This window comes from Neovison vison, chromosome 12 (assembly GCF_020171115.1).
Source record: "Neovison vison isolate M4711 chromosome 12, ASM_NN_V1, whole genome shotgun sequence".
Lineage (NCBI taxonomy): Eukaryota > Metazoa > Chordata > Mammalia > Carnivora > Mustelidae > Neogale > Neogale vison.
The window spans coordinates 134,732,803-134,964,991 of NC_058102.1; the positions used below are offsets into that span (position 1 = coordinate 134,732,803).

Consider the following 232,189-nt stretch of genomic DNA (forward strand, 5'->3'; position numbering starts at 1 on the left):
TATTTCCTTGTTGATCTTTTGCTTGGATGATCTGTCCATTTCAGTGAGGGGAGTGTTAAAGTCCCCTACTATTATTGTATTATTGTTGATGTGTTTCTTTGATTTTGTTATTAATTGGTTTATATAGTTGGCTGCTCCCACATTGGGGGCATCGATATTTAAAATTGTTAGATCTTCTTGTTGGACTACCCTTTGAGTGTGATATAGTGTCCTTCCTCATCTCTTATTATAGTCTTTTGCTTAAAATCTAATTGATATGATATAAGGATTGCCACTCCTGTTTTCTTCTGATGTCCATTAGCATGGTAAATTCTTTTCCATCCCCTCACTTTAAATCTGGAGGTGTCTTAGGGCTTAAAATGACTTTCTTGGAGGCAACACATAGATGGGTTTTGTTTTTTTATCCTTTCTGATACCCTATGTCTTTTGATTGGGGCATTTAGCCCATTAACATTCAGGGTAGCTCTTGAGAGACATGAATTTAGTGCCATTGTATTGCCTGTAAGGTGACTGTTACTGTATATTGTCTCTGTTCCTTTCTGATCTACCACTTGTAGGCTCTCTCTTTGCTTAGAGGACCCCTTTCAATATTTCCTGTAGAGCTGGTTTGGTGTTTGCAAATTCTTTCAGTTTTTGTTTGTCCTGGAAGCTTTTAATCTCTCCTTCTATTTTCAATGATAGCCGAGCTGGATATAGTATTCTTGGCTGCATGTTTTTCTCGTTTAGTGCTCTGAAAATATCATGCCAGCTCTTTCTGGCCTGCCAGGTCTATGTGGATAAGTCAGCTGCCAATCTAATATTTTTACCATTTTATGTTACAGACTTCTTTTCCTGGGCTGCTTTCAGGATTTTCTTTGTGTCACTAAGACTTGTAAATTTTACTATCAGGTGACGTGGTGTGGGTCTATTCTTATTGATTTTGAGGGGTGTTCTCTGAACCTCCTGAATTTTGATGCTTGTCCCCTTTGCCATATTGGGAAAATTCTCCCCAATAATTCTCTCTAGTATACCTTCTGCTCCCCTTTCTCTTTCTTCTTCTTCTGGAATCCCAATTATTCTAATGTTGTTTCATCTTATGGTGTCCTTTTGTCTCGAATCCTCCCCTCGTGGTCCAGTAGCTGTTTGTCCCTCTTTTGCTCAGCTTCTTTATTCTCTGTCATTTGGTCTTCTATATCGCTAATTCTTTCTTCTGCCTCATTTATCCTAGCAGTGAGAGCCTCCATTTGTGATTGCATCTCATTAAGAGCTTTTTTGATTTCAACTTGGTTAGATTTTAGTTCTTTTATTTCTCCAGAAAGTGCTTTTATATCTCTGGAGAGGGTTTCTCTGATATCTTCCATGTCTTTTTTGAGCCCGGCTAGAACCTTGAGAATTGTCATTCTGAATTCTAGATCTGACATATTACCAATGTCTGTATTGATTAGGTCCCTAGCCTTCGGTACTGCCTCTTGTTCTTCTTTTTGTGGCGAATTTTTCCGCCTTGTCATTTTGTCCAGATAAGAGTATCTGAAGGAGCACGTAAAATACTAAAAGGGTGGCAACAACCCCAGGAAAATATGCTTTAACCAAATCAGAAGAGATCCCAAGGGACGCCTGGGTGGCTCAGTTGGTTGGACGACTGCCTTCGGCTCAGGGCGTGATCCTGGAGTCCCGGGATTGAGTCCCACATCGGGCTCCCAGCTCCATGGGGAGTCTGCTTCGCTCTCTGACCTTCTCCTCGCTCATGCTCTCTCTCACTGTCTCTCTCTCTCTCAAATAAATAAATAAAATCTTTAAAAAAAAAAAAAAAAGAAGAGATCCCAAATCGTGAGGGGGGAGAAAAGGGATAAAAAGAGGTTCTAAAAAAAGAAAGAAAAAAAAAAGGAAAAAAAAGGAACTAAAAAAAGAAAACGAAGAAAGAAAAATATGAAAGAGAAAAAATATATAAATTAGATAAACTAGTTAAAAAACGTTAAAATGAAAAGGGTAAAAATTTTAAAAAATTTAAAAAAAATTAAAAAAATTTTAAAACATTAAAAAATTTAGCAAAAGAAGGGAAAAAAATGAAAAAGAAAAAAATTACTTTAACTGCAAGACTCAAAAATCACAGGGAGAAAGCCATGAGTTCCATGCTTTGCTTTCTCCTCCTCTGGAATTCTGCTGCTCTCCTTGGTATTGAAACTGCACTCCTCGGTAGGTGAACTTGGTCTTGGATGGATTTCTTATTGATCTTCTGGGGGAGGGGCCTGGTGTAGTGATTCTCAAGTGTCTTTGCCCCAGGCGGAACTGCACCGCCCTTACCAGGGGCCGGGCTGAGTAATCCGCTCGGGTTTGCTTTCAGGAGCTTTTGTTCCCTGAGCGCTTTCCGTAGAGTTCCGGAGGACGGGAATACAAATGGCGGCCTCCTGGTCTCTGGTCTGGAGGAGCGGAGAGCCTGGGGCCCCACTCCTCAGTGCGCCCTCAGAGAACAGCACCCAGTAACTCCCGTCTGCCTGACCTCCGGCTGCACTCCGAGCTCACCAAGCCTGTAACCGGTTCAAGGTAACCCCGAACTGTGAGCTTACTGTTGGCTCTGTCTCTGTAGCCGGCTTTTCCGCTCCAATACCTGCAAGCTCTGTGACACTCAGACACCCACGATCCTTCTGTGACCCTGCGAGGCCTGAGGTCATGCTGAACCCGCGTGGGCTTCGCCCCGGTTTAGCCTCTGGAGCGATGTCCCTCAGCGGAACAGACTTTTAAATGTCCCGATTTTGTGCTCCGTTGCTCCGCCGCTTGCCGGGAGCCGGCCCCTCCCCCAGGGTCTCTCTTCCCGGCGCTTTGGATTCACTTCTCTGCCAGTCGTACCTTTCAGAAAGTGGTGGTTTTTCTGTTTCTAGAATAGCTGTTCTTCTTCTCTTCGATCTGCCAATGGATTTGCAGGTGTTTGCACTCTTTAGATAAGCTCTCTAGCTGATCTCCTGCTAGCTGAAGTAGTCTCAGCCTGCTACTTCTCCGCCATCTTGACTCCTTCCCATTAGAGAGAAAGATTTTTAAGTTAGTATGTTTTATACTTCCTCTTTAATCATATTAAAACAAATTGAACTTGTTATGAAAATGGATCTTTAAATTTTTACAAGTGGATTACATTTAGTAAATATTATTACATACTGATTTGTCTCATTAAAAAAGGAGCTATCCTTAAAACTGGGAACTCTACAATACTTTCCTGGTACCAGAAACAAATGGCAAAAAATACGAACTGGAAAACTTAGCTAGTATGCAGCAATACCAGTGAGACTGTTTTTTTTTTCTTTAAAGGTGACCGTCTATGGTACGGGAATCAGAAAAGAAAAGCCTTGAGAAGCATAGGGTGTTTTACATATTGTTGTATCAACAAGATCTCACCATTAACAGCTATTTACTAATTTCTCATTAGTAAAAGAGAATGAGATATGTTGACTTTATTAGAACAATCTTTTCTTCCATTTGTTGCATAATTGTCATGATAGTGTAATTTTTAAAAAATATTTTATTTATTTTACAGAGAGAAATCACAGGTAGGCAGAGAGACAGGCAGAGAGTGGAACGGAAACAGGCTTCCTGCTGAGCAGAGAGCCCAATGCAGGGCTGTATCCCAGGACCCTGGGATCATGATGAGCCGAAAGCAGAGGATTTAACGCACTGAGCCACCAAGGCGCCCCGGGATAGTGTAATTTTGTTAGAACATGATACTCAGTTGCCATTAGTAAAAAGATTATCATAATAAAAATTCAAATGGGCAACTGAGGCTCAACAGATTATAATAAAAGAAGAAAAATGGTTCACAATAACAAAAATGCTACCATTCTCCCTAGATGTGGCATCTAGTACATTGTACAATCTAAAATGCATGAAGAAACATTTAATTTAGTAGACTTTTATCAAAGAATATCTGTAGGTTGGTTTGGCAATTTACTCATTTTCATTTGTTCACTTAGCAAATAATTATCAAGTGTCTTTTAGCTACTGTCACTCTGATGGAGAATACAAACATTCAAAAAACACAATCCTTGCCCTCTAGGAGTTTGTTATTATCATTGTCATTTTTATTATTTCTTCTATTTTTACTACTTTATTTTTATTATTTAGTTTATTCCGTGCTTACTATGTGCCAGAGTGCCCTAGTGTTTATAATTCTCATTGTTATGTTTTTATTGGTATTTAATATTGAGTCGATAGTATGCAGACTGAGTAGTAAGTTTGCCAGGTAAATAAGCAGAAGAACCATGTTTGGCAAGAGGAACGTCCATCAAGATTACATGTTTTGCAGAGGGAACAGCAGTGCGGACGCTCAGATGTATGAGTGAACTTTGGAGCACTTACGAGCAGTTCAGTTTTGCTGGTGCAAAAAGTGTGCTATGGGAATGGTTGGAATGAGTGAATACTTAGCTAAGGCAAGCTAATGAAAGTTTTTCAGTACCATGGAAAGGTGTAGATCTTACCCTGTAGACCTTGGGAAATTTATCAGGTTGAATGCTTTTAGCTGCAAATAACAGGTGACTTATAATAGTGACTAAAACGGGGCCACCTGGGTGGCTTAGTCATTATGCGTTGACTCTTAGTTTTAGCTCAGGTCACAGTCTCATCAGTCATGAGATCAAGCCCCACATCCCACAGGGCTCTGTGCTCAGCATGGAGTCTGCTTGACGATTCTCTTCCTCTGCCATTCTCCCATTCATGCACTCTCTCTAGCACGCGTTCACTCTCTCTCAAATAAATAAATCTAAAAAAAGCAAACCAAACCAAACAGAGACTTAAACAGTAGGAACCAGAATTGTTTTGATGGTTCAGTGATGTCTCCAGGATCCCAGTTGTCTCTTTTTGGCTTTGAGGTTGGCAATATTTTGTATGCCCTTTCCTGATTGGCTAATTAGCAACAGTTTGAGGCATATTCTCACATGACAATATCCAGTGAATGGAAGGACTGTTTTTCTTTATATGCTTCTTTTATTTTTTTTAAAGATTTTATTTGTTTATTTGACAGAGAGAGACAGACAGAGAGGGAATACAAGCCAGGGGAAGCGGCAGAGGGAGAAGCAGGCCTCTTGCTGAGTGGGGAGCCTGATGTGGGGCTGGATCCCAGGACCCTGGAATCATGACCCGAGCTGAAGGCTGACACTTAACAACTGAGCCATCCAGGCACCCCTATATGTTTCTTTTAAATAAGAAGAAAACTCAGAGGCTTGCAGCAATTTTCCTCTAACATCTTATAAGCTAGGTTATATAACATGCTTGTTCCTAAACCAGCCACTGGTAAACCAGGTACTGTAATTAGCTTATAATAATCCTTTATTCTTTTGAAGTTGGGGTAAGGCAACCTTCTTCGTGTTTGGGACAATAAATATCCAAATAAAGTTGTGATTTTCCAGCAAGAATGAAGACTATGATATGGTTATTGGGGAGGGAGCCAGCAGTACTTGATGCAGAGACTCACTGGAGAATATGAAGAAGGGTAACAAGATTAGATTTGAATTAGGGCCTTCTGGTTGTGGCACAAAATAGTGATCACCAAGCTTTTTCTCTAAAGGGCCAGATAGTGAATATTTTAGGCCCTGTGGTTTTTCACCTACAACTACCACTATAGTGTGAAAGCAGCTGTAGCAATATGTAGGTGAATAGCAAGAACCAACCATCTGGTTCTGTAAATAAAGTTTTATGGGGGCACAGGCACATGTGACTGGTCCGACTTGGCCTGTGGCCATAGTTTGGTCACCCCTCATGTGGAGGATAGATTGGGAAAAACCATGTAAAGAGACTGGAAGATAATGGACACAGATATTTCCTTAGTCTAGTATCAGCCCATTATGAACTGTTCACTCCTCTTTACTGAAAAAGTCAGGAGGCTCAATTTAATCAATTTACAATGTTGTTCTTTTACTAGGCCTCATGTATTTCTCATTTCTTAAAAATTTAAAACTTTTAAAAGATTTTATTTATTAGACAGAGAGAACAAGTGGGGCAGAGGGGCAGAGGGAGAGGGAGAAGCAGACTCCCCATTGAGCAGGGAGCCTAGTATGGGGCTTGATCCAGGACCCTGAGACCATGACTTGAGGTGAAGGCAGACGCTTAACTGAGTCACCCAGGTGCCCCCTTTCTCATTTGTTTTGCTTAAAATCTTTTTATTCATTTAAGAAATAACAATACTAGTTGGTGGCTTTTTTTCCTTCTGGAAGTCATCAGTTAAGAGCTCATGTTTGTGTAGAGCAGTGGCAGGGGAAATATAAAGCAATGATAGAAAATAAGTATAGTTAATACAGTTTCATGATTATTGGATGTAGAAAGAGGAGAGAGGCAGATGCCTGGGTGGCTCAGTCATTTAATAGCAGCCTTCAGCTCAGGTCATGATCCCAAGGTCCTGGGATAAACACCACATTGGGGTCCCTGCTCCATGGGAAGCCTGCTTCTCCCTCTCCCCCTCCCCCTGCTTGTGTTCCCCCTCTCGCTGTGTTCCTCTGTCAAATAAATAAATAAAATCTTTGTTTATTTATTTATTTATTTATTTTCAGAAAAACATTATTCATTATTGTTTCACCAAACCCAGTGCTCCATGCAAGCCGTGACATCTATAATACCCACCACCTGGTACCCCAACCTCCCACCCCCTGCCACTTCAAACCCCTCAGATTGTTTTTCAGAGTCCATAGTCTCTCATAGTTCACCTCCCCTTCCAATTTCCCCCAACTCCATTCTCCTCTCTAACTCCCCATGTCCTCCATGCTATTTGATATGCTCCACAAATAAGTGAAACCATATGATAATTGACTCTCTCTGCTTGACTTATTTCACTCAGCAGAATCTCTCCAAGTCCCGTCCATGTTGCTACGAAAGTTGGGTATTCATTCTTTCTGATGGAGGCATAATACTCCATAGTGTATATGGACCACATCTTCCTTATCCATTCATCCGTTGAAGGGCACCTTGGCTCTTTCCATAGTTTGGTGACTGTGGCCATTGCTGCTATAAACATTGGGGTACAGATGGCCCTTCTTTTCACGACATCTGTGTCTTTGGGGTAAATACCCAGGAGTGCAATGGCAGGGTCATAGGGAAGCTCTATTTTTAATTTCTTGAGGAATCTCCACACTGTTCTCCAAAGAGGCTGCACCAACTTGCATTCCCACCAACAGTGGAAGAGGGTTCCCCTTTCTCCACATCCTCTCCAACACATGTTGTTTCCTGCTTTGTTAATTTTGGCCATTCTAACTGGTGTAAGGTGATATCTCAATGTGGTTTTAATTTGAATCTCCCTGAGGGCTAATGATGATGAGCATTTTTTCATGTGTCTGATAGCCATTTGTATTTCTTGATTGGAGAAGTGTCTGTTCATATCTTCTGCCCATTTTTTGATGTGTTTGTCTGTTTCGTGTGGGTTGAGTTTGAGGAGTTCATTATAGATCCTGGATATCAACCTTTTGTCTGTACTGTCATTTGCAAATATCTTCTCCCATTCCGTGGGTTGCCTCTTTTTTTTTTTTTTTTTGACTGTTTCCTTTGCTGTGCAGAGGCTTTCGATTTTGATGAAGTCCCAGAAGTTTATTTTCGCTTTTGTTTCCTTTGCCTTTGGAGATGTATCTTGAAAGAAGTTGCTGTGGCTGATATCAAAGAGATTACTGCCTATATTCTCCTCTAGGATTCTGATGGATTTCTGTCTCACATTGAGGTCTTTTATCCATTTTGAGTTGATCTTTGTGTACGGTGCAAGAGAATGGTCGAGTTTCATTCTTCTACATATAGCTGTCCAGTTTTCCCAGCACCATTTATTGAAGAGACTGTCTTTTTTCCACTGTATATTTTTTCCTGTTTTGTCAAAGATTAATTGACCATAGTGTTGAGGGTCCATATCTGGGCTCTCTACTCTGTTCCACTGGTCTATGTGTCTGTTTTTATGCCAGTACCATGCTCTCTTGGTGATCACAGCTTTGTAATAAAGCTTGAAATCAGGTAAGGTGATGCCGCCAGCTTTATTTTTGTTTTTCAACATTTCCTTAGCGATTCGGGGTCTCTTCTGATTCCATCCATACAAATTTTTAGGATTATTTGCTCCAGGTCTTTGAAGAATGCCGGTGGAATTTTGATCGGAATGGCATTAAAAGTATAGATTGCTCGAGGCAGTATAGACATTTTAACAATGTTTATTCTTCCGATCCAGGAGCATGGAATGGTCTTCCATCTATTTGTGTCTTCTTCAATTTCTTTCATGAGTGTTCTGTAGTTCCTCAAGTACAGATCCTTTGCCTCTTTAGTTAGGTTTATTCCCAGGTATCTTATGGTTCTTGGTGCTATAATAAATGGAATCGATTCTCTAATTTCCCTTTCTGTATTTTCATTGTTATTGTATAAGAAAGCCACTGATTTCTGCACATTGACTTTGTATCCTGTCACGTTGCTGAATTGCTGTATGAGTTCTAGTAGTTTGGGGGTGGAGTCTTTTGGGTTTTCCATATAAAGAATCATGTCATCTGCAAAGAGAGAGAGTTTGACTTCTTCATTACCAATTTGGATACCTTTTATTTCTCTCTGTTGTCTGATTGCTGTTGCTAGGATTTCTAATACTATGTTGAATAAGAGTGGTGAAAGTGGGCATCCTAGTCTTGTTCCTGATCTCAATGGGAAGATGGCAAACTTTTTCCCATTGAGGATGATATTTGCTGTGGGTCTTTCATAGATAGATTTGATGAGGTTCAGGAATGTTCCCTCTATCCCTATACTTTGAAGCGTTTTAATCAGGAACGGATGCTGGATTTTGTCAAATGCTTTTTCTGCATCAATTGAGAGGACCATGTGATTCTTCTCTCTTCTCATATTAATTTGTTGTATCACATTGATTGATTTGCGAATGTTGAACCATCCTTGTAGCCCAGGGATGAATCCCACCTGATCATGGTGGATAATCTTTTTAATGTGCTGTTGGATCCTGTTGGCTAGGATCTTGTTGAGAATCTTAGCATCCATATTCATCAGTGATATTGGTCTGAAATTCTCCTTTTTGGTAGGGTCCTTGCCTGGTTTGGGGATCAGGGTAATGCTGGCTTCATAGAAAGAAGAATTTGAAACAGCTTTAGGAGAATAGGTGTTATTTCTTCCTTGAAGGTTTGGTAGAATTCCCCAGGGAATCCGTCAGGTCCTGGGCTCTTGTTTTCTGGGAGGTTTTTGATCACTGATTCAATCTCGTTATTAGATATCGGTCTATTCAGGTTGTCGATTTCTTCCTGGTTCAATTTTGGGAGTTTATATTTTTCCAGGAATGCATCCATTTCATCTAGGTTGCTAAGCTTATTGGCATATAACTGTTCGTAATAACTTCTGATGATTGTTTCTACTTCCTTGGCATTAGTTGTGATCTCTCCCTTTTCATTCATAATTTTATGAATTTGGGCTTTCTCTCTTTTCTTTTGGATTAGTGTAGCCAGTGGCTTATCGATCTTATTGATTCTTTCAAAAAACCAGCTTCTAGTTTCATTGATATGTTCTGCTGTATCTCTGGTTTCTCCCTCATTGTCTCAGCTCTAATCTTGATGATTTCCCTTCTTATGTGTGGAGTTGGCTTGATTTGTTGTTGATCCTCCAGTTCTTTAAGGTTTAGATACAGCTGGTGTGTTCTGGATTTTTCAATTATTTTGAGTGAGGCTTGGATGGCTATATATTTTCCCCTTAGGACCGCCTCAAATAAATAAATAAAATCTTAAAAAAGGGAGAGGGAAGAAGAAATCTTAGAAGAGTCATATATTTCCAGGTTGTGCACTAACATTTAACCTGGCCGTGAAGAATGAGTAGGACTTTATCAGAGTGCAGTGGGAATAGGGAAGACCAGGTATTTTCTCTATATGTTGAATTTGATGGAATATCCATGTAGTATATTTTCAGTAATTGGATAATTGAATACTAGGAGTTTCTAGCTGGAGATAGAGCATCAAGTTTGGAGGTGCTGATTTGAAATAAACTGATTAGAATTATTAGGCAAAGTCACAGCTTGGACAAAGATTGAGCTTGTCCATGATGGAAAACATATAGAAATAGATGAAGGCCAGTGAACAAAGCCTGGGAATACCAGTATATAAAGTGTGGATGGAGGTGTAAGACTTGGTACAGAAGACTGAGAAGTGGCTGGGGAAACTTAGGAGAGGAATTAGAGGAAATGTTGTTGAAAAATTTGAAAAAAAATTTCATGGATTATCAATTATATCAAATAAAATCACTAAAAAAAGTTGGATTTAACTTTTAAAAGTTCTTTGGTGGTAACCTTTTTAAAAGAACCATTTTTGAGTTGTAAGGTCTGTTATTTATGTGACTGGTACATTTTGTGTCCAAATATGGAAAAATAACACATCAAGTAAGGTCCTTCCTAACTTTTTCTAACTGCGGTATCTACCTGGACAGGGTCAAGGGGAAATGTTCTAGCCTTGTGAGGAGACTGGCCAACATTTTTCCATAATTGTCAAAACCTAGGGGTCTAGTGTGAGGAAAAGTGTTGTCTTTCTTACCTGTTTTTTTGTAGAGATAGTTGAGCTTTTCTTCAAGTCCCCGGTACATTCTCCTGGATGAATACTAGGACAAAAATCTGGAAGCATAAGCAGGAAGCCACTGTCAGTCCCTTTCTCTGAAATGGAATCACGATGCAGCTGTATTTTGACAGTTTTAAATTTTGATCAGAAATATTTTATACAGACCAGCAGTTTGGGAGAAACTGACCTCTTTTTAAGTATTTTATTGCAGAAAACTAGTATAATATCCAGGAGGAAATATAAGGTGATATGCTGAATATACTAGTTCTCACTTGCTAGGGATTCGGTGTCAGTAAAAAACGTCAGTACTGGACTATTTTTGTTAGTGCTGTCTCTCTCCATCCTCTTTCATTTGCCTTCTTCTGATATCTCTACTTTTACTGCTCCTTTCTGAATTTCATCTGTAAAGAAAGCAGTAAGGAAAATTGTCTTGGAATCTATCACTATTGGAAAACATTTCTACCATATGTATATTTCCTTCTAAGGTAACAGGCTACCCCATCTAAAATGTATTTCATATTTTGTTGTTTCTTATGCTAAACTTCTTTGTACCTGTACCACAGTGACAGAGTTAGTGATGATGTTTAGCCAAGATTGAAAGCATTTTCTGGATTATCAGAAATTTTTACCTGATAACAGTTTTAATGTGACATGATTTTGTATTTTTTCAGAAATTGGTAAACTGTGGCTTAACAAGAATATGTGGCCAATTAGATTGACAAGTTTTTAACCATCTCTGTATATAAGATAACTCACTTTGTTTTCCCCCAAATGAGTTCTCTTGATCTCTAAAGATCAAATCCACTATTTTCAGGCTGGAGTGGATAACTCATCCTACATTTTGAATGTAGTATTTCTGAGTTTTTAAGCAGTTTGTCAACAACTGCCATTAATAGGTGAACTGTTTCTAATTCTATAAGAAATTAAGAAAATGAGTGGAAACAAAAAACTCTATAACCAATAGTGTGTTATTGTACTGTGTATGATAGTTATATATTTTTCTATAATTATCCCTTAGCTTATCGATTCTTAACTACAATAGAAGTGAATTAAGCCCTATTTAGTTGCAGAAAATTTATGTGACCTTTTAGTTTTTTTATAGGAACTTTTATACTGTAGGACATATTGGTAATCATCAGAATTCTCTTTTTTTCCCAATTAAAATAAAATTGTTGATTGTTTCACATTATTTTCTGACATTTCATCTATTCCTTTTATGCCTTTATTCAAATGGATATAGAAATACATCAGTCTTCCAGGCAAATACTAAGAAAAACAGATTCAAGGAAAGGTGTTCTGTGAAATAACCTTCTAACTGTAATCGTGTCTTAAAACATCAACCTTAATCATAAAAATTGCATATGATGCATTGGTATTAGAGGCTCCCAAAATGACACCCAGATGTGGTTATTCACTGGAAGAACTCACATGTCTCAGCAAATTTGTATGCATGCCTGTGGTTTATTATGGTGAAATGATACAAAGCAAAATCAGCAGAGAAAAGGTGCATGGAGTAACGTCTAGAGGAAGTCAAGTGCAGGCTTCTAAGAATCCTCTGCCTATGGGTGTGCTAAATTCCTCCAGCATTAAATCACAACAGCTCATGTGAGATGTTGTCTGCCAATACAGGAATCTTATAGATACTCAGTGCCTGAAGTTTTCTTTCTTTTATTTTTTTTAAAGATTTTATTTATTTATTTGACAGAGAGAAATAACAAGTAGGCAGAGAGGCAGGCAGAGAGAGAGAGAGAGAGGGAAGCAGGCTCCCTGCTGAGCAGAGAGCCCGATGCGGGACTCGATCCCAGGACTCTGAGATCATGACCTGAGCCAAAGGCAGCGGCTTAACCCACTGAGCCACCCAGGCGCCCGCCTGAAGTTTTCTTTAAGTGATAATCATGTAGGCATCTTCTCCCTAGCATATATCAAAATTTTGGTTCCCGGAAGCAAATCAAGTAATAAGTACTTGATAAATCACCTGGTTTGTACCAACACTTAGCAGTCTCAATGGATACCTTTTGTTTTTTTCCTTCACAGTAAATAGACCTTATTTTTGACAGCATTTTCAAGTTCATTGCAAAATATAGCAGAAAGTACAGGGAGTTTCCATTTACCGCATGTTCCTCTTCACACGTAGCCTTTCTTGTTGTTAACATCCTGAACCACAGTGGTACATTGTTATATTTATATTAGCTCATCTTTATCATCCACAGTCCATAATTTACATCAGGGTTCATTCTTGGTGTTATACATTCTATGGGTTTTAACAAATGTGTGATGACATGTATCTATCATGTGGTATCACATAGAATAGTTTCACTGCCTTAAAAGTTCTCTGTGCTGTGCCTGTTCCCCTTGTCACAACCCTTATCTCCTAACTTAAAAAGTTTTACTTTTACCAGAATGTCATCTAGTTGCAATCATACAGTGGATATCTTCTTGAATGTTTAAAAAATTAAAATTCCGAGGTAATTGAATATAGTGATTCAAGATAATCTTTGTCCTTTGTTATGTTCATCAGTGTAGGATCTGATGACATATGCCTTACAGACTGAAAAAGTGTGATTTCTACAGACGTTTGTCACATAGTGGGGAAGGTTGAGAACAATGACGTCATATCCTGCTACCTAGCACTAATCTTTGGTACCATTCTGGTCTAAGAGGTGGATCCAGATAGACTCTCCAGCAATGAAAATAGGTTGTCTCAAGAGGTTATACTTTATAGAACCAGAAACACTAAAATCGCTAAAAGCTTTTATATTTACCTTGCAATTGGAAATAAGACCAGAGAGAGTCTGTTTACTATATTTTTTTAAAATTTATTTATTTGACAGACAGAAATCACAAGTAGGCAGAGAGGCAGGCAGAGAGAGAGGGGGAGGCAGGCCCCCGCTGAGCAGAGAGCCCGATGCGGGGCTCGATCCCAGGACCCTGAGATCATGACCTGAGCTGAAGGCAGAGGCTTTAACCCACTGAGCCACCCAGGTGCCCCTGTTTACTATGTTTTTCCATGCTGCAAAGTAGCGTGGCTGTAGACCAAACTTTGTGATGAGGTGTTTCACCCCAAACTTAACAGCCCCTGCTGGAGATCTGGAGAAGTTCTGTTGTGTTACACCAAAATAAGTATAGTCTCTTTTAACTGCACCTCATAGTGAAAGTCCTGAAGAATTTAGAAGAATCCTGACATTGTCAGTCTATGATGATGATTGTGCTAATGACACGATTTTCTGTCAGTCTCAAGGGTTTGGTTAAAATTGTGGTCATTATAAACATCCACTTGTAGGTATCAAATTCTGATGGATACCATTCTTTTCTTCCATTTGGTAAATGTAGAGGAGAAAGTAAGATTTCTTAGTGAGTTAACTGCCTACCAATAGTATAATTAATATTCACTCCAGTGTGGTTGCCAGGTATGGTCCCGAAGAATACTTTTTAACACATCAGTCTTACACTTTGAATATTCTGTATTTTTCTGTTGTTGATTTAAAATGTACTTTGCTTTTTTCTCTAGTGGCGAATAAGACTTTTGAAGAAGACTCTTTAAGCAGGTAGGATTTTTGTGGATTTTTTTTTTTTTTTTTACAAATTCTGTGTTAACAAGGGAATGCAGAGCAAAGCATTTGTTGAGAGTTCTACTGTGTGCTAGGCACTATATTATATGCTTGTCATTTATTTTACTTATATAGTCATTACAATAGCATCACAAAGTAGATGTGCTATTACAGCCTATTTTTTTATGAATTACTCTTCTGTGGTTCAGCAATGTTGATTAATTGACCTATGATCCTATAGTTAAAGAGTAGCAGACCCAGAAACTGCCACTGCTGGTAACAAGAGCTTGAACGCTGTGAATTTTCAGTCTTAGAGGGGGCCACGGTGCCCCCCATGAGGCATAAGAAACTAGTCAGTTACTCACAGTTTGAAAATTCTTGCAGTGATGATGACTTTTTTTCCGCAACCACACCTTTGAATAAGAAGCCCAGAACAGCACCAAAGGAGTTAATACTAGAAACAAGGAAACTGAAACTGAAGAATCTCCAGAAAGAAGATCTCCCACTGCAAGAGAAAACCCCTAAAAAAGGATGGCTTTAGGTGAGGAACTCTACCAGCGAGACTTAGAAGTGGCGCTAGCTTTATCAGTGAAGGAACTTCCAGCCGTCACCATTGATGTGGGAGAGGCCCCAGACAGAAAAATGTGCCAAAAATGCCAAAAAAAATGTGGTAGCAGCGAAATTGGGACAATGACTAATCCATCTCTCCGATTGCAGTGTAGCCAGTGATGATTTAGATTGGGATAAGCTTACCGAGGGAGATGATTTGTGCGGTGCTCAAGGGAAAAGAAAAGCAGCATCAAAAGCTGTGGTACAGCAGAGGAAGAGCCTTTCGGAAGGCAGTCATGGCGGTAGTGCTGAGAACTCTGAACCAAGCTACTGGTGGAGAGTCTGAGGTTGAGTCTGATTTTAGGGAGAGTGAAGATGATGATGCGAACTTCACTCTGGGAGAAAATAAAGTGGAAGAAATTAAAAGGAAAGAAGTGAAGGTAGAAATCCCCAGTTGAAAAAAAGAAGAAACCTACATCCAAACGTGATCCAAAGTCACTTTGGAAGTGACTTCAGGAGACTGTGCTCCAACTGCCCTGAAATCAGAATCTCAGCCTTCACCAAAAAAGGCTTTATCAGTGAAGAGGCCATTCGGAAACCATTACAAATATGCAAACCTTCAGCTGGAAGCAGAAAACCTAAGTAGATGCCACCAGCGCTGTCTGGAAGCAGCAGCAGCAGCAGCAGCAGCAGCAGGAGCCCACTGGCAGGGGTGTCTGTTACGTCTTCAAATCAGAGTCTCTGCCTGGCTTGCCCAGATTAGCACAAGTGAAACCTTTGCATCCAAATGCTGCTAGTAGCTGAGTGTGGTTGTCAACAAAGGTTTGATTAAGAGAATAAGAGTTTTACAAGTGTGTTGATATTTGAATTGTGTTTCTGTTTAAGGAGGGTATCATAATATAAAGGAATCCTTTAACGTAAAAAAAAAAATGAGTAGTAGACCCATGATTTGACTGTCAGCCTGCGTGACTCCCACATTGATTCTTTTGTCCCTTAGCAGCACTGGGGTTAAGCTACAGATCCTAGTCAGATCAACTCAGAGAGTCAAATTTAGTTATGTGTTTATTGATTTAGAGTTTTCCTCAGAAACCAGGTTAGTCCAAGCATTTGTCCTAATATATTTGACAACTAGTGATAACTAGGGGTAATTAGTGCAGTGGCAACTAGTCTCTTGTTTTTACTCAAAGATTTTAGGATGGCTCTAATTATCTATGGCCATAGTACCTAGCTTTTACATAAGCAAGACCTAATCAGGCAAGTTCTTAGATATAGAGATGTCTGCTCTCCTTGAGATGAATGCTTTTTCCAGAAGTGATGGATATGTAATCTAGGTGTAGGCCATGATACATTAATTAATTTTGTCATCTATTTAGAGGCTATTTCTAAATGATTCCTGTTTACTGACTTCCCCGTCTAGTTTTCCCTTTAGGCTAGTTCCTTTGACCAGTTCCTTGAAGTTTTTTTCTTTTTTTGTAGATTTTTTTTCCTTTTCTCCATTGACTTTTCTTGTTCTTTTTTTTTTTTTTTCTTTCTTCTCTGCTTTTCTTGGTGTTTTCTTTTATTCCATTAACTTTTTCCCTTTCTGCCAGCTAAGTATTTTCTGTTTTTCTATAGACAAAATCAAAAGCACATAGAATTTCAGGATTTTAGGGCATCTTAGAGATGAATTAATCAAAATGCCCTCTGGTACTACAACCTGTGTTTAACATCCTCACCAAGTGATTATTTAAATGGAGAATTTGAAATGCAAAAGAGACTAAAGTGACTTACTTGGATATGATAAGTGACAGAAATGAGATTTACATTCAGGTTTTTTTCCTTTTTTTCTCATCTTAATAGGTGAATGTTTTAATAATAGAAAGATGGGGAGTGGGTCTAGTGAACACAGTGAAGGTACGTAAGGAAGGAATTGGCAGGAGAGGTTGAGTTTCAAGAATAACAACACTGGGTTGGATAGGAATAAGAATTTTAGAAAGGATGTCAGAATATTTGGGCTTATGATAAGTTAGATCAAGATGTATTACAGACTGTTTTTCAGACTGTTTTTCAGAGTCCATAGTCTCTCATGGTTTACCTCCCCTTCCAATTTCAGTCTGAGGGGTTTGAAGTGGCGGGGGGGGTGGGAGGTTGGGGGTACCAGGTGGTGGGTATTCTAGAGGGCACAGCTTGCGTGGAGCACTGGGTGTGGTGAAAAAATAATGAATACTGTTTTTCTGAAAATAAATAAATTGGGAAAAAAAAAGATGTATTACAGAAATGAAGGATACACACACACAGAAAGGAATGAAGGACACAGGATATTGGGAGTTGTTTAGAAAAGCATATTAAAATAGAGGTTTCAGGAGAATCATGAGCAGTTTTTTTTTGTTGGTTGGTTGAATTGAATGAACTAGCATACTTCAGGTTTTCTGTTGAGAGGTATTAAAATCATTTGAGCCACAGGGAAGACTTTTTACAGCATATAGGAATGTGATACCATCTACTTCCAGCCCAATCTTGGCTTAGATCCTCTCGAGTAATGGGGGAATGGAGATTCGGAAGTACACAGATATATGGCCCAAGGTAGGGGTCTCCTCGCTCCACCTCTTTTTCTAATTCTCTGATGTCCTTCCCATGTACATGTAGGGTTTGGTGGGCTAGGACTGGCTGTCAAATCAGTAACAGAGCTTCATTTGGGTAGTTGGTAACATGTCTACATTGAGATGATTGCATGGATGACTGAAAGTCTGTTTAGCTTGTCCTCCAGGAGCAGGAAATGGCTCCTGCTCTTGGCCATTTGATGCTATGCTTGTTTTGGGAATCTGCTTTCATAGGCTAAAGAGGGTACCACTGAGCCCTACAAAAGAATGATCTAAGAGCTCACAGAAAGAAAATATTAGGCCGTGTATAGGGAAATAGAAGTACAGCTACCAGGACTCTATTTTTATAGCAGTCTCTCTTCCTGTGTATCTCAGTGCTTATGAAGGCTATTAAGTTCTTGCTAGTTCTTATAGACCTAAATAAGGCAGAACCTGTGTAGGGAAAAAGTTGGACCCTATAGTTTTTAATCTCTCTGGGAACAGTATTCCCACTAATAACATAAATTTGTTCTTTAACATGTGTATATTTGTTTATTTATTTAAATTGAAGCATAGTTGATCCATAATGTTATGTTGTGTTTCAGGTGATTTAAGAACTCTGAATGTTACACCATGCCTACCACAAGCGTAGCTACTATCTCTTACTGCATGATGCTATTACAGTACCCTTGACTGTATTCTGTATGCTGTACTTGTATCCCTGTGACTTACTATAACTGGAATCCTGAACCTCCCATTCCCCTTTACCCACTTTGTCCATCTTCCCATCCTCTTCTCTTTTGGCGATACAGAATTCTCTGTATTTCTGGATCTGTTTCTGTTTATTTTTGCTTTTACTCTCTTGCCTCAGGAGCAGTAAAAGCAAAAACAAACTGTTGGGACTGCATCAAAATCAAAAGCTCTACACAGTGAAGGGATCAATCCACACAATGAAAAGGCAACCTATGGAATAGGAGCAGATATTTGCAAATGACATAGCCAATAAAGGGTTAGTATACAAATAAAAAGAATCGATAGAGCTCAGCACCCAAAACACAACCCAATTTAAAAATTATCAGAAGACACGAACAGACATTTTTCCAAAGAAAACACACAATGAACAACAGGCACCTAAGAAGATACTCAGCATCACTCATTATCAGGGAAATGGAAATCAAAACTACAATGAGATACCACTGCCTACCTGTCAGAATGGCTAAAATAAAAAACATAAATAACAGTGTTGGCAATTATGTGGAGAAAAAGGAATCCTCTTGGATTATCGGTGGGAATGCAAACTAATGCAGCCACTGTGGAAACAGTATGGAGTTTCCTCCAAAAGGTAAAAACTGAACTACCCTACAATCCAGTAATCACACTATTGGGTATTTATCCCCCAAAATATGAAAATACCAATTTGAATGGATACATGTACCCCTATGGTTACTACAGCATTAGTTACAATAGTCAGCCCGAGTGTCCATTGAGAGATGGATGGATAAAGAAGAAGTGGCACATATATATACAATGGAATATTCAGCCATAGAAAAGAATGAAATTTTGCCATTTGCAGTGAAATAGAGGGAACTAGAGAGTATTATGCTAAGTGGAGTTAAGTCAGAGAAAGACAAATACCATATGACTTCACTCACATGTAGAATTTAAGAAACAATAGAAATGAGCAAAGAAAAAAAACAACAAAAAACGAGAGACAGACAACCAAGAAACTGACTCTTAACCATAGAGAACAAGTTGATGGTTACCAGAGGGGAGATGGGTGGGGGAACAGGTGAAATAGGAGCTAGGGGTTAAGGAATGCACTTGTCGTGATGAGCACTTGGTGATGGAATTACCAAATCATTATATTGTATACATAAAATAATGCAGCACTGTGTGTTAATGATACTGGAATTAAAATAAAAACTTAATAACAAAAACAGAGGCTAAAGTTCAATTACATCAAGAAACTTCATTCAATAAATAAATAGATGACTTTTCACTTGATTCTTCTTTTTCATTAACTTGTTTTTGTTGTATATTTTTGCTCTAAAGTATTTCCGTTAAACCTGGTGATGATAATGCTTCATGGCCTACATCAGATGATGAAGACTTAAGTTTGAATATGAAGGTAATGTACTCTCGCGAAATTAATTTTTCTTCTCTGAATGTAGTTTTGTGTATTATTTACTCCTAAAATTTAGCAGTGGCCTGCCTATCATCATTTTATGTTTGAAGTGGAAAGTTGGTCAGAACAAACCATTTTATAGAAATATGACAAGTTGAATTTTTTTAACTCTGTTAAATATCAAAGGTAGAAAGAATGGGCTGGAAATATATAATGATGGGAAAATTATATTGGGAAAAGCTTTCCCATGATGGAGGAAATATGACATTTGGTCAAGGATACGGATTCTTACTCTGAGTTTTAAATGATCTTATCATGACTTTTCTTTTCCTCTTTATCTCTCTCTTTCTTTTCTTCTAACGTGGCTTTTATAATACTCATGCCTAAATGAATCTTCAGTGGACCCAGTTATTTATTACAGATTGTTTTTTCTTGGACATTTTTTATTTTGGTAGCATACAGTTTTATGAAAGAAGTTTTTTTTTTCACTATTTCTATCCCTTGTTCTACATTTAGACCAAAATAAGAAATTTAAATTTCCTAAATTTATATTGCAAAGGCATTCTACTGTGTTTTGAAAATAATTCCATAAAGAGTATAGTTAAAACTCTTTATCTAAGTGAAGAATACATGTTTTGCCTAAAATAATAATTAACACTAGAAGCAGAGGCTTTTCATACCCATATGGTAAAATGTCTATTTTCAGAAATCTTTTATATTAGTTTTTTTAAAATACCTACTCAGAATCTTTGTATCAGATTCTAAGATTCAAACTTCTATTCACTTTATATTTATTTAAATATTCATGTTAAAGCTCCTGCATCATTATAAGCTATTGGGTGTTAGGAAACATAATTGTGCATCTCCTGGAACACCTAGAATAAAACCTTGCTTGAAGAAGCAATTTTAATATTTTTTGAATGTGAATTAATGAGCAGACAGATGGAATTCTGTATAATGGAATGTTATAAGTAATGTAATGTGCATAATGTGTCATAACTAAATATAAAATTTTTTAAAATACATAATTTAAAAATTTATATTCCCTTTTCATGTTTAGGATTTATAAGTGCAAATGAATTATGTTGAGGAAATAAATAAATGAGAAAGAAGCTTACAATCTATTTTTTACTATCCTTTAATTGTGAGCTTAGAATTTTAGATAGAGAGTCTATCTTTTTTCTCCTGTATTTTTTTCCTGCTTTGTTGAAGATTATTTGACCATAGAGTTGAGGGTCCATATATGGACTCTATTCTGTTCCACTGGTCTATGTGTCTGTTTTTGTGCCAGTTCCATGTGTTCATCATCATTAGCCATCAGAGAGATTCAAAGCAAAAACACATTGAGATACCACCTTACACCAGTTAGAATGGCCAAAATCAACAAGACAGTAAACAACAAGTGTTGGAGAAGATGTGGAGAAAGGGGAACCTTTTTACAGTGTTGGTGGGAATGCAAGTTGGTGCAGCCACTTTGGAAAACTGTGCTACCCGATGACCCTGCAGTTGCACTGCTGGGTATTTACCCCAAAGATACAGATGTAGTGAAAAGAAGGGCCATCTGTACCCCAACGTTCATAGCAGCAATGGCCACAGTCGACAAACTGTGGAAAGAACCAGGATGCCGTTCAGCGGAATGGATAAAGAAGATGTGGTCCATATACATTATGGAGTATTATGCCTCCATCAGAAAGGATGAGAACCCAACTTTTGTATCAACATGGACGGGACTGGAGGAGATTATGCTGTGTGAAATAAATCAAGCAGAGAGCGTCAATTATCATATGGTTTCACTTACTTGTGGAGCATAAGAAATAACATGGAGGACATAGGGAGATGGAGAGGAGAAGGGAGTTGAGAGAAATTGGAAGGGGAGAAGAACCATGAGAGACTATGGACTCTGAAAAACAATCTGAGGGTTTTGAGGGGGCGGGGCGTGGGAGGTTGGTTGAGCCTGGTGGTGGGTATTAAGGAGGGCACGTATTGCATGGAGCACTGGGTGTGGTGCATAAACAATGAATTTTGGAACACAGACATCTCTCCTAATCCTCACCCCATGAGAAAATGTAGGCTAGTAAATGGCAGAACTGAGATTTGAATCTACATTTGAATGATTCCAAAACCATGTTCTTTGTGTAATGGTTCTCATTTGACAATGGTGAATATTATAGTTATTTTACCAAATGTGTTATTTGTAATCCTTAATACTATTAATTTTTTTTTCCAGAATACCTCAAAACCAAACTTAAGAAAACTAATGAATGCTTCTCAGCTTTTCAAGAACTGTAAGCTGTTTGAAGACTGGTTATGCACTGATTTTTGTCCATTCTTGTGTTGTCACTTGAAATTACAGATATTTTCATATACTCTTTATTTTGTTTTTTTACTAAGTGGAAATAGAACTTGGCCTTGTATCACCGGGAGATAAAACTTTATTTGAGGATGATCATTCTGAAAACAAATGTGAAGATACAGTTGGTGTTCCTTCCAAACCATCTGTTGACATCTGTGACTCTTCTCCTCCTGCTTTGCCATCACCTGATTCTATTCTAAAACCTCCTTTCACATTGTTAGGCCTTGGTCCTTCAAAGGTAAGTTGTTTCATTTTAAACTTTTCCCCTATGTTTTTTTCATATTTTATCCTCTTGATCCTTCTAATGAAAGGAATCTTAGGAAGAAATGGAAGTCCTCAAGATCATAAGAGAAAACAGTGTCATACTGGTAGAGAGGTAATTGGATTGAGATTTATAAAGGTTGGTGGGAGTGAACAGTTCTTAGGTATGCCATTATGGAAGGAAAGAATTACAGAGCAACTGGAAAGAACAGCTATAGATGGAATATGAAGATGAGGGAGGAGGTGAAGGGAAAGAATTCATTTAAGAAGGGCTAGATGACTGTAAAGCTTGCAGAGTTGAGAGAGATTATTATAAAAACACAATAGCAGTTGTGGGGCTATGGGAGAGCAGATACTCTACATTATAAAATATGGTAGAAATTATTTTAAGTGCAAATTAAGAAAACGAAGACAGGTAATAAAAAAAATGCTCACTCCTCTGAATGACTTACAGTTTATTTCTATGAAGAAGTGGAAGAAAATTTTATTCTTTCTTTTCAGTTGATAAGGTGTGATATTGTATATTTAATTTAGCAAAACCTGTGTTTATAGATAATGCAAAGTGAAATCTGTTTTAGGCCTTAATCAGATTTATTATGAATTTTGAATTTTGGCCATTATCCTTTTTTAAAAAGATTTTATTTATTTTTCTCTGTGTGTGAGAGAGAGTATAAGAGCAAGGGGAGGGGCAGTGGAGAAGCAGACACCCTACTGAGTAGGGAGCCTGATGCAGGACTCTATCCCATGACCCTGGGATAATGACCTGAGCTGAAGGCAGATGCTTAACCAATTGAGCCAACCAGGTGCTCTTTCTTGTGGTTTCTAATTTATTTACTGTGTGGTATAATCTTGGAAAGTTTTAGATCTTTTTGAGAATAAAGAGAGGAGATAAGTAAACACCTTATGTAGTCTTTTCATTACTTAAAACTGAAATTTATGACTATATAAGTGAGGTTCTTAATCTTTATCCATTAATTGAAATAAATTTTAAGCTGCAATACTCTTAAAGAAAAAATATAAAAAAATTTTAAAAGATTTTATTTATTTATTTGACAGACAGAGATCATAAGTAGGCAGAGAGGCAGGCAGAGAGAGGAGTGGGGGGAAGCAGGCTCCCTGCTCAGCAAAGAGCCTGATGTGGGGCTCGATCCCAGGACCCTGGGATCATGAGCTTAGCTGAGGGCATAGGCTTTAACCCACTAAGCCACCCAGGTGCCCCTAACATCTTGTTTTTTGATTCTGATTTATTTTGAATTGTATCTGCAATAGACACATCCACACACATCAAATGAATGAACTCACAATTTATAGTTTTTTCCTAATATGAACTAGTTGTCATTATAGAATCATAAGGAAGGAAAGTTTGCTAACAGAGTATACAGAATTATTTCTGGAAGATGATTTTTACTTTTTCAAATATCTCCAACAGTGGATACATTTTATATTATCAGGAACTTTAGTATTCATAGCTATTAGTTTTGGGGGGTTCTTTTTAAATTTAAAAAATTTTAAGTAATCTCTATACCCAGAATGGGGCTTGAACTCACAACCCTGAGATCAAGAGTGACACTCTCTTCCCACTAAACCAGCCAGGAGCTCCCATAGTTGTTAAATTTAACACGTGAATTCTTTCATATCTGAAATTCAGAAATACTGGTGATTTTTTAAATTTATTTATTTATTTATTTATTTATTTATTTATGTCCCTTTCTTCTTTCCTCATGTGAATATTGGGTCCTGCTTGTAATGACACATGTATTTGGAGACTTTAAAATCTTCAACTTAGATGATCATGATTATTTTTTAATACTAGATTCTTTCTCTGGTCATTAACTACTGGTAAAATAGGCTGTTCACAGTGGAATAAGAAAACCATGTGAATTTTAAAATAGAGTTTTGTATTTTATCATATATCATAGTAGTACTTAAAAATGCCTCAAATTTTTAAGATCCCATATTTCTTTTATATAATACATCTTTTAAGATTAATTTTTAAAAATGAGTATTCTTACAAAAATCTTGGTGTTTTGCAGTCAAATCTTTATTACTCTTTTTTAAAAATTTTATTTATTTATTTGACAAGCAGAGATCACAAGTAGGCAGAGAGGCGGGCAGAGAGAGGTGGAGGCAGGCTCCCTGCTGAGCAGAGAGCCCGATGCTGGGCTTGATCCCAGAACCCTGGGATCAAGACCTGAGCTGAAGGCAGAGGCTCAACCCACTGAGGCACCCAGGCACCCGATATTTATTTTTTTAACATCATGAGTAATGTCATTTTTCCTACTCCAAATGTATTTGTCTAGAACTTTCTTCATAAGTCTTCTGGGTGCTTTGGGATATCTAGGTGGCTCAGTCAGTTAAGCATCTATCTTTGGTTCAAGTTGTGATCCCAGGGTGCTGGGATTGAGTCCTGCATTGGGCTTCTTGTTCAGCGGGGAGCCTGCTTCTCTCTCTGCCTGCCCCTCCCTCTCCTTGTACTCCCTGTCTCTGACAAACAAATAAATAAAATCTTAAAAAAAGAAAAAGGCTCCAGGGTGCTTCAAATTTGGTAAGTCCCAGATTGAAGACATTGTTTCTGACGCTTTCTTCTTCCCTGACTTTTTGTAATCTGCTCTGTCATTTGTTTTCCCCATCCTAGTAGATAGCACGACTGAAACACTGAAGTAGGAAAAATCCTGGACTCCAAACTTCCCTGAAATTACTACCTCCAGGGGCACTTCGGTGGCTTGCTCGGTTAAGCATCTGACTGTTGGTGTTGCTCAGGTCATGATCTCAGGGTCCTGGTATGAAGCCCCTGGTCAGGCCCCATACTGAGCAGGGAGTCTATTTGAGGATTCTCTCTCTTCCTCTTCCTCTGCCCCTCCACCTGCAAGCACACCCTCTCCTTCTAAATATAAATAAATTAAATCTTTTAGAAAAAAATCATCATATCTCTACCTCTGAAACCAATAATACATTATATGTTAATTAATTGAATTTAAATTAGAAAAAGGGGCACCTGGGTGGCTCAGTCGATTAAGGGTTTGCCTTCAGCTCGGGTCAGGATCTCAGGGTTCTGGGCTTGAGTCCCTCGTTGGGCTCCTTGCTCAGCGAGGAGTCCTGCTTCTCTCTCTGCCTGCTGCTCTTCTTGCTTGTGCTCTCTCTGAAAAATAAATATAAAAACTTTAAAAAATATTAAAAAGCAAAAAAAAGAAAAAACCACATTCAGTCACTCTCTCCATTCACTATTTTGTATCTGCTTCCCATTTTTCATATCTTAATATAATTCCCTCTCTCTCTCTCTCCTATAATTTTGAAATCCTCTTCTGGCTTGGGTTCATTTTTTTTATTCAAAGATTTTATTTATTTACTTGACAGACAGATCACAAGTAGGCAGAGAGGAGATGAGAAAGGAGGCTCCTCACTGAGCAGAAAGCCTGATGCGGGGCTCGATCACCCACATCATGGATCATGACCTGATGATCCCTGAGCCAAAGGCAGAGGCTTTAACCCACTGAGCTACCCAGGTGCCCCTTGGGTTCCTTTTGTTCATCTCTACATTGCTGTCATATTGACCTTTCTAGAATATATTTGTGGGGTTCCTTTATGTTCATTTCTACATTGCTGTCAGAGTGATCTTTCTAGAATATATTTGTGGTGATGTAACTCCTCTGCTTCTTTAGTGGATGCCCATTACCTGAAGGAGAAAGTTTATATTCCAGCCTCACACTTGCCTTTTTTGTTTCAGTCCTGGTTTTCCAATTCTATCTCTCTTTGCCACTCCCCAAAATTGTGTTCCAGTTTTGCCACCTTCTGTAGCTATCGTCACTTACTGTGTTATTCCATACGTCATCCTTTTGCTCATTCTACCTTTTCTAGAATACCCTTCACACTGTCTTTGTGTAGTCTCTCTCTCAAGATACAGCCCTACCTTTGCAGCATTTCCTGAGCTTCCCATATACAACTGTTTTCCCCCTTTGTGCCTTCACTGTGCTTTATTCACTTCACCTGTAGAACTAGTAAATGATACACTTCTGTTCTTGTTTTTGTCCATCTCTACCCCTACAAGTATACATGGAAGTCTCTTTTATTTATATTTCCAGCTTCTCCCTGGATAGTGCCTATGACTTGATGGACGCATTTGTCTTTCTGAGTGAGTGGGTGAGCACATGAATTGATGTGATGTTTTCTGAAGTTGGGTTTTTGTTTTGTGTTGTTTTTATAGGAAGGAGAGGAGCGGCCAGAGGTTGGAACAAAGGACCATGGTATCACTGAAAGTGTTCCACAAGCACAAACAGCTAATGACTGTTTGACTTCTGCTGACAGGGCAGAAGATGATAGACATGGTAAGTTAGTGAACATCTCCACATTTTTTTCTAGGCTTAAATGCTAGTATAAAAAAATCACAGTATGTAGATCCAGTTATGTTCCCCATTTCATTAAGATATTTTTCTTTTTCTTTTTAAGTATACCAGCTTTTTCTTCCTGAAAATTCTTCAACCCTCTGAAAATCTTTACTGCTTTTACTTTTATTTTATTGAAGTATTCATGAAGGGGGGATAGGCTTGTATATACATTTAAAATTCATAATACAAGTTCTCATTAATGTATCTGTGACTGTATTTTATAGTTATGCTGTCAGCATTAAGGTTCTCAGAACAAAATGAAGAATCACCTTGGGATTCTGAGGTACCGTTTTATTATTATTTTAAAATAAAAGCAAGGAGTGATTTTAAAACGTAAAAGGGATGCTTAGACTTTACTCACTCATCTCTATATTTGCCCATAAAAACTATTTCCTTATACTTTTTATCTGTAATTGATAAAATATTTATGTGCTAAATATAATAGTCCAGCATAATACAGTTCTATTAATTTACAAACTAATCCTAATAAAACTGTGTAGTATTAATGCAGAAAACAGAGGCTTAGACGTGATAAGGAATTAGTTTGTGTTTTGAAATTAAGTTATCTAGATAACCAAGAATTACTGCAGGCCAGCTTATGGCCAGATATATGATTCTGTGGTGTATATGGATGTGCAAAACTCCTGAGGAGATCTAGAAAGAGTTTGGATTTTAGTTTTTCACAAGTTGGAATTGGAAAAGATGATGCCTGGGACTTGAAAGTGTATCTATCTGTCTGTCTATCTATCTATCTGTATGTATGCATATGTATATTTTAAAAATATTTTGTGTATCTATGTAGTTGAGAGAGAGAGTTAGTGAGTGGGAGGGAGAGGGAGAATCTGAAGCCGACTCCAGTCTGAGCACAGAGCTCAACTGAACCATGGGGGGCCCCTGAAACTATTATATTTGGATTGTTAAGTAGATTTACAAGGAGCATTGTGATTATAATAAAAATTATAATAATATAATGGTATTAGTGGTATTATTACCACTGGTTTAGTAGTGTTTTATTTATTTTTAAAAAGATTTTATTTATTTATTTGAGAGAGAGAGAAAGGGAGCATGAGCCGGGGGAGGGACAGAGGGCAAGGGAGAAGCAGGCTCCCCACTGTCATATGGGGCTAGATCCCAGAAATGCCCAGGCATCCCTTGTTTAGTGGTGCTTTCAATAGGTAAAAACTATTTCGGATAGTTAAAATAGTATGCCTTGAGTATCTTTGTGGCAGCCTTACTTACAGAAACATAAGTGTAAGGTAACGATGACCTTTTCTAAGGTGACGGACTATGGAGGGAGGTAAAAAGGGCCTGATCTCTTAGCACAAGTAGGTGGTACACAGCGTGGCAAGCACTGTGTTTGAAGTCAAAAGATACAGTGGCATCCAGGTTCTGTCACTTGGTAGCTGTGGGATCCCAGAAAAACTTATTTAACCTGTTTGAATGTCACAGACATCATTCATAAAAATGGTTCTAATACCTACCTCTCAGGTATGTGTAATGAACAAATATGGAAACACTTTGTAAACTGTTAAGGGCACTATAGAAACACAAGACAAAAATGATCACAGCAGTATTAGTGATTTACTAAATATCGAGGACACTTTTTTCAAATGTGAAGATTTCTGAAGGACAATAAAATAAATGGCAGTAGTGTCAAGAAAAGAAGGGGAAAGTTAGAATGGGCAGGTGGATTTCTAATTTGGGCTATGTTAAATTTCAGTGACATTGTGTAGGTATACAGTTGACCCTTGAACAAGATGGGTTTGAATTGTTTGTCCACTTACACTCGAGATTTTTTTGATACAGTACAGTACTGTTAATGTATTTTCCTCTTCCTTATGATTTTCTTCATAACCTCTTCTTTAGTTTAAATTGTAGGAGTATAGTATATAATATACAGGACATGCAAAATGTGTTAATTGACTTTACCTTATTGGTAAGGTCAGCATTAGGTTATAATTTACTCTGACCTTCCGTGATCAGTTTACAGAGTCAATATTCAAATGAGGATTAAGAAGTAGATTAGATCTACAGATCTAATGATCTCTACTCTAGAGATCTAAGGTCTTCTATTTAAATATTTTGGTTTTTAATATACACTTTTGCTATTTTTAAGTCTAATTGCTTTTGAAGTAGGAAGTTCAATAGGAGATGAGTAAAGTTTTTGGGCAATCCAAAGTTATATGTGGAGTTTGGACTGCACGGCTATCAATGCTCTTAAACCTTGCATTGTGCGAGGGTCGATACCGAGTATAGTGACTTGGTACTTGAGACCTTCTCAGTGAGCTTGTTGTTGTTATTTTTTAGAGAAAAAGAAAGAGAGAGCATGTGAGAGGGGTGGGGGGGGGCAGAAGAAAAGAGACAGAAAGATTCCCAAGTAGGCTTTGTGCTCAGCATGGAGCCCAACATGGGGCTTAATCTCCCAACCCAGAGATCATGTACTGAACTGAAATCAACAGTCAGTTGCTTAACTGCCTGAGCCATGTAGGCGCCCCCTCAGTGAGATTATTTTAAGTGTTTTGACCTTAAATACATTTGTTATTGAATACCAGCTATGTACCAGGCTGTACAAGTTGAGGGGTTAGGCTGTAGTGGTTGAAGCAGAAAAATGAGGAAACAACAACCCACTGTAAGTCACTGTTAGTGGTTCATATAAAGAAAATGGGAATGTTAGGTTAGGGAACAGTGGGGGAGTTTGCAGTTAGGATGGGGATGAGAATGTGTATGGAATTTTGTTGGTCAGAAACAATCTCTCTGAGTGTGGCAAGAGCTGCCAAGTAAAGGATGAGAAGGACCAGTTGTGTGAAGGTCTTGGGGACCTTTTAGACATTCTAGACAGACAGAACCATGGATCACACCTGTTCATCATTTTGCTCTAATGTCTTGGAATGACCAGGAAGCAGGAAGATCCACCCCATTGACATAACCATTGGTATTATTGTTGTTTGTAGAAAAGAAAATGGGTATACTAAAATAAGTGCCTGGTACCTTTTAGGTAATTAATAAATAAATGCTCTTATTATTCCCTTATGAAAGCTTATTATACTTTTTGGAGAGTTTCATACCTATATCTAAAACCTTTTGCTATTATTTAAACATAATTTCAAGAAAAGTTTTTCTTCCTACTTTGTCATTACATTTAACCATTATCCTATCAATAAAGTTTCCAAGCCTTTGTTTATACAAATGAAGCAGCAGTTACCACACTGTATTCTTTATACTCAACATGATCTACTCCAAGGTTTCTTATGTCAAGTGTCCTATTTTTTTTCCAATTTATTTATTTTCAGAAAAACAGTATTCATTATTTTTTCACCACACCCAGTGCTCCATGCAAGCCATGCCCTCTATAATACCCACCACCTGGTACCCACCAACCTCCCACCCCCCCCCGCCACTTCAAACCCCTCAGACTGTTTTTCAGAGTCCATAGTCTCTCATGGTTCACCTCCCCTTCCAATTTACCCAAATTCCCTATTCCTCTCTGACGCCCCTTGTCCTCCATGCTATTTGTTATGCTCCACAAATAAGTGAAACCATATGATAATTGACTCTCTCTGCTTGACTGATTTCACTCAGCATAATCTCTTCCAGTCCTGTCCATGTTGCTACAAAAGTTGGGTATTCATCCTTTCTGATGGAGGCATAATACTCCATAGTGTATATGGACCACATCTTCCTTATCCATTCATCCGTTGAAGGGCATCTTGGTTCTTTCCATAGTTTGGCGATCGTGGCCATTGCTGCTATAAACATTGGGGTACAGATGGCCCTTCTTTTCACGACATCTGTATCTTTGGGGTAAATACCCAGGAGTGCAATGGCAGGGTCATAGGGAAGCTCTATTTTTAATTTCTTGAGGAATCTCCACACTGTTCTCCAAAGAGGCTGCACCAACTTGCATTCCCACCAACAGTGTAAGAGGGTTCCCCTTTCTCCACATCCTCTCCAACACATGTTGTTTCCTGTCTTGTTAATTTTGGCCATTCTAACTGGTGTAAGGTGATATCTCAATGTGGTTTTAATTTGAATCTCCCTGAGGGTAATGATGATGAGCATTTTTTCATGTGTCTGATAGCCATTTGTATGTCTTGATTGGAGAAGTGTCTGTTCATATCTTCTGCCCATTTTTTGATGTGTTTGTCTGTTTCGTGTGGGTTGAGTTTGAGGAGTTCATTATAGATCCTGGATATCAACCTTTTGTCTGTACTGTCATTTGCAAATATCTTCTTCCATTCCGTGGGTTGCCTCTTTGTTTTTTTCACTGTTTCCTTTGCTGTGCAGAAGCTTTTGATTTTGATGAAGTCCCAGAAGTTTATTTTCGCTTTTGTTTCCTTTGCCTTTGGAGGCGTATCTTGAAAGAAGTTGCTGTGGCTGATATCAAAGAGATTACTCCCTGTGTTCTCCTCTAAGATTCTGATGGATTCCTGTCTCACGTTGAGGTCTTTTATCCATTTTGAGTTGATCTTTGTGTACGGTATAAGAGAATGTTCGAGTTTCATTCTTCTACATATAGCTGTCCTATTTTAACATGGAAAAAGGTTCTGCTGTTAGGAACAGTTTAAATTTGTAGCAAATATACTTACTAAAGAATTTATTTAAATACATATTTTTAATATCCTTTTATTTTGGTGAGGAATGCAAAGGAGAGTTAGGTGTTTTGTTACTTCCTGTTGAAATGTACATATAAGTCAGTGTTCTGTCCAAGAAAATATTTACTCTGGCATTTGATGTTCAGTTTATAGCCAGTGGCCAAATGAAGATTAAACATTATATTTAATTTAGAAAGCATATGTGAGTTTTTAAAATGTTTTGGTTTTCAGTATATGCTTTTCTTATTTGTGAGTCTGATTACTATGAAAGTAGGAAATTCAGATATTTTCTTAGAAAAGGATTAGGAAATCTTTATGCAACTCATTTTTGTTGTTCATTTTAACAGAGTAATTTGGAGAGTCTCCCAGACACCTACCTTGATCCTTTATCTGGGAATGCAGATCAGAAAGGGGCAAGTACATTAAATGAGAAAGTAGAAGGTAAGAATTGTATTTTATTAAAAGTCATTGGATAAAATATTGGTGTAAATTGGGAGCACTGATATTTTTCAATATCCATAGAAAATCACCTATTGAATTAGAGATAAAGAGAAAGATTGAAAAGGAGATAGGTTGAAGTATTATCAGGTGTCAGTGTCAGGAGCAGATGAAATTGAGGGTGCCACAAAGGAGCTTAATTAGTGGTTCCATTTCAAGATACTCTAAGACCCAAGGAACGTCAGGAAATAAGTGGAAAGGATAAAAAGAGTGACTGATGAGAAAGTCAAGAATACAGGGAGTAAATGAAGGACAATAAGCAGCTCTTAGAGTGGAAGGTGGTAAAGTAAAACAATTATTTTTTATTTTCTTTTTAAAATCTTTTATTTTTTTATTAACATATAATGTGTTCTTAGCTGCAGGGGTACAGGTCTGTGAATCTCCAGGTTTACACACTGCACAGCATTGACCATAGCACATACCCTCCCCAGTGTCCATAACCCCACCAAAATAATTCTTTTAAATGAGGAGCAGACTATTTGAAATGCAGGAATAATATCAGGTGAGCTTCTAGTACCAAAACCTGTCAGAGTAGGATACCAAAAGTTTCCTGCTCTTACTGCTTTCCTCATGGTTGGGAAGACATTCAGGACTGCCCTGGTTGATGATGCAGAGCTATGTTTTAGTCACCAATAAGTGTGTGTATCTTAATGGCGTAACAATGGTGGTACTTCATAAATAGTATCATTGAGTGCAAAGTAAGAGTATTGGAAGGAAGAAGGGAGGAGGGTCAGTGTGGGGGAAATCAAGGAATCTTTAGCCATGATAAAGAGTCCATTAGAGGGATGCCTGGGTGGCGCAGTTTGTTGGACGACTGCCTTCGGCTCAGGGCGTGATCCTGGAGTCCCGGAATCGAGTCCCACATCAGGCTCCCAGCTCCATGGGGAGTCTGCTTCGCTCTCTGACCTTCTCCCCTCTCATGCTCTCTCTCACTGTCTCTCTCTCTCAAATAAATAAATAAAATCTTAAAAAAAAAAGAGTCCATTAGAAAGCTTACAACTTTTTTTTAAATTTTTTTCCAATTTATTTATTTTCAGAAAAACATTATGCATTATTTTTTCACACACCCAGTGTTCCATGCAAGCCGTGCCCTCCACAATACTCACCACCTGGTACCCCAACCTCCCACCCTCCTGCCACTTCAAACCCCTCAGATTGTTTTTCAGAATCCATAGTCTCTCATGGTTCACCTCCCCTTCCAATTTACCCAAATTCCCTACTCCTCTCTAACGCCCCTTGTCCTCCATGCTATTTGTTATGCTCCACAAATAAGTGAAACCATATGATAATTGACTCTCTCTGCTTGACTTATTTCACTCAGCATAATCTCTTCCAGTCCCGTCCATGTTGCTACAAAAGTTAGGTATTCATCCTTTCTGATGGAGGCATAATACTCCATAGTGTATATGGACCACATCTTCCTTATCCATTCATCCGTTGAAGGGCATCTTGGTTCTTTCCATAGTTTGGCGACTGTGGCCATTGCTGCTATAAACATTGGGGTACAGATGGCCCTTCTTTTCACGACATCTGTATCTTTGGGGTAAATACCCAGGAGTGCAATGGCAGGGTCATAGGGAAGCTCTATTTTTAATTTCTTGGGGAATTTCCACACTGTTCTCCAAAGAGGCTGCACCAACCTGCATTCCCACCAACAGTGGAAGAGGGTTCCCCTTTCTCCACATCCTCTCCAACACATGTTGTTTCCTGTTCTGTTAAGCAAAAGTACTTATAGGGTTGGTTCCCTACATGCTAAAATTGTTAGTATCAGTAAGTATGACACTGATTCTGAAATACAAAAGATTTTCAGTGCCTAAGTATTCTGTGGCAACTAAATAGAGTTCTTCATTTTGATAGTCATATTTCCCTATTGAAAGTTTATTGTACATTATTTCTTAGATGTGTTTTATATATCTTCTTGCATGAGTGGATCAAGAAACTTTAAGATGGGGACACCTGGGTGGCTCAGTGGGTTAAAGCCTCTGCGTTCAGCTTGGGTCATGGTCTCGGGGTCCTGGGATCGAGCCCCGCATCGGGCTCTCTGCTCAGCAGGGAGCCTGCTTCCCCCTCCCTCTCTGTCTGCCTGTTTGCCTACTTGTGCTCTCTCTCTCTCTGTGTGACAAAGAAATAAATAAAATTAAACAGACAAACAAACCAGAAACTTTAAGTTGGCTAAACTAGAGGATACAAGAAATGTAGTCATACCAGTAGCCCACATGGGGATGGACAAAATGAGTACTTTTAGTTACCCTTATCCCACAAGTGTATATTCTAGATGATCATTTCATGAGGCTTTGCTTGATGAAAAGTCAATTACGCATTCAGTGGACCTATCATCAGCACTCTGTACTCCTACATTACAGGACAAATTGAAGAAGGTCATACATACTTAGAGTCCAATGGTGTAAGTGATTCTGCTGTGCTGCCTTAAGGATGTGGTGTAGCATTCTACCACTGGCTTTCATGTTTGTCCGCTCAGGGTCATGATTTGTTCCTCTCCTTAGAAATTGTTCTTCTGCCCAACCCACCTTCCTGTCTGCAGAAACACCCCCAAACCCATTTGTAATCTGAGCCAGCCACGAGGATTCAGCTTAGTACTCAGTGCATGAATGTTTGTTGGCCTCTATATGTACAGAGAGTTAACTATATGACCCTTTTGCTTTTTAGCTTCTCCAGGAAAATATTCCTACGTGAAGGTAAAACTTACATTTTTATTTTGAGGTTTTAACTACAGGTTGCATGAAATGTCCATTATGTCTTAATCATATTGTTTCAATGCCCATTCAGCCTGCTGTGGAGGGGAAATATTGTATTCCTAATCGGCCCAGAGAAATGGAGGAAATTAAAGAATCCCAATCAGGTAAATTTTACAATGCAAATGTAACGGTGTAAAGAAGTCCACTAAAATATTTGAAATGCTCACAGCATTCTTCTTCTGAAGTCTCTTTATTTATTTATTTATCTAATTTCTCTGGGGAACCTTCTGTGGCTGTTCTGACATAAAGAAGGTAGACGTTATTGCTGATATCTATGTTTGTACAAAAGATATTTACAAGACTAAGAAAAAGAGCTTAAGAAACATGTAAGCTTTAGCTCAAATCTTTTATTTATTTATTTATTTTAAAAGATTTTATTTATTTGACAGAGAGAGAGAAATCACAAGTAGGCAGAGAGGCAGGCAGAGAGGGAGAGAGGGGAGGAAGCAGGCTCCCTGCGGAGCAGAGAGCCTGATGTGGTGCTGGATCCCAGGATCCTGGGATCATGACCTGAGCTGAAGGCAGAAGCTTTAACCCACTGAGCCATCTAGGCTCCCCTAGATTAATTCTTTTAAAAGGAAGAGCAAATCTTGATGAAGTCCCAAAAGTTCATTTTTGCATTTGTTTCTTTTGCCTTTGGAGACATATCATTTTTAAAAAAAAATTATATTTTTTATAAACATATAATATATTTTTATCCACAGGAGTACAGGTCTGTGAATCGCCAGGTTTACACACTTCACAGCACTCAGCATAGCACATACCCTCCCCAATGTCCATAACCCCACCCACCTTCTCCCAACCCCCCTCCCCCCAGCAACCCTCAGTTTGTTTTGTGAGATTAAGAGTCATTTATGGTTTGTCTCCCTCCCAATCCCATCTTGTTTCATTTATTCTTCTCCTACCCCCTTAACCTCCCTTGTTGCATCTCCAGGAGACATATCTCGAAAGAAGTTGCTGTGGCTGATAATCGAAGAGTTTACTGCCTATGTTCTTCTCTAGGATTGTGATGGGTTCCTGTCTCACGTTGATTTTCTTTTATCCATTTTGAGTTTATCTTTGTATATGGTGTAAGAGAATGGTCGAGTTTCTTTTTTCTACATATAGCTGTCCAGTTTTCCCAGCACCATTTATGGAAGAGACTGTCTTTTCCCCTGTTTTTTCGAAGATTATTTGACCATAGTGTTGAGGGTCCATAGCTGGGCTCTCTACTCTGTTCCACTGGTCTATGTGTCTGTTTCTATGCAAGTACCATGCTGTCTTGGTGATCACAGCTTTGTAGTAAAGCTTGGAATCCGGTAACTTGATGCCCCCAGTATTGGTTTTGTTTTTCAACATTTCCTTAGCGATTCAGGGTCTCTTCTGATTCCATCCATACAAATTTTTAGGATTATTTGCTCCAGGTCTTTGAAAAATACTGGTGGGGTTTAGATCGGAATGGCATTCCAAGTATAGATTGCTCATGTTCATCATCACTAGCCATCAGAGAGATGCAAATTAAAACCACATTGAGATACGACCTTTCACCAGTTAGAATGGCCAAAATTAGCAAGATAGGAAACAACGTGTGTTGGAGAGGAGGTGAAGAAAGGGGAACCCTCTTCCACTGTTGGTGGGAATGCAAGTGGGTGCAGCCACTTTGGAGAACAGTGCGGAGATTCCTCAAGAAATTAAAAATAGAGCTTCCCTATGACCCTGCAGTTGCGCTACTGGGTATTTACCCCAAAGATACAGATGTAGTGAACAGAAGGGCCATGTGTACCCCAGTGTTTATAGGGGCAATGGCTACGGTCGCCAAACTGTGGAAAGAACCAAGATGCCCTTCAACGGATGAATGGATAAGGAAGATGTGGTCCATATACACTATGGAGTATTATGCCTCCATCAGAAAGGATGAATACCCACCTTTTGCAGCAACATGGATGGGACTGGAAGAGATTATGCTGAGTGAAATAAGTCAAGCAGAGAGAGTCAATTATCGTATGGTTTCACTTAGTTGTGGAGCATAACAAATAACGTGGAGGAAAAGGGGAGATGGAGTGGAGAAGGGAGATGAGGGAAATAGGAAGGGGAGGTGAACCGTGAGAGACGATGAATAAGAAACTCTCTGAAAAACAATCTGAGGGTTTTGAAGGGGCAGGGGGGTGGGAGGTTGGGGGAACCAGGTGGTGGGTATTAGAGAGGGCACGGATTGCATGGAGCACTGGGTGTGGTGCCAAAACAATGAATACTGTTAACCTGAAAAGAAATAAAAAATTAAGGAAAAAAACCCTGACATTGTCACCAAATGTACTTATAGGGTTGGTTCCTTACATGCTAAAATTGTTAGTATCAGTAAGTATGACACTAATTCTGAAATACAAAAGATTTTCAGTGCCTAAGTATTCTGTGGCAACTAAATAGAGTTCTTCCATTTTGATAGTCATATTTCCCTATTGAAAACTTATTGTACATTATTTCTTAGATGTGTTTTATATACCTTCTTGCATGAGTGGACCAAGAAACTTTAAGATGGGGACACCTGGGTGGCTCAGTGGGTTAAAGCCTCTGCGTTCAGCTTGGGTCATGGTCTCGGGGTCCTGGGATCGAGCCCCGCATCGGGCTCTCTGCTCAGCAGGGAGCCTGCTTCCCCCTCCCTCTCTGTCTGCCTGTTTGCCTACTTGTGCTCTCTCTCTCTGTGTGACAAAGAAATAAATAAAATTAAACAAACCAACAAACCAAAAAACAGAAACTTTAAGTTGGCTAAACTAGAGGATACAGGAAATGTAGGCATACCAGTAGCCCACATGGGGATGGACAAAATGAGTACTTTTAGTAACCCTTATCTCACAAGTGTATATCCAAGGCAATCAATTCATAATGCTCTCTCTGATGAAAACTCAATCATGCCTTCAGTTGAGCTATCCTTGCAAACGTGGACTGCCTAAATTACAGGGCAAACGGAAGAACGTGGTTAATGCTTGTCGTATAATGATAAAAAGGATTCTGCTGTACTGCACTAAGGATGTGATGTAGCATTCTACCATTGGCTTTCATATTTGTCCTCTCAGGGTCATTATTTATTCCTCTCATTAAAAGTTGCTTTTCTCCCCATCAGTCAGCATGTTCACATTGGTATATGTGCAGTCTTCTCCATTAGTTATGCTCCTTTGAAACATCATCTGACTTTCGAAATCCTAACTGCATGTTTTTTGGGCCATATCTTCTGTTATTTTGTTCAATACTTACAATGGGTTCATATTTCTGTCTTGTCACTGTCCTAAGCCTCCTTCCTATCTCTAGAAAGAGAAAATGAAAACCTAATGTGGAGCATAACCAATAGCATGGAGGACAAGGGGCGTTAGAGAGGAGTAGGGAATTTGGGTAAATTGGAAGGGGAGGTGAACCATGAGAGACTATGGACTCTGAAAAACAATCTGAGGGGTTTGAAGTGGCGGGGGGGTGGGAGGTTGGGGTACCGGGTGGTGGGTATTGTGGAGGGCATGGCTTGCATGGAGCACTGGGTGTGGTGAAAAAATAATGAATACTGTTTTTCTGAAAATAAATAAATTGGGGAAAAAATTAAAAAAAATAATAAAGCTTTGTATCCAAAAACAACAACAACAAAAAAAAAAAAAAAAAAAAAAAAGAAAACCTAATGTGTCCACAGCCAGGCATGAGGATTCATCTTAGTACTAACTGCATGATAATGTAGCTGTTTTTCATAGGTGCATATAATTAACTATATGTCCCTTTTGCGTTTCAGAGTCTCCGGGAGAATATTCTTTGTTGAAGGTAAAACTTATATTTTTATTTTGAATCGTTAACTACAGATTGTATGAAATGTACACTACGTACTAATCCTATTGTTTCAATACCTCTGCAGCCTCCTGTCGAGGAGAAACATTCTGGTCCTAAGAAAGGAGGAGAAATGGAGGAAACACAAACATCCAAATCAGGTAAATTTTACCATAGGAATATAACAATGGAAAGAAGTACATTTCAATATTTAAAATGCTCACAGTCTTCTTCTTCTGGATTATGATTAATTTTCTTGACCAAGTTTAAGTGAAGGATTGGACATATATAAGGGAGAGGTTATTGCTGATATCCATGTGAGAACAAAAGATATTTACAAGCCTAAGAAAAAGAGCTGTTAAACCATGTAAGCTTTAGGTCAGTTCTTTAAGGAGGAGGAGCAGACTATTTGATATGCAGGAATAATATCAAGTGATCTGTCAGAGTAGTGTACCCAAATTTTCCCCCGCTTCCTGCTTTCCTCACAGGTGGGCAAACATTAAGGACTGGCGTGGCAGATTTTGCAGAGCTATGTCCTGATCAGCAGTAAGTGTGTGTGTCTTAATGGCTTATAAAACGGTGGTACTTCCTAAGTAGTATCATTGAGTGCAAAGTAAGAGAATTGGAAGGAGAAAGGGAGCAGGGTCCGTTCGCGGGAATCAGGGAAGCTTAGAAAGTTAATGACTTTTAAGACATTTCCAGTTTTGAAGAATTGATAGTGACGAACGTGAGGCTTGCTCTAGAAGGTGAAGTTAAGGTAACAGAATGTGGCAGTGGCTCAGTATGGGCCAGAATTTCTCCAATTTTACTGTATCATCGGAGACCTTGTTAGAAATGCACATGGTGAGGGGCGCGTGTGTGGCTCAGTGGGTTAAGCCTCTGCCTTGGGCTCAGGTCATGATCTCAGGATCCTGGGATTGAGCCCCGCATCTGGCTCTCTGCTCCGCAGGGAGCCTGCTTCCACCTCTCTCTCTGCCTGCCTCTCTGACTACTTGAGATCTCTGTCTGTCAAATAAATAAGTAAAATCTTTCAAAAAATAATGAACAGTATGACCACAGGTCTGGGATCCTGCATTCTGACCTGTCAGGTGATGCGAATGCCAGTGGTCCTTGGGTCATGTGCTCCACCGCAAGGGTGCAGACTTCCACCTACAGACACCTGGAAAGGCCACTGGATACCTCGAGACACCACAGGATGAAGGAAAACATTATTTTCTTTTTATTTGTAAGCATGTTTTCAGCTAGAGGGGAGCAAGGAGATGCAGAAAGAGAGGTTATAGATGTAAGGTACTAGTGCTAAATACAGAGAAAAGAAGTGGTGGAGATAGTCCCTAATAAAGAGGGTGTAAAGGCAGATTAATCAAGGCCATAGACTCACACATAAGTCTTTTATTTGGATTTATTTTCTTTACTTGTTTTAGGGAGCCAGAAAGAGAGAGACAGAGAAAGATCTGGGGAGGGGCAAAGGCAGAGGGAGAGAGATTCCTCAAACAGGCTCACTTCTGAGCCTGGAGCTCGATGCCGGGTTCAGTCTGAGGACCCTGCCCTCGTGACCTAAGTCGAAATCAAGAGCCAGATGCTCAATCCGCTATTCCATCCGGGCACTCCCAGAAATTACTTTTGAAGGGCATAGTGAAGGGTCCCTTCTGACCTGGAGCCGGATGCGAGGCTTTTTGTGAGGACCGTGCCATTGCCACGTGAGCCGAACTCAAGAGCTGGATGCCCAATCCGTTGCTCCACCCAGGCGCCCCCAGGAATTCCTCTGAAGAAGGGGGATAGTGATGGGAACAAGGGGAAAGGGACAGGCACGCTAGCTGTGGAGTTTTGGAGTTGAGGAGGAAACTGCAGAGAATTCACTTTAGATGGTTCGAGGGTATTTGCAGTAGAGCAGATTAAATCACAGCTGCTCCACAAAGAATACTGAAAGCAGATGGAGTGCTAGACATGGGGTAGATCATAGCCACGTATTCATCCTCCCCAGGTCTATTGGACGTCAAAGGTACGGGCTACGTCGCTCTTCATTACTCAAGTGAGATAAGCAATCTGTGACTTTTTTTTTAAGATAGGTAATTTTTTTATATGATAGCTGTTTCCAAAAACCCTTGAAAGACTGACATGATCTACCAAATCAAACTACGTTTGGAATCAAGAGAAATTATAGGGTTGGTTCCCTGAATGCTAAAATTGTTTTTATCAATAAGTATGACAGTGACAAAAGATTTTCAGTACATAAGATTTCTGTGGCCATTAAATAGATTTTGTTCCATATACATAGTCATATTTCCATACTTACAGCTATTGTACCTTATTTCTTGTATGTGTTTTATACACCTTCTTGCATAAGTGTATGAAGAAACTTTAAGGTGGCTACACTACTGGATACAGGGAATGTAGGTATACCGGTAGCCCACGTGGGTATGGACAAAAATGAGTACTTTTAGTAACTGTGATCCCAGAAGTATGTATCCAAGCTGATCATTTCCTAAGGCTTTGCTTGATGAAAAGTCCAATTACGCATTCAGTGGACCTATCATCAGCACTCTGTACTCTTACATTACAGGACAAATTGAAGATGGTCATACTTAGTTAGAGTCCAATGGTGTAAGTGATTCTGCTGTGCTGCCTTAAGGATGTGGTGTAGCATTCTACCAGTGGCTTTCACGTTTGTCCGCTCAGGGTCACGATTTGTTCCTCTCCTTAGAAATTGTTCTTCTGCCCAACCCACCTTCCTGTCTGCAGAAACACCCCCAAACCCATTTGTAATCTGAGCCAGCCACGAGGATTCAGCTTAGTACTCAGTGCATGAATGTTTGTTGGCTTCTATATGTACAGAGAGTTAACTATATGACCCTTTTGCTTTTTAGCTTCTCCAGGAAAATATTCCTACGTGAAGGTAAAACTTACATTTTTATTTTGAGGTTTTAACTACAGGTTGCATGAAATGTCCATTATGTCTTAATCATATTGTTTCAATGCCCATTCAGCCTGCTGTGGAGGGGAAATATTGTATTCCTAATCGGCCCAGAGAAATGGAGGAAATTAAAGAATCCCAATCAGGTAAATTTTACAATACAAATGTAACGGTGTAAAGAAGTCCACTAAAATATTTGAAATGCTCAAAGCATTCTTCTTCTGAAGTCTCTTTATTTATTTATTTATTTATTTATTTAATTTCTTTGGGGAACCTTCAGTGACTGTTCTGACATAAAGAAGGTAGATGTTATTGCAGATATCTATGTTTGAACAAAAGATATTTACAAGCCTAAGAAAAAGAGCTTAAGAAACATGTACGCTTTAGCTGAAATCTTTTATTTATTTATTTATTTATTTATTTATCTATTTAAAAAGATTTTATTTATTTGACAGAGAGAGAAATCACAAGTAGGCAGAGAGAGGGGGGGGGAGGAAGCAGGCTCCCTGCGGAGCAGAGAGCCTGTCGTGGGGCTCGATCCCAGGACCCTGGGATCATGACCTGAGCTGAAGGCAGAAGCTTTAACACACTGAGCCATCCAGGCACCCCTAGCTCAATTCTTTTAAAAGGAAGAGCAAATCTTGAAGAAGTCCCAAAAGTTCATTTTTGCATTTATTTCCTTTGTCTTTGGAGACATATCATTTTTTTAATTTTTGTTTTTTATAATCGTATAATATGATATTTTTATGCACAGAGGTACAGGTCTGTGAATCGCCAGGTTTATACACTTCACAGCACTCAGCATAGCACATACCCTCCCCAATGTCCATAACCCCACCCACCTTCTCCCAGCCCCCCTCCCCCCAGCAACCCTCAGTTTGTTTTGTGAGATTAAGAGTCATTTATTGTTTGTCTCCCTCCCAATCCCATCTTGTTTCATTTATTCTTCTCCTACCCCCTTAACCCCCCTTGTTGCATCTCCAGGAGACATATCTTGAAAGACGTTGCTGTGGCTGATATCGAAGAGGTTACTGCCTATCTTCTCCTCTAGGATTGTGATGGATTCCTGTCTCACATTGAGGTTCTTTTATCCATTTTGAGTTTATCTTTGTGTATGGTGTAAGAGAATGGTCGAGTTTCTTTTTTCTACATATAGCTGTCCAGTTTTCCCAGCACCATTTATGGAAGAGACTGTCTTTTTTCCACGGTATATTTTCCCCTGTTTTTTCAAAGATTATTTGACCATAGAGTTGAGGGTCCATAGCTGGGCTCTCTACTCTGTTCCACTGGTCTATGTGTCTGTTTCTATGCGAGTACCATGCTGTCTTGGTGATCACAGCTTTGTAGTAAAGCTTGGAATCTGGTAACTTGATGCCCCCAGTATTGGTTTTTTTTTTCAACATTTCCTTAGTGATTCAGGGTCTCTTCTGATTCCATCCATACAAATTTTTAAGATTATTTGCTCCAGGTCTTTGAAAAATACTGGTGGGGTTTAGATCGGAATGGCATTCCAAGTATAGATTGCTCTAGGCAGTATAGACGTTTTAACAATGTTTATTCTTCCGATCCAAAAGCATGGAATGGTCTTCCATCTTTTTGTGTCTTCTTCGATTTCTTTCATGAGTGTTCTGTAGTCCCATGAGGACAGATCCTTTACCTCGTTGGTTAGGTTTATTCCCAGGTATCTTATGTTTCTTGGTGCTATATTAAATGGAATCGATTCTCTAATTTCCCTCTCTGTATTTTCATTGTCAGTGTATAAGAAAGCCACTGTTTTCTGTACATTGTCTTTGTATCCTGCCACGTTACTGAATTGCCGTATGAGTTCTAGTAGCTTGATGATGGAGCCTTTTTGGTTTTCCATATAGTGTATCATGTCATCTGCGAAGAGAGAGAGTTTTTGACTCCTTCACTGCCAATTTGGATACCATTTCTTTCTCTTTGTTGTCTGATTGCTGTTGCTAGGGCTTCTTTTTTGTGTGTGTGTGTCCTTTTTTTTCCAATTTATTTATTTTCAGAAAAACAGTATTCATTATTTTTTCACCACACCCAGTGCTCCATGCAAGCCGTGCCCTCTAGAATACCCACCACCTGGTACCCCAACCTCCCACCCCCCCGCCACTTCAAACCCCTCAGATTGTTTTTCAGAGTCCATAGTCGCTCATGGTTCACCTCCCCTTCCAATTTACCCAAAAGCACATACCCTCCCCAATGTCCATAACCCTACCCCCCTTCTCCCAACCTCCCTCCCCCCAGCAACCCACAGTTTGTTTCATGAGATTAAGAGTCACTTATGGTTTGTCTCCCTCCCTATCCCATCTTGTTTCATGGACTCTTCTCCTACCCACTTAAGCCCCCATGCTTACGACTTTTAAGACATTTCCAGTTTCAAAGAATTGATAGTGATGCACATAAGTCTTGCTTCTAGAAGGTGAAGTTAAGGTAAAGAAATGTGGTAGCAGACACAGTATGGACTAGAATTTCTCCAACTTTAGTAATCAGAGACCTTGCTAAAAATGCAGATTGTGAGCAGCAGGTTTGGGATTCTGCATTCTGACCTCTCAGGTGATGCCAATGTCTGTGGTCCCTGTGTCATGTGCTCTGTAGCAAGGGGTTTCTGTAGAGAAGTCTGGAAGGGCCAGTGGATAGTTCAAGACACCATGGGATCAAGGAAAAGCATTATTTTGTTTTTATTTGTGAGCATGCTTTTAGCTAGAGGGGAGCAAGGAGACACAGAGAGGTTATAGATGTGAGATACTAGGGCTAAATAAAGAGGAAAGAAGCGGTGAAGATAAACCCTAGTAAAATGGGTGTAAAAGCAGAACGATCAAGACCATAGATCCAGAAATAACTCTGTTTTAAAGATTTCTTTCTTTCTTTATTTTAGGGAGAGAGAATGAGAGAGACAGTGAGTGATTAGGGGGACAGGCAAAGGGAGAGGGAGAGAGATGCCTCAAACAGGTTCACTTCTGAGACTAGAGCCTGATGCGGGGTTCAATCCCAAGACGGTGCCATCATGACTTGAGCCGAAATCAACAGCTGGATGGCCAATCCGCTGTTCCACCCAGGTGCCCCCAGAATTACTTTTGAAGAAGAGGGATAGTGACAGGAATGAGGGAAAAAAGAAGGACACATTAGCTGGGAAATTTTGGAGTTGATGAGGAAACTCCAGAGAATTCACTTGAGATGGCTTGAGGGTATTTGCACTAAACAGATTAAATCATAGCAGCTCTACAGAGAAAACTGAAAGCAGATGGAGTGCTAGACATGGGGTAAATCATAGCCACGTATTCATCTTCCTCCAGTCTACTGGACACCAAAGATATATGTTTGATTAATATTCATTATTTAAATGAGATATGGAAGCTATAGCTTTTTATTTTATTAACATAGGTAATTTATTGATATTATTGCTGATTGAAAAACCCTTTAAAAACTGACATTGTCTGTTCATATCTTCTACCCATTTTTTTATATGATTGTCTGTTTGTGTGGGTTGAGTTTGAGGAGTTATATAGATCCTGGATATCGACCTTTTGCCTGTACGGTCATTTGCAAATATCTTCTCCCATTCCGTGGTTGCCTCTCTGTTTTGTTGACTGTTTACTTTGCGTGCAAAAGCTTTTGATCTTGATGAAGTCCCAAAAGTTCATTTTCACTTTTGTTTCCTTTGCCCTTGGAAACATATCTTGAAAGAAATTGCTGTGGCTGATATCGAAGAGGTTACTGCCTATGTACTCCTCTAGGATTCTGATGGATTCCTGTCTCATGTTGAGGTCTTTTATCCATTTTGAGTTTATCTTTGTGTACGGTAAGAGAATGGTCAAGTTTCATTATTCTACTTGTAGCTGTCCAGATTTCCCAGCACCATTTATTTAAGAGACTGTCTTTATTTCAATGTATATTTTTACCTGTTTTGTGGAAGATTATTTGACCATATTGTTGAGGGTCCATATAAGGGCTCTCTACTCTGTTCCACTGGTCTATGTGTCTGTTATTATGCCAGTACCATGCTGTAATATAAAAAATGGGCAGAAAATATGAACAGACCCTTTTCCAATGAAGACATACAAATGGCTATCAGACACATGCAAAAATGTTCATCATCACTAGCCATCAGGGAGATGCAAATTAAAACCACATCGAGATACCAACTTACACAAGTTAGAATGGCCAAAATTAGCAAGATAGGAAACAACGTATGTTGGAGAGGAGGTGGAGAAAGGGGGACCCTCTTCCACTGTTTGTGGGAATGCAAGTGGGTGCAGCCACTTTGGAGAACAGTGTGGAGATTCCTCAAGAAATTACAAATAGAGCTTCCCTATGACCCTGCAGTTCCGCTACTGGGTATTTACCCCAAAGATACAGATGTAGTGAACAGAAGGCCATGTGTACCCCAATGTTTATAGCAGCAATGGCCACGGTCGCCAAACTGTGGAAAGAACCAAGATGCCCTTCAACGGACGAATGGATAAGGAAGATGTGGTCCATATACACTATGGAGTATTATGCCTCCATCAGAAAGGATGAATACCCACCTTTTGCAGCAACATGGACGGGACTGGAAGAGATTATGCTGAGTGAAATAAGTCAAGCAGAGAGTGTCAAATGTCCTATGGTTTCACTTAGTTGTGGAGCATAACAAATAACATGGAGGACAAGGGGAAATGGAGTGGAGAAGGGAGATGAGGGAAATAGGAAGGGGAGGTGAACCATGAGAGACGATGAATAACAAACTCTCTGAAAAACAATCTGAGGGTTTTGAAGGGGCAGGGGGGTGGGAGGTTGGGGGGTACCAGGTGGTGGGTATTAGAGAGGGCACGGATTGCATGGAGCACTGGGTGTGGTGCAAAAACAATGAATACTGTTACTCTGAAAAGAAATAAAAAATTAAGAAAAAAACCCTGACATTGTCTAACAAATCAAAGTACTTTTGCAAGCAAAAGTACTTATGGGGTTGGATCCCTACATGCTAAAATTGTTAGTATCTGTAAGTATGACACTGATTTTGAAATACAAAAGATTTTCAGTGCCTAAGTATTCTGTGGCAACTAAATAGAGTTCTTCCATTTTGATAGTCATATTTCCCTATTGACAGCTTATTGTACATTATTTCTTAGATGTGTTTTATATACCTTCTTGCATGAGTGGATCAAGAAACTTTAAGATGGGGACACCTGGGTGGCTCAGTGGGTTAAAGCCTCTGCGTCCAGCTCGGGTCATGGTCACGGGGTCCTGGGATCGAGCCCCGCATCAGGCTCTCTGCTCAGCAGGGAGCCTGCTTCCCCCTCCCTCTCTGTCTTCCTGTTTGCCTACTTGTGCTCTCTCTCTGTGTGTGACAAAGAAATAAATAAAATTAAACAAACAAACAAACCAAAACCCAGAAACTTTAAGTTGCCTAAACTAGAGGATACAGGAAATGTAGGCATATAAGTAGCCCACATGGGGATGGACAAAATGAGTACTTTTAGTAACCCTTATCCCACAAGTGTATATTCTAGATGATCAGTTCATAAGTCTTTGCTTGATGAAAAGTCAATTATGCATTCAGTGGACCTATCATCAGCACTCTGTACTCCTACATTACAGGACAAATTGAAGAAGGTCATATATACTTAGAGTCCAATGGTGTAAGTGATTCTGCTGTGCTGCCTTAAGGATGTGGTGTAGCATTCTACCAGTGGCTTTCACGTTTGTCCGCTCAGGGTCACGATTTGTTCCTCTCCTTAGAAATTGTTCTTCTGCCCAACCCACCTTCCTGTCTGCAGAAACACCCCCAAACCCATTTGTAATCTGAGCCAGCCACGAGGATTCAGCTTAGTACTCAGTGCATGAATGTTTGTTGGCCTCTATATGTACAGAGAGTTAACTATATGACCCTTTTGCTTTTTAGCTTCTCCAGGAAAATATTCCTACGTGAAGGTAAAACTTACATTTTTATTTTGAGGTTTTAACTACCGGTTGCATGAAATGTCCATTATGTCTTAATCATATTGTTTCAATGCCCATTCAGCCTGCTGTGGAGGGGAAATATTGTATTCCTAATCGGCCCAGAGAAATGGAGGAAATTAAAGAATCCCAATCAGGTAAATTTTACAATGCAAATGTAACGGTGTAAAGAAGTCCACTAAAATATTTGAAATGCTCAAAGCATTCTTCTTCTGAAGTCTCTTTATTTATTTATTTATTTATTTATTTATTTAATTTCTTTGGGGAACCTTCAGTGACTGTTCTGACATAAAGAAGGTAGATGTTATTGCAGATATCTATGTTTGAACAAAAGATATTTACAAGCCTAAGAAAAAGAGCTTAAGAAACATGTAAGCTTTAGCTGAAATCTTTTATTTATTTATTTCTTTATTTATTTATTTTAAAAGATTTTATTTACTTGGCAGAGAGAGAAATCACAAGTAGGCAGAGAGAGAGAGGGGAGGAAGCAGGCTCCCTGCGGAGCAGAGAGCCTGTCGTGGGGCTCGATCCCAGGATCCTGGGATCATGACCTGAGCTGAAGGCAGAAGCTTTAACCCACTGAGCCATCCAGGCGCCCCTAGCTCAATTCTTTTAAAAGAAGAGCAAATCTTGAAGAAGTCCCAAAAGTTCATTTTTGCATTTGTTTCTTTTGCCTTTGGAGACATATCATTTTTTTAAAATTTTTATATTTTTATAATCCTATAATATGATATTTATATCCACAGGGGTACAGGTCTGTGAATCGCCAGGTTTACACACTTCACAGCACTCAGCATAGCACATACCTTCCCCAATGTCCATAACCCCACCCACCTTCTCCCAATCCCCCTCCCCCCAGCAACCCTCAGTTTGTTTTGTGAGATTAAGAGTCATTTATTGTTTGTCTCCCTCCCAATCCCATCTTGTTTCATTTATTCTTCTCCTACCCCCTTAACCTCCCTTGTCGCATCTCCAGGAGACATATCTTGAAAGAAGTTGCTGTGGCTGATAATCGAAGAATTTACTGCCTATGTTCTTCTCTAGGATTGTGATGGGTTCCTGTCTCACGTTGATTTTCTTTTATCCATTTTGAGTTTATCTTTGTGTATGGTGTAAGAGAATGGTCGAGTTTCATTCTCCTACGTATAGCTGTCCAGTTTTCCCAGCACCATTTATGGAAGAGACTGTCTTTTCCCCTGTTTTTTCGAAGATTATTTGACCATAGTGTTGAGGGTCCATAGCTGGGCTCTCTACTCTGTTCCACTGGTCTATGTGTCTGTTTCTATGCGAGTACCATGCTGTCTTGGTGATCACAGCTTTGTAGTAAAGCTTGGAATCCGGTAACTTGATGCCCCCAGTATTGGTTTTGTTTTTCAACATTTCCTTAGCGATTCAGGGTCTCTTCTGATTCCATCCATACAAATTTTTAGGATTATTTGCTCCAGGTCTTTGAAAAATACTGGTGGGGTTTAGATCGGAATGGCATTCCACGTATAGATTGCTCTAGGCAGTATAGACGTTTTAACAATGTTTATTCTTCCGATCCAAGAGCATGGAATGGTCTTCCATCTTTTTGTGTCTTCTTTGATTTCTTTCATGAGTGTCTGTAGTCCCTTGAGGACAGATCCTTTACCTCGTTGGTTAGGTTTATTCCTAGGTATCTTATGTTTCTTCGTGCTATATTAAATGGAATCGATTCTCTAATTTCCCTCTCTGTATTTTCATTGTCAGTGTATAAGAAAGCCACTGTTTTTCTGTACATTGTCTTTGTATCCTGCCACATTACTGAATTGCTGTATGAGTTCTAGTAGTTTGATGATGGAGCCTTTTGGGTTTTCCATATAAAGTATCATGTCATCTGCGAAGAGAGAGGGTTTGACTCCTTCACTGCCAATTTGGATACCTTTTATTTCTCTTTGTTGTCTGATTGCTGTTGCTAGGACTTCTTTTTGTGTGTGTGTGTGTCTTTTTTTTCCAATTCATTTATTTTCAGAAAAACAGTATTCATTATTTTTCACCACACCCAGTGCTCCATGCAAGCCGTGCCCTCTGCAATACCCACCACCTGGTACCCCAACCTCCCACCCCCCCACTTCAAACCCCTCAGATTGTTTTTCAGAGTCCATAGTCGCTCATGGTTCACCTCCCCTTCCAATTTACGCTAAAGCACATACTCTGCCCAATGTCCATAACCCTACCCCCCTACTCCCAACCCCCCTCCCCCCAGCAGCCCACAGTTTGTTTCTGAGATTAAGAGTCACTTATGGTTTGTCTCCCTCCCTATCCCGTCTTGTTTCATGGATTCTTCTCCTACCCACTTAAGCCCCCATGTTGCATCACCACTTCCTCATATCAGGGAGATCATATGATAGTTGTCTTTCTCTGCTTGACTTATTTCGCTAAGCATGATACGCTCTAGTTCCATCCTAGGACTTCTTTTTTTTTTCCAATTTATTTATTTTCAGAAAAACAGTATTCATTATTTTTTCACCACACCAGTGCTCCATGCAAGCCGTGCCCTCTATAATACCCACCACTATGTTGAACACGAGTGGTGAGAGTGGGCCTCCTTGTAGTGTTCCTGATCTCAGTGGGAAGGCTGCAAGCTTTTTACCACTGAGGATGATATTTGCTGTGGTTATTTCATAGATAGGTTTTATGAAGTTGAGGCATGTTCCCTCTCTCCCTGTACTTTGAAGAGTCTGAATCAGGAATGGGTGCTGCATTTTGTCAAATGCTTTTTCCTGCATCAATTGCGAGGACCATGTGGTTCTTCTCTCCTCTATTATTGATTAGCTCTATCACATTGATTGATTTGCGAATGTTAAACCATTCTTGCAACCCAGGGATGAATCCCACCTGGTCATGGTGGATAATCTTTTTAATGTGCTTTTGGATCCAATTTGCTAGGATCTTGTTGAGAATCTTAGCACCCATACTCATCAGCGATATCGGTCTGAAATTCTCCTTTTTGGTGGGGTCTTTGCCGGATTTGGGCATTAGGTTAATGCTGGCTTAAAGACAGTCTCTTCCATAAATGGTGCTGGGAAAATTGGACAGCTCTATGTAGAAGAATGAAACTCAACCATTCTCTTACATCGTACACAAAGATAAACTCGAAGTGGATCAAAGACCTCATCATGAGACAGGAATCCATCAGAATCCTAGAGGAGGACATAGGCAGTAACGTCTTCAACATTGGCCAGAGAAACTTCTTTCAAGCTATGTCTCCAAAGGCAAAGGAAAGAAAATTGAAAATGAACTGTTGGGACGTCATGAAGATCAAGAGCTTCTGCACAGCAAAGGAAAGAATTGGCAAAACAGAGAGGCAACCACGGAATGGGAGACAATACTTGCAAATGACAGTACAGACAAAAGGTTGTTGTCTAGGAGAAGAATAAATGAAACATGATGGGACTGTGAGGGAAACAAACCATAAGTGACTCTTAATCTCACAAAACAGAGGGTTGCTGGGGGGAGAGGGGTTGGAGAAGGGGGGTGGGGTTATGGACATTGTGGAGGGTATGTGCTTTGGTGAGTGCTGTGAAGTGTGTAAACCTGGCGATTCACAGACCTGTACCCCTGGGGATAAAAATATATGTGTATAAAAAATAAAAAAATTTAAAAAAGGTTGATATCTAGCATCTATAAAGAACTCCTGAAACTCAACACACACAAAAGAGACAATCATACATATAAAGAAATGGCTAGAAGATATGAGCAGACCCTTCTCCAATGAAGATATACAAATGGTTATCGGACACATGAAAAAACGTTCATCATCACTAGCCAATAGGGAGATGCAAATTATTATGCACCATCAGAAAGGATGAATACCCAACTTTCGTAGCAACATGGACGGGACTGGAAGAGATTATGCTGAGTGAAATAAGTCAAGCAGAGAGAGTCAATTATCGTATGGTTTCACTTAGTTGTGGAGCATAACAAATAACGTGGAGGACAAGGGGAGATGGAGTGGAGAAGGGAGATGAGGGAAATTGGAAGGGGAGGTGAACCGTGAGACACAATGTATAACAAACTCTCTGAAAAACAATCTGAGGGTTTTGAAGGGGCAGGGGGTGGGAGGTTGGGGGAACCAGGTGGTGGGTATTAGAGAGGGCACGGATTGCATGGAGCACTGGGTGTGGTGCAAAAACAATGAATACTGTTACTTGAAAAGAAATAAAAAATTAAGAAAAAAACCCTGACATTGTCTACCAAATCAAAGTACTTTTGCAAGCAAAAGTACTTATAGGGTTGGATCCCTACATGCTAAAATTGTTAGTATCAGTAAGTATGACACTGATTTTGAAATACAAAAGATTTTCAGTGCCTAAGTATTCTGTGGCAACTAAATAGAGTTCTTCCACTTTGATAGTCATATTTCCCTATTGAAAGCTTATTGTACATTATTTCTTAGATGTGTTTTATATACCTTCTTGCATGAGTGGATCAAGAAACTTTAAGATGGGGACACCTGGGTGGCTCAGTGGGTTTAAGCCTCTGCGTTCAGCTCGGGTCATGGTCTCGGGATCCTTGGATTGAACCCCGCATTGGGTTCTCTGCTCATCAGGGAGCCTGCTTCCCCCTCCCTCTCTGTCTGCCTGTTTGCCTACTTGTGCTCTCTCTCTCTGTGTGACAAATAAATAAATGAATAAATAAAATTATAAAATTTTATTAATAAAGAATAAAATAATAAAAATAAATAATAAATAATAAATAAAACTAATAAAATAAATAAATAAATAAATAAAATATAACAAACAAACGAACCATGAAACCAACAAACCAGAAACTTTAAGTTGGCTAAACTAGAGGATACAGGAAATGTAGGCATAGCAGTAGCTCACATGGGGATGGAAAAAATGAGTACTTTTAGTAACCCTTATCCCACAAGTGTATATCCAAGGCAATCAATTCATAATGCTCTCTCTGATGAAAACTCAATCATGCCTTCAGTTGAGCTATCCTTGCAAACGTGGACTGCCTAAATTACAGGGCAAACGGAAGAACGTGGTTAATGCTTGTCGTATAATGATAAAAAGGATTCTGCTGTACTGCACTAAGGATGTGATGTAGCATTCTACCATTGGCTTTCATATTTGTCCTCTCAGGGTCATTATTTATTCCTCTCATTAAAAGTTGCTTTTCTCCCCACAGTCAGCATGTTCACATTGGTATATGTGCAGTCTTCTCCATTAGTTATGCTCCTTTGAAACATCATCTGACTTTCGAAATCCTAACTGCATGTTTTTTGGGGCATATATTCTGTTATTTTGTTCAATACTTATAATGGGTTCATATTTCTGTCTTGTCACTGTCCTAAGCCACCTTCCTATCTCTAGAAAGAGAAAATGAAAACCTAATGTGTCCACAGCCAGGCATGAGGATTCATCTTAGTACTAACTGCATGATAATGTAGTTGTTTTTCATAGGTACATATAATTAACTATATGTCCCTTTTGCGTTTCAGAGTCTCCGGGAGAATATTCTTTGTTGAAGGTAAAACTTATATTTTTATTTTGAATCGTTAACTACAGATTGTATGAAATGTACACTACGTACTAATCCTATTGTTTCAATACCTCGGCAGCCTCCTGTCGAGGAGAAACATTCTGGTCCTAAGAAAGGAGGAGAAATGGAGGAAACACAAATATCCAAGTCAGGTAAATTTTACCATAGGAATATAAGAATGGAAAGAAGTACATTTCAATATTTAAAATGCTCACAGTCTTCTTCTTCTGAATTATGATTAATTTTTTTTGACCAAGTTCATGTGGAGGATTGGACATAAATAAGGGAGAGGGTATTGCTGATATTCATGTTAGAACAAAAGATATTTACAAGCCTATGAAAAAGAGCCTTTTTTGCATTTTAAATTTTTTATTTTTTATTCCCATGTATACAGGTCCGTGAATCACCAGGTTTACACACTTCACATCACTCACTAAAGCATATACCCTCCCTAAAGTCCATAACCCCTCCCCCTTAGAAAAAGAGCTTTTAATATTTATTAGTTTTAGGTCCGTTATTTTAAAATGAGAAGCAGACTATTTGATATGCAGGAATAATATCAAGTGAGTTTCCACTACTAAAACCTGTCAGAGTAGTGGACCCAAATTTCCCCCCCCCTTCCTGCTTTCCTCACAGTTTGGCAAACATTAAGGACTGATGTGGCAGATTATGCAGAGCTATATCTTGGTTAGCAGTAAGTGTGTGTGTCTTAATGGCTATAACATGGTGGTACTTCCTAAGTAGTATCATTGTGTGCAAAGTAAGAGAATTGGAAGGGGAACGAAAGCAGGGTCAGTTTGCTAGAATCAGGGAAGCTTTAGCCATGATTCAAAGTCCATTAGAAAGTTAATGACTTTTAAGGCATTTCCAGTTTTGAAGAATTGATAGTGACAAACGTGAGGCTTGCTCTGGAAGGTGAAGTTAAGGTAACAGAATGTGGCAGCGACTCAGTATGGGCCAGAATTTCTCCAATTTTACTGAATCATCGGAGACCTTGTTAGAAATGCACATGGTGAGGGGCGCGTGTGTGGCTCAGTGGGTTAAGCCTCTGCCTTGGGCTCAGGTCATGATCTTAGGATCCTGGGATTGAGCCCCGCATCTGGCTCTCTGCTCCGCAGGGAACCTGCTTCCACCTCTCTCTCTGCCTGCCTCTCTGACTACTTGAGATCTCTGTCTGTCAAATAAATAAGTAAAATCTTTCAAAAAGTAATGAACAGTATGACCACAGGTCTGGGCTCCTGCCTTCTGACCTGTCAGGTGATGTGAATGCCAGTGATCCTTGAGTCATGTGCTCCATTGCAAGGGTGTAGACTTCCACCTACGCACACTTGGAAAGGCCACTGGATACTTCAAGACCCCACAGGATGAAGGAAAACATTATTTTCTTTTTATTTGTAAGCATGTTTTCAGCTTGAGGCGAGCAAGGAGATGCAGAAAGGGTTGTCATAAATGTAAGATATCAGTGCTAAATAAAGCGGAGAGAAATCTTGGAATAATCCATAATAAAAGGGATGTCAAAGCAGAACAATCAATACCATAGTTCCAGCAATAACTCTGTCGTAAGGATTTCTGTATTTATTCTATGGAGAGAGAATGAGAATGACAGAGAGTGATCGGGGGAGGGGCAACGGGAGAGGGGAGGGATTCCTCAAGGAGACTTGCTTCCAAGCCTGGAGGCAGATGTCCGACTCTATCCCGGGACATTTCGATCATGATGGGAGCTGAAATCAAGAGCCAGATGTGCAATCTGAGGCTCTGTTCACATGTCCCCAGAAATTACTTTTTTTTTCTTTTTTTCAGAAATTACTTTTGAGGAAGGGGACAGTGATGGGAACAAGGGAAAAAAAAAAAGCATGTTAGCTGAGAAGTTTTGGAGTTGAGCAAGAAACTCCAGAGAATTCACTTAAGATCGTTCAAGGGTATTTGCACTAGAACGTATTTAATCATAGCAGCGCCACAAAGAATACTGAAAGCAGATGGAGTGCTAGACATGGGGTAAATCATAGCCACATATTCATCCTCTTCAGGTCTATTGGACATCAAAGATACAGGTTATTATGGTATTTATTATTCAAATGAGATACTGAAGCTATGCCTTTTTTTTGTAAAGATATTTAATTTTTTGATATGATAGTTGTTTCCAAAAACCCTTGAAAGACTGATATGATCTACCAAATCAAACTCTTTTTGGAAACTATAGAATTACAGGATTAGTTCCCTAAATGTTAAAATTTTTATTATTAGTAAGTGTGAAACTAATTCTGAAATACTTATTTTTAAAATTTTAATAAATAGAATCTTTTTAAAAAAATGAATTAGGAGAAAATAATTTCTTTTAGGCTTTTTTTAGCATTCACTTGAGAGTGGGTGGCAGGATTATATTTAGACGTTTGTGCCCTGCTGGGAATACTAGGTAGAGGTCTAAAGATTGCTTATTGAAAACAAAGTTTCTTAGCCTTATTTTTATAGCTTTAAATTTACAAGTTTTGGTCAAATTATATTCAATGTAACTAGAAAAAGCAGCTTCCCAAGCCAAATATTAAAATATTTCCTCATTCTCTATGACTTTATTTTAGAGTTGGCTTTCCCAGCAATAATGGGAATCACTGAGAATTTACTATATGGTACCATCTTCTCAACTATGTATGCACTGTCTATCTCCTTGTTGTATTATTTTTATTTTTTTTTAGAGAGCAAGAAAGTGGGGAGGGAGAGAGGGAAGGCAGAAAGGGAGTGAGGGAGAGAACCCTAAGCAGCAGGCTTCATGCTTAGCATGAGGTCTGATGTGGGGTTCGATCTCATGACCCTGAGATCATGACCTGAGCTGACATCCAGAGTCAGACACTTAACTCACTGAGCCACCCAGATGCCCCTTTATTATTATTATTATTGTAATTATTACTTAATGATTTTATTTATTTGAGAGAGATTGAGAGAAAATTGGGAGGAGGGGCAGAGGGAGAAGCAGACTCCCCACTGACCTGGGAGCCTGATGCAGGACTCCATCCCAGGACCCAGTCATGACCTGAGCTGAAAGCAGCCATTTAACTGACTGAGCCACCCAGGTGCCCCCCTTCATTAATTTTGATGAATAGGTGGAATATTGGTTTTCAGGAGTACTATATCATTTAAATATAATATTCTCCTGATACTCAGTCTATTGATTAACCATATCTAATTTGTGCTCTACTTAATATACCAGTTAACTCAGGACCTTTCATCAGTCATATGATCAGATTGGTACTAATAAATTGTACAGTATTTTTTTCACCCTTGTAGTTTTATGTTCTTTCTTTACTTGTATACTAACACTGTATTTTCAAAAGATTTTCAATTATCTCCTAGAGTAGTGAATACAGACAATAAATTCAAAGTTCTTTACCTCTACAAGGGACTTGCTCCTGTTACTTCCTCATGAGCTTGGTGGATCCAAGAAGCAGGACTTTTAAAACAAAGCACCTACAGGAAGATATGGGACAGAAAAATTATAAAATAAATACATGCAACTTAAAACAGTTCATGTAGAATAATTCCCACTTGATGCCTTTTGTAAAGTAATGAGCAGAGTTGGTTGCTCGGGACCCAAGATTGTGTGTTTATTCATTTAATATAGATTTATTCTGTACTGGCCCTGATAATTTTATATCCTCAATATTTCTAGAACGATTCTGTCAGTTTAGGTGTACTTCATCTTTATTTTGCATCAGTGCCTTCTCATTCATCTCCCATCTTTTATTAAAATGCCTCTCAAATTCATCCCTCCCCACAGCATTTAGAGTGATCTGCCTCAAATGCAAATATGACTGTGAACCATTGCTGAAAATATGTTTGTGTCCAGGTATCTTAAAATTACATATAAAGCTTTCATAATTTTGAGTTCTGCTAAACTCTCTAACCCTTTCTACTGCCTGCCCTTTTCTCTGCCATTCTGAACTGCTGGTGATGTCTTCCTCTTTGATTCCTGTATTTTAGACAGATATTTACCCTGTTGCTTGCTTCTCTCCCTTGTCTTATTACGGGCTTGTATACCCCGCCCATTTTCCGCCCTCTGGCCCCTTTGCATCTGTCTGACCTCAGTGTTGCTGTCTCAGTTCAGGCATTATCTCTACAAAATCCATTCCTGACACCTTTTATCTACATTCTTCTTTAAACCTGGGTACCTAGCACTTACTGGGTACTCAGTAAATAATTACTGAGTAAAATAAAGAGTGTTTACACAGAGATGATTTATGAGATTATCCCATACAGGGACTCCTGGGGGGCTCAGTCAGTTGAGTGTCCAACTCTTGATTTTGGCTCAGGTCATGATTTCAGAGTTGTGAGATCAAGCCCCATGTGGGGTTCAGTGCTGGGTTGGGAGCCTGGTCAAAATTCTCTCTCCCTCTTCTCCTCCCCCCCCTTAAAAAAAGAGAAAGAGAGAGATTGTCCCATACAGTCAAGTAACAAAAGGAATATATATACATAAAGAAGTATCTTACAGTTCATGTGGTGAAGACGCACTAGAAAAATCTGTATAGTACTAATGTAGCCCCAAGGAAAAAAATCTATTTATCTAAGGAAGGGTAGCCTTAATCAAGGATGACTTTATGTAGCAGTCTGTGTCCTATAAGATGTGAAGAAATTTGTCAAGTAGTAGAGGAAAACATTTTAGGAATGTTTACATTCATCAGGGAAATACACCCCTAGGAAGGCTGTACACTGATACAGGCATAAAAAATACTAGTAATTTTGGAAACCATGAATAATGTTGCAGTTGAAGCTTAGGGTGTTTTTTAAGAGATACTACAACAAGGTAAAGAATAGTCTGTTGTGATTTTATATCTTTCTGCTGCATTTTTAAAAATTTTATTTATTTGACAGAGAGAGAGAGAGAGCGATCACAAGTAGACAGAGAGGCAGGCAGAGAGAGGAAGGGAAGCAGGCTCTCTGGGAGCCTGATGCGGGGCTTGATCCCAGAACCCTGGGATCATGACCTGAGCCAAAGGCAGAGGCTTAACCCACTGAGCTACCCAGGGGCCCCTCTTTCTGCTGCATTTTAAAAATTTGTTTCTGATTGTTTTGTTCCTTGATATTAGGTGGGCAAATTTGTGAATGATTCTTTGAGATGTTTGTATGCCTTTAACCTAGTGACATTTAGTATTTCCCAAATGGTTTGCTGAAATTTTTGATAATTAAAAGTATTTCTTAAATATTCAGCTAAAGATTAAGTTTAATTTAAACTCTTAATTGATGAGATGTTGTTTTCTATCTTTATGAAAGTCATAGTTTTTATCTAACCATTCTAATTTGTCCATTTTAATAAAATATATAGATTTTTCAGCAGAACTAGACTTAGGAATGACAACAGAAAAAGAGGAAGAAAGTTTTAATGAAAGTGAAAATAAACACCTTCAGGTATATACAAATTTAAATTTAAATTTCCAATTTTATATTGTTTTCCCTGCTTTAAGAATGTAACATAGTTCAATTGAAATTATCTTCTGAACAGAACGTATCGAATTTGATAGATTATAACTTAATATTTAGTTTTTGTAAAATTTTACAAGTTACCAAATTTAAGATATTGTTAGAATTTATAGTAGCTTATAGTTAAACTTTATCCTTGGATTTGGACCAAAAAAATTCCTGAATATTGTTTGCTTCTTCCATTTTTGTAAGTTTTTACATGCTAAAAAGGTAACATCAAATACTGAACCGTATGTTTAAGCAGTTGAAATTATGAGCAGTATAACAATGATGACTACTGACTTAGACTCATGTAGAAGGAGTGGTTCTTGGTGGTTCTTAATGTGCAGTTCTCAGTGGTTCAAAATGTGCAGTTCTATATTGCCTGTCACTAATGCCAAGATTAAAGATTTATTTTGCCTTGTGATCTCTGTGTAGTTGACTTCAGAGAGTAGGGTCATAAAATCAACACAATTGCCTATTGTAGAATCACACCTTCCAGGATGGGACCTTTGTAGTTGGGTAATAAACAGGCACATTTTCAGTTATTTCATTTCAGTATAGGGAATCTGTAAATATTATTAACATTTTTTTTATCTACTCTCAGTGGACATTACAATAGCTGGATACAGGCAGATAATTTATAGTGATGTATAATACTATCATAGTATATAATTGGAATTAAAATTTAGGAATTTATTTTTCTTTTCTGATTGATGTTTATTGATTTTGGCTCCATAATAAGTTTGCCTATTCTCTAGTTATTAATCTTTAAAAAACATCCTCAAATGCCGTATTGGGGCTCACTGTTTAAGGTATGGCAAGATAAAATGTTTTTAAGTTTGTAACATTGAAAATCATGTAATTCATTGTTTGGTAGATGTAACATGTAATGAATTGTTTAGTTTAAAAAACTGACAAAGTTAAGTTTATGGATTTGTGTTTTTCTTCTGTTTCAGGCTAGGCAAGTTATTTTTCGCTTCTTAGTTACAATCCAGTGACTTGGGAGCAGCTTAACATAGATTAAGAAATTTAACAGTTAAATTTTAATTATTTTCTAGTTTTTACTTTGTCCATACTTGATTACTTAAAGATAAATTTATTTTACAAACATGTATGCTGACAGGACATCTGAAAATCAAATACAGCACTTTCACTTTCCAGTTTTGTATCTGTCAAAAATGGCCCAGGAACCAGGAATGAATAAGGAATGTGATAGAGAGGATGATATATTGTTATATTCAGAACATCCCTCTGTTCAAAAGTGTGAGGACATGTGGACCAAACAGGACACATTAGAGTGGAAAAATAAGTTAAAACTCATCAACAGAGAGCTAAAGCAGAAGTTTGGTGAAGTTTGTGAAAAAAAACAAAAAAAAAACAACAAAAAAACCCCAAACCAAACCAAACCAAAACAAAAAACAAAAACAACATTACTGCTTATCCTAAGGAAGAGTCACTACATGGTCCCTTTACAGAAGGAGCAAACTTAATGGAAATACCTTCTAATTTGACAAATGATAGATTTTATTGTGAGAAAAAAGATGCATTTGCAGTGCCTGTCTTTGTCACACTTCGGGCATTACCTGAACAGAAAGAGTCTAGACTCAAAAATGTCGTTCTTTCTCATTCATTCTGGGATTGTAGTTGCCGGTCATCTTCTGATCTTTCCTTAAGTGAAAATAAATCAGACTCTGAAAATGATAACAAATCAGACTTTGAGCATATTTTTAACAAAAATGAGTTTTGATAGTGACAGAGAACATAAAAAAGTAAGGAATCCACGGGTTACATTTGAAGTGAAAGAAGACCAAGAGTTTGACATGCAAATGGCAAAAAAGTATAAACCAAACTAGTTATTTTAAAGATTTTATTTATTTGTCAGAGAGAGAGAGCAAGACAGTGTGTGCACACAAGCAGGGGGAAGTACTGGCAGGAGAAGCAGGCCTGAACTCTGTCCCAGGACTCTGGGATCATGACCTGAACCCAAGGCAGATACTTAACCAACGAGGTACCCATGCGTCCCAATTCCTCTCTTTTTATTGAAACAGAAATGAAGTAGAATTTATAAAAATTGCAGTTACTTGTAATGATAAACATAAAATATTTTTATCAATTAAAATTATGACAAACTAAGAGTCAAATGATATAATTAATGAAAAAAGTTCTGGGATGCCTGGGTGGTGCAGTTAGTTAAGGGCCTGCCTTTGGCTCGGGTCATGGTCCCAGGATCCTGGGATGGGGTCCTGCATTAGGCTCCCTGCTCAGTAGGGAGCCTGCTTCTCCCACTGCTGGCACCTCCTCCTGCTTGTGCTCTCTCTCTCTCTCTCTCTGATGAATAAATAAATAAAATCTTTAAAACATGTATAATTAATGAAAAAAGTTCATTTTAATGAATAAACTAGTAACAATTGTCCTTCGTATCAAACTTCTATTAAAGATTGAAGAAACGGAGAAGCACCAAAATGATGAAGTGGCAGTATTAGAAAGCATATATTCTTCTTCTGCTGCTGGACTAATGCATCCAAAAGGGAGTGGAAAAACTGGTAACAACCTATGTCCTATTACAGAAAATGAAGAATCTAATGGGTAAGCCTGTAGCAATATTTAAATAGTAGGTAATTATTATTTTCCTATAAAACAAATTCTAGTTGGAGCTACACTCATGATTAACAAATTTTATGTTTTTTAATAAGGCTATTTCATCTTGGGTACTAATCAGAAAAATTTAAATAATGAGATACCATTTTTTGCAATCATAATGATAAATATTTTATTAAAAAATTAACAACCAAATTTAGCAAATGTGAAGAAAAGGGCATTCTTTTTTTTTCAATTCATTTATTTTCAGAAAAACATTATTCATTATTTTTTCACCACACCCAGTGCTCCATGCAAGCCGTGCCCTCTATAATACCCACCACCTGGTACCCCAACCTTCCACCCCCCCGCCACTTCAAACCCCTCAGATTGTTTTTCAGAGTCCATAGTCTCTCATGGTTCACCTCCCCTTCCAATTTACCCAAATTCCCTACTCCTCTCTAACGCCCCTTGTCCTCCATGCTATTGGTTATGCTCCACAAATAAGTGAAACCATATGATAATTGACTCTCTCTGCTTGACTTATTTCACTCAGCATAATCTCTTCCAGTCCCGTCCATGTTGCTACAAAAGTTGGGTATTCATCCTTTCTGATGGAGGCATAATACTCCATAGTGTATATGGACCACATCTTCCTTATCCATTCATCCGTTGAAGGGCATCTTGGTTCTTTCCATAGTTTGGCGACCGTGACCATTGCTGCTATAAACATTGGGGTACAGATGGCCCTTCTTTTCACGACATCTGTATCTTTGGGGCAAATACCCAGGCATGCAATTGCAGGGTCATAGGGAAGCTCTATTTTTAAATTCTTGAGGAATCTCCACACTGTTCTCCAAAGAGGCTGCACCAACTTGCATTCCCACCAACATTGAGATATCACCTTACACCAGTTAGAATGGCCAAAATTAACAAAACAGGAAACAACATGTGTTGGAGAGGATGTGGAGAAAGGGGAACCCTCTTACACTGTTGGTGGGAATTCAAGTTGGTGCAGCCTCTTTGGAGGAAAGGACATTCTTATACACTGTTGTTAAATAAAATTGGTAAACCCTTTCTGAAGGTGATTTAGCAGTGTGTTTCAAAAATTTTAAATATTCTGACCCCTTATCCCAAGAACTTCATTGCCAGAACTAGATCCTATAGGAAAATGTGACTTGTGTAAACACACACACACACATTATAAGGACATTTATTATACATTATATATATATACATACATATATATATATATATATAATGACATACATTAAGGATATTTATTATAGCATTATTTTCATATAAAAAAGTTGGAGATAGTCTTAAGTATCTGTCAATAGGGAAGTAAATTTTCACCCCTGTAAAACAATGTAGTATGTTTTACTGTTGGAAAAAATGAGTTTAGGTCTACAAGGTACTGATTGTTTAACAAAGTATATTTAAATTTTTTGGTTTGATGTCATGTTTTATGCAAATTTTAGAATACTTTTATTTACTTATTTATTTTTCTATCCCAGCATTTCTTTTTCTTTCTTTCTTTTTTTTTTTTATTATGGTATGGTAGTCACCATACAGTACATCATAAGTTTTTAATGTAGTGTTCTGTGATTTGTTGTTTGTGTATAACACCCAGGGCTCCATGCAACACATGCCCTACTTAATACCCATCATTGGGCTCACTCAACTCCCCCACCTCATTCCCCTTTAAAATCCTCAGTTTGATTCCCAGAGTCCATAGTCTCTCATGGTTCATCTCCCCCTCTGATTTTCCCCCCTTCATTTTCCACTTCCTTCTAATTCCTCCATGCTATTCCTTATGTTCCACAAATAAGTGAAACCATGTCATAATTGTCTTTCTCTGTTTGACTTATTTCACTCAGCATAATCTCCTTCATTACGTTGATGCAGATGTTGGTATTCACCCTTTTTGATGGCTGAGGGATATTCCATTGTATATATGGACCATATCTTCTTTAACCAACAGACGACCATATCGTCTGTTGAAGGGTACCTCTGCTTCTTCCACAGTTTGGCTATTGTAGACATTGCTGCTATGAACATTGGGATGCATATGGCCCTTCTTTTTATTACATCTGTATCTTTGGGGTAAATACCTAGTAATGCAATTGCTGGGTCTTAGGGTAGCTCTGTTATATATATAATATATCTAATATGTATATTAGACTATACCCAACTTTTTTATATGAAAAAATATATATGATTAGATATTAATATATATTTATATAAGGTTTTTATTTATTTATTTGACAGAGAGAGATCACAAGTAGGCAGAGAGGCAGGCAGAGAGAGAGGAGGAGGCAGGCTCCCTGCTGAGCAGGGAGCCCCATGCAGGACTCAATCCCAGGACCCTGAGATCATGACCTGAGCTGAAGGCAGAGGCCCAACACACTGAGCCACCCCCGCACCCTGTTTTTAACTTTTTGAGGAACCTCCGCACTATTTTCCAAAGCGGCTGCACCAACTTACATTCCCAACAGTGCAACAGGGTTCCCCTTTCTCCACATTCTCTCCAATACTTGTTTCCTGTCCTGTTAATTTGAGTCATTCTAACTGGTATAAGGTGGTATCTCAATGTGGTTTTGATTTGAATTTCTCTGATGGCTAATGACGATGAACATTTTTTCATGTGTCTGTTAGCCATTTGTATGTCTTCTTTGGAGAAGTGTCTGTTCATGTCTTCTGCCCATTTTTTAAATATAATTTTTTATTTTTTTAATATATAATGTATTATTAGCCCCAGGGGTACAGGTCTGTGAGTCGCCAGGTTTACACATTTCACAGCACTCACTATAGCATATACCTTGCCCAATGTCCATAACCCAACCACCCTCTCCCTACCCCCCCCTCCAGCAACCCTCAGTTTGTTTTGTGATATTAAGAGTCTCCTATGGTTTGTCTCCCTCCTGATCCCATCTTGTTTCATTTATTTCTTTCCTACCCCCCAAGTCCTCCATGTTGCCTTTCAACTTTCTCATCTCAGGGAGATCATATGATCATTGTCTTTCTCTGATTGACTTATTTTGCTCAGCACAATACCCTCTAGTTCTATCATCGCAAATGGCAGGATTTCATTTCTTTTGATGGCTGCATAGTTGTCCATTGTATGTATGTATGTGTGTGTGTGTGTGTGTGTGTGTACCACATCTTCTTTATCCATTCATCTGTTGATATCCATTCATTCATCTTGAAAGAACATCTAGGTTCTTTCCATCGTTTGGCTATTGTGGACATTGCTGCTATAAACATTCGGGTGCCTGTGCCCCTCCGATCACTACATTTGTATCTTTAGGGTAAATACCCCGTAGTGCGATTGCTGGGTCATAGGGTGGCTCTATTTTTCATTTTTTGAAGAATCTTCATGCTATTTTCCAGAGTGGTTGCACCAGCTTGCATTCCCACCAACAGTGTAGGAGGGTTCCCCTTTCTTCGCATGCTCACCAGGATTTGTCATTTCCTGACTTGTTAATTTTAGCCATTCTGACTGGTGTGAGGTGGTATCTCATTGTGGTTTTGATTTGTATTTCCCTGATATGGAGTGATGTGGAGCACTTTTTCATGGGTCTGTAGTCCTGCACATTTTTTGACTTGATTATTTGTTTTTTGGGTGTGGAGTTTGGGAAGTACTTTATAGATCTTGTATACCAGCCCTTTATCTGTAGTGTCAGTTGTGAATATCTTCTCCCATTCTGTGGGTTGTCTCTTTGTTTTGTTGACTGTGTCCTTTGCTGTGCAGAAGCCTTTTATGTTGAGGAAGTCCCAAAAGTTCATTTTCACTTTTGTTTCCTTTGCCTTTGGAGACATGTTCTGAAAGAATTTGCTGTGGCTGATGTTGAAGAGGTTACTACCTATGGGCTGCTCTAGGATTTTTTTTTTAAATTATTATTTATTTATTTATTTTCAGAAAAACAGTATTCATTATTTTTTCACCACACCCAGTGCTCCATGCAAGCCGTGCCCTCTATAATACCCACCACCTGGTACCCCAACCTCCCACCCCCCTGCCAGCTCTAGGATTTTGATGGTTTCCTGTCTCACATTGAGGTCTTTCATCCATTTAGAATTTATCTTTGTTTATGGTTTAGGAGAATGGTCGAGTTTTTTTTTTTTGAAAAATAGAATACTTTTAAAATCTGATGTGTTGCAAAAGGAAGTTACCTGCTATACTGGCACACTTATTACCAACAAAATTGCTAGTCACTAGGTTTTGGTTTTGGTTCCTAATGCATGAGTGCTCAAATGTTGGACCCTCAAATTGATCTGAATATTACCAAGAGATTTCATATGGCAACTTGTCCCATGTTCTATGCAAACTTTCATTTGACCCCTGTGCTATAAACTAAGATGCTGCTAATGTGTTGAATCATCTTCTTAAGGTACCATGCATGCGTGCTATTATCCTTCCTTTTTAAAGAGAATCTATTTCTATATGCACCCCACCAAAATTTTCAATAGTAACTTCAAATTATAGAATTTATGAGAATTCAATTTACAAAATAGGAATATTTTCTACATTCTAAACCCCTTGTACTTTCCTTACAGAATTTTAATCTGACTAATGATTTTGGATAGTAGAAGATACCCTAGAGTTAGATGATTTTTATCAAGCATGAAATACTGCTGTTGGAACTTAGAGTTTTTCTGTGGTCTTTCCAAGCATGAGAAAAATGATATTCAGGTTATATAATACTATATATCTAGAAAATGTTTAAGGAGCCTTTTGCTTGTATAATTTCATGAATTATTTAATTCCTTGGTCTGGCTTTTTAAAAAGATTTTTTTTTCTTTATATTAGAAAGAGAGTGGGGGGTGAGGTGTGGTGGTGGGGAGAGGGACAAGCCAGCTTGGCACCGAGAGAAGAGCCCTGTGCAGGGCTTGATCTCACAACCCTGAGATCATGGCCTGAGCCAAACCAAGAATCAGAGACTTAACCGACTAAGCCACTCAGGCATCCCCTTGGTCAGGCACTTAAAAAAAAATAGTGCTACATATATGCAATTTAAAAAATTTCAAGATATTACAAAAATACTACATCATCATTGTGTAAGGATTGAACTAAACAAGAAAATTAAGTCATCTATGATCATTCCACTTAGCTATGAAATCCTTAAAAGAACCATGTAAACTCAGTGATCCTTATTTCCCTCCCATTCACTATTGAATTCTCACTAGTAATTTTCACTCCCATTACTCCAGAATTGACTTTTCAAAGGTTACCACCGATTTTCATTTTAATAAATCTAGACATAATTTCTTAGATCTCGTTTTATTTAACCTATCAGCAATCTTTGACCCATTGGAAAACTCTCTTCTCCAAAATTCTGTCTTCGTTTAGCTTTCAGAATATCACTCACTCACCTGGTTTCCCCACTGCCTTTCTAGTCTGTACATCTCAGCCCGATTTGCTTCTTTCTCTTCATTCTCCACCTCTTCCACATTGAAGTCTTCCAGGAATCAGTCCTTGATCTTCCTTCTCTTGACTTTTACTATCTTGAATATTCTAATGATCCTCAAGGTTGTATCGCCAGCCCACATCTCTCTGTGGGATTCCAGACCTACATACAAAACCACCTATTTGATATTTCTTTGGGATAGTTATTGGGTATTGCAAAATTATCATGTCCAAAATTGAACTACTGATATGCTTTCTTATACCTGCCCTTCTTGTCTTTCCCAATTAAGTTAATGACAATTCTTCTAGTTGCTCTGCCAAAAAACTTGGTATCATCTTTGACTCCTGTCTTTTTCTTTTTCGTACATGTCCCATCTATTCTGTCAGCAAATCTTGTCAGGTCTTCTTTCAAAATATATCCAGAAGCCAAACACATCCTCCATGACCAAGCCACCGTCATCTGTTGTCTATATAAGTGTAATAATTAACTAATTGGTCTTCTTGTTTGTTTGTTCTTTTGCCTTTTCTTTTTCCATTAATTCTAAACACAGTGGATCTTTTAAAACACAAGTCAGATTATGTCTTCCTCTGCTCAAACCCCAATTGTCTACGATTTCACTCAGAGTATGTGCCGAAGTTTTTTCTAACACCTACAAAGCCTTGTATGATCCATTCATCTCGGGTCTCTCCCTATTGCTTACCACCTCTCCTTGATTTGAACTCCTATTTTCTGTCCTTTTCACTCTGTTGAGGCACACTGAATGTTTTTCTTTTCTTTTCATTCTTTCTCTTTTTTTTGCTCACTATCAACACTTTGAGCATACCTCTCTGCTTGCTGTTGACTCTGTCTGGAGTGCTTTTCCCAACAATACTCTTACAGCTTGCTTGCTCCTTGCTCCTTCCTTTTTTTTTTAAAGTTTTGCTTAAAAATTAAGGCTTTTCGGGGTGCCGGGATGGCTCAGTGGGTTGAATCTCTGCCTTCAGCTCAGGTCATGATGCGGGGGTCCTGGGATGGAGCTCTGTATAGTACTCTCTGCTCAGCAGAGGGCCTGTTTCCCCTTCTCTCTCTGCCTGCATCTCTGCCTACTTATGATCTCTTTCTCTGTCAAATAAATAAATAAAATCTTAAAAAAAATTAAGGCCTTTCTTGGTTATCCCGATTTCTTGGTTATTCTATATTTCAGGAAATACCCTGATTTCTTGGTTATCCTATAGCACATCAAAATTTGATTTCTCTGCTTTAGTTTTTCTCCTCTACTACTGTCTATTTTGCCTGGGTAGTTTATTGTTTATTGTATTTACTTCACTCATGAGTAGGATTTTTATCTGTTCATTGCCATGTTCTCAGTGCCTAGAAAATGTTCTAGCATATATAGTTCTATTCAATATATGTTTATTGAGTGAATGGGGTTTAAACTGCATATACTGTTTCTAACATAATACTAATTCTCACTTAAACAAAAGGAAAGTTTGTCATGGGTCCCTTCTGACAATTTAACTTGTCAGTTGTATGCATTTTTTTTAAATTTTTTGGGGGCCCAATATTGTGGTTACTTTCTACTTATTCTTTTACTGGTATTCATGTTAGTTTTTTTTTTTTTTGGGGGGGTATTCTTTTTTTTTTTTTTTTTTTATCTACACTTCTTCTTTATTAGAAATTATCAAAAGGGTAACAGGAGGAAAACTGCCCATTAAACTTCCCCATCTTGTCATTATGAAAACTTATAAACACAGAAAAGTTGAAAAGGATAATGAACATGCATTTACCATCCAACCCCCACCCAGTTTAAAAGCTAACAGTTTGTAATATTTGCTTTATCTTCCTATAATTTTCTTTTTTTTTTTTTCCCCAATTTATTTATTTTCAGAAAAACAGTATTCATTATTTTTTCACCACACCCAGTGCTCCATGCAAGCTGTGCCCTCTATAATACCCACCACCTGGTACCCCAACCCCCCCCCCCGCCACTTCAAACCCCTCAGACTGTTTTTCAGAGTCCATAGTCTCTCATGGTTCACCTCCCCTTCCAATTTACCCAAATTCCCTACTCCTCTCTAACGCCCCTTGTCCTCCATGCTATTGGTTATGCTCCACAAATGAGTGAAACCATATGATAATTGACTCTCTCTGCTTGACTGATTTCACTCAGCATAATCTCTTCCAGTCCCGTCCATGTTGCTACAAAAGTTGGATATTCGTTTTAATTATAGTAAAATGGATCAAAGGAATCACAAACTTCATTTATATTTTATTAAGGAAACTGAAATATGATGGTTTTTTTTTTTTTTTACCAATTAAAGTCTGTTTCTTTGTAATGAGAAAAAACACTACAATCTGTTCAACACTGGGCTGGACACTGCAGTGATTGGGGGCAGGGAGGGAGGGGCAGGGCAAGGCCTCTGAGCTGGATTATGAATGTCCAAGGCAAAACCTTCCAGAAGACTCTTCCTGACCCCTCGGGGCAGAAATAAAAAGCACATGTCACCATTGATTCAGATGAGAGGGAACACCAAGCTGGGCCTCAGCATATCGCCAAGGTCAGTGCAGAGGTGAGGACAGGTCAGCGAGACGGGGATCTGTCCCTGAGGGGGGCACTGCCAGTCAGGAGGTAGTTGGAGGAGGAAAAGTGCTTCTCCAGTCCAGGGCTCGCCCTCCTCTTGAGAACACCTTTCTCCCAACCTGAGAGTGGCGGCAGCGCCAGGCTGGGCAGTTCTAGGGGAGGGGAGCATGGCAGTCGCTGGGCCTCGGCCCCCTGCCTGGTTGCTCTCCCTTCTCCTGCCCTAAGGCTGGCACACCACAGCAATGGCTCCATGACGCTGCAGCTAATTGTTTTCAGGAAGATCCTACTTTTTTGGATGTTAAATTTTAACTAGAATTGTTATCTGTTTAACAGTTTTAAAACAATAATTGCTAGCTTTGTTTTTGTTTACAGTGCTCTTAGGGGCTCATGTTCAATTCCTAAATTAATAATCTCTTGTGGGAAATGTAGTCTTTTTGTGAGTTTATGTAGCTATATGCTAATAATATTCTCTTGCATGCATTTAGTCCATGAAAAAATAATTATAATTTTGTATTAGTAAATCTAGCTTTTTATATTAGGATTAAATAGTAAGCTAAAAGTATACAAAAGTTACCAAATCATTTTCTTTAAGAAAATTAAAAAGAAATTATTTGTGAGAGAGAGAGTATGAGCAGGAGGGAGGGGCAAAGGGAGAGGGGGAAGCTCAGTGGGGAGCCTGATTTGGGGTTCGATCCCAGGACCTGGAGATCATGACCTGAGCTGAAGGCAGACCTTATCTGACTGAGCCACCCACGCACCCCCAATAATTTTATTTTCAAACAAAATTAATCACATTATTGCTATTTTTGACATGTGAGTATTGTTGAATTTTGTCCAGATATTTTGACGTATAATTGACAGATAACTGTGTAAGTGTAAGGTATACCTGTATTACTTTCATACACTTTTATATTGTAAAATGATAATAGTGTTAATAGCTCTATCACCTCACATAATTATCATTTCTTTTTTAGCAACTCTTTTAGCAACTTTCAAATATATAACAGTATTATTAACTGTAATCACCATTCTGTACTTTACATCCTCAGATCTTACTAATCTTGTAACAGGAAGTTTGTACCCTTTAGCCAATATCTACCCATTTCCCTCAGCTTCCTACTCCTGGCAACCACAAATCTATAAATGTGTTTTTTTTCACGATTCCATGTGTAAGTCAGATCATAGAGTATTTATCTTTTTGCGTGACTTCCTTCACTTAGCTTAATTCCCTCAAGGTTCATTCATGTTGTTGCAGATGGCAGGGTTTCCCCTCTTTTTTGTGGCTAAAAATATTCCATTGTAAATGTATACCACATTTTAAAATCAGTGGATCCACTGATGGGCACATAGGTTGTTTCCGTGTCTTGGCTGTTGTAAATAATGCTGCAGTAAATGTAGAGGCACAGATACCTCTTTGAGATACTGATTCATTTCTGTCAGAATGTTCCCAGAAATGGGATTACTGGATATTCTGATAGTTCTATTTTTTCGTTTGTTGAGGAACCTCCACACTGTTTTGCACAGTGACTGTACCAGTTTACAGTCCTGTAACAGTGTGTAAGGATTCCCTTTTCTGTACATCTTTGCCAGTGGTATCTCTTCCCTTTTTGATGTAAGCCATTTTAACAGGTGTGAGGTGATAGGTATATCTTTATGGTTTTGATATGCATTTCCCTGAAGAATAGTGATGTCGAGCCCCTTTTTTGGTCCTGTTGGCCATTTGAATATCTTCTGAGGAAAGCTGTCTATTGAGATGCCTTGCCCAGTTTTTAATTGAATTGTTTTTATGCTGTTGAATTGTATGAATTTTTTATATACTTTACATATTAATCTTTTTTTAGATAGTGTGGTTTACATATATTTTCATCCATTCTGTAGGTTGCTTTTTCATTATGTTACTTGTTTCTGCTTTGTTTTTTAGATTTTATTTAAATTCAACTTAGTTAACATACATTGTATTCTTAGTTTCAGGGGTAGACTTTAGTGATTCATCACTTGCATGTAAAGCCAGTGCTCATCATAAGTGCCCTCCCTAATGCCCACCACACAGTTAGACCATCTTCCTGCCCACCTCCCCACCAGCAGCCCTGTTTCTTTCCTCTAGTTAAGAGTCCCTTACGGTTTGCTTCCATCTCTGTTTTTATCTTATTTTTTCCTTAAGCCCCTGTCCCTAGCCACCCCGATTCCTACACTTTGTCCCCTGTGATCCTTTGCTCTTTTTGAGTGCTTTCAGCCAGTCTCCCAAGTTAATGCTGGTCCCCAGACACAGGGCACTCTCGGACTGGGGTATTACTTTCCAACTGGTCACCTCTGGTGGCTCCCTTCCCCTTTTGTTTATCTTCCAATACCAGTCCGCCGTTCCCACTCTGCTTTACCTGCCCACTGGCGTCTTCTGCCCCTGTAGAGATCCAGACGTGTATAATTCTGATCTCAGGCTGATTTCATGGGTGATTGGAGTTCCTTGGTAGGTAATCAGCTCACTATGGGGTACAGGTTAAAAAGGCGCCTCCTCCTACTTCCCCGCCATCTTGTCTCCTTCATTCTGTTAATGTGTATCAAACTTACTGATTTGGTTTGATTGATTTCTATAGGATAATTTTGCTCAGTAAAGTATTCTTGGTTGGCAGTTCTTTTCTCTCAGCATTTTTTTTAAAGATTTTATTTATCTGACACAGAGAGAGGGATCACAAGTAGGCAGAACAGCAGGCTGGAGAGAGGGGGAAGCAGGCTCCCCCCTGAGCAGACAGCCTGATGTGGGGCTCAATCCCAGGACCCAGAGATCATGACCTGAGCTGAAGGTGGAGGCCCAGCCCATTAAGCCACCCAGGAGCCCCTCTCTCAGCATTTTGAATATACAATCCCATTCTTCTCCTGGCATATAAGGTTTCTGCTGAGAAACTGCTAATAGCCTTATGAGGATTCACTCGTAGGTGACAAGCTGCTTTTCTCCTGCTGCTTTTATGATTCTCTCTTTGATTTTGATTTTTGATGGTTTTATTATAATGTGTTTTGGAGAAAATCTCTTTAATTAGTTTTTTGATGACTGAACTTCATAAACTTGGATTCCAAATGTTTCCCCAGGTTTGAGAGTTCTCACCCATGACTTCTTTAAGCTTTATGTCTTTTTCTCCCTTTTCCTCCTTCCAGAACTGCAGTAATTTACACATTGTTTCTTTTAGTGGTATCCCGTAATCACATAGGGTTTTCTCATTCTTTTCTTTCTTTTTTCTTTGTTCTCCACTGATTGGATAATTTGAAAGTTCTAAAATTTGAAAATTTTAAATTCACAGGATTTTTTTGATCCATTTTCCTCTCAGTGATTTCTTTTCTTTTCTCTCTCTTTTTAAAAAGATTTTATTTTTACTTATTTGACAGAGAAAGAAAGATCACAAGTAGGCAGAGAAGCAGGAAGATAGAGAGGGGGAAGCAGGCTCCCTGCAGGGAGCCTGATGCCAGGCTGGATCCAAGGACCCTGAAATCATGACGGGAGCTGAAGGCAGACGCTTAACCAACTGAGCCACTCAGGCACCTCTGTCAGTGATTTCTATTGCTTTTTTTCATTTCATTCACTATATTATTCAGCTCCAGAATTTTTTAGTTATTTTTTAACTATTTCCAGCTCTTTTAAAAAATGTATATTTTATTTATTTACTTAAGAGAGAAAGTGAAAGAGATCAGGTTGGGAGTGGGACAGAGAGAGGGAGAGAGAATGTCAAGCAGACCTGGGGCTCAATCCCACAATCCTGAGGTCATGACCTTAGCTAAAACCAAGAGTCAGACACCTAAACGACTGAGCCACCCAGGTGCCCTTCCAACTCTTTATTAAACTTCTCATTTTGTTCTTCTAGTATTTTTCTCATCTTATTGAACTGGCTTTTTTTTTAAGATTTTATTTGTTTGTTTATTTATTTATTTTAGAGAGAGCATGTGTGTGAGCTGGGTGAATAGCAGAGGGAGAGGGACATGCAGACTGCACTGAGCATAAGCCCGATGCAGGGGTGGATCTCATGACCTTGCTATCATAACCTGAAACAAAATCAAAGGTCAGGCGCTTAACAGACTGAGCCACCCAGGCACCCCTGAATTGGCTTTTTGTGTTTTCTTGTAGCTCACTGAGTTTACTTAAAACTTCTATTTTGAATTCTTTTTTGGATAAACTACTGATCTTCATGTGTTTGAGATCAATTATTGGAAGATTATTGTGATCATTTTGTGGTATCATATTTCCTTGACTTTTTATATTCTTTGAAGTTTTACATTGCTGTCTTTGCATTTGAAATAGTCTTTAATGACTACCTTTCCAGTGTATCCAAACCTGTTTTGCTTTGTTTTGTTTTGTTTTTGCTCTAGTGGTGTGCTGGAACTTTACTGTAGGAAATCTAGGTTTCCAAAAAGGCTCTCTCTTCAATGGGTGATTATCTAGGTGTGTTCCAAGGGCTCCCAGATGTGGTTGAGAGGAAGGGGCTGGAGCCAGTCTGTGGGCTATTGCTGCCTCTATAGCTGGGACTGTAGTGAGTGTGTCTGTTATCTGATGCATGGGTAGGCAAGAGTTTTCCTAGGTCCCTTGGTTTATGATGCTTGGTTCCACAGCTCCTACAAAGAGGTCCACAGCTGTTTTGTTGCCACAAAGACATTGTATTGTAATTGTATATTTATCAATCTTTGAAGCAAGGGATGTGTATTTGCTTATATATGATTGGACTTCATAACTGTTCTGTGAACTAATAAATGAATTGAGATGGCTAGCAGAATTTTACAAAAAATTGTTTTTTATTCTTTACCAGTAAAATTATTAGAAAACATTGGTTTTTTAAATCCTTTAAAAAAATTTTAAAGGATTTTTTAAAAATTTAATTTTTTCCCAGTGCTCCAATATTCATTGTTTATGGACCACACCCAGCACTCCATGCAATATGTACCCTCCTTAATACCCACCACCAGGCTCAACCAACCCCCCACCCCAACCCCTCCAAAACCCTCAGTTTGTTTCTCAGAGTCCACCACTCTCATGGTTTGTCTCCCCCTCCGATTTCCTCCAACTCACTTTTCCTCTCTATCTCCCAATGTGCTCCATGTTATTACTTGCTCCACAAGTAAGTGAAACCATATGATAATTGACTCTCTCTGCTTGACTTATTTCACTCAGCATGGCCTCCTCCAGTTCCGTCCATGTTGATAAAAAATTTGGGTATTCACCCTTTCTGATGGAGGCATAATATTCCATTGTACATATGGACCATATCTTCTTTATCCATTCATCTGTTGAAGGGCATCTTGGCTCTTTCCACAGTTTGGGGATTGTGACCATTGCTGCTATGAACATTGGTGTAAAGATGGCTCTTCTTTTTACTACATCTGTATCTTTGGGGTAAAATCCCAGTAGTGCAATTGCAGGGTCATAGGGAAGTTCTATTTTTAATTTCTTAAGGAATCTCTGCACCGTTCTCCAAACTGGCTGCACCAACTTGCATTCCCACCAATAGTGTAAGAGGGTTCCCCTTTCTCCACTTCTTCTCCAACACTTGTTGTTTACTGTCTTGTTGATTTTGGCCATTCTAACTGGTGTAAGGTGGTATCTCAATGTGGTTTTGGTTTGAATCTCCCTGATGGCTAGTGAAGATGACCATTTTTTCATGTGTCCATTAGCCATTTGTATGTCTTCTTTGAGGAAGTGTCTGTTCATGTTTCTGCCCATTTTTTGATGTGATTTTCTGTTTTGTGTGTGTTAAGTTTGAGGAGTTCTTTATTAGATCTTGGATATCAGCCTTCTGTCTGTAGTGTCATTTGCAAATATTTTCTCCTATTCCATGGGTTGTCTTTTTGTTTGTTGATTGTTTCATTTGTTGTGCAAAAGCTTTTTTTCTTGAGGAGGTCCCAAAAAGTTCATTTTCACTTTTGTTTCCTATGCCTTTGGAGACATGTCTTGAAAGAAGCTGCTGTGGCCTATGTCGAAGAGATTACTGCCTATGTTCTCCTCTAGGATTTTGATAGATTCCTGCCTCACATTGAGGTCTTTTATCCACTTTGAGTTTATCTTTGTGTATGGTATAAGAGAAATGTCGAGCATTTATTTAAGAGAGAGGGATAGAAAGTAAGAGAGAGCATAAGAGGGGAGAAGGCCACTGAGCCAAAGGCAGTGGCTAAACCAACTGAGCCACCCAGGCTCCCGAAAACATTAGCTTTTTAATGGATATTTTAAATGGATTTTTAAAAATAGTGATCCTGCTTTGGATATAAAAAAAGGAAGGGCCAAGGATAAAGGAAAACAAACATCAAAAGAATCTGTGATTACATCAAGGTTTGAGAAAGCCCCTTGTCTAACTTCTTGTCCTCTGCAAATGAATAATGACAGCACTTCAAGTGGAACCGATCAGGATGAAGGAAGGTAAAATCTATAAATTCTTTATTTCCCTCTGAAGGAATTTTAACAGTGATTACTTTTTATGGAAATAAAATGCTGCAGTGTAGGTACAGGCGAAGACAAGAAATACTCAAGTATATCTGACACACTGCCTGAAAGGTTAAGATGAGGACAAGTGACTTTGAGAAGGAGCAGTTTCAACAGTCACCATGGAAGCTGGACTGTAATGAATAAGTATAAAGAACTTCTTAGAGAATTTTTATGGGGAAAGGTAATAGAGAAATGGATGATAACTGAAAAAGAATGTGGAGTTCAAAAGAATTTTTTTTTATTTTTTAATTTTAAGATGGGAGCTTTTAGAATACCTTTGTATGCTCCCAGAAATGATCCAATAGAGATAGGCATGGTTATTTAATTAAATTTTGTTCACATTTCCAAATGTTAGAAAGCTTATTGATTGTATTACATTCTTTTAAAGATGATATAGTAATTGTCCTTAGTACTCCTATTCATGTAGTTTTGTGTCAAGAAATTGTTTATTCAGAATTGGTTCCACAGTGGAGTATTCTCGTAAAATTGAATATGCAGATACTATCATTCGTGGATTTCAAACTATACATATAATAGTAAATATACAAACCTTAGGCCATTCTGAATAGAACAAATCATTCCTTGATAATTTTATTTTAAAAATATTTTTTAGATTTTATTTATTCATTTGACAGACAGAGATCATAAGTAGGCAGAGAGGCAGGTAGAGAGAGAGAGAGGAAGGGAAGCAGGCTCCCTGCTGAGCAGAGAGCCCAATGCGGGGCCTGATCCCAGGACCCTGGGGTCATGACCTGAGCAGAAGGCAGAGGCTTTAACTCACTGAGCCACCCAGGCACCCCCATTCCTTGATAATTTTAGATATTCAGTGCCTTTGACAGTATCATGAATGGTTATGGATTTATTAGGGACTTTGAATTATCTGGTTATATTTACTTAACATTTGTTTAGATTCTGGGGGAAGGGGAAAGACTTTATCTATCATATTTATCAATCTATCATAGATTATTACTTTTGGTTTATAAAGTTCTAAATTACAAAAGCCGAAGATTCCTGTACCAACAGTGTCATTGACACATATATAGTATACTCAATAAGTGTCTGTTTGGGAATAAACAAATGCCCATTGATCAGCTTCTGTAGAAGAAGCAAATCTTGAGTTGTTTGAAAGTAGATTTTCAATATTGTCTACTTATGAAGTCTTTTTATTTAAAAAATGGTTAAAATTTATGAATTATTATTACAACTATAGCTAAAAATGGAATACTAATAGATTCAATTGCTATCAGATTACTTAAAAACACTTAAATATTACTTTCACCATATACTGTAAAACACGTGTTTTGAAGGCACATTTCCTGGATTTGAATCCTGGGTCTACTCCTGACCACCTGTACCAGCTTTGGGAAGTTACTTTTTTCTATGCCTCATTTTCTTCCTGTGTAAAATACCAAATATAATTACCTATGTTTTGTAAGATTGTTGTGAGGCTTAAAATAGCTTTAAAACATGTGAAGTTTTCATAATAATGCATAGTATTTACACAATAGATCCTCAAAACACTAATATCATGATTATTAAAAAAGGGTTTCTTCCATATAAGAACTTAATTTGCACTTTCCAAATAGTTTTCAGAACCAATAAAAGCTTGTTTTTATTGAAAATGACAACAAAAATGTGGTATATTTCATCATATCAAATAATGCAAGTAACGTTATGATTTTCCTTTGCTCAGTTTGATTTAAATTTAATGCTTTCTTAACATTATTAATAATATAGTTTAGATATGATTTAGAAATTCCTTATATTTTAAGTATTTAATATTTGCCTGAAAAGAACTGTTTTTTTTTAGATCTTCAAAGAAAACATCTAGTGACAAGGAAGAGGTAAATACATATATAGGAAAATTTTTTTCATTTATTAATTTTTAAATTTTTATTTTATTATGTTATTTTGATAAATAATGTTTATCGGAAATATTATTCCATGATAAAAAAATTAGTTTAGGAAAGGTATAGTGAAAAAAGAGAAAATCTGCCTTTGTTGTACAGACATATACTTTGAAAAAGTTGTTCAGAAATACTAGTTATTGATAAAGGTTGTTTTGATAAAAATCAGTCCTTTTGAAAGTACCTTTTTTTTTTGCTCTTATAAAGAGATATGGGTATTTATCATCTCTCTACATTCAGTATATTTTATCAATATTTAGGGGACATTTTGAAGTAGTATTATTTATTTGTAGGTCAAAAAACAAATTGATTCTATGGATGACTTCGGTGTCTTAACTCTGTCATCTGAAACAATTTTGGAGGGTTTCCACATGCCTGACTCTAATCATATGATTTGCATGTCGCTAATTGAACAGCATGCCATGGATTGTAAAGGTAAGACCATTGTGTAAATATGAAGCCTTTGTATGTACATTACTATAGTAATATGTGCACTTCTTGTCTAGTGCTGTACCATACAACTCTGATGTGTTATAGAGCTACTCATCTCAGAAATACGTTTTATATGAAAATAGAGAAATGTTGAATACTCTTAGCAAAGAGCCATAATTTCCACTATGCTTTTCATCATGGGAATGGCACACCTGATGTGTGTTAACTCTCCTCTTCTGTGCCTTCACCCAAGGTCAGGTTACCACTGTTTTTGTCCTAGAATACTGAAACAACCTTGGGACTGTTTTCCTTGTCATTCCACCTCCCAGAATCTTGGTCTACTCTGCAACCATAGTTACCATATATTTAAAAAAAATTTATATTTCATCACGTGACCCCCTTGTTTAAAGCTTAGCTATTACTTCTCATCATTCTGGGGTGAAAGACCACAGTTCTCAGCCTCATCTTGGATTGTTTCATATCCTTCTGTCCATATCTCAGCCACTGTTTTAGATATTTTTCCTTACAATAGAGCTTTTTCCCCCTCAACAGCTTAAGTTAGGACAACTGCACATGTATAAAGTGTATAATTTGATAGTTTTGACATAGGGGTATATGCATATGAAACCATAACTGTAATTCAGGCAGGTAATAACCCTTAAGTCTCGTGTCTCTTTGTATTCCCTCATTACGAAACTGCTGAATGGTTTTCTAAAGTAGTTGCACCATTTTCAATTCTCACCAGCAATGTCTGAGAGTTCTGATTTCTCCCTATATATTCATGAACACTTAGTATTGTCAGTTTTTTAAATCTTAGATGTTCCGATGGGTCTGTAGTGTATGTATCATTATGGTTTTAATATACATTTCCCCAATAACTTATAATGTTGAGCATATCTTTGTGGGCTTATTTGCCATCTGTATATCTTCTTTGAACTGTCCAAATCCTTTGTCATTTTAAAAATTGGGTTTTCTTACCTGTTGAGTTTTGAGAATTCTTTGTATATTCTAGATATAATTCCTTTATCACCTGTATTTTTTTTTGCAAAGATTTTCTCCCAGACTGTGACTTTTCATTCTCTCAGCAGTATCTTTTGAAGAGCAGTTTTTTTTTGATGAAGTCCAGTTTATATCTTTGTTCTTTTATGAATTTTTGCTTTTGGTGTTCCTATATGAGAAATCTTTGCCTAGCACAAGGTCAGAGGTTTTCTCTCTGCTTTCTTTTAGAAGTTTTGCAGTTGAATAACCAAATTTTATAGTTTTAGGTCTTACATTTCTATCTGTGACTAATGAGATCCAGTTTGTATTCTTTTTTTTTTAAGATTCTATTTGTTTATTTATTTATTTGACAGAGAAGGAGAGCATGAGCAGGGGGAATGGCAGGCTGAGGGAGAGGGAGAAATAGTCCCCCTGCTGAGCAGAGAGCTGGACATGGGGCTCGATCCCAGGACCCGTGGATCATGACCTGAGCCGAAGGCAGCCACTTAACTGACTGAGCCATGCAAGCGCCCCCATTTTGAATTCTTTTTTAGTTATGATACAGGGTATGGTCCAGGTTTATTCTTGAACTTAGTAAGTTTACTTACTAGTTTTAGTATCTTTTTAAAAAATTCTTTCAGATTTTTCTATATAACCAAAGTTTATCAAACTTTTTCTTTAACTACTGTTTTACTAATTTCTTAAGGTGGAGCCAAAGGTCATCAGTTTGAGGCTTTTCTTCTTTTTTAGTACATACTTTCAGTGCTATAAATGTTCATGTGAGTGCTGCTACTGCAGGATTCCAGAAATTCATATGTTTTCTATGTTCATTTCCATTCAGTTCAGAATATTTTCTAATTTCTTTTTTCTTTACTTCTTTGACCCAGGGGTTATTTAAAGATTTTATTTATTTGAGAGAGATAGAGAGAGAGAGAGAGAAAGAGCATGAGCTGGGGGGGAAGAAGACTCCCCTCTAAGCAGGGAGCCCAGTGTGGGGCTTGATCCCAGGACCCTGAGATCATGACCTGAGCCGAAGGCAGACACTTAACTGACTGAGCCACCCAGGCGCCCTGACCCAGGGTTTATTTAGATGTGTGTTAATTAGTTTGCAAATATTTGAGTATTCTCCAGAGATATTTTTATTCTTGATTTCTAATTTGATTTCTTTGTGGTCATAAAATACACTCTTATGACTTCATTTCTTTTGACTTACCCCTCCTATTTTAATTTATTTTATGATCCAGAATATCATCTCTTTTGGCAAGTGTTCCATGGATGCTTGAGAAGAACAGTGGCATTCAAGTCTACTATGTCCTTGCTGATTTTCTGCCTACTGAAATCTCTGACTATAATTGTGAATTTGCTTGTTCCTCTGAAGTTCTGTCAATTTTACTTTGTGTATTTTGAACCTGTTAATAGATGCATAAACATTTAGGTTTATTATGCTTCCTTTAGTTGACTGGTTTATCATTATTAAATGAACTTATTTATTGCTGCTAATGTTTTTTGTTTTGAAATCTATTTTGTGTGCTATTAATGTAACCACTCAGGCTCAGCCTTCTTTTGCCCAGTGTTAGTGTGCTCTGTCATATTTCTGACCTCTTAACACATTTGCAGTTTTTACATTTAAAATGCATTTTTTAATAGGTGGCAGATAGCTGGGTCTTCCATTTTTATCCATTTTGACGTCTGCCTTTTCATTGAGGCTTTTAGACCATTTTCATTTAATGTGATTATTGATGTAGTTGATTTGAATCTGTCATCATGTTGTTTGACTTCAATTTGTCCTTTCTGCTCTTCATTCCATTCTCTTCTTTTCTGATTTCTTTCAGATTGAGCAAGTAATTTTTATGATTTAGTTTTATTTATGTGTGTATGTGTATGTATGTATTTTGCTTACTAGCTATAACTCTTTAGTTTTGCTATTTTGGTGATTAGAGTCTAAAGTATATGACCTGAGCATCATAGTCCTCCATCTAGTAATGTTATAACACATCATATGTCGTTTAAGAAAATTATAAAGGTTTACTTCCTTTTCTTCACTCCTAGCCAGATCCTTCTGGATCTGTGGGTTTATAGTTTTCATTAAGTTTAGAAAGGTTTTGGCCATTTTTTCTTTTCTTTTTTTAAAAAGATTGTATTCATTTATTTGAGAGAGAGAAGGAGAAAGAGAAAGAGTGCAGGAGCCAGGGAGGAGTGGCAGAAGGAGGGGGAGAAGCAGACTCCCCTCTAATCGGGGGAGTCTAATCCCGGGCTTGATCCTAGGACCCTGAGATCATGAGATCATGACCTGAGCTGATGGTGGACACGCACTGACGAATCCACTCAGGTGACCCTGTTGTTTTTTTCTTCGAATATTTTTTCTAGTTCCTTTCCTCTGCCTCTTTGGGGAATTGTATATTAGTTACCTGAAGTTTTCTCACAGTTTTCCGATGTCAAATTTCAGTCTTTTATTTTGAGCTGTCTAATATGTGTTTATTCCAATCCAGTGTGTTTTTCATGTCTGACATAATTTACATCTCTGTCAGTGCTATTTGCTTTTTTAAAAATTAGCTTCTACGCCTCCACTTACCTTTTTATGCTTTCTTTGGAATTCTAGCTAAGTTAATGACAAACAGTTTGATCCTTTCCCATCCTGCTCTTATGAATTGTTAGGTGAATCCAGAGTAGTGTTCAGCCTAGAGCTCATAATTCCCCACTGCTGAGGCACGACCTACTTAACTCTATTCATTGTGCTGTGGGTTATGAGTTTTTCCAGCATGGCTAATGGGGATAGATACTGCCCCTGGTGCCATGTGAGCTCCAGGAAGGGTTTCCTCTGCTCTTTCTAGACAGATCTTTCCCCTGGTCGCAGGAGATTTCTTTACGGGCATGCATTGGTTATTACTCTTCTGATCTCCAGGGTTCGTTCGTTCTTCTGCTTTCTCCTCACCTGTGCTTTGACCGCTGATCTCATCTGTCTTGGTTTCACCAGACTCAGTTTCATCACCTCAACTCAGGGAGTCTGGTGGAGTCTATCTCAGTTTTTTCACCTGTGTCATGGCCTGGAAATTGTCCCAAGGCAGTGAGCTCAGGTATGTGTTAGGCTAACTTCCTGTGTTTTCAGGGTTCATTGTCCTTCATTGCCTGGATTCCTTTTTCTTGAAAATGATTTTAAAGTGTATTTTACCTGTTTTTGTTTGGCTTTTTTTCAGGTAGGAAGATGAATCAGTACCTGTTACTCTATCTTGGCCAGAAGCAGATTGCAATAGAACTTTGTCACATGCTGTAGACTGTCTTTAATGCTCTCCTTCCTCGTTTGCTCACATGCTTCCCGCTCCTCCTTCATTTCTCAGAATAGTTCCTCAGGGAAATCTTCCCTTCTTACCATAGATCAAGTTATGTTATGTGATCATAGAACTCTTTTATTATAGGAACTATCTGAATTCTTAATTGTGTTCTCCTTCACTAGACTTTAAGCTAAATAAAAGCCAGAGATCTGCAGAGCTTAGTGTAATAGCTTTTGCTTTTTTAAAAATTTTATTTATTTAAGAGACAGAGTGCAGAATTGGGTGGAAAGGTCGGGATGCCGGGCTGCTACCTTGCAGCATATGGACTAAGGGAGTACTGCACTTTCTGGTGGCGCCCGGGACTGGGGGATGAATTCTCAACTGAAACCTGAGCACCCAAACTCCACCAGGCAGGATCATGGGGCGGACTGAATAGCCCGGGTCCGGGAGGACTCCTAATTCATGGTGTAGCGGGGAGTCGTCCCCTCTGATCCCGCTCTCAGAGCGCGGTTCCTGGCGGAGAGAACTCTGAACCGTCTGCTTCCCGGCTTTTAACTTCCCGCCTCTGTGCGCTGCGCAGTCTGCAGCGAGGACTGTTGCTCACCGGTTAACTTTGAGGACTCGGGTTGTGCTGGTGGCCGACCAGCCCACCCTTTCCTCCGCTGTGGGCTACATTTCCCAGAAGTCTCCACGGTCCACAACTTTTTTTCTCTCCCCCCCAGCAGACGACTCCTGCTGCTTGGACCTGTCGGTTCGCCCAGGTCCTCACGATGCTCAGGCTAGCGTGGGCCGTCAGTACTGGCCTGAAGGCTAAGTACGCGACGCGCACTGAGCGGTGAAACCTTGTACCCGCCAGGCTCTGGCTGGATTTTTCCTCCTCGGGACTACATTTTCCTGAGGGCTCTGCGGCATTTGCCACTTCCTCCCGAAGTTGGCTGGCGGTTAGTGAGTTGGCGGGAGTTTGGCGACGAGGGTTTGGGGCGTTGCGGTCCGCCTGCGGATTCGACCAGACTGGTGTGTGAGGACCCGGGAGAAGTTCAAGAAGAATCCAGAAGAGGAGAGAAAAGCCACTGTACATCAAAAGTCATGGCAGAGGGCTTCACGTTCAAAGATGTGGCCATTTACTTCTCTCAAAAGGAGTGGGAATGCTTGCACTCTGCCCAGAAGGGTTTGTACTGTGATGTAATGTTGGAGATCTCACTGGGACTTTCTGATTCTAAGCCAGATATGATCTCCTTATTGGAGCAGGGGAAGGAGCCCTGGGTGGTTAAAAATCAGGATAAAAAAGAATGGTCCCCAGATTGGGAGTCCAGAAGAGAAACCAAGAATTTATGTCCAAAGGAGCACAGTTATGAAATTAAATCATTGCCCCTGGAGATAAAAAGACTCACAAGCTCCGGCCTTGAGTGCACTAGGTTTGGAAATAGCAGAGAAATCAAATGCCACTTGGAGAAACAACAGGAGGGACATTTCAGACAACCTGTTATAACCTCTGAGGAAAGGTTCACTTCCACTCAGAACACAGTTCAGAGAGTGCCTCAGACAGTTCACACCAGAGTGAAAACCTACGAATGCAAGAGATGTAAGGAAACTTCCAGGTGCCAGTCACACCATTTTCAACATGAAAGAAATCGTAATAAGGAAAAAGACTCTAAATGTGGAGAATGTGGGAAAGCCTTTAGTAGTAAGTCAGACTTGATTAAGCATCAGAGAATTCATGAAAGCAAAAAAAGTAAAGAAAATAAGAAATGTGCTGTTATCCATGGCTCTGAAACAACTAAACCTCAGAGCATTAATACTAGTGAGAAACCTTATAAATGTAAGGAATGTGGGAAAGCCTTTCATTCTAACTCACAACTTAGGAAACATCAAAAGATCCACATAGGTGAGAAACCCTATAAATGTAAGGAGTGTGGGAAGGCCTTTCCGTCTACCTCACAACTTAGTTTACATCAGAGAATTCATACTGATGAGAAATACTATGAATGTAAGGAATGTGGGAAAGCCTTTACCCGTCCCTCACATCTTCTTCGACATCAGAGAACCCATACTGGTGAGAAACCCCATAAATGTAAGGAATGTGGGAAAGCTTTCTGTTACAACACGCAACTTAGTCTTCATCAGATAATTCATACTGGTGAGAGACGCTATGAATGTAAGGAGTGTGGAAAGGTATATAGTTGTGCCTCACAACTGAGTCTACATCAAAGAATTCATACTGGTGAGAAACCTCATAAATGTAAGGAATGTGGGAAAGCTTTTATCTCTGATTCCCATCTTATTCGACATCAGAGTGTTCATACTGGTGAGAAACTATATAAATGTAAAGAATGTGGGAGGGCCTGTCGTCGTGGCTCGGAACTTACTCGACATCAGAGAGCTCACACTGGTGAGAAACCCTATAAATGTAAGGAATGTAAAATGGCCTTTACTTGTAGCACAGAACTTATTCGACATCAAAAAGTTCACACGGGTGAGAGACCCATAAATGTAAGGAATGTGGGAAGGCCTTTATTCGAAAGTCAGAACTTACTCATCACGAGAGAAGTCATAGTGGTGAAAAGCCCTATAAGTGTAAGGAATGTGAAAAAGCCTTTGGTCGTGGCTCAGAACTTAATCGACACCTGAAAATTCATGTTGGTGAGAAACCTTACAAATGCAAGCAATGTGGGAAGGCCTTTATTCGTGGTTCACACCTTAGTAAACATCAAAGAATTCACACAGGAAAGAGGAGTGAATGAAGTGGAGTGGGAAGACTCAAAATTTTATGGACCTCTGCAAAGTCAAACTAGTAAAACACGAAAACCCCTGTGATTTTAAGGAATGTGGGATAGCCTTTGAAAATCACTTAATATCGGAGCTTACACTGTGGATACAGGGCCTTTATTTGAGGGCCATAATTTATTTGACATGTGTTAATGTTGATATACTTTATAAATGTTAGGGATTGAGAGGGTTCTATTTATGTTTCAAAATTTATTAGATATCAAGGTTCAATTGATACAAAAGTGAAAAAACTCCTTGAATGTAAGGAAAGTGGGAAGGCTTTGGAAGGCAGTTAATGTGTCAGAGACTGTCATACCAACAATTCACAACATCAAGGTCATTTGGCCTGGGGGAAATCAAGAGGATTTATAATATAAATATCTTAAATATAGGAGACCAATTTGCTTTAGCCAACAAATTACTCATCTCACTTCATACTTGAGGAAGACTGCAGTAATGTTAAAAATGCAGCTGATTCTTCCATCCCACTCAGATCTTAAATATTTGCAAGCTTTTCCTCTAAAATTAACTTAAACTGAGGCAGAGTGGTAAAGGATTTAAGCAATGCTCAGTCTTACTTGCCTTTTAGGGCAAATTACTTAACTAGATCTAAACTTCCTCAGTTATAAATTAATGTTAGCACCATCTTACTAGCATTATAAGATTAAATAATTACATTAAATCCCAAAGAATATTGTATGGCTCATATTGAAAGTGAGTTAAATAGCTGCTTCTGTTTATTTTCATATTTGTGGATAGAGATCATATGAGAGGAAGGCTTTTATGTGTACCATGACTATGGGAGCATCTTCTATCATCTTTTGAATGTCAGGTAATTCCTTCTGGAGAACAATTGAAAACCGAATTTTTTGTTCACCTTGCCCTCTTGCCTCACTAGGGGAAAGAAAATCAAGGCAAGTTACAATTTGGAGTGAATGACAAACAACTCCATGTTGAAAGTTGTAGGATGCAATAGAGCTATCCTTAGGAAAATTAACTTCTTTTAATATGTGTAGAAAATTTGGACAGTTAATGGCCACGGTTCATTGTAAGTGCACTGTACTTGGTGCACAGCCTGTTCTAATAGGTTCCCTGGAAACACTTGTTGAAATCGGAGGAATGAGAGAGGGAATGAATAAGCAGTCAGCTCTAGTGTGTAGAAAAGCTCTAACTAACCAGTTAAGAGCAAAGCCAAAAACAAAGCAACAACAACAACAATCCTTGAAAACTTCCTGAGGTGGGAGGAAAAAACCCTCAAGCATCATGAATGAGAGGAAATGTAACTAAAAAAAGGAGTTTTAAAGAAAAAAGGCAATATTGTTGTGACAGACACTGTTGGTTGCCTATCTGTTGGTGTTAGCCATTCTCCCTTTGCCAGGACTGTCCGCTGCTCATCGAAAGTCTAGGTCTTGCTCTCCTAGTTTGCTTTGCATCTGGGCATGTATGTCCAGTCCTAGCCATACAAGATCTGAGCAAAATTCTGCAAGTAGGCTTCAGGTTAAATTTTCTTGCCCAACAAAATAGGAGGAAATAGTCCTCTTATATACAGGATGTATGTCTGTGTTATACCGGAATTGTGGCCATTTTGCTACCGGAGGGGTGAAAGGCTGAGATTGATATGCAGGATAGATTGGAATTACCTGTATCCTTGACGTTGTTGAACTGAGGAAACGATGCAGAGCTGCCCTGCCCCTGAATTTTGAGTAAAATAACAAACTTCATGCATATCTCTTTTAAGTTTATACTCAATTTTTTATGATAGACTTGAGTCCTGGGGAAAAAATGTATGTGTGTGTGTGTGTGTGTGTGTGTGTGTGTACATTTTTAATTTAGTAAGATGAGGAAATGTGTATATTCAGCTTTTTATACTATATCTGAAAATGTGGAAGAGCATTATTAAATATCTTTTAAATGGGTACACATATATTCTACTTTAGTAAGACATGGGAAATGGTTTTTATATGCTTTTTACATTCAGCACTGTATTGTGTGTGTGTATATTCAGCTCTTTAAAGCATGGCTGAAATCTTGAAAGAGTATTTTCTGAATAAAGTAAGAACCAATTAAAAAAACTGATTAAATAGGTATACATGATTCCTCTAGTATCAGAATATCTAACATAAAATCTTCTAAGTTTCCAAGATACAGTCACAGCTATGAGGCTAGCATAACCCTATAAAGAAACTTGGAAAAGGACAACATCCAAATCAAATCAGCTCTAAAAATAATCTACTGTACTTATGGTATATGAATATTCCAATTAAAATAGCAAATTAAATCTAGCCTATTGAAAAAAAGAAAGCCTATTGAAAAAAGTAGTGTTTTTGTTTGTTTGTTTTTGTCTTGTTTGGAATAAAATGGTTCATGACCTGAAAAAAAAAAAAAAAAGAGTGCATAAGCCGGGGAAGGAGCTGGGCAGGGGGAGAAGCAGACTCTCCAGTGAGTAGGGAGCCCAATGTAGAGCTTGAACTCAGGACCCTGGGATCATGACCTGAGCTGAAGGCAGATGCTTAACCAACTGAGACACCCAGGCATCCCAGTAATATATTTGATATTGAAATCATTCAATATATATTTGATTAATGTATGAATGAGTGAATGTGAAAACATACAGTCTTTGATATGCAAAAAGTACTCATATACTCCTCAAACTTAACACACACAAAACAGGCAAACATCAAAAAATGGGTAGAAGATATAAACAGACACTTCTCCAATGAAGACATACAAATGGCTATCAGACACATGAAAAAATGCTCATCATCATTAGCCCTCAGGGAGATTCAAATTAAAACCACATTGGGATATCATCTTACACCAGTTAGAATGGCCAAAATTAACAAAAGAGGAAACAACATGTGTTGGAGAGGATGTGGAGAAAGGGGAACCCTCTTACACTGTTGGTGGGAATGCAAGTTGGTGCAGCCTCTTTGGAGAACTGTGTGGAGATTCCTCAAGAAATTAAAAATAGAGCTTCCCTATGACCCTACAATTGCACTCCTGGGTATTTACCCCAAAGATACAGATGTCGTGAAAAGAAGGGCCATCTGTGCCCCAATGTTTATAGCAGCAATGGCCATGGTCGCCAAACTATGGAAAGAACCAAGATGCCCTTCAACGGACGAATGGGTAAGGAAGATGTGGTCCATATACACTATGGAGTATTATGCCTCCATCAGAAAGGATGTATACCCACTTTTGTAGCAACATGGACGGGACTGGAAGAGATTATGCTGAGTGAAATAAGTCAAGCAGAGAGAGTCAATTATTATATGGTTTCACTTATTTGTGGAGCATAACAAATACCATGGAGGACAAGGGATGTTAGGAGAAGGGAGTTTGGGTAAATTGGATGGGGAGGTGAACCACAAGAGACTATGGACTCTGAAAAACAATCTGAGGAGTTTGAAGTGGCGGGGGGGTGGGAGTTTGGGGTACCAGGTGGTGGGTATTATAGAGGGCACGGATTGCATGGAGCCCTGGGTGTGGTGAAAAAATAATGAATACTGTTTTTCTAAAAATAAGTAAATTGGAAAAAAGTACTCATATATTTTTTCTTTTTTATATTTAATTAATTTATTTGAGAACGAACATGACTGGGGCTGTGGGAAAGAACAGAGCTGGAGGGAGGAAGGGTGGAAAGAATCTCAAGAAGACTCTGTGCTGAGTGGAGCCCAATGCAGGGCTCGATCCGACGAATCTGGGGTTATGTATGACCTGAGCTGAAACCAAAGGTCAGATGCTTAACCAGCTGAGCCACCCAGGTGCCCTATATATTTTATTTGTTTTTATTTTTTCTCTGATGTAGATTCTGTCAGTTTATTGAAAATCCAGCATGCGGTTCTTTCATATGAAAGATTAATAGAACTTATAAAATATCACTGTGGACAACTTAAAAGAAAAAATAAAAAAATGGAAAATATGGCTAAGGGACTACAAAAGGAGCTATCAGAAACAAAAGAAATGATATCTAAGTTGGAGCTTCAAAAAGTAGAATGGGAGCATGAACTCTGCAGTTTGAGGTATGATATCTTGGTTTAAGGAAATACTTGGCCTATTTACCTTGTGTGTTTTTTTTTTAAATAGGGCTTGAAGTCAAGAGTGAGATCAAGAGTCGCATGCTCTACCAGTTGAGCCAGCAAGGCACCCTTTGAATTATTTACTTTTATCTACAGATGCATAGAAGTTTTGAAATTGCTAACTTACCTTCTGGGATTTTATAGGGAAGAAAACTTCTTTAGTATTGTGAAGTATGAGATTCTTCAAAATAATACATCAATGGATGATAGGGGAAACCAATAATACATTATATGTTATGCTGAGTGAAATAAGTCAAGCAGAGAGAGTCAATTATCATATGGTTTCACTTATTTGTGGAGCATAACAAATAGCATGGAGTACATGGGGAGATAGAGAGGAGAAGGGAGTTGGGGGAGATTGGAAGGGGAGGTGAGCCATGAGAGACTATGGACTCTGAAAAACAATCTGAGGGTTTTGAAGGTGTGGGGGGTGGGAGGTTGGGGTACCAGGTGGTGGGTATTATAGAGGGCACGGATTGCATGGAGCACTGGGTGTGGTGCAAAAATAATGAATACTGTAATGCTGAAAATAAATAAAAAGTAAATTAAAAACAAGATGTATAAATGTGTAATTTGAGTGTCACCTGCAATGAGAATTAACAAGCTCTATATCTGAGTATTCTGTTATCTAAAACTGAAAATTTGCTATAGACCATTTTCACCAAAATAATCCATGTTTCTATTATAGAGTTACAGTCCAAATTTACATGTATAATCTTCAACAGAAGGCTTTTAAGATACTTTTTAAAAAACCTCCACTGAAGAGATTAAAATAAACACATTGTGTTCTGTGAAAATGTTGTCTCACAATTACCAAATTCTCCCAGTGTTCCTTGTACTTCTTTACCTGAATTAAAATCTGTGTATAATTGGGAAAAAAATGGAGCAGGGGCACCTGGATGGCTCAGTTGGTTAAGTGTCTGCCTTTTGCAGGTCATGATCCCGGGGTGCTGGGATTGAGTCTCCCATTGGGCTTCTTGCTCAGTGGGGAGCCTGCTTTTCCCTCTCCCTCTGCCTGCTACTCCACCTTTTTGTGTTCTCTCTATCAAATATATAAAATATTGAAAAAAATGAAATGAATAATAATCAACAAGGTAAATTGAGAGTATTTCAGAAGAAGAAACATAAAAATCATAGGGCAACAGATATTCGACTCCCTAGCCTAGTCCTAGATCACAGTAATCTGTGGGTGTACATTGTGTAAATGCATCTGCAGATGCTGTCGTACACTACCTTACTTGTGATGTTTCATGAAGTAGCTATTTATTTGTAGTGAATTATAACTTCTTTATAAACAGGAACTTATTTTTTTTTGATTTTTTAAAAAGTTATTTAACTTATTTTTTATTTATTTTCAGCAATCCAGTATTCATTATTTTTGCACCACACCCAGTGCTCCATGCAATCCGTGCCCTCTCTAACACGCACCACCTGGTACCCCAACCTCCCACCCCCCTGCCACTTCAAACCCCTCAGATTGTTTTTCAGAGTCCATAGTCTCTTGTGGTTTACCTCCCTTTCCAATTTCCCCCAACTCCCTTCTCCTCTCTATCTCCCCATGTACTCCATGCTATTTGTTTTGCTCCACAAATAAGTGAAACCATATGATAATTGACTCTCTCTGCTTGACTTATTTCACTCAGCAGAATCTCTTCCAGTCCCGTCCATGTTGCTACAAAAGTTGGGTATTTGTCCTTTCTGATGGAGGCATAATACCCCATAGTGTATATGGACCACATCTTCCTTATCCATTCGTCTGTTGAAGGTTATCTTGGTTCTTTCCATAGTTTGGCGACCATGGCCATTGCTGCTATAAACACTGGGGTACACATGGCCCTTCTTTTCACTACATCTATATCTTTGGGGTAAATAGCCAGTAGTGCAATTGCAGGGTCATAGGGAAGCTCTATTTTTAATTTCTCGTGGAATCTCCACACTCTTCTCCAAAGTGGCTGCACCAACTTGAATTCCCACCAACAGTGGAAGAGGGTTCCTCTTTCTCCACATCCTCTCCAACACATGTTGTTTCCTGTCTTGCTAATTTTGGCCATTCTAACTGGTGTAAGGCGATATCTCAATGTGTTTTTATTTTGAATCTCCCTGATGGCTAGTGATGAATAGTTTTTCATGTGTCTATAGCCATTTGTGTGTCTTCATTGGAGAAGGGTCTGTTCATATCTTCTGCCCATTTCTTTATATGATTGTCTCTTTTGTGTGTGAGTATGAGGAGTTCTTATAGATCCTGGATATCAACCTTTTGTCTGTACTGTCATTTGCAAATATCTTCTCCCATTCCGTGGGTTGCCTCTTTGTTTTCTTGACTGTTTCTTTGGCTGTGCAGAAGCTTTTGATTTTGATGAAGTCCCAAAAGTTCATCTTCGCTTTTGTTTCCTTTGCCTTTGGAGACATATCTTGAAAGAAGTTTCTGTGGCTGATATCGAAGAGATTACTGCCTATGTACTCCTCTAGGATTCTGATGGATTCCTGTCTCACATTGAGGTCTTTTATCCATGTAGAAGAGAAAAACTCGACCATTCTCTTACACCGTACACAAAGTTAAACTCAAAATGGATAAAAGGCCTCAATGTGAGACAGGAACTTCTCTTTTTAAATAGTAACTAAATTATGTTCTCTAGTGGAGGAGTAATTATGAGTATGTGGACAAAACAATAATTTTCCAATCTTTCTTGAATAATTTCAAATTTCCTTTCCCTAGTATCTCCCAGAGATGTCTCCCAGAGATATTAGTACTAAGCAGCATAATGCTTTTTCATTGCTTCTTTTCAATTATATACACCTTTTGGAAGAGATTGAAGTGAGAAATTACAAACATGAGCCCTAGAAAGGAAAAAAAATGAGAACATACAAATTTCATTTGGATAATAAACCAGCATATGTGGCACCAGTTCATAACATGAGCTTTTTATTGTTTACAAAACAACTTTTAAAATAAGCACATTTATTTGCAGATTAACTTTAAAACAAGAAAAACAAAAAAGAAGAAACGCTGAAATGTTATATGAAAAGATTCAGGAGCAACTAACAAAAAGAGAAGAGCAGTATAAGAAAGAAGTTGAAATAAAACAAGAACTTGATTTTAAGCTTAGAGCACTAGATGCAGAATTGAGGAATGTAAGAAATAATTTCAATCAGGTAAGTCTGATAAATATTGCATATTTCTATCACTATTATTTATAATATCCCTTTGATTTAATGTATATTACTTAGGTATAAAATAGATAAAAAATTTAGTTTTATACGAATAGGAACTATGATATTTATAGCTAAAATCATTAATTTATTGGAATTCTTGGCTTCTCATATAAACCCTATGTATATTTTCTGAATGAAGGGATGGAGGGTAAATTGACATAAATATGCATGTTGGCTACTTTTTAAAAAATATTTATTTTTAGAGAGAGAGAGCATGAGTAGGGGAAAGTGTAGAGGGGGAGGGAAAAGGAGGGATAAGAATCTCAAGCAGACTCTGAGTGCAGAGCCTGACTTAGGCTTCGATCTTAAATCCTTGAGATCATGACCTGAGCTGAAACCAAGAGTAAGACACTTAAGCAACTGAGCTACCCAGGCACCCCGGTTTTGGATCTTTTATATTAAAATATAGGCTAAATCACCTTGAGACTCTGATGGAATTAGTTAAATGTTTTGTAAAGAAATTTTATTTCACATACTATATCTACCTGTATATCTATGACAAATTTAGCTGTCATTTAAATTAAAATTTGAATTATTCGTGTAGGATAAAAATCTTTGTATTTAAAAAGGCTACTTCTTTTGAACAGTTTTTTAAGTTCTCTTAAGCTTTTGATTTTTTCCAATTTATTTATTTTTAGAAAAACAGCATTCATTATTTTTTCACCATACCCAGGGCTCCATGCAATCCGTGCCCTCTATAATACCCACCACCTGGTACCCCAACCTCCCACCCCCCTGCCACTTCAAACCCCTCAGATTGTTTTTCAGAGTCCATAGTCTCTCGTGGTTCACCTCCCTATCCAATTTGCCCCAACTCCCTTCTCCTCTCTAACACCCCTTGTCCTCCATGCTATTTGTTATGCTCCACAAATAAGTGAAACCATATGATAATTGGCTCTCTCTGCTTGACTTATTTCACTCAGCAGAATCTCTTCCAGTCCCGTCCATGTTGCTACAAAAGTTGGGTATTCATCCTTTCTGATGGAGGCATAATACTCCATAGTGTATATGGACCACATCTTCCTTATCCATTCATCCGTTGAAGGGCATCTTGGTTCTTTCCATAGTTTGGCGACCATGACCATTGCTGCTATTAACATTGGGGTACAGATGGCCCTTCTTTTCACGACATCTGTATCTTTGGGGCAAATACCCAGGAGTGCAATGGCAGGGTCATAGGGAAGCTCTATTTTTAATTTCTTGAGGAATCTCCACACAGTTCTCCAAAGTGGCTCCACCAACTTGCATTCCCACCAACAGTGGAAGAGGGTTCCCCTTTCTCCACATCCTCTCCAACACTAGATTCAAATTAAAACCACATTGAGATATCACCTTACACCAGTTAGAATGGCCAAAATTAACAAAACAGGAAACAGTATGTGTTGATTTTTTTTTAACGGTGTCATCCAAAATCCTAATGAAAATATGTCTTTAGGTTGTGGAAGAACGGTATTATACTGAAAAACAACTTTGTCGAGAACAGGATGCCAGAATATTACAAGATGGAATTCTAAAGAATCACCTTTGCAAACAAGAGGAGATAGAAGTGGGTAACAAAAGGAGTTCTGGGGTATTTTCTTTAGTTATTTTGAAGTACACTTGTGTATGTATTTGTATGCATATATATTTTATTTTCTGAAATTATTGTTTTATCTACATGTGTGTACATATGTGTGTGTGTGTGTGTATATATATATACACTTCATATCTGTGTATATATATATGTGTACATATATATTTGTATATATATATTTTCTCCATGTATGTATGTACATATATTTTAAAAGCCAACACTGCAAGTATAGAGGATTTTTAAAGCATGCATATTTTGAAATTGAGATTCAATTAAGTGGATTAACTTGACAGTTAGCTCCAGATTTCCCAAGTGAACTGAATAAAAAGTACAGTATCTCAGTACTTTTTATACATATATATAAGTATATGTTTATAAGTATAATTATATATATTTATATACATATATACTTTTATATATTTATACATTTATGCAAACTATACATAGTAGCTTTATATACATTTTAGGTTAGCATAATTTTATTCTTATTTATATAAATTTGAATTTTTAGTCTGAAATCATGTATCCTTATGACCTTTTAATCCTTTGCAGGCCCTTCCTTTTCATGAAATCATAATTTGGGACTATTGTGATGAGCTTTAGCAAAACTATATTTGATTTAATCTTCCCACTGCTATTTATAATTTTTTAAGCAATTTTACAAATAATTTGCTCATTTCAAATCTCAGTTACTATCATTTGGGCCTAAGTTTATCCAACACAAAGAGAACTGTATCTCTGTTATTTATTAATTGGGCATTGGATCTCCATTTTCAGATTAATGAGGGGTGGCAGGATCCTTGTGTAGCAGGAATGGAGGTCATGGAGAGAGGTGAAAGCCAGGTCATCTAGGGTCTTGAAGGCCATTAGAATGACTTCACTTACGTTCTGAGATAGTTATCTATTAAAAGGATTTGAGCAGAGGATTGAACATGTGTGGAACTCTGACATTAATTGAAGCCTCTAATAAAAAAGAGGGAAAACATTTCATACTGTAGACTTGACCAATGCTAGTCCCACCTATATACCCATTTCTTTTTGAGACTTCAGTCGATTGGGAAGCTTTGGGAAAATTCACCCACTAGGAAAGGATAGTGGGGCTGAATTAATTATCTAAGTAACATAATACTGACTAGGCAGATAACATCTTTTTGTGTCTTTAGCCAAATTCATTAAACAGCCATAATGTATACATGTTAGGAAAAGAACATGAATTGATGTTTGTAGTGAAATTTTCCAAGTACATAGGTCAAAGTTATATATTGTTAACATAATTTAATAGTAAGGTGATTTATAAAACCAGTAACAGAAATGTCTTATTAGGTTGCTGTGAGACAACTTCAAGAAGAACTGGCCAATACCCTAAAAAAACCATCTATGTCAGAGGCTTCACTGGAGGTGACATCACGTTGTCGTATGAATTTAGAAGATGAGGTAAAAGACTTAAAGGAAAAACTGGCTCAGAGTATGAATCAGGTATGTATGAAATGTCACGTGTCAAGTTAATCTGTAGTTGGTTAAATAATATGAAGTGTTTTAGGATGCTTATTTCCATGGACCACTTCCTTCTATTTTTCATTATAATTAATTTAGTATAATTTTAGTATCTTCACAATGTACTTATCTTAAACTTTGACTTTCATTCTGTTATTTGTTTTATACATTTTTTCTTATACTAGTTACCCTTAGGAAAGTTGAAACTTATACATCATTCTTCACAGAAATTGGGACTTTTTTCCTACTAAATAATTTTTTAAAAAGACTTATTTATTTATTTGTGGTGGAGGCAGTTGGAGAGGCAGAGGGAGATGGAAAGAATTTCAAGCAGACCCCTGCCCAGCAGAGAGCCCCATGCTGGCTTGATTCCATGACCCATAAGATCATGACCTGAGCTAAAATCCTGAGTTGAATGCTTAACCAACTGAGCCACCCAGGTGTGCTAAATAATGTTTTTTAATGATCTCTCTGTTACCATCATGAGCTAAGCTATGTAAAAGCAGAAGATAATGTTTAATAGAATGTTTAAGAAAATTGTCTTATTTGGATTTTTTTAAAGCTGTATTGAGATGGAATGCACATTCCATACAATTCACCCATTTAATATTTGTAGTTCAATGTTTGGGTATATTGATGGAATTGTGCAACCATTACTGCCATCAAGTAGGACGTTTTTTTTTCTAATTTATTTATTTTCAGAAAAACAGTATTCATTATTTTTTCACCACACCCAGTGCTCCATGCAAGCCGTGCCCTCTATAATACCCACCACCTGGTACCCCAACCTCCCACCCCCCGCCACTTCAAACCCCTCAGATTGTTTCTCAGAGTCCATAGTCTCTCATGGTTCACCTCCCCTTCCAATTTACCCAAAAGCACATACCCTCCCCAATGTCCATAACCCTACCCTCCTTCTCCCAACCCCCCTCCCTGCAGCAACCCACAGTTTGTTTCTGAGATTAAGAGTCACTTATGGTTTGTCTCCCTCCCTATCCCATCTTGTTTCATGGATTCTTCTCCTACCCACTTAAGCCCCCATGTTGCATCACCACTTCCTCATATCAGGGAGATCATATGATAGTTGTCTTTCTCTGCTTGACTTATTTCGCTAAGCGTGATACGCTCTAGTTCCATTCATGTTGTCGCAAATGGCAAGATTTCGTTTCTTTTGATGGCTGCATACCCTGAAAAGAAACCCTTAATCCTTGCCCCCAGGCTCACGCAACCACCAGTCTACTTTCTGCCTCAATAGTGTTTCCCATTCTGAATATTTCATATATGGGGAATCACACAATGTGTTTTCCTTTGTGACTAGCTTCCCTCACTTAATGTTTTTGGGGTTTACCTGTGTCATAGCATATATCAGTGTTTCATTCCTTATTATCAAACAGTACTCCATTGTGGGCTAAAACCCTTGTTCATTCATCATTTGATGCACCTTTGGGTCGTTTCCTCTTTTTAGCCATTAATAATGCTGCTGTGAACGTTCATTTCATTATTGTCTGGACATCTATTTTTATTTTCCTGCCATCACATTTTATCCTCTCAGTTAATTGGGTCGATTTCACCATCTCTCAGTCTTTTTATTTTTAATGAACATATAATGTATTATTTGTTTCAGGGGTAAAGGTCTGTGATTCATCAGTCTTACACAATTCACAACATTCAGCTTAGCATATGCCCTCCCCAATGTTCATCACCTGGCCATCCCATTCCTTGCACCTCCCTCTTCTCCAGCAACCCTCAGTTTGTTTCCTGAGATTAAGAGTTTGTCTCCCTCCCCAGTCCCATCTTGTTTCATTTTTTCCTTTCCTACTCCCCAAACCCCCCACGTTGCTTCTCAAATTCCTCCATATCAGAGAGCTCATATCATAATTGTCTTTCTCTGATAGACTTATTTCACTCAGCATAATACCCTCCCTCTAGTTCCATCCACGTCATTGCAAATGGCAAGATTTTATTTCTTTTGATGGCTGCCTAGTAGTCCATTGTGTGTATATACCACATCTTCTTTATCCATTCATCTGTTGATGGACATCTAGGTTCTTTCCATTGTTTGGCTATTATGGACATTGCTGCTATAAACATTTGGATGCACGTGTCCCTTCGGATCCCTACATTTGTATCTTTAGGGTAAATACTCAGTAGTGTGGTTGCTGGGTCATAGGGTAGCTCTATTTTCAATTTCTTGAGGAACCTCCATGCTGTTTTCCAGAGTGGGTGCACCAGCTTACATTTCCACCAACAGTGTAGGAGGGTTCCCCTTTCTTTGCCTCCTTGCCAACACCTGATGTTTCCTGACTTGTTAATTTTAACCATTCTGACTAGTATAAGATGGTATCTCAGTGTAGTTTTGATTTGTATTTCCTTGATGCCAAGTGATGTTGAGCACTTTTTCATCTGTCTGTTGGCCATTTGGGTGTCTTCTTTGCAGAAGTGTCTGTTCATGTCCTCTGCCCATTTCCTGATTGGATTATTTCTTCTTTGGGTGTTGCGTATGATGAGATCTTTATAGATTTTGGATACTAGCCCTTTATCTGATATGTCATTTGCAATTATCTTCTCCCATTCTGTCAGTTGTCTTTTGGTTGTGTTGACTATTTCCTTTGCTGTGCAAAAGCTTTTGCTCTTGATGAAGTCCCAATAGTTCATTTTTGCCCTTTCTCCCTTGCTTTTGGGGATGTTTCTAGGAAGAACTTGCTGCAGCTGAGGTCAAAGAGGTTGCCGTCTGTGTTCTCCTCAAAGATTATGATGGATTCCTGTCTCATATTGAGGTCTTTCATCCATCTGGAGTCTAGTTTTGCATGTGGTATAGGAAGATGGTCCAGTTTCATTCTTCTGCTTGTGGCTGTTCAATTTTCCCAACACCATTTGTTGAAGAGACTGTCTTTTTTCCATTGGGCATTCTCTCCTGCTTTGTTGAAGATTAGTTGACCATAGACCTGAGGGTCCATTTCTGGGCTCTCTATTCTGTTTCATTGATCTATGTGTCTGTTTTTGTGTCAGTACTACACTGTCTTGATGATGACAGCTTTGTCATAGAGCTTGCAGTCTGGAATTGTGATGCCTCCGGCATTAAGCCCTGCATTAGGCTCCCTGCTCAGCAGAGGGCCTGCTTTTCCCTCTCCCTCTGCAGCTCCCCCTGCTTGTGTTCTCTGTCTGTCAAATAATTAAGATGTTAAAAAAAACACAGAAACTTAATTATGTTGAGCATCTCATCTTTTTATGTGTGTTATTATCCATTTCTATATCTTCCTTATAGACTGAATCAATTATTTTCCCATTTCTTTATTGGGTTGTCTTTTCATTATTGTAAGAGTTATTTGCATATCTCAAATACAGATCCCTTATCAGATATAAGATTTTGAAATCTTTTATTCAGTAGATTGACTTTTCACTTTATTGATGGTGACATTTGAAGCAAAGACGTTTTTAATTTTGATGAAATATACTTAATCATTTTTTGTCTTTTGGTGTCATATCTAAGAAACTGTTGCCAAATCCAGTCACAAATGATACACCTATTTTTTTTCTATGAGTTTTATAGTTTTAGCTCTTATTTTTTTTAAAGATTTTATTTATTTATTTGACAGAGAGAGATCACAAGTAGGCAGAGAGGCAGGCAGAGAGAGAGAGAGGAAGCAGGCTCCCCGCTGAGCAGAGAGCCCAATGCGGGACTCAATCCCAGGACCCCGAGATCATGACCCGAGCCAAAGGCAGCGGCTCAACCCACTGAGCCACCCAGGCGCCCCTAAAAAGACTATTCTTATTCCATTTGTTTTATACCCTCGTTGTACATCAGTTCACCATAATGTAGCATTTTCTTTTTAGAAGGTCAATTCTAATACAATGATCTATATGTCTATCCTTATGTCACTCTCCAATCAAATTTTATGAGACATCTTCCCTTGTCCTCTTGCAAATTACCGCTCACTTATGTAATAATAAAAAGTTACTGTAGTAGAACTTAACCTTACTCCTGTAGACATTTTTTGCTTCTTAAAAAGGAGAGTTTTACCAACTTATGCCTTGCTGACTCCATGATCTGATGAGAAGTTAGGCTCAAAAAGCTAGAGTCTTGTTTCTTTTCTCCATTCATATCTTCAGTCTCTCACTCAGTGCTTCCCATATCCATTTTCATGAAATCTTGGTTGTAGGATCTGCTGTCTACTATTTACTTCATTATGTTTTATGAACTTGTTATAAAGTGTAGACTCATCCATAAATTTCACCATCTAGGAAGGAAAAGATGAACTCTGGGCGTTTAACTTTCCTGTTTTGAAATCTTGCTAATCCAAAATTGCAACTCACAATTAGATACTCTTTTGACCTGGTTCTTGTGTATAACACTGGTGTTGATCCTGTTCTTGGCACAGATCCTACATTGTCAGAAAACACAGTTGTCTTTATCCATCTTCTTTTAGTTTAAATAGAAAGATATGTACTTTAATGGCTCAATACGTAGTTAATGGAATAAACATTTATTACATTATTTCAAGAACACAGCTGTAAATTATCAGGTTTTATTTAATGGAGTTCTCAGAGACAAATAGTAGATAATCAGTTTGAATTCCAAACTGATTTCCCATATCAGTTTGTATGATATGGGAAAGCTTTGTGGCACAACATAAAGACGAGATGGTCTTACTTACCTCCCCACATAAATAAGCTTGGAGTAAGATAAAGGAGAAGTTATACTCGATTTAAATAATGCCAAAGGACAGTATCTTTGGTTTTCTACTGAAAAGATTAAAAATGATTCCATAATGTTCTCTTTATTTCCTCACTGATGAAAGCAGAATAAAGATTGAGTATTAGATTGATTAAAAATTACTCAAAGCTGTCTATTTCTTTTAGAATTTCAGTTAATGGAAATCAGGTAAAAGGTCAAATTTTGGTTATTGAACCATTTCTAGTTTTTTAGCTATTATACTTCAAATCATATTGTCTCCCTGCTTGTGAGTTTTTCTTTTCCCCTAACTTGAGGGGGAAATCTCAAAATGCGTTCCTGCCAGTTGTAATAATTTGTAATTGAAGGGAAACTTAGAAAGATATCTCAAGAGAAAAGAAGATGGTGGCAGAGTAAGAGGAGCCTAGGTTTACCTAATCCCTAAAGACTAACAGAACAAAGTCCACTATTTGAGAGAAGAGGCCACACCAAAGAAGGTAGGAAGTACAGAGAGGTGGTTTAGGAGAGAAACAGATCCTGGCTGCTGCAGAGGAGAGGGAGTCATGGTCATGGAGAAGGGCAGGAGCGAGACACGGGACTGTGCAAAAAGAACATTTCCCTGTAGCCACTGTCTACACTGGAAAGTGAGAGCTTAATTTCATGAGTTCTTACAACTAGGGGGGCTTAAAACCTGGAATTCTAAAGGTGATTGGGCTTGGCTGGGATAGAGCTTGTAGTGCACTGTGCTGCTCTTGGAGAAGAGGCAGGCAAACAACCCGGGAGCATACAGCATGGAAACAGTGATCTGGACAGTGTCTGGGGCATACAGTAGGGAAATTACTCACTCTTTTTAGAGCATTTCCCTGAGAGGCAGTGTTCACAGAGAACACTGTGAACGCCCTCTAGGAACAAAGGAACCAGCTGGTACCATTTCCCTCCAGTGCCCCTCAGCACAAGCACAGAGCCATCTGTGGGAAGCAGTGCAGCTCTGACACTGGCTGCCTAAACTGCTTACACCGAGCACCATCCCCTCGTACTCCAGTGGAACTGCCCTGCTCAATCATTCTTGCCTCAGTTCCACCACAGCAGGCCTTTCCCCCAGAAAATCAGCACAAGCCCCTGCCCACACCTCATTGGACCAGATTCAGGAAGGCCTCAGTTCCAGTGGAGTTGGTGACAGGTCTCATTTTACAAGCATACCAGGGCACAACTAGTTAAAAGTTGCTACATTCAGGCCAGATACCAAACACTGCCCACAGCAGTGAGGGAGTGCCTCTGCAGATGTCTGGCCTGAAGGATAGAGCAGCCAGAACACAACAGCAGAGTGCATGCTGCACACACTAGACATACTCCCCTAAGCACGAGACCCTGGGTGCTACATGACGTCTTTTTGCATAAGTCCATTACTTTTGGGAGCAGATGACATAACTGGCTTTTATAACACAGAGAAGCTGGCAGAGACTTAGATAAAATGAGAAAACAGAGGCATTTATCTCAAATGAAAGAACAGGATAAAGCCACGGGTCCAGAGATTGAAGTGAGACAGATGTAAATATCATGGCTGATGGAGGATTTAAAGCAGTGATCATAGGGACACTCACTGGACTTGAGAAAAGAATGACAACATCAGTGAGACCCTTACAACAGAGATAAAAGAGTTAAAAAAGAGTCAGAGTTGAAGAGTGGAATAAATGAGCCTAAGAAACACACGTAATGCAATGAACAGCAGGCTGGAAAAAACAGAGGAACAAATTAACAACTAAGAAGTCAAAGTAATGGAAAGCAATGAAGCCAAAGAAGGGGGAGAAAGAAGAATTATGCAAAATGAGACCAGACCTAGGGAACTCAGTGACTCCATCAAATGTAATAACATTCATGTTACAGGAGTCCCAGTAGAAGAAGAGAGAAAAAAGGTGTAAGAAAACTTGTTTCTAGAAATATAGCTGAAAATGTCCCTAATCTTGGGAAGGCAACAGACATCAAGATCCAGGAGACACAGAAAACTATCCAAATCAACAATAGTAGGCTAACACCAAGACCTATTGTAACTGAATTTGCAAAATATACTGATAAAGGAAACATCTTAAAAGCAGGAGAACAAGTCAGTAACTTTCAGGGGAAACCCCTTAAGGCTAGCAGGAACTTTTTCAGCAGAAACTGTGCAAGCCAGAAGGGAGTGGTATTATCTATTCAACGTGGTGAATGAGAAAAATCTGTAGCCAAGAATACTCTATCCAGCAAGCCTATTACTCAGAATAGGAGAGATAGAGTTTCCCAGATAAAAACTAAAGGAGTTTGTGACTACTAAATTAGCCCCACAAGAAATATTAAAGGGGACTCTTTGAGTGGAAAGAAGAGACAAAATGTGACAGTATAAAGGCAGGAAACACAAAAGTAGCAAAAATGAACATTTATATAAAAAATAAGTTAAGGAACTCAGGAAAAAAGGATATAAAATATAATACTTTACCTAAAGCATGGGAAGAAGAAGAGAAAAGAATGGCCTCAAACTTAAAGACCAGCAGCTTAATATAGACTGCTATATGCAGAAGAGGTTATATACAAATTATGTATCAAACCCCCCTAATAGTGGTGTCTGTGTGGCTTAGTTGGTTAAGCATCTGACTTGATTTCAGCTCAGGTCATAATCTCAGGGTTGTGAGATTGAGCCCTGCACTCCACTCTATTCTGGCCATGGAGTCTGCTTAAGATTCTCTTTCCCTCTCCCCACTCCACTCATGCCCTCTCTAAAAAGAAAACAAAACCACTGATAAACACTCAAAGAGGAGAAAGAAATCCAAATACATCACTAAAGAAAACCAGTAAAACATCAAAGACACAAAAAATGATCAGAGAAAATCTCTAGAAACAACCACAAAGCAAGTAGTAAAATGACAAATACATATCTATCAATAATTACTTTGGATATAAATGGGGTAAGTGCTCCAATCAAAATACATAGGATGTCAGAGTGGATTAAAAAGAAGAAGAATAAGGGACGCCTGGGTGGCGCAGTTGGTTGGACGACTGCCTTCGGCTCAGGGCGTGATCCTGGAGTCCCGGGATCGAGTCCCACATCAGGCTCCCAGCTCCAGGGGGAGTCTGCTTCGCTCTCTGACCTTCTCCTCGCTCATGCTCTCTCTCACTGTCTCTCTCAAATAAATAAATAAAAATCTTTAAAAAAAATAAAAAAAAAGAAGAAGAATAAGAAAAAATCAAGACCCATGTATAAGCCACTTGCAAGAGTTTTATTTTTGTCCTAAGGACACCTGCAGATTGGAAGTCATGGGATGAAAAAAGCATGTATCCTGCAAATGGATATAAAAAGAAAGCCAGAATAGTAATACTTACATTGGACAAAACAGAGTCTAAAAGAACGACTGCAGTAAGAGACAAGAGCACTATATCATAATGAAGAGGACAATCTGACAGGAAAAAGAACTATCTGTTGTAAATATTTATGCACCCAACATGGGATCACCCAAGTATATAAAACAATTAATGACTAACATAAAAGAACTAATTGATAATAATACAGTAATACTAGGGTCCTTTAATTTTATTATATATGTTTTAAATGAAATTCATTTCTTTTATTCCCAATTGCAAAAGTATCCATGAAGACAATGTACACTTCAGATATTTTAGGAAGGAATAGAAATAATCAATAGTTGGGTACTTTAACTCACCACTTACATCAATAGACAGGTCAGAAAGTCAACAAAGAGACAGTGGCTTTATATGATGCATTGGACTAGATGGACTAAGGAGATATATTCAAAATATTCCATTCTTAAACAACAGAATACACATTCTGGAACATTCTGTAGAATAGATCACATATTAGGCAACAAAACAAGTCTTTCTTTAAAATTTAATTTTTTTTCAGTGTTCCCAAATTCATTGTTTACGCACCACACCGAGTGCTCCATGCAATACGTGCCCTCCATAATACCCACAAAACCGGTCTTAATAAATACAAGAAGATTGAAGTCATACCATGCACCTTTTCTGATCACAATACTATTAAATTAGAAGTCAGCTACAGGAAACAATCTGAAAGACCACAAATACATGTTGGCTAAGTAACATTCTACTAAACAATGAATGGACCAATGAGGAAATAAGAGAATAAATTTTTAAAAATACATGGAAGCAAATGAAAATGAAAACACAATTGACCAAACTTTTGAGACACAGTAAATATGGTTCTAAGAGGGAAGTATATAGCAATGCAGGCCTATCTCAAGAAATAAGAAAAATCTACAACAACCTAACCATCACCTAAAGAAGCTAGAAAAAGAACAACAAATGAAGCCTAAAGGCAGCAGAAGGAAGGAGATAATAAAAATTAGAGCAGTAGTAGTAGTAGGTAGCTCAGTTGGTTAAGCAGCAGACTCTTGATTTCAGCTCAGGTCATGATCTCAGAGTCCTGGGATTGAGCCCTGCTTCTGGCTCTGTGCTCAGCAGGGAGTCTACTTGAGGATTCTCTACTCCCTCTCCATTTGACCCTCTCCCCACTTTCTCTCTCTCTCAAATATTTTTTTTAAAGTTAGAGCAGAAGTAAACACTATAGAAAATTTAAAAAGACAAAAATAGGAGAGATCAATGAAACCAGGAGCTGGTCTTTGAAAAAATTAATAAAACCGATAAGGTTTTAGCCAGAGTTATCAGAAAGAAGAGAAAAAGCACCCCAATAAAATCACAGATGAGAGGGGAGAAATAACAATCAACACCACAGTTATAAAAGAATATTATGAATGACTATATGCCAACAATATGGACGATGTAGAAGAAATGGATAAATTCCTAGAAACTTATAAATTACCAGAACTGAAACAAGAATAGAAAATTTGAAGAGACTGAAAACCAGCAAAGAAATGGAATCATTAATCCAAAAACCATGAACAAACACAAGTCCAGGACCAGAGGCAAATTCTACCGAGCATTTTAAAGGAAGAGTTAGTACCTATTCTCAAATTATTCCAAAAAACAGAAAAGGAAGGAAAAACTCCAAATTCGCTCTATGAGGCCAGTATTACCCTGATAGCAAAACGAGACAAAGACACCACAAAAAGAACTCTAAGCCAGTATCTTTGGTGAACATGGTTGCAAAAATCCTCAACAAAATACTCCAAACTGAATCCAATAATACATTAAAAAAATCATCACCATGATCAAATGGGATTTATTCCTAGGTTATGGGGGTGTTTTAATATCTGCAAATCAATCATTGTGATACACCAAATTAATAAAAGGAGAAGAATCATCTGATTATTTCAAAAGATGTAGAAAAAGCATTTGAGGGGCACCTGGGTGGCTCATTGGGTTAAATCCTCTGCCTTAGGCTCAGGTCATGATTCTGGCGTCCTGGGATCTAGCCCCGTATCAAGCTCCCTGCTAGGTGGGGAGCCTGCTTCCCCCCTCTCTCTCTGCCTGCCTCTCTGTCTACTTGTGATCTCTGTCTGTCAAATAAATAAATAAAATCTTTTATAAAAAGCATTTGACAAAGTGCAACATCCATTCATGATAAGAGAGTAAAAAATCCATTCATGATAAAAAGCTTCAAAAAGTAGGTTTAGAAGGAATATACTTCAACTTAATAAAGGTCATATATAAAAATTGCACAGGTAATGACACTCTAAATGGGGGAAAACAGAAAGAAAAACTTCTTAGGTCTTGCTTCTAGTTATGGGCTTCTTCTCATTAGCACTGTTTGTCATTATTAAATTAATCTTAGGGGCACCTGTGTGACTCAGATGGTTAAGTGTCTGCCTTCGGCTCAGGTCATGATCTCCAGGTCCTGTCGAGTCCCATGTCAGGCTCCCAGCTCATCAGGGAGTCTGCTCCTCCCTCTCTTCTGCCTCTCCCCTTGCTTGTTCTCTGACTCTCTGTACCTCTCCCAAATGAATAAATATTTTAAAATTAAAAAAAATAATCTTAACCTTTTTTACTTCCCACTTTAATGGAGACCAATTTCTAATATATAGATTATGTATCTTATTAACTCTTTTTGTCATCCATTTTTCTATCTGTTTTTTCTTAACAAACTCCCCAAAGTTTAGTGGCTTAAATAAATAACATTTATTTTGTTCACAAATCTACTGTTAGGAAAAGTCTGGCTAGGGCAGCTTGTTCTCTTCGCCTAGCTTCAGGTGGGGCAGATGAAAGGCTTGGGGATGGAAATGTTTGAAGATTTGTTCACTCACATCTGGTGGTGTTGATGCTGGCTATTGTCTAGGACTATAGTTGGGGCAGGCAGCCGAAACACTTACACTGGCACACCTAGACTCTTTGTGGCCTGAGTTTTCTTACAAGATGAGGGGCTAAATTCCAATCCAAAAAAAGCTGCCTGATCTGCAGAGCAAGGCAGAAGCTCTATTGTCTTTTGTAACCTAGCCTTGGAATACACAGAGCATCACATTCACCATATTCTGTTAGAGGAAAGTCACAAAGGTAGGCCCATGGTCTTTTTTTTTTTTTTAATGGAATGAATATTTAAAAACCTATGGACACATTTTAAAAGCAGCATGATTTACCCGCTGGCCACAATTTTTTGTATTCCTCCCACATGAAAAATACACTCACCCCCCCATACCTCCCACAAATCTCAGTTCTCCTGCCATTGGGTTTGGGCTTGAGTCCAAGATCTTACCATCTTAATCAGGTACCGCAGGGATAAGGTGCCTGAAGTATAGTCCCTTGAGTGCAAGTCCTCTCCATCTGAGCACTTGGGAATTAAGTAAGACAGTTCTCTACCACTCAAAATGGAACACTCTGGTAACCTGCTAAGGACTCTCCCATTGAAAGAAGATGGGAGGCACACTAGTCCATAGCAGTTTTGAAACACACCCTGAAGCATGCTGTCAGTTCTTCAGTGAGGACTTAGTCCTAACCATGGGAATGCTTCTCCATGGCTGTTTGCTTTACTTTTTGAGCTCTTGGTTCTGTCCTTTTCATAAGGAATGATGCGTATTTGTAGCTGCTTTTTCAGCCTGTTTTTCAGCCTGCTTCCTCCTGATGGGAATTCTAAGACTCAAAGACCTATTTTTAGTTTGTACTACATTGGTCTCTTTTAGTCCAAGCTCGCAAACAGTGTTTTTGCTACTATAATTCTCTTAGTTTTTTGAGTTTTCCTTGAATATGATTGGATTTCGTGCCATTAGAAAAGCCATTCTCCCGGGTCTTTTGAGATAAGCTTTCACCTCAGGTTTCCTGTGCAGCTCTCATTTGACAATGCCTTTCAAACTCTCACACTCTTAAGATCCTTAAAGAAATTTGAGGCACACCTTAAGTCCTTCTCAAGTCTTAATAAAGGGTTTATAGCTTTGGCTTCATCCATAGGCCTTGTCTTCCTGGATTTGCTTTTTTTTTTTCCCAATTTATTTATTTTCAGATAAACAGTATTCATTATTTTTTACCACACCCAGTGATCCATGCAAGCTGTGCCCTCTACAATACCCACCACCTGGTACCCCAACCTCCCACCCCCCCGCCACTTCAAACCCCTCAGACTGTTTTTCAGAGTCCATAGTCTCTCATGGTTCACCTCCCCTTCCAATTTACCCAAATTCCCTACTCCTCTCTTACGCCCCTTGTCCTCCATGCTATTTGTTATGCTCCACAAATAAGTGAAACCATATGATAATTGACTCTCTCTGCTTGACTTATTTCACTCAGCATAATCTCTTCCAGTCCCGTCCATGTTGCTACTGGGTATTCATCCTTTCTGATGGAGGCATAATACTCCATAGTGTATATGGACCACATCTTCTTTATCCATTCCTCCGTTGAAGGGCATCTTGGTTCTTTCCATAGTTTGTCGACTGTGGCCATTGCTGCTATAAACATTGGGGTACAGATGGCCCTTCTTTTCACGACATCTGTGTCTTTGGGGTAAATACACAGGAGTGCAATGGCAGGGTCATAGGGAAGCTCTATTTTTAATTTCTTGAGGAATCTCCACACTGTTCTCCAAAGAGGCTGCACCAACTTACATTCCCACCAACAGTGTAAGAGGGTTCCCCTTTCTCCACATCCTCTCCAACACATGTTGTTTCCTGTTTTGTTAATTTTGGCCATTCTAACTGGTGTAAGGTGATATCTCAATGTGGTTTTAATTTGAATCTCCCTGAGGGCTAATGATGATGAGCATTTTTTCATGTATCTGATAGCCATTTGTATTTCTTGATTGGAGAAGTGTCTGTTCATATCTTCTGCCCATTTTTTGATGTGTTTGTCTGTTTCGTGTGGGTTGAGTTTGAGGAGTTCATTATAGATCCTGGATATCAACCATTGTTAAAATGTCTATACTGCCTAGAGCAATCTATACTTTTAATGCCATTCCGATCAAAATTCCACCGGCATTCTTCAAAGAGCTGGAGCAAATAATCCTAAAATTTGTATGGAATCAGAAGAGACCCCGAATCGCTAAGGAAATGTTGAAAAACAAAAATAAAGCTGGCGGCATCACCTTACCTGATTTCAAGCTTTATTACAAAGCTGTGATCACCAAGACAGCATGGTACTGGCATAAAAACAGACACATAGACCAGTGGAACAGAGTAGAGAGCCCTGATATGGACCCTCAACTCTATGGTCAATTAATCTTCGACAAAACAGGAAAAAATATACAGTGGAAAAAAGACAGTCTCTTCAATAAATGGTGCTGGGAAAACTGGACAGCTATATGTAAAAGAATGAAACTCGACCATTCTCTTACACCGTACACAAAGATCAACTCAAAATGGATAAAAGACCTCAACGCGAGACAGGAATCTATCAGAATCTTAGAGGAGAACATAGGCAGTAATCTCTTTGATATCAGCCACAGCAACTTCTTTCAAGATACGTCTCCAAAGGCAAAGGAAACAAAAGCGAAAATAAACTTCTGGGACTTCATCAAAATCAAAAGCTTCTGCACAGCAAAGGAAACAGTCAAAAAAACAAAGAGGCAACCCACGGAATGGGAGAAGATATTTGCAAATGACAGTATAGACAAAAGCTTGATATCCTGGATTTGCTTTTAACCCAGAAACATTTCTTTATTTTAGCGTTATTTGATAATACAGCATGTGGAGAGGCTATAAATGAGGAACAGATAGATGATCCCAGTAAGTCCTGGTTCCTTCATATTGAATAGTCTTTCTTTAGCTTATCTCTCCTACCAGTTTTACTTTCATGTGGTTTGTGGCATGAGTTCCTTTTCCCTCTAGTGTCATTTTCTTCACTTGTCTAGAAACCTTTGCTGTAAGCCCCTTCAAGGGCCATCAGGTTTCCACTCACAGTCTCTTGGAAGCCCTTTTGGTTTTCATTCTTACTCTTCTCTACTTCTCACTCTTTTTTTTTTCAATTTATTTATTTTCAGAAAAACAGTATTCATTATTTTTTCACCACACCCAGTGCTCCATGCAAGCCGTGCCCTCTATAATACCCACAACCTGGTACCCCTACCTCCCACCCCCCTGCCACTTCAAACCCCTCAGATTGCTTTTCTCCTTCTCACTCTTACTCTTCTTTCAGGTTCCACCCACCTCCTGGTCCAAAGAAGGTTTAGTTTCAGTTTTTTGGTTTTCTTTTTTAATGGCAGCACCCCATTTTAATATCAGTATCTGTGCCAGTTATTTATTGCTGCATAATAAACCATCTCAAAACCTAGTGGCTCAAAACAGCATTTATCTTGTTCACAAATCTTTGGACAAGGCTGAGTAAGGCCAACTCATTTCTTCTTCATTTGGCATCACCTGGGATGACTGGAAGCTAGGAACTAGAATCATCTAAAACCTTGTTCATGCACATGTTTGGCTGTTGAGGCTGGCTTTTGGCTAGGATGTTAGCTAGGGCAGTCTCAGCTGGAATATTTGCATGAAGACTCACTAGGTACCCTGGGCTTTCCCATAACAGCTGGATTCTAAGGGTGAGGTTTCCTAGAAGAAGAAAGTCAGATGGAAGCTATATCACATTTTCTAACCTCGCCTTAAAAATCACACAGTAGCTCTGCCATATTCTGTTCACTAGGAACCAGTTACTAAGGCCAGCACATATGAAGCGGAGGGGTTGTCATGGGAGAAGTGTCAGTGTATAAAACCACCACATCCACTTGTCTTTCCAGTCATATCTAAAGGAAAGGAGTTCTTCCCAACTCAGCATCACTGAAACTCCAGCAAGTTTTTTGGTTGTTTTCATTGCTTAGTATATCCTCTTATTTTGTGAGAAGTAACAAAAAATTGTAACACTGTCGAGTTAAAGAAATTTTATCCAAAAATATATGGATCATCTCACTAAATTTTTTCCCCACTATTTTTTTTTTTACTGAGAGATGTGATTTCTTAACCTTGTGAATCATTTCTCCTCAGAATGCAATTGAAATTAGCATAAAACATTTGTAATTCATAAAAAGGCTGATGGCAATAGAATCAGTATTTATAGATTCATTAATTAGAGTCTTATTTTCCAAGTTTTATTTTGGTAAGCATTTATTGGCTCAGACCTACATAAGTCAATACGGTATTCCTAAAACTTCTTTAAAAATTAAGGAGTACGAGGGTACTTGTGTGGCTCAGTTAAGTGCCTTTGGCTTGGGTCATGATCCTGGGATGCTGGGATTGAGCCCCATGCTTGGCTTCCTGATCAGTGGGGAGTCTGCTTCTCCCTCTCCCTGCTCTTGTGCTCTTGCTGTCTTGCTCTCTCTCCCTCTCAAATAAATAAATAAAATCTTTAGAAAAAGTTATGGAGTGTTAAGATGAGGGAAGGGTTAAGAGACTTTCTACTAAGACGTGACTTACAGTTATTTTACGGAGGAAAAATCTGAAACAATCATAAAAATAAAAGTATAAATATTAAATACAAATGTGTGGCAAAGAGGATGACAGCAGAGATAGATTTTAGCAACTCCTAGTGGTTTGAATTTTGTTCTTCATTTTCTGAGTTATTTGAGGTTCCGCATTCCAAGACCGTACTGGAATATAGATAACATTTTATTGAAAATGAACTTATTTTAAAATCTGAGCACCTGCCCGGAGCAGTCAGTAATGTATGTGACTCTTGATCTTGGGGGTGTGAGTTAAGCCCCATGTTTGGTGCAGAGATTTAAAATCTTAGAAAAAAAATTGGGGTCTTATTTTTGCATTAGACTCTTTTCACTCTGCCTCCAAACTGTATTATTTTATTCATGCAGGTTGATGATCTTACAGCAAAACTGGAAACTATGTCTTCAAGAAACCAGGTTCTTATTCAGGAGTTATCATCTATGAAAGAAATACAGATGAAATGTGAAAAGCTAGAGAAGAATAAAAAGAAGTTGGAACAACAAGAAGTAAACCTCAGAAGTTGTGTAGAAGGCAACGTGGTAGGATATAGTAAAATAGAACAATATAAACGGGATTTTGAAGAAAGGACAAGACTGAACGTAGAAAAAAATTAAAAGAAGTCGATCTATTTTTAGAGATTAATTTATTTGTCTATAAAATGCTTTAATTCATTTTACTGCAAATTACATTTTGGTTATATGCAGTGTAGAGTTTTCCTCTACTTCCTTTATAGCAATTTGGTAAATTTCTGAAAGCATTTGTTCCTTCCCTTTAAAAATTTCAGTTTTCATTATTATTCACACTAAATTGATCTTTCAGAATGATTCACAGTAGAAAGTCATTTTATTTTTTAAGACCAGTTAGTATAAAACAAGGCTATTGAGAGGAAAAGAAAAAAACTGTGCTTTAAAAATTTTGACCATGGGGTACATGGGTGGCTCAGTCAGTTGCTTGTTTGGGCTCCATTCTGGGCATTCCTACAGAAAAGAAATGGTACCATACTTGGATTATTCCTTTTCTTTATATTAAATATCTTATTTATTTATTTGGAAAGCATGAGTGGGGGATGGACAGGTAGAGAGAAAATTCCAGGCATATTTCATGCTGAGTAGGACACAGGGCTTTCTCTCAGGACACTGAGATCACAATCTGAGCAGAAAACAAGAGTCAAGCACTCAGATGACTGAGTCAGCCAGGCACCCCAGGTACCTCGATTATTCTGAAGTTGTATTGTTCACTTTTTAAAAAATTTAAATGATTTTATTACTCTTTGAATTATCAGATTGCATGAGTTCTAATGTAAGAATGAACATTATTCACATTTAATTCAATTTCACATTAATGATAAATATTTTACATTTCAGCTTTTTTTTCCATTTTAAAAATTGCTCTCTGAATCATTGACACAAAACTAAAAGAAAGAAATATACTGTAATTACCCAGGTTGTAACAATTTTAAAACTATGCTTTTAATTTGCTTTAGACGCAAGTAGCATTTCAAGAAAGCGTAGCACAGTTAAGAGAAAATAATAATGCTTCAGTAAGAAGTCAAATGGAACTCAGAATTAAAGAGCTGGAATTTGAATTATCCAAAATGAAAAGTTTTCAAGACGTTACTAAAACAGAATTGGACATATACAAGCATCTCTACCTAGAAGAAGTAACACATCGAATGTCATTGACAAATGAACTGAACAAGTAAGTTAAAACAATCATAGAAAGTAGAGTTAGCTTATTAATTTGCCTCTAAACCATAATTTTTTGGAGCCACGTTCATGAGATCAGTAGTAAGTGAAAGCCAACTAGATAGTATAATTTTTTTTCTCCAATTTATTTATTTTAAGAAAAACAGTATTCAGGGACGCCTGGGTGGCTCAGTTGCTTAAGCAGCTGCCTTCAGCTCAGGTCATGATCCCAGCGTCCTGGGATCAAGTCCCACATGGGGCTCCTTGCTTGGCGGGGAGCCTGCTTCTCCCTCTGCCTCTGCCTGCCTCTCTGTCTGCCTGTGCTCGCTCTCTCTCCCTCTCTCTGACAAATAAATAAAATCTTTAAAAAAAAAAAAAGAAAGAAAAACAGTATTCATTATTTTTTCACCACACCCAGTGCTCCATGCAAGCCGTGCCTTCTATAATACCCACCACCTGGTACCCCGACCTCCCATCCCCCCGCTATAATATTTATTTATTAATGTTAGTTTATTTTTGGAAGAGTACATCTTTAACCCAAAAGGTCAAGTTGGAAATGGTAGATTCCACCTCCAGTACCCTGGTATCTGTGTTATAACCTAATTGCTTCTGGAGCTGTTTCAGTTCTTTCTGATCATGGCTCTGCCATCTACTAGTTCTCTAGCCATTGTTCATCTAAATTTTTTCTCAGTGCCAAATGCTCAATCTCTCTGAGGTAATGTGTGAAATATACAAGAGTGGTGAAAGCCAATATTTGAAAAATGTCTTTGAGGGATTTTTAAAATTTTTATTTTCCTTTAAAGATTTTACATATTTATTTTTTATTTATTTTTATTTTATTTTATTTTATTTTTATTTTTTCCCAATTTATTTATTTTCAGAAAAACAGTATTCATTATTTTTTCACCACACCCAGTGCTCCATGCAAGCTGTGCCCTCTATAATACCCACCGCCTGGTACCCCAACCTCCCACCCCCCCCGCCACTTCAAACCCCTCAGACTGTTTTTCAGAGTCCATAGTCTCTCATGGTTCACCTCCCCTTCCAATTTACCCAAATTGCCTACTCCTCTCTAACGTCCCTTGTCCTCCATGCTATTGGTTATGCTCCACAAATGAGTGAAACCATATGATAATTGACTCTCTCTGCTTGACTGATTTCACTCAGCATAATCTCTTCCAGTCCCGTCCATGTTGCTACAAAAGTTGGATATTTGTCCTTTCTGATGGAGGCATAATACTCCATAGTGTATATGGACCACATCTTCCTTATCCGTTCATGCATTGAAGGGCATATTTATTTTTTTAAACTTTTTTAAAAATTTATTTATTTTCAGAAAAACATTATTCATTATTTTTTTTCACCACACACAGTGCTCCATGCAAGCTGTGCCCTGTATAATACCCACCACCTGGTACCCCAACCTCCCACCCCCCCTGCCACTTCAAACCCCTCAGATTGTTTTTCAGAGTCCATAGTCTCTCATGGTTCACCTCCCCTTCCAATTTACCCAAATTCCCTTCTCCTCTCTAACGCCCCTTGTCATATTTATTTGACAGAGAGAGAGAGAGCAAGTGAGCACAAGCAGAGGGGAGCAGCAGGCAGAGGGTGAGGGAGAAGCAGGCTTCCCGCTGAGCAGGGAGCCCAGTATGGGGCTCAATTCCAGGACTATGGGGTCCTGTCCTGAGCTGAAGGCAGATGGTTAACCGACTGAGCCACCCAGACCCCCCAGGATGGTTTATTTTTGCAGCTCTAAACTGGTTTACTAAATATAAGTATGTATCATGGCATCCCCAAGAATCTTTTAAGTACAACTATTCCAGAAGGCAGCAGGTATAACCTGTTAGGCCGTGGACATCACTGATAGCCATTTCTCTCTCTCCTTAATTTGAATTACTTGTTAGGTAGGAACCCTAGAGATACATGGACTTCTTTAGAACAGTTTTAAACCTATAATTATACATAGTAGGTCTGCTCTGTCACATTTATTATGTTAAAACACTATTTAATGGCACATTTTGTTTACTATTATGGAGACTTAAAAAAATGCAAGTAATTTAGGACTGATTTGGGGAGAAATGAAATACTAAGTATTGTGTTTTGTAATCCTAACAGGACTAGTGAGAGGCTGGCAGAGACCAGTACCAAACTTCTGGTGGAGAAACAGCAAAAGCAAACTTTGCTTGACACTATTAATATGAGGCCAGCCCTACATCTGCCTTATGGTAGAAATGTTAATAATAGTTCACTATTCAATAGAAATGTTGCTCTAAGAGAAAACGTGGTGGTTCCTACCTCAAACTCATGGCGTTCAAGTAATGACATTGAGACTTTCTTGTTCAAGGTTAGTTATATTATCTTACCTTTTTTTCCTTGGGTTTCAGATTTCTCATATAATTTTTGTTTTTCATTTGGTAAGATTCTGAGTTGCTTAGCTAACTATTACATACTAAGTAAATGTCATAATTATTTTTGCTGATAAAGAAATGAGACATAAATTTTGATTATTTTCTTTGTTCCTGGAGCTCTTTCAAGAGATACCTATTATTATCTTTATTCAATAATTAAAACTAAACTGACATATTTATTATTTTTTCAAGATTTTATTTATTTTAGAGAGAGAGTGTACAAGAGGGGGAGAGAGTGTGAGATTCTCAAGCAGACTTCCTGCTGAGTGTGGTACCCTACATGGGGCCCAGTCTCACAACCCTAAGATCATAACCTGAGCCGAAAACAAGAGTCAGACACTTGACTAAGTTACCCCGGCACCTCAAAATGGACACATTGTAAATTTCTTGAAAACTTACATCTAAATTCGATTTTAGAAAGTAAATATTATTGCTCACGAATGAAATCTATACTTAGATGCTTTGACTAATTTCCTGGTTGGCAGTTGTTCATAACAATTTTAAAGTTTGCTGTTACCCATTTTTCCCACCCCGATGTATAAGTCAACAATAAGAATCCAAACACTTAATCAAATATGGATATTTATCATTTAAAAGAATCCACGATAAGTCCTTTTTATGAATTAAATAAACTTGTAATGCTAAAAGATTAATTTTTCTTTTTAAGTTGTAATTGTTGTCATTTTCTTACCTGAGAGTACATCCTTAATTGTTGTCTTACTTGGAGCATTTTTTAAAACTTATAACACTTCTATTTCAATTTTTTTTCCAATTTATTTATTTTCAGAAAAACAGTATTCATTATTTTTTCACCACACCCAGTGCTCCATGCAAGCCGTGCCCTCTATAATACCCACCACCTGGTACACCAACCTCCCATCCCCCCGCCACTTCAAACCCCTCAGACTGTTTTTCAGAGTCCATAGTCTCTCATGGTTCACCTCCCCTTCCAATTTACCCAAATTCCCTACTCCTCTCTAACGCCCCTTGTCCTCCATGCTATTTTTTATGCTCCACAAATAAGTGAAACCATATGATAATTGACTCTCTCTGCTTGACTTATTTCACTCAGCATAATCTCTTCCAGTCCCGTCCATGTTGCTACAAAAGTTGGGTATTCATCCTTTCTGATGGAGGCATAATACTCCATAGTGTATATGGACCACATCTTCCTTATCCATTCGTCCGTTGAAGGGCATGTTGGTTCTTTCCATAGTTTGGCGACTGTGGCCATTGCTGCTATAAACATTGGGGTACAGATGGCCCTTCTTTTCACGACATCTGTATCTTTGGGGTAAATACCCAGGAGTGCAATTGCAGGGTCATAGGGAAGCTCTATTTTTAATTTCTTGAGGAATCTCCACACTGTTCTCCAAAGAGGCTGCACCAACTTGCATTCCCACCAACAGTGTAAGAGGGTTCCCCTTTCTCCACATCCTCTCCAACACATGTTGTTTCCTGTTTTGTTAATTTTGGCCATTCTAACTGGTGTAAGGTGATATCTCAATGTGGTTTTAATTTGAATCTCCCTGAGGGCTAATGATGATGAGCATTTTTTCATGTGTCTGATAGCCATTTGTATGTCTTGATTGGAGAAGTGTCTGTTCATATCTTCTGCCCATTTTTTGATGTGTTTGTCTGTTTCGTGTGGGTTGAGTTTGAGGAGTTCATTATAGATCCTGGATATCAACCTTTTGTCTGTACTGTCATTTGCAAATATCTTCTCCCATTCCGTGGGTTGCCTCTTTGTTTTGTTGACTGTTTCCTTTGCTGTGCAGAAGCTTTTGATTTTGATGAAGTCCCAGAAGTTTATTTTCGCTTTTGTTTCCTTTGCCTTTGGAGACGTATCTTGAAAGAAGTTGCTGTGGCTGATATCAAAGAGATTACTGCCTATGTTCTCCTCTAAGATTCTGATGGATTCCTGTCTCACGTTGAGGTCTTTTATCCATTTTGAGTTGATCTTTGTGTACGGTGTAAGAGAATGGTCGAGTTTCATTCTTCTACATATAGCTGTCCAGTTTTCGCAGCACCATTTATTGAAGAGACTGTCTTTTTTCTACTGTATATTTTTTCCTGTTTTGTCGAAGATTAATTGACCATAGAGTTGAGGGTCCATATCTGGGCTCTCTACTCTGTTCCACTGGTTTATGTGTCTGTTTTTATGCCAGTACCATGCTGTCTTGGTGATCACAGCTTTGTAATAAAACTTGAAATCAGGTAAGGTGATGCCGCCAGCTTTATTTTTGTTTTTCAACATTTCCTTAGCGATTCGGGGTCTCTTCTGATTCCATACCTGAATATGAGGAAGTAACTAAAACACATTCCTGGCCTGCAACTAGGTGGTTTTTTGACCTCAGGGAAATTACAATCTCTCCGAGGCCTTTTTGTCTCTTACGTGAAATTAGGGACGTTGACTAAGTTAGTGACTTTTATACCTCTGGGGAAAAATTGTTTTTTCCAAAGAATAGAACTTATCTTTTTTTTTTTTTGCATTAAACTGTATTATATAAAACAGAGACAAGTAGAGCTGTTTAGCTAAAGGCGAGATAAGACTACACCTGTAGACTTCCTTGTCCCTCAATCCTGCTGTGTCCAAGGGGACCCTTAGATTTCTATGAGCCATAGTTTTCAAACTAACATTTATGAGAAAATTCTTCGTTAATAATTCTTTGAATTAATATTTGCTGATACATATCACGTTGTTTTTCTGTGTATAATTTTCTTACCCTCCTATTTTTTTTGATAAGTGGAAAAGTATAAATAAAATTGCAAATGTGTTCTCCTTATTAGTGGACTTCAAGCTATTTCCACCATCTAAACACAGTTCTCACTTGGAAATAAAGGTCACAGAAGTAAATATTTAGGATAAGCTTTTGGGGAAAAGACAATAACATCACACTGGTAATTCCTTAAGTCATGTCATATAAAAAGGTGTCTTATATGTTACATAGTATTTATTAATGCTTTATAAAATTGCTTCAGTAAAAGTTTCTCCCATCAAGTGGTATTGAGTTATTAATTTTACAAGGCTGTCTAGTAATGTTGTCATATTACTAATTTTATAAGGCCTGAATATAATGTTATTGTCCAAAAGTGGTATGATTCCTCAAAAAATTAAAAATAGAAATGCAGTACCATTCAGCAATTCCACTACTGGGTATTTACCCAAAGAAAATGAAAACACTAATTTTAAAAGTTATGTGCACCCCTATGTTTTTTGAAACATTATTTACAATAACCAAAGTATGGAAGCAACCTCAGTGTCCATCAATAGATGAACAGATAAAGAAGATGTGTGATACATATACAATGAAGTATTTATTCAGCTATAAAAAAGAATGGGATCTTGCCATTTGTGACAACATTGGTAGACCTAGTATTTTGCTAAGTGAAATAATGCAGAGAAAGGCATATACCATATGATTTCACTTCTGCATGGTATCTAAAAAAACAAACTACTAATAGCCTACTGGTGACTGGAAGCCTTACTGATAACATAAATAGTTCATTAACACAGTTTTTTTTACATTACATGTATTATATACTATATTCTCATAATAAAGCTATAGAAAAAATGTTATTGAGAAAAACACAAGAGAAACTACACTAAAATACTGTATCAAAAAAAGTCCATGTGTAAGTAGAGTAGACCTGCACCCTTCAAACCCATGTTGGTCAACGGTCAGCTGTATATTACAAGCATTCCCATCTAGAATTTTCTTACTTAGACCTTTCTTATAAAAGGTACCCTCTCATTGAATGCCCCAAAAGGTGTCTAATGTAGGGTACTGAGGGGTGCCTGGGTGGCTTAGTTGGTTAAGTGACTGCCTTCAGCTTAACTCATGATTCCTTGGTCCTGGGATAGAGCCCCACTGCAGGTTGTCTGCTAAGTGGGGAGTCTGCTGTTTCCTCCCCCTCTGCCTCTTCCCCCACTCGTGCTATCTCTCATTCTGTCTCAAATAAATAAATCAATAAAATTGCTGATATAAACATTGGGGTGCAGATGCCTCTTTGGATCAATATATTTATATCTTTGGGGTAAATCCATAGTAGTGCAATTGCTGGGTCATTGGGTAACTCTCTTTTCAGCTCTTTGAGGAACCACCATACTGTTTTCCAGAGTGCCTGCACCAGTTTACATTCCCACCAATAGTATAAGAGGCTTCTGCTTTCTCTGCATGCCTGACAACATCTGTTGTTTCCGGACTTGTTCATTTTAGCCATTCTGACAGGTGTGAGGTGATATCTCATTGTGCTTTTGATTTATATTTATTTCCCTGATGCCAAGTGATGCTGAGCATTTTTTCAAATCTGTTGCCCATTTGTGTGTCTTCTTTGAGAAATGTCTGTTCATTTCTTCTACCCATTTCTTGACTGGATTGTTCTTTGGGTGTTGAGTTTGATAAGTCTTTATAGATTTTGGATACTACCCCTTATCTGATATGTCAATTACAAATACCATTTTCCATTCTGTAGGTCATCTTTTAGTGTTGTCAGTTGTTTCCTTTGCTATGCAAAACCTTTTTATCTTGATGAAGTCTTTGTTTCCCTTGCCTTTGGAGACGTGTCTAGCAAGAAGTTGCTTTGGCCAAAGCCAGAGAGAATACAACCTGGGTTCTCTTCTAGGATTTTGATGGGTTCCTGTCTCACATTTAGGTCTTACATCCATTTTGAATCTTATTTTTATGCCCCAAATGGGGTCTAATGTAGGGTGACAAGATGGTCCAGTTTCATTCTTCTGCTTGTGGCTGTCCAGTTTTCCCAACACCATTTGTTGGAATGACTTTCTTTTGTTCCATTGGACATTCTTTTCTGCTTTGTCACAGATTAGTTGACCATAGAGTTGAGGGTCCATTTCTGGGCTCTTTAATCTATGCATGTGTTTTTGTGGCAATACCATACTGTCTTGATGATGACAGCTTGGTCATAGAGCTTGAAGTCTGGAATTGTGATGCCACCAGCTTTGGTTATCTTTTTCAACATTCCTTTGGCCATTTGGGATCTTTTCTGGTTCCATACAAATTTTAGGAATATTTGTACCAGCTCTGAAAAAATGTTGATGGTATTTTGATAGGGATTGCGTTGAATGTATAGATTGCTCTGGGAAGCATAGACATTTTTACAGTATTTTTTCTTCCAATCTATGAGCATGAAAGGTTTTTGCAATTTCTTTGGGTCTTCGTCAGTTTCTCTCATGAGTGTTCTATGGTTTTCAGAGTACCAATCCCTTGCCTCTTTGTTTGGGTTTATTCCTAGGTATCTTAATGGTTTTCGGTGCAATTGTAAGTGGGTTTGACTCCTTAATTTCTCTTTCTTCTATCTCATTGTTGGTGTATAGAAATGCAACTGATTTCTGTGCATTGATTTTATATCCTGCCGCTTTGCTGAATTCCTGTAGGACTTCTAACAATTTTTGGATGGAGTCTTTTGAGTTTTCTACGTAGAGTGTCACGTCATCTGCGAGGAGTGAGAGTTTGACTTCTTGCTGATTCAGATGCCTTTATTTCATTTGTGTCTGATTGCTGAGGCTAGGACTTCCAGTACTAGTTGAACGACAGTGGTGAGAGTGGTCATCCCTGCCGTGTTCCTGACCTTAGGGGTAAAGCTCTCAGTTTTTCCCCATTGAAAATGATACTCACTGTGGACTTTTTGTAGATGGCTTTTATGATATTGAGGTATGTTCCCTCTATCCCTGCACCATGAAGAGTTTTAATCAAGAAGGGATGATGTACTTTGTCAGGTGGTTTTTCTGCATCTATTGAGAGTATCATATGGTTCTTGTCCTTTCTTTTATTAATGTATGGTGTCACACTGATTGATTTGCAGATGTTGAACCACCCTTGCAGACCAGGAATAAATCCTACTTGGTCACGGTGAATAATCCTTTCAATGTACTGTTGGATCCTGTTGGCTAGTATCTTGGTGAGAATTTTTGCATCCGTGTTCATCAGCAATATTGGTCTGTAATTCTCCTTTTTGTCGGGGTCTTTGTCTGGTTTTGGGATCAAGGTAATGCTGGCCTCATAGAAAGAGTTTGGAAGTTTTCCGTCGTTTTTATTTTTTGAGATAGCTTCAGAAGAATAGGTATTAATGCCTCTTTAAATGTTTGGTTGAACTGTCCAGGGAAGCCATCGGGTCCTGGAGTTTTGTTTTTTGGGAGATTTTTGATGACTGTTTCCGTTTCCTTGCTGATTATGGGTCTGTTCAGGTTTTTCTCTTACCATTTCTTCCAGATTGCCTAATTTGTTGGCAAGTAGTTGTTTATTATACGTTCTTAAAATTGTTTGTGTTTCCTTGGTGTTGGTTGTGATCTCTCTTCTTTCATTCATGATTTTATTAATTTCGGTCCTTTTTCTTTTCTTTTTGCAAAGTCTGGTCAGGGGTTTATCGATCTTATTACTTCTTTCAAAGAGGTAGCTCCTAGTTTTGTTGCTATATTCTACTGTACTTTCGGTTTCTATTTCTTTTATTTCTGCTCTGGTCATTATTAATTCTCTTCTCCTGCTGGATTTAGGCTTTCTTTGCTGTTGTTTCTCCAGCTCCTGTAGGTGGAAGGTTAGGTTGTGTATTTAGGACCTTTCTTGTTTCTTGAGAAAGGCTTGTATCGCTCTATACTTCCCTCTTCAGGACTTCCTTGGCTGCATCCCAAAGATTTTGAGCAGTTGTGTATTCATTTTCCTTTGTTTCCATGAATTCTTTTACTTGTTTGTTAATTTCCTGGTTGACCCATGCATTCTTTAATAGGATGCTCTTTAGAGTCCATGTTTTTTAGTTTTTCTCAAATTTCCTCTTGTGATTGAGTTCACGTTTCAAGGGACTGTGGTCTGGAAATATGCAGGGAATGATCACAGACTTTTGGTACCGGTTGAAACCTGATTTGTGACCCAATATGTGATCTCTTTTGGAGAAAGCTCCATGTGCACAGGAGAAGAATGTGTATTCTGTGGCTTTAAGATGGAATGCTCTGAATATATCTGTGAAGCCCATCTGGTCCAGTGTGTCATTCAAAGCCCTTGTGTCCTTGTTGATCTGCTTAGATGACTGGTCCATTGCAGTGAGTGAGGTGTAAAAGTCCCCTACTATTTATTGTATCATGTTCGATGTGTTTCTTTAATTTTGTTATTAGTTGGCTTATGTAATTGACTGCTCCCATGTTGGGGCATAAATCTTGACAATTGTTAGATCTTCTTTTTGGAGAGACCCTTTAATTATGATAGCGTCCTTCCACATCTCTTATGATGGCCTTTGGCTTAAAATCTAGTTTGATACAGACACTTCTCCAATGAAGACATACAAATGGCTATCAGACACATGAAAAAATGCTCATCATCATTAGCCCTTAGGGAGATTCAAATTAAAACCACATTGAGATATCACCTTACACCAGTTAGAATGGCCAAAATTAACAGAACAGGAAACAACATGTGTTGGAGAGGAGGTGGAGAAAGGGGAACCCTCTTACACTGTTGGTGGGAATGCAAGTTGGTGCAGCCTCTTTGGAGAACAGTGTGGAGATTCCTCAAGAAATTAAAAATAGAGCTTCCCTATGACCCTGCCATTGCACTCCTGGGTATTTACCCCAAAGATACAGATGTCGTGAAAAGAAGGGCCATCTGTACCCCAATGTTTATAGCAGCAATGGCCATAGTCGCCAAACTATGGAAAGAACCAAGATGCCCTTCAACGGAAGAATGGATAAGGAAGATGTGGTCCATAGACACTATGGAGTATTATGCCTCCATCAGAAAGGATGAATACCCAACTTTTGTAGCAACATGGACGGGACTGGAAGAGATTATGCTGAGTGAAATAAGTCAAGCAGAGAGAGTCAATTATCATATGGTTTCACTTATTTGTGGAGCATAACAAATAGCATGGAGGACAAGGGGTGTAAGAGAGGAGTAGGGAATTTGGGTAAATTGGAAGGGGAGGTGAACCATGAGAGACTATGGACTCTGAAAAAACAATCTGAGGGGTTTGAAGTGGCGGGGGGGGGAGGTTGGGGTACCAGGTGGTGGGTACTATAGAGGGCACGGCTTGCATGGAGCACTGGGTGTGGTGAAAAAATAATGAATAATGTTTTTCTGAAAATAAATAAATTGAAAAAAAATCTAATTTGATAAAAGGATTGCCAGCCCAGCTTTCTTTTGATGTCCATTAGCACAGTAAATGGTTTTCCACCTCCTCACTTTCAATCTGGAGGTGTTATTGGGTCTAAAATGAGTCTCTTGCAGACAGCATATTGATGGGTCTTGCTTTTTTATCCAATCTGATACCTTGTGTCTTTGGATTGGGGAATGTGGCCCATTTACTTTCAGGCTAACTATTGAAAGATATGAATTGAGTGCCATTGTATTACCTGTAATATCATTGTTTCTGTACATTGTCTCTATTCCTTTCTGGTCTATGACACTTTGGGGCTCTCTCTTTGCTTGCAGGATTCCCTTTAGTATTTCTTGCAGGGCTGGTGTGGAGGTCACAAATTTTTTAATTTCTTTCTGTCCTGGGAACTCTTTATCTCTCCTTCTATTTTGAATGACAGCCTTGCTGGTAACGTATTCTTGGCTGCATATTTTTCTGGTTTAGCACCCTGACTATACCATGCCAGTCCTTTCTGGCATGTCCTGAGCTGCTCTCTGGATTTTCTCTTTTTCTCTGAAATTTGCAAGCTTCACTACTATATATCAAAGTGTTGGCCTATTCTTATTGAAATTGAAGGGGTTTCTCTGTGCCTCCTGGATTTGAATGACTTTTTTCTTCCACGGGTTATAGATGTTCTCTGCTGTAATTTCTCAGATATACCTTCTTCCACACACCCTTTCCTCCTCTTCTGGGATCCCAGTATTCTAATATTGTTTTGCTTTATGGTATCACTTATCTCTTGAATTCTCCCCTCCCCTTGAATTACTGATCCAGTAATTGTTTATCTCTCTTTTTTTTCTCAACTTCTTTATTCTCCATCATTTTGTCTTCTTTGTCACTACTTCTCCTTTCTGTGTCATTTATCCTAGCAGTTAGAGCCTCCAATTTTTAAAATTTGAAATAGTTAATATTTATTAGTTAATTATAGCTCAGTAAGTGTGTAAAAGATAAGTAGGGTTTTATTTCTCCATTACCCATTATGTACGTGATGAATTTTTTTAAATTTCTATTCAATTAGCTGATATATGATATATCAGTTTCAGATATAGTGTTCAGTTAACCATCAGTTGTATGTAATACCCAGTGCTCTACACATCACATGCCCTCCTTCATGCCCATCACCCAATTACCCCTACCCCCATCCCACCTCCCCTTCAGCAAATGTCTGTTTCCAATAGTTAAGAGTCTCTCATCATGATTTGTCTCCCTCTTTGATTTCTTCCATTTAGTTTTCCCTACCTTCCCCTATGATTCTATGCACTTTTTCTTATATTCCCCATATGTATGAAACAATATGATAATTGCCTTTCTGTGATTGACTTATTTCTCTCAGTATAGTACGCTCGTTTCCATCCACATCAATGTAAATTGTAAAGAGCTCATCCTTTTTGATGGCTTTGTAATATTTCATTTGTAATACACCACATCTTTTTTTAAATTTTTTTTTCGATTTATTTATTTTCAGAAAAACATTATTCATTATTTTTTCACCACACCCAGTGCTCCATGCAAGCCGTGCCCTCTATAATGCCCACCACCTGGTACCCCCAACCTCCCCCGCCACTTCAAACCAGTCAGACTGTTTTTCAGAATCCATAGTCTCTCATGGTTCACCTCCCCTTCCAATTTACCCAAATTCCCTACTCCTCTCTAACGCCCCTTGTCCTCCATGCTATTTGTTATGCTCCACAAATAAGTGAAACCATATGATAATTGACTCTCTCTGCTTGACTTATTTCATTCAGCATAATCTCTTCCAGTCCCGTCCATGTTGCTACAAAAGTTGGGTATTCATCCTTTCTGATGGAGACATCTTCTTTTTCTTATTAAATTTTTTTATTTTTTATAAACATATATTTTTATCCCCAGGAGTACAGGTCTGTGAATCGCCAGGTTTACACACTTCACAGCACTCACCAAAGCACATACCCTCCCCAATGTCCATAACCCCACCCCCCTTCTCCCACCCCCCTGCCCCAAGCAACCCTCAGTTTGTTTTGTGAGATTAAGAGTCACTTATGGTTTGTCTCCCTCCCAATCCCATCTTGTTTCATTTATTCTTCTCCTACCCACTTAAGCCCCCATGTTGCATCACAACTTCCTCATATCAGGGAGATCATATGATAGTTGTCTTTCTCTGCTTGACTTATTTCGCTGAGCATGATACGTTCTAGTTCCATCCATGTTGTCGCAAATGGCAAGATTTCATTTCTTTTGATGGTTGCATAGTATTCCATTGTGTATATATACCACTTCTTCTTTTTTTTTTTTTAAAGATTTTGTGTACTTATTTGACAGAGAGAAATCACAAGTAGATGGAGAGGCGGGCAGAGAGAGAGAGAGGGAAGCAGGCTCCCTGCTGAGCAGAGAGCCTGATGCGGGACTCGATCCCAGGACCCTGAGACCATGATCTGAGCCGAAGGCAGCGGCTTAACCCACTGAGCCACCCAGGCACCCCATACCCCATCTTCTTTATCCATTCATCTGTTGATGCACATCTAGGTTCTTTCCATAGTTTGGCTATTGTGGACATTGCTGCTATAAACATTCGGGTGCACGTGCCCCTTTGGATCACTACGTTTGTATCTTTAGGGTAAATACCCAGTAGTGCACTTGCTGGGTCATAGGGCAGTTCTATTTTCAACATTTTGAGGAACCTCCATGCTGTTTTCCAGAGTGGTTGCACTAGCTTGCATTCCCACCAACAGTGTAGGAGGGTTCCCCTTTCTCCGCATTCTCGCCAGCATCTGTCATTTCCTGACTTGTTGATTTTAGCCATTCTGACTGGTGTGAGGTGATATCTCATTGTGGTTTTGATTTGTATTTCCCTGATGCCGAGTGATATGGAGCACTTTTTCATGTGTCTGTTGGCCATCTGGATGTCTTCTTTGCAGAAACGTCTGTTCATGTCCTCTGTCCATTTCTTGATTGGATTATTTGTTCTTTGCGTGTTGAGTTTGCTAAGCTCTTTATAGATTTTGGACACTAGTCCTTTATCTGATATGTCGTTTGCAAATATCTTCTCCCATTCTTTCAGTTGTCTTTTGATTTTGTTAACTGTTTCCTTTGCTGTGAAAAAGCTTTTGATCTTGATGAAATCCCAATAGTTCATTTTGCCCTTGCTTCCCTTGCCTTTGGCGATGTTCCTAGGAAGATGTTGCTGTGGCTGAGGTCGAAGAGGTTGCTGCCTGTGTTCTCCTCAAGGATTTTGATAGATTCCTTTCTCACATTGAGGTCCTTCATCCATTTTGAGTCTATTTTCATGTGTGGTGTAAGGAAAAGGTCCAATTTCATTTTTCTGCATGTGGCTGTCCAATTTTCCCAACACCATTTATTGAAGAGGCTGTCTTTTTTCCATTGGACATTCTTTCCTGCTTTGTCGAAGATTAGTTGACCATAGAGTTGATGGTCTATTTCTGGGCTCTCTATTCTGTTCCATTGATCTACGTGTCTGTTTTTGTGCCAATACCATGCTGTCTTGATGATGACAGCTTTGTAATAGAGCTTGAAGTCTGGAATTGTGATGCCACCAACTTTGGCTTTCTTTTTCAATATTCCTTTGGCTATTCGAGGTCTTTCCTGGTTCCATATAAATATTAAGGGTTATTTGTTCCATTTCTTTGAAAAAGATGGATGGTACTTTGATAGGAATTGCATTAAATGTGTAGGTTGCTTTAGGTAGCATAGACATTTTCACAATATTTATTCTTCAAATCCAGGAGCATGGAACATTTTTCCATTTCTTTGTGTCTTCCTCAATTTCTTTCATGAGTACTTTATAGTTTTCTGAGTATAGATTCTGTGCCTCTTTGGTTAGGTTTATTCCTAGGTATCTTATGGTTTGGGGTGCAATTGTAAATGGGATTGACTCCTTAATTTCTCTTTCTTCTGTCTTGTTGTTGGTGTATAGAAATGCAACTGATTTCTGTGCATTGATTTTATATCCTGACACTTTACTGAATTCCTGTACAAGTTCTAGCAGCTTTGGAGTGGAGTCTTTTGGGTTTTCCACATATAGTATCATATCATCTGTGAAGAGTGATAGTTTGACTTCTTCTTTACCGATTTGGATGCCTTTAATTTCCTTTTGTTGTCTGATTGCTGAGGCTAGGGCTTCTAGTACTGTGTTGAATAGCTGTGGTGATAATGGACATCCCTGCCGTGTTCCTGACCTTAGCGGAAAAGCTTTCAGTTTTTCTCCATTGAGAATGATATTTGCGGTGGGTTTTTCATAGATGGCTTTGATGATATTGAGGTGTGTGCTCTCTATCCCTACACTTTAAAGAGTTTTGATCAGGAAGGGATGCTGTACTTTGTCAAATGCTTTTTCAGCATCTATTGATAGTATCATATGGTTCTTGTTCTTTCTTTTCTTGATGTGTTGTATCACACTGACTGATTTGCAGATGTTGAACCAACCTTACAGCCCTGGAATAAATCCCACTTGGTCGTGGTGAATAATCCTTTTATTGTACTGTTGAATCCTATAGGCTAGTATTTTGGTGAGAATTTTCGCATCTGTGTTCATCAAGGATATTGGTCTATAGCTCTCTTTTTTGATGGGATCCTTGTCTGGTTTTGGGATCAAGGTGATGTTGGCCTCATAAAATGAGTTTGGAAGTTTTCCTTCCATTTCTATTTTTTGGAACCGTTTCAGGAGAATAGGAATTAATTCTTCTTTAAATGTTTGGTAGAATTCCCCCCGGAAGCTGTCTGGCCCTGGGCTTTTGTTTGGAGATTTTTAATGACTGTTTCAATCTCTTTACTGGTTATGGGTCTGTTCAGGCTTTCTATTTCTTCCTGGTTCAGTTGTGGTAGTTTATATGTTTCTAGGAATGCATCCATTTCTTCCAAATTGTCAAATTTGTTGGCGTAGAGTGCTCATAGTATGTTCTTATAATCGTTTGTATTTCTTTGGTGTTAGTTGTGATCTCTCCTCTTTCATTCATGATTTTATTTATTTGGGTCCTTTCTCTTTTCTTTTTGATAAGTCTGGCCAGGGGTTTATCAATCTTATTAATTCTTTCAAAGAACCAGCTCCTAATTTCGTTGATTTGTTCTATTGTTTGTTTAGTTTCTATTTCATTGATTTCTGCTCTGATCTTTATGATTTCTCTTCTCCTGCTGGGTTTAGGCTTTCTTTGTTGTTCTTTCTCACGCTCTTTTAGGTGTAAGGTTAGGTTGTATATTTGAGAACTTTCTTGTTTCTTGAGAAAGGCTTGTATTGCTATACATTTTCCTCTTAGGACTGCCTTTGCTGTGTCCCACAGATTTTAAACCATTGTGTTTTCATTATCATTTGTTTCCATGAATTTTATCAATTCTACTTCAGTTTCCTGTTAGACTCATTCATTCTTTAGAAGGATGCTGTTTAGTCTCCATGTATTTGGGTTCTTTCCAAATTTCCTCTTGTGACTGAGTTCTAGTTTTAGGGCATTGTGGTCTGAAAATATGCAGGGAATGATCCCAATCTTTTGATACTGGTTGAGTCCTGATTTAGGACCGAGGATGTGATCTGTTCTGGAGAATGTTCCATGTGCACTATAGAAGATTGTATATTCTGTTGCTTTGGGATGAAATGTTCTGGATATATTTGTGATGTCCATCTGGTCCAGTGTGTCGTTTAAGGCCTTTATTTCCTTGTTGATCTTTTGCTTGGATGATCTGTCCATTTCAGTGAGGGGAGTGTTAAGGTCCCCGACTATTATTATATTATTTTTGATGTGTTTCTTTGATTTTGTTATTAATTGGTTTATATAGTTGGCTGCTCCCATGTTGGGGGCATAGATATTTAAAATTGTTAGATCTTCTCTTTGGACAGACCCTTTGAGTATGATATAGTGTCCTTCCTCATCTCTTACTATAGTCTTTGGCTTAAAATCTAATTGATCTGATATAAGGATTGCCACTCCTGCTTTCTTCTGATGTCCATTAGCATGGTAAATTCTTTTCCATCCCCTCACTTTAACTCTGGAGGTGTCTTAGGGCTTAAAATGAGTTTCTTGGAGGCAACATATAGATGGGCTTTGTTTTTTTATCCATTCTGATACCCTGTGTCTTTTGATTGGGGCATTTAGCCCATTAACATTCAGGGTAACTATTGAGAGATATGAATTTAGTGCCATTGTATTGCCATTGTATGTTACAGACTTCTTTTCCCAGGCTGCTTTCAGGATTTTCTCTTTGTCACTAAGACTTGTAAATTTTACTATCAGGTGACGTGGTGTGGGCCTCTTCTTATTAATTTTGAGGGGCGTTCTCTGAACCTCCTGAATTTTGATGCTCGTTCCCTTTGCCATATTGGGGAAATTCTCCCCAATAATTGTCTCCAGTATACCTTCTGCTACCCTCTCTCTTTCTTTTTCTGGAATCCCAATTATTCTAATGTTGTTTCATCTTATGATGTCACTTATCTCTCGAATCTCCCCTCGTGGTACAGTAGCTGTTTGTCCCTCTTTTGCTCAGCTTCTTTATTCTCTGTCATTTGGTCTTCTATTTCGCTAATTCTTTCCTCTGCCTCATTTATCCTAGCAGTGAGAGCCTCCATGTTTTATTGAACCTCATTAATAGTTTTTTGATTTCAACTTGGTTAGATTTTAGTTCTTTTATTTCTCCAGAAAGTGCTTTTATATCTCTGGAGAGGGTTTCTCTGATATCTTCCATGTCTTTTTTGAGCCCGGCTAGAACCTTGAGAATTGTCATTCTGAATTCTAGATCTGACATATTACCAATGTCTGTATTGATTAGGTCCCTAGCCTTCGGTACTGCCTCTTGTTCTTTTTTTTTGTGGTAAATTTTTCTGCCTTGTCATTTTGTTCAGATAAGAGTATATGAAGGAGCAAGTAAAATACTAAAAGGGTGGCAACAACCCCAGGAAAATATGCTTTAACCAAATCAGAAGAGATCCCAAATCGTGAGTGGGGAGAAGGGATAAAAAGAGGTTCAAAAAAAAGAAAGGAAAATAAAATGGAATTAAAAAAGAAAACGAATAAAGAAAAGTATGAAAAAGAAAATATATATATATTAGATAAACTAGTTAAAAAACATTAAAAATGAAAAGGGCCAAAGTTAAGAAAAATTAAGAAAAGAAGAGAAAAAAATGAAAAAGAAAAAAATTACTTTAACTGCAAGACTCAAAAATCACAGGGAGAAAGCCATGAGTTCCGTGCTTCGCTTTCTCCTCCTCTGGAATTCTACTGCTCTCCTTGGTATTGAAACTGCACTCCTTGGTAGGTGAACTTGGTCTTGGCTGGATTTCTTGTTGATCTTCTGGGGGAGGGGCCTGGTGTAGTGATTCTCAAGTGTCTTTGCCCCAGGCGGAACTGCACCACCCTTACCAGGGGCCGAGCTGAGTAATCCGCTCGGGTTTGCTTTCAGGAGCTTTTGTTCCCTGAGCGCTTTCCGTAGAGTTCCGGAGGACGGGAATACAAATGGCGGCCTCCTGGTCTCTGGCCTGGAGGAGCGGAGAGCCCGGGGCCCCACTCCTTAGTGCGCCCTCAGAGAACAGCACCCAGTAACTCCCGTCTGCCTGACCTCCGGCTGCACTCCGAGCTCACCGAGCCTGCGACCGGTTCAAGGTAACCCCGAACTGCGAGCTTACTGTTGGCTCTGTCTCTGTAGCCGGCTTTCCCGCTCCAATACCCGCAAGCTCTGTGACACTCAGACACCCACGATCCTTCTGTGACCCTGCGATACCTGAGGTCATGCTGAACCCGCGTGGGCTTCGCCCCGGTTTAGCCTCTGGAGCGATGTCCCTCAGCGGAACAGACTTTTAAATGTCCCGATTTTGTGCTCCGTCGCTCCGCCGCTTGCCGGGAGCCGGCCCCTCCCCCCAGGGTCTATCTTCCCGGCGCTTTGGATTCACTTCTCTGCCAGTCCTACCTTTCAGAAAGTGGTGGTTTTTCTCTTTCTAGAATTGCTGTTCTTCTTCTCTTTGATCTGCCGATGGATTTGCAGGTGTTTGCACTCTTTAGATAAGCTCTCTAGCTGATCTCCTGCTAGCTGAGGTAGTCTCAGCCTGCTACTTCTCCGCCATCTTGACTCCTCCCCGACCACATCTTCTTTATCCATTCATCTGTTGATGGACATTTGGGCTGTTTCCACAGTTAGTCTATTTTGGAGATTGCTTCTATAAACATTGGTGTCCAGGTGCCCCTTCAGATCAGTATGTTTGCATCTTTGGGGAAAATACCTTGCAGTACAATTACTAGATCATATATTTAACTCTTGGAGAACCTCCATACTGTTTCCAGAAGTAAAGCCTCCATTTTTTTTTATTGCATCCCATTAATAACCTTTTGATTTCAACTTGGTAATATTTTTGTTCTTTTATTTCTCCAGAAAGGGATTCTCCAGTGTCTTTTGTGCTTCGTTCAAGCCCAGCTAGTATTTTTATACTTGTTATCCTAAACTCTAATTCTGCCATTTAGTTATATCCATACTGATTAGGTAACTGACAGTCGTACCTCCTGTTCTCTTATTTCAGGTGAGTTTTTCCATCTAGTCATTCTGTCTAGAGAAGAATAGAAAATGAGAGAACAAAATACTAAAATAACAACAACAACCCCAGAGAAATATAATCTCTATAAACCAAATCTCTATAATCTTTATAAACCAAAATAAATAAATAAATTAATTAATTAAATAAAAATTTACAAAGCAAAAATATAATCAGACAGGTGATGAGAACAGAGCAATACACTAGATTCTGGGTATATTTTGGTCTGTTTCTTAGAGGAAACTACATCCCAGAATTGTAAAGAAAGAAAAATATATATATATATGCAAAAATAAATTTAAGCACTATGAAAGGATAGGATGTAACTATAAAAATTAAAATTAAAAATGTTTAAAAAACCTGAGTTGATAAAATGAGAAATTGATTGTAATGGAAAAAGAAAAAGAAAATTAAACTTGAAAGTTTAAGGAGCCACGGATTCTATATAGTATTTTCCCCCAGCACTAGAGTTTTGCAGTTGTCTGTGATTCCTTAAACTTGATCCTAGCAGGAAGTTCTTGCTGATTTTCTGGGGGAGGGGCCTGTTGCGCTAATTCTCAGAGGTCTTTGCCCTGATGGTATTGCACTGCCCTTGCCAGGGTTCCAGGCTAATTTAGGGCCTCCAGATTCCTCTTTGTGGCTTTCATTCCCTGCTGGTTTTCTGCACTGCTTGAGAGGATTAGAATAAAAATGTGAGCCTCCCAGTGTCCAGCCCTTGAGCTGAAAGCAGGCACCCTCCACTCTTCAGTGTGCCCTCACAGAAGAACTGTCAAACACTCTCGTCTCCCTGGTTTCTGTATGCACTCTGTGTACACCCAGCCTTTGAGCATTTTTATCTCAGCCATGCAACCCCCTTTGGAGTATCTAAACTTTGCAGTCTTCTGTGGCTGCATTCATGCCAGTCCTCTAGGGGGAGGGAGGAGGTCTTGTCCTGGTTCTTCTGCATGTTTGGCCCTGCTCTGAGAGTGGTTACCCAATGGTCTGGGGTTTGTGGTTAATGGCAACACTGAGCTGAAAGCCCCCTCCTCCGCTCTTTGATTGCAGCTGGTTTCCCTGCTGAAACTCCTGGGAACTCTCCCATACTCAGGCACCCCATTCTGTGTGACCCCGGGGATCCCGAGATCAGGCAGTTCTACCTAGGATTCTACCCCACTTCTCCACCTGAGTGCTTTTCAAGCAGGGATGTCCCTCATCAGATTATACGTATAAAAGTTCCTGTTTGTGCTCTTGTCTCAAGTTATGGTCTGGGATCAAGCCCCACCACTGGGCTCCCTGCTCGGTGGAGAGTCAGCTTCTCCCTTTGTGCGTGTGGTCTCTCTCTCTCTCTCAAATAAATAAAATCTCTTAACAAAAAAACAAAAACAAAAAAGTTCCTGTTTGCACACCACTACTATATCACTTTCTGATAAGCAGTCTATGCATCCCCCCAACAATTTATCTTCCCATGTATCACCTTGGATTCATTTCTCCACTCCACACCTCCTACCTTGCAGAATGTGGTCACTTTTCTATTTGTAGAATTATCACAGTTCTTTTCTTAGATCTCAGATTGAGTTCACAGGTGTTCAGAATGATTTGAAAGCTATCTAGCTGAATTCCAGGGACTGGACAAAACTATGGCCCCCTATGCCTCTGCCATATTCCTCTTCTCCCAGAAATTACGTATATTTAATAGACCAATATTAATTGTACTTTTTCTCAGATTTATCTAAATAGTGTTATATCTCTTTCTTCTGTTACCTAAGATTAAAATAAGTAGGGATTTATTTTATTTATGTGATTATCTTTCTATTTAAGCAATCCCTAACTTAGTTTTAATCTCTAATAGTGTTATTTTAAGTTCACATTTCATAAGCTATATATAATTCCTACAATTATGTGTCTTGTTTAACTTGAACATTATAAATATTTGACTTATTTCAGAGGCAGCAAGAGTTGGAAAAAAATATAACTAGAGAACTAGAAGAAGGTATGTTGCCAAATTTCTGAATTAAGATGGTCATTGATATCTGAAATAAACTATGAATGGTAAATCCATTGCTTTCTATTGTTTGGATAATAGGTACTATGTTAATTTTTTTAATATATATATCTAATAAAAATGTAAAACATAAACATAATGAGGAACATACTTATTCCTCATTTAGTCATCATTTTTCAGACTTAAAAAAAATCTCCAAATGTCTATTTATATGTTATTTCAAGCTGTAATCTTCCTTCACTTCTGCCATCCCTCTGGAACTGTCAACCTGAATATGAGGACTTTCTTTTTTTTTTTAAGATTTTGTTTATTTGACAGAGAGATCACAAGTAGGCAGATAGGCAGGCACAGAGAGAGGGAGAAGCAGGCTCCCCACTAAGCAGAGAGCCCAACGTGGGGCTCTATCCCAGGACCCTGGGATCATGACCCGAGCCCAAGGAAGAGGCTTTAACCCACTGAGCCACCCACGTGCCCCTATGAGGACTTTCTTAAATCCTTATTTCTGCTAATGATATAAAACCAAAATTTTTAAAAAAAGAAAAAAAGCAGTCTTGTCTTAGGTGATACTTACTTAAGCAATTATAGTTCAAATAGCCGTCACTTGACAGGTGACATTTAAACCTCCAGTCGTTGATTTTGTCATTGATTTACCTTTTGCCATTGGATAAAATTCCAAGCTCCATACATGGAATAAAAACACCCACATCAGTTTGGTTCTTGTCAGATTTTTCAGCCTTCTCTATCGCTAACATTTACCCTACTCTGCTGCTTTGCTCTTGCACCTCTTCAGCATTGACTACTTGCAATTCCACAAGTGTTCTTCCTCACTCTCTGTGTATGTTCTTTGTATATGCGTCTTCCCTCCACCTGGCATGCTTCTTCCCTGTCCTTCAGGTATCAGCTTACATATCCCCTCCACCAAAAAGCAGACAATATTCATAGAAAACTAGGGTTTTCCTTCTGTACGTTCTTATGTTCAACTCTGAAAATTGCCTGTTTGATTTTTTTCAGTCTGTTGTACATGATTGTTCACGGGTGGGCTCTGTTATCATCTTGTAATGAGAAAAACAGAAGCTCTGATATTTATCCACAATAGCAATTACCTCAGTGGGCAACTGTGAGCAAAATAGATTTAAAAGTAATCTTGTATTTTATATTGTAGTTGTATTAGATGTTTTTCATTCTTCATAACACTCATAAAGCTTCAACTTTGTTTTTTTAATAACTTTTAGTTAAGAATGAAGTATTTTAGATAAAGACTGTAATTCTTTTTCTTTTCAGGTGCTGCTGAATTTGAATCAGGCTCATCTGGTGGGACCACCTATTTAGAATCTACTTTTGAAAGTCATATAAATTGTGATGACGTACTGAAATCACACAGAGAATACTCAGAGTTTCTGAAGAAAAAGTATAGCATCTGAAACATAAATAGTAGAAATTTATTTACTGGATGTTTATACAACATTTTAATAGTTTCCTATTAAATGGATGATATGCAAAAATCTTTCTTAAAGGAAAATATTTTTGGATCATGTGTGTAATGAAAGTTTATATAATATTTTAGCTATGTTTCTTGGTAGCTAATTAACTTTTAAGCAGATTTTTTTTAATGTGGAAATCAGCATTATTGGGTTTTACATGCTTCAGGCTGCCCAAATACCAGCTTTCTAAACAGCACCCAACCAACCAAGTTTTCATGAATACTTCAGTCTTGTTAATTGAGAACTTTTTGGTATTTTCCAATTTTTATTACTACATATGAATCTAGAGATTTAGACAGACATTAATTTTAAGACAAAGAGTCTTAAAATTAGAAGAAAAAAAAAAGAACTTTTACCCCAGAACCATTTGCAAGACAATTGTTAAATTATGCCTGATTCCCATAGCATTTATATCCTACAAGTCAGTACATTCCGCATAACTACTGTACAACCTTGACAATCAGACAATTCTAATACAGTTGCCCTTGAATAATTGCAAGGGTTAAGGGCACTGACCATTTGCAGTCAGAAATATGTGAATAACTTTTGACTCCCCAGGCACTTGAGTACTAATCTGCTATTGACCAGAAAACTAACTTTTACAAAAACAGTTAATTAGCCTGAGTTTTGTTTGTTATATGTATTCCATATTATATTTTTATAATAAGCTAGAAAAGAAAGTGTTATTAAAATCATAAGGAAGGGGGGACAAGATGGCGGGGAAGTAGGAAGAGGCGTCTTTTCAGCCTATACCCCAAAGTGAGCTGATTACCTACCAAAGAACTCTGATCACCCATGAAATCAGCCCGAGATTACACGTCTGGATCTCTACAGGGGCAGAAGACGCCAGTGGGCAGGTAAAGCTGAGTGGGAACGGTAGACTGATATCAGAAGATAAACAGAAGGGGGAGGGAGCCACCAGAGGTGACCGGTTGGAAAGTAATACCCCAATCAAGCGAGAGCGCCCTGCGTCTGGGGACCAGCATTAACTTAGAGACTGGTTGAAAGCACTCCAAAAGAGCAAAGGATTGCAGGGGGAAATTGTGGGAATCGGGGTGGCTAGGGACAGGGCTTAAGTCCCCAGTCCCAGGACAGCCTCCCCTGGTGCTGAGGCAGAGAGAGTGCGGCGGGGAAACCAGCTCTTGGTCCCTAAGCCGCCAGCACACCCGAGAATGCGTGGGGTCCATTTCCTGTGAGGGGATGGGAGCCGCGCTGGGCGACAGAACATGGAGCCCTGCTATAGAGTCTGAGATACTCCCCTGAGAGAGATACAAAGGCCCAGGCGGTGCCCTTTGATACGCGCCATTCTTTCAGACCAAACTCTCCCCCCAGAGAGGTTCGTGGAGGGCCTAGCCTGGTGCTTTAGGACCTGCACCCCATTCTCAGAGCCTGAGACCCGCGCGCAACCCACAGTCTCCCCTGAAATTGGTGCGCACAAGCCGGGCGTTCTTAGACCCAGAAAGTCCAGGCACTCCCAGCCCTGGCCAGCGGGAAAATCTCAGTGTGCTATTGCTGCTTGGACCCTCTCTGGTGGTCTGGAGCTGCCCAGACAGCTGCCACGGCCTTGGCTTAAGGTACAAGCAAAAGATCCTACATCCCCAGGGACCGCGACTCGGAACCTGCTCTGCCAGCAGCCAAGGGGAAACTTATTTAGGCTCTGCACCCAGACTGAGGCTTCTCTCTGAGAGGGAGATCAGGGTGTGGTTTGCTTTCCTCTAAAACTACAAAAACCATCAAAAGCAGTCAAAGTGAGAGAGAGAGAGAAAAAAGTGAACAAACATAAAAACCGCCAAAGAACAAAAGCCTGAAAAAAAAAAGTTTCCTCAGAGCCCACCCCCTTGAGGTGGGTGGGAGGACTTAACACAGGGAACATCATTGACTGAAAACCCACGTGGCAGACCCTTCCCCCAGAAAACATACCAAGAAAGAAAAAACAGAGGGGGAAAAAAAAAGGACTACAAGAGAACAACCACTAACTCATAGGAAAACTTTTATTTTTCACTCGTTGCCACTATTCTGGTTCATTTTTTTTTAATACATAGGTAATTTTTTAACCTATTTACCATCATAGCGAGCTGTACAGTACATCAAATTTCATAATCGCCTTCTAAGCTGAACTTTTTGATACATACACCTATGTTTTCCTTTTGCATTTCAATTTTTTGAATTCTTTTTTTTTAATTTTAGTTTAGCTTAGCCTAGTTTATTCCTTTTTATATTTATCTTCTAATATTCATACAGAGTTAAACTCCAAAGTAAGTTTGAATCAATACTACCTTTCCCCAATCAATACTACCCCTATAGGTAAACCAATTTTTAATCCCCCTTTATCTTAGGAAAGTTGAATCCTTTAACAAAGATATCAAGATATATCCAGGAAGAATCAAAACAACCTTCCTCATGCACACTGAGAACTTATAACCACTCTCCCATCTTTTTCTTCCACCAGTGTTTCTGTGTTTTTGTGTTTGTCCTGATAGCATATAAATCTTACACTTGGGGTTCCTTTTGATGAGGTTCTTCCTTTATTTGCATATTTTTTTCTCTTGTCATATACTTGTATCAGTCTTTTTGTTTGTCTGTTTTTGTTTGTCTACTTCATAAATCTTACCTTGGGGACCATTTTTGTTGAACCTTCTCTTTCATCTTCCCTTTCTTCCCTCTCTCTCTCTCTCTCTCTCTCTCTTTTTCTTTTTCTTTTTCTTTTCTTTTGTCTCTAGTTTGGGTGGGGAATCCTGATTGCTCAGAAGTGTTCCAGGGTGCACCTTGACTGCACCACAGTTGATACATCCAGCTACATCTGTTCAGTCTTCTCCCACCAAAATGACTAGGAGGAGGAATGCCCAACAGAAGAAAAATACAGAGGATGGACCTTCTGCAACAGAGGCAACGGCTCTCAACATAGACAATATGTCAGAAAGAGAATTTAGGCTAACAATTATCCAGGCAATAGCTAGGTTGGAGAAATCCATGGATGACCAAACGGAATTGATTAGGGCTGAGCTGAAAGCGATGAGAGATGATGTTCACAATATTAGGGCAGAGCTTAAAGCTACCAGGGAGGAGGTTCACAATGCTCTCAATGAGTTCCAATCTAAACTCTCTCAAAGCTAGGGTAACTGAGACAGAAGATAGAATAGGTGATCTGGAAGACAAAGATATAGAAAGGATCAGAAGGAAGCCTGGAACAAACAGCTTAGAAACCACGAAAACAGAATCAGGGAAATAAATGATGCCATGAAGCAGTCCAACATCAGAATTATTGGAATCCCTGAAGGGGAGGAGAAAGAAAGAAATCTAGAAGATCTAGTGGAACAAGTCCTTCGTGAAAATTTTCCCAATCTCGCGAATGGAACCAGCGTTCATGTACTAGAGGCTGAACGGTCTCCACCCAAGGTTATACATCCCAAAAAAACATCACGACACCTGATAGTCAAATTGAGGAATTATAATTGTAGGTATAATCTCTGGAAAGCCACTAGGGCAAAGAGGCTCCCTTACTTAGAGGGAAACCCAACAGAATAACGTCAGACCTGTCCACAGAGACCTGGCAAGCCAGAAAAGGCTAGCAAGATATATTGAGGGCACTAAATGAGAAGAACATGCAGCCAAGAATACTTTATCCAGCAAGACTGACATTCAAAATGGATGGAAAGATAAAGAGTTTCCAAGACCGGCAATGCTTAAAAGACTATGCAACCACCAAGCTGACACTGCAGGAAATATTAAGGGGAGTTCTATAAAAGAGGAAAAATACTAAGAATAGCATTGAACAGAAATATAGAGACAGTCTACAGAAAGAAAGACTTCAAAGGTAACACAATGTCGATAAAAACATATCTATCAATAATCACTCTCAATGTGAATGGCCTAAATGCACCCATAAAATGGCACAGGGTTGCAGATTGGATAAAATGACAGGATCCATCCATATGTTGTCTACAAGAGACCCATTTTGAACTTAAAGTTACACCCAGACTGAAAGTGAAAGGAGGAGAAGCATTTTTCATGCCAATGGGCCTCAAAAGAAGGCTGGGGTAGCGATTCTCACATCATAGAAATTAGACTTTAAACTAAAGACTGTAGTCAGAGATAAAGAAGGACACCACATAATGCTTAAAGGGACTATCCACCAAGATGATCTAACAATTGTAAATATCTATGCTCCCAATATGGGAGCAGCCAATTACTTAAGAAAACTGTTAATCAAGATAAAGAGTCCTATTGATATGAATACACTAATCGTAGGAGATCTTACACCTCTCTCAAAAATAGATCATCAAAGCAGAAAATCAATAAAGAAACAAGAGCATTGAATGACACATTGGACCAGATGGACCTCAAAGATATATGCAGAACATTCCACCCTAAAACAACAGAATACTCATTATTCTCAAGTGCACATGAAACCTCCTCCAGAATACACCACATACTGGGTCACAAATCAGGACTCAACTGATACCAAAAGACTGAGATGATTCCCTGCATATTCTCAGATTACAATGCTTTGAAACTGCAGCTCAATCACAAGGAAAAGTTCAGAAGGAACTCAAACACCTGGAAGCTAAAGGCCACCTTGCTTAAGAATGCTTGGATCAACCAGGAGATCAAAGAAGAACTGAAACAATTCATGGAAACCAATGAGAATGAAGACACTTCGGTCCAAAACCTATGGGATACAGCAAAGGCAGTCCTAAGGGTGAAATACATAGCCATTCAAGCCTCCCTCAAAAAAATTGAAAAAATCCAGAATAACCAGCTGTCTCTACACCTAAAAGAATTGGAGAATCAACAACAAATCAAACCAAATCCACACATAAGAGGGGAAATCATCAAGATTAGAGCTGAGATCGATGAGGTAGAAACCAGAGATACAGTAGAATGTATCAATGAAACTAGAAGCTGGTTTTTTGAAAGAATCAATAAGATCAATAAAACATTGGCCACACTAATCCAAAAGAAAAGAGAGAAATCCCAATTCATAAAACTATGAATGAAAAGGGGGGAGGTGAACCATGAGAGACTATGGACTCTGAAAAACAATCTGAGGGGTTTGAAGCGGCGGGGGGGTGGGAGGTTGGGGTACCAGGTGGTGGGTATTATAGAGGGCACAGCTTGCATGGAGCACTGGGTGAGGTGAAAAAATAATGAATAATGTTTTTCCTGAAAATAAATAAATTGAAAAAAAAAAAAAAACACTTAACCTCTTTTAAGTAAAGTGCCCAAGGCACAGTTTCATTGATGTATATCATTTTATATATTTTGAGAAAAATTATGTTCTAAGGGTAATGAGCTTGTTGATTTCATATAGGAAGATAACTCAATGAATAAAGTTTAAAAACCAAAAAAAAAAGAAAAAAGAAAAGAAAAGGGAGAGATAACTACTAACCAAGGAAGTAGAAACAACCATCAGAAGTTATTATCAACAGTTATATGCCAATAAGCTTAGCAACCTAGATGAAATGGATGCATTCCTGAAAAACTATAAACTACCAAAATTGAACCAGGAAGAAATCGACAACCTGAATAGACCAATATCTAGTAACGAGTTTGAAGCAGTGATCAAAAACCTCCCCAAAAAACAAGAGCCCAGGACCTGACGGATTCCCTGGGGAATTCTACCAAACTTTCAAAGAAGAAATAACACCTATTCTCCTGAAGCTGTTCCAAAAAATTGAAGCAGAAGGAAAACTTCCAGACTCTTTCTATGAATCCAGCATTACATTGATCCCCAAACCAGGCAAAGACCCTACCAAAAAGGAGAATTTCAGACCAATATCACTGATGAATATGGATGCTACAATTCTCAACAAGATCCTAGCAAACAGGATCCAACAACACATTAAAAAGATTATCCACCATGACCAGGTGGGATTCATCCCTGGGCTACAAGGATGGTTCAACATTCGCAAATCAACCAATGTGATACAACAAATTAATATGAGAAGAGAGAAGAACCACATGGTCCTCTCAATTGATGCAGAAAAAGCATTTGACAAAATCCAGCATCTGTTCCTGATTAAAACGCTTCAAAGTATAGGGATAGAGGGAACATTCCTGAACCTCATCAAATCTATCTATGAAATACCCACAGCAAATGTCATCCTCAATGGGAAAAAGCTTGCACCCTTCACGTTGAGATCAGGAACAAGACAAGGATGCCCACTTTCACCACTCTTGTTCAACATAGTATTAGAAGTCCTAGCAACAGCAATCAGACAACAAAGAGAAATAAAATGTATCCAAATTGGTAATGAAGAAGTCAAACTCTCTCTCTTCGCAGATGACATGATTCTTTATATGGAAAACCCAAAAGACTCCACCCCCAAACTACTAGAACTCATACAGCAATACAGCAACGTGGCAGGATACAAAGTCAGTGTACAGAAATCAGTGGCTTTCTTATACACTAACAATGAATTTACAGAAAGGGAAATTAGAGAATCGATTCCATTTACTAGAGCACCAAGAACCATAAGATACCTGGGAATAAACCTAACCAAAGAGGTAAAGGATCTGTACTTGAGGAACTACAGAACACTCATGAAAGAAATTGAAGAAGACACAAAAAGATGGAAGACCATTCCATGCTCTTGGATCAAAGAATAAACATTGTTAAAATGTCTATAGTGCCTAGAGCAATCTATACTTTTAATGCCATTCAGATCAAAATTCCACCGGTATTCTTCAAAGAGCTGGAGCAAATAATCCTAAAAATCTGTATGGAATCAGAAGAGACCCCGAATCGCTAAGGAAATGTTGAAAAACAAAAATAAAGCTGGGGGGCATCACGTTACCTGATTTCAAGCTTTACCACAAAGCTGTGATCACCAAGACAGCATGGTACTGGCATAAAAACAGACACATAGACCAGTGGAACAGAGTAGAGAGCCCAGCTATGGACCCTCAACTCTGTGGTCATTTAATCTTTGACAAAGCAGGAAAAAATATACCGTGGAAAAAAGACAGTCTCTTCAATAAATGGTGCTGTGGAAATGGGACAGCTATATGTAGAAGAATGAAACTCAACCATTCTCTTACACCGTACACAAAGATCAACTCAAAATGGATAAAAGACCTCAGTGTGAGACAGGAATCCATCAGAATCCTAGAGGAGAGCATAGGCAGTAATCTTTTCGATATCAGCCACAGCAACTTCTTTCAAGATATGTCTCTGAAGGCAAAGAAAACAAAAGCGAAAATAAACTTTTGGGACTTCATCAAAATCAAAAACTTCTGCACAGCAAAGGAAACAGTCAAAAAAACAAAGAGGCAACCCACGGAATGGGAGAAGATATTTGCAAATGACAGTACAGACAAAAGTTTGATATCCAGGATCTATAATGAACTCCTCAAACTCAACTCACACGAAACAGGCAAACATATCAAGAAATGGGCAGAAGATATGAGCAGACACTTCTCCAATCAAGACCTACAAATGGCTATCAGACACATGAAAAAATGTTCATCATCACCAGCCCTCAGGGAGATCCAAATTAAAACCACATTGAGATTTCACCTTACACCAGTTAGAATGGCCAAAATTAACAAAACAGGAAACAACATGTGTTGGAGAGGATGTGGAGAAAAGGGAACCCTCTTCCACTGTTGGTGGGAATGCAAGTTGGTGCAGCCTCTTTGGAGAACAGTGTGCAGATTCCTCAAGAAATTAAAAATAGAACTTCCCTATGACCCTGCAATTGCACTCCTGGGTATTTACCCCAAAGATACAGATGTCGTGAAAAGAAGGGCCATCTGTGCCCCAATGTTTATAGCAGCAATGGCCATGATCACCAAACTATGGAAAGAACCAAGATGCCCTTCAACGGAAGAATGGATAAGGAAGATGTGGTCCATATACACTATGGAGTATTATGCCTGCATCAGAAAGGATGAATACCCAACTTTTGTAGCAACATGGATGGTACTGGAAGAGATTATGCTGAGTGAAGTAAGTCAAGCAGAGAGAGTCAATTATCATATGGTTTCACTTATTTGTGGAGCATAACAAATATCATGGAGGACAAGGTGTGTTAGAGAGGAGAAGGGAGTTGGGATAAATTGGAAGGGGAGGTGAATCATGAGAGACTATGGACTCTGAAAAGCAATCTGAGGTCTTTGAAGTGGCGGGGGCGAGGGTCGGAGGTTGGGGTACCAGGTGGTGGGTATTATAGAGGGCACAGCTTGCATGGAGCACTGGGTGTGGTGAAAAAATAATGAATACTGTTTTTCTTAAAGTAAATAAATTAATTTAATAAAGGAAAGAAAAAAATCTTAAGGAAGGGAAAATACACTGACAGTACTGTCATGTATTTATTGAAAAAATATGCATATAGCTGCACCCATTCAAACTGTATTAAATATACATTTTTTTAAGATTTTATTTATTTATTTGACAGAGAGAGAGAAAGAGCACAAGTAGGCAGAGTGGCAGGCAAAGGGAGATGGAGAAGTGAGCTCCCTGCTGAAAACAGAGACTGATATAGAACACCATCCCAGGACCCTGGGATCATGACGTGAGCCCAAGGAAGTTGCTTAACCGACTGAGCCACCTAAGCACTCTATACATTCTATCATTTAATCATTTAATTCTCATGCTCTTTTAAGTTTTGTCACTTGTCTGTAATATCCTTTACAGCAAGGAAGGTCCTGTTCAGAGCCATGTATTTAATTCCGATGTTGTGTCTCTTAGTCTCTTTGAGTTTTGAACAGTTCCATAGTCAGTCTTTCCCGGATTTTCATGACGTTTAATTTTTTGAAGAGTTAATTCCAGTAATGTAGAATGTCTTTCAGTGCAGGTTTTTCTTATGTTTCCTTCTGATAAAATTGAGATCAGGGATGCCTGGGTGGTTCAGGTCATGATCTCAGGGTTCTGAGACTGAGTCTTGCATCGAGCTCCGAGCTCACTGGGGAGGCTGCTTCTCCCTCTGCCTGCTGCTCTCCCTGCTTGAGTTTTCCAAATACTATTTTAATTGATTAACTCTCAATGTTTAAAAAATTTCCTACAAGGATCTTGCAGATATTTTTTAGATTTATTCCCAGGTATTTGATACTTTTGTTCCTATTATAAATATTATTTTAAAAAGTCAGTTTCGTTTCCTGTTGCTAGGTTATAGAAATAAAATTATTTTGCATATTGAGCTTAGATTCACCTATCTTGCTAAACTATCTTATTATATTGTTTCTTATAGTTCTGGAGGCTGGGAATTCCTAATTCAAGGCAGTAGCAGATTCAGTGTCCAGTGAGGGCCTGTTTCCTGGTTCATGGATGGTGGTCTTCCTCCTGTTTCTTCGTACTGCACAGGGCCAAGGGAGCTCTCTCAGGACTCCTTTATGAGGGCACTAATCCCATTCATGAGGGTTCCACCTTCACGAGTAATCATTTCCCAAAGTCTCTACCTCTAAGTACAATTACATTGAACACTAAGATTTAACACCCTAATTTGGGAGCTGGGAGGACAGAAATATTCAGTCTGTAGCAAGGCTGTTCCTTGTTTGTTGCCAGGTAGACCTCTCCAATATGGCTTTTTACTTCATGAGGCCAATAAGGAGAATTTCCCTGCAAAGAGGGCTCAGTGGTCTTTTAAGGATTTCACCTGCTTCAATCAGGCTTACGTAGAATAACCCTTTTTGATTAACTCGAAATTAACAATTAATTATATCTGCAAGATTTCTTTACAGTTGCCATGTTCTGATGGCTAGAGTCAAGTCACAGATCTTGGCTACACTTCAGGGAAAAGGATTATAAAAGGTGAGATCACCAAAGAGCATTTATTATGGGGTCACCGAGGGTCTTTATTTTACAATTATATTAACAGATCCCTTATACTACTAGTTTTCTAAGTTTTATCATGGATGAATGTTGAATGAATGTTTCTTTTGCATATATTGAGATAATTTTTTTTAATTTGTCAGTGTGTTGAATTACATTATGTGCTCATGTTAAACCAACCTTGCATTTCTTAGGGAAACTGAATTTCATTCCTTTCGTTGTGATTTCATTCATTTGTTTCATATATTGCTACTATTGATATGCTAATATCCTAGTGAGGAATTTCTCCTGTCCATGGATAATGTTAATACAAGGAATTTTGAATACATTTAACTCAATTTACTTGGCTTCAAACTTATGTGTATTGTTGCTTTGTGTTTTCTGTCTTGTATCTTTAAAAAATAATCGACCATTTTTATAACTTTTATATGATACTCTCAATGTTCATTTAAATTGAACTATGTATTTAAGTTTTTTTCTTTTTTCTTACATCTCAGAATTTCTATTTGGGATTATATACATACTTTATGTACATACTTTAGGTACATACATCATATACATACTTTAAAATTTTCATAAGTGAGAACATCCAGGTAATGAACCTCTATTTAAAAATGTCTTTATTGGGCACCTGGATGGCTCAGTTGATTAAATGTCTGGCTTTGGCTCAAGTCATGATCCCAGTGTCCTGGGATCGAGCCCCACTTCAGGCTCACTGCTCAGCCTGGAGTCCTTTTCCTCTCTGTCTACCCCTCCCCACCACTTGTGCTCCCTCTTTCTCTTTTCTTCTCTCACTCTCTTCCAAATGAATAACAAAATTTTTAAAAATAAGTAAATGTCTTTATTTCCTCTTTTTTTTCCCAATAAATAAATAAAATAATACTTATTTTATTTTATTTTTAAGATTTTATTTACTTATTTATTTCACAGACAGAGAGTACAAGTAGGCAGAGAGGCAGGCAGAGAGAGGAGGAAGCAGGCTCCCTGCTGAGCAGACAGCCTGAACCGGGGCTCTATCCCAGGACCTGAGATCATGACCTGAGCTGAAGGCAGAGGCTTTAACCCACGGAGCCACCCAGGTACCCCAAGATTTATTTATTTTAGAGAGAGAGCATGGGGTAGGGGCAAAGGCAGAGGGGACGGGGGTCTTAAGCAGGCTCTGCATTGAGTACAGAACCTGATGCGGGGCTCCATCTCATGACCCTGATCATGACCTAAGCCAAAACCCAAATCTGGATGCTCTACCAACTGTGCCAGCCAGGCGCCCCTCTCTTCAGATCTAGTAGTATTTGCTTAATATATTTCGGTGCTCTCGTGTTGGATGCATATATGTATTTATGATTGTTGTATCTTCTTGATCAGTAGATTCTTGCATCATTCTATGATGGCCTTCTTTGTCTTTTGTTACTATTTTTGGCTTAAAGTCTATTTTGTCTAATGTAAGTAAAGCTACTCCTGCTCTCTTTTGGTTTCCACTTGCATGGAATATCTTTTTCCATCCACTCACCTTTAGCCTATGTGTATTAAAGCTGAGGGGAGTCTTTTGTAGGAAGCATATATATGGGTCTTATATATTTTATCTGTTCAGCCACTCTGTGTTTTTTTCCTGGAAGAATTCAGTGCATTTTCATTTACAGTAATTATTGATAGGTGAAGACTTACGTATGCCATCTCATTGTTTCCTAGCTGTATTATAGTTTCCTTATACCTTTCTTTCTCTTTGACTTCCTTCCTTTCTGAATTGATAATTTTCTATAGTGGAATGCTTTGATTCTCTTTTTTGTATCATTTGTGAATGTATCATAGGTTTCTGCTTTTTGGTTACCATGAGGCTTACAAGAAACTTCTATATGTATAGCAGTCTATTTCATACTGATAACAATTAAACTTCAATCACATGTGAAAACTCTACACTTTTACTCCCCTTTTGTATTTTTAATGTCACAGTTTACTTCTTTTTATATTGTGTATCCATTAATAAATCATTGAACCTGTAGTTTTTAATTTCATTTTATTTTTTTTTCAGTGTTCCAAAATTCATGGTTTATGCACCATACCCAGTGCTCCAGGCAATACGTAGCTGTAGTTATTTTTAAAAACTTTTGTCCTTTAACTGTGAAACCAGAGTTAAATGGTTACCATACCAGTGTTGCGTATTTATGTGCTTTCATGTTACTAATTGTCATACATTCACTTCAGTTTCAAGTGCTCCTTTCAGCATTTCTTCTAAGGCAGTTCTAGTGGTAGTGAGCTCCATCAGCTTTCGTTTTTTAGGCTACGTCTTCATTTTGCCTTCCTTTCTGAAGGCAACTTTGCCAGGTTAAGTATTCTTGGCTGGAAGTTTCTTTCTCACAGGATTTTGAATATATCATCCCATTCTCTCCTGGCCTGCAAGGTCCCTGCTCAGAAACCTGCTGTAGCCTCATGCGACTTACCTTGTAAGATAGAGTTTTTTTCTCTTGTTGCTTTTGAAATTTCTTTCTTTGTCTTTGATTTAGTGAGTTACATTATAATGCATCTTGTAGATCATTTTGGGTTGAAATTTTGTGGTGACTTATTATTACCTTCATTAACTTGGATCTCCAAATCCCTCCCCCAGGTTTGGTAAGTTCTCAGCCATTATTTCTTTAACTAAGCTCTTTACCACATTTTTCTCTCCTCCTTCTGGGACTCCAGTGATCTTTATGTTGTTTTTTGTTTTGTTTTGTTTTGATGGTGCCCCATAATTTTCATAGGTTTTCTTTATTCTTTTTAATTCTTTTTCCCTTTTGCTCCCCTATTTGGATAATTTCAGTTAATCTCTCTTTTATGTCACTGATTCCTTATGCTGCTTTGTCAAGTCTGATATTGTAGCTCTCTATTGAACTATTCAGTTACTGTATTCTTCAGGTCCAAAATTTCTGTTTGGTGTTTTTAAAAAATGTTTTCTCTTTTCTGAGCTTTCCATTTTTTTCTTGTATTGTCTTCCAAATTTTGTTGTTCATATATGTTTTTTTAATAGTTTCCTGAACATCTTTAGAATGACTGTTTTGAATTATTTGTTGTGCAATTCTTGGATCTCCATTTCTTTGGGACCAGTTACAGGAGATTTACTCTATTCCTTTGGTGGAGTCATGTTTTCCTATTTTTTTTTTGTGATTCCAATAGCCTTTTGAAGTAGTCACCTGAACTTTATGGCCTGACTTGGGTAATATAAGACTTTGACCTCAGAGGGGGGCATGCTGATGCAGGGCACCAAGTGTGGGGTGTGGGTGGCATGGTTTTCTTTGGCTAAGGCCACTAGGGTCCACAGCATTGACAACACTGTTGTCCTTGGTAAGCATTGAAGGGATCCATAGTGGTTTCAAGGGCAGCTGGGGTCCTCAGGGACACTTCCTGGTACAATGGTTAGGGACTAGGCATGTAGTGGTGGTGGCCAGACCTTGTGATGGCATACTTGGCTGCAGAGTCCAACTGCAGGTGCCTGTGTCATGTCATGTGTCAGTTGGGCACGTCCTGCAGTGGTGAGGTCATGGAAGGCAGCAAAGGACAGGCCCAGCTACAGGCTCACTGGCTTGCATTACTATGGCTGTTGGGTATTTCCATGGGTGTACAGCAATGTAGACTCTTGACAGGATTCAAACCTGGGATGTGTGGGTGCACAGCTGGTGGGGCTAGTGACAGAAGACAGGGCCTAGTCCAGGCCCACAAGCAATTGCAGAATCCCTGGCTGTTGGTGTGCTCCCCTATGTCTCCACAATCTTACTCCAAGGCCTGAAAACTTCAGCAGAGGCCAGTGACAATTATCAGGATTGTCAGGGTTGCAGTGTGCAAGTGCACAGATAGATGGGATGGCCCTAATTGCACACATGTTGGTGGGGTCATTGTCGGGGGTCTAGACTGGCATCTTACACTTGTGCAACAACAGAGGCCTGGGCTGCCTGCTGGTGCAGTTTCCAGGCTCTTTTCTCAGCCAGAGAGGGGAATTAATGGGAAGAGACTTTACTTCCATGGAAGCTAAGCTGGCAATTGATTTTTTTACTGGCTAAACCTGCCTGGCTTCACTGCAGTGGGTCCTGCTATGTGACTGCTATTAGTAGCTACTGTGTTTCTTCTTGTTCCTAGTCATCTCTGTTTATCTTACTTTTGTTGGTCTCTGGGTGGGGTAAAATTGAATTGGGACCTTTGTGTAGTACCCTGAAAGCCTGGAGAAGCTGGTCACTCACTCTGCTTTTTCTTTTGTGGTAAGTGGAACTTTCTCTGACTGGGGCCCTTGGCACTGAGCAGTTCCAACTTGAGGGGTGAGATGATGCAGGCAAAATGAAACATTCTTCTTTTCTTGTGTAATTATTCTTAAGCGTTTTTGCTTTACTGTGTTGCTAAAATTTCTTAAGAGGACTCCTGAGCTCTCTCAGAGCCATTTTTATTCACGGATAGCTTTCTGATTAATGATCTTTGTGAAGGGATGGAGGTCTCCCACATTGATATTTTGGTGATGTCGCTCACAACTTTCCCAGATTTTTAAATTCACTCCAAAATTTGTGAATCATTGCGCTATATAGTAACAGAGGGAGAAGTCAAGAACCATGTTTTATGGATCCTGAGTTAGCACAATTCCTTATATTGACAGTCATTAAAAATTTACATTATTTACTTATTATCACTGTTACCCTTATACTTAATTTTTGGAAATAAAAGCTATAATGTTTTTATTACTTCCTTTATCAAGCTCTAGAAGGCCATACCACAGTCTGGGGAGTCATCAGTGGCATCGCTGTCCATCAAAGTCAGCTATCTTATCACCAGACCATCTCAGAAGAGCAGGAGAGGCCCCTGCAGAGCATCTATTTGACTCATGTTGACCCATTAAGAGTACAGTACAAGAGTCACAGCATGGGAATGTCTGCTGGAGATCCCACTAAAGTGGAGACCTTGGCAAACACCATTGGAAGAAATAAGTGCCAGGGGACTCCTGTTCTGAAGGTTGGTCAGTGAAAGGCAGCAGTGGCCACACCGAATCTGCATTGGGAATAGTGGGCCTCATTAAGCTGCACTATGTAAAGATCCTTCCATATTTGTACTATTTAGACAGTGCAAGCAGCATAAACACTAAGAGTTTGAATCCGTCCATTCCAGCAAGACTGGAGGCTTGCAAGGAGTCCCAAGAATTTATCAGGGGAGCTAGGGTTAACAATTTAAGATTTGAGGGGAACCAATGTTCATGTTGTCATTAGATGGTTGAAGCAGTAATCTTAGGAGGCTAAATGAAACATTTCTACAGTCTATAGGTTCAAGGAAGTCCCTATAGCTCCCAAGGGAAGACATGGCCAAAGAATTTGGATATATCCTTAATTGGCCATACTTTTATGAAGGTTTGAAAACAACTCCCATAGGTTATCTAAAGTATTGGTTTGGTCAAAAGAATCTCAAGACTTATTTAAAAATTCTTCAGGTGTAGCACAAAAGTAAAAGGGGAAAGTGCAAAGATCTGAGGTAACAAAGAAATATATAAAAAATCAAATATATGGATATATAGTAGAAAATGAAATTGTAAACTAGATCATACAGGGTGCTTTGTAGACTATCTTTAAAAATTTGTGTTTTAAGTATGATAGGACATCACTCAAAGATTTTTTTAAGATTTTATTTATTTATTTGAGAGAGAGAGAGAGATAGTGAGAGCACAAGCAGAGAGGAGAGGGAGAAGCAGGAAGCCAGATGTGTGGCTCCATCCCAAGACCCTGGATCATGACTTGAGCTGAAGTTACACACTTAATTGACTAAGCCACCCAGTCACCTGTCATTGAAAGATTTTAAGCAACAGAGTGACATTATCTGAATTTATGTTTTCAAACTTTGCCTTTTGGAACATAAGGAGGCCAGAATGTAAATTGAAAGATCTTTTAGAAGACAATTGGAAATTTCCAGGTAAGGTATGTTGATAGTTTGGACTAGGGTAGAGATAAGATATCTTTTCAGGTCTGAGTCAACTAGACAGTGCTAGATTGGACTGGGAGGCCCAGGAAAGGGGGAATCAAAGATGACTCCTAGGTTTTGGCTTGAATAGCTGAATATGTAAGGGTATCATTTGCTGAGGTGGTGATGAATAGAAAGGAACATATTGAAATGGGAAAGGGAAAGAGAAAGGGAGTGTTCCATTAGGGACATAGGAAATTTGAAATGCTTGATAGACAGCCAGTTGGGGGTGTTGAGTAGTGTGGTCCATGAGACTGGAACTTGGATGAAAGTCTGACCCAGAAATATAAGTCAGTGTCTGTATATGGTCTTCCAAGCTATGCAACTAGGTGAAGTCACTTGCAGAGAATTTGTATAGGGAAGAGGACCAGAACTGAGCCCTGAATCCCTGAAGCCCTGAAACATTCATTGTTTCAGCAATAGGGAAGCCAGCCAAGGAGCCAGGAAGAAATTGTCCAAAAGGGAGGAGGAAACCAGGACTATGTGGTGGCAGAAAGACAGTGGGGTCAACATTGAATACAGTTGAGGGCAAGAAAGTCCCCATTGAATCCGGTAACCAGGAGGGCAAAAGCAGTTTCAGTGGCTTGTTGGGGAAAGCTAAGGAGGGACAAGGGAGATGAAGAAGAGACAGTGGGGTTGGAGGAAGGCCCGTGCCACTCTCTTCTCCTTCAGGACTCTTGCAGAAGAGGGAGGGCTGGTTTACCCATCAGTGGAGGGAAGGGAATTTCAAATTATTACTTCAACTGCTTTTCTTACTAGGTGATGGGGAGATGACTCAATTTTTTTTTTAATCCATACATTGATAAACGTTGAATGGGGCTGTGTATGCGCATATACGGCATGTTGTTCATCATGCTGAGTTCAATTTAGATTGATCAAATATTCTTTTAACTTTAAAATGTATCTTTATAGACTTCACCGTGACAGTAAACATCTATTTAGTGCCTGCTGAGATTTCTTCTAGTTCAGCTAATGCTCTAAATTGAAATTGATCATAGCCCCATCTTGTGAACTTGTTTAGCGAGTGAAGGTACAACTGTGTCCTGTTCTCTATTCTCTACGACTCTCTCTGGAAGACAGTCAAGGCTTTAGTGAGCTTACTGGCTATCTGGTAAATGAAGTCAAATCCAAACATTTGGCCACTTTGCTTTATTTTTGTTTGGCTTATAATTTCAGAGATTCTATGTTAAACCCCATAACTTCATGGGAGATATAGAGGCTCCTGAGCTAGCGGTGATACAGTGTGAAATCCAGACTCATTCCAATGTCAGGAGGCTGTAGCAGTTTCTAGGAAGTGTCAGAATCCTAATCATCCCTGGGCTTCTGAAGGTAGAAGCAGGAGGTGTGGCCCTTCCATGACACAGAGTCAATTAGGGAATTTTCTGATTGTGTAAGTGATTGAAACTTTTATAGAAAAATTTTAGAGATTAAAATTAGAAAATAGAAATCATTCACCATCCAATCACTTGAAGACAGTTGTTATTATCATTTTTATATATTCTATTTTGGAGCATAGGATTTTGGTGCTTATTTTTAAAGCCATTGAGATCATTATATAGAGCTATGTGTTTGATTAAGGTTTGAGGGCTTTGAGGTTATGTAGGAAGTTACAGATAATCTATCCATTTCTGTTTGTGAATCAGGAACACAATGATATTCAGACTGGTTTCTCTACAGCCAGGCCATGAGGATTCATATCCGTAGGGGTTTGCAGTGGCCTATTTTGTGCAGTGAGATTATAATAATTTTATGCTTTCTAACTTCTCATGGCCCCTGGCAAACACTTCAAGTCTTAGGCAACCTGAGATTTTGACTTTGATGAGTCACTGTAATTTATGGCCACTCTGACCACAGGGAAGTGGTTGTTTTAGATGTTGGTCTTGAACTAACTGGTGGGTGGTCATGGTGCCTAGCAGGGGCTGGCTTTAGAATTTGAATTACAACAGCTTTATTTTGAATGACACTGGTATTTAATAGCTTTACATGGTCTCACTGCCTGCAGACAGGGGGCCATCAGAACCTCAGTAACAAGTGCATCTGAGGCAAGGATTCACTCAAAAGGACAAGAGCATCTTGACTGGGGGTAATTATTTGCTGCTTTTACAATCTGATCTTCAACCAGGACCACAGGCCAAGAATTTAATGCAGCTAAATCATGTGTATGAGCTTGATAACTAGCATGCAAGCAAAGGGCTTATGCAGGTGTGGGTTGGCTGCTCTCCTTTTGTGCTTTTTTTCCCCTTTAGATTGTATTTGCTAAGATTTTATTTATTTGACAGAGGGAGAGCACAAGCAGGTGGAGCTGCAGGCAGAGGGGAAGGGAGGGGGAGAAGCTGGCCCTCAGCTGAGCAGGGACTCAATCTCAGGACCCTGGGATCCCGACCTGAGCCAAAGGCAAATGCATAACCAACTGAGCCACCCAGGTGCCCCAGTTAATAGTGTTTGAACTGAATTCAGAGCCAAGGGAGGAATCTATGGAGGGACTAAGCCATGGATATGCATGGTTTATAAAAGCCTTTAAGATCATTCCCCACTTTGACATCCAGAGCCTGTAACATCTCAATCCCTAGGATGCGCGGTCTCCAGTAGAAATGACATGGGGATTTGTCCCACAAGGCCTCTAGAGGCGCACTTCACCAAAAGCCCCTTTATTTCAGGAACTTGCTGAAAGTGGATCTCCTGCTGAAATAGTTCTGGGGATGAACATTCCCTGGGAAGCTGGGTTCACAGACCTAAGATGTTCCATACCAAGGGGCAGTCTCCTTTGTGGCTTGGGACCCAAAACACCTGTTCCTGGGAGAGAGTGCAGACCCTGTCACCATGTGGGAGCCCACTCTGATGCAGAAAGATGGCCGTCAAGGGGAAGTAGAAACTGAACGGGAAAAACTGCTTCTCAGGGTCTGATGCCAACTGCCTCCCTTGCCAGTTTAAAGGAAAAAAAGAGAGAGAGAGAGAGAGAGAGAGAGAGGATTATCTCAAATGACAATGCCTGAGAAAAGAAATGAGTGACTCCCAGCCCCTACCACATCCTTGTCCCACAAAAGTGGTAAATCTCATAGTATCAAATTTAACCTCTTTTGAGATATTCTCCCAAGGGTTTTAAAAATTGAGATATAAAAGGACTTGTTTATAAAAACCAGGCTCTGAACTGTAGAGAGCAATTAGATGGTTACCAGAGGGGGGATGGGTGGGGGGATGGATGAAATAGATGAAGGGGATTACGAGTACATTTATAAAATTAAAACAAAAAAAGAAAAGAGAGAGTGCACTTATGATGAGCACTGAGTAATGTATAGAAGTGTTGAATCATTATCTTATACACCTGAAACTAATTTAACACTATGTTAATTACACTGGAATTAAAATTAAAAAAACAAAATGATTGAAATTAAAAATGACTGAGCCACCCAGGCACCCCAATTAAAAATGAATGAATGAATGAATAAATAAATATAAAGAAAATTCATGGTTTAAAAATGTACATATGCTCCACTTATTTGTGGAGCATAACAAATAGCATGGAGGACAAGGGGCGTTAGAGAGGAGTAGGGAATTTGGGTAAATTAGAAGGGGAGGTGAACCATGAGAGACTATGGACTCTGAAAAACAATCTGAGGGGTTTGAAGTGGCGGGGGGGTGGGAGGTTGGGGTACCAGGTGGTGGGTATTATAGAGGGCACGGATTGCATGGAGCACTGGGTGTGGTGAAAAAATAATGCATAATGTTTTTCTGAAGATAAATAAATTGAAAAAAATGTACATATCAGTAATTTTTAGTATATTAACTATCACTATTGCCAGTTTACCATTAACTAAAACCAGTAACAAATTCCAGAATATTTCCATCACACCAAAAAGAAACCCCACATCTATTAGCAGTCAGTCACATTTCTCTCCACCTCCACCACCTGGTAATCACTAATCTACTTTTTATCTCTACAGATTTGCCAATTCTGGATAGTTCATATAAATGGAATCATACAGTGTGTAGCCTTTGTGACTGACTTCTTTCACTTCAGCATAATGTTTTCAAAGTTCATCCATATTGTCACATGTAGCAACTCCCATTATTTTTTAGCAGAATAATTTTTCATTGCATAGATGAGCCACATTTGTTCATCCATTCATCAGTTGATAGCATTGGAATGTTTACATTTATTTTTAGACATTTATTTATTTATTTATTTGAGAAAGAGAGAGACTGCAGTGGGGAGGGACAGAGGGCGAAGGGGAAGGAGAGAAGCAGACTCCCTTCTGAGCACTTAGCCTAGCTGAGCTCAGTGTAGTGACCCTGAGACCACGACCTTAGCTGAAAGCAAGAGTTGAGTACTCAACTGAGGACCCAGGCACCCCTGGATTGTTTGCATTTTGTTTTGGCTGTTATGCATAATGTTATGAACATTCTTTTTTTTTTCAAAGATTTCATTTATTTATTTGAGAGAGAGGTATACAGAATGAATGAGAGAGAGAGATCATGAGAGGAAAGAGGTCAGCGGGAGAAGCAGACTCCCCACCAAGCTGTGAGCCCAATGTGGGACTCAATTCTGGTGTTCCAGGATCATGACCTGAACCGAATGCAGTCACCCAACAAACTGAGCTACCCAGGGGCCCTGCTATGGACATTCTTGTGCAATCCTAATTGGTTTTTAGGATCATAATCATGGGCCTCAGACAAGCAACATAGGTTGACTAGTAAAGTTGAAAGAAATATTTTTCAGCTAATTTTGAGTTTCTATTATGACTTTCGATCACACTAAGTGCTGAGATTTGGAGCATAATTATGTTTGGGTTAACTATCCTAAGATTTGGGGATTGTTTTATTTTTGTTAATGTGTAGGTATGAAAAACAATTGCTGTGTAATTTTAAATGCTTTAGATCCTTCATAGTGAGGCTGCTGAGCTGTGTGGCAAGCAAACAGACACAAAATCTGAGGTCCTGAAGTGCAGCCAGTCTAGAGAAGGACAGTCCAGGCTGCGGCTGCCTAAAGAATGAAGACATGGAAAATTCATCTAACTGAAATTGAGCAAATGAGCAGTTGAAGAGAATGATTACTTAGACTTTAAACTGAAATTGGGGACTTTAATTTCTTGGATTCGTAATGCACACAGACAGCAGAATTTTTTCACACTTATCCCCTTTGGGTCTTCAACTAAAAGATTTTGGATTTTAATTTTTTAAGATTTATATCTTTAAATGATATCACTGGGAAATTAACAATGGGAGGTTTTTTAAAAATTGAATTTAGGGGTATCACCGTGGTATGTTGATATATGATTTTTGGAATATTTTAATTTAATTTAGAATATTTGATTTCATTTTAATGTTTTAGTGCTGTTATCTGACCTCATTGCAGAAACTCTGAGAGGCTACATTGGACCATATAGCTGGGCAAAATTTGGAATAGGAAATAGAAAAGAAGTGAACATTCATCTTTAAATTCAGAACAGCCACTGAGATCATTCAATTAATACACCATTCTGTCCCATTTCAGAGCCTAGAGAAAAATCCAATTCTATTAGCAGTAAGAAAGGTCCTAGAAAGTCCCAGAGAGATCCACAAATGAGTATGGAAGGGGAGTTATTTTCTTATAACAAATATTTTCTTCACTATGGTAAATGCGTATTAGTTCTATGCTAATAATGCCTCATTGACTAATTTTTAGAAGAAATCTAAAAAAAAAAAATCAGAGACCTACGTTTAGAATACAATTTTTAAAAAACACAGCAAAGTTAACTCTTCTATTCAAAGGTAAAGGAAAAATACAAGGAATGATGATTGTATTATCACTTACTCTTCCATCTGGGAGATGGAAAATTTCTTTTGCTGTAGTTTTTTAAGAAGTTAGATTACAGAGACATTCAAATGTGAAAAAAATAGTTCTGGATTTTCCTCTCCTACTGAATCACTGCTACTTCCACTGCCAGGAGTGTAAAAATGGTGATTGGACTTTGGCCCTTCAGTTTTTTTCTCCTTGGGCCAAAGTGGAAGGTAAATTTGGCCATTCTTACAAGCATAGGCCTTGAGCCCTTTCCTGCCAGCATGGGAAAGAGGATGGAAACCAGGTATGCTCTTTCTGCCCCTGAGCTGTTAGCACTGTGGGTTTTCCAGAATTTTCCCATTTACTGCTACTTTGCATACTCTTCTCTGGAAAGGAAGTCAGTATTCCATTCCTGACATTATATCTTAATTTGGTGCAAGGTTGTGGTATAAGATTGGACCTTTTGTTTGTTTGTTTGTTTCATCATAAAAGACCTGTTCTTTACTGTTTTTATTTCTTAAGTTCATGTCATTCACTTTTGAGAGTGATTTCGAAAGGGATTTCAAGAAGGGCGCCTGGGTGGATCAGCTGGTTAAGCATCTGACTCTTGATTTCGGCTCAGGTGGTCATCACATGGGTCGTGGAATTGGACCCCATGTCAGGCTCCACACTCAGTGGGAAGTCTTCTTGAGATCCTCTCTCTTCTTCCCTCTCCTTCAGTCCACCTCTTGCATGCCTGCTTGCACTCTCTCTATTTATTATTAAATAAATAAATTTTAAAGAAAGAGAGAGATTTCAAAAATTTGTGCATATATGGCCATTTTATCCTGACTTTAGGACACTTAAAATGTTTCAAATCTCCTTTAAAAAAAAGTCTGGAATATTTGATTAGTTAATGTATGGACACCATGCAAGGTTATGAAGCAGAATGTCATATACATTAAAAGCCATCTCTGGAATTTGGAAGTTAGAGTAAAAACAGTCTGAGGGGTTTGAAGTGGCGGGGGGGTGGGAGGTTGGGGTACCAGGTGGTGGGTATTATAGAGGGCACAGCTTGCATGGAGCACTGGGTGTGGTGAAAAAATAATGAATAATGTTTTTTCTGAAAATAAATAAATTGGGAAAAAAAATTCTGCGAAATATCCCACCTCGCTGTCTAATTCTAGTAGTGTTAGGAAGCTCACCTACTTTTTTTTTTTCTTTCTTTTTTTTTCCCAATTTATTTATTTTCAGAAAAACAGTATTCATTATTTTTTCACCACATCCAGTGCTCCATGCAAGCTGTGCCCTCTATAACACCCACCACCTGGTACCCCAACCTCCCACCCCCCCCGCCACTTCAAACCCCTCAGACTGTTTTTCAGAGTCCATAGTCTCTCATGGTTCACCTCCCCTTCCAATTTACCCAAATTCCCTACTCCTCTCTAACGCCCCTTGTCCTCCATGCTATTGGTTATGCTCCACAAATGAGTGAAACCATATGATAATTGACTCTCTCTGCTTGACTGATTTCACTCAGCATAATCTCTTCCAGTCCCGTCCATGTTGCTACAAAAGTTGGATATTCGTCCTTTCTGATGGAGGCATAATACTCCATAGTGTATATGGACCACATCTTCCTTATCCATTCATCCGTTGAAGGGCATCTTGGTTCTTTCCATAGTTTGGCGACCGTGGCCATTGCTGCTATAAACATTGGGGTACAGATGGCCCTTCTTTTCACGACATCTGTATCTTTGGGGTAAATACCCAGGAGTGCAATTGCAGGGTCGTAGGGAAGCTCTATTTTTAATTTCTTGAGGAATCTCCACACTGTTCTCCAAAGAGGCTGCACCAACTTGCATTCCCACCAACAGTGGAAGAGGGTTCCCGTTTCTCCACATCCTCTCCAACACATGTTGTTTCCTGTCTTGTTAATTTTGGCCATTCTAACTGGTGTAAGGTGATATCTCAATGTGGTTTTAATTTGAATCTCCCTGAGGGCTAATGATGATGAGCATTTTTTCATGTGTCTGATAGCCATTTGTATGTCTTGATTGGAGAAGTGTCTGTTCATATCTTCTGCCCATTTTTTGATGTGTTTGTCTGTTTCGTGTGGGTTAAGTTTGAGGAGTTCATTATAGATCCTGGATATCAACCTTTTGTCTGTACTGTCATTTGCAAATATCTTCTCCCATTCCGTGGGTTGCCTCTTTGTTTTGTTGACTGTTTCCTTTGCTGTGCAGAAGCTTTTGATTTTGATGAAGTCCCAGAAGTTTATTTTCGATTTTGTTTCCTTTGCCTTTGGAGACGTATCTTGAAAGAAGTTGCTGTGGCTGATATCAAAGAGATTACTGCCTATGTTCTCCTCTAGGATTCTGATGGATTCCTGTCTCACGTTGAGGTCTTTTATCCATTTTGAGTTGATCTTTGTGTACGGTGTAAGAGAATGGTCGAGTTTCATTCTTCTACATATAGCTGTCCAGTTTTCCCAGCAATATTTATTGAAGAGACTGTCTTTTTTCCACTGTATATTTTTTCCTGTTTTGTCGAAGATTAATTGACCATAGAGTTGAGGGTCCATATCAGGGCTCTCTACTCTGTTCCACTGGTCTATGTGTCTGTTTTTTTTTTTTTTTAAGATTTTATTTATTTGACAGAGAGAAATCACAAGTGGACGGAGAGGCAGGCAGAGAGAGAGAGGGAAACAGGCTCCCTGCTGAGCAGAGAGCCCGATGCGGGACTCGATCCCAGGACCCTGAGATCATGACCTGAGCCGAAGGCAGCGGTTTAATCCACTGAGCCACCCAGGTGCCCCTATGTGTCTGTTTTTATGCCAGTACCATGCTGTCTTGGTGATCAAAGCTTTGTAATAAAGCTTGAAATCAGGTAAGGTGATGCCGCCAGCTTTATTTTTGTTTTTCAACATTTCCTTAGCGATTCGGGGTCTTCGCAGATGACATGATTCTTTATATGGAAAACCCAAAAGACTCCACCCCCAAACTACTAGAACTCATACAGCAATTCAGCAGCGTGGCAGGATACAAAGTCAATGTGCAGAAATCAGTGGCTTTCTTATACACTAACAATGAAAATACAGAAAGGGAAATTAGAGAATCGATTCCACTTACTATAGCACCAAGAACCATAAGATACCTGGGAATAAACCTAACTAAAGAGGTAAAGGATCTATACTTGAGGAACTATAGAACACTCATGAAAGAAATTGAAGAAGACACAAAAAGATGGAAGACCATTCCATGCTCTTGGATCGGAAGAATAAACATTGTTAAAATGTCTATACTGCCTAGAGCAATCTATACTTTTAATGCCATTCCGATCAAAATTCCACCGGCATTCTTCAAAGAGCTGGAGCAAATAATCCTAAAATTTGTATGGAATCAGAAGAGACCCCGAATTACTTTTTTTTTCTTTTTCAAAGATGATTAAATAATACACAGTCAGAATTTCACATTCTACCTGGCATATGGTGAGTGTTCAACAAATGTTGGCTTTTATTGTTACTACTCTTTCATTTGCTCAGACACATGTGATCATCACACAACAATTTTACCCTATGCTTATGTAATACTTTTTTGCTTTCCTTCTCTCTCCCCGACCTGGCATTCTTCACTTTTTTTCTATTCTTCTTGCTCTGGTCAGTTCCACAATCATCCTCTAAACCTGCTACTATTTCTATTCTCATTGTTCCTGTCAATAACTCCCATCAGGCAAAGAGTGCAGATTTGTGTGTTTACTTAAAAAAAAGATTCTATTTATTTATTTGAGAGAGAGAAAGAGAGCACATGAGTGGTGGGGGTTGGGCCAAGGAAGAGGGAGAAGCAGGCTCCTGGTTGAGCAGGGAGCCCAACGTGGGGCTAGATCCTAGGACCCTGAGATCATGACCTGAGCTAAAGGCAGATGCTTAAATAACTGAGCCATGCAGGCTCACCTGTATATTTACTTTCTAGTCCTATAAAGTACAAATGTGTTTCTTCTTTCCTTTTTTTTTAAGATTTTATTTATTTATTTATTTGACTGAGAGAGACAGCAAGAGCAGGAACACAAGCAGGCAAAGTGGGAGAGGGAGAAGCAGGCTTCCCAAAGAGCAGGGAGCCCAAAGAGGGACTCCATCCCAGGACCCTGGATTCATGACCCGAGCCAAAGGCAGATGCTTAATGACTGAGCCACCCAGGCACCCACGAATATGTTGCTTATTGAGGTATATTATTAAATTTAAACATGAACTATTTAAATTACTGTATCAACTTATACTAGGAGGTCCTATAAGTTTAAATGCAGACCACCCAAATATTATTGCTTATGGGGATATCCCTTTAGTCTTCATGGACAGATGTGAAGTACCAGAATGCCTTTACAATGCAGAAGGTCTGCTTCTGCTTTCCATGGCACATTTTGTATTCAAAGTAAGGATGCTTGTTAGTTAGCTCATGGCATTTTCCTTTAGTCTGTAAGATGGGCAGCATTCGGGAGGACGTCTTAGCTCATGGTCATCTTATTTTTTGGTCAACCCAGACATTTCTGGGAAGAAGGATTTTAACACTTTTTATAGCATTATGTTTGTGTTTTTTTTTTTTTTGATGTGGGTTTTATTTTTATTCTTTTTTTTCCAATTTATTTATTTTCAGAAAAAAACATTGTTCATTATTTTTTCACCACACCCAGTGCTCCATGCAAGCCGTGCCCTCTATAATACCCACCACCTGGTACCCCAACTTCCCACCCCCCTGCCACTTCAAACCCCTCGGACTGTTTTTCAGAGTCCATAGTCTCTCATGGTTCACCTCCCCTTCCAATTTACCCAAATTCCCTACTCCTCTCTAACGCCCCTTGTCCTCCATGCTATTTGTAAGCATTACATTTTCTGGAAGTCAACCTATACTTTCATGGGCTCTTAAAAAATCCAGTCATGTGTTGTTTCCAGTGCTTGGAATCATCTCTCAAAGACATTTGCTGATTAGCATGTTAATGCCTAAAAAATGTCTTAGAGCTCTTTTCCATGAATGCATTACCTTAGCATTCAGAATTAAGATCTGTCTCTGTTTCAAAAATCAAAGTATAATGGAAACTATTTTTTTCAGGAAATTAGATTTTCCTGGCTGAGATAGCAATGAGTGTGGTTGAGAAGGAAAACTCTCCACATGAACAATATTCTAAAGGAGGAATAAGAAGTTTTATCTGGGAATTTCAGAACACTGAGAGAAATGATTGTTTAAGGTGGGCCTGATTTTGGCAGTGGTTCTTTAATATATTGAAAAAGTGAGATAAAATTTTTATTTTTACTTCTTTGTAACCACAAGATGGCACCAGTTTCCTATTTTTAAACGTTTGGCATTGCTATTTTTCATTTTTTTTTACGTTTTTTTAAAGATTACAAGCTGTTTAGGGACATTTGGTTATAACTTTCCCTCAAATACGGGCTCATAGACTATAAGGCTAGAGTTACGGTATTAAATAAGAATTTGTAGGTGGAATAAGGTTTATAATATGCATCGCATATGCATGGGATTAATTGGTTGAAATGGTTGAAATCTCAGCCCAAGGGAAAGGAGTTTCTCTGGGGGTTTTGTAAGTGAAAGGGCATTGGGCAACTTAAACTGGGTTACCACGAGAAGTCAGATGTAAAGTGGTCTTGGCCAGGGGTTTCCTGTCTGGTCCAAGGGTATGAGCTGGCAGAGAATATAGGCAGGAGGAGAAGGAGGGTAAGAAGGTCAGCTGTGCTGTGAGTTGAACTCTCCTAGAAATGATATTTTGAAGTGAGGGGAGTACTGAGGTTGTGTTTGAGGAAGGAGAAGGAAGAGATCAGTGTGCCTAAGCGTGCCTAAAGCAGAAGCAAAAAATAGAAGGCAATTCCACCCACTTCTCAGCTCTGGCCTAACTCTGTTAACCATATTCTGGTTTAGCAATCTGTCTTTGGCCTACAAAAGACAAATGAAGGGAACCAATGGGGAACCAGCTACCTTCCTGTCATAAATGCTGTTGTAAGGCTGTTGTCTAGCTATAGTTCTAAGACCTTCCTGTCCTCACCATCCCTTCATTCCCTGTTCTCCTTCTCTTCATCAGTCCAATTCCTTTTGGTTATAAGTAGTAGAAATGCAGTGCAAAGTACCTTAAACACAAGGGAATTTATCCACACATGAGACTTAAAAGTTCAGGGTTTGAATAACTTCAAACAGCTGCATATAGATGTTCCACTGTTGGTTCTGTTGTTGCTGTTGTTGTTTTTCCCCTGTTGTCTTCATTCTTCCTCACATCTGTCCAGGTTGCAGGATAGACTGCCCCAGCTGCACTAGACGTTCATGATTTTCATAGCCATCGATCTCAGAAGCCATTAGTTTCTCTCCTAGTATTCCTACAAAGACCCTCATTGATGGGTCTGGGTTGTGTGTCCACTTGGCACAAGAATTATATGGACCACACAAGGTGCCATACTCAAAAGAAGAGGTTTATGGGCAGATTTTAAATGTAACCCATGTGCATTATATCTTCCTAAGAAAGTATCTGGATAGTAACATGGCCCCAGGCCAATGTTCCCAATGGCGTGAGAACTAATCTACTAAATGCAGGGAAAATGCACAGCTTATAATTATGGATAAGGACTAGATCTAAGTTTGGAGATCTTCAACCTAGGAGGAAAGTCTTTTAGAGAGAATTAAAGGTTTGATCTGTTGTTATCCTCTAGTATTTCCTCTTCTTTTTAGTCATTTACTTCTATGGTAAGCATAATGGTGGGCAGGTTGACTCGAGAAGAATTTCTGGTCTCAGAGTCTCCTGAACTAAAATCAGTGTTTTTCCCTCTCCCTCCTTCTATCCCTCCCTCTGTACCTTCCCACCGCATCATCAAATGTGACTAGATTTCCTTTGACCCATTGTATGTAGGACTCATTCGGAATCCTGGAATGAGATATCCAACAGAAATCTTGGGACTAAAATTTTTGTGTTCAAAGCAGGGAATTGGAGATGTTTCCTTATACTGATGTGTGGCCATGTAATTGTGCCAATAATGAAAGCTCTAGGTGTAGTTACTTTCATTAATTTCCATCTCACAAAGGTAATAAGTGTTCTGTAGTGAGTGTCTGGGAAGATGGCTCTTGCCAAATCTGGAGAATATAAGAAAAGAAGTGTTCTTCTGGGTAAACATTCTTAGTGCCGGTATTAGAAGCTTTTGTAGAGCTCAACAGAATACTGAGAAGTTTAATTATATACTCACATATTTTAGGTTAAGTTTATTTTATAATGGGTTGACCCATTATATTAACATGATGACTGTGTTTTCTTGTGGAAAACTTGGAAACAGACTTATAATAAAATGTCCCCCTGCCTCCCCCTCACTATGAAAACTAGATTGCTTAGTTTGAAAGAATTGATCATAGTCTTACAATGATAGTTTCTACACTATTTTACACAAAATTCTCAGAGTATTTAACATTTACTCTGACAGCAAAGCTGTGGAAAGAAAGGTTCTATCTGAGTGGTATGAACCAAACACCAGGTAAGAAGCCTGACTTTAAGGAATAATTTCTACCCTGTTAATTGTCCTATTGGCCTTAAGGAAATGAGATAGACAATCATCCATTCTTAGTGGACTAAGAAGGCACAATGTCTGAAAAGTTGGCATGTATATTAGAAATGCCTTCATTAGGAATGTTGGCCAACATCTTTTCAAGTACCTGTTGGCCATCTGTATGTCTTCTTTGGAAAAATGTCTCTTCAGAGCCTCTACTCATTGCAAAATCAGACTGTGTTTTGTTTTGTTTGGCTATTGAATTGTATGAGATCTTCATGTATTTTTGATATCCGCTCTACTCCAAGTCCTATTTCTATGTTCCCTTTTCATTGACTGGCACCACCATTCATTTGGACAGGCTAGTTTTCCACTCATCCGATCGACCACTTCATTCTGTAATTTTTACTTTCGAAACATCTTTTGAATTCTTCTGTCAGTTTCTACCATAGTCTGAATGACATTTTTTTTAATGTGGAATACTGCATTATTAGCCTAAAAAATGTCTTTCTTGGATGCAATCTGATCTTCACCCTGGCAGAGTAACCCTTTCAAATATGAATCTATTTCTTTTTTTTTAACATTTTTATTTATTTATTTGACAGACAGAGATCACAAGCAGGCAGAGAGGCAGGCAGAGAGAGAAGGAAGCAGGCTCCCTGCTGAGCAGAGAGCCCGATGTGGGGCTCGATCCCAGGACCCTGAGATCATGACCTGAGCCGAAGGCAGCGGCTTAACCCACTGAGCCACCCAGGTGCCCCTCAAATATGAATCTATTGATACCACTGCTTAGAATTTCCCCTTTACATTGAAGATAAAGACTCAGTTTCTAAACGTAAGTCACCAGTGCCTATATGATCTGGCCCCTCCCTTACACTCTGGGTTTCTCTGGCACCACCTCCCTCACTCCTCTATGCTCCGACCTCTCTGGCCATGCTCTCTCTTGCCACAGAGTCTTCTCACATGAGGCTCTTTCTGTCTGGATCACTCTTCTACCTCTCCACTACTTAGCAGGTGGACTCCTATCTTTCCGTGATATAAGCTCAAGCTTTAGCTCCTCAAGTCTGCCTTTGTGGACCTGCCTTGCAGCTCTTTCTTGGTGCTTATCACTGATAATTTTACATTTGCTTCTATTATTATTGTTGGCCAATAATGCCTGTCTTCCCTACTCAATTCAAGCTCTACAAGGTCATGACTTATGTCTGCCAATCATTAATTCCATAGTCCCAGGCAAGAGAATGTAATAGGAGCTCAAAAAATAGGAGTTAGATGAAAGATTTCTTATATTGCTTTACAATTTACTTTTCTATCTAAAAGAAAGCAGTGTGTGATGATGGTTAGGTTTGGGCTGTCTTGAGCATTGTTGTGAAATGGTCAGCAGAACCTTCAATGGCATACATGAAAGGGATGTAGCAGGCTACTGTGTATGTTCTTCCAGAGGAGGTTGTGGATAGAGTAGCCCAATTTCTCAGAAGAAATAGATGTTGCTCCCACCTTATTTCCTCTCTAGCCACGTAAAAAGCAGACTAAATGGAGCAAGTTAATTTAGCACAGTTTTAGATGAAGTCTCACACTATTACTGGGATGGGATAGCATTATAGGATAGTCAAGGTGGTCTGAGATTGGATGTGGACAGTTGCAATTAGTGTTCTTCCATACACATTAGGAAGCATGTCGAAGTTTCCAGAAGTGTTACCTAAAATAAAAATCTTGTTTGCCTACTTAAAAGCTGTTCCCACCTTTCCTGGGGATGTAGAGCCTTTATTGCATTGCAGTGTGTAACCCTAACTCATGTGCCTTGAGAAAGATACAGTATCCAGACCCCAGCAAGAAATTCTAATGGATCTAAGCCAGTCACTGTGACCCGGTTTCCTTGTCAGTTATTGAATCTGATGCGGGCATGCCACTGCCTGTGAGAGGCCTTCGTGTTCTTGGAGAAAAGGCTCTTCTCTTGTTATCAGAGGCACCTGGATAAGCAGTCCCCCTCCTTCTGCTCAATGCTGTTGTGTCTGAATGGGGTCCTGAGAAGGCTACAGCCAGCTTGTGACGTGGGAACTAGTCTGCAGATGAGAGACATGCTGAGCATGGCAGAGAGGCAAGGTAGAAAGCTCTGAGCTGCAGCCTAGTTCTCCAGACTCCAGCCTCCAGACTGCCACCAACCCACCATCTGTCTAAAGTGTTTTAATGTAATAATTGTATTCCCCTGCTTTCTTTTTATTTTTTATAAACATATAATATATTTTTATCCCCAGGGGTACAGGTCTGTGAATCGCCAGGTTTACACACTTCACAGCACTCACCATAGCACATACCTCCCCAATATTCATAACCCCACTCCCCTTCTCCCAACTCCCCTCCCCCCAGCAACCCTTAGTTTGTTTTGTGAGATTATGAGTCACTTATGGTTTATCTCCCTCCCAATCCCATCTTGTTTCATTTATTCTTCTCCTAGCCCCTTCCCTGCTTTCTTGTCAGTTTCCTGCTGTAGTATCAATTTGGCCTCTGCCAACCATTTTTCTGTTCTCATCTTTAAATATGGCACCCCCTCTGATCCTCTGCTCCGCTTGTTTCTTGGCATTTAAAGTCCTGTCATACAAGATCGCTTGCCATTCCTGACTGCTTAGGCCTGTTATTTCATGGCTCTGTCACAGTGTTTATGCTTTGTGTTCTCTGTGGTTTAGAAATCCTATTCTCTGTGATGCCTCTCTTGACTTCTTTTTTTTTCCAATTTATTTATTTTCAGAAAAACAGTATTCATTATTTTTCCACCACACCCAGTGCTCCATGCAAGCTGTGCCCTCTATAATACCCACCACCTGGTACCCCAACCTCCCACCCCCCCACCACTTCAAACCCCTCAGATTGTTTTTCAGAGTCCATATTCTCTCATGGTTCACCTCCCCTTCCAATTTACCCAAAAGCACATACCCTCCCCAATGTCCATAACCCTACCCCCCTTCTCCCAACCCCCCTCCCCCCAGCAACCCACAGTTTGTTTCGTGAGATTAAGAGTCACTTATGGTTTGTCTCCCTCCCTATCCCGTCTTGTTTCATGGATTCTTCTCCTACCCACTTAAGCCCCCATGTTGCATCACCACTTCCTCATATCAGGGAGATCATATGATAGTTGTCTTTCTCCGCTTGACTTATTTCGCTAAGCATGATACGCTCTAGTTCCATCCATGTTGTCGCAAATGGCAAGATTTCGTTTCTTTTGATGGCTGCATGGTATTCCATTGTGTATATATACCATATCTTCTTTATCCATTCATCTGTTGATGGACATCTAGATTCTTTCCATAGTTTGGCTATTGTGGACATTGCTGCTATAAACATTCGGGTGCACGTGCCCCTTTGGATCACTACGTTTGTATCTTTAGGGTAAATACCCAGTAGTGCAATTGCTGGGTCATAGGGCAGTTCTATTCTCAACATTTTGAGGAACCTCCATGCTGTTTTCCAGAGTGGTTGCACCAGCTTGCATTCCCACCAACAGTGTAGGAGGGTTCCCCTTTCTCCGCATTCTCGCCAGCATCTGTCATTTCCTGACTTGTTGATTTTAGCCATTCTGACTGGTGTGAGGTGATATCTCATTGTGGTTTTGATTTGTATTTCCCTGATGCTGAGTGATATGGAACAATTTTTCATGTGTCTGTTGGCCATCTGGATGTCTTCTTTGGAGAAACGTCTGTTCATGTCCTCTGCCCATTTCTTGATTGGATTATTTGTTCTTTGGGTGTTGAGTTTGTTAAGTTCTTTATAGATTTTGGACACTAGTCCTTTATCTGATATGTCGTTTGCAAATATCTTCTCCCATTCTGTCAGTTGTCTTTTGATTTTGTTAACTGTTTCCTTTGCTGTGCAAAAGCTTTTGATCTTGATGAAATCCCAAAAGTTCATTTTTGCCTTTGCTTCCCTTGCCTTTGGCGATGTTCCTAGGAAGATGTTGCTGCGGCTGAGGTCGAAGAGGTTGCTGCCTGTGTTCTCCTCAGGGATTTTGATGGATTCCTTTCTCACATTGAGGTCCTTAATCCATTTTGAGTCTATTTTTGTGTGTGGTGTAAGGAAATGGTCCAATTTCATTTTTCTGCACGTGGCTGTCCAATTTTCCCAATACCATTTATTAAAGAGGCTGTCTTTTTTCCATTGGACATTCTTTCCTGCTTTGTCAAAGATTAATTGACCATAGAGTTGAGGGTCTATTTCTGGGCTCTTTATTCTGTTCCATTGGTCTATGTGTCTGTTTTTGTGCCAGTACCATGCTGTCTTGCTGACGACAGCTTTGTAATAAAGCTTGAAGTCCGGAATTGTGATGTCACCTACTTTGGCTTCTTTTTCAATATCCCTTTGGAAAGTACAGCATCCATTCCTGATCAAAACTCTTCAAAGTGTAGGGATCGAGGGCACATACCTCAATATCATCAAAGCCATCTATGAAAAACCCACTGCAAATATCATTCTCAATGGAGAAAAACTGAAAGCTTTTCCACTAAGGTCAGGAACACGGCAGGGATGTCCATTATCACCACTGCTATTCAACATAGTACTAGAAGTCCTAGCCTCAGCAATCAGACAACAAAAGGAAATTAAAGGCATCCAAATCGGCAAAGAAGAAGTCAAATTATCAATCTTCACAGATGATATGATACTCTATGTGGAAAACCCAAAAGACTCCACGCCAAAACTGCTAGAACTTGTACAGTTCAGAATTCAGTAAAGTTCAGGATATAAGATCAATGCACAGAAATCAGTTGCATTTCTCTACACCAACAACAAGACAGAAGAAAGAGAAATTAAGGAGTCAATCCCATTTACAATTGTACCCCAAACCATAAGATACCTAGGAATAAACCTAACCAAGGAGGCTAAGAATCTATACTCAGAAAACTATAAAGTACTCATGAAGAAATTGAGGAAGACACAAAGAAATGGAAAAATGTTCCATGCTCCTGGATTGGAAGAATAAATATTGTGAAAATGTCTATGCTACCTAAAGCAATCTATACATTTAATGCAATTCCTATCAAAGTACCATCCATCTCTCTTGACTTCTGAGGTAGCATTTATTTTACCACCAGACCTAGAACCTCTTTTTTTTTTCTTTTTAAGATCTTCTTTACTTGAGAGAGGGAATGCATGCAATCAGACAAGGAGCAAAGCGGGGGAGGGAAAGAGAGGGGAAAGAATCTTCAGCAGACTCCTTGCTGAGAGCTCAGAGCCTAATGTTGGGCTTGACCCCATGACTCTGAGATGATGACCTGACCTAAAACCAAAATCGAATACTTAACTGACTGAGCCACCCAGGTGCTCCCAGACCTAGAATTTCTTTTCTTTCTTTTTTTTAGACCTAGTATTTCTAACATAATATCAAAATGATTTCAAAAAATTAGTTATTTGTTTATCTCTCCCCAGTAGACTGAAAACATTCTGATCATTGGTTATTTATCTTTACATTTTCACAACCTATACAAGTCCAAGTTTGTAAAAGGTACTCAATAAACATTTAATAAATTAATGAGGTTTTTCCTCTAGTAGAGATAAAGGAGTGTGAACATTAAACCATTGGAACCCTGAGTCCACAGGTGACCTATTGTTTTCAATATTGTGTTCTTACAGAGAGTTTCTTTCTTAATCGACTGATGGAAGGGTAAGTTCCAGGGTTAGTTTCCTTGATGTTGATTAAGTAATTTATTTTTAAGTCTTAGTGTAATTCTTCTGATGGTCAACAAAAACTAGAAATTCTAGAATTTTTGAAAGGATTTTTCTTGTAAGTGATCATTATATTATTGGGTTATTTATATAGTAAGTCAGTACTGATGCCTTGTTTGTGTATTTAGGGATTCCTGTTGGACAGGGGATCAGATGTTGAGAGTTTGGACAAACTCATGAAAACCAAAAATATACCTGAAGCTCACCAAGATGCACTTAAAACTGGTTTTGCAGAAACCAGTCTGAAAGCTCAAGCCCTAATGCAAAAAACCAATGGTAAGTTGATTAGACACTATCCATATTTGGGAAGTATACCTAAAAGGAAGTCAGAGTCCTACCTTTAAGTGGTTACACATACTTTTCTAACACATATGCACCTTTTCATTGGTTATATTCCATTATATCTGTCACTTAAGCTGTGTCAAAATGGAAATACCTGTTGACACTCTCCCTTTTCTCAAATGAGAACCAGAGTCAAGGACAGAAGCAGGAGTTCCTTCATGAGGTTTTTGATAACAGGGTGCTGAAAGGAAATCATGGCAACTATACAAAAGAATGTCAGGTTCCATGGGCGCCTGGGTGGCTCAGTGGGCTAAGCCGCTGCCTTTGGCTCAGGTCATGATCTCAGGGTCCTGAGATCGAGTCCCACATCGGGCTCTCTGCTCAGCAGGAGCCTGCTTCCTCTCTCTCTCTCTCTCTGCCTGCCTCTCCATCTACTTGTGATTTCTCTCTGTCAAATAAATAAATAAAATCTTTAAAAAAAAAAAAGAATGTCAGGTTCCCAAATTGCATATGATGGAATATGATTACCATCAATAACCTAATTCTTGCTTTTCATCAAGGTGTCATTTGTCATTGTTGTTATTTGACTTAAGGATTGTTTTTTTCTTTTCCTCTTCCATATTCTCTGAGACAAACTTGTCTGATTCTCTTCGTTCTGCTGCTGTTTGGCATTTATGGACTCTTAAAAAATCCATTTTTATCTGGTAAAGGCTCTTTTTATTTATCTGACTTTTACTTTTAATCTTTTAAATACTCGACTTTTTTTTTCATAGTCTACCTTAGACAGGAGAAAAGAAGTATTTCCTGTTTTGTTTTTGTTTTTTAAAGATTTTATTTATTTATTTGAGAGAGAGAGAGAAAGATCACAAGTAGGCAGAGAGGCAGGCAGAGAGAGCGGGGAAAGCAGTCTCCTTGCTAAGCGGAGAGCCTGATGGCCTTGATCTCAGGGCCCTGAGACCATGACTTGAGCCTGATGTGGGGCTTGACCCCAGGACCCTGAGAGCATGACTTGAGCTAAAGGCAAAGGCTTAATCCACTGAGCCACCCGGGCACCCCAGCATTTACTGTTCTGGTGTCTAGGCCTTTCTTTCCTGAGTCAACAGTTCACAGATTGGGTCAATTTGAGGTTTTTTTTTTGTTTTTTTTTTTTTTTGCATTGAAGTAGAAAAGTTTTAATCAGTTATGGTTACATGCCAACTGCATTATCAGGGCTCATTATATTTACATTGCTTTGTGGGTTACAAGAAAAGTTCCTGCAGACACTGTATGAATTTCAAGTTTTATTTTGAGAAAATAATTAATATTTTGTTAATGTTCCAAGGATTATGTTAGAGCAAAAATGTTAGCTTAGCTTCTGTTAGTGGTTGGTTTTCCAGACTTCTAGAAAGTTACACCTGTCCAATTATAAAACTTAAAAACAGGTAGAATAATTGTATAATAAGAATACAAAGACATACTAATAAATTTATGAAAAATTTATATATTATACATAAGTATATAAAAATTTTGGGCTCCTCGGTGGCTCTGTTGGTTAAGCATCTGCCTTCAGTCCAGGTCATGATCTCAGGGTCCTTGGATCGAAACGTCTGCACCTTCCCCCACTTGTGTGCTTTCTCTCTCCCCATCTCAAATAAAATCTTAAAAAAATATATGAGCACTGGGTGTGGTGAAAAAATAATGAATAATGTTTTTCTGAAAATAAATAAATTGAAAAAAATATATGTATCTATATACACACACACACATATATAAATTTAGTATATAATTAAGAATTGCCTCAAGTGATTCTCATAGTTTTCAGTTGACCAGTCTAAAATGAAGCAATAATGCCCATCCTAAGTAGTTCCTGTTGCTTTCTCAGCTATTCAGTTTTTGTTTTTTTTTTTACAAAAGAATAAATCTTTACTCTGCTAAACACAGCTTTCACAGAAAGCTGTTAAAGCTTCTTCTTTTTTTTCCAATTTATTTATTTTCAGAAAAACATTATTCATTATTTTTTCACCACACCCAGTGCTCCATGCAAGCCGTGCCCTCTATAATACCCACCACCTGGTAGCCCTACCTCCCACCCACCCCCGCCACTTCAAACCCCTCAGACTGTTTTTCAGAGTCCATAGTCTCTCATGGTTCACCTCCCCTTCCAATTTACCCAAATTCCCTACTCCTCTCTAACGCCCCTTGTCCTCCATGCTATTTGTTATGCTCCACAAATAAGTGAAACCATATGATAATTGACTCTCTCTGCTTGACTTATTTCACTCAGCATAATCTCTTCCAGTCCCGTCCATGTTGCTACAAAAGTTGGGTATTCATCCTTTCTGATGGAGGCATAATACTCCATAGTGTATATGGACCACATCTTCCTTATCCATTCGTCCGTTGAAGGGCATTTTGGTTCTTTCCATAGTTTGGCGACTGTGGCCATTGCTGCTATAAACATTGGGGTACAGATGGCCCTTCTTTTCACGACATCTGTATCTTTGGGGTAAATACCCAGGAGTGCAATTGCAGGGTCATAGGGAAGCTCTATTTTTCATTTCTTGAGGAATCTCCACACTGTTCTCCAAAGAGGCTGCACCAACTTGCATTCCCACCAACAGTGGAAGAGGGTTCCCCTTTCTCCACATCCTCTCCAACACATGTTGTTTCCTGTTTTGTTAATTTTGGCCATTCTAACTGGTGTAAGGTGATATCTCAATGTGGTTTTAATTTGAATCTCCCTGAGGGCTAATGATGATTAGCATTTTTTCATGTGTCTGATAGCCATTTGTATTTCTTGATTGGAGAAGTGTCTGTTCATATCTTCTGCCCATTTTTTGATGTGTTTGTCTGTTTCGTGTGGGTTGAGTTTGAGGAGTTCATTATAGATCCTCGATATCAACCTTTTGTCTGTACTGTCATTTGCAAATATCTTCTCCCATTCCGTGGGTTGCCTCTTTGTTTTTTTGACTGTTTCCTTTGCTGTGCAGAAGCTTTTGATTTTGAGGAAGTCCCAGAAGTTTATTTTCGCTTTTGTTTCCTTTGCCTTTGGAGACGTATCTTGAAAGAAGTTGCTGTGGCTGATATCAAAGAGATTACTGCCTATGTTCTCTCTAGGATTCTGATGGATTCCTGTCTCACGTTGAGGACTTTTATCCATTTTGAGTTGATCTTTGTGTACGGTGTAAAAGAATGGTCGAGTTTCATTCTTCTACATATAGCTGTCCAGTTTTCCCAGCAATATTTATTGAAGAGACTGTCTTTTTTCCACTTTATATTTTTTCCTGTTATGTCGAAGATTAATTGACCATAGAGCCAATAAGCTTAGCAACCTAGATGAAATGGATGCATTCCTGGAAAAATATAAAATATCAACATTGAGCCAGGAAGATATCGACAACCTGAATAGACCGATATCTAATAACCAGATTGAATCAGTGATCAAAAACCTCCCAAAAAACAAGAGCCCAGGACCTGACGGATTCCCTGGGGAATTCTACCAAACCTTCAAAGAAGAAATAACACCTATTCTCCTGAAGCTGTTTCAAAAAATTGAAGCAGAAGGAAAACTTCCAGACTCTTTCTATGAATCCAGCATTACCCTGATCCCCCAAACAGGCAAGGACCCTACCATAAAGGAGAATTTCAGACCAATATCACTGATGAATATGGATGCTAAGATTCTCAACAAGATCCTAGCTAACAGGATCCAACAGCACATTAAAAAGATTATCCACCATGATCAGGTGGGATTCATCCCTGGGCTACAAGGATGGTTCAACATTCGCAAATCAATCAATGTGATACAACAAATTAATATGAGAAGAGAGAAGAATCACATGGTCCTCTCAATTGATGCAGAAAAAGCATTTGACAAAATCCAACATCCGTTCCTGATTAAAACGCTTCAAAGTATAGGGATAAAGGGAACATTCCTGAACCTCATCAAATCTATCTATGAAAGACCCACAGCAAATATCATCCTCAATGGGAAAAAGCTTGCAGCCTTCCCGTTGAGATCAGGAACAAGACAAGGATGCCCACTTTCACCACTCTTGTTCAACACAGTATTAGAAGTCCTAGCAACAGCAATCAGACAACAGAGAGAAATAAAAGGTATCCAAATTGGTAATGAAGAAGTCAAACTCTCTCTCTTCGCAGATGACATGATGCTTTATATGGAAAACCCAAAAGACTCCACCCCCAAACTACTAGAACTCATACAGCAATTCAGCAGCGTGGCAGGATACAAAGTCAATGTGCAGAAATCAGTGGCTTTCTTATACACTAACAAGGAAAATACAGAAAGGGAAATTAGAGAATCGATTCCATTTACTATAGCACCAAGAACCATAAGATACCTTGGAATAAACCTAACTAAAGAGGTAAAGGATCTATACTTGAGGAACTATAGAACACTCATGAAAGAAATTGAAGAAGACACAAAAAGATGGAAGACCATTCCATGCTCTTGGATTGGAAGAATAAACATTGTTAAAATGTCTATACTGCCTAGAGCAATCTATACTTTTAATGCCATTCCGATCAAAATTCCACCGGCATTCTTCAAAGAGCTGGAGCAAATAATTCTAAAATTTGTATGGAATCAGAAGAGACCCCGAATCGCTAAGGAAATGTTGAAAAACAAAAATAAAGCTGGCGGCATCACCTTACCTGATTTCAAGCTTTATTACAAAGCTGTGATCACCAAGACAGCATGGTACTGGCATAAAAACAGACACATAGACCAGTGGAACAGAGTAGAGAGCCCTGATATGGACCCTCAACTCTATGGTCAATTAATCTTCGACAAAACAGGAAAAAATATACAGTGGAAAAAAGACAGTCTCTTCAATAAATGGTGCTGGGAAAACTGGACAGCTATATGTAGAAGAATGAAACTCGACCATTCTCTTACACCGTACACAAAGATCAACTCAAAATGGATAAATGACCTCAACGTGAGACAGGAATCTATCAGAATCTTAGAGGAGAAATAGGCAGTATTCTCTTCGATATCAGCCACAGCAACTTCTTTCAAGATACGTCTCCAAAGGCAAAGGAAACAAAAGCGAAAATAAACTTTTGGGACTTCATCAAAATCAAAAGCTTCTGCACAGCAAAGGAAACAGTCAAAAAAACAAAGAGGCAACCCACGGAATGGGAGAAGATATTTGCAAATGACAGTACAGACAAAAGTTTGATATCCAGGATCTATAATGAACTCCTCAAACTCAACCCACACGAAACAGACAAACACATCAAAAAATGGGCAGAAGATATGAACAGAAACTTCTCCAATCAAGAAATACAAATGGCTATCAGACACATGAAAAAATGCTCATCATCATTAGCCCTCAGGGAGATTCAAATTAAAACCACATTGAGATATCACCTTACACCAGTTAGAATGGCCAAAATTAACAAAACAGGAAACAACATGTGTTGGAGAGGATGTGGAGAAAGGGGAACCCTCTTCCACTGTTGGTGGGAATGCAAGTTGGTGCAGCCTCTTTGGAGAACAGTGTGGAGATTCCTCAAGAAATTAAAAATAGAGCTTCCCTACGACCCTGCAATTGCACTCCTGGGTATTTACCCCAAAGATACAGATGTCGTGAAAAGAAGGGCCATCTGTACCCCAATGTTTATAGCAGCAATGGCCACAGTCGCCAAACTATGGAAAGAACCAAAATGCCCTTCAACGGATGAGTGGATAAGGAAGATGTGGTCCATATACACTATGGAATATTATGCCTCCATCAGAAAGGAGGAATATCCAACTTTTGTAGCAACATGGACGGGACTGGAAGAGATTATGCTGAGTGAAATCAGTCAAGCAGAGAGAGTCAATTATCATATGGTTTCACTCATTTGTGGAGCATAACCAATAGCATGGAGGACAAGGGGCGTTAGAGAGTAGTAGGGAAATTGGGTAAATTGGAAGGGGAGGTGAACCATGAGAGACTATGGACACTGAAAAACAATCTGAGGGGTTTGACGTGGCGGGGGGGTGGGAGGTTGGGGTACCAGGTGGTGGGTATTATAGAGGGCACAGCTTGCATGGAGCACTGGGTGTGGTGAAAAAATAATGAATACTGTTTTTCTGAAAATAAATAAATTGGGGAAAGAAAAAAAAATAAAAAAAAAAAAAAAAATAAAAAAAACCTCCCAAAAAACAAGAGCCCAGGACCTGACGGATTCCCTGGGGAATTCTACCAAACCTTCAAAGAAGAAATAACACCTATTCTCCTGAAGCTGTTTCAAAAAATTGAAGCAGAAGGAAAACTTCCAGACTCTTTCTATGAATCCAGCATTACCCTGATCCCCCAAACAGGCAAGGACCCTACCATAAAGGAGAATTTCAGACCAATATCACTGATGAATATGGATGCTAAGATTCTCAACAAGATCCTAGCTAACAGGATCCAACAGCACATTAAAAAGATTATCCACCATGATCAGGTGGGATTCATCCCTGGGCTACAAGGATGGTTCAACATTCGCAAATCAATCAATGTGATACAACAAATTAATATGAGAAGAGAGAAGAATCACATGGTCCTCTCAATTGATGCAGAAAAAGCATTTGACAAAATCCAGCATCCGTTCCTGATTAAAACGCTTCAAAGTATAGGGATAAAGGGAACATTCCTGAACCTCATCAAATCTATCTATGAAAGACCCACAGCAAATATCATCCTCAATGGGAAAAAGCTTGCAGCCTTCCCATTGAGATCAGGAACAAGACAAGGATGCCCACTTTCACCACTCTTGTTCAACATAGTATTAGAAACCTAGCAACAGCAATCAGACAACAGAGAGAAATAAAAGGTATCCAAATTGGTAATGAAGAAGTCAAACTCTCTCTCTTTGCAGATGACATGATTCTTTATATGGAAAACCCAAAAGACTCCACCCCCAAACTACTAGAACTCATACAGCAATTCAGCAGCGTGGCAGGATACAAAGTCAATGTGCAGAAATCAGTGGCTTTCTTATACACAAACAATGAAAATACAGAAAGGGAAATTAGAGAATCGATTCCATTTACTAGAGCACCAAGAACCATAAGATACCTGGGAATAAACTTAACCAAAGAGGTAAAGGATCTGTACTCGAGGAACTTTAGAACACTCATGAAAGAAATTGAAGAAGACACAAATAGATGGAAGACCATTCCATGCTCTTGGATCGGAAGAATAAACATTGTTAAAATGTCTATACTGCCTAGAGCAATCTATACTTTTAATGCCATTCCGATCAAAATTCCACCGGCATTCTTCAAAGAGCTGGAGCAAATAATCCTAAAATTTGTATGGAATCAGAAGAGACCCCGAATCGCTAAGGAAATGTTGAAAAGCAAAAATAATGCTGGCGGCATCACGTTACCTGATTTCAAGCTTTATTACAAAGCTGTGATCACCAAGACAGCATGGTACTGGCGTAAAAACAGACACATAGACCAGTGGAACAGAGTAGAGAGCTATTCAGTTTTTACTCGTGTTTTCTATGTTCTTTATGATTGGTTACCTTGAGAGAAAAAACTAATAACAATTAAAGAATAACAGTTCGTCTGGATCAGGACTTCATGCCAGAACTTGCATGTTACCCCAGATATTTTAAGTTTTTTTTTTTTAAAGATTTTATTTATTTATTTGACAGAGAGAAATCACAAGTAGATGGAGAGGCAGGCAGAGAGAGAGAGAGAGGGAAGCAGACTCCCTGCTGAGCAGAGAGCCTGATGCGGGACTCGATCCCAGGACTCTGAGATCATGACCTGAGCCGAAGGCAGCGGCTTAACCCACTGAGCCTCCCAGGCGCCCCTATTTTAAGTTTTTTGTGGCATCAAATCTTAGATGAGATTTTAACATCCAGGAATATTCTTTTCTTTCCTTAAGATTTTATTTATTTGACAGAGAGTGAGTGCAAACATGGGGAGCACCAGGCACAGGGAGAAGCAGGATCCCCGTTGAGCAGGGAGCCGGATGTGGGGCTCAGTTTCAGGATCCTGAGGTCATGCTTAACCAACTGAGCCATCCAGGCACCCCCAGAATATTCTTTTTATAGCTAGTCACCTTCTTTTGTCTCCTTATTTTCAAAACACAACTAATGTAGGGACACCATATGATCGATATTGGAGGGGTGGGGTTAGTTCTGGCTATTGTTTTATGTTTCTTAATTTCTTATATGAAACCAAAATATATATCAAAATATGAAGTGCATTGCCTTATAATTTCTTATAAGGTTCACGTGGTTTGGCTATAAATTTAATTTGCATAACTTATAAAGTCTCACTGTGTAGATCCTTAAATAAACAATGTAGTGGGCTAAAACTGTTAGGGTCCAGTGTACATTTGCTCTGCCAACTTGTGTATTCTTGGTATGTTAAGTGTTTTCAGCAAAACTCTAGTTTTGCTTACTGATCTTTTTTTTTGCATCTAAATTTCTGTCTTAAAGACAATATTTTTGTCTTTTTCTGAGGAAATTAGAAATTGCTCTATTTACTCACTTACATCTGTTCAGTAGGGAAGTTTAACCAAAGGGGAGAGGTTTTAAGAAAGCTTTGTAATAGTCCCCTGTAGTTGATCTGAAGTGTTTTACTGTCTTTCCAAGTTTTCAATGTCATTCTTAATGATGTCATTACTGATATAGATCATCTGAGGGCAAGTAATAACAGTCGCTAGAGGAGGAGGCTACATGAAAAGTGAAATAATCCCTTTTAAGGTATACACTTTAAAAAATATGCTAGTGCCAGCTTTTATATTGGGTTTAAGGCAGTGTATCTCGTGGTGTGCATCCCTGACTAGTTGTATCAGGATAATTTAGGGTGATGGTTAAAAATGCAAACTGTCCTGGGCCTTTTTCTAGAACTACAAACCAGAATTCTGGGCCATGGCCTGGGAACTTGCATTTACACATTTCTCAAGTGATTTTTATGCAGAGTTGAGTTTGAGAATGATTGGTTTAAATTTCTCTTGTTAAATATGATAAGGGAAGAGGGAAATAATTTTTAATTTTAAAATATTTATTTATTTGACGGAGAGAGAGAGAGAGAGATCACAAGTAGGCAGAGAGGCAGGCAGAGGGGGAGGGGGAAGAAGACTCCCTTTCTGAGCAGAGAGCCTGATGCGGGGCTGGATCCCAGGACCCTGAGATCATGACCTGAGCAAAAGGCAGAGGCTTAACCCACTGAGCCACACAGGTGCCCCAATTTTTTATTTATTTTTATTTATTTTTTATTTTTTTATTTTTTTAAAAGATTTTATTTATTTGACAGAGAGAGATCACAAGTAGGCAGAGAGGCAGGCAGAGAGAGAGAGGAGGAAGCAGGCTCCCTGCCGAGCAGAGAGCCCGACATGGGACTAGACCCCAGGACCCTGAGATCATGACCCGAGCTGAAGGCAGTGGCCCAACCCACTGAGCCACCCAGTCGCCCCCAATTTTTTATTTTAATTGGAAGGTGTAAATATGTTACTGAAGGGGCCCCTGGGTGGCTTAGTTGTTAAGTGTCTGCCTTCAGCTCAGGTCATGATCCCAGAGTCCTGGGATGGAGCCCGCATCAGATGCCCTGCTTGGCGGAAGCCTGTTCTTCCTCTCCCACTCCCCCTACTTGTGTTCTCTCTCTCGCTGTGTCTCTCTCTGTCAAATAAATAAAATCTTAAAAAAAAAGATGTCACTTTAATGTGAGTCATTTATTCCTTGAACATGGTCTAGAAATCTGGAAGATGTAGTTTCTTTACTTCACTATGAATTAATGTATGTAAACTTAGATATAATTTTCTGTGCTTTCTTACATCTGAATAATAGGGTGGTTGAAATTTTAGGAAACTAACAAATATATAAACAATTATTTTTGTTCTCTTTAGTCTGCTTCCGGACAACAGGGCTTGAATCTGCAGTAGATCCCGTCCAGATGAAAAATGTCACCTTTGAACATATTAAAGGAGTAAGTTAAAAAGTTTACCCTGCACTCTTCAAATATTACTAATTATATAAGACCAATATTTGATTTTAAAAGTATAAAATATATATATATATTGGTCTCTACCTCCAGTTCGAGGCACTAAAACTCTTGTAATTCCCTAAATGACAAGAGTACTAAGTGCATCTTTGCTTCTGCAGTTTGGTCTTTGATGCTGATGTCTGACACAGGGCTTCTAAATCCCTTGGAATTTCCTGGGCGATGGCACTGTCATTTGTATGAAGCCATTCTGGTGGGCTCCTGGGTGGGGCTGGACCCTAGGAAAAATGAAGCCGTGATTAGAACCTTGGAAGTTTTAGCTTCACTGCATATTCTCCAGCCCTCTTTTAGGTATTGGGACAGAAGAAATAAATCTCTGCTGTCATTTCTAGCAGAAACTAAACCATGATATTGCATATGAGGAAATAATAGAGTATGCTCAAATGTGATGAAGCATTATAGGAAAAATATGGAGCGGCATGAAGAAGACTGGGAATTTTGAGTGAAAGATCACAATTTTATCTTTATTTATTTATTTTTAAATATTTTATTTATTTATTTGACAGACAAGATCACAAGTAGGCAGAGAGGCAGGTAGAGAGAGAGGAGGAAGCAGGCTCCCTGCTGAGCAAAGAGTCTGATGCGGGGCTCAATCCCAGGACCCTGAGATCATGACCTGAGCCAAAGGCAGATGCTTAACCCACTGAGCCACCGAGGTGCCCCTAAAGATCACAATTTTAAATGGGGATATTCAGTGTCTGATTGAGAATGTGACGCTGAGTGATGATTTGAAGATGATGGAGTAAACCATGCATGTTTTTTTTAAGTGATCTCTACACCCAAAACAGGGCTCAACTTGATACCCTCTACGCCCAACACGGGCCTCAGATGTGCAACCCTGAGATCAAGAATCACATGCTCTATTGACTGAGACAGTCAGGTGTGCCTAAACCATGTATGTATTTGAGCAAAGGACACTTCTAGCCAGAGGAAGAGAGAGAGCAAAGATCTTGATAATTAATGGGCCTGACTTGCTTGATCAGTCAAAAGGCTACTTTAATATGGAGTAGAATGAGAGCACCTACTCTTTCCACACTCTGTTCCCTATCTATGCATAAATATTTTTCACAGCCTCGACTATTAGGGAATAAAGTATCAGGAGTCACTATGATAATTTTATACCAAGTAGTCCTTCCCTTCCCTTGGCAATTTTTTAAAAAGATACTATTTATTTATTTGACAGAGAGAGAGACCACAGTAGGCAGAGAGGCAGGCAGAGAGAGAGGGGAAGCAGGCTCCGTGCTGAGCAGAGAGCCGGATGCGGGGCTCAATCCCAGGACCCAGGGATCGTGAGCTGCGCCAAAGGCAGAGGCTTTAACCCACTGAGCCACCCAGGCTCCCCTCCCTTGGCAATTTAAACAGCTGTGAACCCTGTCGGAATGTGATAAGAGAATAATTGAGGAAGAGGTTGGTGCGGTGAGTATTTGAAAACTGATGAGTGCAAAGGGTCCTGCCCATGTTAAGATGCGCCTTGAACCTGTGCTGAGATTATGGTCAGCGAGGCGTTCTTCCTTTCTCCCTGCAGTGTATACACTTCAGTACTCAATAGACTACACTTCTTTTGGAATGTGTCCAATTCTGATTATGAAGCTAAAGAAGACGTATAGATAATCTTAGAAAGGGCTCATCCCAAAGTTTGTAGATTATCACAAAATTTTCTGTGCTAATCTAAACAGATATTATAATTAATGTTACAATTTTATATTGCCACCATCGCTATCGAATCTAAATTTATATAGACCAATGTAATTTATAGCATTTACCAAAATAGGTGGGTCAGTAGGTGGTACCTGTGATCAGTTTTACTGACTCTTAAAGAGCTAGTATAGGAATTTCATTTCCTTACCTAGAATTTCTGGTTCTGTAGGAATAATTTTACATATAGTTGCCATAAAAATACTAATAAGGGCTTTTATAACTTCATTCATTGTCTTGATCCCTAAACTCCATTCTATAAAGATTTTATATACCTCAGTTGGGAATTTTCTTGACAGAAAGTTTGGGCAGAGAAAATGTAGCTTTAGTAGTAGATGACATCTAATCTGTTTCCCTTTTCCTACAGTTTAAAGTTATTGATTACCTTGACCAAATGTCTTTTGGCCTTCATTCAGTATATGGATATCTTTGAATATTTTAAAAATGTATTTTAATGGATAAAGGGCTAGATTTCTTTTTATCTACTTTTTTTTTATTTTGGAGGGGATGCTATTTTTTAAAAAATTTTTTAAATTAAATTTATTTATTTTCAGCATAACAGTATTATTTTTTCACCACATCCAGTGCTCCATGCAATCTGTGCCCTTTAAGATTTTATTTATTTATTCAAGAGAGAGCCTGTGCCAAAGAGCACAAGCAGAGGGAGTGGCAGAGGGAGAGGGAGGAGCAGGCTCCCTGCTGAGAGCCTGAAGTAGGGCTTGATCCCAGGATCCTGAGATCATGACTGAGCCCCCCAGATTTCTTTATAAACATAAATTTTGAAGCTTAGCATTCACACAAAACTGTACAAATCACAAGTCTGTACCTCAGTAAGTTTTCACACAGTGAACTCAGTATATTATTGGCGCCCAGCTCAAGAAGTGAAATGTTACCAGAAACTTCCTAGTGTCCCTTTCTTCCCACCACAAGCGTATCGTTGTTCTGACTCATAACATACATTAATTGGCCTGCATTTGAACTTTACATAAACATAATACATGTAGTGTATATGGCTTCTTTCATTCAACGTGATGTTTATGAGATCCATCCATGTTTTTACATGAAGTTTTACTTCATTCATCCCCATTGCATAGCATTCTGTGAATCACAATATTGTGTATTCTCCATTAGGTAGACATTGGTTGTTTCTAGTTTTGGCCTAAAGAGTGGTCTTGTGAATATTTCTTATGTTTCTTGGTGAACATATGTATGCATTTCTCCTTAGGGATGGACCGAGCTTTACATACAACTGTTAACTTTACAAACATTTTATTAAGTTTTAATAATTTAATCAGTAACTTTCAAAGACCATTCTAAGCATAATAAAAAACATTCGTTTACTGTGTAACGATTGTATTCTTCCTAGAGAAAGTCCTAGAAAATGATCTAGGAATCTAAGAGAGTCATGAGTTTAATTCTAGATTTTCATAATGCCCTTCAGCCCAGAGATATTTTATGTTTTGCTATACTTCGTATCAGGTAGTTTCTTTTTAACCCTGACCAGTGTACTTGAGTTCTTTTTTTCCCCACTGAGAACTCTTTAAAGTTGTCTAATACAGGGTTGCAAATTGGCTGCAAATGTATTATTAAACCAGAGTAATTTAAAATAAATACATAAAAGTACACACATAAATGTGCTTTTAATTTAAATTGATAGCTAACATTTTTAATGATGTCTGTTGAATTCTTGACAAACCCACAAAAATTTACTGTAGTTGGAGGTAAACTTCCATGGGTAAGGTACCTTCCCTTTACCATGACTTGACATTAAAAAAATACAATAATCCATTGCTGATTTAATTTTTATTGATTCAAATGCTTAAGGTTTAGTTCTTAATGGCTATTTTACAAATAAGTCTTCATTCTGAACATACCATTTATAACCTTTTTTTGAGAGGAAGGGGATTTTGAATTTTATTACAATTTCAGATTTTAAATTGTGAGCATAGTGCAGAGAACTTTCTGTACTCTTTTTTTTTTTTTTGTCAGAGAGAGGGAGAGAGAGCGAGCACAGGCAGACAGAGAGGCAGGTAGAAGCAGAGGGAGAAGCAGGCTCCCCGCCGAGCAAGGAGCCCGATGTGGGACTCGATCCCAGGATGCTGGGATCATGACCTGAGCCGAAGGCAGCTGCTTAACCAACTGAGCCACCCAGGCTGTACTCTTAACTAAACTAGTAGTTTTTTAGCACTTTGTCATTTGCTCACTTGCTTTACATAAATGTATTTTTAAACTGTTTAAGCATAAATCATAGATATCCTGCTCCTTTAACCCAAATACATTGTTATGTATATCCTAAAGTATAAGAATATTCTATTACATAACTCCAGTATAGTTATTAAAGTCAGGAAATTTCACACGGTTCCAGAATTAATGATGAAATTTAGTTATATTCAAATTTCTGCATTTCTCTTATTAATACCTTTTGTAGTGAGGTCTTCCCATCCCCCACCCCAAATCCATGTTTAAGACTCAATCCAGGTTTACACATTTAGTTTTTCTTTAATCTTTTTTAAAAAACTATTTTAGAGAGAGAGAGAGCAGGCAGTGGGGAGGGGCAGAGGGAGAGAGAGAATGAGAATCTTCAATCAGACGGATCATGACCTGAATCAGAATCGAGAGTTGCTGCCTAACTGCCTAAGCCACCCAGGCACCCCTTGATTTTTCTTCAATCTGAAAAAGTTGTTTAGCCTATTTATTTATTTGAGAGAGAGTGAGTGAGCACACATGCAAGTGCAGGAGCCGGTGAGGGGGAGGGCAGAGGGAGAGAATCTGAAGCAAACTGTGCACTGAGTGTAGAGCCCCATGCTGGGATCAGTCTCACGACCCTATCATGAGGTGAGCCGAAGTCTAATGTTTAAGTGATTCAGTCACCCAGTCTCCTCTCCCCTCTCTATTATTATGGGAGTGGGTGTGGATCTTTCATGACCTTAAAATTTGTGCAATATACATACTAATTTGTGGAATAGTCCTGTTTGTTTTTGATGTTTTCTCTTTTAATTACTGTTGTGATTTATAATTAGAAATACATATTTAGGGGTGCCTGGGTGGCTCAGTGGGTTAAAGCCTCTGCCTTCAGCTCAGTTCATGATCCCAGGGTCCCAGGATCAAGTCCGGCATCGGGCTCTCTGCTCAGCGGGGAGCCTGCTTCCCTTCCTCTCTCTCTCTGCCTGCCTCTCTGCCTACTTGTGATCTCTGTCTGTCAAATAAATAAATAAATAAAATAAATAAAATAAAATATATATGTGGCCTTAGTCCCATTTCTTGTAGTTTTATAGTGATGATAGGAATAGATTTGTCTTCTGTTAATGAGTCGGCTCTTACAGCACACCTAACGGTAGCATCTGGTTGCCAGGACAATCAACCATGTGATAAGAGGGCTGGAACTTTCCACAAGTTAGTATGTATTCTGCAGTCTTTTGGGGTGAAGTCCTTAACTTACGGTATTTGATGCTATCTCCAGGTAGGTAGCATCAGAATTGATTGGAAAGTTAGGGTGCCCAACTGGTGTTGGAGAATTGTTTCTTGGTGTGAGGGAAAACCATATGCTAGAATTGGGTCCAAGATTGTAATGACTTTGTGGTGTCCCTGGACCAAATGATCATGCTATGCTGTAATCACTTACATTAAGCTTTTGTGGTTTCCAGTGTTTTGTGGTTAAAATTAGCAGTGTGAGGGCTGAGCAAAATGTATGAAGAAGAATGAGAGAAACATGCTTTCAGTTGTCAAATGAGTGAGTCAGAGGAGTAAAAGGCATAGGAAATACCGTCAGTGATACTGTAATAGTGTTGTATGGTGACAGAGGGTAGCTACACTTGTGAGCACAGCATAATGTTTAAACTTGTCAAATCACTATGTTGTACACCTGAAACTAATGTAACTGTGTGTTAACTATACTCAGACATTTTTAATTAAAACGATAAAATCAGCACTGTGATGATCATCTTATTATCTCAAGGCTTTGCCTACATCCTTAATTATCTCTTCAGAATAAAGTCTAGATTTGCTCATTTATTTATTCATTATTCTGGATTCTAATTCTAGAAACGGAATTGGTAAGTTAAAGGCGGCACTCATAGTTAAGGTTTGTTTCTATACCACCCACTATCTCTACTGACAGTGTTCAGCAGTGTATAAAAGTGTTGGTATGAATCTCTGCAAATTTAGAATTCATTTATTAGAATCAGTACTATAACATCAGAAAGTTTAAAGTTTAAAGTCATAGAATAGTTAAACACTTTTCTTTCTAATCACAAGAGATCTTTTACAAAATTATGGGAAAATTCTCAGTTACAAAAATACATTCTACCACTTAAACCAGTTAAGAATGACGATAACATGGCAATACAAGGGGTAGTCTTAGGGGTATTTTTCAACAACTTTCCTTTAAAGATAGTTTTTATGTTAAAATATAGCATTAACTAATAAAGGGTTTTTTACCTTTTTAAATGAAAAGTTGTGGAAACCAGAGAAATCTGTTATTCCAACTTATGAAAAAGTACTGCTGTTATAAAAATTTTCAAACATAGGAAAAGTTACAAAGCTACAGAAGTGAACTACTTTACTTCTACATACTTTGTTATGTGTCACCTAAGACTAAGGACATTATCCTGAAGAGAATAATTTATCCTACCAAATAAAATTGAATATTATTTCCTTAATATCTTGTACTCCGGAATTTTTTCAAAATTTCCTCAGATGTTCACATCAAATTTTCATCAGAGTTTCTGAAATAGGTGTTTTATGGAAGAACATCAAGTCAAGGGTTCATGTGTCACATTTGGTTGCTTAATCTCTTAATCTGTGTTTATGTGAATTTTATCTTACTTGTTTAATGACAGATAAATTTATTATGTTCCATTCTCTCAAGACTTAAATGGTGGAGGGAAGTTAGTTTTAAAGAAGTTCCTGAAGAGAATCATTACTAGAGACATATGTTTTGCTTTGTTTCAAAATAATAGTCATGTGCTTTCAACCTCAAAACTATGTATGCATTAATTAATAACTGTTTGTTTCATAGGTTCACATCAGGTTTTATTTTTATTTTTTAAGTTGAATCAGTGTATTTGTTTTCTCTTTCAGGAATACTTTTAGTTGGACCACCAGGGACAGGAAAGATGCTTCTTGCTCGAGCTGTAGCTGGAGAAGCTGATGTTCCTTTTTATTATTCTTCTGGATCAGAATTTGATGAAATGTTTGTGAGTGTGGGAGCCAGCCATATCAGAAATCTATTTAGTACGCTTTAATGTACCTTTCATACAATACGAAATTTTGTTAATTTTAGGGGAAGAGGGATTCTTACCTGTTTGTTATTCGATTATGATTGATAGCTGACCTCGCCATTGTGGGGTTTTGGTTTTAGGTAATTTAATGTGTGACCTAAAACAGAACTGTACTTTCCCAAATAGAGGAGCTATAGGTGTTATGTGAGCTTGGGGCCTGCTGAAAAGCTGGGTTTTCTGTTGTTGTTGTCCTTTTTATCTTATTCATTAATTCAGAATTTATTCTGAATTTTTCAGAATTTATTCAGAATTTATTCTGAATTATTAATTCAGAATTTATCTTATTCATTAATTCATAATTTAGCCTCAAATCTGACTGTGGCTTGTACAGTCAGAAGAATGAATACTCGGCTGTTTTTATTATATATCATTTTGTTTTTTTCAGTTTTTTTCCTGAGGCTACCATTCTTAAATCACTTTTAAAAGAAAGAGAGATCTCATCTTTATGGACTTTCTCCTTAATGAATGTCTTTTGTTGCCTTTGACAGTTTTACAGGTTTTTAATACTTACATGATTTTGTTCAAAAAACATTGACTTCATTAAGCTTATTTGTATCTCTTCTCTTTTCCTAGGGGAAGCAAAAGCAAATGCTCCCTGTGTTATATTTACTGAAGAATTAGATCTGTTGGTGGGAAGCGAATTGAGTCTCCAATGCATCCATATTCAAGGCAGACTGTAAATCAGCTTCTTGCTGAAATGGATGGGTAATTGAATCTTCATCTGTCTTTGGGATATGGTAATATATTTGGGAACATTGGAGAAATAGCGGGGCATCTGGCTAAGTCAGTGGAGCATGCAGCTCTTCCTCTCGGAGTTGTACATTTGAGCCCCACGTGGGGTATAGAGATTACTTTAAAATAAAATCTTAAAAAAAAATAGAAAGAAAGAGGAAAAAATGTAGGCAACAGAGTAGTCCCTGTGCATGAAGTCAAGACAAGCTGGATTCTCTGCATTGTGTTCTTTCCATTACTCGTGGGGTGACTGAAGTATCAACCTTTCTCTTTTTTTTAAATTTATATTTATTTATTTTCAGCATAACAGTATTCATTATTTTTGCTCCACACCCAGTGCTCCATGCAATCCGTGCCCCCTATAATACCTACCACCTGGTACCCCGACCTCCCATCCCCCGCCCCTTCAAAACCCTCAGATTTTTTTCAGAGTCCATAGTCTCTCATGGTTCACCTCCCCTTCCAATTTCCCCCAACTCCCTTCTCCTCTCTAATTCCCCATATCCTCCATGCTATTTGTTATGCTCCACAAATAAGTGAACCTTTCTTAATTGGTGACTCTCTACCTTTTCTCATTGATTGTATCATGACAGGAAAGTGATGATTCCCATTGAGAATTCTAGTCTGTTTGGAGACTTAAAGAGTGTTTGCTGGTTCCTACAAAATTCGTGACTCGCTTTTAGTGTTGTGGTAGATTAAAAGTTTGCATCAGTTTTTATAATATAAAGAGCAAGAAGGAGGGTTGCTTTGGAAGAAGGAAAGACATCTTTTTTTTTTAAAGATTTTATTTATTTGACAGAGAGAGATCACAAGTAGAGAGGCAGGCAGAGAGAGGGAGGAAGCAGGCTCCCTGCTGAGCAGAGAGAACCAATGTGGGGCTCAATCCCAGGACCCTGAGACCATGACCTGAGCCAAAGGCAGAGGCTTTAACCCACTGAGCCACCCAGGTATCCCAGAAGGAAAGACTTCTTAAAACCATGTATGACCTTTTGGAACCAAACAGGAAGTCTAGGAGCAAATAATTTGAATTCGTAAGCTTGAGGATAATTTTTCACAAATTAAGTTCCCTGAAAGACTCCGCATATAGACACCCCCCCCCCAGCCATTGATTAACTAACTGCTTCTTGGCTTTTCTGTAATCGCTCGCCCTTCCCCTGTTAGACCCCTCCCCCAGTTAATTGTTTAACCACTCCCTTGCCTTTCTGTAACCACTTGGCTTTTAGGGGGTGATACTGGTCTCCTGTTTCAACAGGATACCTTATGCGCATAGTCACATAGGCAAGGGGGTCGCCTAGGTACGTGGGCCTAGTCACGTAGGCAGGATGTTTCTCTGCTGAGTAATAAGGTCCAACTCCCCCTCCTCACTCCCCCTCCCCACCTTTCTCTTCGCTCGCTGGGGTCCTTCAAAGCCAATCTACAAACACCGAGTATGCCTTACATTCAAACCAGCCAATAAGAACCTTGTAACTATGTTTCTGCTTCTGTACGTATGCTTTCGCTTCCCCAAACCCCATAAAAAGGCCCTGAACAAAGGGCTGGCGCGCGAGTCTTCCTAAGACTTGATCGCCCACAGGTACCTGTGTCAACTCAATAAACCTCGTGCTGTTTGCATCTGATCAGTGGACTCGGCTTGGTTTTTGGGTCCGGGGGTCTCCTCCTGAGAAGGGGTCCATTCCGGGGTGCTTGGAGCCCCGGGGGATCTTTCATTTGGGGGCTCGTCCGGGATACGAGACCCCCCACCCAAGGACCACCGACCCACTGTCAGGAGGTAAGCTGGCCAGCACTTTATTCGTTGTGTCTGTTCGTTGCGTCTGTGGCTGCGTCTGAACCTGTTACTTGTGAATAAGCGCATGCGTTTGGTTTGGGGTTCGATCGGATCCATTTGTATTTGGCGAGGGCCAGAAGGAGCTGACGGGCTCGGACTTCTCCCTCGCAGCCCTGGAAGACGTTCCAGAGGCGTTTGTAGTCCCGCCGGACGGGACATTTGAGTATTTGCGCATGCGTTTGGTTTGGGGTTCGATCGGATCCATTTGTATTTGGCGGGGGCCAGAAGGAGCTGACGGGCTCGGACTTCTCCCTCGCAGCCCTGGAAGACGTTCCAGAGGCGTTTGTAGTCCTCCCGGGCGGGACATTTGAGTCCTTCGGGACATTTGGGCCCCGGTGCAGCGGGGCATTTGGAGCTCAGCCTGTATCAGAGAGATACGTGGCCTTGGTTGGAGAGGGGGAATCCGGACCCCCAGGATCTCCGCTTGAGTTTTTGCTTTCGGTTTTGTACCGAAATCGCGCAGCGTCCTTCTTGTTAACTGTTTTGTGTGTCTTACTTATTGTCCTTGGTGTTTTCTTTGACTCTAAAATGGGGCAAACACTTACCACCCCCTTAAGTCTCACTTTAGGTCACTGGAGAGATTCTGAGTTTCTCCTAATAGATGTGGGGGTTTCTCCCTCACTCACTTCCCATGTTAATGGCTATAACTGGAACCAACGGGTTGGTCTAACTCGAGACAGAGACCATAAGGAATATTCCCGAGCAGCTGCCGAAACTCTCTTTGTTTCGGGGAAGTTTCCCTGTGTTCTCTGGCCCGACTTGGACTGCTTAACCCCTCCCCCCTTGCTGGTGGGAAAGCATGGCATCTGCTCCTCTGTTGGGGCTTATGAGCTCTAAAACCGGGAATCTTTTCTCTGCCTCCTGGCAGCACTTTGTTTCTTCTGTTTCCCCCTTATCGTATTTCTGTACCAATGTGCGTGCAGCCTGCATGACTAGCCTCTCAATCATGCACCATGGCTCCTTCTCTCTTCACTGTCAAGGAGCAAGAAGAGCAGCCCCTGGACCTAACGCACCCCCACTCCAGATCTTCCCATGCATGTCTCAGGTAAACATTCAAAGTGGAGTGGGCCCAGGTGAAATGTAAATCACTATTGGAACTAAGTTAAGTTTGTTGGTTTAATTAAGATAAGATGTGTCTTTGAAGTTACAGCAGTAAATGTGAAGCTTTTATTCTATCAAAGTTTATTAAAGGTCAAATAAGCTTGTGTTATTTATTAAAATTTGTTAGCAAAGAGATGACTAAACTGATGGTTAATTGTCTGTCTCAAAGTTCTAATGGGTAATTGCTGAAGTAGCTTTCAAAGTCTTTGGTAACCTGAAAGTTTTAAAGTTTTGCTTGGATGACAAACGGAATTGAATTGTGGACATCTATATCTTAACCAAACAGGATAAAATGCTAAGTCGTTAATTACTGGATGTAGGTTTATGCTTTTGACTTCTTACTGCAAAGAAACTAAGAGTATTTAAATCTGCTGGTAAACTTGTTTTCCACTTAACTGATTCATAAATTTGCCACCTGAAGAATTCTGTTGTAACAGTTCACAAATGGCTAATAACTAAAGGTGTTTCTAACAATACAAAATTCTGCTTAGTGTAACTGAGACTGATGAAAATAAAGGGAAACTATATATAGGAAAGTAGGAGATATGTAAGAAAGATTTAAGGAATGGGAATACATTTTGTTGAAGGTTAGGGAAGGTAATTTTGTCCTCAATAAAATGGTTGTTTGAAAGAAAATGGCTTGGGACAAAACCTGAATGCAAAGGAAAGATGTAAAAGGTTTGTAAAGGGAAATCTTCAGAAAAGGAATTTTAGATATGGTCAGGACAGACTAAAAAAAGAAAAACAGCCTCCAAGGTGATTTAATACTCTCCTGACCTGCCTCCACATAGATTATACTTCCAAGTATAAGGGCCATTTGGCCTTGAGAGATTAAGAAAGCAGCCCAACCTTGAGAGACTGCGAAAACACCCGGTTGCCATCCTCCATTGCCTGTAACCATAGAAATTCACTCTAATCTGTAAAGAGTAAAAAGGGAGATTGATCACCTCCCATTAGCCAGAGATACCCAAAAGGGAGGGTATCCAACCTGTTTGAATCTGAAGAGTGCCTGACTGTGTAAATCTGTCTGTACGGCTTCACTGCTTCGGCTACGGAGTCTGAGTGGGCTGCACCCTGAGTCTCGCAGGGCGTCATATGGCAGAACGGTCATCTACTCCACGGAGTAGCCTGGTCTAGGGTTTATTCGGACAGGCCTTAGCTAAAACGCTCCTAAGTTCCTGTGGGGAATGCGAGCAGGACAGCAGGGGAAAGATCCCCCTCCCTTGTCTGCGACATCATTCATGATGGGAGAAAAACCCAGAAAACTCCTATCTTAAGACTGCACACTTAGAAATAAAATTAAAAAGGGAAAGACACTGGTATAAAAAAAAAGCTGGTTTTCTTTGTTTAAAAGGACAAAGTTTTCTTAGATTAATTGATCAGATAAGAGAATGTAAATGGTTTTCTCTTTGCCAGCCCAGAAAACCCAGTCTCTATGTTTTGTTTTATCACGTGTTTAACATCCCTAATTATATTTAGGCATGTGCTTTAAAACTTTCTAAGATTTTAGCAATTGTTGACAAGATTTAAACCAATGATAAACCTTGGGTTACATTTGGGAAAATGCTATAATTATTCTAGAGATTCTATACATTTCCTAAAGTTTTAAATGTTTTAAAAGATCATCGCTTGATATTATAATTACAGAAATGTTATATGTCACAGAAGTAACCTGATTTCCTTGCCAGCTAAATTGTAAACTCTTGTCTCATCAGCTCTAACCATATCCATTCCGAGTTTTGTCATTTGTAATTGTTTTAATTCTTTTGTAAAATGAGTTTTATCTTCAAGGAGATTTATATAAAGGACTTCCAGGACAAATACAGATATTTGATATACTTGAAAATCCTAAAACTGAAATGGGTAAGAATTTCCAAAACTAACTAAAGGTGCATTCCCCAGAATTAGTAACATGGAACTAAATGAACTAAAAGATTATAATGTTGTGTCTCTTATTTTAGACATTGCTGGTTCTCTCTAATGTTTGCTCTTCCAGACTAGGGATACTTTTTCTTAAGTTATCTGTAACTCACAGAGATGTAAAAGTGCTCAAGGCATTCAACTTTTCTCTCTATCTAAACCCTCTGAAACCAAAAGGTCTCAATAAGTATTCTTTCTTCCATGGCAATCAGTCATTTGCATAAGTTCAATAAGAATCTGTTCTCTTTGTAACAGGACAGCATTGGAAACTGGTTATTTTACCAAGGCTTTGACTGGAATGTCATAGTTGAAAAAGACATGCATAGACTCAGATATGACCAGACAGCTTTAAGGAACTAAGGTTGACTTTATGAAACCTGGAGCCATAAAGCCCCTTGGGACTATTGGCCTGATACCTTGTTTACAGAGTTCCCAGCAGCCTCACCAGGTGAGTAAAGAATGTCACTCCTTGGTAGGTGCAGAATCTCATGAAGAGGCATATGCCCAAATCGACAGGTATTGCAGGCATGCCTGATGGCAAGTATGTGGCTTGGCTTCTGGCCTGGAGAGGCTACTAGAAGTTCAACCTAGAGATTCCTTATAAGAAGTTCCAGCAAAGCAGATTCTAAAAGATCTATATGATCACACTCAACTGTTCTTGCTGAGCTTATGTAAATAATGGGCCAAGTTTGTTAAAACTGGACTTGTTTCACAAGTGATTTAGTCCTGATTTGGCTATCTCTGGAAATGAGGTTTTTATTTTAGAGAGAAAAATTATGTTTTAGTAACACACCTTTATGGATGTTAAATTCTAGATTTGATGGTCTTTAAATGTTTGTTTACCTAAGCTAAACAATTTGAGGTAAACTTCAGAGAAGTTACACAATAGCTTCTTTAATCGATCTTATTATCTTGTGGGTATATTAACAAGACCCCACGGCACATGATTAAACAACTGGAAAATGGGATCCATTCCCCTATAATTATATAACTTAACTAACACCTTGTTTGTGGCTGGGATAATAAAATTGCCTAAAGGCCAGCCTATTGCACTCCATAGGATTAACTATGGACTTACAGAGATAATGGATGACCCCACTTTCTTTATAATTAGATCGGATGATGCATGGGGGCCTCCCCTTATCTCTTGACAAGTTTTCTCACTTGCCAGTGATCCTCTGTAATCAGGATATTGTTAAGGCTGGACCACTCAAAGGTCTTCTTATTGGTTTCATCCCTTAGTCATATTTATCCTAGAGGCCACCTCTGTTGAGGTGCAATTGCAAATAGATGCTTTAGTGAAACCTAGAACAGCCCTCATAAAAGAGCCTCAAAGCTCACGATGGGACAGTCCCTGACAGTGATGACTTTACATCAGGCCCAGATTTGTCTTAGAAGCCAAAGGCCACCAAAGAATGATGAAGGCCGACTAATTAAATATTGGGCTATACTTACAGATATGCCAGATGAATGACAGTTTACTGATGACAATAGTTTTCATAGAAAAAAAAAATAAGAAAAGCTAGGTATACTGTAGTGTTCACTAGCACTTTGCAATTGCCAAAGCCTAAGAATAAACATTAACACTGACTCCAAATATGCCTTCCTGGTACTACATGCCCATGGAGCAATTTGGAAAAAAAAGGGGATTGCTATCAAGCCATAACTCCCCAATCAAATATGAGCCTAAGTTACAAAACCCTCCTTAACTTACTAAGGATGGTGTATATCAAATCTGGGATGCATATCTGTGGCTTACACCCACGATTGGACGGCTCAGTCAGAAGGCAGTTTTATGCTGGGAACAAAGAAATCATACGAGTGATACTTGGGCAAAGAACGCACGATATCTAGGATGGCTATCACTAGAAATGTGTTCCCAAGTAACAGTACTCCAGGCTACTGACTGGTTTGCTACTGACTGGGCAAGGCGACCTGGCATTAGATGGCCAGCTCCAAACAGAACCCACTGGATATGTGAAACAAACCTGTGGCCCTGGCTTCCTCCAGGGTGGATAGGTCGCTGTACCTTAGGATTTGCCTGGATTCATGGGCGCATTACTAAAACCATTACAACTCCAGCTAGTCTCCCCAACTTAAAACAAAGATGGATGCGATCTATTTTTTAAATGGTATAATCACTTAGCATCCATTTTTGTTCCATCTTTGTGACTAGAGGATGTCATGTGGCATATATGTAATTATCAAGACAGAATGTTGTGTGTACATCCCAGACTATCACAAAAGTGTCACAGGATTAATAAAGGATATGAATGCCCAGATTAAAGCTCTACAAGATCCTTCTCTCTCTCTCAGCAATTGGTTAGCTTACTGGTTTGGAGGAGGACTGTAGCCAAATCTCCTTTTTGGGCTTCTCATTCTTATTGCCTTATTAGCCTTAATATGTTGCTTTGTTCGCTGTTTCTCTACTTGGTGCCGAGACTCCATCGCTGCAATGACTTCACCATGACAGATGATCCTTACCATGCGCAAAGATACTTTTTCACTGTCAGCACTGGATTCAGCTGCCTCCGCCTTTCGTAACTCCCCTATACATTCCTCCACTGATCAATGTTGACCTGAGTAGGTAGGGACAGCTCTACGCCCCTATTCAGCAGGAAGAAGTTACAGAAGATAAGACCTTCCACCTTCAACCACCTTAAAGATTTAAGGGTCAAAATTGTTCAGGAGGCTGGCTGAAGAGGGAGCAGGGGCTGGCGCCTTGCACCCCCTCTCCACCCCTCCCCTTGGTAATATGTATGACATTTCACAGGCACCCCTGACTGCCCTGAAAAAAGAACAAATGTTTATATTGCAGAGATCACAGTCTTGTAAGGCAGGAGTCTCCCTTTGTTTGCAAATGTCCTTGAGATTTACAACAAAGAAGTTACCTTATCAATAGCCCAATTTCCAAAGACACATAACTCAGTTCCTCAAGCCCATCTGCAAGCCCTGCAGCTAGTACACCCTAACATCTGCAAGCTAGCAATGGGAACTCCAGCCAATTAGGACGTAGAAAATTACTTTGACCGCCTTCACAACCATCCCCCCCGGGGTGACTCGGGTTAAATCCTTGGGGAAGCTATGGGGACTGAAGTCAACAAAGTATGTTAAGAACACTTATGCCCCGTGTTTCACAGACCCAGAGAGTGGACCTACTGTAGTGGGACATCCCACTTTTATTGTCGCTATTGGGGCTGCAAAACCACTGGTGACACAGCAATATCAGCTAATTCGACAGACCGGATCCCAAACTGACCTGGTACAGGACCAGAGCGAATGGATATAAGATTCTATCCATGATAAAGAAAAAGGGGGGAATGAAAGACTCCGCATATAGACACCCCCCCCCCAGCCATTGATTAACTAACTGCTTCTTGGCTTTTCTGTAATCGCTCGCCCTTCCCCTGTTAGACCCCTCCCCCAGTTAATTGTTTAACCACTCCCTTGCCTTTCTGTAACCACTTGGCTTTTAGGGGGTGATACTGGTCTCCTGTTTCAACAGGATACCTTATGCGCATAGTCACATAGGCAAGGGGGTCGCCTAGGTACGTGGGCCTAGTCACGTAGGCAGGATGTTTCTCTGCTGAGTAATAAGGTCCAACTCCCCCTCCTCACTCCCCCTCCCCACCTTTCTCTTCGCTCGCTGGGGTCCTTCAAAGCCAATCTACAAACACCGAGTATGCCTTACATTCAAACCAGCCAATAAGAACCTTGTAACTATGTTTCTGCTTCTGTACGTATGCTTTCGCTTCCCCAAACCCCATAAAAAGGCCCTGAACAAAGGGCTGGCGCGCGAGTCTTCCTAAGACTTGATCGCCCACAGGTACCTGTGTCAACTCAATAAACCTCGTGCTGTTTGCATCTGATCAGTGGACTCGGCTTGGTTTTTGGGTCCGGGGGTCTCCTCCTGAGAAGGGGTCCATTCCGGGGTGCTTGGAGCCCCGGGAGATCTTTCACCCTAGCTTCTGTCAGGTCATGTCTTCCTAAGTAGAACAAATACCGTGAAGCCGTGTAATCATAGATGACTTTGTGATTTATTGTTAGCAGTTTTATTGAGTACTGGCCTAGTAACATTTGTTGTTTTAAAAAAATAATAGGGGCCGGGACCCCCGCACCCCCCACTGCTCCATCTCCCGTGCCCTTCCCCCCAGCCTCCCGGGGATCCCTCCCCCCCAGCCTCCCCGGGATCCCTCTCCCTCCTCCCCCCCTTGCTCGGCCCCCTCAGGCTGGAGGGCGCGCTGCGGGCAGCGGCGGGAGGCGGAGGCCGGAGGAGGCGGGGGCAGCGGCAGGCGGGGGGCGGGGAGCCGAGTGCGAGTGGGAGGCGAGCGGCCAGACGCAGGCTCTGAGGCTCCAGCGAGCCAGCGAGCGACGAGCGAGCCCGGGAGGGAGCGAGCGAGCGAGCAGCCGCGCCGCGGCCTCACAATCCGCCGCCATCCCGCCGCCTCCGCGCCCGACCGCTGCCCGACCGCCATCGGCCGGCCCCGTCGCGCCCGCGGAACCAGACCAGGCAGATCGGGAGTGGTGCCGAGAAAATGTCCTTCCTAGATGACATTTCATCGCAATGTCCGATCGTTTGGGGCAAATAAACAAGGGCAAGGATGGGAAAAGCAAGTATTGGACTCTCAGCCTGTTTGATAAGTATAAAGGAAAATCAGTAGACGCGGTCAGATCCTCAGTCATTCCTAGACGCGGCTTACAGAGTCTCGGGAAAGTGGCCACAGCCCGACGCATGCCCCCACCTGCAAACCTGCCGAGCTTGAAGTCTGAAAACAGAGGAAAGGACCCCAACATCGTGATAGTTCCCAAGGACGGGAGGATGGGCAAACAAGCAGGATCAGCAAACCCAAAGAGTTCCAGTGCGACGGGCTCTCCGCCGCCGGAGGCGCTGCCGCAGCCGGGTTTGCAGAGGCCTGTCTCCAGCTTACAGAAGCCGACACAGTCGAGCAGCCAGGAGAACACAAATTCAGTGCCAGGTGGACCAAAGTCATGGGCACAGCTGAATGGAAAGCCAGCAGGACACGAAGGTGGTTTAAGGGGCTCAAGCCGACTGTTATCCTTCTCTCCCGAGGAGTTTCCGCTGAGAGCAGCTGGAGGGCAGGACAAGGCTGGCAAGGAAAGGGGCGTCTTTGATCTGTCCTATGGGCCAGGACCAAGCCTCCGCCCTCAGAATGTGACAAGCTGGAGGGAGGGCGGTGGGCGAAACATAATTTCTGCCAGGTCTCTGAGCGCCTCGCCAACTGAGCTGGGCAGCAGGAACTCGAGTGCAGGAGACGGAGCCCCCTCCTCGGCATGCACCAGCGATTCTAAGGACCCCTGTCTCCGCCGGCTCAGCCTGTCCGCAAAGGGGCTTCACAGTTCGTGGGAAATGTATACCACCCACCTACATACCATGACATGCTTCCTGCTTTTATGTGTTCACCGCAGTCATCAGAGAACCAGGGTACAGAGGAACGAGGATCTTTTCCCCTTCCCCAGCTCCGTCTTGAACCCCGTGTTCCTTTTAGACAGTTCCAGATGAATGACCAAGATGGGAAGGAAAGCAGGCTGGGCACGACTCGCCCCATCCGCCCGCTGAGGCAGCTGGTGGGCCGGGCCCCACGGCCCACCATCATCAACGCGGAAAACCTGAAGGGCCTGGATGACCTGGACGCCGACGCCGATGACGGCTGGGCAGGCCTGCACGAGGAAGTGGACTACTCCGAGAAGCTGAAGTTCAGTGATGACGAAGAGGAGGTGGACGTTGGGAAGGACGGCAGGCCCAAGTGGAGCAGTTGGGACCCCAGACGGCAGCGGCAGTTGTCCATGAGCTCCGCGGACAGTGCTGATGCCAAGCGTCCCCAGGAGGAAGGAAAAGACTGGGGCGAAGCAGTGACCCCTGTTGTCCGGAAAGTGCCAGAACCTCAGCCAACTTCTAGGAAACTTCACAGCTGGGCATCCGGCCCTGACTACCAGAAGTCCTCGCTGGGCAGCATGTTCCCATAACAGTCTCTTGAGGACAAAGAGGACAAGCCAGCCCCACGGCAGAAGTTTGTGCAGTCAGAGATGTCCGAGGCTGTGGAGCGAGCCCGAAAGCGCCAGGAGGAAGAGGAGCGCCTAGCCCGGGAAGAGAGGCTGGCTGCCTGTGCCGCCAAGCTTAAGCAGCTGGATCAGAAGTGCAAGCAGGCTCAGAAGGCGGGTGAGGCCCAGAAGCAGGCAGAGAAGGAGGTGCCCCAATCTCCAGGCACTGAGAAGCCGCCCCCACAGGAGAATGGCCCTGCTGTGCGCAAAGGCTCTCCTGAGTTCTCTGCCCAGGGAGCCCCCAGCACGTTTTCAGAAGAAGCCCCCAAGGCTCCTCCAGCCGTGGCCCAGAGCGGCGTCAGTGAGGAGGGGGCCAGGGAGGCCGGGTCCCCCGCGCAGGAGTTCAGCAAGTACCAGAAGTCACTTCCTCCCAGATTCCAGCGCCAGCAGCAGCAGGAGCAGCTGTACAAAATGCAGCACTGGCAGCCGGTGTACCCGCCGCCATCGCACCCACAGCGCACCTTCTACCCCCACCATCCCCAGATGCTGGGCTTCGATCCCAGGTGGATGATGATGCCTTCCTACATGGACCCACGAATCCCGCCCACTCGCGCCCCCATGGATTTCTACCCGTCTGCCCTCCACCCCTCGGGACTGATGAAGCCCATGATGCCCCAGATGCCCTTGGGGGGACTGGCTGTCGCTCTGAGGACCAGAGCTGCGTGCCCCCACTGCAAGAAAGGAAAGTGGCCACCCTCGACCCAGCCCCCGTGTGGAGCCCCGAGGGTTACATGGCGTTGCAGAGCAAGGGCTACTCGCTTCCCCAGCCGAAATCCAACGACACTTTGGCCATGGACATGCAGGTCAGGAATGAAAGCTCTTACTCTGCCTCACCCGGAAGGTCAGGGGGTGTAGGCGCCCAGCGCGATCTCCTTGAGGAGAGAGGGGAGGAGTTCTTGAGTGCTTTTGACAAGAAGGCCCAAGCCGACTTTGACAGCTGTGTCTCTTCTCAAAGAATAGGCCAGGAGCTTTTGTTTCCACCCCAAGACCATGTTCAGGAAGCAGGTGCTCCTGGGGGTCACACCCCAGACCTCAGGTGTTCCCCGCTGGAGCCCGACTTTGCCCCAGCCGAGAAAAAGCCAGAGTATAACAGTTGGGACGTTAGCCACCCACCAGAGGCCACCGACACAGCCAACAGCATCGAGAAGGGGGCGCCCCGGGAGGAGCCATCATTTAATGTCTCCTCCTGGGAGAAGGAAGGGAGCCCCAACAATCAGCCTCCCCTGCAGCCTGAGTGGCCGCCTGAGCCCCGGGGCCCCAGCACCCAGCACCCAGCACCCAGAGCAGACCGGCAGGACGCGGAGGTCCGGCCCATCAAGAAGCCCGTGCTGAAAGCCCTCAAGGTAGAGGACAAGGAGAAGGAACTCGAGAAGGTGAAGCAGGAGCTGGGGGAGGAGGGTGCCCGCATGGCCAAGGAGAAGGGGCCGGTTCGCACCACGGACAAGGATGAGGATGAAGAGAAGGACCCTGCGCTGGCCAATTCCTCCCCCTCCCGTTGGAGGACCAGGGCTCCGCCCGCGCTGGCTTGGGCCTTGAGGCCGGCAGGTGCGAAGAGGACGAGAAGCCCGACCGGGCCTGGGAGAGCAGACCGCCCCGGGAGTCCAGCGACACTCCCCCGACAAAGAGGAACAACTGGATCTTTATTGATGAGGAGCAAGCCTCTGGGGGCCGAGGGCAGGCCCGGGGCCGCGGCCGCGGCTTCCGAGAGTTCACGTTCCGAGGGCGGCCTGTGGGCGGCGGTCCTGGCCTCTGCAGTGGGGGGTACTCGGGGCGCCGGGCATCTACGGCGGCGGCCCGAGGAGCGGCCGTGGCCGGAGGCTGCGGGACCTCGGCCAGCCGGAAGACTTCCCCAGGGCCAAGCCGCGGCGGCGAATCGCCAGCGAGACCCACAGTGAGGGCTCTGAGTAGGAAGAGCTTCCCAAGCGGCGGCGGCAGCGAGGCCCAGAGAACGGGAACGAAGCCTCCCTCCTGGAGCGGGAGGGCAGTTCCCTGAGGAAGGGGGACTCAGGGACTCCTGGCGCTCTAGCAAGGTGTGCTCCGAGGACCACAGAAGCCTGGAGGCTAAGAGCCGAGGCCCTCCTGCCTTTGGCCGGGTGCTCCCTCCCTGGCTGAGCAGCTGAGGCTACACGCGGAGAACCTTCGTGTCCAAAGAGGCCGCCCACTGGCCGAGCAAGAGCCTGGGCGCCTCCTGGCAGGAGTACAGCTCCCCAGATGCGTGCGGGTCCCGGCGACCCGCAGACAGGGACTGTGTCCCCGATGCCTACAGACATTCTGACTCTTTTGGTGCCAGGGCCTTCGAGGACAGCCGCCTGGAGGACAAGAGGCCCTTCTTCCCTGACGACCACATGGCCGACTCAGAAGGCGCAGAGAACCGGCCGTTCCGGAGAAGGCGCCCCCCTCGCCAGGACAAGCCACCAGGCTTTCGGCGCCTGCGGCAGGAGCGAGAGTCCCTGGGCCTCTGGGGGCCCGAGGAGGAGCCCCACCTGCCGGCAGGGCCATGGCCAGGCCGGCCCAAGCTCTGCCCCGGGGATAAGAGTGGGTCCCCCGAGCTCTCATACCAGAACTCATCTGATCACGCCAATGAGGAGTGGGAGTTGGCCTCTGAGAGCAGCGACTTCATGGAGAGGGGGGAGTGGCGCGAGGGCCCAGGGGCTGAACCCGACCCCCAGGCGGACGGCAGCCTGCCCGGGGCTGCTGTGGGCGAGAAGAAGGAGCTGGCCAAGAGGAGCTTCTCCAGCCAGAGGCCCCTGGCTGACAGGCAGAGCGGAAAGCTGGATCCGGGGGTTTTGGGGAGAAGTCGGTTAGGCCAGGTGGCGGTGACGCTTCTCCCCGTTAGGAGAGCCAACAGAGTGGGACGCCTTTGAAAGCCAAAAGGTCCCCAGACGAGGCCTTGCCTGGAGGTCTTGGTGGAGGCGGTGGTGGGAGCGACCACTACGCGCTGGAGCGACCAGCCCATGCCACTTCTGACGCCCCTGATGTCCCCTGTGAGAAGGCAGAGAAGGAGGCCAAGCTGGCTGTTCAGAGGGCGGGTGAACAGGGAGAGACCATGAAACAGTTTGACCTGAGCTACGGAAATTCCATCATTGAAAAGTGCGGGTCCAGCCCTGGGGAGGAGAGTGAAGTGGGCCCCTTGCCGGGTGAAGGCTGCATCGAGGTCCTTACCAAGAAGCAGCGCCGCCTGCTGGAAGAAGAGAGGAGGAGGAAGGAGCAGGCCGTGCAGATGCCTGTCAAGGGGCGAGGTCTTCCTCCCGTATTCCTCCCCGGTTTGCTAAAAAGCAAAACAACTTGTGCCTGGAGCAGAGTGACATGACCGTGCCCGGCAGTAGCCTGGGCACCGAGATTTGGGAGAGCAGCAGCCAGGCCCTCCCCGTTCAGGCCCCGACCAACGACTCCTGGACAAAAGCCGCCACTGCCTTCAGCAGCGCCGAGCCCGGCTCCGCCGAGGGTTTTAAGAGCAGCCAGGGGGACAGCGGCGTTGACCTGAGCGCTGAGTCTCGGGAGTCGTCTGCGACCTCCTCCCAGTGCAGCTCCCCGTAGGACACCCTGAAAGCGGAGGACATGAGCGGACCTGGCCTGGAGCCCAAGGCTGACGGCCACAAGGAGCAGGCTCAGAAGCAGTCCCAGCCGAAGGATGCAGAACAAGCGTCAGGACAGAGCAAGGAGCACAGACCAGGACCCACCGGCAATGAGCGGTCTCTGAAAAACAGAAAGGGCTCGGAGGGGGCCGACCGGCTGCAGGGGGCCGTCGTCCAGCCTGTTTCACGTGGATTCTGTGTTGCCGGTGCCGCCCATTGAATTTGGAGTCAATCCAGAAGACTCTGATTTCAGCTTGCCGCCTGGCTCTGCCTCTGGTCCTGCGGGGAATCCGGTCGTCAAACTTCAGGATGCCTTGGCCAGTAACGCGGGCTTGGCCCCGAGTATTCCCATCCTCCGGCGCGACCATCACATGCAGAGGGCCATCGGCCTCTCCCAGATGTCCTTCCCCACCGCGGACCTCACCCTGAAGATGGAGTCTGCACGCAAGGCTTGGGAAAACTCCCCCAGTTTGCCGGTGCAGAGCTCTCCCAGTGGGACGGGCTCAGGCATCCAACCCCCATCGTCTGTGGGAGCCTCCAATGGGGTCAGCTACAGCTCCTTCCGTGGGGTGTCCATGCCGCCCATGCCTGTGGCCTCTGTCGCGCCTTCAGCTTCTCTTCCAGGCAGTCACCTGCCGCCTCTCTACCTGGACGGCCACATGTTCGCAAGTCAGCCCCGGCTGGTTCCCCAGACCATACCTCAGCAGCAGAGTTACCAGCAGGCTGCCGCTGCCGGGCAGATCCCGCTTTCCCTTCACACGTCTCTGCAGGCTCCAGCCCAGCTGGGACTGAGGGGCGGGCTGCCTGCCTCCCAGGCTCAGGAGATCTTCAGCTCCTTGCAGCCCTTCAGATCTCAGGTGTACATGCATCCCAGCCTGTCACCGCCCAGCACCGTGATTCTCTCTGGAGGCACAGCCTTGAAGCCTCCGTACTCGGCGTTCCCAGGCATGCAGCCCTTAGAGATGGTGAAGCCCCAGTCCGGCTCCCCCTACCAGCCCATGAGTGGAAACCAAGCTCTGGTGTACGAGGGCCAGCTGGGTCAGGCTGCTGGCCTGGGCGCCTCCCAGTTGTTGGACTCCCAGCTCCCACAGCTGAAGATGCCGCTGCCGGGCTCCCAGCTCCCCCTGCCACGGTAGGGCTCTGGGCAGCAGCCCCTGATTCTGCCGCAGTCCATCCAGCCGCCCCAGGGGCAGAGCCTCTCTGTCGGGCCCCCGAAGAATCCTTCCACCTGGCTCCCAGCCTTCGGTCCTTGACACCAGCAGAGAGTCCTCTCAGATGGAGATGAAGGGCTTCCACTTTGCCGACAGTAAACAGAATGTTCCTTCCGGAGGCTCCGTGGCGTCACCGCAGACTTACAGGCCAAACAAGGAGTGGATGAAAAACCCAGCCTGGGAAGCCTGAAACTGCAGGAGGCCCCCTCAGCCGCCTCCCAGATGAAGCGAACCGGAGCAATCAAGCCTGGGCCGGTCAAAGTGGAGGAGAGCAAGGCCTGAAGGTGCTTGGCCACGCCTCGCCCCCACCTCGAGGACAGGGCCGCCGCTGGGCCCGGACACAGCCAGACTCGCAGACATCTCGGACACCTCGCCAGATCCACCGTCCAACCACCCGGCCCAGACTGAGAGACCTCCCTTCCCTTCTCCACTCCCGAAAGCTCTGTGTCCAGCCAGCTTGCCCCTGTGGATGTGTGGCATTGACCTGCTCGCTTTACTACGAAGCAAACAAGCAAGCAAACGACCCCGTCCCCATGTCGTCCCCGCCTCCTGTCCACAGTGACCGTGGAGTGACTCGAGCCTTTGTGCAGTGCAGATGACCCCATCCCTCTCCCTCCCTCCCTGCCCCCCCCCCCCCCCCCCGCACCCACAGCCCCAGGCGTAGTGGTTTGGCAGCAGGGCCATTTTAGTTCGAGGCTTTTTGTTTTAAAAAGCAGCTAAGTTTTTACAAAGGAGAAAGGAAAAGAAACCAGAAACCGAAGCTCTGTGTGCATAGCTGAACTTTTATTTTTTATTTATTTTTTTAAAAGATTTTATTTATTTATTTGACACAGAGAGATCACAAGCAGGCAGAGAGGCCGGCAGAGAGGAGGAAGCAGGCTCCCTGCTGAGCAGAGAGCCTGATGCGGGGCTCCAACCCAGGACTCTGAGATCATGACCTGAGCCTAAGGCAGCGGCTTACCCACTGAGCCACCCAGGCGCCCCCATAGCTGAACTTTTATACGCTCGCCATCCTTTCCCCTCCTCAGGCCCAGTACCGCACTCCCCCTCTCCCTGGGGCTGCCGCGGGGCTGTGCCTGGGATTCCTTAACACAGGACTTTCGGGCAGACGTGCCCCCGCCCCCCGCACTCCCTCAGCGGGTTAACCGGTACCGGTGCTCCCAGCAACCGTGGGGGGCACGCCGGCGGGCAGCTCCGTGTTCGTGTTCGGGGCAGCGAGGGAGAGGGGCGGGTTAGGCTGGTGTTTTGGGGGGGGGGGTGTCCGGCCCCTGGCCCGATGGTCGGTCGCTGGAGCTTCGGGGCAGCCCAGTGAAGCCGGTCGCATTTTCGGTGTAATCTTGACACGCGGTTTCTGTCCCGGACTCTTCTAAAGCCAGTGGACATGCGAGCACGGGGCAGCTGAGGTAAATCCCGGAGATGCAGAGTCACTGGTGTTTCCCGGGGCGGTCCTCGGACCCGCACGCCCTTCCTGGAAGCCTTCCATAACACGCCCTCCTCCTTTCCTCCTGAAAAAAAAAAAATAGGGATGTCTTATCACTTTGGGTATAAAAAGGATCAGTCCCTTTTCTTTACTGTTACTAAATTTAATTATAGTTTTGTGCAGAGCAGTTCTATATGTATATTGTTTTAATTTTCAGTGAAATGTTACTTTCCTCCTTTTTTTACTAGCTTTAAACCCAGAGAAGGAGTTATAATAGGAGCCACAAGCTTCCCAGAAGCATTCGATCAGTACTTATTAAAAGACCATTTTTATAAGTACTGATACATACTGAAACGTGGATGAACTTTAAAAGAGAAGGAAGCCCATCACCAAACATCACATATGATTCTGTTTATGTGAAATGTCCAGAATCAGCCAATCGGGGGCAACAGAGAGTAGATAAGTGGCTTCCAGAAGGAGGAAAGACTGGAGAGTGACTGTTGGTGGCTGTGGGATTTCTTTTGGAGTAAAAATATTCTTAAGTTAGATTGTTGGTAATTGCACAAATCTGACTATATTAAAAACCACTGGATTATCTACTTTGAATTCTGTGATGTGTGAATTAAATTTCAGTCAAGTTGTTAAAAGAATCTTCTGACAACTTTCTATCACAAAAGTCTGGGGGTGGTGGAGAGCATTTTTAAAATAAAATTTATTGCAGTTTTAAATTTTTTATTTTATCAAAGAAGTTATTCATATTTTAATTTGATCTAATCGTTTTTTGTAATCTTTGCCCAAGTCTGTGGTTTAACATTCTGTACTTACAGCAGTTGTGATAGGAAGCGGTCACAGTGTAGCTCTCATAATGGACTGCTGTAGAATTATTGTTCCTAGAGCGACTAGCTTGCATGCTTTTGTTTATGAGGCTTGCCTGCTATCTATCTCTATCAACCCTTGTTCTGCCTTCTGGTTATTGAAACTGTTACTTGAGCCATGTTTTACAAGGGGTTCTCTGAATATTTATATTCAGAATGCCCGTCTAGGCTGGAATAGGTGATGGGGATGAAGGAGCGCACTTGTGGTGAGCAGTGGGTGACGTGTGGAATTGTCGAATCACTGTACTGTGCACCTGAAACCAACATAGCACTGTATGTTGGCTGTCCTGGAATTGAAATAAGAAACAAAACTCCTTCCAAGATAATAGTCCTTCACAAATATTTAATGTTAATGGATTTGAGAGGCATTATCTTACAAGACTGAATCATATTTACTCTTCCAAACATGAAAATATCTATCAAATGATACTAGAATTTTTATTTTTTTATTTTTTAAAAGATTTTTTATTTTTTAAATTACCTTTCAGTGTAGTAGAGTTCATTGTGTATGCACCCTACCCAGTGCTCTATGCAATACGTGCCCTACATGATACCCACCACCAGTCTGGCCCAGCTTCCCACCCCCCCCCGCCCCTTCAAAACCCTCAGAATGTTTGTGTGTGCCATTGACTGAGAAACCACGGATGATGGCCTAAGGTGGGGAAGTGTGTAGATTATAAGCTGAGTTTTATACATATTGAATTTGAAGTGTTTTCTTTTTTTTAAGGTTTTACTTGTTTATTTGAGAGACAGCGAGAGAGCCTGAGCATAAAGTGGGGTGGGTGAGGGGCAGAGGGAGAAGCAGATATCCCTGTTGAGCAGGGAGCCTGATGTGGGGCATCATCCCTGGACTCTGGGATCATGACCTGAGCTGAAGGCAGACACATAACCAGCTCAGCCCCTGAATTTGAGGTGTCTTAGTGAAGATTTCACGTGGGGAGGGATACGTGGGTCTGGTGCTTAGTGCAGAGGTTGGATATGTGCATTCCATTTGGTTGTACATGAAGGCAGGTCTTAGAATGGAAAAGACTGAGCTAAATGGCAGAAAGTCTAGTGAACGAGAACTGGAATTAGGGTTGTAGATGGCCGAATGAAGATGTTGAAGTCAGATGGTGTAAACTTCAAAGGAATCATGCTTTATGGAAGAGGATGGTAAAATAATCGTCTGTCAGCGGTGAGGGGAGCAATGGTCTCACCTCTTTACTCTGAAAGATCTGGGATAGGCGGGAATCAGTAGCTGTCAGTCGAGGGATTCGGAGTGTCCCCAGGAGGGCCAGGTTTTGATTAACTCAAGGAGGTAAAAGCTTTAAAGTCATTAAGTTTATGAAAAGTTTATATGATGGAAAGGTTTAGAAGGTGTTTCAGAAGAGGAATTCTCTCTCCCTTGCCTGAATCTTCATTCTTTTTTTTTTTTTTTTACTATTTATGTTATCTTGAGTAAATTATCTCTTCTAGTATTAGAGCATCGGAAATACTCTTTCTTTGCTCTTAATCCTTTTCTGAAATGTTAAGTTTGCGAGGGCGGTAGGTACTCATTCCACTAGATGGCACACTTACATTGTTATTAAGGAAAATGATGCTTAGCTAGTATACATTTTAGGTTCAAATGTATATGAAACTTAAAGATATAAAAACCTTAGCGTAGTCTTACATGTTACAGTGTACGGGTTTCATTCCAGTGGAGTTTTTAAAGTTAATACTAATTCATCCTAGGTTATTAGTTTCAATATTCCATAACATATTTATAATACTTTATATGTTCTCTTTAATTTGATATTTCACTTGACCATAACAGTTTTGTTCAGAATGTCTAAGGATGTTTATTTTTAATACTTGTGTTATTTTTATATGACGTATGCTTCTTGCTGTTGGTAAACTCATTTTACAGTGGTATAGTGGTCACTGACTGACAGGTAAGTTGTTACCAAATAAGAATAGAAAAGTAGATCTTTTCTCACCCTTTAAAGTGAATAAATTGGTGAAATCCCACAAGGCAAATGGAGCAAACCTGTCTTTCCTTTTAACATGTATATTGAAGAGAGAAATAGATTTCTTTGTTTGCAGACCCTATCTAAAAAGCAGATAAGGTTAGTATATGTTTATGTATCTTTAAGTATAGCTGCCTAAGTAGTCCTCACTTATCCATGTGATACATTTTGAGGTTAAAATAGAACGTTTTCAAGTCTGAAACTAATCTTTGAGAACCAAGGTTGCCTTATCTATCAATCAATTAATCAAGTAGGCTTCATGCTGGGTGTTTAAAAGCTCCATGCCTTAAGAGACTCAATCTCACAAAACAAACTGAGGGTTGCTAGGGGGAGGTGGGGAGAGGGATGGGGTGGCTGGGTTCTGGACAATGGGGAGGGTATATGCTATGGTGAGTGCTGTGAAATGTGTAAGCCTGATGATTCACAAACCTGTACCCCTGGGGCAAATAATACATTCTATATTAATTTTTAAAAAGAGATTCATGCTTTTATCTTTTATAAATAGAAATGAATAGAATTCACATTCTTAAGGGATATACTTTTTTTTCTTATTTATGATTTTATCTTCTACTAAGTTTTCTGCCTCTTAGATACCTCCTTTTTTTCATTTCAGGACTCATAAGAACGAGCGAAACGTCTCTTGAAGACTCATGCAAAAGAGCGTAAGAATCTAGCAAAAGCTTTACTAACCTATGAGACTTTGGATGCCAAAGAGATTCAAATTGTTCTTGAGGGAAAGAAATTGGAAGTGAGATGAGAACTCTTAACATGGATGCATTGCCGGTTTTGCTGCAGGAATTTATAAGGAGCATTTCCGTAGTCTCCTTTTGCGATGCTTTTCTCCCATTCTTGCCTTGGTATCACTCAAGAGTGTGAAACACTTTGTCTCTCTTTTGTCACATTTAATCTAATTCTGGTTATTCTCATGATGACACCTATGGCAAATTATCAACCTAGCAAATATGTTAAGAAAAATAAAGAACTATTAGGGCTGGAAGAAGCTTATTTGAGAAGTGTTAATCAGTTATTCAGTTGAAAATAAGTAATGATTTTATGGTTGGTTCCTCTACTAGATGTAAATAAAAATTGTGCCTTTAGCTCTTGGGAAGTACTTTTACTTGGCAACGTAAAATTATCGAAGGATTATCTTTGTTTTTAGATAGTACCATTTATCTTTGATGAAGAGATGCTGCCGTTTGGCTCAAGTGAAGCATATTTCTATACAGGTCAGTGGAAACTTCATTAAAATGCACTTAATTATTGTGCTCCCAATTGTCCACATATAAAATAGTTCTGTTTTTGTCTATCTAATAGAGAATTGTAAATGTACAGATTTAATCAGAATTTTTAAAATGATGACAACCTTTTAGAAATGCAGCTTCATTTTCATGGTCTTTTTTTTTTTTTTTTGCTTTGCTTTAAACATCATCATTCTTACTAATGAGATTTATTTCAGAGCAACAAATATTTTGTTATATAAAAAGTGAGTCACTTCAAAATCTGAATAACTATATAATTATGCTTGGTATTAAAAGAAAGATTAACCCCAAATCTCAGTCCTTTCAAGGTGAACTTTGAATTACCCTCCTGGTTATGGAAAGTCATATTTGCTTTTCACTCAGATTTTGTGAATATGAACATGTTGTTACAGGATTTACAGATGGCTTTATTTAACTGAATAGAGAATTATTTTAGAGCTCATTGTATTGGCTTTACAACCAGATTATATTCTTGAAGTGATTCTATTAAAATTACCTACAGTTTTCTAATAACTTTTCAGCTGTATATGGTCTTCATTGAAGAAGTTGATAGAGCGAGTTTGCTCTACAGTATCTTGCCTCTTTTTTTTTTTTTTTTGGTAGCTTTAAATCTTGATCTAATTTCAAACTTGATCTAAATTCCAAACTTTGGTCCAGATTCATTATCCCATTTTCTGATTGGCCACTTCCCTTTCCCCTTTCTCTCCTCTTTCATCCTTCCCTGTCCCTCTCTCCTTCCTTCCTTCTCCCCGTGTGTATACATGTCTTCGTGTGGATGCATGTTTTTATTTTTCCTAGATAGACTTCTGGGGTAGAAATTGCTGGGTCATGTAGTAAGTTTCTGTTTACCTTTTTACGGACCTGATGAAATGCATCATTCTCTGTATCTTCTACAGCATATTCTTAGAGTCTTTTTGATAAAAAAAAAAAAAAGTCATTCTTAGAGTCATTCTGGTGTGAATGAAATAATATCTCATGGATTAACATACGGTTATCTACACTAGTGATATCCTCTCCTGTTTTATTGGCCATGTGTATATTTTCTTTGGAGAAACATCCATTCAGAGCACCCTCACTGTCCCTTTTGGGTTGTCTTATTATGTGGTGTGAGAGATCATATATTCTGAACACAAGTTCTTTATCAATCTTGCTTTTTAAAAATCCAATTGACAATCTCTGTTGAGTGGAGTGTTTAGTTAATTGAGATTTAGTTTTGATATACTTGTTTCTACACTTCCCATTTTGCCTTTTCTTTCCTATTTTTCTCATATCTCAAGAGATCCTTCTGTTCCTCCTTTTTTGAGTTACATCTTAGTGATTGATCTAGGTATGACTGTGTGCATCTTGTCAGTCTACTCTAATTCTGGTCAAATGTAGGAACTTTGTTTCAGTAGATCTTATTTTCTTCTCTGTGCTCCTTGTGTCATATGTTATATCTGTGCATGTTACAGCAGCTCAACAATACAGTGACATAACTAGTGCTTTATAGAATCTTATTTCCACAGTCTTTCTCTGGGAATGTCATTTATTTTTGCCTTTGTTTTTTTAAGAATAGTTTTACTGGATATAGAACACATGGTTGCCTTTTTGAAATTCTTTAATCATTTAGATTATGTTATCCCATAGACTCCTAGCTCCCCTTATTTTTTTGTAAGAAGTCAGCTGTTAATCATAATTTTGGTCTCCTTTTGTGATAGGTTGGTTTTTTTCTCTTGCAGATTTCAAGGTTTGGTTTTTTTTGCTTATCCTTGATTTTAGCAGTTTGACCCCATGATGACATGTTTAGGTGTGGATGTGCTTGTCTATTTCCTAGTTAGGATTTCCTGGGCTTCAAGGATCTGCAGATTAGATTTTCATCAAATTTAAGCAGTTTTTGGTGATTACTTCTTCAAATATATTTATTGATCCTCGTCTGTCTTCCTTCTGGGGGTCTTCTTACATATGTGTTGGTACACTTATCGTTGATCTGGTCTCAGGCTTTGTTCCTTTTCTTCATTGTTTTTTTTCTCCCTCTCTGCTTAAGATTAATTTCTGATTCTTCAAGTTCACTGATTCTTCTGTCATCTCGAATCAGTTGAATTTTCCATTGCAGGTGCTGTATTTTTCAGCTATAAGTTCCCATTCAATTCTTTAATTTACTTTGTATCTTTTTATTTTTTTATTTTTATTTTTTAAAGATTTTTTTATTTGACAGAGAGATCATAAGTAGGCATATAGACAGGCAGAGAGAGAGGGGGAAGCAGGCTCCCTGCGGAGCAGAGGGCCCAATGTGGGCCTAGATCCCAGGATCCTGAGATCATGACCTGAGCTGAAGGCAGAGGCTTAACCCACTGAGCCACCCAGGCACCCCTGTATATCTTTTTATTGAGACTCTTCATGTGTTGTGTCATTTTCATCATGGTTTTCAACACTATTTCCATTAGTCTTTGACCATGTCCATGTAGCTGCTTTTAAATCTTTGCTGAATCTACCATCTGGAAATACTTCGATGGTTTCTCCTTAATGCTTTTTGTAGTAAGGGTCACCTTTCTTGTCTCTTTGTTTTATAATCTTGTTAAATTTCAGGTAATGTAGCAATTAGGGGTTCTGATTTCCACCCCAGGGGGTTGTCTTGTTTTGCTTAATAACTTGCCTCCAGCAAATTTATGAAGTCTGTCTCTCCTGCAGTGTGCTGCCATTGATGTCTCTGTTCATTTCTTAAATTTTTAAGCCTTGCTTCCTACATGTTGCTGCTGTGCCTGCATTCTTTAACATTTAGCCAAAGATTGGGCAGATGTTGTGTGCAGACCCCATTATTCATGCTTTCTCCTCTACTGATGGATCTGTGTGGGCTTCCAAGTCCATTCAACATTTGGGTCATTTTCAAGGCTGCCTGGTTTTTGCTTGCTAACAAGCTTTTTGCTTCTTTGCGTGTATGCGCATGGCTTGGCAACCATGGGTATGTGGGTGGCTTGAACCAGCTTCAGTTTGGACTGCATGCCCGGGGTAAACCTGGAGCTTCTGTGGAGTGCTTATCACATTCAGATGGCTCCCTGACCTCTCAGAGCCTACAGGTAAGTACCTTGCTACTCTTACCTTGTTTCCCCCAAACAGCATTGCAACCTCAGGCTAGAGAACCCTGTCTGCTTAGCATGGAGGCCACCTCTTTGACTTACTCTGCTTCATGTCAGGCAAGTCCCTTGTCTAAGTGACAGGTTTCTGGCACGGGAAGTAAGAGAACAGCACAGACTCACACAACTCTAATCAAAACTTGAGTAATTTTCTTTCTTTTTTTTTTTAAAGATTTTATTTATTTATTTGACAGACAGAGATCACAAGTAGGCAGAGAGGCAGGCAGAGAGAGGAGGAAGCAGGCTCCCTGCTGAGCAGAGAGCCCCATGTGGGGCTCGATCCCAGGACCCTGGGATCATGACCCGAGCCGAAAGCAGAGGCTTTAACCCACTGAGCCACCCAGGCGCCCCAAAACTTGAGTAGTTTTCATGAATAAACACTTCTTAGTTTGTTATAGGTCTTCAGAGTCTTTAAAATATTATTACCCAGATCTAGCCTCCGAGCGGCGAGTGGAGTATAGGCCCTGCCCTCCCGCCGTCCCAAGCCCCAGAGCGGCGAGCCGAGCGGAGGCCCCGCCTCCCCAGCCGCGTGCCGAACGGAGGCCCGCCGCCCCATCCGCAAGCCGAGCGGAGGCCCCGCCGCCCCATCCGCAAGCCGAGCGGAGGCCCCGCCGCCCCGAGCCGGGAGCCGAGCGGAGGCCCAGCCGCCCGAGCTGCGAGCCGAATGGAGGCCCCGCCGCCCCGAGCCGAGCGGAGGCCCCGCCGCCCCCAGCCGCGTGCCGAGCGGAGGCCCAGCCGCCCCGAGCCAGCGAGCCGAGCGGAGGCCCCGCCGCCCCGAGCCAGCGAGCCGAGCGGAGGCCTGCCGCCCCGAGCCGCGTGCCCAGCGGAGGCAACGCCGCCCTGAGCCGCGTGCCGAGCGGAGGCCGCGCCGCCCCAGCCGCGAGCCGAGCGGAGGCCCCGCCGTCCCGAGCTGCGCGGAGGCCCCGCCGCCCCGAGCCGCGAGCGGAGTGGAGGCCCCACCGCCCCGAGCCGCATGCCGAGCGGAGGCCGCGCCGCCCCGAGCTGCGAGCCGAGCGGGGACCCCGCCGCCCCGAGCCGCCTGGAGCCGCGAGCCGAGCGGAAGCCCCGCCGCCCGGAGCCGCCCCGAGGCGCGAGGCGAGCGGAGGCCCTGTCACACTGAGATCTGAGAGGCTTGGGCCTCGCACATGCGCTTTGGGCACCTTTAGTCGCTGCCCGTTATGCGCAGGCGCAGCCACGCGGGATTCAGAGGTGCGCAAGCGCATTTGTGCTTGGCATCATGGTTACGGTTGTTAGGTGCTCCAAGATTCCTAACTGTTGCTCATTACGTTTGGCTTATCTCTAGCACTGGTGCTGGTGTCTAGAAGCGGCCAAGAGCCGAGCGGAAGGTGGAGTGTTGGTTAAGCCAGGCTTTACAATGAAGAAGTTTTTTGGTTTCAGGACTGCGAAGGTGCAGTCATCCTCGACCTTTGACATGGAGCTGATGAATGACTTGAGGGCTTCGGTTCACAAGGAGGAAGTCACGGAGACCCAGCCCCGGTATAACATCCGCGTGAAAGAGCTCAAAAAGATCCACAAAGTTGCTGTCATGGACAACATAGTCAAAATGCAGCGGTTGCTACTGCGTGGGCAAGACGTGAATAAAAGAGACAAGAGGAAACGGTAATAGGCATTAAGGGCCTGCTTATCCAGAGGGAATCATTTTGTGTTTATGTAGTGAACTTAGATTGACCACGTCCCTCCCAGAGGAAAACTTGCAAAGGCTAGGTACAAGGGCAGGTCAGGCCAGGTGAAGCCATCCAATCAGTAGGGTGCGCATATATCTACTAGGGTAAATTGAAATTCAGTTGGCCATCCGTATATTTACTAGGGTAAATTGAAATTCAATTGGCCACACATAGAAAGCACATATCTAGTAGGGTAAATTGAAATTCAGTTGGCCATCCGTATATTTACTAGGGTAAATTGAAATTCAGTTGGCCACACATAGAAAGCCCAGACAGTTTTCTCTGTGTTTTGCAGACCTAACATGATTCTGCAGTTTTCTCTGTGTATCGCAATCTCATTGGCCACCTTTGTATAGCCTGGCTAAACGACCTCTAGAAAAGTCTGTGAGGCTGGGAGGGGGTCATCTCTTTGCAAGAGATGGCCCTGGGCAGTCAGTTTGATTCTCGATGCTTGGCGCGAAATAAAGCTTTGCTTGACCTTCGCTTTGTATCAGTCTCGTTCCTTTGATTACGGGATTGTCCGGGAACAAACGACGAACACTGAGCCAGCATCAGAATTTCTGGGAAAAGCCTCTGGAGGTAAGATCACGGGATCCTGTCTGTCTGGGTGTGGAGCTCCAGGGTATGGCCCACCGGGGAGAAGCTGGAGCAGCCATGCTCCCCAGGGCTAGAGTGGATGCGGGGACGCCCCTTCCCTCCACTGGTAGGTCACCAGGGGGTTTGAGTCCCCATAGGCAGCCAGGGGGTTTGAGTCCCCCTAGGTGTCCAGGGGGTTCAAGTCCCCCTAGAAAATCCCCACCTGTGGCAGGACCACAGGCCTGCAGTTGTCTTTGTCTTTTTTGTTGTTGTTGTTGTTGTTGTTGTCTGTTGTGTTGTTTGCTGTGTTTGAAGAAATGGGGCAAGCAGAGAGTAAGGGGACTCTGACTTTTAATGGCTATAACTGGAGCCAACTGTGGCTAGTCTAACGCGAGACAGAGACGTTAAGGAATATTCCCAAGAAGCTGCTGAAACTCTCTTTGTTTTGGGGCAGTTCCTGTCTTCTGTGGCCCGATGTGGACTGCCTAGCCCCTCCCCCTTGCTGGCAGGAGAGCATGGCATTTGAAGTGGAGTGGGCCCAGGTGGAACATGAAATCTGTTAGCAAAGTGGTGACTAAACTGATGGTTAATTGTGTGTCTCAGGGTATTAATGAGTAAATGTTAAGGAGCTCTCAAAGTCTTTGGTAACCTGAAACTGGGAAAGTTTGAAGGTTTGCTTGAATGACAAATGGAATTAAATTTGTTGTACATCTAGGTCTTAACCAAATGGGATAAAATGCTAGAGCGTTTGTTGCTGGAACTGTGTTTGTGCTTTTGAAATCTGCTGGTGAACATGTTTTGTACTTAACTGATTCATAAATTTGCCTTCTAAGAATTCTCTTGTAAAATGACTTCCGCCTTAAAGGAAATTCATATGGGAAGACTTTCAGAACAACTACAGGTCTTTGATATGTTAAAATCCTGGAACTAAAATGGGTAAGAATTGCCAGAAGTAAAAGCTGCATTCAGACTAAACCAGAATTAGTAACATGGGACTAGATGAGCTGAAAGATTGTCATGTTGTATCTCTTTTTTTTTTGTCTTATTTTAAACATTACTGGTTCTGTAGTGTTTGCTCTTCCAGGCTCGTTACACTTTATCTTAAGTTATCTGTAACTTATAGAGATGTAAAAGTAGTCATTTGTAAACAAATCAAGGTATTCGACTCTTTCTATCTGAACCCTCTGAAACTGAAAGGTCTCAGCAAGTATTCTTTCTTCCATAGCAATCAGTCATTTGCATAAGTTCCATAAGAATCTGTTCTCCTTGTAACAAGACACCATTGGAAACACTGGTTATTTTACCAAGGCTTTGACTGGAATGTCATATTTGAAAAGACTCAGCTATGACTAGACAGCTTAAAGGAACTAAGGTTGACTTTATAAAACCTGGAGCCTGAAAGCCCTTTGATACTGTTGGCCTGATACCTTGCTTACAGAGTTCCCAGCAGCCTCACCAGGCGAGTAAAGGATATCACTTCCTGGCAGGTGCAGGAACCTCCGGATACTTTGGGGACCTCAGGAAGAGGAATTCGCCCAAATCGAGAGGTATTGCAGGCATGTCTGATGGCAAGTACGTGGCTTGGCTTCTGGCCTGGAGAGGCTACTAGAAGTTCAACCTAGAGATTCTATATGAGAAGTTCCAGCAAAGGAGACTCTAAAGGATTGATATGATCACTCACTGTTCTTGCAGAGCTTATGTAAATAATTAGGCCAAGTATGTTAAAACTGGACTTGTTTTTCAAATAAATTAGTCCTGATTTGGGTATCTCTGGAAATGAGGGTTATTTTAGAGAGAAAAATTATGTTTTAATAACACACCTTTATGGATGTTAAATTCTCCATTTGATTGTTTTTAAATGCTTGTTTACCTAAGCTAGACAACTTGAGGTAAACTTCAGGGAAGTTGCATGATAGCGCGTTTAGATGATCTTGCTTTTGCCAGTCAGTTAGCCCCTGATATAGGGAGGAAACTTCAGAAAATTGAAGAATTTGAAGGGAAGAATCTGACTGAGTGAGTGGGAATAGCAGAAAAGGTGTTTAACAACAGGGATGCACAGGAGGAATTTTTTGGCATTACAATGAGGCAGGTAGGGGATGGTAAATGGAAGGAAAAGCCTAAGCACAGAGAAGGCAGGCAGGAAGATGTAGATTCAGATCAGTGCACTTACCATAAGGAAAAAGGGCGTTGGGCCAGGGAGTGCCCCAAAAGGAAGATGGCCATGCTGGCCTCCAGAGACTGAAGGGGCTGTGGTTCGGAGCCCCTCCCTGAACCTCAGGTAAAAATTGAAGTGGAGGGAAAACCAGTTGAAACCTATGGAAAACTATCTGGAGAAGAAGTCTTGGTACTAATATTGATAATTGGTAATTCTTGATTTTCATATGATCTATAAATCTAAATATCTAATAAAATGAAAAAAAATTTTCATTTATTATTTGATATAATGTATATGAAAATATATTGTATATAAATATATATTTATGTATAAGATATATAAAATATACATTATTTCATATATAAAATATATATAAAATACATAGGGTACAAAAATAAAACTTTTCCTGTTTATTTGAATCCTGAGCTTACTTTGGCTTGAAAATCAGAGTGTAGACTTACTTAAAAAGAATTCTTTGTTATTTTAGTCCTCTTTTCCCATAGTGCTTTCAAGAACTAAAATTTATTTAAATGCCAACCATGTGACTAGAACTGCAGTAGAGCTGTTGTATGTATATACCATTATTTCATTTAACGTAAGGCACATTGATTGTGTGATGCCCCACCATTTTGTATACCAAGAAGAAACCTTTAAAAATTCTGCCAATTATAGTTGTAAGACATTTTGAATTATAAATCACATTCCAATGTCAGAGATACTAAAAGGTGACAAAATGAGCCTCCTAGAATCATTGATATATAGTATTCTTGTGAATATTTAAAACATATCTGAGAAGTAGGCATAATTGTATCACTTTGCCTAATGGGAGTGTTGTCTTTGTACAATAGTGGCAATAGTAATAGTCATAATAATAATATGAAACAAACTTTGCATAGATCCTCATTTAAGCATGGTGACGAGGTCTTGGGAGATAACTATTCTTTATTTTTATTAGTTTTTAGTAATCTCTGTAGTCAACATGAGGCTTGAATTCATGACCCTTGAGATCAAGAGTCACATGACCTTCAAACTGAGCAAGGCAGGGAACATGAGATAACTGTTTTTATCTCCATTATTTTGATGAGGAGATTGAAGATAAGGCTGAACCATAACTATTAAGTTTAAATCCTATTAAGTAGGATTTAAACCCAGGTTGAGCTGAATCCTGAGGTCATGCTCTACCTAGTCAGATAGCCTGCTCTTTTATTAGTATGGTGAATGATCACTAATAAATATTGTACTTTCTTCGAAAGTAAATGAAGTCTTTGTTTTTGAGTCAAAGGAATAAGATGCTATTTAAAGTTTACAGTTATATGAATTAATTGCATGTTTTGAAATAGTGCACTATAATTTCCTAAAACTTTCTTTCACTTTTATAGGACGCCTCTCCATCTGGCCTGTACCATCGGCCATGCCGACATGGTAGATTTTCTTGTAGGGAGGAAATGCAAGCTTGACCTCTATGATGGAGACTGTAGGACTCCTCTAATGAAGGTGTGTGGTGGCAGCTGTGTCTGCCTGAGATGGATTTGATTTAATTACTTAGAATGCAAATCTATTGCAATTAAATGTAACTAATTGGTTGTAGCATGCTTGCTTTAAATTCCCAGAATTTACACTCTGTTTCTTGGGATACTACTGACAGGCTGTACAATACCAGGAAGAGGCATGTGTAACTACTCTTTTAGAACATGGTGCTAATCCACATCTTACGGATAAGTTTGGCAATACTGCCCTCCACTATGCTGTTGCTGGTGAGAGCACGTCAATAGTAGAGAAGCTGATTTTATACCATGCAAGTATTGAAGCAAGAAACAAGGTATGTCAACATTATGTATAAAGTATTTGAAATTTTAAAACATATATATATATATAAATTTTTTTAGCTACAAAACATTTATTTACATATTTATTCATATATGTAATAAATAATAAATACTGAATTCTATACATCAAGTCCTGTACCATGGAAACAACTCCAAAGCCAGGGCAGGGAGGACTAGAGAACGATGAAGCCCACGGAAAGGGCAGAGTTCTCTTTCCCAGCTGCCCTTCCACCCCAGAAGAAGAATATTTCCATTAGTGCTTAGGAGTGGATGGTGGGCTCAGAGCCCACAAAGGCTTGAAGGCCTGAGGGGAGTGAGGTGATGATGGAGGCTGGGTGCTGTGCAGGGGCTTAGGAAACAGGTGCTTCTGGGAAGGGGTGGGAGACCTTGACCCAGTGGGGTAACTTGGGTGAGTGTGAGTGGGAGGAGAAAGCAGCAGGTTGCAGTCTCCGGGCACTCCAGGCCCCAAGGTTCTGAAGATGAGAGCAAGGGGATCGGGTCATGGCATCCTCCAGGGGCATCTACTTGTGCTCATAGCCACTCTGCCTGCCATGTCCCGCATTGGGGTCTCCCATTTCACAGAGTAGTTCCTGCTCAGCATTGTGTAGGTCCTCAGGGGGTAGTAGCTGTGCATGGGGAGTCATGGGGAACCGCACTCACTCTTCCATTTGTTATTTCTTTGGCATGCCTTACCTCCTACCGCGGCCCTTAAGGAAGCATTGTTGGTTCACATAGATAGGGTCAATTTTTCATATATAGAAGCTCGAGCATTCCCTAAATGAAAATATTTTGAAATAACTTCATTGTCTAAGATTTCACTTTATTTTTATTTTTTATTTTTTTTCTTGAGCATACTTTTAGGAAATACATTTTTGTAGGGGCTGTAAAGAAAGAAAGCAGGAAGAAAGCACATATACAGACTTATAAGAAGAAAAGCATGTTCTTCACATAGCAAGAATTTTATGCCTTGACTTCTAACCCAAGTAGTAATTTTGAGTAATTTTACATGGAATATGCCTTATTCTGCTCTAAGACCATGATCTAATTATAGGGATAGAGAAGTGATCTATGTCTCTATGATTCAGTTGATATTAATACTAGTTTTTGATACATTTTCATTCTTAAATGCAGCAATTATCTACAATTGACTATAGTTATTAAGTTTTCGTTGACCCAAGTGTTGGTTTTCTTCAAGTTTTGAAAGAGGCCGGCTTTGGCTAACAGTGCTGTAAACTGTCAAGTCAGTTATTTGAAGTTTTAAGATTTCACTTTAATGAACTTTTTTTTAAAGAAAGATTTTATGTATTTGAGAGAGAACGTGAGAGTGAACACACATGAGTAGGGAGGAAGGGCATAGGGAGAGGGAAAAGTAGGGGAGCCTGATGCAGGGCTGGATCCCAGGACCCCAAGAACATGACCTGAGCCAAAGGCATACGCTTAACTGACTGATCCACCCAGATGCCCCAGAGCTGCTCTTTTAATTCAGAGTCCATCTCCTTAGTGACCCACTTGGAGCAAGAGTGCTTTATGTTGACATCTGGGAACCTGAGACCATTGATAGAAGAGAATCAAGCATGTTGATATAGCCTGGAGAAAAGCTTCACCTTTATTGGAAAGCTCTCGACACTGTATCCCTGAAACTAATTTCTGAAATGTTAATGTTTGCCATGAAAGTATTGTCAAATGGGGATAAGCAAATTTAAACCGATTTCTTTTGCACTAGAGATAATGTTCAGTTCTGTAATATTTCTCAAACATAGAGGATCATTGAATCTTTCTAGTGAGGCACAATCCTCCCCTTCCAGCAAAGTATATGTTCTTTGGAATATAATTTACGAAATACTACTCCAGAGATAATCATTTAGGCTGTTAACTCAGTAAAAATACTTTAGGCTTTTACAGCTATGTTTTAGAGTTTGGAGATATAGAGATAAAATATAGTCCCTTCCCTCAAGAAGCTCTTGGTTTCGATGGGTGCAATCAAATAAGTGGAGTATACAGTGGTAAATGCTGTGATAGAAGCCGAGATTCTTGGAACCGGTCAATGTTTGAAGTAAGATTTGGAGAATGAGTACAGTTAATCTGTTGAAGAGGTGGAGGAGGGCTATTTAACTTAATTTAATTTATTTTTTTCAAAAATATTTATTTATTTGAGAGAGTGAGAGTGGGAGAGAGACGTGAGCAGAGGGGTGGGGCAGAGGGAGAAGGAGAAGCTGACTCCCCACTGAGTAGGGAGCCTGACGTGAGCCTGGATCCCAGAACGCTGGGCTCATGACCTGAGCTGAAGGCAGAAGCTCACACTGAGCCTCCCAGGTTCCCTGAGGAGGGCTGTTGCCAAGAGAAGGAGCAATGGTGAAAGAGCGGGGTGAGGGGGTCAGGGGGAGGGTAAGGGTGGTGGGAGGTGGTGGGGAGGATGGAGGGCTGGGGAAGGTGGGGTGTTGAGAGTACTTATGTATGTGTTTAAGGTTAGAGGATCCTTTACCGGTTTTAAAATTCAGTATGGAAGTATGTAATTTTGTAAATTATAAATTGTTTTTACACTTTTACAGTTTGAATTCACACCGTTTTTACTTGCTGTAAATGAAAACAATCACGAAATGGTGGAATTGTTAATTAGAAAAAAAGCAGATGTACATGTGGTTGATAAGTTTAAAAGGTACAGTAGTTGTGTTTTTTAAACCGTATATTGTTCTAGTGTGGTAATAATTAAGTCAGAAAGAGTAACTTAATAAGAAGAGGATTAATTTATAATTATATAGCGAAAAATGTCGACATGTCATCAGTTAGAAAGCAATTATTCTGATGGGGCAACATGAAGAACAGTATACACAGAATTTATATTCCTTCCTATTATTGACTGATGTGATCTGCGTTCTTTTTTTTTCTGCCATATGATTTTATGTTAGCTAAAAGGGTTTCATATTAGTTTTATTATAAAGTGTGGACTCCTTTTATTTTATGACACAATATTAAACTTCTTAACCCTTTAATAGTATTTTTTAGAAACTTCTACTTCATATACATTTTCCTTAAAAGATGCATATTAAACATAAATAGGAGTTGTTTTATCTTTTGGATGACTCCTTGCTTTAAATTTTTTATAAAAGAATACTGATGTTAGACGATCCCTAAGTGATTATTAATTACTATTCCAGATAGGGTGAGCTTATCATCCTTTTCATGTGTTATATATACATATATATTTTTTCATTGGTAAGGGTAGAAGGATGAAAGATAACTTTAATCGAATAGATTTTCCTTTTTGTGAGGACAAATCATAGGTTGATGATAAAGAGAAAAGAGATGGACTTTAGATAGACACAAGACTAGGTTTAATTCCTTTCCTACTTGCTGGGTATGTGACTCTGGAAACATTACTTATCATCATCAGATACGTTCTCTGATATGAAAAGAAGGATAATATATCCTTCAAGGGTTGTTGTGTGTAAATAATATCTTATATATATAGTATTTAATTTAGGGCCTAACCATGCTTATTTTAGTACCATTAACTGCAACTATAGTCTTTTATTACTGTTAGTATGAATGCTGTTATTTTAAGCCTGCAAGTAGATTTTTAAATTTTTTTTTATTTTTAAAGATATAGTTTTTTGAGAGAGAGAGAGAGAATGAGCAGGGGAAGGGGTTAGAGCAGGGAGCCAGATGTGGGGCTCACTTCTAGAACCCCAAGTTCATGACTGAGCTGAAGGCAGACATTTAAAAGACTGAACCACCCAAGCACCCCTGCAAATAACTTTTTTAAAAAAAGATTTTATTTATTTATTTGACAGGCAGAGATCACAAGTAGCCAGAGAGGCAGGCAGAGAAGGAGGGAAAGCAGGCTCCACACTGAGCAGAGAGGCCAATGTGGGGCTCGATCCCAGGACCCTAAGATCATGACCTGAGCTGAAGGCAGAGGCTTAACCCACTGAGCCACCCAGGCACTCCTGCAAATAACTTTTTATACAGACCTGTCCTCTAGAAGACTTGGAAATACACTGAATCAGTTTAAGGGAAAAAAAATGGGAATTCTTTTTTAAAATCTTCACTCGTTCAGTTAAGTGACCTCAGCATAGTTTCTTGTTCATCAAATGACTTTAAACTAGCAACTTCTATTATCATACCCAGGTGGGACAAGAGGCTTCTTTTTTGTCTTTTAATTTTAGCCATGGAGGTAATTTACAAAGATAAACACTTGAAGTTGTTAATGGTCAATTCTGTACCGACAGGCAAGATATTAACCTGGTAAAGTGTATGAAATTTGCTGTTTAGATAACCCTAAGTTCCTAAGGGTGAAGTTATGTCTCTGTTATTTTAGAACAGCCCTCATGCTTGCTGCACCTTCTAAATCTCCAGATATAGTCAGGCTTCTCCTTCAGCAAGGTGTTAATACCTCTTCTCGGGATGAACGTGGATGGACGGCAGGAGACTATGCTCTTTTTAGTGGATTTGATGGGTAAGTGTTTACATTAAAATGTTAGTTATTACTAAAGTGAAGTTTAAAATAATTGAACTCTTAGTTCTTATGTAACAGATGAGCGTTCGTAGTTTGATTCTGGCAATTTGGGGACCGAAGTGAGTTAGCCCATGTCACTTGCCAGAAACCAAGACAAAGGCTAGACTAGTCAGCATTAGAAATGAGTGCAGGATTTTTTTGATCTCAGTACTATTGAGACCTTTATCTTTAGGGATCCTAACTGTATCTGTTTCATTCCAAGGATAACTGTTATGCATGGGGTACAAAGAATGTTATATTTGTGTGTTTATTCCTTCCTGCCTCCCTCCCTCCCTCTCCTCATTTCCTTTCTTTGTAGATTTCATTTATAATTCTTTCAGAGAGGGGCAGAGTAGGGACAGAGGAAGAAGAAGATTCTCTGCTGAGCAGGGAGCCTGATGTGGGTCTCAATCCCAGGACCCCAAGACTGTGACCCAAGCTGAATGCAGATGCTTAACCAAGTGCCAAGTGAGCCACCTAGGTGCCCCAACATCACCTCCCCCGCCTCCAACTAGTTACTTGGGTCCTGAGATGCTCAGTTTAGTAGAAAACCCTATCCTTTCCCTTGAGGGTTCTCTCCTATTCTTTCCCCTTTGAATTTTCCAAGAACCTAAAGAGTTCCCAAAGACCAAAGAGACCATCCTCTTTCTCAAGTCATTTGGAAGGAAAAAATGACATTCTTATAATTCCCTTGTTTCCTTTGATTCTATTGCTGCAGTATTGCTGTGTGGTGCCTTGGTGACTCAGTTGGTTAAGCGACTGTCTTTGGCTCAGGTCATGATCCTGAAGTCCCAGGATTGAGTCCCCCCAGGTGGGCTCCCTGCTCAGAGGGGAGTCTGTTTCTCCTTCTGACCCTCCCCTCTCTCATGTTCTCTCTCTCCCTCTCTCATTTTCTCTCTCAAATAAATAAATAAATATCTTAAGAAAAGAAAGAAAGAAAAATAAAGAATTAATTTTTGAGAGAGAGATAGAGAGAGAGAGCAAGAGCATGAGCAGGGGGAGGGGTTGAGTAGGGAGCCAGAGTGGGGCTCAATTCCAGAGTATGAATTGAGTCGGGCTCAATTCCAGGACCCCAAGATCATGACTGAGCTGACGGCAGACACTTAAATGACTGAGCCGCTCAGGCACCCCTGCAAATAACTTTTTATACAGACCTGTCCTCTAGAAGGCAAATTTTTCCCCCTGTAGTCTGTTTATGATTGACCTTTGCTCCCAGGAAGCCCTTGCTGATCTGCATTCCCCAGTCTTCATGGTGACCCACAATGAGACTTCAAAGTTACAACATTTTTTAGTTTGTGACATATGCTTATATGCTCAGCTGCTATTCTGAGGCACCAGCACCCTGTTCTGGCTGCTGGCCCCCTTGGCTTTAGCCACACACACCCTTCCCTTCACACTCACAAGTCTTACGTGAAGCCCATATGTTCGTGCAGACCTTCATAATGAAGTTCCACTTGAGGATTTTCCTTGTCTATCTTGTTAGCAGATGATAGTTGGGACCTTCTAAGCTCTTAAAGAGGTTCAAATAATACTATAGGAAGAGCCTGGACTTTCCTTTCTCCTTTGTTATTAGGCCTGTATCTCAAGCCTGATTTAAGTCCTGCAGAGCGCCTTTTCTTATGAGGTGATGAAAGGTCTCATACTGACCTTGCCAGAGTGGTGGGCATCACCTTTCCTGAGAGGCCATGTTTTGGATAAAATATTTCATTAAATCCTCTTAACAACATTGTGAAATAAAGCAGTAAGATGCCTGTTTTATAGAGGAAGACTTGGAGACAGAGAGAAGTGGCTCCTCCAAGAGCAAATAGCTGTGGTTATAGAGTTAGGACCACTGAATTCAAAACACGTTCCATTATGGCAAGTGAACACGACTAATTGCTAAGTTACTACTTCATGACTAGTTCACCTTACTTTGAAGTATATGGGGTAATTTAAGTTTTGATATTAGCTCTGATATTATTTCAAATACACTTATGAGTTTGATATATTTGGTAAATGTTTTTCATATCTATTAAAATAGTAACATTATTTATCACCCTTTTTATATGTAGCAATCACCAAATAATTGACAAACATACAGAAGAAAGACTTAAAAATTTTTCACAAAATAACAATCCAGGTAAGACTTTTCAGAGTGAAGTACTTTTGGTGGTCACATAGATGAGGTCAGAGTAAAAAAGTTTTGATAATGAAAGAACAGTGGGGGAAAAAAAACCCGAATGTGTAAATTGTGTAAGTTCACTGTCTTGTTTTCTTTCTCTTTCTCTCCCCCACCTCTCGATTTTACTTATTTGACAGAGAGAGAGAAAGTGAGAGAGCACAGGCAGAGGGACAGGGAGAAGCAGGTTTCCCACGGAGCAGGGAGCCCAATGTGGGACTCAATCCCAGGGTCCAGGGATCTTGACCTGAGCTGAAGGCAGATGCTTACCCAACTGAGCCACCCAGGGGCCCCTAATATCTTTCTATTATTTTTAAAATTTCTTTTCAGTGTAACAGAATTCATTGTGTATGCACCCTACCCAGTGCTCCATGCAATATGTGCCTTCCATAATACCCACCACCTGGATCTCCCAACCTCCCACCTCCCGCCCCTTCAAAACCCTCAGCTTGTTTTTCAGAGTCCATAGTCTCTCATGGTTCATCTCCCCCTCCAATTTCCCTCAACTCCCTTCTCCTCATCATCTCCCCATGTCTTCCATGTTATTTGTTATGCTCCAGAAATAAGTGAAAGCATATGATAATTGACTCTCTCTGCTTGACTTATTTCACTTAGCATAATCTCTTCTAGTCCCTTCCATGTTGCTACAAAAGGTGGGTGTTCATCCTTTCTGTTGGAGGCATAATACTCCATAGTGAATATGGACCACTTCTTTATCCATTCATCCATTGAAGGGCATCTTGGTTCTTTCCATAGTTTGGCGACCGTGGCCATTTCTGCCATGAACATTGGGGTACAGATGGCCCTTCTTTTCACTACATCTGTATCTTTGTGGTAAATACCCAGGAGTGCAATGGCAGGGTCATAGGGAAGCTCTATTTTTAATTTCTTGAGGAATCTCCACACTGTTCTCCAAAGAGGCTGCACCAACTTGCATTCCCACGAACAGTGTAAGAAGGTTCCCCTTCCTCCACATGCTCTCCAACACATGTTGTTTCTTGTCTTGCTAATTTTGGCCATTCTAACTGGTGTCAGGTGGTATCTCAATGTGGTTTTAATTTAAATCTCCCTGATGGCTAGTGATGATGAACATTTTTTCATGTGTCTGATAGCCATCTGTATGTCTTCATTGGAGAAGTGTCTGTTCATGTCTTCTGCCCATTTTTTGACATGATTATATGTTTTGTGTGTGCTGAGTTTGAGAAGTTCTTTCTAGATCTTGGATACTGTCATTTGCAAATATCTTCCCCATTCTGTGGGTTGCGTCTCTGTTTTGTTGACTGTTTTCTTTGCTGTGCAGAAGCTTTTGATCTTCATGACGTCCCAACAGTTCATTTTCACTTTTGTTTCCTTTGCCTTTGGAGACCTAGCTTGAAAGAAGTTGTTGTGGCCAATGTCTAATAGGTTACTGCCTATGTTCTCCTCTAGGATTCTGATGGATTCCTGTCTCATGTTGAGGTCTTTGATTCACTTCGAGTTTACCTTTGTGTACGATGTAAGAGAATGGTTGAGTTTCATTCTTCATATATAGCTGTCCAGTTTTCCTAGCACCATTTATTGAAGACACTGTCTTTAAGCCAGCATTAACCTGATCCCCAAAGCTGGCAAAGACCCCACCAAAAAGGAGAATTTCAGACCGATATCCCTGATGATTATGGATGCTAAGATTCTCAACAAGATCCTAGCAAATGCGATCCAACAGCACATTAAATATATCATCCACCATGATCAGGTGGGATTCATCCCTGGGTTGCAAGGATGGTTTAACATTTGCAAATCAATCAATGTGATAGAGCAAATCAATAATAGAAGAGAGAAGAACCACATGGTCCTCGCAATTGATGCAGGAAAAAGCATTTGACAAAATCCAGCATCCATTCCTGATTCAGATGCTTCAATGTACAGGGAAAGAGGGAACATTCCTCAAATTCATAAAATCTATCTATGGAAAACACACAGAGAATATCATCCTCAATGGGAAAAAGCTCGCAGCCATCCCGTTGTGATCAGGAACACGACAAGGAGGCCCACTCTCACCACTCGTGTTCAACATAGTATTAGAAGTCCTAGCAACAGCAATCAGACAACAAAGAGAAATAAAAGGTATCCACATTGGCAATGAAGAAGTCAAACTCTCTCTCTTTGCAGATGACATGATACTTTATATGGAAAACCCAAAAGACCCCATCCCCAAACTACTAGAACTCATACGGCAATTCAGTAACGTGGCAGGATACAAAGTCAATGTACCGAAATCAGTGGCTTTCTTATACACTAACAATGAAAGCACAGAAAGGGAAATTAGAGAATTGATTCCATTTACTATAGCACCAAGAAACATAAGCTACCTGGGAATAAACCTAACCAACGAGGTAAAGGATCTGTACTAAAGGGACTACAGAACACTCATGAAAGAACTCGAAGAAGACAGTAAAAGATGGAAGATCATTGCATGCTCTTGGATCAGAAGAACAAACATTGTTAAAATGTCTATACTGCCTAGAGCAATCCATACTTTTAATGCCATTCCAATTAAAATTCCACCAGTATTTTTCAAAGAGCTGAAGCAAATAATTTTAAAAATTTGTATGGAATCAGAAGGGACTCGAAATTGCTGAGGAAATGTTGAAAAGCAAAAGTAAAACTGGCTGCATCACATTACCTGATTTCAAGCTTTACTATAAAGCTGTGGTCACCAAGACAGCATGGTACTGGCATAAAAACAGACACATAGACCAGTGGAACAGAGTAGAGAGCCCAGATATGGACCCTCAACTCTATGGGCAAATAATCTTCGACAAAGCAGGAAAAAATACAGTGTGGAAAAAAGACAGTCTCTTAATATCTTTCTTAATAGTCCCATATTCAGAATTATTTAAGAATTTAAATACTGTCATGAACAATAGGAACAAATTTATTAGAGAGACCAGACTCCATGAAATAAACTGAAGGTTATGGAACGGAGGGGGTTGGGGTATGGGGGAACTGGGTGATGAGTATTAAGGAGGGCACATGTTGTGATGAGCACTCGGTGTTATACGCAGCTAATTAATCATTGAACACTACATCCAGAACTTATGATGTAGTATATGCTGGCTACTGAACATAATTTTAAAAAAAAGTACCTCAGTGTGACAACAACAAAAAGGAAGTTAATGGTAGGCAATTTAAAATATAAGCCATTATTGTCTGAAAAGAAATTCATTATTATAGTCATGACCCCCCAAAATCCCTTTATATCTTTGTGTAAATAAGAGAAAGATTTTTAAAAACTGTATATAATTAATTAATTTATTTATAATTTTTTTAATTTTTTATAAACATATATTTTTATCCCCAGTGGTACAGGTCTGTGAATCGCCAGGTTTACACACTTCACAGCACTCACCAAAGCACATACCCTCCCCAATGTCCATAACCTCACCCTCCTTCTCCCAACCCCCCTCCCCCCAGCAACCCTCAGTTTGTTTTGTGAGATTAAGAGTCACTTATGGTTTGTCTCCCTCCCAATCCCATCTGGTTTCATTTATTCTTCTTCTACCCACTTAATCCCCCATGTTGCATCACCACTTCCTCATATCAGGGAGATCATATGATAGTTGTCTTTCTCCGCTTGACTTATTCGCTGAGCATGATACGCTCTAGTTCCATCCATGTTGTCGCAAATGGCAAGATTTCATTTCTTTTGATGGCTGCATAGTATTCCATTGTGTATATATACCACATCTTCTTTATGCATTCATCTGTTGATGGACATCTAGGTTCTATCCATAGTTTGGCTATTGTGGACATTACTGCTATAAACATTCGGGTGCACGTACCCCTTTGGATCACTACGTTTGTATCTTTAGGGTAAATACCCAGTAGTGCACTTGCTGGGTCATAGGCCAGTTCTATTTTCAACATTTTGAGGAACCTCCATGCTGTTTTCCAGAGTGGTTGCACCAGCTTGCATTCCCACCAACAGTGTAGGAGGGTTCCTCTTTCTCCGCATTCTCGCCAGCATCTGTCATTTCCTGACCTATTGATTTTAGCCATTTTAACTGGTGTGAGGTGGTATCTCATTGTGGTTTTGATTTGTATTTCCCTGATGCCGAGTGATATGGAACACTTTTTCATGTGTCTGTTGGCCATCTGGATGTCTTCTTTGCAGAAATGTCTGTTCATGTCCTCTGCCCATTTCTTGATTGGATTATTTGTTCTTTGGGTGTTGAGTTTGCTAAGCTCTTTATAGATTTTGGACACTAGTCCTTTATCTGATATGTCGTTTGCAAATATCTTCTCCCATTCTGTCAGTTGTCTTTTGGTTTTGTTAACTGTTTCCTTTGCTGTGCAAAAGCTTTTGATCTTGATGAAATCCCAATAGTTCATTTTTGCCCTTGCTTCCCTTGCCTTTGGCGATGTTCCTAGGAAGATGCTGCTGAGGCTGAGGTCGAAGAGGTTGCTGCCTGTGTTCTCCTCAAGGACTTGGATGGATTCCTTTCTCACATTGAGGTCCTTCATCCCTTTTGAGTCTATTTTTGTGTGTGGTGTAAGGAAATGGTCCAATTACATTTTTCTGCGTGTGGCTGTCCAATTTTCCCAACACCATTTATTGAAGAGGCTGTCTTTTTTCCATTGGACATTCTTTCCTGCTTTGTCGAAGATTAGTTGACCATAGAGTTGAGGGTCTATTTCTGGGCTCTCTATTCTGTTCCATTGATCGATGTGTCTGTTTTTGTGCCAGTACCATGCTGTCTTGATGATGACAGCTTTGTAATAGAGCTTGAAGTCCGGAATTGTGATGCCACCAACTTTGGCTTTCTTTTTCAATATTCCTTTGGCTATTCGAGGTCTTTTCTGGTTCCATATAAATTTTAGGATTATTTGTTCCATTTCTTTGAAAAAGATGGATGTTACTTTGATAGGAATTGCATTAAATGTGTTGATTGCTTTAGGTAGCATAGACATTTTCACAATATTTATTCTTCCAATGCAGGAGCATGGAACATTTTTCCATTTCTTTGTGTCTTCCTCAATTTCTTTCATGAGTACTTTATAGTTTTCTGAGTATAGATTCTTAGCCTCTTTGGTTAGGTTTATTCCTAGGTATCTTATGGTTTGGGGTGCAATTGTAAATGGGATTGACTCCTTAATTTCTCTTTCTTCTGTCTTGTTGTTGGTGTAGAGAAATGCAACTGATTTCTGTGCATTGATCTTATATCCTGACACTTTACTGAATTCCTGTACAAGTTCTAGCAGTTTTGGAGTGGAGTCTTTTGGGTTTTCCACATAAAGTATCATATCATCTGCGAAGAGTGATAGTTTGACTTCTTCTTCGCCGATTTGGATGCCTTTAATTTCCTTTTGTTGTCTGATTGCTGAGGCTAGGACTTCTAGTACTATGTTGAATAGCAGTGGTGATAATGGACATCCCTTCCATGTTCCTGACCTTAGTGGAAAAGCTTTCAGTTTTTCTCCATTGAGAATGATATTTGCGGTGGGTTTTTCCTAGATGGCTTTGATGATATTGAGGTATGTGCCCTCTATCCCTACACTTTGAAGGGTTTTGATCAGGAAGGGATGCTGTACTTTGTCAAATGCTTTTTCAGCATCTATTGAGAGTATCAAATGGTTCTTGTTCTTTCTTTTATTGATGTGTTGTATCACATTGACTGATTTGCAGATGTTGAACCAACCTTGCAGCCCTGGAATAAATCCCACTTGGTCGTGGTGAATAATCCTTTTAATGTACTGTTGAATCCTATTGGCTAGTATTTTGGTGAGAATTTTCGCATCTGTGTTCATCAAGGATATTGGTCTATAGCTTTCTTTTTTGATGGGATCCTTGTCTGGTTTTGGCATCAAGGTGATGTTGGCCTCATAAAATGAGTTTGGAAGTTTTCCTTCCATTTCTATTTTTTGGAACCATTTCAGGAGAATAGGAATTAGTTCTTCTTTAAATGTTTGGTAGAATTGCCCCGGGAAGCCGTCTGGCTCTGGACTTTTGTTTGTTTGGAGATTTTTAATGACTGTTTCAATCTCCTTACTGGTTATGGGTCTGTTCAGACTTTCTATTTCTTCCCGGTTCAGTTGTGGTCATTTATATGTTTCTAGGAATGCATCCATTTCTTCCCAATTGTCAAATTTGTTGGCGTAGAGTTGCTCATAGTATGTTCTTATAATAGTTTGTATTTCTTTGGTGTTAGTTGTGATCTCTCCTCTTTCATTCATGATTTTATTTATTTGGGCCCTTTCTCTTTTCTTTTTGATAAGTCTGGCCGGGGGTTTATCAATTTTATTAATTCTTTCAAAGAACCAGCTCCTAGTTTCGTTGATTTGTTCTATTGTTTTTTTGGTTTCTATTTCATTGATTTCTGCTCTGATCTTTATGATTTCTCTTCTCCTGCTGGCCTTAGGGTCTCTTTCTTGTTCTTTCTCCAGCTCCTTTAGGTGTAGGGTTAGGTTGTGTGCCTGAGACCTTTCTTGTTTCTTGAGAAAAGCTTGTACCGCTATATATTTTCCTCTCAGGACTGCCTTTGTTGTGTCCCACGGATTTTGAACCGTTGTGTTTTCATTATCATTTGTTTCAATGATTTTTTTCAATTCTTCTTTCATTTCCCGGTTGACCCATTCATTCTTTAGAAGGATGCTGTTTAGTCTCCATGTATTTGGGTTCTTTCCAAATTTCCTCTTGTGATTGAGTTCTAGCTTCAGGGCATTGTGGTCTGAAAATATGCAGGGAATGATCCCAATCTGTTGATACCGGTTGAGTCCTGATTTAGGACCGAGGATGTGATCTATTCTGGAGAATGTTCTATGTGCACTAGAGAAGAATGTATATTTTGTTGCTTTGGGATGAAGTGTTCTGAATATATCTGTGATGTCCATCTGGTCCAGTGTGTCGTTTAAGGCCTTTATTTCCTTGTTGATCTTTTGCTTGGATGATCTGTCCATTTCAGTGAGGGGAGTGTTAAAGTCCCCTACTATTATTGTATTATTGTTGATGTGTTTCTTTGATTTTGTTATTAATTGGTTTATATAGTTGGCTGCTCCCACATTGGGGGCATCGATATTTAAAATTGTTAGATCTTCTTGTTGGACTACCCTTTGAGTATGATATAGTGTCCTTCCTCATCTCTTATTATAGTCTTTTGCTTAAAATCTAATTGATATGATATAAGGATTGCCACTCCTGTTTTCTTCTGATGTCCATTAGCATGGTAAATTCTTTTCCATCCCCTCACTTTAAATCTGGAGGTGTCTTAGGGCTTAAAATGACTTTCTTGGAGGCAACACATAGATGGGTTTTGTTTTTTTATCCTTTCTGATACCCTATGTCTTTTGATTGGGGCATTTAGCCCATTAACATTCAGGGTAGCTCTTGAGAGACATGAATTTAGTGCCATTGTATTGCCTGTAAGGTGACTGTTACTGTATATTGTCTCTGTTCCTTTCTGATCTACCACTTGTAGGCTCTCTCTTTGCTTAGAGGACCCCTTTCAATATTTCCTGTAGAGCTGGTTTGGTGTTTGCAAATTCTTTCAGTTTTTGTTTGTCCTGGAAGCTTTTAATCTCTCCTTCTATTTTCAATGATAGCCGAGCTGGATATAGTATTCTTGGCTGCATGTTTTTCTCGTTTAGTGCTCTGAAAATATCATGCCAGCTCTTTCTGGCCTGCCAGGTCTATGTGGATAAGTCAGCTGCCAATCTAATATTTTTACCATTTTATGTTACAGACTTCTTTTCCTGGGCTGCTTTCAGGATTTTCTTTGTGTCACTAAGACTTGTAAATTTTACTATCAGGTGACGTGGTGTGGGTCTATTCTTATTGATTTTGAGGGGTGTTCTCTGAACCTCCTGAATTTTGATGCTTGTCCCCTTTGCCATATTGGGAAAATTCTCCCCAATAATTCTCTCTAGTATACCTTCTGCTCCCCTTTCTCTTTCTTCTTCTTCTGGAATCCCAATTATTCTAATGTTGTTTCATCTTATGGTGTCCTTTTGTCTCGAATCCTCCCCTCGTGGTCCAGTAGCTGTTTGTCCCTCTTTTGCTCAGCTTCTTTATTCTCTGTCATTTGGTCTTCTATATCGCTAATTCTTTCTTCTGCCTCATTTATCCTAGCAGTGAGAGCCTCCATTTGTGATTGCATCTCATTAAGAGCTTTTTTGATTTCAACT

General features: G+C 40.0%; 1 protein-coding gene and 2 pseudogenes across 1 annotated transcript; all 3 read left to right on the forward strand.

Moving 5' to 3' along the window:
• The first annotated feature begins 2,499 nt into the window (after positions 1-2,499).
• Positions 2,500-134,125, forward strand: LOC122891185 (ankyrin repeat domain-containing protein 26-like). Its single transcript, XM_044226676.1, has 32 exons — positions 2,500-2,520; positions 14,008-14,044; positions 19,207-19,282; positions 21,507-21,564; positions 21,671-21,870; positions 26,095-26,215; positions 26,500-26,558; positions 31,215-31,308; positions 34,033-34,061; positions 34,153-34,225; positions 37,867-37,895; positions 37,987-38,059; positions 40,763-40,791; positions 40,883-40,955; positions 46,703-46,731; positions 46,823-46,895; positions 52,232-52,260; positions 52,352-52,424; positions 57,584-57,666; positions 60,158-60,306; positions 74,486-74,653; positions 76,530-76,563; positions 76,920-77,061; positions 87,880-88,093; positions 91,120-91,303; positions 92,799-92,909; positions 94,260-94,412; positions 110,279-110,449; positions 111,394-111,608; positions 113,711-113,939; positions 132,566-132,611; positions 133,905-134,125. Exons 3-32 carry the CDS (start codon positions 19,277-19,279, stop codon positions 134,042-134,044), a joined length of 3,087 nt encoding a protein of 1,028 aa, XP_044082611.1. The 5' UTR covers positions 2,500-2,520; positions 14,008-14,044; positions 19,207-19,276; the 3' UTR covers positions 134,045-134,125.
• Positions 14,270-15,400, forward strand: LOC122891184 (annotated as a pseudogene).
• A 62,075-nt stretch (positions 134,126-196,200) lies between the features above and the next one.
• Positions 196,201-202,800, forward strand: LOC122891836 (annotated as a pseudogene).
• Positions 202,801-232,189: the final 29,389 nt, after the last annotated feature.

What these genes read in the sequence shown, in the direction of transcription:
- LOC122891185 (XM_044226676.1), top strand. An exon ending in TGGCTCAGAGTATGAATCAG is followed by an intron (nt 94,413 to 110,278) that starts GTATGTATGAAA and finishes TTATTCATGCAG; the next exon opens with GTTGATGATCTTACAGCAAA. An exon ending in TTGAGACTTTCTTGTTCAAG is followed by an intron (nt 113,940 to 132,565) that starts GTTAGTTATATT and finishes GACTTATTTCAG; the next exon opens with AGGCAGCAAGAGTTGGAAAA.